Source organism: Myxocyprinus asiaticus, chromosome 30 (genome assembly GCF_019703515.2).
Source record: "Myxocyprinus asiaticus isolate MX2 ecotype Aquarium Trade chromosome 30, UBuf_Myxa_2, whole genome shotgun sequence".
NCBI lineage: Eukaryota > Metazoa > Chordata > Actinopteri > Cypriniformes > Catostomidae > Myxocyprinus > Myxocyprinus asiaticus.
The window spans coordinates 5,574,923-5,841,952 of record NC_059373.1 but is presented as its reverse complement, the minus strand read 5'-3'; the positions used below and the strand labels follow the sequence as shown (position 1 = coordinate 5,841,952).

Below are 267,030 nucleotides of genomic sequence, written 5' to 3'. Positions count from 1 at the left end.
TGTCTGGCACATTTGAGTATGCGCATATCTAAATCCTCTCTCTCACCGCCTTCGGCGTCCATGCGACATACTCTCTTTGCTTAACCCCATGACCTCTGTTTCTCACCACAGCCACCACTTACCCAGCATGCATCTGGACAAAATTGAAGCATATTTGCTAAATGGCTTCTCCTTTTCTTTTAATGTTTCCTCCCTCTTGTGTTCTCTCAAGTGTGCTTTCTGGTTTCTGTTTTACATGCATTGCTGCATTAGTTAATCCTCCATTACTTGCAAAAAAGTAAAAGGTCAAGCAGAGCAGAGTAGAGTGCATTTATGTCACCTATGGCTGCATGTTTGCACCATGCAACTTAGTGTTGAAATCATATTTACTAGCCCAAGTCAGCCCACCATCCCCATGTCTCTGACATTCTGTTCCTAGATGGCTCGACCCCTCCTTCAGTGGAGGAAATGCCTATGGCATTTTTGACCATTTTATCATCCACCAGGTGAATAAGTCAGAGTAAAGTAATAACACATCTCTCTTAGAAATTCCACATTTACTGTAACGTCACATTTGAAGCAACCAATCAAAGCAAATTCCTAAGCTGGCTGTGATTACAGATTGAGCTTTCTCAAATAAAACCAAGATTTCCTATCTGTCACTCACGTTGTGTCGATGTAGTGACACTAGGGGTCACTCTTGGGAGCCCGAGACACCTCTGGTCTTTGATAAAAGGCCAATGAAAATTGGCGAGTGGTATTTGCATGCCACTCCCCCGGACATATGGGTACAAAAGGAGCTGGTATGCAACCACTCATTCAGATTTTCTCTTCGGAGCCGAACAGTCATGCTTACTGAGCTGAATTCCCACGACTGTTCATTCACCTCTGCTGGATCTGATGGCGCATTTCAGCGGCTTCTCCCCCCTCTGCACTGGTGCAATGCAGAGAATGCCCCTGGGCGCTTCGGCAGAAATAAGAGTATATTTCTCTAAAAGAGTATATTTCTCTAAAAGAGTGGCACACACAGAACGTCTTTTTAGAGACGCGTCTTTTTAAAGATGCCTTTCCGATTGTGTGTTATTCCTGGTTGCGCTCGTTATCTCTCGCCTTCTGACGGTCACGATCACTGCCTTTCGTGTCTGGGCACTGCTCACGTGGAGACAGCGTTCGTGGATGGTCATGTTCTCATTGCAAGGACATGTCCATGGTAACGATGCGGGTATGAGGCCAGTGCGGCTAGCACTGGGGGCTATTTGGGGACCCCAATGGGACCGCCTCCACTGGGTATCCCCCCGCGGACCTCCCATTCCTCAGCACGCTCATCTGGACCGATCGGGCTTCCGGATGAGTCCGCCAGCTCGTCTCATGGCGAGTTCGACCTCTTATTCAGAGCCCGCGAAAGTGATGAGCTCTCGAGCGCAGCATCAGAGAGTGGGCTCGTCCAGTCGGACACGGAAGCCTCAACTGGGCTCCTCCCTTCGGGGACGATTGCCCAGTCACAGGCTGACACGGAGATGATGACATGCTTTCCCGGGCAGCCGCGAGCATCGGCTAGAGTGGAACCCTCTGCTCTTCCCTGAACCCTCGCGGCTCGATGATTGGTTCCTGGGCTCGCGGCGCCGCTCAAAGCCACACCCCGCCCCCGTTCCTTTCTTCCCGGAAGTGCATGAAGAGCTGACAAGGTCGTGGGAGGCACTTTTTACTGCACGGTCCTGATCTGTCAGCTTCCCCGCCCTCACTACCCTCGATGGTGGGGCGGCCAAGGGCTATTTGGCAATCCCCTGGTGGATAAAGGCCCTCGCGGTGCACCTATGCCCGCAGAGCGCCACCACCTGGCATGGGTGCCCAAAGCCCCCGTCCAAGGCATGTAGGTTTACGTCGTCTCTGATGGCCATGGCCTACGGTGCCGCTGGAAAAGCTGCCTCTGCCCTGCACACCATGGCTCTCCTGCAAGTCCGCCAAGGCGCTAAAGGAACTGCACGAGGGTAGTTCCGCCCCGGGATTGAAGCAGGAACTGCGCTCGGCGACCGACCTCACTCTCCGAGCGACGGAGGTCACGGCGCGGTCTCTCGAGCAGACGATGTCCACATTAGTGGTCCAGGAGCGCCACATTTGGCTCAACCTGGTTGAGATGGGTGAGGCCGACAGGACACGATTCCTTGCTGCCCCCATCTCCCAGGCTGGCCTTTTCAGCGACACCATCATGGACGGCTCAAGATTCCGCACCCCGTCCACTCGTCGCCCCGGCGTGGAGCCCACCGCAGGAAGCAGACGCCACCCGTCTCGCAGCCGCCCAGAACCCCTGAAAGGCTTCAAAGTGCCCTTGAGATGGGCGACCCAGGGACGACGAAACCCACTGCTCTGGAGCTGGTAAGCAGACCTCTCCATCTTTTTGTTACCTTTGCATTTAATTGCCCAAGTGGCTGCAGTACTCAAGAGTTCAGCAAGAGCGGTTTCCTTGTTCCCTGGGTCACATATCCGGTGTGCACGGCCATCATCATGACCACCGTCCACTACTCTATTTGGCAGGTTTGGCGCTCCAGCGGAGGTCTCCCGCCCCTGAGCGCCCAGCTGTGGCACAAATCCGCCCCTGATGTGACAGTCTCCACGGGTCACGAGGACAGGCCTCTTCCTCCCCCGTCCCAGGCTGTTCCGGGGGTGGTCACAAGGAGCCAGGTAAGTGCTTCGATGTCCTTAGACTCAGCACGGCCATGACATGGTGTGGCACCTCGAGCTCCACCCCGCCACGAGGCCCCACCTGCCGGTACATCCAACGACGTTGTCCCTTTAGTCCCCCCTGCGCGGAACTTGGATGCGTGGCTTGCGCTTTCCAATCCGTCATGATGGCTGGTCCGGACCGTCCGACTCGGCTACGCGATTCAGTTCGCCAGGCATCCGCCCAGGTTCAGCGGTGTCCACTTCACCTTGCTGAAGGACGAAAACGCTGCTACCTTGCGTTGAGATCACTACCCTCAGATGGTCCAGCTGATTTGGGGTCGATTCGGACAGGCACAGGTGCACCTGTTCACCTCCCAAGAATCCTCCCCACTGCCCGCTCTGGTATGCCCTGACGTCCTTCCTGCAGGAGAGGTTGGAAGCGAGGCTGTCCCCTTCCACCTTGAAGGTATACGTTGCCGCCATAGCAGCACACCATAACGCAGTCGACGGTAAGTCCTTAGGGCAGCACGACCTGATCATCAGGTTCCTAAGAGGCACCAGGAGGCTGAATCTCCCCAGATTGTGCCTCGTTCCCTCATCGGATCTCTCTGTAGTTATTCAGGATCTATAGAGAGCCCCCTTTGAGCCTTTGCAGTCAGCTGAGCTTAAGGCAGTCTCCTTGAAGACTGCCCTACTGACTGCACTCACTTCCATCAAGAGGGTAGGAGACCTGCAAGTGTTCTCTGTCAGCAAAATGTGCCTGGAGTTTGGTCTGGGCTACTCTCACGTGATCCTGAGACCCCGACCGGGCTATGTGCCCAAGGTTCCCACGACCTCTTTTAGGGACCAGGTGGTGAACCTGCAAGCGCTGCCCCAGGAGGAGGCAGACCCAGCCCTGTCATTGCTGTGTCAATGCGCGCTTTACGCATCTATTTGGATCGCACACAGAGCTTTAGGATCTCTGAGCAGCTCTTTGTCTGCTCTGGTGCACAGCAGAAAGGAAGTGCTGTCTCCAAGCAGAGGATCACCCACTGGCTCATTGACGCCATAACTATGGCATATCACGCCCAGGACATACCAGGGGTGTAGCGGCCTGCTGGGCCCTGGCCAGGGGTGCCTCTCTAACAGACATTTGCAGAGCAGCAGGCTGGGCAACACCCAACACCTTTGCAAGGTTCTACAACCTCAGGGTGGAACCGGTTTCGTCCCAGGTAGTGGCACGCAATACAAGTGAATAAGCCCGGGATAGCCGGCCGGGTGTATCACTTGCACATAGCACCTTCCACCTCCTTTTGAGATGAAGACGTGTGCCATTAATTCCCAGTAGTGTTCACAAGTTGAGTGTTTGGAGAGACTCACTGCCGGCCCAGTACACGTGCTAACTAAGAGCCCTGTTCTGGGGTAGGTGTTCCGCATGTGGCGGTTCCCTGTAAGGCTAACCCCATGTGATATTTATCTTCCGCTAATGCGTTTCCCTGTTGGCAAACTGCATCTTCCTTGGGCAGAGCCCCTCTGCCCCAGTCTCCATGTTCGTAGTAACTCCTCCCCCATTGGGTAGGATCTACCTTGAAGACTCTCCACATGGTCGGAAAGACCATGTGACGTATTCTTCCACTTAAATATCCCCCCCCTCTCTTTGGGTGAGGTGTGGTCTCTGCGGTGTCTTCCCCTTAGGAGGGACACCTCCCTGACTAGACCTGGTGGCCCAGTTGGATAATCCACCTTCTTTTTTAGGGAGTGGAAAAAGAGAAAGGGAAAAGAGGCCACGACTGGGTTAAGCCTGTCTCTATCTTTTGGGTAGTCGACTTGTCCCCAAAGGGCCGTTCGACACTCATAACTATGTTGGGGGAGGTTACGTGTCGACCTTGTGTGCTGGCTATAAGGCACACAGTAGTCTGCCCACCACACACCGCCAGTTCACGTAACACAGTTCAGCCAATTGTGGCGTTTCGTATAGGGACCCCTAGTGTCAATACATCGACACAACGTTGAGTGAGTGACAGATAGGGAACGTCATGGTTACTTGTGTAACCTCCGTTCCCTGATGGAGGGAATGAGACGTTGTGTCCCTCCTGCCACAACGCTGAACTACCCGCTGAAATGGCCAGACGTTATATCGGCTCCTCAGCATAAAACCTGAATGAGTGGTTGCATACCAGCTCCTTTTATACCCATATGTCCGGGGGAGTGGCATGCAAATACCACTTTTATCAAAGACCAGAGGTGTCTCGGGCTTCCAAGAGTGACCCCTAGTGTCACTACATCGACACAACGTCTCGTTCCCTCCATCAGGGAACGGAGGTTACACAAGTAACCATGACGGTTTACTGCACTTCAAAAGATGTCGAAATGAGTAGGACATTACAGAAAATGTTTCAAATCATATCAAGCCACTTAAACAGAAGCAAGAAAGAGTGCAAGATGCTAATGAGGAATGTTATAAAGATCCTGAGCAATGGAATTATTAGATTTATGACATGTCACACATCTATTACCCTATGTAATCAAACTTGATCAAAGAACCTTTGCACTAATACAAACTGACCCTGTGAGATTGATAAATGTGACTTGACTCTAATTTTAGCTTTTGATATTTATTTTTATTGCAATCAACTCTTTTCCTCCTTCTCTCTCTTTGTTTGTTTTGAATTGTAGTGGTCCCCAAAAGTTTAAATCATCCTTTAAAAAATTATGAATATCTTTGCATTAAATTACAAAATATCAAACCAACAAATGATGTTAGAGCTTTTCTCAGAACTAACTACATTTTACTCTTTACCAATTGTTGTCAAAGTGAATTTTAGTACATGTTTGAAGTCAGTTCCCCTCAAGGTGTAATTTTTGTATCAAGGTGTTATTAAAATTAGCATAGTTATCATAATACTATTATGTTATTTGATTCTCATAAGATGTCGAGATCAAACCGAGGTCTTGTGTGGAGTTCAGGTCTTCGTTTTGGTGTTTAACACCCCTGTGTCACAGTTTGTCACCTTTCAGTTCCTAAGACTTTATGTTGACACCTTCTAGCACTCTTAGATTGAAAGTTTACCTTGTCTGTGTTATTTCCTGATTGTCTCCCATCATTGTTTCACAGGTGTTTGCCATCTTCCTCAGTTAGTCTGTGTATATATTTGCCCTCATGTTCTCTTGTTCTTTGTCAGTTCTTATATTTCCTTGTATGTTCCTGTGATCATTGGTCTGTATGTATTAATGTTACTATTTGGTTCTTTACTCCACATTGTTTGTATCACTTTCAACATCTCCCTTAAAAAGCCTGCGTGTAGATCCATTGTTTCCCATCTCATCTCTACAATATCGTTACACTCTGACTCTCTCTCTCTGTCCATCTCTTACTCTCACTGTTCTGTTCAGTAGTTGAAATCAAAGCTTCTCATTACTGATGAGTTTTTCGCAGCACAGAGGGAAAAGTCAGAGGTCAGATCAATATATTTGGTCTGCAGTTGCTTTTTCTAGGAGCACACACATACACACACACAGCTTACAGCATACTCTCTTTGTCTTGAAAATCAAATCTATCCATCCCTCATTTCACCCAATCGTCCGTCCGTACGTACGTACATACATGCATCATCCATCCATCCATCCATCCTTCAGATCGTCCGTACGTATGTACATACATGCATCCATCCATCCATCCATCCATGGATAATAACATGGTGATAACATAGTTATGTTGATGGTCTCCTGTAACTGCAGGTGAATAAGTTTGACTTTGACTCAGGACACTGTGGTCATTTAAGGGGATAGAACTTCATTACACAAAAGGCCACTAGATATTCATTCCTTATTACTGCTCACACATATTAGCTGCAATTAATAGGATCCAGTTTCCTCCTCTCATCTAAATGTATATAATAAGCCATTGGCTCCATAGATGTGAGGAGAATAGCCTTAATAAAAGATGAGTTAAAAATACAAATAAATAAATAAATAAATATTACTGCAGTTTACACCTAAGATGTATTGCTTTAAAAACTAGCAATAAGGTTTTTCTCCACATTAAGTGTTGGAACATTGTCTTGTGAAAGGAAAACCAATAGGTTTTGTTTGGTATATCTAAATAAATATAATTTTCTCACTGAGTTGATTAAGATAATTAGGCTTTGATTTCTTATTGGGATTTCCATAATTATTTTCTCTTTTATTCCCTCTTTTCTTCAATATGCCTCCTGGACATTTCAGTTGAGGTAAAGACATGGATTAAAATATGAGAGAACAAGAGAGTGAAACAGGGTTTAATGAGCTGGTGAAAATCAGAAGACATTAAATGTGATTTTATTTTATTTTTTATTTTTTTTATACTACAGCGTGTCGTCAAGTTTGCACCTCTGAATCAAATATCAATCTTGTTCAACCCTAATACACTTACATCAACTAAAAGTATGTATTTTACTGGTGAATGTTGAAAAAATGTTGAATAAACTATTTATGTATACAGTACATTTAGCTAAACTTAAATTCAGTATTACTTAATATTTAAGTACATATATTTAGGACAATAAATAAACACCTCTTACACGCCTGAATGTAGAAAAAACAGATCTTACACACTACCTCAGCTGGTATTTATTGTATCTGTTTACACGTTTCGTTTATGTAACCTTTATTAACTACTATAATTTTGGGGTGCACTCATTTTAATCTTGCATACTCACTGTAGGCTGGATAGTAAATTGGAAGGCAGCGTGTCAACACTACAAGCAAGCAACGCGACTAGGTTGCTCCCATTATAATCAAAGAAGTTGTCTAAATCGCACACTTGCAGTGAAGAGAGTTTTGTTGATTATAATGGAAGTGATCTAGTTTTGTCATGTAATTTGCACTCATTATAGATTGGGTGTTGTAAGAGAGAGAGTGAGAGATTAAGAAAAATGTGTTACATTCCATGGAAGAGCTGTTTCTATAAATAGGATGCTTAGAAATACACAAGATTGTGTTATCGGTGACACCTCCCAGGACAAGGAACATGATGTTCAGGGTTTTTGAATGACAAATATCCTGAAAAGACAAAGAAACTCTGATGAAGTAGAAAAAAAAAAGAAAAAAAGATCGCTTTTTGGTTGGGAATAGGAATGGCAAGTGCATATTTTGTGAAGTGACCGGTTATCATTAACACATCCTTGGTGTTACTACTGTCCGGTTCTAACGTGAGAAAATCCTTTCACACTAGCTGCAAGCGATGAGTAGTCGTTATGTTCACAAGTGGAGCTGCTTTTTCAGGAGGAACTTTTCTCCAGATACAGCGACCACAAATTCTGATTTTGTGCTCAACATCTGAAGCTAACTTGGGCCAATAGAACCTTTGTCTGACCAAGTCAAGGGTTCGTTCAACACCTATGTGCCCAAGATCGTCATGCAGATGCTTTAGGACTTCCGCATGAAACTTTTCGGGTAGAACCAGTTGGTAAGTATCTTTGTCAGCTATGCTTCTCTTTCTGTAGAGAATCCCATCATGGAACTCTAGACGGTCCTTCTCCCGAAGGAGGTAAGGTAACCTAGGAAGCGCATTTCAAACTGTACTTGAAGGAGATTCTCCAGTTTGGAGTAAAGCAATAACTTCACGGATACAAGGGTCGGCAAATTGCGCATTTCGGATTTCAGAAGGTGAAAGGTGAGTAATTATAGGTAAACCTCCACATTGCTCTTCCTGAGCATAGACATCAGGCACAGCAGTTGCTTGCATTGCCAAGGAACTGATGAAGGGAACGGGTAAATTACTCAAACCTTCAACCCACTGAACGAGATGACTGTCACAAATAGCTTGAACCACATCATCCAGAATTTCCTGACCATCAGGATGTGTCATGAGCTTTTCAGCAAACTGTAAGATACGACTTTGCTCTTCTTTAGAGACATTGTCAACTGGAACTTCTGCATGGGGTCTACGGGATAACCCATCAGCGTCAGCGTTACATTTTCCTGACCGGTACTGCAGCTTAAAATTATAAGTTGACAGAGCGGCTAACCACCTATACCCCTTGGCATCCAGTTTGGCTGTGGTAAGCACGTAGGTAAGGGGATTACTGTCTGTTACCACAGTGAAAGTGCTACCGTACAGGTAATTGTGGAATTTTTCTACCACTGCCCATTTCAATGCTAAAAATTCCAGTTTATGAGCTGGGTATTTGGACTTACTGCATGACAAACCAGGCTAGCATAGGCTAAGACGCTGATTTGTCCATCCTGTTCCTGATGCAAAGCAGCACCTAAGCCTGATGTGCTTGCATCTGTGTGTAAGATGTACAGCAGTCTTGGATTGGCAAAATCCAACACCGGCGCAGTCGTGAGTTCTTTGATGATTAATTCGAACACTTCTTGACAAGTGGCTGTCCACCTGCCATCAAAGTGATCTTTAGGATTTCTGTAAAGAGCAGTATTCGCTACCTTAAAGTTCCGATGTGTAAGGGGATAACCTGAAGTTAACTCATTCAAGGCTTTTACTTTCTTTGCGAAATCTTTGATAAAATGACGGTAGTACCCGACAAATCCGAGAAAGGAACGGAGTTCTTTCAAGTTTTTAGGAACCGGCCAGGATTTGACTGCGGCTACCTTCTCAGGATCAGTTTGAACTCCTCTGTCAGACACTATGTGTCCAAGATATTTAAACAAAGTCTGTGCGAAAACACATTTTTCTGGAGCAAGTTTGAGACCATATTCCTTGAGCCAGTTTAAAACTCGGAGCAATCGATCCTCATGTTCTTCCAAAGTTTTGGAAAAAACAATTATGTTGTCAGTAAATACCAAGACTTCACAAAGGTTTATGTCAGCCATACACTTTTCCACTAGCCTCTGAAAAGTGCTTGGAGTGTTTGTGACTCCTTGTGGCATACGATTAAATTCGTAGAAACCTAAAGGACATACAAAGGCCGTTTTTTCTTTATCAGTCTCTTCAACTTCGATCTGGTAGTACCCAGATTTCAGATCGAGTACAGAAAACCACTTGGACCCAGTTAAGGTCATGAATGTGTCTTCAAGCTTAGGAAGTGCGTAAGCATCTTTAATTGTCTGCTGGTTTAGCTTTTGGTAGTCGATACACCACCGAATGTCACTACTCTTCTTCATTACCACAACTATGGGCGAGGAAAAAGGGGATTCGGATTCACGAATGACCTTAGCATCTAGTAACACTTGGAGGTGTTTCTTTACAGCCTCTAGATCCTCAGGATAGATGGGTCGGGATCTGTGCTTGAAAGGGGTTTTATCCGCAAGATTAATTCGGTGTTTGACTTTATCAGTGCGTCCAAAATCTTGGGAATGCAGAGAGAATACCTCAGGGAACTTTTACGTAAGTCTGCCCTTCCACTCAGATGGAATGGGTAAATTCCAAAAGTCGAATTCAAGAGCTGGGCTCTCATTGACATTTGCTTCTTTGTTACAGCTCGGCTGTTCACCAGGAAACACAGACTGTACTGCCTTTAACTCAGCAACCACGCATCTGGGAGGAATTGTTACATCATGAGCCGTAGGATTTACAACTACTACAGGTAAGTGACAGTTCCGAGTTTCTCCCAGAGTGACGACACACACCTCCACCATTAAGCCGCTAGATAAAGGAGAAAGAGACGGATGTTCAACAACTATCCACTTATCAGAGTGTGATCCACAGATGTGAGCTGGAATTACTTGAGAGGTTCGTTCAGGCATTCGCACCAGTCCATCATTTCCTTCTACGCTTTGCTTCTGGTGCAATTCCAGGGTTTTAAGAACTTGTTTATACCCACAAGTAGGAGAGACATAATGAGTTTCTTGCTGTGAGAAATCCTTGTACAACTCATCCAAAGTGTTCATGCCAATCAGCACGGATGGCTGAAGAACAGAAGAAAAGTCAGGAAAAATCAGAGCTAACATGGTTATCAGCATGTAAATTCCCATGAAGTCCCTTGGGAAAGTGATGGTTACTTCCACGTAGCCATGGTAAAGAACGTTTTGACCATTTGCTCCCTTGATTTCCAACAAGTTATCCAAAGAGTGAATTTGTTGGTCATACAAGTTCTTATTGTAAAAGGACTGCATAACTGTAGTGACCTCTGAGCCTGTGTCAAGCAAACAGTTACATGTCACTCCTGCGATGTCTACTTGTGCAGTACATTTTGTTCCAACGAGTCCTTTTGGCAAAGAGGAAGGTTTCAGTTTTGCTTGTGCCTGCGCTGATAACACTTTGTTGGGTTTGGGATGTTTACGTGCAGTCTCAGTACCTGTTTGTCCCTCAACAGGAACTGCTATTTCGCAAGTCCCACTCTCTCTGTCATTTAAAAAATTGCTTCCGCTTTTCCGCTACTAGTGCGGGGTTAGGATCATTGGTACATTATCGAGCAAGGTGCCCATCTTCTCCGCAATTAAAGCAATAACCCGGCTTGGGTCTGGCTGCTTGTGGTTTGTCTGGGACTTGGGGTTCCTCTTCAGAACTTTTTGAACTGTGCTCTTTCCGAACTTTGACAGTGTGTAACTTGGGCTTTGACTTATCTTTGGGTTGCTTTGTAGCTAACACGGCAAGTTGGTCACGAAGCCTTGCTACCTGACTCGCTAGTTCCACTGTAACTGAACTGAGCGAAGTTTCTTGATCATTTTCCACGGCTGTTTGCAGGTGCATCATAGAACGCGGTTTAGCGTTCCCCAAGTGCTGCCTCATGCGAGCACTTTTGGAAGCTTGCACACTCTCCTTAGTTCAGAGAAAGGTCATCAGTTTTGCGAAGGACGGAGGTTCTCTCTGTTCTAGTTGTAACTCTGAAATCAAAGAGCTCTCCCAACACCCTCTACAGAACTGCCTGAGCAAGTGCTTATCTACTTCAGAACTATCCACTCCGCCTCATCGCAGGGCGGATTGCAATGTTACATATAACCATTGCAGGTAAGTGGATGGCACTTCACTTGAGTTTTGCAAGGTATTCAGAAACTTAATGAACAACTCATCACCATCCTCTATCGGTGCAAAAACAGAATCAAGAATTTGGAGGTAAGTGATTGGTGATGCCATCGACCCTACTGACTTAACAATGTCAGCCGCCGGAGGCAAAAGACTCTCACAGATTCTACGCACTCGGTGGAAGTCGGAAACCATTGGATCTAAAAGTAGTAAATCAATGCTAGCGCTGCAAGTATCAAAGTCAACTTCATTGTAAGAACGAGGAACTCAGCCAGAAAACTTGGGAAGTCGCAATGGCGAGTTTCTGTGAACTGCCAGATCATTGTTGCGCACAAGGTGTTCCACTACAACTTTCTGTAATACAGGTGGGTTCAAGTTACTGATTGTAACAGATGGAACTTCTGAATTCGTGACGGTTTGCACCAACAGAACAAAGGGACACTCTTCAGAGCTGGCTGTTCTTTGTGGCTGCTCAGATGTGAAATCAGCCAAAGATTGCTCAACCAAATCTGCAGGTAAAGTATCACTGACTGCAGTATCAACAGACACCGGACTTGGCATCGGCACTACAACCTCATGAATATGCGTTAGCATGCCCTTTAAGACATCCTCAAATATTCTCCCACTGTGCTTAGCTAACTGTTTTAGCTCAGCGAGGTAAGTTTGAGATGTGTCTTTTCCCAATTTCTGAATATAAACATTGGACATAGCATCAACATAGTAAGAAACATCAGGGTTGCTCTCAGACTGCTGGACATAAGGCAACATCAGCTGCAAATTTTTTAACTCAACTATCAACGAACCTTGTGACTGCACTGGGGTTTTCACATGGGATAATTCTGTGAATTGACCCGTATTTTTTCACAAAGTTGAGTATTTCCTCATCAATGTCAGTTTCAGTGATGCCAGAAATTAAGATGGTATTCGGAATTTTCACGCATTTCTCTTCTACAACATCCATTTTGTCTCGGATTTCTCCGATTTTCTTTTAACGAAGGCTAAATTGAGCTGTTTACGTATGAAAGTTCTAGATTTGCAAGTATTTATGTTGATTGTGTATGCCACTCTGCCTCCTGGCTGTTCTCGCCAAAGAATTTCCTTGTAGCGTGTGGTATGCATGTAGTATGGGTAGCACGTGTGATGGCACCCAGGGCGGCAAAGATTTGGGCCAATCAGAAGATAACCAGGTTACGTGAAGGAGGCAAAAGGTACACATACACACTCAACACTGACTTTAGTGAAATAACTGATTTGTATTGATTAACTTGGATAACAAACTTTACAGATAAAACAATAAACAATACAACAAATAAATCTTAAATAAAATACAATAAATAGAGATTTTAATTCAATATTAATTTAATCTAATTACGCCTATTTTGTTTATTTGAAGCTAATAAAATGGTTTAATGATTTTAGTTCCTATTTTGGTACCCAATTTAAATGTTTTATAACACTTTACCCCAAATAAAATGTAATTGAAACCAAACAAATAAAATTACAGTTACCTATTACCTATACAATTCAAATAAACAATTATACAATTAAACAAACAATAATCAATCAACTGAATTACCAAATGTACTAAATTCAGAGTAGTTTCAAGAATAAACATTCAATAAATGTCCAGATTCACAAATACCTCTACCTTTTTGTTGTCAAATGAATTCAAAGTAGAGATGATTTGAAGATTATTCGGAAATCCACAAACAGAAGATATTCACAGTTCAGATAAGACTCTTGGGTTTTTGGCTCGCCATCAAACTTTCCAGAAAGTTCGTGCAGAAACATCCATTATAAAATGTTCACTATCCTCGTTGAAAATGTGGTCCGACTCTAACAAAACACATATATACAAAAACTGGCCAATTTCCTCGATAATTAACAAAACTAGTTATTTTCTTCCAGGTTTTATCCGGATGAACAGTGAAATAAATGACTTCATCACTCACCTTTATCTCGATTGGACATTAAGATTCACTCTCAGGTAAGTATTTTTCTCTTTTTCTATAGCTTTAGTTTAAGATTAAACTAATCTTTTCTATTTTTCAGACTTTTGCTGCAATAAATTCCTAACAGCGCAGTTGATCGGCATCTCAATGCTCTTCGCTTCTTCGTCTGTTCTGTGTCTGTCTGCGTTAACTCTAAGGTGGAGTCAGCGGCTACAGCAAGATTGGCTGATTAGATAAATTACACGTGCAGCGCTGATCCAGACTCTTATTGGTCAAGTTTATCTGCAATATGTTTTACTTATATTTGCAAGCATTAATAATAAATATAAAATTTTGCATATTTTTCTGACTCTTTGGTTTTCATTCTGTTTCTAGTTACTTGTCTTTAGTTTCTTCACATAATTTAGTTAAATATGCATGTTAGTTAGTTTTAATCTTATAACTTAGAATACAATTTACTCTGATTTTACATTTGGGTTACACATCTCATACTATTATTCTGACTTGTCATGAGATCAGGTTGGTGGTAACACACTTTGGGGTACTCAGCCTACAGATGGCTCACTTGTAGCTACTCTAGAATAGGGGGAAAAAATAAACATTTTTACCATGGAAAAATATGAGCTTGATTTGTGCTGGCCAACATTCATGTTTGCATTTGAGAACTTGCATTAAGTATGTTTCTGGCCTAAATTATACACTTCTGTTTTGCTTGCCTCTGAGACAATGCACTCTCAAGAGGAAACGTCACTTTAGCAATTTTGATCGAGCATTATCAAAATGTAATTTTTGGTGTGTATTTTAAACAGACCATATTTTTCTGGTGCCGTATTTACAGTATATATATATATATATATATATATATATATATATATATATATATATATATATATATATTTACAGTTGTGCTCAAAAGTTTGCATACTCTGGCAGAAATTGTGAAATGTTGGCGTTGATTTTGAAAATTTGACTGATCACACAAAAATCTGATCACATCTTTTATTTAAGGATAGTGATCATATGAAGCCATATATTATCACATAGTTGTTTGGCTCCTTTTTAAATCATAATGATAACAGAAATCACCCAAATGGCCCTGATCAAAAGTTTACATACCCTTGAATGTTTGGCCTTGTTAAAGACACACAAGGTGACACACACAGGTTTAAATGGCAATTAAAGGTTAATTTCCCACACCTGTGGCTTTTTAAATTACAAATAGTGCCTGTGTATAAATAGTCAATGAGTTTGTTAGCTCTCATGTGGATGCACAGAGCAGGCTAGATACTGAGCCATGGGGAGCAGAAAAGAACTGTCAAAAGACCTGCGTAACAAGGTAATGGAACTTTATAAAGATGGAAAAGGATATAAAAAGATATCCAAAGCCTTGAAAATGCCAGTCAGTACTGTTCAATCACTTATTAAGAAGCGTAAAATTCGGGGATCTCTTGATACCAAGCCAAGGTCAGGTAGACCAAGAAAGATTTCAGCCATAACTGCCAGAAGAACTGTTCGGGATACAAAGGAAAACCCACAGGTAACCTCAGGAGAAATACAGGCTGCTCTGGAAAAAGACGGTGTGGTTGTTTCAAGGAGCACAATATGACAATACTTGAACAATAATGAGTTGCATGGTCGAGTTGCCAGAAAGAAGCATTTACTGCGCCAATGCCACAAAAGCCCAGTTACAATATGCCCGACAACACCTTGACATGCCTCACAGCTTCTGGCACACTGTAATTTGGAGTGACGAGACCAAAATAGAGCTTTATGGTCACAACCATAAGTGCTATGTTTGGAGAGGGGTCAACAAGGCCTATAGTGAAAAGAATATCATCCCAATTGTGAAGCATGGTGGTGGCTCACTGACGTTTTGGGGGTGTGTGAGCACTAAAGGCACGGGGAATCTTGTGAAAACTGATGGCAAGCATGTTATCAGAAAATACTGGCAGACAATTTGCATTCTTCAGCACGAAAGCTGTGCATGGGACGCTCTTGGACTTTCCGGCACAACAATGACCCTAAGCACAAGGCCAAGTTGACCCTCCAGTGGTTACAGCAGAAAAAGGTGAAGGTTCTGGAGTGGCCATCACAGTCTCCTGACCTTAATATCATCGAGCCACTCTGGGGAGATCTCAAATGTGCGGTTCATGCAAGATGACCAAAGACTTTGCATGACCTGGAGGATTTTTGCCAAGACGAATGGGCAGCTATACCACCTGCAAGAATTTGGAGACTCGGAGACAACTGTTACAAAAGACTGCATGCTGTCATTGATGCTAAAGGGTGCAATACACAGTATTAAGAACTAAGGGTATGCAGACATTTGAACAGGGGCCATTTCATTTTTTTCTTTGTTGCCATGTTTTGTTTTATGATTGTGCCATTCTGTTATAACCTACAGTTGAATATGAATCCCCATAAGAAATAAAAGAAATGTGTTTTGCCTGCTCACTCATGTTTCCTTTAAAAATGGTATATATATTACCAATTCCCCAAGGGTATGCAAACTTTTGAGCACAACTGTATATATATTGTCACACCCTCATCGGTCTCTCCATCTCCTGCCATCATCCATGTGTCCAATTGTTTTTACAGTGTTTTAAAGGAAGCCGACGATTATAAAAAAAATCTACATTTTGAGGCATACTTTGCTATGGGTAGAATTTTGTGTGACTTTAGCAAACAATGGCAGTCAATTGGAAAATCTTGATTTTGTTGCATAGTTTCGGGCAAATTATGTTTGACTTTAGCAATTAAGCTGTGACACTCAATATGCAATTTTTTACCACCAAAACTGTTGTTGTAATATAGTTCAGAGTGTCAGATACTGTTGTGTGTAGTTTTCTTTTCTGTCATTTTTAACAAAAACAAAACACAAATAACTGCTTTAAAGAAACCTTTATTTGCAGTTCTGCAACACTGGGTTTCGGAAGGCAAAGCATAATAAAATCTGGAGATTGTCTAGGCTTTGCAGACTGAGGTGAGAATTTCACAAGAGTGACATTTTGGTGGTACATAATAAAAGTCACTAGAATGACATTACTTGTCAAACGGCCATTTGCCGGTTCATTCTGTTGTTTGTTTTTCCCTCTCCCTCGTGTGTCACAGGTGGAGTTGGTGAGCATACTCTGCGTTTCCATGGGAACTCTGATTGCTCCCAGGGAGACACTGATTACGGTAATGGTTGTTTAACGTGCTCCACCTGTCCTCCTCTTATTGCTCTCCCATATTTCATCCCTTGTGTTTTCCCTGTACGTTTGTTGGTTTATTGTTTGCTGTACCACTCACGTTTGTCTCTTGTCTAGTGTGGAGTTGGTTGCGCAGTTCTCGAGGTGATGTTTAACCCACAGATCGCCATTGCCCTGTTGGCAGGGTTGGGGAGTAATGGAATTCATGTAACGGGAATACATATTTAAAATACAAAATATAAGTAACTGTATTCCACTACAGTTACAATTTAAATAATTGGTAATTAGAATACAGTTACATTCAAAACGTATTTTGATTACTGAAGAGATCACTTTGCATTTTATTGTCATTTGTTTAATTTAATATTTAGTCCTTTCAGATGGAAAACATTTATACATATAAATGATGCGATTCAAAGTGCATTTGAACAGCGGTGAAACACTTTCTTATGATGTTACATTCATACGAGCAGACAGAGAAGTTAGTTTGGAGTAGAAGAAATAGAAATAAACCTTGTGTAAATTGTCAGCTTTACGCTAAGGTAAAATGCTATTTCTGTCTATTTTACATGCACATGTTACCATTCATGATCATATTTGTTTATCAAGAAAATTAATGTTAGATCATAATTTCTTTTTTTTCTAGTAAGACCTTTGATATTAGGGTAAAAATCATATTCTTGATAACAATTTTTGTATTGCTTTCCTGTAAAAATATCAAAAAATCCTTAAAACAAGATCAATTTGATTAATCTTGTTTTAGAAACAACACTGCATAATATATTTAGGTTTTTCAGAGAATGTATTTTTAACGTGTATTTTGTCTTACTGTACTGGCAGAGTTTTTATAATCAAAACAAGTGAAAAATCTACCAGTGCTGAAGATGTAATCCAAAGTATTTAGAATATGTTACTGACCTTAATAAATCTAATGGAATACGTTACAAATTACATTTTACAGCATGTATTCTGTAGTGGAATACATTTCAAAAGTAACCCTCCCAACCCTGCCTGTTGGTTGCTCTCAAGGAGGATTCCTCGAATGATCTGCCCACGTGCCTGGGAACTTGTGTGCCTGGGTGTTGCTCTGCATCACACCAACCTACTGCGGATCTTTCCAGACTTCCACGACACAACATGAACTGACGAACACACTCTCCTCGCCCTCTGTGGCTTCATTATTTGAGCTCGACCGAGCTGGCGCTGGAGCGCTTTTTCTGTTAGTTTAATATAGGACTTTGTCATTGATTTCCTCTGCTCTTTGGTCTTTTGTCCCTACGCACCTGACAGAATAAATCAGCCAGCAATGGACCCAGCGGAGGAGACCACTATTTGTTTTGCCCTGTCTCAGCAAGGGGCTCTGCTTGGTCTACACCAAGACCAGATATCCGCATCTAACCGTGCCATGGAGATGATCACTGAGCTTATGGCGCTGGTGAAGCAACTCCGCCTCCCTCCTGATCCTAGTCTGGTGCAGGATTTATCACCTCCCCCTTCGACTGTTTCCCACGCCTCTGCGAGCAGGTCTGACATGCAAATTCTTCCCCCAGCTCCATACTCGGGTGAGGGATCTGTAAGGGCTTTTCTCTCTCGATGTTCTCTGTTTTTTCTCTCGATGTTTTCTCTCTGCAGAACCCATGCAGTTGGGCAGACTCCCGGTGTCGCATTGGGAGAAGCAGCGACAGCTCCTTAAGCATTTTTTTCACTTATGGCCAAGCTGGCCATCTCTCTGCTACCTGTCCATTAAAAGACCCCGCTCGTCTGTAGTTAGGGGGTTACTAGCGAGCGCAACTCCCCTGGACAAAGCCCCTAGACTTTGCACTCTTCTCCCGGTCCGGTTACAGAGTGGCACTAACAGTCATGTAATCTCGACTCTGGTGAATTCTGGCACAGAGGGGAATTTTATCAACACACATTTGGCTTCAAGGTGGCAGCTTCCCAGATTCCGACTGGGGAAACCCATCACAGCCCACACACTCGTGGAACGCCCTTGTCAGTCATCACACATGTCACTAAACCTGTCACCATGGTCTCCTGGAATCATTCTGAGCAGCTGTCCTTCGTTCTCATCCGGTCTCCAGCTACCCCGGTTATGCTGGGGCACCTGTGGTTGGTAACACATAACCTTCACAAAGATTGGGCAACCAACTCTGTTTTGTCTTAGAGCTTTTTCTGTTCTTCTCATTGTCTTAACTCTGCTGTCTCCCCTGTCCAGTCTTGTTTTTCATTGTAGGATGAGCCGGCAGCGACTTGAGGGCGGTGTTCTGCTTATCCCACGACTCGACCCTCCCTCCTCATCACTTGTACAACTGCGCTACTGAATTGCTTCCTAGCACTTCTCCGCCTCAAGGACGGTTGTATTCACTATTGGCTTCCAAGAAGAAGGACATGAACAGGTATATTAACGATTCTTTAGCAGCTGTCTCATCCACTCTTCCTCTTTGCCTGCAGGGGCAGGGTTCTTCTTTGTGGAGAAAAGGGATGGCACACTTAGACCCTGCATAGATTATTGAGGGCTGAATGACATCACAGTTAAGAACCGTTACCCTCTGCCATTGATGTCCTCAGCTTTTGAACTCTTGCAGTGGGCATCCGTCTTTACGAAGTTGGACTTACGGAATGCTTACCATCTGGTCTGTATTAGGAAGGGGGATGAGTGGAAGATGGTATTTAACACCCACAGGGGGCACTTCGAATACTTGGTCATGCCTTTCAGATCGGTTAACGCCCCCGCCGTATTCCAGATCATTTTGTTTTAGTATACCTCAACGATTTTCTGATTTTCTCCCAGAATATGCAAGGTCATGTGTGGCACGAGGTTCTTCAGCGACTGCTAGAGTATCGGCTGTTTGTCAAGGCAGAGAAGTGCTCGTTTCATGCGCAGTCGGTTTCCGTACTTTTGGTTCATCGTTTCATCCGAGGGAGTGCGTATGGACCCGGCTAAGGTTAAGGTCGTTGCTTCATTGCCAACCCCTGATTCTTGCAAGGCTTTGCAGAGGTTTCTGGGGTTTGCTAACTTTTACCGTAGATTCATAACAAATTATAGTCAACTTGCCGCACCCCTGACAGGTCTCACCTCCACGCCCACTGAATTTTGTTGGTCTCCGCAGGCTGAATGTGCATTTGCAAAACTCAAAGTGCATTTTTCCGCCGCAAATTTTAATTTCCCCTGACCCTGCTTTACAGTTCATTGTGGAGGTGGATGCATTCTCTCTCAGCACTCTCTCTATGATGGAAAGGTGCATCATCCTTTCGCACCAATTAACTTCCACATAACAGAATTATGACATCGGTAACTGGGAATTTCTGGCTGTCCGGTTGGCCTCGGGCAAGTATCATCATTGGTTAGAGGGTTCGGGGATACCTTTCGTGGTTTGGACTGATCACAAGAACCTAGAGTACATCCATAGCGCCAAATGTCTTAACTCTAGGCAGACCCGCTGGCCGTTATTTTTCACGTGTTTTGATTTCACGTGCTCGTATCATCTGGGCTCAAAGAACGTCAAGCCCAATTCACTTACTTGATGTTTCAAAATGGAGACCTCCACCATTCCAGTGGATACCATCCTTCCTGCTCCTGGAGGCTAAAGTCCGCACCGCGCCACATGCTGAGCGGGTAACCTGTTTGTTCTGCGATCTGTTCGAATGCAAGTCCTTCAGTGGGGCCACTCGTCCAATATCGCCTGTCACCCAGGGGCTGCTAGTACTCAAACGCTCATTAGACAGCATTTTTGGTGGCCATTGCTTGTGCGGGATGTTTGCCAGTTCTTTGCTGCTTGCCCAGTTTGTGTGACTAATAAGACCTCCTGTAACCCCCCGGCCAGGCTCCTCCAACCGCTGTCAGTCCATTTGAGACCCTGGTCGCACATAGCCATGGATTTTGTTACTGGTCTCCCCCCGTCCCATGGCAACAGTCATTTTGACTGTAGTGGACAGGTTCTTGAAGGCGGCTCATTTCATTCCCCTCCCCAGATTACCCTCAGCGAGGGAGACAGTGGTAGCAGTCATTAATCACGTCTTCTGTATTCATGGCCTCCCGGTGGACATGGTTTCTGACAGAGGCCCCCAGTTTGTGTCATGTTTTTGGGCAGAGTTCTGCCGACAGCTGGATGCTACAGTGAGTTTGTCCTCTGGGTTTCATCCCCAGACTAATGGGCAAGCGGAACGAGCCAAACACCTACTGGAAAAGACCCTGCAATATATGGCCTTCCAAATCCCTTCTTCTTGGAGCAAGAATTTAGTCCATCTACGGGGTTGTCACCCTTCCAGTGTAGCCTTGGTTACCAGCCCCGTGTTTCCCACCCAAAAGCCCAATACTCAGGTCCTGTCCACTCATGCCTTTTTACAGAGGTGCTGACACACCTGGAAAGCCGCCAGAGAAGCCCTGTTACGGAGTGGCGCTCGTATTAAGAGGTCAGCAGACTGACACCGGTCTAAACCTCCAACTTACATGTGCGGGCAGAAGGTTTGGCTGTCCTCCCAGGACATTCCACTCCATCTCCCCTCATGTAAGCTGGGCCCCAAATTTATTGGACTATTTCCCATCACCAAGGTTATTAGTCCAGTGGTGGTCAGTCTCAAATTACCTCCTCACCTTTGTCGCATCCATCCCGTCTTTCACGTTTCCAAAATCACTGTCATGGGAACTTGTGTGCCTGGGTGTTGCTTTGCATCACACCAACCTGCTGTGGATCTTTCCGGACTTCCATGACACAACACGAACTGACGAACACACTCTCCTCACCCTTTGTGGCTTCATTATTTGTCCCCATGCACCTGACAATTACTGTTATGAGACTGTCCTGTCAGAGATATAATTAAAATCTTTGTTTGTTTGAGTAGCTACATAGACACCAAATGCCATGTTTTCATTTCCATTTGAAATAAATGGTAAACCTTTACAATAAGATTCAATTTATTAACATTGGTTGATGCATTAGGTATCGTAAACAAACATTTAACAATATATTTTTTTACAGAATTTATTAATCTTAGTTAATGTTAGTTAACAAATATACAATTGTTCAATGTTAGTTCATAGTGGAATAAAATTTTTGATTTTAAAAATGCATTAGTATATGCTTTAATTAACATTAACTAAGATTAATAAATGCTGAAGTATTGTTCATTGTTAGTTTGTGTTAACTAATGTTGTTAACTGATGTTAACAAATGGAACCTTATTGTAAAGTGTTACCAAATAAATTTGTGCAAACGTTTTTAGCCTATCAGGAACGGAACAACACAAACAGCGTAATGGCAGCGATACAGTAGCTGCATTCTAAAGACTCCAGTAGAAGTGATGCATTGTACAGCTTTCTCTGCAAGAAATGTAGAAACATTCAACAGGGCTTGTCAGAGAAAGAATGCAATACTTTTTCGTCCTCTCACCAACAATACACCCCCATGCTCACGCTGGAAGTTTCCTTAGAGAGAAGACGCAGGAAGAAATAAAATAGAGGAAGGAGTTGAGGCTGAGGAGCAGGCCCTCCCTCCTACCTGCCTCCCACACAGTGAGCAGTTCATGGAGTCCTGGAGGAGGAGGAGGAGGAGGAGGAGGAGGAAGCACTCCAACCCGAATTCTCTGTGCCTATAAACTCTGCTAATAACCCTCTCAAGCAGACCATCATGACTATTTTAAGTCCGAATGCATCCCACTCGTGCAGTTATCCAATATACGTCTTCAGAAATTGCAGAGATGGTTCAAGATCAGCTGTTGTTTGCTTTGGACATGACAAGAATTCAAGGTCCTGAGCATTTATGCAGAGAGCCAAGTCAACTTGGGCAACAAACATCTACGTAGTATTTATAATTGCTTCAGACTTTGTTGCTTTTTCAAAAGTAGGGTTTTAAACCAATTTTGAGCCATTCCTTTCTAATCAACAGAGACTATAAAAAACTTCGAAGTTCAATTATATCAGTAATTTTCTGCAGTTTCGTTTCTTTTTTTAAACTGATGCTAACTATTAGTGTAGATTCGAAGCAAAATATTGAGACAGATTCTCATTTCTGACGACACAAAATGTAATAACATATTACTAATATTTGAGTGGCACTGTGTCTGCAATGACTAATGTTAGTTTTCTCAGATTTGTCTGGAAAGCCAACCAGGGCTTTTAACCAGTTGTCAAACCGCTGACAACCTAAAATCATGTATAAAAAAGGCCTTGAATTTAAAGTATGTTTTCTGCTGATTAATTTTGCTTTTAAAATGATCAAAATGCCACATCCACAAGTAATCTTGATGCCCCCGAAAAGAAAAAAAGTATGAATCTTTATTTAAATTTTTAGCAGTTTCTGGGCCCATTTTTATGCGTGTTCATCACATCAGGCATGTTCATACTTTGGGCTTGTTAACTGTGGCAGCTACTGAATGTTCCTCCCAAATTTCACTTAAAATTCAATGGAATTTACACGAAAGAGCCATCTCACCATCTGCTGCTTGATGGGGAGTTTTGACAGTCACCACTCTCAAATTCTCACTCTCCCTCCATCTCATTCTCCTCTTCACTCCTCACACTCTTCCATCACCCCCCTTTCCCCAACACCCCTCTGGGGTTTGATGGACATGTGGATTTCTGCATCTTTATTCCATTGCACTGAAATCCTGACAGGCCAAGACATGCAGGTTGTCCCCTCCAGCCCATATTCAATGCTTTCAATGGGAGAAATATGTTCATTGCATTTTGAGTCACATCTGGTTAGGTTGAGATTTTGACATTAATGCTCCTGAAGAAGACCTCTGTTTGTGTAATTTAACTGAGCCATGTAAGGAGAACCTCTGTGCAAATGTCCACAGTGCAAAGAATAATTAAATCCATGAGCAGAGAGGTTAATTTTATTTTAAATTATTTTACATTATTTTAATTAATTCAGAAGATGTAATGCAGAAATTCATGTCCTCGTGTTAAAATAGGTTAGTATGCTCATATTTCATTTTTAAAGAGAACTAGAGCTTGCAAAAACCTTGCCTGATCTCATAAAAATGATATGACTGTGGCAATATTTTTGCAAAATGATATTACGTGGTTCATTACACATATCGCAGCAGTTCCAAGCTGAAATGTCCACTGTGTTGCGCTGCAGGTTTTATGGTTAATCAACAAAACTACTTCCCTACCCTAAACCTTAAACCTAAGCCTAACTGATAGTATCATAAAAAGCAAGTGTGACATGAAAAATGCAACTGCTGAAGCAATTGCATCATTTTGTAGTGCTTCTGTGACACTTTTGACTCACGTGTCAACTTCATGCTCTTTAGGATAACAAATTCCTTTGCATCACAAGTGCAATGGTCGATCACGGTCCTGCCACTCTGTCAGTCTGCGTTTTTGTCTGACAGGACAGTGGCATCATCGTCTCATGTCTTGTGTTTCATTGTCTGTCTTTGTGTGAGTGCACGGTTTCGGTGGTACTCCCTGCCATGTGCTCTTTGACCTGTTTCGTTTCATACCGGGAGCACGGTGTCTGTATCCTGACTCCTTGTCTGGTTTGGTTTTGGTCTGTGTCGGGATCCGGACACTCGTGCTCCATGTCTGTCTGTTATTGACTTGGGTGCATAGCGCTTATGTTATCTTGGCAGCATGCACTTGCGTCAATAGTTTGTCTATCTCTTGCAAATGCGGGTGCGCCTCTCGTCACGCTCGCGTTGCGTTGCGCGCTCGGGTCGCTAGCTGTCTTCATGTTGTGCTGAGGTTCGGTCACTCCATTGTTTAAATCCATATCTTCAGAAGCAATTTAATATGTGTGGGTGAGAAACAGAACCATATTTAAGTCCTTTTTTCACTCTAAATCTCCACTTTCACTTTCAGAAGGGAAAATGAAACTAAACAGGCACCCCATGTGACTTTCAGATGTAAAATTTAAAGTTGAGATTTAGAGTAAAAAAAGGATTGATCTGTTTCTCACCCACACCTTTCTCACTTCCGAAGATATGAATTTAACCACTGGAGTCATATGGATTACTTTGATGTTTCCTTTATGTGGTTTTTGGAGCTACAAATGTCTGATCACCATTCACTTGCATTGTATGGACCTACAGAGCTTAGATATTCTTCTAAAAATAAGAATTTTCATTTTTTGGTAAACCATCCCTTTAATACGCATCTTATTGTAGACAATTCATTGCTGCATGTTGTTCCAAAGAATAATCTTCTTGTTTTGCTTTAGAAGCGTTTGTCCTTTTCAGCTGACGTCAAGAATCCCTCTTGCTTTTCAACCATTCAACCTCAACAGTTTGTTGAATTCTGGTATGTAACGCCCACTTTTCACAATCAAAACAATTCCAATGAATAAAATCAAGTCTTACCCTACATTTTTTCTCTCATTGAATATCTTTCTTCATTTTGAAAAGGGTCAGATTATGGAAATAAAATGGGTTGTGAACACCGCTTTATGTTAAGCAAAACAGCGCTAAAAGCCAAGCTAAAAAATGCAATCGTCCCAGCCTCATGCAGATGGGAGGAGATCCGGTGGAATATGCATACAATTATGGGATTGTGGAGAACAATAACTATGTCATTTTGCTCACAATTCCCTGGCATCTCATGAGTTTGTGCAGTTAATCTGAGCATCTGAAATGAAACAGTGTTTTGGAGGCAAATATCACTAACCTCCAAAAAAAAAAAAAAAAAAAAAAATTCTAATTAACAGTTATCATATGCAATGTCAAGCAGAGACATAAATTAGCAGATTGTTGACAGGTCTTTCTGTCCTTCTCAGAGGTGCAGAGAACAAGAGAGGGCAGGATTAGATGGATGTGTAACCAGGAATTTAGGCTGGGATGTGAAAGAGAAAAAGGGAAAAAGCGAGGGAGAGACAGATCAAAAATGGAGAGAGTTAGAGGGAGACAGAAAGAGAAAGATAGACAATTGACCTTGTGAGCACTCCCAGCCTAGGTGCCATTGATTTGTTTACCTGGATTAAGCTGACAGTTCCTCATTAAGATTTCCTTTAGAGAATGAGAGAAAGAGAGTGTGACAGAGAAAACAGAGAGAGCAAAAGGGGAGGAAAGTGAGGAAGGGAGATCAATGTCTGTTATGGATCAGGGCTTGCCAGATCACTCTGTTTGAATGGCCATTTAACGGATGGGTGTGTGTGCGGGTGCATCTACCTGTGACACCGAGGTGCTTCCGTAAACTATCGTTTTTCTGCAAAAAGACTGGTAATTACCACTGCATTCATTTCATACACTAATATTAAGTCAAATAATATTTTTCTGTCAAAATGCTTTCTTATATCCCAGCATAATATGCAGAGACAACTATAAGTAAGCCATTCATAGGTTAATAGGAAACCATTGTTTCAATGAACGTTTGCAAACAGCATTGAAAAGTTGTGGTTGGAACCAGAGCTGTCCACCTGTGGCTACACACTGCACTAGTTTGTAGTGGCAATGTCATTTGACTTTGCTGAAGCTTCTATATTTCATTTCTGTGATGTGCACAGAAGGGGGGCAGCAAGGGCGCAAGCAGACTGGGGTGGATTCCAGTTGCAAGTGATCCTCCCTATGCCCCGCTCACTCCGAAGTGCAGAGCCCTTGAAGTGGGTATTCTGAAGGAAACATGGCTTTACTGTTTGAATGTACCCTGCACTAACAGTCTTGTGAAGGGCCCTTCGACAAAAGATTAATTTTCTCACTTTCATTCTGAACGAGCTTTCGAGTGATGTCCCCTCCCGCAGCAGTGCCCTTCAAGGCATAGCCGCGGGAAGTAAGGGTGCTGAGGGTGATGCAGAACCCCCTGTCGCCTTTGCAGCACCCCCTGTTAAGTGCTGTCAAACCGTTGTATTCTTTGTTAATCTCGTTAACGAATGTAATGACGAAAATGTTAAGGGGTACTTTCTTATTTCCGCAGCAGCTCCCAGTTATGGTTCAATACAAGACAAATGCTCAAAAAGCAAAATAAATTTGTTAAGTATATATAATAAATTCAGAAAAAAAAAGTATATAAAAAAAAAAAATTCAGTGCCCTTTTTAATCCTTCCAGCCCTGTCCCTGCTTAGGTCTGTGCACGTCACTGTTTCATTCCATAAATATCTTTCTTTTTATATCTTTCATTGACCCCATTTACATGCACTTAAAAAACGGCTTATTCCAGAATTTATGCAGAAAGCGGCATTCTAAAATGTCAAGCAACTAGAACACCATTTTTCTTACACTCTTTAAGGGATTAAAAGAAAGAGGTTTAACTCACCCAGGTTTCTGTCTGAGAACACTGCTTATGTGCCCATGTAAATTCATAAACAGAATTTTTTTAGGTTTTTGAAGAGTTCTCTTGTGCGTATTGCTCAAGTGACCCAGAGTATGACGTAAGAGGGAAACCCCACTATTGCAGCGCAGTGATGCTGCCGCTTACACAGTGCATGTAAACGTGAATGCCACTTTCCTGTCTTAAGCAGCATTCTCACAATAAACAGCTTTCTATTGTCTATGTAAAAGAGCTATCATATATTAAAATCCATTTGATATAGGCAGACTTACTCCACCACCTGTGTAGCATCATTAACAACAGTCATAGCTCTATATTGTTGAACCAACATGGTTAGAATGACGGATTTGCAACATAGTTAATACGGTTTCTGGAAACTGTTGTGACTAGCTAATTAATTTCTCCAATGATGCATTCTACTATGGTGGTTAAGCAGTGAATTATGCTGTTGTATGGATACACACTCCAGATCACCACAACATCAGTAACTCAACCAATGCTGTGAGTTTGGGGTGGGACTACCTGTTGGTTTGATCTGCAGCAGACGGGGGTGTATTCAGAAGGCTGTTGGAAAATTATGTTTATTTTTGCAATTCGGTTCAGTGGTCCTAGTGGTGCAGAAATTACACACTTCAGCTTTATTTTTGAAAAACCAAAAACTGATTTTAGCCATGACGTTTTATAACATCAGTCGACAAAAATGCTTGATCATCATGCATATTGGATATCAAATGTCCAAGAGATGTCAATCAGTTTTGAATTTACCTTTAATTAGCTGACCCACCACAGACCTCCATGAACCGCGAATGCAGCCCAGGTCATTTCTGTTATGCAGTACCTTTTGTATTGAGCACTTTGAACTTAAAAAAAGAAAGAAAAATAGAATATGATTGAGTTTTAATTCAATAAAAAAGGTGTAAAAGACTTTAAGAAATATGATCTTGTCAAGCTCTGGCATTTAAACTTTGATTGTAACTTGATTATAATAACTGACAGAAAATCAATAGGATGGAAATGCAGACCTAAAGTCAGCTGTTGCTCAGTGTGGATTGAGGGTTAGCTTACATGTCAACTTTAAGTTAATTTTAATGTAAAAATTTGTGTGTGTATATATATATATATATATATATATATAGGTGCACTACCGGTCAAAGGTTTTGAAACACTTGACTGAAATGTTTCTCATGATCTTAAAAATCTTTTGATCTGAAGGCGTATGCTTAAATGTTTGAAATTAGTTTTGTAGACAAAAATATAATTGTGCCACCATATAAATTTATTTAATTATAAAACTAAAATGTAATAATAAAATAAAAATAATAATACGTTTTTGAAATTGATGACTTGGACCAAATAATAAAGAAAAGCAGCCAATAAGTGCCCAACATAGATGGGAACTCCTTCAATACTGTTTAAAAAGTATCCCAGGGTGATACCTCAAGAAGTTTGTTGAGAAATTGTCAAGAGTACATGTCTGCAAATTCTAGGCAAAGGGTAACTACTTTAAAGATGCTAAAATATAACACAGTTTTGATTTATTTTGGATTTTGTTTAGTCACAACATAATTCCCATAGTTCCATTTATGTTATTCCACAGTTTTAATGAGTTTACTATTATTCTAAAATGTGAAAATAAAAAATAATAAAGAATGAGTGTTTCAAAACATTTGACCGGTAGTGTGTGTGTGTGTGTGTGTGTGTGTGTGTGTGTGTGTGTATATATATATATATAATGTATATATTTGGACATGATGGGGAGACATGAAAATGTGCAAATGACCCACACTCGTTTTGGCCACAAGGAGCCAGTGTTGCCACTTCACATTCAGGTGGGCATTCATCTAGTCTCCAGAAATTCATTTCCCGCTCTTCTGGTGTGTGCTTTAATGAGCAGTGCTCATTTCCCGTACTGAGAATCCCACATGTCGCGCACATCCTGCATTTTACAGTCGTTCCGTGATTCCTCCTTGTCGGCGAGGGGATAATGAAACAGTCGTGCTGTAAGATCGTCCCAGTGCCTGTAGTAAAACTTTCAAATTAGCCCTCAGAAAAAAATTTAGCACTCTTCACTCCTGAGGTGAGATGGAGGCGCTGTTCTGTAAGGAAAGGAAATTCATTAGCCTCCTTGACAGGAGGGGTATGCAGAGTGTTTTAATCCATTTTACTCAACAAAAACGAAGAATAAGTGACCATTACAGTATTAAAAAGTGAATGAAAAACAAAATGAGGTTAGAGAAAGTTCAAACGTAAACAACTGAACTAGCAAGTTGTGACTGTTCTGTCACATCATTTGTACACATACTATAATGGCTTCGTTGTGAAAACAAATGCCTGCAGATGTTTGGCTTCTTGTGAGGACGCTGTAAGGATTCACAGCACCCTGGAGTGTCAGTCATCTCCCCTTGGCTGTGTAATTAACGCTGTATTTATGAGACACATATTAAATGGAGAGTCTCTCGGTAGAGCCACCGTGCAGGTAACCTCCCTCCGCTATGATTAAAACCGCTCTCTGTCACAATAACGACCCTCCACACGTCCACTGGGACACAGTCGTTTGTCTCTGCGTCGAGAAACGTGGAGCTCTGTTGCTGTGACCCACGTATCATAACCAACAAAACCACTCAGCAAAGTTTATTTATTGTTGCATGGTGTGATATATATTGCAATTAGGAGCAGGATGCAAAGACAAGCAGCCATTAATGGAGCAGATATATCTTGTGTCGAAACGTTGGAGGAGAACAGCACCAGATGGCAACCATATCTATAAAGAAGTCATGTTTCAGAGTAGGAGATTAGTGCTTTTGAGCTAGTTTTTAATGGTCCCTCGAACAGATTACTGTAGCCCCCTAATCTTTGTAATAACCTCTTTTTTCCCGCTTTCAGATGAAAACCTGTAAACTGGTATCATCATGCAGGAGCAGCGAAATTGAATCCATCCAACATCCCTGGGTTGTAATCTTCAAATTCTTGCCATTTCCGTTTTCCCCCTTCACTCTTCAGACTGTTTTTTTTTTTAACAGATACTCTAGATAGACCTAAGCTTCTTCACCTTTCCTGTAGTTGTTTTATATAGAAGCAGAAATGCCTCAAAACATTTTCACCCATCCTTGGGATGGCATATACTGTATATATAATACCAGCCATCTCCAACCCTGTTGTGCTGTTAACTTTAACTGTTCACAGAGCTAACCTCTCTATATTCTCAACCCACTGGTACCTATAAATAAACATTTCATCGATCGCTTCAAGCTTCTCGTTCCACCATAAACAGCAGATCACCTCAAAGTTTGGTATGGATGAGCATAAAAGTGCTGATAGATATACATAGAGCTTTTTTTCTGTGAATCGGGATTGGTGAAGATAGTGTGGGTTTGGCTCAATGGATCTCTGACATTCTCTGAGTTATGCAACCTGTTTCCTCTCAGCCTGCCGTCCAATACGCCCACCTAAACATCCACATTTGCACTTAAATAAATAAGTTCTAACAACAGAAAAGTTGAAAACTACCTCAGACTGGTATAATGAGAAAGCCCACCACTTGGTTTCATTTGGCACTTAGGAAGATTGGGGAGGATCTCATTGATCTTTGGTGGAGTTTCTGTTGACAAACATAATGTATATAGATGGTCACAGAGTGTAACACTGAATTTAATAAAAATGGTCTTGATCTCTCAAAACTGACCCGAATGCTCACTGCAGGGTTCCTTTGCAGTGACTCTTGAGTTCGGTCATTAGCAGTGAGGTGAAAGAGCCTGCTGGGAGTGTGAGCCTCTAACGGAAGATGAGATCTGATTAATCACACACTCCACATGGTGCAAAAGATCTGACACTTTCATCTGCACAGGGTAATCAGCAAAGACCTGGGCCAAACATCAGACATGTCCATTGAATTGTGATGATATCTTTTAGAACTGAAAGTTCTAATTTCGAATAGTCCCTTCTTTTCTTTAATAAAATCAAAAATTTAGGTTTAAAAGAGGCACTTACAATGAAAGTGAATGGGGCCAATTTTTTGAGGGTTTAAAGGCAGAAATGAGTAGCTTTTTATTTTTATAAAAGCACTTGGATTAATTCTTCTGTTAAAACGTGTATTATTTAAGATGTAACGCTGTTTAAATCATCATTTACCGGGATTACAAGGTTTACATGTTATGTAGTCATGGCAACAGAGTTGTAAAATTGGATTTAACTTTATACAAAAAAGGTTAGTAAGCAATTTAATCACACTAAAATCCTGTTAACATGCATATTGTTCATGTCTCGCAGCTCTGCTTTTGAAACAGTGAGTATTTTAATGTTTACTGATTGGCCACATTCACTTCCATTGTTAGTGCCTCACTGTGACCCAGATTTTAGCTTTTTTTTAAAGAAAATAAGGGACAAGTCAGAATTATTTTTTTGTGGTAATCAACAATATGCCACAGATGCTGTCAATTGAGCTTAAATTGTTTTGAACTTGGAATATTCCTTTAATATAGTTTGAATATTTGATTAACTGTGTATCAGATGCTCCTAGAGTGACCTTTAACCTCCTCACCCACATCCCAGCACACTTGCCCCTCCTAACAAGAAAAAGGACACAGAGGTGAATAGATTTCTGCTCTTCCTTAGTTTGCTTCCCTGTAGGGAAAGCAACCGGAGAGCGCTTTTACCGAAACAATCCATTTTTCAGCAAGCAGATCTAGGAGACTCACGAAGTGTCATTGTTTCTCAGAGTTAACTGCTACATACACATTCTACCAAACACAATAAAGAACTTGAAAAGTGAGCCGATCGCTCCCCTGTGAAACACTTGCAGCATCTTTTTCCTGTGTTCAATCTCCTGTATTACCCATACATGACCTCACCAGTAAGTCCTGAGCTGGTGCCAGTGTTTTACAGACACATGACTCACTCAGAGTTAAGTTCAGACTTCTCCAGGCAATCTACAGAGAACACAGCTCTCTTTATTACTCACATTCCTTTTTTGACATTCCAGCCATTCATTTCAGAAGTCTTAATTTGGGCATGCCTCTGTTGCAGATACTGGCTGTACATGTGCCACGTCACTCAATATTCATTAGTTTTGACTGGCGTCTAATGTTGTTGCATTTTGACACAGAGGCAGAGTAAGTCTGGTTGGTATGCCTGCAGCCATGATATCACTTTGACCCTGCTTAGGTATTAATGCTGTGGGATCTTTTGACTCACTAGCTCATTAGGAATCACTAGCTTTGTTCCGAAACCTAAAGAACTGCCTGCTGTCTACTACATATGCAGCTGTCTGCTACGGCCATATCCACACTAATCTGTTTTCGTTTGAAAACTCAGTTTTCAGTTCTCTAATGTCATCGTTTTTCAAAGTATGCAGTAATGGAGAGCATTTACAAAATGCTCTGTCTGTCGGTGGAGGAAAACACCATTCTAGTGTGGATCAGAGGTGTAAATGTAGCAAAAAGTATGCATGGACAAGGCCTAAGGCAGCATCTAGAAATGCATTTAGAAACTTTCTCGAGAAACATAACTGCAGATTTATTTATAAATAAAATACAATTAAAACAAAACAAGTTGTAATTTCTGTTTTAATGTTTAACAAAGCAAAATGAGAGAAAAAAATATATAAATCCAAATCCCCCTTGAACTTGCTTAAGTATGCTCTGTGGTAACCTGGTTGGGAATCACTGATTTGGTATATGCTCTAGGAAGCAACTGTTCAATTCAGTCTAGCACTTTTTACAATACATATTACTCCAAAGTAGATTCACAGAAAAAAAAAAAAAGAAAAAAAAAAGAATTTTGCAAATGTATTTGTGATGCATCTGTTCTACCTGCTCCATGTAGGACTTGAACCAGCGTCACTGGCATGTGAGGTGGGTGCACTAACAAGGAGGCTAAGGCTACAGCCTATAGTGTCAGTAGCTAGTGCACCTCTTGAGGTCAGGAGAGTGAAGTTTATACACATTGCACAGCTATGTATCAGCTGGCCACTCTTACACTCACCCCCATCTGGGTCACGGCACCATTGTGATGCTCCTGTTCTACCCGCTCCATACAGGACTCGAACTGGCGTCTCCAGCATGGGAGGTGGGTGCACTAACAAGGAGGCTAAGGCTACAGCCTATAGTGTCAGTAACTAGTGCACCTCTTGAGGTCAGGAGAGTGAGGTTTATACACATGGCACAGCTATCTATCAGCTGGCCACGTTACATATACATTCTGGAATTGTCTTTTCCGCAAACAATACTTCAATGGTACCTTAGAATTTGCCCAGAACAAGATTGCTTGAAGATTGCTATGATGCCAAAAAATAAATAAATAAAAAATGCTTCCTGCGTAGGCGGCTTACTAGGTTTTGGAACAGAACTAGTTTGGTCTTCAGGATCCACAAAAATGTTGTGTCACTCTTCAGTTACACTAATTAAAAACCTCTATAAATGAGTTGTTTACATGCATGTCTAATTATATATATTACAGAAACATGTTAAATCAGCATTACTGGCATCTTTTCAAAAAGATGATTATTGAAAAGTTCACAGCATTCGCGAGAAATTCCAGCACCTTGGACAGTTCCACACCCGCCCCGCCCTCGGTGAATGATCGGCAACTGTTTTTCTTTTTTTCTTTTTCTTTTTTCCCCCCGATATTTCGCCTAGAGGCTCCAGCCACAACCAATCAACGGAGGATCTGGGACTTGCCGTTGTTGCCTGTGGATACAACAGGGGGAGCTTCAAAGCGCTTGTTTACAGTTGACAGCGGCAGTCTGACTGAAGGACGCATAGGCGAATTTCCCGCAGATGGGATAGAGGTATCCATTTGGGAAATCCATGGACACTCGTGATCATCAACGCAACTAAAAAAGAAAGAAAGAAAAAAAAACACTCCTGATTAGACTTGTTTAGTTCTTTTCGCTTCTACGACTGGTGCGCATTTAGTCTGGGTTGCATTAGGACAAAAGAAGGATATCTTACATTTCATCGCCAACAACTCGCAAGCTTTTTGTTGGACCGAACGCACTGGGCGACATGGAAAACGAAAAATACTTGCCAGAACTGATGGCGGAGAAGGATTCTCTGGACCCGTCCTTCCAGCACTCATTGCGGCTTCTTGATCAAGGTAAGTCGCGCTGTCAATACCTGTCAAACTCTACGGGGCGTACCTCATACTTTTGTCTTAAGCTGCGCGATGTTTTGTGTATTTTGCGGTAGGCTTTCGTGGCTTCAAAATGACTGAGAAGGGAGATAACAGCGTAATTTTTCTAGTCTTTATAACATCACGAATATTCGCTTATTGAAACACATTCCAACATGTACTATAGGCTATGCACGTGCATCCCAGCAAACAGAACGTTACCGTAACGTTTGTATATGGTTCCTATTTGGTTATTTGGTTATTTTTGTATTGGGGAACCAACTCCTAACGTTCTTTTTTTAGAATTGTATTATTTTATAACTATAATCGAGCCTTCCAAGAACGTTATGTGTACCAAATATTGTTAGGTGGGCAATCTGTTAAAGCTAATGTTTTACTGAGCGGACAAAAATCTCATTTATTCCTGGTCAAGATTCACTTATATCGTACAGAATTACCTGACTGCTAAACAATATTATGAACATTTTTTGTCTCTTCGCGTAAAATAACCTACTGATGAACTTCATGCCAAATCGTTTTCCCCCAGACGGACGTGCAAATGTCGGCTATGATTTGTAATTGAATATGTCGCTAGCAAGCCAATCAAGCAACATACACTGACATATGTGTATTTATCTGTTCGCGGCGAGGAATTAGGCGTTTTTATTCCTCAAGAGCACCAGCTCATTCGCGCTTCTCTAAGGAAGTGTAGCATATTTACACCGAGGGAGAGCCGACTCATTAATTAATCCGTTTTAAGAGCGGCGCGCGGAACCGATTCTGTCTTTGATACCGTCTGACATTTAGTCGCGTCGCTCGGATGGAAGCGGGTCTTTTTCGGGCTCTCGAGCAAATCAACAACCGACGCAAAGTGTTGAGCAACAACCAAAGCATTTCATTCAAGTTTTGATGAATGTTGTTTTTTGGCCTTTATCTCTTTTAAAAGTCGTCTATAAATTAAAAAAAAAAAAAAAAAAAAAAGAGGGACAGTTTACATATGAGACAAACGAAAAGCGTTCTTGCGTTCCAAAAGCTAAATGGAGCGCAACGGAATGGAAGACGACGCAGGTGTCTCGAGGCAAGGAGTTCAGTTGCTTGACATGCCGTTCTTAAATAAATAAATAAATAAAAATAATTAAAAAAAAAAAAAAAAAAAAAAAAACGCCATTTTTCGTCTGCGTTTTTATTTTTTTTTATTATTTTTTTTAAATAGTTGTTATATGTATGTATGAGGAACCAGGGCTGATGTCATACTTTTTTTTTATTATTTATTTATTTATTTATTTATTTATTTATTTATTTTTACCTCTGTGGATTTCTGTGTAGACTTACACTTCAACGTTTTGATTTAAAAATGCTGTAGAGCGTTTACAGAATTTTTGTTAATACGTGTGAAGGGCCTTTGTGAAGGGCCCCTAGATTAGAACAGCTACAGGTTGATAACAGAACTTTCAATGTTCCGAAGTAATTTGCAACTTCAAGTTATTTGCCAAAGTTATTTACTCATGAAATAACTTGTCACTAATGACGAGTCGATTTTTGCCTCGTCTCACACACACTTCAATGAAAATATACCACGTGTCTCACTGGGCAGAATCAGCTGGAGGGTCTTCATCCAAAACCATTGAGTTTTAAATCCGGAGAACTGGTGCACGAAGGGTTCTGTGTGTAGCTTTAGGGATGGTGCAGCTGTTTTTGAATGAAAAATTGATTTATGCAATCGAATGTGTGTCTAGGCTGTTTGGTTTCACATTGCCCAAGGGTGTGACTGAAGGTCTAGGAGCTCACACATTAATGTGGTTTAATGTTTAATAAAAAATGTCTGCAGACTCAGCATAATGTGAAGCATGTTCTTTCTGTGCAACTGGGCGAAAGGGGGACTGTTTGAGTTTAATTTCTAAAGACTACAGGGATTGAGAAGAAACTTGGAGGGAATGGTGTAAAATTGAATCTGAAATAAGAACAAAGTATCACTCTTTTTCCCATGTGAAGTGATGCTGGATGATCTGTCCTATTCTAGATCATTCCACTTGAAAGTCAACATAATATTAAAGCTGACCGCATTTACTTACTTAATGCATATTTTTTGTCTTATTGTGCATGATTCATTGGTACACTTTATTCCACAGAAGAAAATAAAAATCTTTAATTAAAATGCAATAATTTTCATTTTCAGCTCTATTCTGGCATGTTGCGCCCACTTTGCTCAATCAATTTTTAATGGATAAAATCATTGTCCGTCCTTCATTTAGTCTAGTTAAATGTAATTTATACTCATAAATATGTCAGAGTATGAATTCCAAATTAGTGAGCAGCGTTTATGTTGACTTTAACAGAATGGGGTTTTCACCAAGTAGAGAGATTTCCTTAGACATCAAAGCTGTCACACCTCTCAGTATAATGGTGTCAGTTGAGCTGTGTGGCCCCTAACATACACCCCAAAATATTGCCTTTAGCGAGAAGAGTAATATTCAGACGAGGAAAGCACTCTGTCACTAGTAACTGTGATTTCTGTAGTGATATTGGCGTGAGAAAGACAAAGAGTTTCTGTCAGAATGAAAGGCGCAGTGGTAGCAATAACACATTTTCACACTTTCACACTCAGCGCTCATCTGCCTTATCACTCCATCTCTCTGCCTTACACACTCTCTCTTTCTCTTTAAGAAAAGAGGTGGCCTTTTAGCGGGATGACAGCTTGTATCTTGAGGTATTATGACTGGAGGACATCAAATTTAAACTTATATTCAGTTCCTGGACAGTTCCTCTCACTGAAATGAATTTCAAATAAGAGAAAAATACAGGGAACTAGAGAGAAACTAAGCAAGCAAGCAAGACAGAGACTGCTTCATCCAATTTGCAAGTAATTAGCTTACATCTCTGAATGTTTTTTTGGCAGAAATCAGCATAGGCGTCCTGGGGTTTCGCGATATTTGCGTGGCTGCCAAATCTTAAGAAAAACTTGACGCTCTTATCTCTAGTGCACCACAGATGGTTTGTGATGTCACATCGAGGAGCTCTCATCTTAGAATCCTTAACCAAATGATGCGATTGGCAGGAGAAGAGAAAGAGAAAAGACTTACAAATACACTTTTGCACATACATCCGCATCCACACACACAAATGCACTGTTTGCATTTCCACACACACTGCTAAACAATCTTAACTGGCTGGAAACAGATGTAGTGGGAGTTTTGTTAAACCAGCACAGACCAACAGTGACCAAGCTCCCGAATTCCACATTTTTCTTCTTACTAATTGCCTAAGAGAGGTCATTTTTAACACTCCATTAAACTAAAAAGTGACCCTTAATTGAGGCTCAACATTGTTCAATTTAATGCATCAATAAAGACAGAGAACACACTCATACCTGAGCTCACATTTAGTAGTTATGTACAGTACTATAGCATTTTCCCTGACATATAGGCATGTGTATTTTTCAATGTGTGTTTACTGAATGTATTTTACTGTATCCGGTTGTTTAGAAAAACATCTGCCAATACTAATAGTTTGGTGGTTCTGCTTTTTTATGCTACCTTGTGTCAGATCACTAATGATTAATTACACAACTTTGATTGAAATTTAAATAATAACTTTTTTTTTAAATGACTCTTTGTTTTCCATGTTTCATAGTAACTAGTCTCAGTAATAAACAAAGAACTAAAACAAATTAAGAGTGATTGTCCGGCACGATCACTGGTTGTTTTAAACAATCGGCCAATGTCTGATACCGTTTTGCAAATATATCTGTGCATCTCTAGGTAGGGCTGAATATCACCTACTACCTCATGAAATGATATACATCACAATACATAACGACTCAATACATTGCAATGTTTCCATCATTAATGGGTCACAAGATAGACCCAGTGTGGTCAGAGTCACATGATTCCTTTATTTTATCCACGTGGGTTGCTTCTTTTTGTTCTTTTGAGAAATGCCATTTGTCTTAATAATGCGCTTATTAAGACAACTTGAATTTATATGAATTCAACTGTAGGAAATTATATAAATGCAAATAAATAAAACATATCCTCAATATGATGATCTAAACTATCAATGAAATAACATGAGTAAAAGAATCGCGATATATGATTGTATAAGTGTAGCCGTTGCGTAAAGCACGTTTGCATGCACAGGAGTTGACCTGTGGTAGCTTATATTATACATTGAAACCTCCCTTTTCCTTTACACAAAGTTATGGGTGGGAACAGAGGAAATACTTTATGCCATCTCTCCTCCAAGCCTTGTGGATTTCGAGGGAAGTAAATTCTTGCACACATTTCCAAGGCCTTGAGCGCAGCGTGGAATGCGTAAGATGGTCTGTAAGATACTTTTGAGATTCAGGAAGAGACACTGATTCCTGCTATGATACAGAGATCTGTTTAAAAAGGTTTTGTTTTCTCTCTCTCTCTCTGTACCCTCTGATCTGTGGCTGAACGCCGGCTTACTAAACCACCCACTAGCAAACAGAAACAACACCTGGCAATGCATCAAAACCTGAATGCATCAAAAGCACAGATAGATAGATAGATAGATAGATAGATAGATAGATAGATAGATACAAAGAGAGAGAGAAGAGAGAGAGAGAGAGAGAGAGAGAGAGAGAGAGAGAGAGAGAGAGAAATTGAGTTGAATGGCACTTTATTGAGACAATCATTGTTGTCTCGCTGGTGCTTTGTACATCAATAATATATTTGTGTCTGTGTGTGTGGATGGCTGTTGTTATGAGTTTCTGACAAATATTGTAGTCGGGGCTGGACTGGGACAAAATTTCAGGCCGGGAGTCTAACACTCATCCAGGCCACTCCATAACCCACAACAAATTTCAACTTACTGTAATGTAGCCTATCTAAAAAAAAAAAAAGAAAAAAAAGAAAAAAAAAAAAAAAGCAGAATTTGCATTATGAGCTGTGACAGAGTGATCACATTTTGGCTTGTACAGGAGAAATATTTTCATTAACTGTAATGTATTGACTGGCATTTGCAAGAGTGAGGCTCCTTTAAGAGGCCAAAAGACTGGGAGGGGCATTCCTGTGTTGGGTGAATATGTGTTTTGTTGGCCAGAGGTATTCTGGTGCTGGCCAAATGAAGTATGTTCTGTGATGCTTGAGTTCAGTAAAAGTTTCCAAAGTTACGACCGCCTCCTCCTGTTGTTCAAATATCTTACATTGGTGACGAGCGGACTCGAACCGACTGTGTGCAGATAAGTCTATATTGTGCGGCTGTTAAAGTGAACGAAAATAACCTGCATCTGGATGCGAACATGACTACGTTCGGCCGTATCGAAGAGTTTGATGAATGCTCGAGTAACTCTTTTGAATAATACATAGAAAGACTGGAATGTTTTTTTCATGTAAATGACATTGAGGAGGGTGCAAAGAAACATTCCGTGCTGCTCAGTGTGTGTGGTGCTAAAACGTATTCCACTTTACATTCAGTGCTTGCCCCAACGCAGCCCTCTACTGTGACTTATATAAACATTGTAGCTGCCTTAAAACGCCATTACAGCCCAGCGCCGTCGGAGATTGTTCAACGTTTTCATTTTCACAATTGTAAGCAGAAACCTAATCAAAGCATTTCTAACTACACTGCTGAGCTTAGACATTTGTCTGTGCACTGTGCTTTTGGAGATCAGTTAGAAGCCATGCTGCATGATAGAATCATGTGCGGGGTTGTGGATGAAGCACTACAGCGACGCCTGCTGGCTGAAACCACGCTCACATTTAAAGAGGCAGAGGAAAAGGTGCTAGCTGCTGAAACAGCATTGTTAAATGCTCGCCTACTTCGTCAGCAACAAAACAAATCACTGCTGGAGGACGATGTTCATTATGCAGCCCATGCGCATGCATCAGTAAATAAGACAGCAGCTCCAAGTGAAAATCAAAAACGTGACAAACCATGTTTCAGATGTGGCGGTCAGCACACCCCACAAGACTGTAGGTTTTCCACTACGGTATGCCATTATTGTAAAAAAAGAGGACATATAGCTCATGTGTGTTTAACAAAGACTAAACATGGAACTCACAAGGATGCAGCCAACGCCACAGCAGAATGGCATACAAACGTTATAACTCACAAAGAACTGAATGATTACTCTGTTTACAGCACCACTACTAAATCAAAAAGAGGGGGGCAGAAGCCATATCTGGCCACTCTGATACAGAACAAACAAGCACACACAATGGAAGTGGATTCAGGAGCGGCATGCTCCTTGATTAGTGAGCATACTTATCAAACATTGTGGCCCTCTCAACCCCCTGAAATGCATGCAAACAATGGAATACTAAAGCAGTGGTCACAGGCAACCTTGGAAGTGAAAGACAAAATATTTGTAGAAGTATTGTGCAAAGGAACACGAAACACACTGCCTTTGTTCGTCATCCAGGGCACTAGTCTGTTGGGACGGGACTGGTTTGATGCCCTAGGAATATAAGTTGAAGGAGTACACAGGGTACAGCTTCAGTCTATAGAGGAAATACTGACTGAATATTCAGAGGTTTTTCAGGACATTGGGGTTTGCCGATCTCTATTGACATTGATTCTACAGTTACTCCATGTTTCTTCAAAGCCCGGTCAGTTCCTTTTGCTTTACGGCCACAGCTTGACGAGGAGTTGGACAAATTGGTGGCTCAAGGAATTTTTTAACCTGTTCGACATGCAAAGTGGGCCACACCTATAGTGGCTGTAGCAAAAAAAGATGGGGGCCTGAGGATTTGCGGTGATTACCGTTGTACTGTGAATACAGCTGTTAAGCCTGACGTGTACCCTATACCCACAGCATCTGAACTGTTCTCGAAGCTAGCTGGAGGAATAGTTTTCACTAGACTTGATTTGAAACAAGCTTATCAGCAGCTACCATTGGATGACGACGCAGCCGACTTATTGACTATTAACACTCACCGTGGGCTTTTCTGGGCTCAATGGTTGCAATTTGGGTTGTCAACGGCCGTTTCAGTATTTCAAAGATTTATAGACACCTTGCTCGCAGGAATTCCAGAAGTCCAGCCATACCTGGATGACATCCTGATTTCGGGCAAAACCATAGAAGAACACAACGCACGGCTACGGGCCATACTGAAGTGCTTTGCTGAAGCTGGGCTACGTCTAAAAAAAGAGAAAAGCGTTTTTGCAGCTACTCAAGTGGAGTTTTTGGGGTTTAGTGGATAAGGATGGCATCAAACCAATCCGTGAAAAAGTGGAAGCTATCCTAAAAGCTCTGCCCCCACGGAACAAAACAGAACTTCAGGCATTCTTGGGGCTGCTTAACTTTTACAGCTGTTTTATTCCCAACAAGGCCACCATCCTGGAACCCCTGCATCGCCTTCTAGACCAGTCTGCTACTTGGCAGTGGGGAGCGAAGCACAAGATGGCATATGCTCAGGTGAAACAGTTGCTGCAAACAGATAAAGTGCTGGTGCATTATGATGAAAAGAATCCCCTGGCAGTGGTTTGCGATGCCTCACCCTATGGACTTGGGGCTTTATTGTTCCACATGGAACATGATGGCCAGGAGAGGCCCATTTGCTTTGCTTCCAGAACAATGACCACCACTGAGCGGAATTATGCTCAAATTGATAAGGAAGCATTGGTGGTTGTTTTTGCTGTCAGAAAGTTTCACCAGTATCTCGCAGGCCACCATTTCGTAATTTTTACGGACCACAAACCTCTGCTGGGACTCTTACACCATTCCAAGCCAATGCCTGCCATCCTTTCACCACGGATGCTACGTTGGAGTTTGATCATTGGAGCTTACGACTATGAGCTGTGCTACAGACCGGGCAAACACATGGGGAATGCTGAAGCCCTGAGTCATTTACCCTTGCTGGCATCTGATGCTGTTTCGTTAACACCCTTGGAAGTATTGCTACTGAAAATGGTGCCAGATGCACCCATGCATGCTGAGCGAATCGCTAACCTTATGCTTAAGGATCCTGTCATGTCACGAGTATTGTGCTGGGTGGTGCATGGGTGGTCGGCCGATGTAATGGATAGCCGGTTCAGACCCTTCTTTTCACGCCGCCATGAACTCTCTGCACATAAGAACTGTTTGCTATGGGGAAGCCGTGTGGTTGTTCCTTGCTTGGCGAGGAGAGAAGTACTTGCTATGTTGCATGACGCACACCCAGGCATTGTACACATGAAGGGACTCTCAAGGAGTTATGTGTGGTGGCCGGGCATGGACAGAGAGGTAGAGGAAACTGTCAAGGCATGCGAAACCTGTCAGAATTCACGTCATGCACCTCCTAAGGCGAAAGTGCACCTTAGGAGTGGATGACAAAAAGATGGTCCCGGCTGCATATTGAATTTTCAGGCCCTTTTCAGGGCAAAATATTCCTCATAGTGGTTGATGCACATAGCAAGTGGCTGGAGGTGTTTCTGATGAGTTCCATGTCATCGTCAGCCATCATTAACTCTCTGAGACTACTTTTTGCAACACATGGTTTGCCCGATGTCATAGTCTCAGACAATGGTGCTTCTTTCTCCTCTGCGGAGTTCCAAGAGTTTGCCGAGCACAACGGCATTCGGCATGTCATTACAGCACCTTATCACCCAAGCTCAAATGGTCAAGCTGAACGCATGGTGCAGACAACCAAAGAGGCCCTGTCTCTCATCACTAAGGGTGAGTGGGAGACCCGGCTCGCCCGTTTCTTGTTGTCACAACATGTTACACCCAATTCGTCAACGGAAAAAGTCCTGCTGAGTTGCTTATGAATCGGCGACTGACCACTGCCCTGGATTGTCTGCATCCTGACCATGAAGGTGATATGCTCCACAGACAGGAGCTGAATGCTGACAAGTGCCCTGGCACAGTCAGAGAGTTTAAACCGAATGACTTGGTGTATATGAGAAGTTACACCAGAGATTATAAATGGATGCCTGGAATCATCGTGGATGTCACAGTCCCCTTGTCATACAAGGTCAGGACTGGGGATGGGCATATGCACAGACGACATGTTGATCAGCTGCTGGACAAGGCGGCACCCTCGGCCGACCCACCAAGACCCAAGCCAGATGGCTACACCGTCCCTCCGTCTGAGCCCACAGTGGCAGAAATGTTTGAGTTACAGCCACCCTCAGTAGATGTGGAAAATCCTGATAGTGGCTTTACTGGAGCTGAGGGCGTGTCTGAGTCTCTTCCTTCTCGGAGGTACCCCGTAAGAGAGCATGGCCCTCCAAGAAGATTTTCAGATTTTGTGGACTGTGGAAAAGTGGTGTAATGTATTGACTGGCTTTTGCAAGGGTGAGGCTCCTTTAAGAGGCCAAAAGACTTGGGGGGGGGGGCATTCCTGTGTTGGGTGAATATGTGTTTTGTTGGCCAGAGGTATTCTGATGCTGGCCAAATTAAGTATGTTATGTGATGCTTGTTCAGTAAAAGTTTCCAAAGTTACGACCACCTCCTTCTGTTGTTCAAGTATCTTACATTAACAATGACATTTTGTAGAGCAGGCGTGTTAAGCTCTTTTTAAGATATGTGCCCGTTTGTACTAAACACCACGTAATGCAGGGCCAAATAATGTATCTGAAAACGAGCATCATCACAAATTAAAGCCTGTGTAATAAAAAAATAAATAAATAAAAAACCTCTACAGATAGTTTTAATTACCGGTTTGCTTCTCATTAAAACTCCGGCAGAGTAAAATCTGTATAAATGCATCATATTTATTAGTTCAATGATTCAGTGAAGACTGAGGAACAACTAAGAAATCCACTTTTTACCTTTCCTTGTATATGTTCATGTTGTCATTATTGCCGTGTGAAGGGGAAAAGAACTAGGTTGCTCTGTGACTGTCACTCACTGATCCAGTTTCCGATAAAAAGCGTGTATGTGCGAGACCGAATGGTGCAGTTCTCTGGTTGGATTGGTTGTGTTTGACACCACTGATGTCAAACAGTTGGTGGGTATTTTTGACCACTGATATTAGTGGTTTGTCACACTATACTGTGCTGCTCAGCAACAGCAAGCCTCAAAACCTCAACCTACGACTACCCATATTTTTTTAGCAAGTTCATGAAAAAGAAAGCCCAAAGTTGCTTACAGTAGGTGGACCCTGCATTGGGCAGGCAATAAAATAGAATAAAAGTAATTAAATGATAATAAAACGGTGGGTCAAATCAGATGCAAGACAGTCCAGAATTTGCACGGTGCTCCCGGTGGCCTGATTATTGTTCAGGTGAGTACAGGATAAGGAAAACCGATCTGGGGTCAGCTCTCAAGATTTGTTAATAAACCCTCGGATGCATGACGTCCACTTCAGTGGACAGATTTATAAAACCATTTTTAACCATCGGTGATTCACTTTAACCCTTAACAGTCATCTTTTCATGTCATTGTGTTTTTTATTTATTACAACATAAATTTAGCATGGCTGACGAAAGTGGGGATGGCCTAGCAACATTTACAACTATATTCTGTTGAGGTGGATGGATGTTTAACTTGTGTATCATTTTGAAAAATTATTGTTTTGAAGTAAAAAACCAACAAACAAAAAACAAACAATTAATGCTAACTTCACTAAACGGTTGCACCACTTTTGTGGTATTTTCGCGCTAAAACCTGCATCTAATCTACTAACCACTCATCCAGACTACCCAGGTAATAAATCTGCTGAAATAGCACTGTTCAGTAAATATTTAAATTAGGTAATTGTCTTTTCAGTGCGAAAATGCCTCCCTTCTATGCAAATTTTTGCTTATTACAGAATGCTCCTCATTCCCAAAACTCAAGTGTTATTTGCCTGGTGCAGTACATGGAAATCAACGTTAGATATACACTATAAATGAATGCAAAGCAAACTAAACAAGAGAAAGCAGTCCTTAGTTCTGAACGATTTGATGTGGATTGCTTTGTGCACCTGAGTTTATTTGCCTTTGCAAAGCACTTATTTTCTTGTAAATGAGTTGCCAGAAATGGGCATTAAACAGATCCATATTTTGGTAAATCTCAAGCTATTCTTTTATTTGTCCTTTTTTGCACTGTCACTACTTGATCCTGCTTAGGCAGCTAATGACAAGTTCTTATTACAGGAAGTCTTTTTGCTGAAAGGATTTGTTTAGTCATGTGGCAATGTGCTATGTCTCACTCTGTTTCATTCTCTGATTGCCTCTCTGGTTCACTTTTACTTTCTCTCTGTGTAAAGTGAGAACTGTTTCCTAAGAGACTCAAACTGTTCCTCATAAAATCTAATGACTGCTCATTAACTGCAGTCAACACATATTGATTTTACCCTTAACATCTGATTAAAGTTTGTAGTTATGCCAACAGAAATTATTAGATGCTTTAATTTACTGGGTGCTCCAGTTTATTTTGGAGGTCTACTAAGAGATCACCTGAATGCCAGATAAGGGGAGTGTTTGAGTCATTATTTTTGCATTTCTGCAGAAATAACTCACTTCACCTTTAACAATCAGTTTTAGAATTAATTTAAGTTAAAAATAAGGTTTCCTAAAGGACATTGTGTTAATAGGAAAAGTAGCCCATGCAAGTCTGGTCTGACATTGTTTTAAGAATCTATTTTCCGTTTGTGTTTGCGATAGATGTTTCAGCTTCACCTCAGATAACTCATTTTCATTCACCAGCCAGTGTTGTTTCTTGGCTCTTCTACAGGTGTAATCATCTCCAGCAGGCTGTGCATGAAAGGGTGGCTGATTTTAAAGCATTCTCAGCCCCCATAAAATGCACCGATGTGGAAAACATGCCACGCTTCTCATTGTCTTTTGAGGCTTAAAAAAAAAAAAAGAAAAAAAAAAAAAAGAGTCTGTTTTGTGTCTGCGTTTGTCAGTCTCAGCAGTTCTGCGTGGGGGCTTTCTCAGGTCAACTCGAAAAACAAATGAGCCTGGAATCTCAGACGCAGAGCAGTGATTTCGGCACAACAGGTCAAGGATAATGAGCCAGAGCATGTAACTGTGAAATAACGTCTCTGCGTGTTTGAGGAAAAGAGACTGTCTGTTCCCCCTCCCTCCCTCTCTGTCTTACCCTTGATAGCTGGAAATCCGTAGCGTGATGTGTAGCGCTCTCATCGAATGACCTGTGGCTACCCATAATCCCCCTCTGCTGCAGTGGTTTCATGAGGCATGGAAAGAAACTCGCTCTTTAGGAATAGTTCACAGAAAAATGAAAATTACTCACCTTCTTCTTGTTTTAAACCCATATGACTTTCTTTCTTCAGTGGAACACACACACACACACAAATATATATTTACAAGAATCTTCAAGCTGCTCTTTTCAGCATATTGTGACCAGGGGCCGTTCAGCTTCAAAAAGGACAAAAATGTACCATAAAATCTTTTCTACACTTTCCCCACCCCTTGCATGTTAATTTATAAAATACATATTTTTTTAAATATATTTTGATTATGCTTCTATGCTTTCCTGTAAATGTCCCCAAAAGAAGATACATTTACTTAAGGTAAATTTATATACTTATATAAATGTACAACTTAAGAAGCAAAGTTGTGAAAGATAATTGTGAAAGAAAGACTTGTTTTCAGGGCAGATGTTTTTTTAAATTAAAGGAATGTTTTGGGTTCAATACAAGTTAAGCTCAGTTAACATTTGTGGCATAATGTTACCACAAAAAATCATTTCATCTTGCCCCTCGTTTATTAAAAAAGCAATTATAGTAAGGCACTTTACAGTAAATGTAAGTGAATGGGGTCTGTTCATACAGTAAATGGTAAAATATGCATCGCATCATGTCAAAAGTAGGGCCGCATTAATGCCTGGAACAAAATTTTGTTAGATTTATTGTTGCATGAGAAAATTATTGTATCTATGCACATTTTACCATGGTTAAATCCATTCTGCAGAATTCCACAGATTTTCCTCTATATCAGCACAGAAAATGCAAAAAAGTTCTGCCTCCAATGCAAATCTTGTTCCGTCCGGGGCTACTTTTGGCTTCAGAAGACTTGGAATTCTGTCAAACAGCAGCAGAATTCTCATTTTTGGGTGATCTGTTCCTTTAAATAATGCAAGTGCTCCTTGTGTATCAATGGAAAAGCTTCGGCGCAAACAGTACACCGGTTCAAAAAGCTAAACGATCCTTAAACACCATCCACGCTCAGTGTTCCCTTCTTGCAATTGGTAGCTCACAGGGAGGCTGTCAGGCAACCCACCAAACCTCTGGCACTCTAACATTAATCTAGGTCACCAGTCCACCCCTATGGAAATCCCTCTTCAATTATACAGTATTAATCTTCTACAGGATGTTAATGCATCACACAGCAGAGCACGGGACAGTACAACAGCAGCCCTGGATAATAGAGGATTAGAGAGAGAGAGAGAGAGAGAGATACTCTGTTAATCAGTATGTCTTTGGGCTACAGTTTGAATAAGGCCACACTCCTCCGTGGGGAGAAAGTTATTTATCAAGGACTGGAGCCAAATTAAATTTCAAAAGGGAGAATGCAATAGGAGAACGAAATGGAAGGATGAAATTGTAATTGTAATGGGTAAAAAAAATAGAAGAGAGACCACAAGGGGCAAACAAGCTGGACAGATCCAAAATAAATAAACCTAGTATGAAAGAAAAAGACAGATATGATAGTATGTATGTAAATAAGATGACTCTTCATAGTGCTTGTGTTTGCTGTCTGACTGAAGATGTCTCCCAGATATAGATAGCATAATAGATTCTTTAAATTGAATTTAATGAGTCAAAAAGACTCATTCTAGCGAATCATTCACTGAACACAGTATATCAGAATTGTTACTGAATTAAATGAATAGTTCACCCCAATAAGAAGTTTCTGTCATTATTTACCTCTATGTCATTTGAAACACATGTGCTGTTATTTTTTTCATGGAACAGAAAAGTCGAATTTTAAATAAAGTTATATAGCCATAACTATAACTAAAAATCTAACTTTAACCATTGTAACATTTATTAATCTATGACTTGAAATGAACTGAGAACTATTTCCATGCTGAACTTAAGCCTGTGTTGAACCACATAATGAAATATGGTTTGTGACAAATCAGTATAATTACTAGTGGTCAACTGATATATCGATAAATCTGCCAATATTTGGTATTTTTAGTTTATCTGATATTTCGTTTAAAGAAAACAACAGAATTTCTTTCAAAACGTGCAAATCCAGCAATTTCTTCATGTGAAGCAGGTATTCTTGTGGAACCCTCGTATTTCTTCATGTAAAGTGTGTATTATATCAGTCTGGATCAAAACTGTGTCCCTCTGGCTAATGTTGTGTAACAGTGACACTCAAAGAAGGCTATCCCGCCGTGTCAGCGTCTCAGAGCAGTTCTTGTGCATTGTGAAAGCAAAGTGTTGCAGGTTCACTCCTTCACGCAATTCAAAACATCTAAACTGCTACAATTCATTAAACAAATCTAAAATACTCCACACAGTAGGCGATGACAGCGTTTCACCAGACTTGTAATGAGGAAAACTGTAAACTGTCAAAAATTCACACTGCACTTTTTAAGTCAAAATACAAGCTCCATGTGAAGATAATTTGACAAAAACTATATTGTATAAAACAAATGTAATCCTCTAAATAATGATAATAATAATAATAATAATTCATTATTATAAAAATAAACTTGAATGGGCCTCACATTAATAATTTAGTGTTATAACATCTATTCATCTATGACTCGAAATGAACTGAGAACTGTTTTCATGTTGAACATAACCCTGTGTTGAAGCACATATTGAAATGTGGTTTGTGAGAAATCAATATAATTACTAGTGGTCGACTGATAGAGCTACAACTAATGATTATTTTGATAATCGACTAATCTAACGATTATTAGAACGATTATTCTATTATTCGGCGATTATTGCAGCGATTAATCATTAGCCCTTAACTGACCTATTCAGCTTATGCCCTGACTTAAAAGGTTATATTAAATGTGCTTGCTAACAATAAAGAGGACAAAATCATCTTTTAAAAATACCTCAATGACATTCACTGAATTAAAGAAAAAAATAAAAAGTTTAATTCAGTAAAGAATTCACTGCAAAAAATAATATTGTTATCAAGTGTTTTTGTCTTGTTTTCCATTTAAAAGTTTCATTAAAACAAGATTCTTAAAACAAGATACATTTACTTGAGAAGCAACATATGTGATATTTAGACTTGCTTTAAGAGAATTTATCTTAAATAGAAGTGTATTTTTTTCACTTTGTTATACAGGTACTTCTGCAAGTGCAGTAAAGACAAAATATATTCAATATCTATTCTCTACAAGCAAGTCTTAATATCTTACATGCTAGTTCTCGGGTGAATGAGTCTTTTTTAAAGGATTTTTAGATATTTTTAAAATATTTGTATTTTTAATATTAAATTCAAAATTCTCAGATAATTTTATTAATTTTTTTATTCTGCAGTATAGTTGCTAAAGTAAATGTACGTTGTTTTAAATTAGTTTTAGATATTATTTTTGGTAACAAGACAAACAAACAAATCAAAAACTTTGTTGCAGTGTATTATGGGGCAAAGACTACCCTCTCTCATGTTTCTGTTCTATCAATCCATCTTTAACTCACAAAAAAAACAAAACTCTCTTATTAATAAAACTGCGTATCGCCAGTTTTCTTCATGATAAGAAATGCACAGTGATGCATATATTATGATTCAATAAGTTGCAAGCCATCATGTTATAATTTAGGTGCATGAAGCGTGCGCGCTCGAGGGATGAGCATCCCTGCAACAGAGTGTGCCTCAGCCGGGTGCAGTTTCAATCTCTATCACCCTTAGATTGGGACACTTCGCGCAACTCATAGAAGAGGCGCTGACCGCACAAAGAAATGCCAGTTTCGGAGTTTGTAGTTATTTACATGACCTGCTTCCTTATTATTTGAACTTTAATAAAGGATGCATTAAAGATATAACGGTGAGGAGTTTCCTTTAAAGGCACTCCACATGCAAGTTTTGCTTCAGTGGAACGGCAACTCCAGCTCTGCTATATTTCACAACGAGAGTGTTTCTGTATTTACTTATTTTGTATTTTTGCATTATAATTCCCTCATACTTTGCGATCTACATCACCTGAAGCGGTTTGGAAAGTATAGAGTACATCTGGACTGTGAGCTGTGTAATTCTTTCTCTCTTGAGTCAGGCGCAAACTGCAGTACTGCTCTCGCGCATCATCATTAGCGTTTCATATGATCTCATGTTACGTTAAATGAGATCGTCATGGTTACTGGTGTAACCTCCGTTCCCTGATGGAGGGAACGAGACGTTGGTGTCGATGTAGTGACACTAGGGGTCACTCTTGGGAGCCCGAGACACCTCTGGTCTTTGATAAAAGGCCAATGAAAATTGGCGAGTGGTATTTGCATGCCACTCCCCCGAATATACGGGTATAAAAGGAGCTGGTATGCAACCACTCATTCAGGTTTTACACTGAGGAGCCGATATAAGGTCCGGCCATTTCAGCAGGTAGTTCAGCGTTGTGGCAGGAGGGACCAACTTCTTGTTCCCTCCATCAGGGAACGGAGGTTACACCAGTAATCATGACGTTCCCTATCTGTCACTCACTCGATGTTGGTGTCGATGTAGTGACACTAGGGGTCCCTATACAAAATGCCACAAGGCTGAACTGTGTTATGTGAACTGGCGGTGTGTGGTGGGCAGACTTGCTGTGTGCCTCATAGCCAGCACACCAGGTCGACACGTAACCTCCCCCAACACAGTTATGAGTGTCGAACGGCCCTTTTTGGCGACAAGTCGACTACCCAAAGATAGAGACAGGCTTAACCCAGTCGTGGCCTCTTTTCCCCTTCTCTTTTTCCACTCCCTAAAAAAGAAGGGGGATTATCCGACTGGGCCGCCAGGTCTAGTCGGGGGGTGTCCCTCCCAAGGGGAGGACACCGCGGAGACCACACCTCGCCCCAAGAGAGGGGGGATATTTAAGTGGAAGAATACATCACATGGTCTTTCCAACCATGTGAAGAACCTTCAAGGTAGATCCTGCCCAATGGGGGAGGAGTTACTACAACATGGAGACTGGGGCAGAGGGGCTCTGCCCAAGGAAGACGCAGTTTGCCAGCAGGGAAACGAATTAGCGAAAGACATAGATCGTATGGGCTTAGCCTTACAGGGAACCACCACATGCGGAGCACCTACCCCAGAACCGAGCTCTTAGTTAGCGTGTGTACTGGGCCGGCAGTGAGTCTCTCCGAAAACTTGACTGCCACAGGGCTCGGAGGAAGTCAACCAGGGAACAAGTTTTGTGAACACTACTGGGAATTAACAGCACACGTCTTCAGCTCAAAAGGAGGTGGAAGGCGCTATGTGCAAGCCGGCTATCCCGGGTTTATCCGCTTAAGTTGCGTGCCACTACCTGGGACGAAACCCGTTCCACCCGGAGGTTGTAGAACCTTGCAAAGGTGTTGGGTGTTGCCCAGTCCGCTGCTCTGCAAATGTCTGTTAGAGAGGCACCTCTGGCCAGGGCCCAAGAAGCCGCTACACCACGGGTAGAATGGGCTCGTAGCCCTACCGGGGGCAGCATGTTTTGGGCGAGATATGCCATAGATATGGCGTCAACAAGCCAGTGGGCAATCCTCTGCTTGGAGACAGCGCTTCCTTTCCGCTGTGCACCAAAGCAGACAAAGAGCTGCTCAGAGAGTCTAAAGCTCTGCGTGCGATCCAAATAGATGCGGAAAGTGCGCACCGGACATAGCAACGCCAGGACTGGGTCTGCCTCCTCCTGGGGCAGCACTTACAGGTTCACCACCTGGTCCCTAAAAGGAGTGATGGGAACCTTGGGCACATAGCCCGGTCGGGGTCTCAGGATCACGTGAGAATAGCCCGGACCTGACTGCAAAGGCTCAAAGGGGGCTCTCTGTAGGCCCTGAAGAACTATGGAGAGATCCCATGAGGGAACGAGGGGCGGTCTGGAGGGATTCAGCCTCCTGGCGCCTCTTAGGAACCTGATGATCAGGTCGTGCTTCCCTAAAGACTTACCGTCAACTGCGTCGTGGTGTGCTGCTATGGCAGCAACGTACACCTTCAAGGTGGAAGGGGACAGCCTCCCTTCCAACCTCTCCTGCAGGAAGGAAAGCACTGATTCGACTGCACATCTCTGGGGGTCTTCGTGTCGAGAAGAACACCACTTAGCAAATAGACACCACTTAAAGGCATACAGGCGCCTCGTAGAGGGGGCCCTAGCCTGAGTGATCGTGTCTACCACCGTGGGTGGTAGGCCACTTAGGTCTTCCGCGTCCCGTCCAGGGACCAGACATGGAGATTCCAGAGGTCTGGGCGTGGGTGCCAGAGGGTGCCCCGTCCCTGAGAAAGAAGGTCCTTCCTCAGGGGAATTTGCCAGGGGGCAGCTGTTGCGAGGAGCGTGAGGTCTGAGAACCACGTCTGGGTGTGCCAGAGGGTGCTACCAGGACGACCTGCTCCTCGTCCTCCCTGACCTTGCACAGAGTCTGTGCAAGTAGGCTCACTGGGGGAAACGCGTATTTGCGAATGCCAGGGAGCAAGCTGTGTGCCAGTGTGTCTATGCCGAGGGGAGCCTCGGTGAGGGCGTACCAGAGCGGGCAGTGGGAGGATTCTTGGGAGGTGAACAGGTCCACCTGTGCCCGACCGAATCGACTCCAAATCAGCTGGACCACCTGAGGGTGGAGTCTCCACTCTCCCCTGAGGGAAACCTGCCATGACAGTGCGTCCGCTGTAGTGTTGAGGTTGCCCAGGATATGAGTGGCTCGCAGCGACTTGAGGTGCTGCTGACTCCGGAGGATGAGACGGCGGGCGAGTTGTGACATACAGCGGGAGCGCAGACCACCTTGGCGGTTGACATATGCTACTGCTGCCATGCTGTCCATCCGAACTAGCATGTGCTTGCCCTGGATCAACGGCCGGAACCTCCGCAGGGCGAGCAGAATTGCCAGTAACTCGAGGCAGTTGATGTGCCAACGCAGCCGCGGATCCGTCCAGAGGCCGGTGGCTGCATGCCCATTGCAAACAGCGCCCCAGCCCGTTTTGGAGGTGTCTGTCATGACCACGACGCGCCTGGAGACCAGTTCTAGGGGAACACCTGCTCGTAGAAACGAGAGGTCAGTCCAAGGGCTGACAGACCGATGTAATGGCCATGCGGTGTGTCCCGTGGCGCCATGCCCGTCTCAGGACTCGAGTCTGGAGCCAGTACTGAAGTGGCCTCATATGCATCAACCCGAGCGGGGTGGCCACCGCCGAGGATGCCATATGCCCCAGGAGCCTCTGAAAAAGTTTCAGTGGAACTGCTGTTTTCTATTTGAACGCCTTCAAACAGGCCAGCACTGACTGGGTGCGATCATTCGTAAGGTCCAACTCCAAACCCAGAAAAGAGATGCTCTGAACCGGGAGGAGCTTGCCCTTTTCCCAGTTGACCCCTGAGGTGTGAGAGCACCAGGTCCCTGTGTGCGCACAACACGTCTCAAGAGTGAGCTAAGATTAGCCAGTCGTCGAGATAGTTGAGAATGCGAATGCCCACCTCCCTTAATGGGGCAAGGGCAGCCTCTGCGATCTTCATAAAGACAGGGACAGGCCAAAAGGGAGGACTTTGTACTGATACGCCTGACCCTCGAACGCGAACCACAGGAAGGGTCTATATCAAGGAATTATCGAGATGTGAAAGTACGCATTCTACAGGTCTACCGCCGCGAACTAATCTTGATGCCGGACGCTCGCTAGAATGCGTCTTTGCGTCAGCATCTTGAACGGGAGTCTGTGTAAAGCCCGGTTCAGTACTCGCAGGTCCAAGATTGGCCGCAACCCACCGCCTTTTTTCGGTACAATGAAGTAGGGGCTGTAAAACCCTTTCTTCATCTCGGCTGGAGGGACAGGTTCAATCGCGTCCTTCCGTAGAAGGGTAGCAATCTCCACGCAAGGTAGCAGCATTTTTGTCTTTCACCAAGGTGAAGTGGACACCGCTGAACCTGGGCGGATGCCCGGCGAAGTGAATCGTGCAGCCGAGTCGACGGTCCAGACCAGCCCTCGTCACGGATTGGAAGGCGCAAGCCATGCGTCTAAGTTCTGCACAAGGGAGATCAAAGGGACAATGTCATCGGATGTACCGGCAGGTGGGGCCTCGTGGCGGGGCGGAGCTCGAGGTGCCACACCACGTCGTGGCCGTGCTGAGTCCGAGGACATCGAAGCACTTACCTGGCTCCTTGTGACCACCCCCGGAACAGCCTGGGATGGGGGAGGAAGAGGCCTGTCCTCGTGACCCGTGGAGACTGTCACATCGGGGGCGGGTTTGTGCCACAGCTGGGCGCTCCGGGCGGGAGACCGCCGCTGGAGAGCCAACCTGCCAAATGGAGTGGTGGACGGTGGTCGTGATGCCAGCCTTACACACTGGATACGTGAACCAGGGAACAAGGAAACCACTCTTGCTGAGCTCTTGAGTACTGCAGCCACTTGGGCATGCAGCGCAATTAAATGCAACAGGTAACAAAAAGATGAAGATCTGCTTACCAGCTCCAGAGCAGCGGGTTTCGTTGTCCCTGGGTCGCCCGTCTCAAGGGCGCTTTGAAGCCTTTCACGGGTTCTGGGCAGCCGCGAGACAAGTGGCGTCTGCATCCTGCGGTGGGCTCCACGCCGGGGCCAGGCCGAAGGGGCGGGCTGCGGCGGAGCCAGTGCAGTCACCGCAGGGGGATGCCCTTGGCGATGAGTAGATGGGGTGCGGGATCTTGAGCCGCACCAGGGCAGGATATGCTGGCTAGCATCCATCTACTGCTCTACCATCGAGAACTGCTGGGCAAAGTCCTCGACAGTGTCGCTGAATAGGCCCGCCTGGGAAATGGGGGCAGCAAGGAATCGTGTCTTGTCGGCCTCACCCATCTCGACCAGGTTGAGCCAAAGGTGGCATTCCTGGACCACTAGTGTGGCCATCGTCCACCCGAGAGACCGCGCCGTGACTCCCGTCACTCGGAGAGCGAGGTCGGTCACCGAGCGCAGTTCCTGCATCAATCCCGGGGCGGAACTACTCTCGTGCAGTTCCTTTAGCGCCTTGGCGGATTTGCAGGAGAGCCATGGCGTGCAGGGCGGAGGCGGCTTGTCCAGCGGCACCGTAGGCCTTGGCCGTCAGAGACAACGTAAACCTACAGGCCTTGGATGGGGGCTTTGGGCACCCACGCCAGGTGGCGGTGCTCTGCGGGCATAGGTGCACCGCGAGCGCCATTATCCACCGGGGGATTGCCGAATAACCCTTGGCCGCCCCACCATCGAGGGTAGTGAGAGCGGGGAAGCTGAAAAGATCGGGACTGGGCAGTAAAAAGTGCCTCCCGCGACCTTGTCAGCTCTTCATGCACTTCCGGGAAGAAAGGAACGGGGGCGGGGCGTGGCTTTGAGCGGCGCCGCGAGCCCAGGAACCAATCACCGAGCTGCGAGGGTTCAGGGAAGAGCGGTGAATCCACTCTAACCGACGCTCGCGGCTGCCCGGGAAAATATGTCGTCATCTCCGCGTCAGCCTAAGACTGAGCGATTGACCCCGAAGGGAGGAGCCCAGCTGAGGCTTCCGACTGGACGAGCCCGCTCTCCGATGCTGCACTCGAGAGCTCATCACTTTCACGGGCTCCGAATAAGAGGTCGAACTCGCCGTGAGACGAGCCGGCGGACTCACCCGGAAGCCCGATCGGGGCAGACGAGCGTGCTGGGGAATGGGAGGTCCGCGGGGGGATACCCAGCGGAGGCGGTCCCATTGGGGTCCCCAAATGGCCCCCAGTGCTAGCCGCGCTGGCCTCAAACCCGTGGGTAAAAGGACCGAGGCGGGAGCCTCTGGGGTGGCTTGCTTTCTTACAAAGGCAAGCCGCGACCGCAACGTTGCCATGGACATATTCTCGCAATGAGAACATGACCATCCACGAATGCTGTCTCCGCGTGAGCAGTGCCCAGACACAAAAGACAGTGATCGTGACCGTTAGAAGGCGAGAGATAACGAGCACAACCAGGAATAACACACAATCGGAAAAGCATCTTTAAAAAGACGCGTCTTTAAAAAGATGTTCCGTGTGTGCGCTCTTTTAGAGAAATATATATATAATATATATTTTAGAGAGGGGAAAAATGCTCTTTCAGAAAATATACTCTCTAGTTTTTCTGCCGAAGCGCCCAGGGGCGTTCTCTGCAGTGCACCAGTGCAGAGGAGGGAGAAGCCGCTGAAATGCGCCGTCAGATCCAGCAGAGGTGAATGAACAGTAGTATTCAGCTCAATGAGCATGACCGTTCGGCTCCGAAGAGAAAATCTGAATGAGTGGTTGCATACCAGCTCCTTTTATACCCGTATATTCGGGGGAGTGGCATGCAAATACCACTCGCCAATTTTCATTGGCCTTTTATCAAAGACCAGAGGTGTCTCGGGCTCCCAAGAGTGACCCCTAGTGTCACTACATCGACACCAATGTCGAGTGAGTGACAGATAGGGAACAAACGACTATTCGACAATGAACATTTTTGTCAACAATTTTTTTATTGTCGACGTTGTCAATAACTATCGGGCAATTATCGGATATTTTGTTTAAAAAAATAAAATTAAAAAAATAAAAAACAACAGAATTTCTTTCAAAATGTGCAAATCAAGCAATTTCTTCAGTTGAATGACTTTCACGGACTCAAAGTCATTCAACTGGTGTCCAAAAAGTGAGTAATTTCTGCACACCCTGTTCATGCACAAAACAAATGTTTTAGTAAAAACATAAGATTGTAAATAATGATTAAATATCATTCTCCCTTTATGTTTATATAGTGAAAAACTGTGGAAAACATGGTATTATTATTTTTTAACTAGATTTTCACCTCATGTATTAAACATTTTGAATAAATTCAATAGGCAATTATCAATTAACTTTGTAGCCATATTGCCCAGGCCTATATGACTAAAAGCTGAGAAGCTGCTTTCTACCATCTATCTAAATCATAAATATAAATATTTATTTTCTATTTTTACAAAGTTGAAGTTTTGAGTTAAATTTTGAGTGGCAATAATGATAAATAAAAGTTATTTGAAAAACCCATGTCGGTCAATCACAAATATTACTGACTGGTTGTTTATTGTGAATTTGTTTTCCGGATGCATTTTTGTTTCCTGTGCTGACGTATTTCCTATTGAAACAGGAAGGTTGGGCAGGACATATCAAAGGGCTCATCCCATTGAGTGCATTTATATCCACATCAATACCCTGATAACTACCAAAAGTCAGCTTGTTCAAAAGATCTGACAATGCAATTAAACTAATTTGACATGATATCTCTGCTTTTGATGTCAGAATGTATACAGGCATGCTTACAACACTTGTGCACATTGGATAAGCTGATAAGAATGCTAGTAAAAGTGTTTATTTTCAATGCGAAATTTGGGTAATAGGCAAAAATCTTCCTGCGCTGATCGTTTTTTGCTTAAACTGTTTATGACCTATATATCTGCTTAAAGTCAAATTAGTCACATTAAGAGTACACTAGCTTGGCCTCAAAGCTAACACACATGGACTAAAAGCCACAAAAGTCTAATTTCGTTTACTTGAATCAGTCCTAAAGGCTATAATTGGTGCAAAAATAGAATTTTGTTGGAAACAAAAAACGAGTGTGGATATGCCAGATTTGCTGCTCTCCACTGGGTATCACTGGAAGCACAACCAGGCACATGCTGTGGATACTGCAGGGGAGTTTAGCTTCTCAGTGGAATATGTTTGGTCAGAGAAACATCTTGCATTACAGGGGCCATATCACAGAAAAGAGGAATTTCCCTACTAAATTACGACTGTTCCCTATCTGTCACTCACTCAAAGTTGTGTCGATGTAGTGACACTAGGGGTTGAACTTGGGAGCCCCAAACACCTCTAAAAGTGTACAGCTGTTGGACATACAGCACATTTACAGTGGGTTCTCTCTCTGGCCAGAGCTTCCTCTACGAGGCAGCTGTATGCCTTGAAGTGGTGTCTGTTCACGAATTGGTGTTTTCTCCGAGGTGAAGGCCCACAGAGGTGTACAGTCAGGACAGTGCTTTCCTTCCTGCAGGAGAGGTTGGAGGGGTGGTTGTCCCTCTCCACCTTGAAAGTGGGTACAAACAGGTAAGTATGAAGACAGTAAGTCCTTGGGGAAGCACGACTTGGTCATCAGGTTCCTTAGAGGTGCCAGGAGGTTGAATCCTCCTAGACCACACCTCATTCCCTCATGGGACCTCTCTGTAGTCTTGCTGGGCATACAGAGAGCCCCGTTTGAGCCCCTGGAGTCAGTCGAGCTAGAAGCCCTCTCATTGAAGTCGGCCTCCTGACTGCGCTCACTTCCATCACGAGGGTTGGGGACCTGCAGGCGTTCTCTGTCAGCAATACATGCCTAGAGTTCGGTCTGGCATACTCTCACGTGATCCTGAGGCCCCAGCTGGGCTATGTGCCCAAAGTTCCCACTACCCCTTTTAAAGTTCAAGTGGTGAACTTGCAAGTGCTGCCCTGGGAAGAGGCAGACCCAGCCTTGTCGATGCTGTGTCCAGTACGCACCTTGCATATTTACTTGGACCGAATAGACAGCTTTGGATGCTCTGAGCAGCTCTTTGTTTGTTTTGCGGGACAGCGGAAGGGGAAGGCTGTCTCCAAATAGAGGATTGCACACTGGATTGTGGATGCCATTGCTTTGGCATACCAGGCCAGGGCGTACCGTGCCCCCTGGTAGTATGAGAAGACTCCACTGGGAGTGTGGCATGCTCCCGGGCTCTGGCAAATGGCGCCTCTCTAACAGACATCTGTAGAGCAGCGGGCTGGGCGACACCCAATACCTTTGTGGGATTTTACAATCTTCGGGTTGAGCTAGTTTCATCTCGTGTGTTAGCAGGTACGAACAGGTAAGTATGCGGACAGCTGGCCAAGTGCACCACTTGCACACTGTGCCTTTCCCCTCCCTGAGAGGATAACGCACGCTTTTTTTGTCCACGTGAGTTCCCGGGACTGGCGAACCCTGGATGTCTTTCTTCCCCCAGCACCTTGCAGCAGGCAAATTCGGAGGAGGAATTCGATGCCATGCCCAGTACCTGTGAAGTATGCCCTGTCAGGTCAGCCCGTGTTCTTGGGATAGGTGCTTCATATGTGGTGGTTCCCTGTCAGTAATCCCATATGAGGTATTTTCCATTGTACGGTTTCCCTGATGGTAAACCCGTGTCTTCCCTTGGGCAGAGTTCTGCTCTGCCACCAGTCGCTGCACTTGTAGAGCTCCTCCCTTGCAGGTAGGACCTACCGTGGGGACTTCTTTCCATGTTGGTACTTTCCAGTTGGTAAGTCCATGTGATGTATTCTCCACATATTAACCTCCCCTTCGGGCAGGATGTGGTCTCCGCGGTATCTTTTCTCCGTGGGGAAAAAGAACACCTTCCCCGGCACAAATATATCTTAGTCCCAGCTGTGAATTTTTCATTTTCAAAGAGGAAAAGAGAGAAAAGTTCAAAACGGCTGATGTGACCTATTCCCATTGTAAGTACATCTTGTCCCCTCTTGGGGTATAAGGGACTATGTGACTTATCTGGGGTGTTGGGAAGGTTACGACGGGGCTGTGTGCACTTGTTACTAGGCACGCAGTAGCTTGCCTGCATCTGCACCGCTGATCCGCGTAACACAGTTCGGCTGGTTGTGGCATTTTTTATAGGGACCCCTAGTGTCACTACAACGACACAACATTGAGTGAGTGACAGATATGGAATGTCTTGGTTACTGTTGTAAGCTCCATTCCCTGATGGAGGGAACGAGACGTTGTGTCCCTCCTGCCACAATACTTAACTACCCACTGAAATGGCCGGGACACTGTCACGGCTCCTCAGCACAAAGCTGAATGAGTGGATGCAAGTCATCTCCTTTTATACCCGTATGTCCAGGGGAGTGGCATGCAAATTCCACTCACCAATTCTCATTGGCCTTTTATCAAATATCAGAGGTGTTTGGGGCTCCCAAGTTCGACCCCTAGTGTCACTACATCGACACAACATCTTGTTCCCTCCATCAGAGAACGGAGGTTACAACAGTAACCAAGACGTTTTTGGTGCAGGAAACCTTGACTAACATTATTGAAAGAGAAAACATGCTAATAGTTAGAATATGGCACTGTTAATGAGAAACACAAGGTGTCTGAATAAGGATTATCCATAATTTATTAGCATACAAAAGTCTTGCATCAGCATGTGGGATGCAATCACTGGGACCAACAATTCAAGTGCATAATTGTTGTAATAAGTTTTTTGGATGTTTATTGGCCATGTTATAAAGAGAGAAAGTGCCCTGTAATCATACTTTAACAGCAGAACAAACCAGCCCCCCAGGCGCCGTCGAAACGGTCAGAGGAAGCTCTTCTCTTCTTTGCGTGGCTGTATAAAAAAAATTACAGCATAAAGCTTCTCTCACAGAGCTTTTAGACCCCCGTCCACAAGAGAAACAACATAATACGCACACACCGTTATAGGGGTAATGGGTAAAAAGTGAGGATCCAGCAGGGTTATGGAGGAGCATAAATCTTTAATAGGACAGAGGCGCAGAAACAGCATATCAGTAAATTAAACTTAAGTGGATTTTCAGGCTTTTGGAGAAAGAGAAGATATTCCATAATGTGCTGAAAGTTGAGAGGGAGAGAGAGGAGATGTGACTTTTCAAGGCATTTCTTGACCACTACTGCCGTTATCTCATCTTGACTTGCCCTCTTTCCTTATATTATTAAAACAAGGTTTAAAAAAAAGAGTAATAACTTTCACAGTTACTATACAGTATTATTAACCTTTTCGCACATATGATCAAACCAGTGTGATTACACTAGGCTGGGCTTAGACGCGTACGATCAAACTGGTGCAAACTGCCTTCGTGCTGCCGTTTACAAGCAAAAGATGGGCTAAAGCAGCTGTCATAATGAACCAGCTGCTAAAATAGTCTTTTTAACATCACAATATCTTTAGTTTTATAAGTTACAAACTTTCAAACTGTTTTGATGCAGCGCTGCGGCCATGTTTTCTGACGTCAAACAAAGAATATCCAAACTAGTCAGTCAACTCGAGCCATCTCCCATTCCTTCCGTCACAACCACTTTTGGGGCTGGGAAAGGGGAAAGGCTAGTTTTTTAGAGCCTTCTGTGCTCCTCCTTGTATGCTTCTATGACGAGACGAACTCAGAATTCCATCTTGCATTGCAATGAAAATATGGTGGCAAGCATAGCCGGCAAGCGTGTTCGCGATCGCATCTTATCTATCATAATCTATTATTATAAACATATAAAAACCACATTATATGTTTGATAATATATAATCTGACCTTCAGCGCACCTGCTGTGATATAATCTGTCCTCCAGTGCATCTGATGTGAAGTGTAAGGTAAGATTTAAAAAAAATGATTATTTTAAATTACATTATTATCTGAAGAACTCATGCTGTGGGGTCCGTCAGTACAGGAGAAACTCACGTGTGAAAAGGTTAAGTACTGTAGAAATCTTTAAGTTTTAATGTATTTTGCATTTTAATGTTCTGTGAGACAATTAATAATTTTGGACTAACGGAAATTCTTACCACAAAATCTAAACACATTTAAAAATAATTTATTTGGTGTTGTCTGTATAGAAATTCATGGAAAACAACTGCTGCAAAATTATTTGAATGGAGTGAAACTGAGAATTGACTCTGTGTTGTATTCAGTATACTCAATTTCAGACATAACCCCTATTAAATGTCTTGACTGTAGTTGGTCGCTTTTATGTCAATTAGACGGTTTCTTCCTGTCCAAATGGGTGGTTCTTGGACCAGAAAAAGACACAATATGGACTAGACTTTATGCCAATATCACTCAGAAAAATATTTTAGCCTATTTTTAAGATTTATGCATTTCTATTTCATAACAAATTCCGTCAAATTTAATCATATAATGTTTAACCAAATTAAATTAATAAAGCTTAAAATATTTATGTTTTTCTTTTTAATTTATTAAAGATGACATTCAATTTGATGGAAGTTTGTTATGCAATTTAAATGTGTAAATCTTAAAATAACTTTCTTTGAGTGCTTTGGTGTAGATTATGTTGACCATGAAATTAATTAATTTAAGTGGGCTGTGAATCGATTAAAATTTGTAATCAAATTAAATACATGGTGTCCCAATGAATCAAATTAATCGCAATTAATCGCATTTACAAATATTTGCTGAGAAAGCCCCTCAAATAACAATAATTCAATATATACTGATGAAATAATTTTAAATAGTTATATTTACAAATAATAATATTATATATTACTGAACATAAGCCAATCATTGGCATACAGTTCACAGCAATCCATTTAGCAAGGGAATTTGTTGATCAGTCAGAGATTTATTATGAGGGCTTGTCTAAGTACCCGTCAATGCACACATGCGTCAGATGCTTTTGGAGCGTCTCACTTTGGTTGTGTTGCGTCGTAAACATACCATTTTTAGGTTGCTGTGTCAAGTTAAATGTAGTTTAATACTTAGAATAACACATCTTAAGATCCCTTAGTTTGGATTTGTGCTCCATCAAGCTGTGTTTTGAATGCAAGAACACATCCTGGTGTTGTGCTCTCTGCTGAAGGGTTGTTTTGTTCTTTGTATAAGCTGCGCATTGCCTATACAGCTGAAGTTTTGCCATAAGTTACTGCCCCTTGGAGAAAACAGGTGGTACTTCAAGCTAGAATTTCTCAGAAATATTCCTTATTACGGTCCGGGGAAAATTGCGGAAACATTTTTAACACGTTATTTTTATAAAATTAATCGCACTGAATTAATGCATTAAATTGGCAGACCTACTTTAAATCAACTGGTGTCAAAATGATTTTTAGTGGAAGTCATTTTAGTAAAGTTCACAGGTGTCCTAGCAGAGTAAGCATCGGTGTAGTTCAGCACATCTGCTAATGTTTGACAACCAGAAGTTGTCCAAATATTTTTTTGTCTTCATTTTGAACAGTAAATCTATCATTTTATAAAATGTTTTTTTTTTTTTTTTTTTTTTAAGTGTGCTTGTGTTGTCTTTCTTTAAAATTAATGTCAATTGGTTCGATTTACTGCAACGGCATTCATATTTTTAAGCGTGGCTTAAGTGTCCAAATACTGTATAAACACTCAAGTGGTTTTTATTTAGCCCAAGTTATGTCTCAACTCTTTATTTCTCTCTTTCTTTGCCTCCCTGTCTGATTCTTCTACTCATTTTCTGTTTTTCAGACCTCTGCCTTTCTCTCTCATGTCCACCTTGTTTTCTCTCTCCTCTCTTTTTAATGAAACTCATCTTGTTCCTCATGCTGTTTACTAGTGTTCTCTATTCAAACCGTTTGAGTCCTGACATGCTGTTGGACTTTGGTGCTTGTTACGGCTGGTGCAGGCATTGGACCTTTTGGCTTGTTACAGCTCTGACCTGTGAGCAGGTTTGAACGGTGTAGCTCATTAAAGACAGCAGTGTGTGCTCACGCACCCCTCCTCTCTTTGTCTGATTCTTCTCTGCCTGGAAACTTTTCACCATGGGCAGTATGTTCTTTGCTCAGTATTCTCCATTCTGCTTTTGTCTGAAAGCCCATTAGCTGAGTTGTCTCGGTGGTGGTTAAGCCAGCAAAAGTTTTAAGTCGGGTTGCTGAGTTAAGGTGATTTAGAATCACCTGCAATAAACCTCAGACATAAAGTTACACTCAATTTATTGATAGCTTATTTTTTAAAATACACCATTTTGTGGTCAACTGTGTTTTTTCAATGTCCGATGCTGATATTAAGAAAGCAGATTTGCCAATGGCTGTTTTAGTAGCTAAAATGTGTGTACACTTTATCTATCTATCTATCTATCTATCTATCTATCTATCTGTCTATTGTCCGTCCATCCAACACAGTCCAACGTAGCAACATTGGCTCAACCAATGCTGTGAGTGGGGTGTGACTACCTGTATGGGCGACCAATGGCAGATGTGTTTGGGGAAACACATTGCACATTAGTACCACTTTTGGCACTTTGGAATTATTTTATTAAACTAAGTGACACACTACTTTAAATTCACTATAAAATATTTGAGTGTTATTTGATTAATGGGTAATTGTATATTTCTGAACTAACACAAAGGAAAGCAAAGATTTCTGTTAATCGACCAAGCGGGAATAGTTAATATTCTCAAAATGTCGGAATATTGGCTAAATTATCAGTCTGCCACTATACTATTACCTGTTATAAAATTTTAGAATTTATTAATTCCAGTTGTTCAAAAAGTCAGGAACAATATATTATTTTGGCCACTTTTATTTCTTGAGAAATATAGTATAGGAAATTATTTGGGAACTGAGATAGGGGAGAGAGATGCCGCCCTGCTTATAGATCTGCGGTTTAGATGTGTTGAGACACTGGCTCTAACTGCAGCAGAGGTGTGATTTTAGATTGCTGAGGCAGAAGATAAGAGATAAGAACATTTTTGGACAGAAGAGAAAAGAAAATGATATTAATAATGTACTGAAACAAAGAAAATATCATTATAAAAGCAGTGATAGATTGATGTATCAGCCAGGCTGATATGAACCCTTTTCAAAGACTGTAATGATGCATTTCTGCCTTAATTTAGCAGCATATATCTTGTAAACTTTTTTGTTTTATATATTGATCTGGGCTGCATCATATTCTATTCCTACATTTGTCTGTGCCAGTATATTTTAAGTTCATTTTGAAATATTAATATATGTACAAACAGATTAAGAGTGCAAGGAGACCGCCTCATTAGCAATGTCATTAGCAATGCTTCATGAAAGTGGGTGGAATCATTTTCTTTTGCATTTTGAGTTTTTTGAAAGGTACTGTATAAACATACATCTTTATGAAAGGTACTGTATAAACATTTAGTGATTGAATAGCACCCAGCTTAGGGGCTCCATCCTTGTGGTGGTGAATGTATTGAATGTTGCGTGCATGTATAGTTGGGTGTTTTGTTTGTGAGCTGGTAGATATATCAAATGCTCTCTGTGTCAAATGTTCTTGGAAACAGGAGATGACTGCGACAAGTGAGAGATAAAGTGTGTGAGTGTATGTGTGTGTTGTTCATGTTCTCCCTTCAGTAGCATCAGATAAGGGTTTCAGAGCAGAGATACGAAAGCTATGCAATCTCATTTTACACGTCCAGACACACGAGCCATATCCACAGCGAGACACATACAAGATTGAGTGTTTGGCCGCAGCCGAAGAGGCGATCAAAGAATCTGCACCGTATCTCAGACAGAGTGTGAGAAACAAGTGGCAGAAGGATGAGCGGCAGTGTTTTCTCATAGCTGTGAGATCGGGGGGGAGGGAGGGGGACGACAAATAAGCTCCACGGGTGGACTCATTATGAGAAATCAACGAGGCACACAAACATTCCTTTATCAAAGTCTGACGGCTATTAACAGGACAACAACCCACTGGGATAGTGCCGTAATGAGAGTTGTATGTGTGTGAGAGAGAGTATTTATGTGCAATTGCATCTAAATAGTCTGTTTTAGTTTTTTTTTATAACACTTTTGAGTCCACTGACAGGGCACCACACTCCCTTTAATGCATAGTGGAGACTGATTTGATAAAGAATAAATGGAGCTTTCATACTGTATGCCTAGCTGTATGTCTTACATTTATACATTTGGTAGGTGCTTATATGCAAAACTATTTACATTGCATTTGGGATACGGAGCATTCTTTAAGAATAAAACCCATGACCTTGACATTGCTGGCCCCATGTTATGCTCAAGGCAAAATTACAATTACAGTTAAGCATTTAGTAGATACTTTTCTCCAAAGCAACTGACAGTGCATTTGGGGAATACATTTTATCAGTCCATGCATTCCTTGGGAATGGAAGCTGTAACCGTGGCATTTCTAGCACTATGAAATCCACCAATGCACAATTACATTTACATTTATTCATTTGGTATATACTTTTATCCAAAACAACTTACTGTGCAATTAAGGGCATTACATTGTATCAACACATGAATTCCATTGGAATCAAACCCACAACCTTGGCTCCATGATATGCTTCAGTGCACAATTATATTTACATTTATGCATTTGGTAGACACTTTTATCCCAAGTAACTTATAGTACATTCGGGTTATTCATTTTATGAGTCCAGGCATTCCCTGGGAATCGAACCCATGATCTTTGCATTAACCAACCAGTTGAGAACCATTGGTGTAACTGATGATATCTATGTAGTATAGGAAGTCCAGTTTTTCATGCAAGGTTAGACTGGCACACAATTACCCTTGATAACACTTGATTGAAACACTAAGACTGGTTTAATGTAGACACACAGTATCAGTAATCAATATTGTATTGGTATAGCATGAAGAAAACAGGTGTCAGTTGAAGCACTGATTCTGTAACATTTGAGGGAGTTTTTAAAAGGATAGTTCACCCAAAAATGAATATTCTCTCATAACTTACTCACCCTCATGCCATCTCAGATGTGTATGGCTTCCTTTCTTCTGCAAAACACAAAAGAAGACTTCTAAAAGAATTTTTTAGCTCTGTTGGTCCTCACAATACAAGTGAATTTTGACCAGAGCTTTGAAGCTCCAAAAAGAACTTAAAGGCAGCATAAAAGTAATCCATACAAATTCAGTGGTTAAATCCATATCTTCTAAAGCGATATGATAAGTGTGGGTGAGAAACAGATTCAGATGTTTTACTAAAAATCAATACTGTCACTTTCACTTCCACTTTCTAGTGTGGAAGTGACTAACTTTTACATTCAGCCACCTACTGGTCTAGGCTAGTCAAAGGTTGAGATTGGTTGAACTCTAACCATCAACTTTTTTGTTTCTTTACTGAATATATAATTTTTCTCATGCCACTTTCAAGATTTCTTTTTTTTTCTTATTTCTATTTTCCATCCATCCATCCATCCATCCATCCATCCATTTTCTGCATGTTTTAATTGATGTCTACCCCAGTACAAAGTTAAGCTTCTAAAGTCTAAATGGTTTCCAACATGCTGTTGACTCGCAGAATATTGTAGAATTCCAGCCTTCATTTGTGCTTTGAATTCACAGAGACAGAGGGGGAGTGCCAGCAACTCCTAAACATGCACACAGCTGCAGCTCTAACAGGGCTACCTTTGCCATGTGTTTAGCACGAAGACATTCAACCGGAATCCCAACGGCATCCGTCAAACAAACCTTGCTGCCATTCTGCAAATATTACCCAAGCTGTTTATCCAGGCATTCCCCTGCCTAAAAATAAACAAGAACTGATTAATTAATGACAAACCCACACTGAGATGAGATGCAAACAAATATGCGCATGCATATCCACTGAATTAACAGGCGTGCACACACACACTCATGGGGTGTCTTTGCACTTGTGTAGTTTAGATCAGTGCCATGTTGCACTCCTGTCTTGGTTTAATTTAAATTGGTATGCTCAAAAACAGCTGGGTACAGCTCTGTCAACCAAACACAAATAACAAACAGCCTTCCCCATAGACGGCTGAATTATCATATTTATGGTGTCTCATGACCCTGTGAGCTCTGTAATAAAGTGTGTTGATTCGGATCGGATAGGTTTTTATGTACAAAGTGTGTCTATGAGTGATTGTGTGTTTGTGTATGGAGATTTGGGAAGAAAGGAATCACATGGGGGCAAGAGATTTGCACGTATGTGTGTTGGCATTACGCAGTTTATAATGAGCTCAGAGAATGGGAATAGCATGACCATTTCCATACTGCTCTCGGTTTTATTATGACATTTTCACACACATTTTCGCACATAAAAAAGAATCAGTGAACAGCACTAAGATATACTAGGTTAAAAAGGGTTAAATCAAACTTTCTCTGTAATATGAAAGGCCCTATTTTAAGAGTACTAGTGCTAAGTGCAGCGCTATACTTTAAGTCAATGTTCATGGCCATGAAGTTTTGGTATTTGGTATTGGTATTTGGTATTTTCGTCCAAGCCTAGGTGGAATGTGTTTGGCGAAATGCCATGCGCAAAGTGCTAATGGGCTGAGTCAAGTGCAATTAAATTTTGAGGTTCTTCTCCGGTTATTGCACTGTCTGTGTTCTATTATATAGTCCATTACCTGTCAAGCACCAGCTAAATAAACAAAGACAACATGTTCATAAAAAGTTGGAAGTGTACATGGTCTGTATACAATGAATTAGAAGAATAGAAATGAACGTATACGTTCTTGTGTGTTTCTTTTGTATTTCTGTGACAGTGATATGCTCCTTTTATACATGTAGAAAATGTGATTCTCATCAAGTTTTGGAAGTAGGCTCCATAAAATTTTAGAGAATGTAAATATGATTAATAATTTTCATCTACTGCCAAACAAATCATGGTTAATATTAACAATTCTATTAGGAAGTCTCGCAGACTTGAGTACAATTTAAAATGACATTTGATGAATATAAAAAACAGAAATGTAATGTCTCTTTTTGGCGTCATCCCCGTCTGGCGGTCTGAAGAATTTGTACTCGGAAATGTCATATCCTGCCGGAGATAGGAGGCACGGGGCGAGGAGCCTACCCCTCTGCAGAACAGAACTCAACTGGTGACAGTGGGGTGGTGGAGGTTGCCATGTTGGCACACTGAAACAGCAATGTGATAGATTGTGAGCAGGCTTATAAAGCGATGGCTGATGCATGATTGGCTAGGAGTAACCTAGCTAATGGTGCGATAATGTACAGCTGCTAGTCTTCCTGCTAGAACTAGGCTGTGCTTACATTTCTATCAGGAAGACTCGCAGACTTGAGTAAAATTTAAGATGACATTTATTTGATGAATATAAAAAACAGAAATGTAATGTCTCTCTTTGGCGTAAGCCCCGTCTGGCGGTCTGAAGAAGTTGTAATCAGAACCATCATATCCTGACGGAGATAGGAGGCAGGGGGCGAGGAGCCTACCCCAAAAGAGAGAAAATAAAATACTACCCCCAAAAGAGAAGATCCAGTCAGGTACAAAGTAGGTCTCATGTTTGCCGTTCATTCTGGAGAAGAGAAAAAAGGAAATGTGAACACCTAGAATTGACACTTGCATGAAATATGCAATATCCCTGGCATGGTTGTGTTTTTTCCTTGTCCTTGAGTTCGATTTTGGGCCCTCCGTCGAAGAGCCGTGGTTTTGCAGAATGATGCCAAAAATGAACAACATGATATGAGGCCATACGGTAGGCCAGCGTTGTTGTGCAGTATCTTTGTTGAAAGATAAACATTTGATTATGAACCCTCTGACGGGGGTGGCGTTGTTTGAAATATCTTTGCCGAAAGATGAACAATTTAGCATAGAGTCATACGATAATGGCAACTTTGCATGCAATACCATTCGTTTAAAGACAACAACATTTATGAACCCTCCGACAAGGGCTGGCGTTGTTTTAAATATCTCTGCCGAAAGATGAACAACGTAGCATAAAGCCATATGATAATGGCGACGTTGCCTGCAATACCCTTTGTTAAAAGATATCCCATGAGGCTGGAGCCCTCAAATGAGGGTGGCCGTTGTTTGATGGTTATCTTTGCCAAAAGGTGAATAACTTGCAGAAAGCCGTACGATAATGGTGACGTTGTCGTGCAATACCCTTTGTTGAAAGATATCCCATGCTGATTATGAGCCCTCCGACGAGAGCAAGCTAGGCTTTTGCAGTACCTATGCAAAGGAAAACCATGCTTGGGATTGTGGAAGCCCTGGTGAGGATGGTGGATATGGTTATGCGGTGTCCTTGCAGGACAATAGACGTGCTTGAATTTGAAAATAGTGTTGGAAAAGATGTGGATGAGCAGTGAGAGCCCCTGACCGCCACCAGATAGGTATGAAAACTTATGGCTGATGGAGAGTTGAGCATGTGTGATGATGTGGGTTGGGTCGAATATATTTCTGGTAGGATGAAGACCAGCGGCCGAGCATCTGATTGTGGGTTCTGATAGTCCTTGATGAGCAGCCATTATGGCCGCACCAATTCTGAATGAGTGCTCAGAGACTAGGGAGGGGATCGCAATATTTGAGGGGTCAGATGAGGATTGTGAACCAGTTTGCAGATATACTGTATGCAGTGGAGGTGTCGAGGCAGGAGGAGCTGGAGATTATAGATATCGTTATGCTACAATCGCGTCTGTTTTGGAGTGTTTGAGTAAAAAGGGTGAAATGAGCGTGGACTGGGCGAGTCCTTTCTGCATGAGTTTTAGCGGAATCTAAAGGGGAGGAGTGAGGGGCTTAGTCTGGTAGAGGTTTGAAAGGTTTGGGCAGGGGACGAGAAGTATGCTGGTGGATGGACATAGTCGATGGAACTCCTGAAACAAGATAGAGAGTAGTGATTGAACTAAAAAACCCAGGAATGTGCTCGGCTGAGAGCATGGGGTTCAGTTGGTGCTCTGCCTTGTCAAATGTCTCAGTAGGGACTACGGGCCTGGAGGAGGACCTGCCTTTGATGATCACGCCGGTGGTGGTGGTGTAAAAAAAAAAAAAAAAAAGATACGTTTGCATGCCCAGGGGGGACACCATAATACGCTGGCGACGTCGGGGTGAATTTCGAAGATGCGGATGAAGGGGAGCTGGCACGAGTGAAAAATTAGTCTGGCTATTTCCTTGCAAATCATTTTCCTATAAGACCATCAGAGGGCATGCGTCCATGAAAAAGGACATGCCATCTGAGGTTTCAGGATTTTGTTATGGAAAAGGGAAAATCAGTTCCGGTGATCAGCAGTGGTCGTCAATAGATACGTTGTCAGAGTGTTATTGATAAAATGGCTATCATGAGGTGGCGAGAGATGGAGCAGCCTTGATGAATGATGCACATGGCGAAATGAGGTGACCCAAAGGGACAGAAGATTGAATATAGAAACTGAAACTGCGCGGGAGGGAGGAAATGTGAACTAATGATCTGTCTAATTAATAGAGAGTCGGGGAAGCTTGCATCTGGGGGAAATAGAGCACGATGCCAGAAATTGAGAAACTTAGAAGGGCTATGGTTTTACCACTGGAGAGAGTATGCCCAGTTTGTGAGAATTTTTTAAACATCCAGGTGGAGTTGAGAGTGGCACGGGATTAGAGGAGCAGAGAATAGGGTGCGTATGGGCAGGAGCTTAAAATATTGGACTGATCTGGCATGAGCCTTCAGATGGAGATTTAAATGTGCAGACGACAGTCTACAGTCATTTGTGAGCCGGACAGTGATGTACAGTTTGCTACATGATGCCGAAATGAGCAGCGGGGTGAATGGGTATGACTTTTGGAAGCATCTTGATGTTTGCTTTGGAGAGGAGGGTGCCGTGCCCAGACTTGAATGGGGTTGAAGTATGTAGATGTGAAAGATGTGATGATTGAAGCTTAAGCTTCTGATAAAGCCCGTAAAACCAGCAGCATGACACATGGTCCAGAACATGTAAAGCTTCAGTCGACTGAATATTCGGTATCTGCTTCGCAAGAATGCTAATCCGGCACGGTTTTATCCAAGAGTGAACAAATCTTACTTACTTGCTGCTAAATGCAAGCTGCCCTGACCACAAATATATTTACAGTGAATGGAGTGAAAAGCAAAATCAATAAAGGCATTTAGGCAAACATGGTTGTAGAAATAACGTAGAAAGCATTAAGAGGGAGCTTATGACTCACCAGCAGGAACAGAAAATTAACAGTAGCGAAAAAGAAAATTAGCTTTTGACATTTCGAACACTGTGAAAACTAATCCGGCACAGGTTTTATCCAATGATTAAACAAAACCTTACTTACCTGCTACTAAATGTAACAGCCCCAACCACAAACACATTAAAAGTGAACGGAGCAAAAACTGAAATGCATTGATACTTAAATTAAAATGTAATGTATTTAGGCTAACAAAGTTCTTAAACTCGTGATGAGCTTTGAAATTTGGAACATTGATAAAGCCCCAATGCTTGAAAGTCCTCATTGATTGAAACATGGTCCTAACAGTGATAAAAGAATGATGTACGGAGAGACAAATAATAAAAATTTCTGCACTGTAATGATGCCTGAGTGAGTAATAAAATGTAAATATACTGTGAAATAGGAATCACGCCCCTGTACGACTTGATCATAAAAGGCAGCAAAATCCGTTAGGCTAGTAATGAAATTATCTGATGAAATAAGGAATGTAATGGTGGAGCCTACCACTAGGTGTCAGAGGCGCGCAACAACAGTAGTGCTTCCTTATCTGAATGGAGTGATGAGTATGGTGACCATACGTCCTTTTTTTCCCGGACATGTCCTCTTTTTCAGACCTTAAAAAAGCGTCCGGCAGGGATTTCTAAATTTGTGAAAATGTCCGGGATTCGGCTTTAGTTGCATTATGATGTGCATCTGGTCTAATACTTCATTGTGTGTACGCACATATTTGCATTGCTTTAACCCCTCTTTGTAAGTCCCACCTTCTCGCACACCAATTGGTCAATTATAGCAGCAACTGTTGGCCAAATTCCTGCCTGTCAATCTTTCTGCGAACGTTGTTGAACTGTTGTGTTCAGCATCAAACAGTTGCTTGACAGTAGCAGCAAATGACAGCTGAGTGGAAACAATGCCAAAACGAAAGTGCAAATTTACAGAAGATTTGCACAAAAATTCCCATGCTTTCATCCAGATCGAGATCTGTGGGAAGCAGAATGTATGACAAAGCTGGCACTTATGTGTCAGATGCTAATAAAGGTGCAAGTGATTTAGAAGCACACATTAGCTCTGTGAAGCATAAAGGGTCGGCAAAAGGTGAAAGTTTTTTTCAGGTAAATTATCTGACTACTTTTTGCGACCAGGTAAAATTGTTATCACATTGCTTCATTTTCCATGGCCATTCAAAATAATAGTAATAGTAAATGAAGGTACACTCATGGCATCAAATATTTTATTTTAGTACATGGACATTCAAAAGAATGTTGGACATTTTTATTTATTTATATAAACAGTACTTATGTTAGGCTAATAGAGTCTTTTTCACTGTATTAAAGTTTGCATTCACAGTAACACTGTTTTGAACCCTATTATTCCACCCCAATCTCCCATTTCAGATGGTCTTTTGCATCACTCTTAACGTGACACACAACGATGATGTCAAAAATTGGTGACTGTAGCACGGAACATCACAATATTTACCAGTCTCTTCCGTCGCTGAGTTTTTCTTGTGCGACGGAGGAGTTCTGCACCGCGACTGGACAGGGCACTTATTTGGAGAGTGAGATGATGCACCTCCATTTTTCCCGCATCTGTTTTGAAAGCATCTTCACGTGGGTACGCCTACGTCGTTACCAAAGCAACCCATGCAGATAGGTTGGTTATGTCTGAATGCGCAAATCTGATTTGATCACTTGCAATTAATAGTGCGGACAGTCTGCCTGAAAAGATCTGATTTGAGAAAAAAATCTGATTTGCCTGCAGTCTGAACATAGCCAGAGAGCCTAGACCCACACACCATCCTCTGAATGCATCTGATGGATATGATTGAGAACTTAGCTTATTTCTGATGGGAATCAGCTGCTTCCTTGAGGCGATAATTTTGACTGACTTGGCGAGAATCGGGTCGTGCATTCCAAATGCGGTAGATGCGGGGGCTCGACTGAAGGAGGTCTCCTACTTGACTGAGTAATCCCACTGACAATCCGGAAATAGCAGACGCGTGTTGTGGCGAGGAGCTGCTGATCCTGGATAAAAGGTAAGGAGCAGTGACTAATACATGTCCAGAGCTGGATGTTAGCTCGTCGGGGAGCAAATCTGACTTGACGTCAGACGTAGTGAGCTATAGAATGACGTTGCCGTGTTGGCACACTGAAACAGCAATGTGATAGATTGTGAGCAGGCTTATAAAGTGATGGCTGACGCATGATTGGCTAGGAGTAACCTAGCTAATGGTGCGATGATGTACAGCTGTGAGTCTTCCCGCTAGAACTTCGTTGTGTTTACATTGATCGTATCTGCACGCACTTCACTTGTACCGGTCTATTTTGATTTTAAAAATGTCAATTTATTTATTGAAACAAAAAAAGTAAATCAAAAATATTTCTAAATTCAAATTGCACTTCAAATGAAAAGAAAACGTAAGCAAAATAACGAAGTGGTCAAAAAAAAAAAAAAAAAAAAATTCATACCATATCCAAACATAGTACCCTCTCCAACAACTTCTCTCAGCCCCTTTTGTGGTGACTTAAAAGGGATAGTTCACCTGAAAATTAAAATTCAGTCATATTTTACTCACCACTGTGTTGTGATATGTGTTGGTTCTTAAACGTCTTAGCGCAATGACCTATTTCTCAGGAAAAGAGCAATTTGCACTTTGTGCCACTTCATTAACATAAAATGCATCCACAGTTTGTGCGCATACACCCACACTTCCACCTACGCCAACTTGCGCTTTGCACTGGCATGAAAATTGCACTTAGAATTAGCACTCTCATGAAAATTTGATAAGATGTAGTGCCACACTTTGAACACTCACGAAAATAGAGCCTGAAATATTATTCACATATGTTTGCATTTCAGGGGTATACCAGCAATTGGCCAGTCCCAAGCAGTGATGTAATGTGTGGATGTTTGTAGCACCTCGCTACGCATCACATCGAGTGGCGCACTTAAGCGCACTGTGGCAATGAGAATGCAGTGGCATGGCTCTGATGAAAGCTGGTAATTTAGATTTTTTAAAGGGTTAGTTTACACAAAAATGAAAATTCAGTCATTGTTTACATACCCCTGTGTTGTTATACTACAAACTCATCAGACATATTTAGTCTGTTCGGTTCTTTGTTTTGTGTGCAGCTGTGTTGTGTTCTGTTGTTTCTATCGCTGTGGCGGACCTGTTTTTAGATAAACAAAATGTGCTTTCTCTTGAACGGCCCATGTTGCGAGGGGGCTGCGTGAAATGTTTCTCTCGTTATCATGAACGCACAGAGGAGAGTAATGGTCGGTCAACATTTTCACTAAATAATACATTAGATTTCGGTTTGTTTCTCACCAAAGCTGATCGTATCATTTTTAACAATCATGAGTCTCAAGGAATAATTTATTATAATTTTGCATCCTTTTGAAGCTTGAAGGTGTGGTCACCATAAACTGCCATTGTGTGACATCAATGAGCACAATATTTTTTCACAAAGAAAAAGAAAGTAAAATGGGGTTATAACAACACAGGGTTGAGTAAACAATGACTGAATTTTCATTTAGGGGTGAACTAACCCTTTAATATATATTTAAAAAAAAAAGTTTTATATCAAACACACTGCCATCGAATCTCTCTCAAGGAACGTTGGAAAGTCCAGTTAATTTAAGCGAATCAGTTCATTCGGTCACAGGAATTAATTGTGCAGCTGTTTTTCAGTTCAAAAATCTGAGTTCACTGGTTCATTTGAGTTATGGCTCAATAGGGTTTCCAGAAGTTTCATTTCTTTTTCTTTTTTTTTTACATTTATTTATATACTGCTGTTCATCAGTAAGTTTTAGATTCACACTATAAATGTGTATGTTTTTATTCTATTAAAAATGTTACACCTCTTAAACAATGTATTTAGCTATTTTTCATTAATAACTTTTTCAAAAGTATAACTTGACTGCAATTTAACTAGTTTATGAATAGCCTGAAGCTTGGCAAGGTTAAAAAGTAACTTAACCAACAATATTACACACACAAGTACACACTTACCTTATGCTGATGTAGACAGTTTTTACCACATCTAACTAATGCTCATTGTTCGCCCTGTAGATCGGTAGCACATGGCTTTAAACAGGACACATGCTAATAAATAGTGACATTACCAACATGACTGACTGTATGTCAGAGTCCAAAGCATTTCTGATGTGACTGCCGCCAAGCTGCGACAGAAAAGACGATACATCAGTGGACAAGTGCTGTGTCTTTGAGAGGTGATACTGAGTGAGAGCACACTTGGATGGAATGCACTGCCTACCTTGTCTAGACTATTGATTCAGCTCAGGTGAATTTATGATGACATTCCTGTAGTTTGCACAAAGGAAGAAGCATTGTTGTCCTTCCGAAAATCAATCACCAATCAGAACAGCTTGTCTATAGGTGAGAGTGACCTGTCTGGCTTGAATTTAGAGGTGTCAGAAGTTTATAAATGTGGTTTTTACACTCCATCGAATATAAACACTTATACCAAGGTGTCAAAGTGTGACTTGTTATCATGGTCCAGGTAAAAGTTGTAACTACACCATTATGGAGGCAAAAAGCATTTACTGTATCTCCATTGACGGTCATTCTGAAAAGTGGCCATGCATTCTGATGAAATTAATTTTTAAAAGTAGATGTTATATCAGTGTCTGCATTTTTTCTGGAAGGCTACAACCACTGACACAGGAAGACTCCATGGCACAGTCGTATTTTCAAGTGAATCAAACTCTTCTATTTTATTCAAGTGCTAGGCTTCTTCTTTTCAATTTAAAAGCATGGTATTTATGACCTCATGTTTGAGCTTTTAAGTAAAAATGCTGTTACATTGCTTCTCGCAGTCTCTGGTACACTTGCAATGAATAATAATAGAGGTAAACTTTTCTCTCTCGCAGTAAATTGTGGACATTCCAGGATTCACTTGAAGTCGACATACAGAGGATACCAAACTGACAGAGAAACAGGCTTTTATAGGACTCATAATTTTTTTAACAACACCTCCCTTAGGTCCACTTTTAATGTTACTAAAGTTTTTTGTGTGTGTGCCAAAAATAGTAATAATTTAGTTTTTCATGACAATTTTCTTTTAAATCTCTGACCTGTTTTTTTCCTCCAGTGCCTTTGAGACTCCACTGCAAATGCCCTCTTTGCATGTGAAATGCAATAAGGCGCTGTACTTCAGTTGTTTCTAAGCTGCGGTTTTTGACTGTCCCATCCTTTAAAAATTGCCTCTTTGCAAACATGCATTACATCGTGACAGGTTCACAAAATAATCCATGCTGAAATGTACCGCTCAGAATGGTGAGATCAAACTGAAATAATCAGGGATCTTCAGCCACTCGTTTCTATGTTCGTAAGCTTTGGAAGGAAATGCAGAGCGGCAGGTGCTACACATTGCCAAGAACAGCGCAAACTGTCCCACATTTTTAAGGCTGAAACATACTCTACTCAAGTATGTGAATGCAGATACGATCACTTAGCCAACGCATTGGCAATGCACAGTCTGGTTGATCATACTTCATGTCAAGGACATAGATTAGGCTTGAACATTGCGACGTGAAGCATTTCCCCATGTTTCCATTGATCATGTTATAAATATTGGTGGTTGTACTTGCTTGTTTTTATTATTTTTATTACAGAAGTGACAATATTCTGTCACGTGACATTATTGCCCCATGTTCTGTCTTGTGTTTTGTGTCCTGTCTATGTGTTGAGCGCACAGGTCCGGTTGTGAGTTACCACCGTGCCCTCTTCGGTCGGTCTTGTGTCATGTCCGGAGCATGGTGTCTGGATCCTGACTTCCTGTATGGTTTGGTTTCAATCTGTGTTGGGATCCGGATACTCATGCTCCATGTTCTGTTTGTTTTGGTCAAATCGTGTTTACATTTCTCCCTCATGTGTTTCAGGTGCTGCTGGCACGCAGAATCAGCGTTTCCATGGGAGCCCTGATTGTTTCCATGGGAACGCTGATCATGCCAACTTTCAGCTGGCGAGCAGCACCTGTCCATTGTCTGTTCCTGCCTATTTTAATCCCCTCGTGTGTCATGTTCGTTGCTGGATTGTTGAATGTGGTTTAGTGAGTGTAATAGTGTTTGGTGTTGATGTGTGTTAGTGTGTGAAAGCAACTAACCTCGCTCTCCTGCCTAGTTGGTCCTGTCTTGTGTATCTGTTTGGTTGCCTGTCTCTGCCCTGCGTGTCAGGTGTGTGGTTACCTTCCAGCTTGCTGTACGCTTGTTCTCTGTGCTCACAAATATTCAACGGAGGATTCCTCATCTCTGCCTGCTTGTGGGGAAAGTGATTGCCTTCCAATCTGCCTGTACCCTTGTTCTCTGCGCTCACAAAGCTTCAACGGAGGATTCCTCATAACTGTAGCCGGTGCCGGGATCTCCAGTCTTTGCCAGCACGGTTAACATTATCATTTATTGTAAATAAATCCTTCAAACTGTTGCTCTGCCATGACAGTAGTTGACTTGAAAGAGAAAACTCACTAAAGAAGTGGACAGTTTACACTAATCTTGCTATAGCACCCCTTGCGGCAATGCTGAGAACACAACGCGTACTTGCATTGAGTTATGAGTTGCACTCTGACATGCTTCAGAATGCAACGACGCATGAAATTGAGCTTGCGTTACAAGATGTGTCTGCGTTCACATACTTACGTAAAGTATGTTTTGGACCTTACTCTTATTGTTAGTACCTCTGGTGTTTAGAATAATTGTATCCATCCTACTTCCTATGTATTACTCCGCCATTACTCTGCGGGCATAGTTTCTAAATACTGAATAGGTGCCGTTAACATGTAAATGGTCATACAGTATATTCATGTGTTCAAATGTACTGAAATCAGCTATTTGACATCAGTAAGTTGTGAAAGTTCAGAATGAGATATTTTCTTACTTTGAATGATTGGGGAGAAGGTTTTGAGTTCTGAAAGTTTCAGTATGTTTACATAGCTCATCAAGCATTTTTATCTCCAAAGATCAAGGAAAATTTGTTTCCTTGTAATATTTTTTCCTACTATAATTATATTTATTGATACTTTTAAAGAATGTTGTTGGTATTTTTTGGTCAGAAATAACGAAAAGTGAATTTGAAATGTTTTGTTAGGTGCTTTTTGTGGATGGGTATTGATACAGAAACACAAAACTTCTTTATTATTATTTTATAAATTCTATTATTATTCTATTATTATTATCTTTAAAAAAATATATGATTGTGTTTTAAATGGTAGATAGCAGTTTCATCTGATTTCTGTTTAGTCAAAGTTTTAGTAATTTATTTCTGTATGAAGAAGTTGTTAATATTATAGGAATAAGGAAATAACAGTACACACAGTAGTCCAGTAACCATGGATGACATGTGTGCATTAACAATCGCATTTTCTCACAAAAGAGAGAATCCAACCAATTGTACTTACAGGACAAAGTGAAAATGACATTAACTCGTTGTGCACATGAAGTGCTTTTCCTTTAAAGTTGCACTCACGCGCTCATGCACCTTGGATTGTCACGGACTCACCGTCATGATTTGTGAATTATTAGAGGAACTTTTATCTTAATTCTGAAATTTTGATTATCGCTAATAAAATATGTGCTTCAGAGGAAGGTGCGATGAGCGCTCGGCTGGAAGAAAACACTGTATTTTCATGAGGTTTGTGAATTACATCTGTTTAATGAGTTATCCGCATATTTGCAGATGGTATATGATATAAGTTTTATTGATATTTGTCTTTTTATCATTAGACAAGAAAGTTAAAAGATACAGGAACTGCTGAGGAGAGACTGATCAAATACGCTCTAGATGAAGAAATATGAGCTCTCACAGGACGCTGGATTTGCTCAAGTGTTGTGAGGTTTGTGTATTACATGTTTAAACGAGGTATCTGCATATTTGAAGACAGTACACAACATTAGTCTAGTCATTAGACAAGACTGTTAAGAGATAGAGGGAACTGTTTAAGAGAGAGATGGAGAAGGAAACAGGCGAGCACTTTAACATTTTGAGCGGAAACGTGTCAGTCGCGTCTCCGATTTGTGGACCGTTTAAATGAGACCGGTCTGTTATTGTAATAACATGATGGCACGCAATAACAAAACAAACTGTGATTGGTTGATTACATGTCTCAGCCGCTCCTTCACATGCAAGCAGGTGATTCTCTGCAATGGGGCGGACTGGCCACAGGGAGACCGGGACTTTTCCCGGTGGGCCGGCCGCGAAATAGGGCTGAATGTCCAAACACTGCATCCAACAACCCCCCCCACCAATCAACAACTTTTGGGAGGTTTTTATTTCAAATCCAGGACCGATTTCTCTTCTCAGTCCGCCCCTGCTCTGCACACTCGTGGCCTTAAAAAACAATCAGCCAAACGGGACAATGTATCGGCTGATGCTATAGTTAAAAAAATCTGAATATCGACCGATTTATCAGCCTCTAACTCTTCTAACTAGTTACATTAGGAAAATATTAATTTTACTTATTCTGTTTTATTACTTTTTCATCATTTTGGTATTTTTTTTATTTTTTATATAAACAAATCATTGTATTGAATCAATAAATAAGATATTATATTTCAAATAGGCCTATTATTTTGGTTACATATTAATTGTTTAATTGCATAATTTGTACTATTTACAAGTATTTACATTGATTTGTTGAACACGTGCTAAAACCGGTACTGTCTCTTTAACAAAACCAGCATTTCTGAAAAGAGCATCTGTAGAAAAGCGCATGTTACGAGAGAGGACTCCAATGGCTTTATCTCATCTGTGCTATGCATGATTAGAATTAAATTCTAATCACGAGTTTCTTTTGTGTTGTTTTTTATCAACAACTGAAAAGAACAGAAAGGGTGTTAAAAGAGACTTTATTCAATGACAAATGGGTTGTGTGGATCTTGTCTTTGGACACATATTACACGTAACAACTTTTACTCAACATACTTTGAAAGCGTCTCACTGCTGAAGAATTCAAGACTAAACTACACAATTTCTGGTGAGTGAAATGTAAACATTTACCAACCAGTTCCAAATATATACAATACATTTTTGTCGTAGAGCACAACATTTTATTGCAAATGCAAGTGATTTCCTCTAATTGTAGTAGAGAGTTGCGCATAGAGTAAAAGATCAATCCTGGGATTTAAGAATCAATATCGAAATCGTTCAAATGAAGATCGTGATTAATCAGAAAATCTATATTTTTACCCACCCCTATTGCTTTTGGCAGCATTATTTTTCAGTCTTTTAACTAAAAATAATTCTGCCTTTCAATTTGAGTCTCACAATCATATTGGTATTGCCAGATGGTGTCTAGTTTGAGTAGTTGATGTGCCTGTGATATAAGGTTTAATTTATAGAATAAAAAATTGCAATAGTTGACATTTTTGTCATGCTGCATGTATGTTGTCTAAACATGTTGTGTTTATTAAAACACTTTTTTAAAGAGGCCATATACTTTTTTTTATTTTTTATTATCATTTATTTCATAAATTTATTTTTAGCTATTGTCCACCCTCCCTATAATCATTAGAATTAAACCATCTGTTTTTGCTCCTTTTCATAAAGACTTACAAAGAAATGAACTATTTTATGATCTGCCAATCTCTTTTAACTCTATGATGTCACAAACATAAATATTCTGGAATGAGCAGTTTTCTTTTCCAGCTTTATTTAAACAAAAGTGGACTGGATGGATTTGGGAGGCAGCTGTGAGTTATGAATGTTGCATGTCTGCAAAGGATCATGATATGTATCCCCTTTAATTCATTTTGGTAGTCCAGTTTCATGTTCCTTTTGTCTACTAGAATCTAACTGGTAATCTGTATTTATTTATTTGTTTAATCAGTATTTTCAGTGACACTGGGCTCGGATCTTTAGGGTTTTATAATGATTTTTCAAAGTAGTAACAGATTTGACAATTTTTCATCCCTGGAGGTTGTTTTAGATGATATTTGTTTCTGATTGGATGGCTTGTACCCAATAGAAGTGAATTCTAATCTGACAGCAGATACAGTATATTGTACAGATAAACTGTGTTAAAGAGGATATTAACCAGAGGACTGAAGAGACAAATGGGGTATAAAACCTGTGATGTTCCATTGCTGTTCTTTAAACACATTACTCGCTTGGCAGGCAGTTCGTTCCAGAGCCCAGAGGCTTGTTGGGTTTAACTCCCCAGATTGACAGAGAAAGTGATGAGAGGGAATCAGGCAGCCCCTAAGCCAACGTACCATCATTGAGCCCTGTCATTGAGATCTTTAAATCTGCAGTGTGTAATTTATGCGCCACTCGTGGCACCAAGCAGAATTGCAAGAATAAGTACTTATTTCAAACAGCGTTCAAAAACTCCCCAATCTGCCGATGTTCAAGCAAACAGATAGTCTTGCCCCAAGCTCACACCATTCGTTGAGGCAATATGACTCTGTTTGGCCTGCCCATTGTACAAAGGTGCTTCTCTTTGTGCCTGGCAGCAGATGCCCTAACACTGCCCCCATCCTTCAGCCGAGACGAGGAAGGGGTTTTACAGCCCTACTTCATTGTACCCAAATTGATTGCAGTTCTATTTGGTAATGCTAGTGGCACAGAAATTACACAGAGTTATGATTTCATCTAGCAGACAATAAAATTGGCAAACAATTCCCATAGACGTTGAAGGAGAGACCTGAGCCATATCTAGGGACCAGAATATCATATACCTGTGTCTGATATTATACAATTTTCACCCACATTTATTTGTAATTTCTTGGTTTACACTTTTCAACTAGTGGTGTAAAAATGCATTGCAGTGCATCAATCTGTCAAATAAATTTAGATGCATCAATAATGGAATTTAAAAGGATAGTTCACCCATCATTTACTCACCCTTATGCCATCCCAGATGTGTATAACTTTCTTTCATCTGCTGAACTCAACTGAAGATTTTTTTGAAGAATTTCTCAGCTGTTTTAGTCCATACAATGCAAAGTGAATGGGTGCCAAAATTTTCATGGTCCAAAAAATCACATAAATCAGCATAAAAGTTATCCATAAGACTCCAGTGGTTAAATCATTGTTTTCAGAAGCGATATATGTGTGGATGAGATCAATATTTAAATCCTTTTATACTATAAATTCTCCTCCCTGTTCAGTCAAACTTTCACTTTCATATTCTTCTGTTGTTTTTGGCAATTTGAATACTTCATGCATATCGCCCCCTACTGGGTGGGGATGAGAATTACTAGCAAAAAAGGACTTAAATATTGATCTGTTTCTCACCCAAACCTATCATTTTAGTTCTGAAGATATAGATTAAAACACAGGAGTCTTATGGATCACTTTTATGATGTCTTTATGTGCTTTTTGGAGCATCAAACCTTTGGCACCCATTCACTTGCATTGTATGGACCTACAGAGCAGATATACTGTTTTCTTCTAAAAATCTTTGTTTGTGCTCTGCAGAAGAAAGTCATACACATCTGGGATGGCATGAGGGTGCGTAAATGATGAGAGAATTTTAATTTTTGTATGAACTATCCCTTTAATGATCGATTATTATTACTATATTAATACCCAATGTGACTATTTCTTATTGCACAAGCCTTCTCGCAACAGACACGGAGCAGAGCATGCAAGGTTGAAGGGAAAGAAAGCACACTTTGAAATTAAGAAAGTTTCTGCGTTCACCCCACAAACCTATATATAAGATAAAATGGATGGATGGATGCTGCCGATTTTGGTTTTGTGTAATTATTCAAAGTGCATCCATCTGACCAAAGTAATTTATTTGTTGTTTCCTTCTTCTCTGAATTTGTTAATATTGCTTTTGTATCTTCAAAAAATTTTATTTCTCTATAAAAACAGTTTAACTACAAATAGCTTAAATAAATGTGACTGTGGGGCAGACATTTGGTGTGAACAAAAACACTCACTCGTTCATTCACTCTCTTTATAGTGTATGCTACATAATATACAGTCACTGGTCAATGACACGTGGCAACCGCGAAAAGATAAAACAATTGTATCTTGCGTTGTGTCTCATGAACGGAGCTGCCGCCTCCGTACAGCCATCTCTCTCCATATCCCAAAATTTTAGGGAACTCATGGTTTCCACATCCCGTGTATAAATCGCCTTTACACGCTACTAATAGATAGTTTTCATTCTATGACCCTGCTCGATTTAAAGATGGACCTTTTGTGCCTGCACACGACATTTCATCTGTAATTATTGGTGCAATATTACATGTTATGCAAATCTATTACGCTTATTTCATGGTTTACTGTCTGTTTAGTCTGCATCAGACAGTATGTTATCCTTTATCTATTATGCATGTAACATATTTATGAGCCAATCATCCTTGGTGCTAAATGCATCTGTTAATGTAGTGCTCAAGTCTGGTGCATTTCTGTGCTGTCTAAATTAGGAATGTTCAGTAAAAACTGTGAATCTTTTTTTGGAATATTTTTGAAAATAATTATGAATCGTTCCAAAATAATAAAATCGAATCAGATCGAATGGAGTTTTGACCAAATTTCAGATTTCACGATGCATCGTAATCGTTAGGTAAAGAATCGTAATGGAATCATTGTCAGAGTAAATCTTTTCACCTCTATAAAGCAGCGTACAAGAATGTGCATGTATTATAACATTTAATCTTTACTCTCACACATGCTGTCTTCTAATAAATCAATGACTGTCTCATAGTTTTCATTATGACAAACTCAAATATGGTTTGACTGAGTGACTAAGTGAGTGTGTGAATTTAAGACCATGTTGCTTTGTGTCCAGTGTGACCGTCTGTGGTTTCAAGAGTGCTAGCATGGCTTACCTTGACATTTTGTCTTCCCCTCTATGATATAATTCACGTCAACATCAATATAGACCTTCAAAACTGAAAGATAGAGAATCTCTTTTTTTTTGTGTGTATTGTCAGAAATAAATCCAGGCGATTTCACAAGATTAGTGCTAGTTTGATGGTTCAGATTAGCAGTGACATTTCTGTAGTGGAGGCAGCAGTGTGTAGCAGTTGGCTGCTCAAACAGCCTCTGCTAATAAGAGTTGTTTCTGAGTGTGGACAAATCTTTGAGTCTTTTTCTGAACCTTTTCTGTCATGTTTCCTTTATTATTCTGATCAAGTATGTTACGTTCAGGGCCATCGCTTGAATTTGCAGAGCCACGGACAAACTTTTTATGGGGTTCCCTTGGTTTAGCCCAATGAGCAGGCTATATCATGACACTGCCTTACAATATCAATTTTTGTAGCTAATACTTTAGCGAATAATCTTTTAGCAAATTAGTTTTTTATTTTCAAATAAAGGCATTTAGGAGTAGTCGGCCCCACCTGTTGATGACTCTTTTACTTGCTTAAACTGTTTTTCACTCAGGTTACCGTCAATCAAGCTATCAAGCATAAAATTGGATGCAGGATATTACAAATTGTTATTGCCAATTTCCAAGAGCACGAGAGTGCATATAGAAACAAAATGGCAGTCCTATCAACAAATCAACAATAGTCAAAAAAAAAAACCTTTACCATGTTTTCCTCACCTGTCTCAGCAAACATTTGCTAAACAGTTATCATCATTAAATATAGGAACTTTTTTTAAATATATTCCACTACAGATTACAGAATACATGCTGTAGAATGTAATTTGTAACATATTCCGTTAGATTACTCAAGGTCAGTAACGTATTCTAAATACTTTGGATTACTTCTTCAGCACTGGTAGATATTTTCACTTGTATTGACATAAAAACTCTGCCAGTACAGCAAGACAAAATACACATGTTAAAAATACATTCTCTGAAAAACCTAAATATCTTATGCAGTGTTGTTCCCTATCTGTCACTCACTCGACGTTGTGTCGATGTAGTGACACTAGGGGTCGCCCTTGAGAGCCCCAAACACCTCTGATCTTTGAGAAAAGGCTAATGGGAATTGGCGAGTGGAATTTGCATGCCACTCCCCCGGACATACGGGTATAAAAGGAGCTGGCTCACAACCACTCATTGAGATTTTCTCTTCGGAGCCGAGCGGTTGTGTTCAGCGAGCTGAATCCTCTGCCGTTCCATTCACCTTGAAAAGCTGTTGGATTTACGGCGCATTACAGCGGCTTCTCCCCCTCTTGCGCTGGTGGAGTGCAGAGAACGCCCCTGGGCACTTCAGCAGCTAAAAGAATATATTCTTCCTACTGAAAGTATATTTTCCCTTCTAAAAGAGTGGCATTAACAGAGGGCGTCTTTTTAAAGATGCCTTTATGTTTGTGTGTATTTCCTGGTTGCGGTCGTTACCTCTCCACTACAGATGGCCACGATCGTGGTCTTACGTACTTGGGTGCTGCCCACGCTGAGATAGCGTTCGTGGACGGGTCATGTTCCCACTACGAGAGCGTGACCATGGCAACTTTGCGGTCGTGGTTTTTTTCTTCCTTAGAGGAAAAAGCCACCCCAGCGGCTCCCCGCCTCGGTCCTTCTACCTACGGGTTTGAGGCCGTGTCGGTTAGCACTGGGGGCGATTTGGGGACCTCAATGGGAGCCACTTTGCCGGGTAACTCCCCACAGACCTCCCATGCCCCAGTATGCTCCTTTGCCCCACTGGGATGAGACTGCAGCATCAGAGAGCGGGCTGATGCTGAGGACTCGACTGGACTCCCACCTTTGGGTGCAGTCGTCCAGTCGCAGGCTGACGCGCAGCAGGCAGCTATGCTTGCCCAGACAGCTGCGTGCGTCGGGCTGGAGTGGAATCCTCCACCCCCCCCGAACCCTCACAGCTTGACGATTGGTTCCTGGACCCGGAGCGCCGCTTGCGGCCGCACCCCGCCCCGGTCCCTTTCTTCCCGGAGGTGCATGAGGAGCTCACAAGGTCACGGTGGGCACCTTTCACTGCCCGGACCCGGTCTCTGAGCTCCTCTGCTCTCACTACCCTCATTGGTGGGGCTGCCAGGGGGTACTCGACGATTCCCCAGGTGGATAAGGTGGTTGCGGTGCACCTGTGCCCGCAAAACCCCGCCACCTGGCGTGGCCACCCGAGACTCCCATCCAGCGCCTGTAGGTTTACGTCGTCTCTGGCAACTAAGGCCTGCGGTGCCGCTGGACAGGCCGCCTCCTCCCTGCTCGCCATGGCTCTCCTGCAAGTGCACCAAGCCAAGGTGCTAAGAGAACTGCATGAGGGTAGTTCTGACCCAGGATTGATGCAGGAGCTGCGCTCGGCGACCGACCTCGCCCTCCAAGCAACGAAGGTCACGGCGCGGACCCTCGGGCAGGTGATGCCCACCCTGAGGGCTCAACTTGGTCAAGATGTGGGAAGCTGATAAGGTACGGTGCCTTGACGCCCCCGTCTCCCAGGTCAGCCTGTTCAGCGACACCTTCGAAGATTTCGCCCAGCAGTTCTTGGCGATGAAACGGCAGATGGAGGCTATTCAGCACATCCTGCCTCGGCGTGGTTCAAGACCCCGCACCCCGTCTGCTCGTTGCCAAGGGCGTCCTCCTGCCACAACAACACCGGCTCTGCTGCAGCCCTCCCCCGCGGCCTGGCCCCGGCGTGGAGCCACCCGCAGGAAGCAGACACCACCCGTCTCGTGGCCGGCCGCCAAGAACCCAAGGAAGGCTTCGAAGCATCCCTGAGACGGGCGACCCAGGCACGTGGAGACCTGCTGCAGGTCTGCAGACCACTCCATCCCCCGGTGGTGGGCCAGGAGGAGAATCCTTTGCCTTTTCTTTGATTCACCGCATGCCACGAAGGGCTGCGGCACCTACACGTTCAGAAAAGGAGCAGTTTCCTCATTTCCTGGGTCACATATCTGGTGCTCACGGCTGTCGTTATCACGACCACCGGCCACCGTTTCTTTATGGCAGGCTTGGCACTCCAGGGGCGCCCCCGCCCCGCCCCTGCATGCCCAGCTGTGGCAAAAACACGCCCATGCCAGCCTGGTTCTGATGGACTGCGGGGATGATTTTCCTCCTCCCCCCTCCCTGACCAGCCCTACGGTGGGTATCCGGAGCCAGGTAAGTGCTTCGATGTCCCCAGACTCAGCATGGGCATGGGTTCGGGGCATGAGCCCCCTCGACGTGGCACTTCAGGCTCCACCGCGAGGCCCCACCTGTCGGTATGTCCGACGCGATTGTCCCCTTGGTCCCCTTCACCCGGAGTTTGGACGCATGGCTTGCGCTCTCCAACCCCACGCGATGGCTGACCCACACCGTCTGACTCGGCTATGCGATTCAGTTTGCCAGGTGCCCGCCCAGGTTCAGTGGCATCCGCTTCACCTCGGTGAAGGGCGAAAACGCCACTGCCTTACGCATGGAGATTGCGTCCCTTCTACGGAAGGACGCGATAGAGCCTGTCCCTTCAGCCAAGACGAGGAAGGGGTTTTACAGCCCCTACTTCATCGTACCCAAAAAAGGTGGTGGGTTGTGGAGAATCTTGGACCTGTGAGTTCTGAACCGGGCCTTGCACAGACTCCCATTCAAGATGCTGATGCAAAAACGCACTTTAGCGAGCGTCTGACATCAAGATTGGTTCACGGCGGTAGACCTAAAGGACGCGTACTTCCATGTCTCGGTTTTACCCCGACACAGGCCTTTCCTACGGTTTGCTTTCGAGGGCCGGGCATACCAGTACAAAGTCCTTCCCTTCGGTCTGTCCCTGTCACCTCACGCCTTCACAAAAGTCACAGAGGCAGCCCTTGCCCCGTTAAGGGAAGTGGGCATTCACACCCTCTACTATCTCAATGACTAGCTGGTTCTGGCTCACTCGCAGGACTTGTGCACGCACAGGAACCTGGTGCTCAGGCACCTAAGCTGGCTGGGTGTACCGCTTGCGTATAGCGCCTTTCCCCTCCCTTGAGGTGAAGACGTGCGCTTTGACTCCTAGTCATGTTCACACAGTTGTGGACCCTGGATGACCTTCCTCCTTAGCCCTGTGGCAGGCGGGTTTGCGGAGAAACTCGCTGCTGGCCCAGTATGTGTTCTAACTAGGCCCTGTACTGGGGCAGGTGCTCCACATGCGCTGGTTCCCTGTAGGTAACCCCGTGTGATGTATCTTCCGCAAAATGGTTTCCCTGTTGGTAAACTGCATCTTCCTTGGGCAAGGTTCCCCCCGACACGGACACTTATGGCCCCCAGTCGGTAAACGATTTCCACTCATTTTTGGGGAAAAAAAAGAGGAGAAGAGGCCACAGCTGGGCTAGCCTGTCCCCATTTTTTTGGGGCAGTTGACTTGTCCCCGAGTTGCAGGGGACCGTTCGACGCTCGTGGGAGCGTTGGGGAGGTTACGTGAAGGGCTGGTGCGCTGGCTACGAGGCACACAGCAGTCTGCCCGTCTCGCACCACCTGTCCACATAACACAGTTCAGCTTATTGTGGCATTTTGTATAGGGACCCCTAGAGTCACTACATCGACACAATGTCGAGTGAGTGACAGATAGGGAACATACTGGTTCCTTTTGTAACCTCCGTTCCCTGATGGAGGGAGCAAGACGTTGTGTCCCTCTTGCCACAACACTGAACTACCCGCTGAAATGCCCAGGACCTTGTCTCGGCTCCTCAGCACAAAACCTGAATGAGTGGTTGCGAGCCAGCTCCTTTTATACCCGTATGTCCGGGGGAGTGTCATGCAAATTCCACTCGCCAATTCCCATTGGCCTTTTCTCAAAGATCAGAGGTGACATTGACACAACTTCTCGTTCCCAGGGAACGGAGGTTACAAAAGTAACTAGGACGTTTCTAAAACAAGATAAATCAAATTGATCTTGTTTTAAGGATTTTTAGATATTTTTACAGGAAAACAATACAGAAATTATTATCAAGACTAAAATTTTTGCCCTAATATCAAAGGTCTTACTAGAAAAAAAGAAATGATGATCCAACGTGAATTTTCTTGATAAAAAAATATGATCGTGCCTGGTAACATGTGCATGTAAAATGGCAAGAAATAGCATTTTAGCTAAGCGTAAAGCTGACAATTTACACAAGGTTTATTTCTATTTATTCTGCTCCAAACTTACTTCAGACTTCCTTCTCTGTCTGCTCATATGAATGAAACACATCATAAGAAAGTGTTTCACCGCTGTTCAAATGCACTTTGGATCGCATCATTTATATGGATAAATGTTTTCCATCTGAAATGACTAAATATTAAATGAAACAAATGACAATAAAATGCAAAGTAATCTCTTCAGTAATCAAAAAACTTTTTGAATGTAACTGTATTCTAATTACCAATTATTAAAATTGTAACTGTAGTGTATTTTAAATATGTAATCCTGCTACATGTATTCCATTACTCCACAACCCTGTCTGTATTTGTATTATGAATATCTGCATCAGCTATTGACAATCCAGCTCGCTAGATATCGGTACTGACATCGGCCATTGAGAAACCCATATCGGTCGACCACTAATAAGTAAATTGTATGTTGCTTTGGATGATGACAGCTTAACTTACTACATTAAGGGTAAAACATAGGTGGATGTTTGACTTTTTGAAAACTTTTTTTAAGTTTGTTTTCATTGTTTGTTCTCTGTAGCTGCCTTTAACACAGTTTATGGCACCTTTTAGTGACGATGAATTCGGCTTTTGACAGATTAATCTGTATTTCATATTTGGGTATTAAATAGACACATCTGTATATAGCTTTTTGTTTTCTGTGAATGTTTTTTTTTTTGTTTGTTTGTTTTTTGACTGGCAGTTCTACACAGGAGACATGTCAGGAAACCCAGCAGGAGAAATATCTGACAGCTTACAGGTATTGACTCTAGATGTGATGATAAAAGATATTAAAAATTATTATTGTGGATCCAATTCCCTGAACATACAATCTCATTTGGTTATTTAAAATCATGCAGAATAAATATTTTTGTTGTTTGTTCACGTGCATCTTTGAGAAGATTGTTAATGTACTATTTTTATGTCTTAGACTGTGTATTTTGCCCTGAAACATGAAAATATATCATCTCTGTTCCAAAACCTTGAGAGCTGTCTTCCTGTCTACTACCTACATAGGCAGCTGCATTGTAAGGCAGAGATGGTGTCTTTAAAGCGACTGATTTGGAACAGTCTACATCTCAGAGCATCGTACAAATTGCATTCCTTACGTGAAGCACACAGGAGACTCGACTCAATTGAGATGCTCTAAAAAGTATAAAAATACATAGCACACAGAATTTTGGATACAGAGGTCCATTCTAATTAGGTTGAAATGTTTTATTGAATCATATTTATTGCTTACATTTTTCTCAACTGGTCCTCTGAGCCTATTCCATTACATTGTAGGATTAATTTAAACATGATGGACACCTGCAGTATTGCCTTAGAATTTGGCCAAACTGAACTATCTTAGAGGCATAGTTTGGACCAGCACCTTGAAACAGAACATGCCTATGATTCCTTAAAATGTTGTCTTCTTAGGTAACTTACTAAGTTTTGGAAAAGAGCTATAGCCTAGATTTTTATCAAATAACTCAATCTGTACCACTTCCTCCAGGAAAGATTGCACCTTGGCAGCAGCAAAGCAAAAAACATAAAAACAACTCCTGTATGTTAAAGAGTGAGCACTCATTTGGCAATGATGTTGAGATTGGTTTACACCAATAATATGACACTTCAATTTACTATCTGCCAGTCTGTGTGTCGTATGAAAGAAGCCTCGCATTATACACAATCATTAACTTCTCTTCAAAGTTTAGTCTTAAAGCTATATTAGTTACTTGGATTTTAGTTGGTATCTTTTAATGCTCTGTTTTAATTCATCCTCTGTATAAGGAATAACACACCCAAATATGAAACTTTTCAACATTTACTCATCCTCATGTCGTTCCAAACGTGTATGACTTTGAGATTTTGAAAATATGAAGGTATTATATGAAGATATTTAAAAAATTTGAGCCATCGAAATCACAAAGAAACTGAAAGGGCTTTGCTAATTTTTAGGTCAAAAGAAAAGCTCAACTTAAATGGAAAAAAGTGATTTTGTTCAGTAGCAGCAGGCAGCAGCATGTCTCGTTTGTCTCAGATGCAGAACGTTTCCAACAGCAGCAGCATATTGACTAATGTCAAGCAGCAGCGTGCATAAGCAGATCTAGTTTGCCAAAACCAAACCTATTCTAATGTCATTTACATTTATACAATCTTTTATAAACTACACTGTAAAAAAAAAACAAAAAAAAAAAAAAAACAGTAAAATGTCTGGCAGCAAAAGTTGCCAAACAGTTACCATAAAATTGTAAAATTACAGCTTTTCCCTGTATATATTCTTTGTAATTTTATGGCCAAATTTTAGTAGAATTACACATTTTTATTGTTAGAAAACATCTCTAAAATGTAATAAAATCAAGAAAATACAGCATAAATATAATTAAAGCCCACAATTTGAAGGTTGCTATCTTTTAAATAACAGCAGAATTATGTTGTTTCATAGAATTATTCAATCAATCTACAACATGCACCTGTCAAAGTACACATTTTTAAAAGTAAAATAAAGAAAAATTATTTAAATTAACAGTCACTTTACTGTTTTTTAAATCTTATTTAAAAATTTTCAACAGAGGTATCTGTCAATAAATGTTCTTAACCTATAAATTTACAGTGGATAACTGTTAAATATTGGTTGACCTGCCTACAAACTATTACGATGTACTGTTTATCCATGAGATCTCACTGTTACAGCACTGGATTCTACTGGTTAAATACAGAAAAAACAAAATGTAAAATTACATGTAATTAACCCTATATAATAGTTTATGGTTAGTGTGTTCACAGATCTAAGCTTTTATTTGGTGTGATCATTCAATATAGTCACAGAAATTCATAGAACATTTTACATTTCTAAAATCAAATAACCCATTAAATATGCAACACTTTCCAATTAATTTACAGTGCTTGGGATGTAATAACATTTTAAGTTTGTTAAAACCACCTTAAGGTCTACAAATTTTACAATATATTTCTATAAGTATACATATTTTTGTGGTTCTTTTGTTCTTCAAATTACAGGTTTTATACAGGAATCAATATGCTTAATTATGTGAACATTTTACATCAGCAGATAAAAGAATGGTGTACTTTAATTTTACATAAATACATACCAACCAATACACCATTGCTCTTTTAAAACAATGTGAAGCTATTGGCCAAAACAATAAAAGCGCAACAACAATACATGCTTTCAATCTTTTATTTTGACAGTTTAAATTCAACAATCATGACAACTGAACCTACCATTCAAAATAAACACCAAATGGAAGCAAAGAAATGGTTACTGTGGATCTTTACAATAATGCTTCTAAGGTTTTAAAGATTTATAATAATGTGAATCTAAAATATAAACAATAATGTGAATAACGCCACTAATTACCTTCTATATAATTCTCAATTTATCTGTAGTATGGACTATCAGTATACATTTATTAAAAGATTCAGATTAGGATTGCATTGGGAAAATATTATTTGGACATGGTGGTACTGCCATGTAGGGGTGGGAATTTGGGGCAATCTCATGATTTAGTTTGAGTCCGATTCTTGGTGTTACAATTAGATTTAAATCGATTCTTAATTCACGATTCAAAACAATTCGATTCAATAAAAAAGAGCACTGTGTGTCAAACCCGACCCCCTCTGCCCACTGAGCTGCAAATTAAGCATTAAGCTGCTCTTGATTAGAGACAATGTCTGACTAACAAAAAAAACAAAACAAAAAAAATAGCGTAGTTACATACATATAATATATTATATATATATATATATATATATATATATATATATATATATATATATATATATATATATATATATATATATATACACATATACACACACACTCACTCACACACACACGCACACACACATACATATAAATACATCTATACAGTTGTGCTCAAAATTTGCATACCCTGGCAGAAATTGTGAAATTTTGGCATTGATTTTGAAAATATGACTGATCATGCAAAAAAACTGTCTTTTATTTAAGGATAGTGATCATATGAAACCATTTATTATCACATAGTTGTTTGGCTCCTTTTTAAATCATAATGATAACAGAAATCACCCAAATGGCCCTGATCAAAAGTTTACATACCCTTGAATGTTTGGCCTTGTTATAGACACACAAGGTGACACACACAGGTTTAAATGGCAATTAAAGGTTAATTTCCCACACCTGTGGCTTTTTAAATTGCAATTAGTGTCTGTGTATAAATAGTCAATGAGTTTGTTAGCTCTCAAGTGGATGCACTGAGCAGGCTAGATACTGAGCCATGGGGAGCAGAAAAGAACTGTCAAAAGACCTGCATAACAAGGTAATGGAAATTTATAAAGATGGAAAAGGATATAAAAAGATAACCAAAGCCTTGAAAATGCCAGTCAGTACTGTTCAATCACTTATTAATAAGTGTAAAATTCAGGGATCTCTTGATACCAAATCAAGGTCAGGTAGACCAAGAAAGATTTCAGCCACAACTGCCAGAAGGATTGTTTAGGATACAAAGAAAATCCACAGGTAACCTCAGGAGAAATACAGGCTGCTCTGGAAAAAGACGCTGTGGTTGTTTCAAGGAGCACAATATGACGATACTTGAACAAAAATTAGCTGCATGGTTGTGTTGCCAGAAAGAAGCCTTTACTGCGCCACTGCCACAAAAAAGCCGGTTACAATATGCCCGACAACACCTTGACAAGCCTCACAGCTTCTGGCACACAGTAATTTGGAGTGACGAGACCAAAATAGAGCTTTATGGTCACAACCATAAGCGCTATGTTTGGAGAGGGGTCAACAAGGCCTATAGTGAAAAGAATACCATCCCAATTGTGAAGCATGGTGGTGGCTCACTGATGTTTTGGGGGTGTGTGAGCTCTAAAGGCACGGGGATTCTTGTGAAAATTGATGGCAAGATGAGTGCAGCATGTTATCAGAAAATACTGGCAAACAATTTGCATTCTTCTGCACGAAAGCTGCGCATGGGACGCTCTTGGACTTTCCAGCAAGACAATGACCCTAAGCACAAGGCCATGTTGACCCTCCAGTAGTTACAGCAGAAAAAGGTGAAGGTTCTGGAGTGGCCATCACAGTCTCCTGACCTTAATATCATCGAGCCACTCTGGGGAGATCACAAACGTGCGGTTCATGCAAAACGACCAAAGACTTTGCATGACCTGGAGGCGTTTTGCCAAGACGAATGGGCCTGCAAGAATTTGGGGCCTCATAGACAACTATTACAAAAGACTGCACTCTGTCATTGATGCTAAAGGGGGCAATACACAGTATTAAGAACTAATGGTATGCAGACTTTTGAACAGGGGTCATTTCATTTTTTTCTTTGTTGCTATGTTTTGTTTTCTGATTGTGCCATTCTGTTATAACCTACAGTTGAATATGAATCCCATAAGAAATAAAAGAAATGTGTTTTGCCTGCTCACTCATGTTTTCTTTAAAAATTATACATCTATTACCAATTCTCCAAGGGTATGCAAACTTTTGAGTGCAAATGTACATACACACACACACACACACACACACACACACACATACAGGTGCATCTCAATAAATTAGAATGTCGTGGAAAAGTTCATTTATTTCAGTAATTCAACTCAAATTGTGAAACTCGTGTATTAAATAAATTCAATGCACACAGACTGAAGTAGTTTAAGTCTTTGGTTCTTTTAATTGTGATGATTTTGGCTCACATTTAACAAAAACCCACCAATTCACTATCTCAAAAAATTAGAATATTTTGACATGCCAATCAGCTAATCAACTCAAAACACCTGCAAAGGTTTCCTGAGCCTTCAAAATGGTCTCTCAGTTTGGTTCACTAGGCTACACAATCATGGGGAAGACTGCTGATCTGACAGTTGTCCAGAAGACAATCATTGACACCCTTCACAAGGAGGGTAAGCCACAAACATTCATTGCCAAAGAAGCTGGCTGTTCACAGAGTGCTGTATCCAAGCATGTTAACAGAAAGTTGAGTGGAAGGAAAAAGTGTGGAAGAAAAAGATGCACAACCAACCGAGAGAACCGCAGCCTTATGATTGTCCAGCAAAATCGATTCAAGAATTTGGGTGAACTTCACAAGGAATGGACTGAGGCTGGGGTCAAGGCATCAAACACACACAGACATGTCAAGGAATTTGGCTACAGTAGTCGTATTCCTCTTGTTAAGCCACTCCTGAACCACAGACAACGTCAGAGGCGTCTTACCTGGGCTAAGGAGAAGAAGAACTGGACTGTTGCCCAGTGGTCCAAAGTCCTCTTTTCAGATGAGAGCAAGTTTTGTATTTCATTTGGAAACCAAGGTCCTAGAGTCTGGAGGAAGGGTGGAGAAGCTCATAGCCCAAGTTGCTTGAAGTCCAGTGTTAAGTTTCCACAGTCTGTGATGATTTGGGGTGCAATGTCATCTGCTGGTGTTGGTCCATTGTGTTTTTTGAAAACCAAAGTCACTGCACCCGTTTACCAAGAAATTTTGGAGCACTTCATGCTTCCTTCTGCTGACCAGCTTTTTAAAGATGCTGATTTCATTTTCCAGCAGGATTTGGCACCTGCCCACACTGCCAAAAGCACCAAAAGTTGGTTAAATGACCATGGTGTTGGTGTGCTTGACTGGCCAGCAAACTCACCAGACCTGAACCCCATAGAGAAGCTATGGGGTATTGTCAAGAGGAAAATGAGAAACAAGAGACCAAAAAATGCAGATGAGCTGAAGGCCACTGTCAAAGAAACCTGGGCTTCCATACCACCTCAGCAGTGCCACAAACTGATCACCTCCATGCCACGCCGAATTGAGGCAGTAATTAAAGCAAAAGGAGCCCCTACCAAGTATTGAGTACATATACAGTAAATGACCATACTTTCCAGAAGGCCAACAATTCACTAAAAATGTTTTTCTTATTGGTCTTATGATGTATTCTAATTTTTTGAGATAGTGAATTGGTGGGGTTTTTTTAAATGTGAGCCAAAATCATCACAATTAAAAGAACCAAAGACTTAAACTACTTAAGTCTGTGTGCATTGAATTTATTTAATACACAAGTTTCACAATTTGAGTTGAATTACTGAAATAAATGAACTTTTCCACGACATTCTAATTTATTGAGATGCACCTGTATATATATATATATATACACACACACACACATATAATTAATAATTAAGAAGAATTAAAATGATGAAATAATAGGGTAAAGTGTTCTTAATTTTTGTACATATATACCCCCCCCCCCCCCCCCCACACCCCAATACAAAGCACAAGGGCCAATCACAGAACCTAATACTGAAACAGTTGTTACAGTCCTTAAAAGGGGCATACACACAGTTGTTTAGTGCATTTTCAACAGTAACAGTAAGATGGAAAGTGTGCTGAAAATTTTTAAAGGATTGGGACTTTGAAGGTGGGGTATGCGATTCTAATCCAATACACGTCTTTTTGTTAAATTCAGCGAATATCTCCTCACAGTATGCTAGCTGTCCATTCAGTGTGTGTGCTGAAAAATACTCTGTGTTTGTACACAGACCTGGCTCTGTGAATGGGAAATAAACAAAGTGGCTCGGACCGAGCCACACAACACTATTCCAGCCATGATTTGTGTGTCAGGGAACATTACATTACTTACCCACGGACATTCAGCTAACTTTCTAGCTTGCCAAGATATGCTGTTGTTGTGATGTTAGCTATAGTAGCAGGAGAGTTGTGAGTATTGCTGTCTGGACCTGGTTTGCTGGCTCTGGGAAACCGTCTCATCCTCTCTGGCTGTTAGCTTCGCAGTAGCAACTGTAGAGACAGTTTGTTAACCCACAACCTAGCTAACGTTAGTTACATTACTTGCTGTGTCGTTGTTTTGCTCTATATCATGGTATTTGTCATGGTATTGTCATGGAATTAAAGGTGGCATACCCCACCTTTAACTATATGAAATGCTCACATCAAATATCTCATAGAATGACATGTCACTGTTCATTATCACTGTGCACTTTAGTTTTCTTCAGTCTCAATTCACTCACCCTTAGTCATCACTACATAACAGTTTTAACATTAACTCTGAGAAAGATGTCAGTCATCTTAGGAGGCATCCATAACTCCAGGCTTTGGACACTGTGGGCAGCTTCTCTCAATGATCTTGTAGCCATCATTAAATCAGTGGCCACTGCCTCGTCTGTGAAAAGATCAAATCAAATGTTTATCTGTTTGAACCTGCAACCTGTGTACAGTAATTCTGACACATCCTGTGCACAATTTAGATCAATTTAGCATGCATACAATTGTAATGTAAAATGTAAAAATCTGAAATCATTATAACTGTTGTTATTATTGTAATCATCATTAATTGTAGTATTAGTATCTGAATTAGCTGATCAGCTGGAAGTTACTGAATTTCGATGACTGATTTTCTACTTTTCTCTGCTCTGTCATTGTAACTATAACACTTAAGAGTGTGTTGTCTGGCATAATAAGCAGTTTGATGAAATAACCTGCTGGCAAATTAATAAAAATAAAAAAATAAATATTGAATCATAGTATGTGTAGTTGTAGCACTAAAATTCCAGCCTTCATACTGCATCAGTTTGGTTATTCCATTTTTTAACGTTGTGTGAACACAACCAAAAAAACATGCCTTGGTCACCTTCGTTTGCTTGTAGGAATCTTCTGAAGACATGTGGGAAATATGGTCCTGATGACTGGGTTGAACTGAGGTTTTCTGACATATCAGGGACAGAAGTGACAAAAAACAGAAAAAAAAGCACAGAAATAAGATAAGGGTTAAAATCCACCATTCACTATAAGGGTTAAAATCCACTATTCACTATAAGGGATAATTGTAATTACTATTTAAGTACGGTTCCCACACATTTTCTGTGTCAAAATGCCACACAGATTTAACAAGGTTTTCATTATTACCTTAGTCAGCATTATAACAATAATCACGTAACGTTAGCTCTTTGGACTTCTATCAAGAGCGAACTGCATCTTTCACTTTTACTGCCAAGTTAGCACATTAAAAATAAGCTCAATAATACAACATAGACCACTACAAACTGAGTAACGTTTGTTTGCCTGTACTGCACTTAACAGATGCACCATCAAATTACATTTCTAAGACTAACGTCCCTCAGCTCGTTAAAGGGGTTAAAACTTCAGCTCTGGTATTGTTTTGTTAGCTTAAATCTGTACACTTTGACAACGTAGCTTAACCTTGCTGTTAGCTTGCACTAGCTTGACATCAGAACATCACTATTCATAATAAAGTAACTAAAAACAAAGCCATTTTCACTCCCATCAAAGCAGCGGATATTTGACAAAAAATAAAACCAAGACATTACCTTTAGTTGATGCTAAACATTAACACTTGGCGTGAACATGGACTTCTGTGCAGCCAGGCTGTCTCTTCCTTCTTCAGACAGACAGCTCTCCCGGCACAGCTGGCGCTCAGATTCAAACAGCTGATTGGGCATTCATTGGCTGAACAGTTACGGCAATGACGATTTTGTCCAATCACAACACAGAACTGTTTGCTGACCTCATTTTCTGTGGTTTACAATAAAGTTGTATTCTGCCAAATATAAGATCATATTACAATTTACCACATTTTTTAAAGAGAGGGGTAATGAATTACTTAAAGCTAGGGTGTGTAATCCAGAGAGGCTAGCAGTTAGGAAGCTAGCTTTGAAAGCATAGAGCCCGCCCTCGCTTCAGAGGTGTCTCCAAAGCCACGCCTCCTCTATCACACATGAGCACATACACAGAGCAGTGTCTAAGCGCCAGGAGGAGAGACGTGTTGGTGGAATCGACCACAACAGTTTCAGAATACCTCATGTAAAAAAAAAAAAGTTTCATTTTACACCGTAGCTGCTGTTAGTGTTGAGATAATTCGTAAATGTACACAAATTACATGAGCTAAATACATCATTACATTAACAAAATATATCAAAAACAAATCAAACCATGTAATTACCTGTCCAAAAGAAAAACAGCAACCATGGCGTCATTTTTCAGACCCTTTGAATCCCGCAGTTGCCTCCAGCATGGAAAAGCAACGCCAGTGTTAATTCTGCTTTTAGCACACTATTGATCCAGATGTTTTTTCATTGTAGAAGTTTCTAACATGGACTTTCTTTTCTTGTTTCCTTTTGCTGGTGGTTCAGGAGGAACATAAGGTAGCTGTGGTTCGCCTTCCATTCTCGCGCTCGCTCTGCACAGCGTCAAGGAACCTGCGCTGATGACGTGTGATTGTCTGCGCAAACAAGTTGCGCGGCGGTATGCAAATATAGATTGATAGACAGGAAGGACATCCTATCATTACATTCGGACCGAATGCAATGATTGGTCGATCATTTTTTGGTCCTGTCCCTTCCACAGAAGATATATATATATATATTAACATTTAGACCACTTAAATTATTGATTGCTATCAGGATGTGAAGAGACTTTCAACCAGTATAACAAAAAAATTTTCTGGAAAAGATTGCACACCTTAGCTTTAACAGTTTGACATTATTAAATTATTTGAATCAAAATATCCTTAATTATTTTATTCCCGGTGGGTGTTTCTGTGTGTGTATGAAGGACCAGTGCATTATAATAAAAACAAGTATTGTGCTAGGGCGTAGAGATTAAAATATCCCTGTCCAAATATATTTTTACTTTAAATCATTAATATTTGACCATAAGTCCAGGTTTGGTCAAATGCAGATGTTAAGCTACCGTTTTTGGTTAAATGTAATGTCTTTGTTGATGTGGAACTTAAATAAATTTACCATGCATTTAATGTTAGAAAACGGAAAATTACTGTTAAGTTGCAGTTGTTGTATTTTTTTATTACACTGTATTGGAAGTAATTTAATAGAACAGTTCTGTAAAATTGATTTTCATTAGGTTTTATAATGTGTTTATTACTTAAAATTTACAGCAAACATGCAAAAAAAAAAAAATAATAATAATAATTCTGTGTTTTTAAATAAATGCGCTTAGAGCAGGAAAAATGTAAAAAAAAAATAAAATAAATAAATAAATAAATTTATTGGCCAGTGTTTTTACACTGATATCTACTAAATTAACACTCAAAACCTTAAAACAAATTGTACAGTCGTTTTATAAAACGGTGGATTCTTATAATTTAAAGTTACAGACGTGACTGCACTTTTACAGCAGATTTATTGAAAAACTTGGTTTTTCTGTATTTTACAGGTATATTCTCTTATTATGAAAAAGACAGAAAAAAATCTGTAATTATTTACGGTAAATGTCAGTAATTTTTTTTTTTTTTTTACAGTGTTCTCCGAGAGGTGTCCTAACTGAATTGTATAATATTTAAGCAATATCTAAAATCTGTGATGCCATGTAGCAATTTATTTGACTAAAATAACTCTAATATTGTTGAAATATATAAAAGCACTTCAAGCACTGATAAAAATAATACAAACTGGAACGGGACACCCGTTTATTGTCAGCTCGATGGACACTTCCAGTGTAGAGAACATCATTGATTATAACGGGGTTATAAACAACAAAAAAAAAAGGTGGCAAGTACCAAAGAGGAATTATACCAGGTTTCCAAAAAATGGTATCAGGACATCCCTAATGAGTCATATTGACTATTTTTATGGTGCATTTTGTCCATTTTGGAACTTGTGTCCACTTTCATTGGAATAACTTGCGCATTTAAAAAAATAAATAAATAAATAAATAAATAAACATCTCCTTTTGTGTAAAACGAATGCAAGAAAATCATACATGTTTGGAGACATGAGGGTGAGTAATTGATGACAGAACTAATCTCTTAGAACTAACCTTAATCTTCCCCATCAGCTACATTCCTCATATTAAATATGGTGCTAATGACGTCAGTTTGATGCAGTTTGATGCAGTCTTCAGAAGACTTGCAATGTAGCACATAAGTCATATGGACTACCATTTCAATGCTTTTATAGTGCTTATTTGGAGCTTGACATCCATGGTCACTATAAATGTCATTGTATGGAAAAGATCTATGAGATTCTTCAAAATTAATGACAGAATTTTTTTTGGTGTGAACAAACCCTTTAAAGACTGCAGTTTAGGGGTTGTTGAGTCCATCCGTCTGTGTGTGTGTGAAGCTGTTCAGTCACCAGCGTGTGGTCAATAAGGACATCTCTTCATCAGCCCAGCTGGCTGGATGATCCTACTTTAATCTCAATATCCTGCTCTCTTCCGGCTCCTCAGGGATCCCAGCACAATGCCTCATTATCCGGAGAGCGATCATCCCCTGCCTGGCTACACGTCACCTCTCCCCAGCACCAGGCAGGGTTCGGAAAGGAGATCTTTCTCTCCAAATTAAACATGGCTCCAGTAATGTAAGATCTCCAATAAAAGATGCGGAGCTAAGCAGCTTCCATGGGATTTGGGCTGAAATCAGTTAATTACTTTGTGATATGGTAAATCTTAAGCTGGTGTAATTGGAGGCCCCTGCAGCAGACAGAATGAGAGATGGAGAGAGCCGCAGGTTAGGCTTTTAACATCGTGGGACAATGCCGGCGCACACAGAGGCGTATTGTCCACATTTGTCTTTGTTCAAGACACACACATACACACAGGCTCTGTTCCATAATCTGGTGAGCTGCCTTGCTGCCTACTTTGATACTGTACAGTAATGACGGATTTGGAACCTATGCAGCTGTAAGGCGGTGGTAAATCTGTTTGCAGAAGAGTTTGACGTTAACATAAAGTAGCTAAGACAACGATGCAACAATAAGGATACAAACATATGGAATACATTTCAAAAGTAACCCTCCCAACCCTGTATATACAGGTATATATATATATATATTTATAGATAGATAGATAGATAGATAGATACATACAGTTGTGCTCAAAAGTTTGCATACCCTGGCAGAAATTGTGAAATTTTGGCATTGATTTTGAAAATATGTCTGATTATGCAAAAAAAAACTGTTTATTTAAGGATAGTGATCATATGAAGCCATTTATTATCACATAGTTGTTTGGCTCCTTTTTAAATCATAATGATAACAGAAATCACCCAAATGGCCCTGATCAAAAGTTGACATACCCTTGAATGTTTGGCCTTGTTACAGACACACAAGGTGACACACACAGGTTTAAATGGCAATTAAAGGTTAATTTCCCACACCTGTGGCTTTTTAAATTGCAATTAGTGTCTGTGTATAAATAGTCAATGAGTTTGTTAGCTCTCACATGGATGCACTGAGCAGGCTAGATACTGAGCCATGGGGAGCAGAAAAGAACTGTCAAAAGACCTGCGTAACAAGGTAATGGAACTTTATAAAGATGGAAAAGGATATAAAAAGATAACCAAAGCCTTGAAAATGTCAGTCAGTACTGTTCAATCACTTATTAAGAAGTGGAAAATTCGGGGATCTCTTGATACCAAATCAAGGTCAGGTAGACCAAGAAAGATTTCAGCCACAACTGCCAGAAGAATTGTTCAGGATACAAAGAAAAACCCACAGGTAACCTCAGGAGAAATACAGGCTGCTCTGGAAAAAGACAGTGTGGTTGTTTCAAGGAGCAAAAAGCCTGTTGCGTTGTATGTAATCTAGTTCTGACTCTGTTCCTCATGACAAGACAGCATGGTGCCGAAGCAAAAAAGGCCGCACCTGGACGAGGGCTGAAACTCTGTGCTTAATTTCAGTTCTGGGTGAAAGATGCTTTTTTTAAAAAAATATTCAAACAGAGGGTTCACAACCTTGGAAATTTGGAAACAATATTTAGGGAGGTTTTGCTGCAATGAGGTTATTAAACTTTAGCATTATGAGTCATTTATGTATTGGGAGATGCATATGCTAGGCTAGGCTATCTGCTGCAGAATTAATAGTACCTAAAGTTGCCACAAGCCTTAATCTTGATAAATAGTTTGCATTTTCTTGAAGTTTTCATATTGCATCTTCGGGCTCTGCATTTCTACACCATATTACCACATGATGAACTTTGGGTGCAAAAACAAACAAACAAAAAAGCACAGTATCCAGGAGTGCCTCCATACCTAAAACAGTGTGAAAATACTGAGAAAATTGCTTTCTCACATGAGATTGAGTAATATTTATCCTTATATTAATCCGCACGGGTGTTTTATTTTTACTGGGCATTTTATGCAAGGTAAAAGATGCTGCGATCTTAGCGTCAGTCTAAAAAGTCCAGAAAAAAGACTGATATCACCGATTCGTACGCAGAAGCTCTGGTAATTATTACATTACCCAAATATCCCCGAATAAAACTAATCCCTTCTGAATAGGGCTTAATAAGCATAAAAATACAAAGCACACTCAAAAATTATTTTAAACTATTAATCTATTATTTAACAAAAAAGTATTGAATTTATGTATTGAGTACATTTATTATGGGGAATTGTGGCATTTGCCTTCTCCATTGAAGGACATTCATGCAATTTGTTCTTAGAATTTGGCTAAAATTAGATATCTTAGAGAGAGAAAAAAACATTTCCTATATATTTTGTTGTTGACATCAAAGGCTGTTTATTCTATCAATATATTTTGAAATTTTGGCACAAATTCATCTGTCACTTGGTAGAAGCTACCTAGACAGATGCAAACATGAACAGGTTGTTTGGCATTCCATCATCCTCAAAAACAAATGAACACTGATATGCAAAGTAAAAATAAGATCCAGACTACTATTAAATACAGATTTAAAGATTATGGAAGATTAGCATGGTTTATGCTGACCACAATTTGTTTTGTGTGGTGAATTATTGACTGCCGAGAGCATGAAACCAATGAAATTATATTTTGTAAAATTAACAATTTTTATGTCGTCTTGGGTTGGCACTTGATGTCCAATGTAAAATTTTGGTCCTGAAGCAAAACAAGTTGAGAACCACTACATTTTCAAACAGGTTTCAGATCAAGAGCCAATCTATGATGCAATCTATGATAAAAGGAATATTCCGGGTTCAATACAATTTAAGCTCAATCAACAGAATTTATGGCATAATGTTGATTAACACAAAAAGTAATTTCGACTTGTCCCTTCTTTTCTTTACAAAAAAAAAAAAAAAAAAAAAAAGCAAAAATTGAGGTGATGCACTTACAGTGGAAGTGAGCAATCCTTAAATGTTAAAATACTTGCTGTTTCAAAATAATAACCACACAACATAAACAATATGTGTGATTTAAGTAAAGTTATCCCAATTTTACAACTTTGCCATGATGACTTAAAGGGATAGTTCACCCAAAAATTAAAAATTCTCTCATCATTTACTCACCCTCATGCCATCCGTGATGTGTATGACTTACTTTCTTCAGCAGAACACAAATTAAGATATTTAGAGGAAAGTTTCAGCTCTGTAGGTCCATGCAATGCAAGTGAATGGGTGCCACAAAGCACATAAAGGCATCATAAAAGTAATCCATATGATTCCAGTGTTTTAATCCATATTTTCTGAAGCTATATGTTTGGTGTGGGTGAGAAACAGATCAATATTTAAGTACTTTTTTGCTTGAAATTCTTCTCCCTGCCCAGTAGGCGGAGGTATGCATGAAGAATGTGAATCACCAAAAACACAAGAAGAAGAATGTGAAAGATATCACTTCTGAAGATATTGATTTAACCACTGAGGTCTTATGGATTATTTTTATGCTGATTTATGTGATTTTTGGAGCTTCAAAACTTTGGCACCCATTCACTTTCATTGTATGGACCAAAAGAGCTGAAATATTCTTATAAAAATCATCATTTAAGTTCAGAAGATGATAGAAAGTCATACACATTTGTGATGGCATAAGGGTGAGTAAATGTAAGAGAATTTTCATTTTTGGGTGAACTATTCCTTTAACACCATAAACATTACAGTTCAAGTTTTAAAAGGAAAAAAAAAAATAATGTAAGTGTTCCAAACATTGGCCCCATTCACTTTCATTTTAAATGCCACACTGTAACCCTGTTTTTTTTTATTTTATTTTTTTTTTAGAGAAGGACAGGTAAGTTACTTCTTTGTGGTAATCAACATTATGCCACAAATGCTGTTGATTGAGCTTTTTGAACCCAGAATATTCCTATAAAATTTTGTCTAGGTAGGCAGCTTACTAGGTTTTGGAACAGGGCTACAGCCACTCTACTCCTACCCCAGTTGATCTTGTCATTGGCAGGGTTCCTTCCCATGTTTCACTGGAGTCCCTGGTTGGTAGTGCTTTCCAGGGAATTGATTGTATGCTGTGTGTGTGTGTGTGTGTGTGTGTGTGTGTGTTCATGATAAATGCAGTAGTCTTGACTGTATCCATGTCTCAGCACCTCTTTGCTAATTTAACCACTCACAGTTGCAGAACGGTGGAACAGGGGCCCACAGGTGAGACTGGTTCATTAAAAAAAAATATCCTCCTCCTGACAGACTAGACTGAACCCAAAAGGAATTTGAGTTTCCCTGGAAAGGCACTGTGGCTCCAGCTCGCTATGGCATATTTGGTTTCCACGCTTCTTCAAATCTTATTTTTATGCCGGGTGGTGCATTTCTACAAAAGATAAGCTTTACTATAAAAGCCCTGAATGTGGACAGCCCTGAAGATTGGAAAATGTCCAGTTTGTAAAACATCCACTTTTGTTCATTTGCTTTTTGGCAGCAGTTTTCTGAACTTTCTAAAGTCTTTATTCTTCTTTCTGAGTGGACTCAATTTCTATGCAGTGTGCTAGCCTTTCAGTTGATCAGTACATCCTTTTATCTGTAGGTGTGTCAAATGCATCATTTTTGTTTATTTTTATAAACATATGTAACTATGCTTCAGGGCCAGCCCGTGGCATAGGCGACATAGGCGAATGCCTAGGGCGCAAAATGACAGAGAGGCGGCACATTTTTTCTTTCTTTTTCTGAAGTGCGCCCTCTCGTGGCAACTGTGTGCCCCTCTACCCATATATTGAGCACTAGCACTACACCATTATATTATAATTGGATCCTTTTCATATGTAGACCAAATGAGTGAAAAAAGAACCAAATTATCAGGTGCACAAGGCAGAAAGCGGCACAAAGAAGAGGAGCAGAAAAAAAAGAGCAATATAAAGGCAACGACTGTTCATGTCAGCCATTGGTGTTTATTTACTACTTTAAAACAGCTTATTTAGAACCTCTTAACAGGCACGGACACGGTGGGCCGTTTTTGCTTGTTTTATTTAAGTTTAGTGCAAGTTAAGTGCAGCGTATTTTAAAAATAAATAAACTTAAGCTTCTATAATGTTTTTTTTAATTTTATTTATATTGCTGCTTGCTTTCACTTCACCAAAAAACTCCTAAGTGTCTTCTTTTAAAAGAGACCATGATTAGGACTGTAGTCTAGAGCATTCATGCTAAGCACCCTCAATTGCAGACCAGAGCAAACTACTGCCCGCGGTCGATTTATCATGAATGTTTTTTATTAGATCTTTAATTTATCTGGCTTTTGGGACCTATCGCGCATCCACAAGCGTTTAATATGCTCAGGGTTGCCAGTTAATAGATGCAACACCCCAATCAGAGATTTATACATGCACAAATAGGAAATATTTCACCTTATGTCACACTTAATTTATGCAATCTGGCAACCATGTATGCGAGTGTGCGCCCTTTCTCTCTCCTCTTCAAAAAATAAAATAAATAAATAAATAAAATTTAGCGTTCAATAGTGCAATATTCTGCTTAAAGAAAAATTTAATGCAGCCACTCCGTGTCCATTCGTGAGGCTGCGTGTGCTGTTTAGTGCCAAGTCTGCGAGCAAACCTTTTCAGTGACGAACTTTAGTAAAATCACAATAGATCGCATCACTCGCACATGGAGGGGACACACGAACTAAACCAAGCGAGAGAGGAAAATGTTTGTTCTTTGTGTTATTTGTAAAATGCTGAAGTCACTCACACTTGTATGTGAATGTTATTCTGGCAGTAATCATTTATCAGTGTCATGCAGTGTGTTTTATTCAGTTGTGTGCTGAAAGGGATGCCAAATAAACCATTGACGAGACTAACATCATGACCCATGAGCATGTAAACGGGTTGATAATGTTTTCAGAATAAAACAACTTTATCCACTTTGTGGCAAACATTAAAATAAGCTTTTAAAATCTATAATTTCCGAAAATTTTCTTTTACTATTAAACCAGACTCCTGATGTAGAGTGTTAAATTGAATACTAAATTACCACTGCATTGAAGTATGGTAAAATAAACCATTAATCATTTTATTCAGCCTTTATTCAGTTTTACAAACACATGATAGAAAAGTAGCAGCAAAACTTCAAGCAATCACAGAATGGTCCCATCAGTCTGTAAACACTTCAGAAAATTGTGCATCATTCATTGAGTGCATGAGTGCACTACTACTTCTGGGCTTAAAAGATACAACTATGCAGAACTTTTTATCTTCTCTCTTCCATGTTAACGGCTGATGTGGCCCCTGTACCAAAATAATCGCACACACCTGCTCAATTGAATATGTAAGACTGATACTGTAAATTGGCAAGCAGATTTCCTTGAATCCCAGCAAACACACAAAAATCCCTGCATTTTGTGAACACACAAAATGCTGCATCAATGTCTGTCTTAATCTGCAGGCGCAACATTTTGCTGTCATTTTCAGTGACAGATCATGTGAATAAAACAAAACAAAGCAATAAATGTTTTGTACATGAAAAACTGTTACGTTGTTTTAGTAGCATTTAAACATGATTTAATCTATTAAAATGTTTTTAATCACGATACATCTCCACTTTATACAGAGCACCCCCACTATTTTCAGAAGCACCCTCAGTGATTTTGATCTGGGGGGCGGCAATCGAAAATCTCACCTAGTGCGCCAGAAGAGCCTGGGCCCTGCTATGCTTAAAGGAATAGTTCACCCAAAAATTAAAATTTGTTCGTTTCTGAACCCAAATGATTGGATGAGGCAGGAAGCGCGTCATTGTTTACAAGAGAAACTTGCACAGAGCACAGACCAAGCACTGTTCACAAACCAAAACAGTCAAAAACAATTTCAAAACAATATAAAATTAAATAAAAAATAATTTCCAAATAATAATAATAATAATAAAAAAAACAATGTAAACAATGATGCGCTTCCTGACTCCTCATCCACGTGACGCGTGACCTTACCAACGAGCTTACGTCATCCCTCCCATGAGCGCATGTCACAGAGATGTACGGAAGGGAACATTTGTAGTTAAAAAGTATATAAGTATTGTTTTGTTTCTCAAAATAATCAATCGTTTGGGTTTAGAAGAACTCTGTTTGTCGACTGGAGTCATGTGGATTATTTTGATGCACCCTAAATATGCATTTTGGACCATCAAAAAATGGAGTACATTCACTTTCATTGTTTAGAGGAGGAGGCCTGCAATGAAATCCTAAAAATCTTAAATTCGGTTTTGATAAAGAAAGAAACTCAGATACATCTTGGATGGCCTGAGGGTGCATAAATTATCAGCAAATTGTAATTTTTGGGTGAACTATTCCTTTAACTAAACATACATAAAATGCCTTCATTCACTCACTAGAAAACATGTTAAAATTAAACACTCTTGACAACACTCACTTACCTAGTGAGTAAGGGTAAGGCATTTTAGGAGACAAAGACGAGACAGTGAACTCAATTATGTCTTCTCAGCAATTAAAGAACAATAAAAACTAGATAGATTTCATCTAGGAAATGCTCAGATTACTCTGAGTGGGTACGCTTTTAACATATACAAGGAACAGAAAGAAACAAGAAGACAGACAATGTAGTATTTTCCTTGCACCTGCTTCATTTTCTCTGTTTTTAAATTACATATATTTTCACATAGTCTTAAAAGGCATGAAAGAAAGAAAGAAAGAAAGAAAGAAAGAAAGAAAGAAAGAAAAAAGTCGAATGGACAGATGGTACAAACAGAAGAAATAAAGCGGATGAACGAATGGAAGAAAGAATGAAAGAGCGAATTATCAAAAAAGATAGATAGAAAGTAAGTAGAGAAAGAAAGAGTGGATAGATGGATGAATGGACAGACAGATGAACAAATGAAAGAAAGTATAGAATGAAAGAAGGTGAATGGACAGATAGATGAATGAACAAAAGAAAGAAATAACAAAAGAAAAAAGAAAGAGTAAGAGCAGATGGACAAATGAACAAAAGAAGGAATGACAAAGAGTGAATTAACAAAAAAGAAAAATAGAAAAAGTAGAGAAAGAGTTAATGGACTAACGAGAATAGACGGGCAGATGAATGAACAAGACAGCGAATTAACAAACGTAAGAAAGAAAGAAAGACAAAGAAAGCAATCAAACGGACAGATAAATGAATGGATGAAAGAAAAAGAAAGGAGGGTAGTAGACAGGTGAACAAATGAATGAAAAAGAAAAAGAAAAAAGAAAGAGAAGAGAGAATTAACTAATGAGAAAGAAAGCAAACTAACTTACTTATGAATGAATGAATGTATGAACAAACAGAAGAAGTAAAAAGAAAGTAGAGAAAGAAAGAAGGTGAACGGACAGACGGATTAATGAAAGAAGAAGAATGGAAGACGTTAACAATGAAGAAAGACGTTAGACGTTACTGTTTTCTCAAATGTTAACCTGATTTCCTGCCTTTTGGTTTTGCTGGCATTTTGATGAATAGCAGAACATGAGGTTTACAGACACGGGCAAGGATGATTATGAGAAGCAGGACAAATGAAAAGATGGATGAACAGTGAGCAAAGATAAGAAACAAAGATGAGAGGACAAACTGGGATGAATGAGAGCTGAATGAAACTAGATCTTCAAGAAGAAAATGTGAGTGGTGCTTGCACATGCTTTGTTTTTTCTATCTGCCAGACAAAGTGTAAGTCTGATGACACAAAGAGCAAGAGAGAAAATGTTGACTCTTGTTTTTTTTTGATTACCCAGCACTAACACAGGCAGCAGAAGAATCATTGAGAAAGTCAGACCATCCCGTCAGCCATCGATCAACTGCCCACTAATTATGAGGTGCGATGGCAGTATTGTTTTCATATAGTTTTATTTTCGTTCCCCAACTCCACGGGCCATTACTCTGCCAGACCGCGAGGAGAGGGTGGAAAACGCTTGCCATGATGAGATATGACATCTGGTCAACGCCACGGCCATGCCAGGGTGACTAGAGATCATGGGTTCAAATCAATGAGGGTTTCAAACTGTACTGGGCTGTATAGAACTAACTTGATGGATTGCATGGAACACAATGTGGAGCACAAAAAAAAAAAAAATTTCATTGTTGTCTTGAGGTCTGCACGGGCCTTAAAATGAAACCAGAACCCGACCCGTACACGAGACCACGTGGCCCACCCTACCCTGTCCGAACGTTACATAACAGTGTTGTAACAGTAAACGTTCAAAGCATGAAAAAAACCCCCAAAAAAACAACAACAACCAAAACATCGGCTTACCATTTATCAAGTGCCAAAACCTTGCTTGGTGCAGAACAATATGGAGAAATATGACAGTCACATAAAGTCCACTTTGTAGCCTGAACTTTTTGAGAACGTTGAATCTTTGTGACAGCTGCGCTAAAAGCAAGCTAATCGTAAACCTAACCTAACTGAAATGAGCACAGGTGCCCTGATATGCATTTCTGAAACTTAAAGTTTCTTTAAACTTGACACGGTGTCTAAAAATTTGCCGGTCCTGCACAAGATGCTAAAGACACAGCGTCATGCAGACGTCCATTCAGCATGTGCATAGGAAAACAATGGAAAAACAGAGCAGATGCATGGAAAAACACGATCAGCGTGAATGGCCCTTACTCATCTGTTCACGCTAGTCTGTGAGAGCATGTGTGTGAAATAAGTTAGGTTGAACTTTTTTTGTTATTGTTAATTAAAAACTCAACCTGAACATGAAGTCATTCTTGAAAAACTGACCCAAACACTGCCCTAAACCCAAAGGTTTTTTGGGTCCCATCGGGCCCGGGTCAGGTTGCAGACCTCTATTGCTGTCTAGGAGATACAATTGAGATCTAATTTGTGACTTTTCTTTCTTATGGGCTAGTAACTCAAAGAACAAAATAGGTGACACAAACATGGAAAGCCTTGTTCAGGAACCAATATTTGTGTCTTTCACCTGACAAACTGTTGTTCAAGAGATTAATGGGCCACATCCCGAGCTTGAGAATGCATAATCAGGTAGAGTCAGTTTGCTAAACGTCTATATTAGTTTAGTTTCCAGGACATGAGGGTATTTACAGTCTGTGCCTCATTAAACATGAGCTGTATCCTGTTACCTCTATGTATTCGGCTCTATATTTAGTCCTATTTGTCCTGTTTGAGAGTGAAAAGTTAAAGAGTTACAGTGATAAAAAGAGAGCAAGAGAGAGTGCTGATCGCTATTAGTGGATCTGATTCTAAGAAGAGAGTTTGTGTGTCATGTATCTGTTGAGAAGGATCGATTACCGTAAGGGGATCTGCAGTTAGTAGCCCAGAATGTTCCATAGAGGAGCTGGTTTACACTCCAGATCAGAGCCAAATCAGTACGTAAATCTAGCCAGAGGAAACATTCTACTCGTCAGTCCATTATTTATCATTTATGTGTGTTGGAACAACCATATCTGTCAAATGTTTGGCTGTTAAGACATGTTTGAGCAATCTGGACAGAATTCGAAGAGACCGTTAAGGCTGGATGTGTTTTTGCATTTTAAAAAGCTAGCACAATGAATGCATCTGAATGCAGGGGCCTTGAGACACGTTTTTGAAAGCGCAAATTTTTATAACTTGACAGTTTTAAAAACGCTGCAAAAAGCAATTCCAAAACAGCACATATGGACTTTAAAATGTTGATCACTTTTGAACAGTCTTGTAATTGTAGCTGGTTATGTAATGCAAACGTAAAAATATATCACCTAACGTTAAAGTATAACATTAAAATAAATAGTATTCTGCGAGTAACGGTGATAAAAAGTTTTTAAGAAAAGATAAACTGACAGTTTTCTCGTGATTTGAGTAAGCACAAATATACGTAATTGCTGTTTTAGCTCCTCTAGTGTTTATTTCACCGGAAAAGTGCCACGATACATAGAAAGAGCTACGTAAAAAAATAAATAAAAATAATAATAATAATAATTCTAAAAATGTATGTTTAGCAACATCATTCTCTGAGACCAGGTTGTACATTTGTCTAATGTAAGGTGACCTGCTGGATGATCCAAACTGTGTCGTGTCTTAGATACACAAAAAGGTAGATACATAAATGAGAATGAAGTGAATTTGTCCTTTTGTAAAGATCAACAGTTATAGAGACCTGAATGCAAAACAATCTAAGAGATCTATAGTTTGCTAACCCCATACAGGTCAGTTTCAGTGTCTTGTTCTCTCCTCTAAAGGATTTTGTCAAGAATGCAATTTAGACTAGACTATAGTTAGACTTGATGCTAGACTTGATTTAATCTCAGTCATGAAACCAAACCCCCAATATTGAAGACAGAGATAGAGCTTAGCTCAAGTACAGCTGCGAAATGCGAGCATTCTTCTCTAGTCTTTTCCAAACCAGAGTAGTCTCATACATGGACATGGTGCTATTCAGCAAATCAAATGCAGATATTATTGTTCTGTCTCCAATATACTTTCAAGAGCACTTGTGGTTCTCAGCACAGACTGTATGTCTTATAAAGAATTTGATGTCATTCATACTCCATTTGATTTTGATCACCAATGAAAAGTCTTGCTATCGCAGTGAACCTAGATTTAAAAGAGTCAAGTGGCTTTAGACAGGAGCAACCCAGGACGGATCTCCTTGACAACCAAACTTTTCTTGAAACATGAAGCCAGTGAGACCCTCTTCCCTGCATTAATATTTGATCATGTTCATCTCATATACTAATTACACTTCTGACAGCTCATTAACGGCATATCCGAGAATGGAAATATGTAAATATTTAATTCAAAGCTACTTTTACCCAGCCTTGTGGTTTAATTAAAGATTTTTTTTTAATGCACATTTATTTAAATATTATTATTGTTTTCAATCAAATAACATTCATTAGCTTTCATATTCCACAATTGGCTGGATGGATGTATCGTTAGATGGACAATTATTTTATGTTGTCATTGTCTACAGTTATGTGAGTTTAGCACTCAACTTACTGGTTTATAGATATCTTGTGATTTGCTTTTTTATGTGTTTTTTATTACTTTTGAAACGTTTTGAAGTGGTTATTGACTTTTTCTTTATTCCTTAGAAATATTTTTAAATGGTTGTTGAAAGATCTTCATATGAAAGATAAGAGACAGGGGAAGTGCACAGCAGAATAAATTCAGAGTATGCACGAAAACTCCAGAGAGAAAATGTTTGTATGTTCTGAATTTTACAAATTAAATTAAAGTCAATAAATTATGAGCCATCTGCACCAAAATTAAACAGTGGATACAAGTTCTATTCTATCTATCTATCTATCTATCTATCTATCTATCTACAGACCCACCCACCCACCCATCCATCTATCTACCCACCCACCCATCCATCCATCCATCCATCTACCCACCTGTCCATCCATCCATCCATCCATCCATCCATCCATCCATCATTTCAGACATCTTGACTGATATATAAAAAGAGATCTAATTTGTGATTTTTCTTTCCAATTGGTCATTCTAGTTCTGCTGCTGCATTGCAGATCATATCAGAAATGTAAATGTTGTAGGTTGAGACAGCATCTGTCGAGTTAATTGCATTAGTGAGACAGTCGGAACATGGAGATATCTCTTACCTCTTGCTTCTATTTCTAATGCTGCTCACATCATGTTGGTCGCGCTCCGCTCCCTAAGCAAAGCACCCTGGTGTCTCTAGCAGAATTTAACATGTCTGGCCTCCTCTTAATCAAGACGTCTAGTTTTAGCTCTGTACTTCTGCTTAAAGATTGTGAACACATGACATTATGCTTCCAAATGGATCTTTGTCTCGTTCTCTTGCTCTCTGTCTCTCTTCTCATCTCTCTTTTTCTTTTCTCTTGTTCTTTCTTGCACTATTTGATCCTGAAAACAGGTCCTTTGTCCTGCTTACGGTTTCCCATTTAAGTTATTTCGATCTGAGCAGTAACAGGAACCTGTACTATATAGTGAAATTCGTTGCATTAGAAACCAAAATATCAAACACTTGGAACAGACTTCATACATCCACTAAAAAGCACCTTGACCCCAGTTGGCTAAACGTCATTTCAAAAATACTCAGAAAACTTTATTTAGTTCTGAGAAAAGCTCTAGCATAATTTATTTACAGATCATTTGTTTACCAATTGGTTTGATATTTTGTTATCTAATACAATGACATTCAGGCATTTTTAAGTGTGACTTTTAAGTGTGCAAATACTCTTTGGGGCCAATGTGTCCAACAAAACAAGAATAACAAACCATATTTCACCATAAAAAAATAAATAAAAAATTAATACAATAAATAAAGTAAAAAAATAAAAATAATAATAATTAAAAAAATAAAAAAAAATAACGAAAAACATTTAATTAAATGCTTTTGGAAAATGGACATGTCTTGTGCTAAATACTCAATCTAACAGTATTTAAATTATAATTTTTTTTGTTAATTCTTGTTTAGTGCATGCAGTTTTTAATGTCATTATTAAATGAGAGACTTAATGGATTATTTGTAATTTAAAAAATGAATTTATCACACAGCAGAGCCATTTAAGATGAATTAGTGAAGGCATAAATGTACTGTATTTAAAAATGTTGAGGAAAAAAAAAGTTGATAAAATCAAGTCATGGTAGTAATATTTTGATTTAAATAATAATAATAATAATAATAATAAAATTGTTTTTCCGTTTTAACATTGTATTCTGTCTTTTTACAGTATTTGAGAATAATGGTAATTACAAAACTACGAATAAAATATAAACAAAAAGTAAAAAGTCTGGATGCATTACAGTAATGGGAATCTGTGTGATAAAATGTGCTTAATTTTCAAAAAAGGCTTCGATTTCTTTTGATTTTGGGGTGAAATGTGATCTGGACATGTTTTTGTGAACTTCAGTGCTATATGGTGAATCAAGTATATGCAAATACCGGAAACACGATACAATTATTATGAAATACAGTATAATAAAGATATTCAGAAACATAGCGTGAAGCTGTTTAAACATATCCACAGCAGCTTTACTTAGAATTATGTCCTTTCAAATGGAAACCGCAGGCCATAATGGCATCGAATAGCTGCATCATCATTAACTTTAAAAATGAGTCATGCCAATACAGAGGAAGCACTGTCAAGAGTTAACAGAGATTAGCTCTCTTCATTAGCCCTGCTTCAAAGACTGTAAAAATGCTACAGTAAAAAAACTTAAATTGGTTAACAAGTAGTTACCGTAAAATATACGTTAAATTTTTAAAATATATTTAAGAGACGTAAAGTCTATGCGTCTTCCCGCCAGTTTCTTCAGTGCTTTATGTTCAACTGTTCACTGAGACAGCTACACCATATTTTAGTTTTTCAAACTCATTCTATTATTGTCCAATCATCTTCTTCTTTTTTTTTTTTTTTTTAAGTGTCCCACAAATATTCCCTTTTTATAACACTCTACCCAGTAAGCTAAAACAACATTATTATGCCTTTTGCTTATTGAGTGGACTTGTTTCATTCACTGTTACACTGTTATAAACATCCTCAGAACCAAAATGTCTCTCTTTCTGTCTGTCTTTCTCTCGTTTATCCATCCGTTGTGTTTTGTGTCTTCTACAAGTTTATTATCACCCAGCAAGCCACCGCTCTACCCTACATTTAGGCTATCAATCCTTGTTTTTTTTTTTCTCTCTCAGCAATTTGTGTAATCCAATAGATCCAACAGCAGCTCTCTGCTCCAACAGTCGCAGTCTATTAGCGAATATGAATAATTAATCAGGTATTGCGAGAGAGGAAGCGGATATGCATGTATAGATGAATCCATATTAATTATGATGGATTGTGTCAGCTAGTCACTGCAGAGACAGCACAGATTGGACAGCTTTCCTATAATGTGCACTTTGAAGTTTAGCTGTGCATTTTTAAGTGAATGGAGCTACAATTGACAATGCAGTGAATTAACTGTAATTGTTCAAAGTTAAAGTCCCTGCACTCCAATTTTTAAAATATATACCATCCCAACTTCCTTTTTCAATTAGAAACACAACTAAGAAAACTGCACTTGTCAAACTATTACATGGGGTCTTCAAAGAGATCTCCTTTGTGATTTTTGGGCTGTACCTTTAATAATTAGTGTGTAGAAGCAGCACAGGCTGTCAGCCAGCGTCAGGCGACACCTTAAGCCACAGAAGCTCTGGGCTGTGTGGATTGAGGTCTGACTGTCTGACCTTGGTGTGAAAAGCCTGTCCCTCTCTCTGTTTGGAACAGCAGCTGTACTCTGACAGGATGATGGTACCATTCCTGAGTAGATAAGGTCTACTTGACATATACTGTACCTATGAAGTCACTGCACCTCTGTCCTCGTATTGTACCCTCTCTCTCTCTTTTATTAGAACTAGCATAAATAATGGAGACCAGTTAGAGTGGTACTATGTCCTAAGAAACATAGAGAGAGAGAGACTAGTTCAGGCGCACTGCAAAAAACCAAAAAACAAAAAACCAAAAAAAAAACATGTTTTCTTTAACAGTATTTTCATCTTGTTTTCCAGTAAAAAAAAATAAAAATAAATAAAAATGCCTAAACATCCCTAAAACAACATAAATTTACTTGAGAAGGAAAGTGGCATAAAATATTAAGACTTGTTTTGAAATATATATCTTAATTTATTGCTTAAGTGTGCCATTTTTTACACTAGTATCATCAAATAGAATTTTACCAAATTAACCTGCAGTTGTTAATTTAAGGAGCTATTCCTACCTTAAGCCTTAAAAACTCGTTTTGTTGGTTCATTGATGATATATATATATATATATATATATATATATATATATATATATATATATATATATATATATATATATATTACTTAAATAAAACCAGTTAATTTTGATTTTACAACATGAAGCACATTTTCTTTTTAGATTGAAGTACATTTTAGGAACACACACACACACACACAAAAACTGTGTGCATTTGTCTTGTTTTAAGGATTTTTTGATATTTTATTGGAAACAAGAGGAAAATACTGCAGTTTACACAGTGACTCAGATTAGCTCCTGTCCTTATTTTTAAAACAACAAACTTGGAGCACCACTATTCTTTACACTTTCTTTATTTTATTGGTGATATATTCGGGTGCTTCAAAAGAAAAAAGCTCGTATAAGTGCTGAGATGTTTTGGAATGGCTTTACTGCTCGAAGTATTTACTGCATCATGTTGACAACCAAACAGAAGTCTGTCTACCTTCAGAACAGTGTGTGGAGTAAGCGTGCTATAAAGAAGTCCAAATTAACGAGGGGGAGAGGCTAACGTGTTTTGAGGAGACAGCAGTGTTCCTTTAAGAAAGCTGTCAGATTTTGGTGTCTGTTTTGTCCGACAGAAACCTTTTTTTTTTTTTACACTTTGTAGAAGAACTGTAAAAGTACTTAAATTAATAGTTTATCAAAAAATTTTGTACCAAACGCAAATGACTTTATTTCTTCAATGGAACAAAAAGGAGATATTTTGTAGAATATTGTGGCTGCTCTTTTTTATACAGTTAATTTCAGTCAATCCGGGTGGCGGAGGACAAGTCTCAGTTGCCTCAGACTGTCAATCTGCGCATCTTATCACGTGACTCACTGTGCATGACACCGCGGAGACTCACAACATGGGAGGCTCATGCTATTCTCCGCAATTCACGCACAACTTACCACGCGCCCCATTGAGAGCGAGAACCCCTAATCGCGACCACGAGGAGGTTACCCCATGTGACTCTACCCTCCCTAGCAACTGGGCCAATATGGTTGCTTATAAGACCTGGCTGGAGTCACTCAGCATGCCCTGGATTCAAACTCATGACTCCAGGGGTGGTAGACAGCGTCAGTACTCGCTGAGCTACCCAGGCACCTATTTCAGGTCTTCTTAAGCCATATGACACAGTGGCTTTGTGTGAAGACACACCGAAAAAATCTTCCCTCGCCTCAACTATCAAATCTAATTTTTACATAAAGCTTTCTTATGCTTTTAGAAATAGACTATATATTAATTTATTAGTATAAGTAATTAGGTTTATTTATACAGTATCTATAATTATATTGTGTATTTATTTATATCATATGTTATAACAGTATTTTGGCAGAAGCTGGTTACCATTGTTAATGTAATGCCAAATTTGATATGGATTATCTGTGAATCCACATTTGCACTAAAGTTTTGTTGGGCATAAAATATTAGACAAAGCTAAATTCGATTTCCATTTTGGACCTTTTTGGTCTTTCACTAATAAAGGTTCCAGTTTCATATTTCCACTCTTCTGCATGTATTGTGAATCAGATCAGTGAGAGAGTATGATTGTAACAGATGATTATGAACATTACGATTTCTGTAGCGCATCCAGAACCATTTTGTGCTGTCTACTTAATTTTTCCATTAGACAAAAAATATCCGACCCTTTAAAGCCACTATTTCCTCAAGTAATTGAAGTTAGACAAATTAAGTTTTCAACCAGGAAGTTAATAATCCCCATTAGATAAGAAACAACATGTGTACACTGTGACCCTAACCCGACTTTTGACCTCCAGTTTTGTTTGGGATAGTACTGTCTCTGTCTTCTAGGTAATGTAGAGTGGCCCCAAAAAGTATTCGGACACTTGAGCCACACTTAAACATTTATGAAAGTGACATTTATTTTAAAATAGCACAAACGCACTTCTCAAGTAAAATATTTCACTAAAAAGATACATTTGTTACATGATAAAACAATACATAAAACATTAAAAAAGAAAACTTTCTGGTTGTCAAATGTTATAGAAACTTTCCATAGACATAATGATTTTTATACTGTACAAACTATAGATTCTATCCCCTAACCCTAACCCTACCCCTAAACCTAACCCTCACAAAAAACTTTCTGCATTTTTACATTTTCAAAAAAACATCATTTAGTATGTTTTTTAAGCGGTTTGAATTATGGGGACACTAGAAATGTCCTCATAAACCACATTTATAGTATAATACCCTTGTTATTACCAGTTTATAACCTAAAAAAAGTCCTCGTAAACCACTTAAACCTGCCCCCCACCCCCCCCACCCCAACACACACACACACACACACAATTAGGTAGTTAATGAGGTAATAAAGTTTGTATAGGTTCTGACAAGTGTGTGCCTATGGGAGTGTGTGTCTTGTGCATGAATCAAGTTCTCTGTCTCTCTGTGTCTGTGTTTTGTTGCAGAAATGGAATATTTGATTAAGAGTCTGACTAAATAATACATTGGGAATACTCTTTGCTCATCACACACACACACACACACACACACACACACACACACACACATGTTGGTACGGCTATCCTTATGAGGACTCTCCATAGACATAATGATTTTTTATACTGTACAAACTATAGATTCTATTTCCTAACCCTAACCTACCCCTAAACCTAACCCTCACAGAAAACTTTCTGCATTTTTTTCAAAGAAAACATCAGTGTGTTTTTTTAAGCATTTGATTTATGGGGACACTAGAAATGTCCTCATAAACCACATTTATAGCATAATACCCTTGTAATTACCAGTTTGTAACCTAAAAAAATATCCTCGTAAATCACCCAAACCTGCAACACACGCACACACACACACACACGTTGGTGCGGCTATCCTTATGAGGACTCTCCATAGACATAATGATTTTTATACTGTACGAACTATAGATTCTATCCCCTAACCCTACACCTAAACCTAACCCTAAACCTAACCCTCACAAAAAAACTTTTAATTAAACGGAAAGCTTGATGATTGAAACACATGAAGAAATAGAAAAAATAATAAATACAATTAAATAAGACAATACATTTGTGTAAATGAAATGAAGCCTATTTTAGGACCTTTAAGATTTTATTTTATTTTTTATTTTTTTTGCACTCTGACATTATTTTGATGACAATTATGCAATTCTCATAACTAAATAAAAAATCTTATTTCTTAAACCATGATAGTGTAACATTGGTGTCCAAGGAGTGGAAGAGGAAGATAGGAGACGCAGGAGTAGATTCTTTCAGTCTTTAATTATAATTGCTGGAGTGGAAACAAACAAAAGGCTCAAACATAGTAATTGCTGGAGTGAAACAAACGCTGAAGTGGAACAAACACTAAATCTTAACATCAAAACTTAACACCGTAACACTTCAATAACTCAACATAACACTTCAAAATAAGAGTCCTTGAAGAAAATGATGGAGACAGACTGTGACAGATCATGTGTTTTTTTTGTTTGTTTTTTGTTTTTTGGATTTAATTTTAAAGATAAATGTAATTTCCTTTTTTCCTAATGTGTGTTGAGAAGTGTTGCTTTACTACAATGAATGCAATTAGTGCAATTAGATAAGACTTTTAACACATTCTTGTTGATTAACATTTCAGCTAGTGATTCATAAATCAAATGAAAGAGTATTATTAGCCTCAAATGTTTTTGAGTTGCCTATGAATTTCTTGCCCAACCATTTGGTCACTTTGAGAGCACTTTAGCCCGTTAATAATGCACCAAAAATGTCAAAATAATAAGTCACATTTTTCTCCACAGCATGAAGAGTGAATTCTCCCTCATGAAAATCTATTATAATGGTGCATAATCATGCAACCGAATGCCTGTGGCATTATAATATTCATGAGCGAATGGCGTGTTAATGTTTGTGTTCCAAATAATTAGCATTTCTCATATTCCACAGACGCCATTGTCTCACATTACATCTTATTAACACGCCGGATTCCTGTTATATCTTAAGAGTCACAAGCGGAACTCTTCACAGATATTTGACTTTCTTTCTTTTTCTTTTTTTTTTTTTTTTTTTTTGTTGACATAAAAAACCTTCAGAGGACAAACAGGGTTTTGGCGAGTCTTTTGTGCACTCAGTTCTGTTTCGATGAGCCGTGCTGACCTGGGACGCAGTGTAAAGGCAAGATTATGGGGCCAAGCGTCTGGCCATAACTTTTCCCTCTGCCTCTTTATTTGGTCTTTGAATGGATTGTCTGTCGAACGCTAAAGACGCGGGGCTTAATCTTTCCAAAGCGCTGACTGAAGATCAGACTAGAAATGCAATTTGCACAAGGTCAACACAAATATATTGCACTTTAATTGTTCATAGGTCAAAAGAGGGGGTGAAAAGGAGTCAAAATAGATCTAAATAACATCTATAAAGTGTATCTGTAGTGATTAAGTCAATGCTGTCATTGAGCCCCATTCATGAAATGTGAGTAGATGAATTCCTGTGTAAATCATTCGTAAAACCATTCTAAAGTCTCAAACATAGTAAATTGAAGTTCAATTGAGTGAAAACATTGACATAAGCATGGTTTTACAAACAATTTACACAGAAATATTGGGTGTTTCCAATATTCCAAAATCTAGTGAGCTTCCTCCGGAGGCAGCAATTTAAGACATCTTACATGCTTCCGACGTGAGGGTGTTCCAAAAGTTAGATATCTTAATTATGCTGCCTACTAAGATGTCTTGTTTTGGCCACATTTTATGGTAGCATGTACAGTATCCTTCCATCGGTGGAAAAATTCATTTTAATTATAAATATACATATATAATTAATTCAGTACTGAAAAGTATTGATAAAGACTAGTTTAATATGATAGAAAACTGACTATTTTACCCAAAATGTGTGTGCTATGTAAATTTATGCTGATTAGAGTATTGTGTTATTCCTCTCGCGTCACCTGTATTGAAGTGAGCGAGTCGAGTCTCCTGTGCCTTGCGTGTGAGGAGTGCTATTTGAATAACGTGTGGAGTTGCTGCCTAAATGTGTTTCAAATCGCTTATGAGGCTCCATTTCAGTTAGAACACAGCATTCTTTGTCATCATTATGATGTCATGAGGTGGGCCAATACTCTCCACCATAAATGAAGTCATAATGATAAATAATTCTCAAACTAATGATATTAACTACCAAATACAAGTGCTAACGATAACGAATTCTAAAATGTCTTAAGGTAGACTCTGGTAACAATAAAATAATTCAAGCACTATTGATACTAACTGCTAATTACTAAATACTAATAATACTATTGAATAAATGGTTCTAAATTTTAACTACTACATGCTAATGATAAATAGTTTTTGAACTAATTATACTAAATACTAACTACTAAATACTACTAAAAAATTATTATTGAACAAGTGATACTTAGTACTAAATACTGAATACTAATGATAAATTATTATTGAACAAGTGATGCAAAATACTAACTAAAAATACTAATGACAGAATTCTTGAACTTATTATACTAAATGTTTACTGCTAAATTATGATAATAAAGAACTATTGAACAAGTGATACTGAATACTTTCTACTGAATACTAATGATACTGTAAATATTTAGTGAACTTATAATATCAAATACTAAATACTACTGATAACCAATTCTTGAACTAATTATAAAAACTACTAAATACTAATGATATCGAATTATTGAACTACTGTATTTATAGTAAATACTAACCACTAAATAACTAATGATAAAGAATTATTGAACTATTGATACTAACGACCAACTACTTAATACTAATGACAATTTTTTATTTATTTATTTTTTATTTTTTTATCCCCTTTTTCTCCCCAATTTGGAATGCCCAATTCTCATTACTTAGTAGGTCCTCGTGGTGGCGCGGTTACTCACCTCAACCCGGGTGGCAGAGGACAAGTCTCAGTTGCCTCCGCTTCTGTGACAGTCAATCTGCGGATCTTATTATGTGGCTCGCTGTGCATGACACCGCGGATACTCACAGCATGTGGAGGCTCATGCTACTCTCCGCGAACCACGTACAACTTACCACATGCCCCATAGAGTCGAGAACCACTAATTCCCTGTGACCTGGCTGGAGTCACTCAGCACACCCTGGATTCAAACTCGTGACTCCCATGACAAACAATTCTTAAACTAATGATATTATCTACATACTAATTACAAAGAATTCTTGAACTACTAAATACTAATGATAAAGAATTACTGAACTAATGATACTAACCACTAAATACTAAGTATAAAGAATTCTTTCAATATAATGTCATAAGGCAGAGAGTGTTGTCCCACCTAATGACATCATAAAGAAAAAAATTATTCTCAAAATAATGATATGAATGGCTAAATGCTAATAACAGAGAATTGTATAATTCATTATCATTATGAACGCCTGAAATTGGAGTGTATTGGCCCATCTTATGACATAATTATATAAAGAATTCCAGAACTGTAAACACACAGAACAGCTGTTTTAGAACTGTGTTTACCATTCCAGGATTTCCCTAAACATTCTTTAGTAATGTCTCCTGCCAATGATACAGTTGAGTTAATTTATCATGTAGAGCACACTACTGTACAAACCCATTAAGTGGTTAGCAGAAAAGGGCAGCCTGACCTCTCTTAATGACATCCCAGTAGTCTACACGTGCCGTACATTTTAATGTGCTAACCCACACAGCAGGTAAAAGGATATCTTTATAAAAATACTCTAATACTAAAGAAATAACTTTCCACTATGCATAGATCTCAGGTTATTGAGTACATTGAGTTGATGTTTCTTCCAGTGCTATACTATAGCAAGAGTAACTAACACAGCTTATGTATTTAATAAAAATAGCCTTTCGTAAAAGCTCAACAAACAGCCCTTGTGGGTTTGAACCTGCAACCTTTTGGTTACAAGCCCAAATCTTTAACCATTATAGGATGCACCACTCTTACAAAGACTACATGATGTATCCATACAATGTTTATACATCTGTATCAGCCCGCTCTCATTATCATTCGTATGTTTTTGTACATAGCATTTAAACGTTTTTGTTGGTTCAAATAAAAGCTGAAATGTACAATATGGATGTATTGACAGCACCGATTCTTGAGATAAGGGACAAAACATGTTTAAAATCGGAGTTTTTATTTTTTAATACTAAATTAATTTGAAATTGATATTTTTGTAGACAACGGTCTCAGCAAACAAACCATGTAAGTGAATATATACTCCAAAACACTGCATTGTCTTATGATGGGCTGTATTTATGCAAACTAATTTATGACATAAATTATTAAATTACGATTTGAAAGCAGCTGTATAAATATCTGATTTCATAGAAAGCAGATCTGTATGTGCATGTGTATGTGTGTGAGTGAGACCTCCCGTCATGCCACGGTCAACATTGTGATTCATCTGCTTTTCATTATAACCTTGCCTGTAGATAGAATTGCCTCATAATGAAGAAATATATTTTTCTTCTGCCTTGCATTCATTTAGTTTACATTCGAATTGCATTGATAGAATGTGGCGCTGGCGAGATGGCAGAGATTATGACACAAAGAAATGCCCTGAAGATTGCATTGAATTAGTTAAAATGCAGATGGAGAGATATTTATGTTTGTCAAGCTCTGCTCAAATAGTGCTACATGAAAACTGGAAAAAAAGAACGGCAAGAAAGACTGTGTGAGAGTTAGGGTTTGGAAAAATCCAAAATTTAAGAACTTTCAGTTGAAATTTTAATTAAATTGGCCAAATTCTAATTGCAATTGTTTACTACTATCAAATGTAGGTATTTAAAAGGTGTTCTCGATTCTATCCTGAATGGTGCTCAACCCTAGTCTCATAGAGCTCGCTCTCTGTCACTCTAGTCTGCAGCTTCAACACATCACACTACACCATGCTTTTACAAAAAAAAAACTTGGTTGTCATGGAAATCTATAGCTTTTTTTTTTTTCTTTCTCAGCGTTGAGCGGGGCCGAGTCCAGAGGGAGGACTGCAGGAATGAAATGTGGGCAGTGTGACATGGGCCGATGACAGCGGGCAGCCGCACATATCGATCTACGATCTGTCATGACGGCCCACTCCTGAAAAAAACGCTCTAAAGTGTTGCACAACACGCATCTTATTTTTCATTTTCTGCTGGCGATCTGTTATGCCGAGACTCCGCGGGCCTGACCGAGAGCTTTTAGACTGAATGCATAAATGGAAATCAATAGCTATCCAAAAGATGCTCTGTGTGGTACTTTCTGCATATATCAATGTGCAGCTTAGCAAGCTTTGTCTCTGGGTTTTAGAATCAGATTTTGCCCTTTAAAGGTGCGTTCCATGTCAAGCCTGAGCTATGAACATAACAGAGGACAACATGTGTTGAAACAACATGATCGCATGGGAAATCGACAAAACTTCCAAAAGTTCATGCACCCTGAAATCAACCCCATTCAGCTGACTGACAAGCGCCATTTGCATCAGACATGTTTGCATCAATTCAAGCGTGAACACATTTCCCAGCTACTTATAGCAACCTTCAAGACACAGGTTTTTGTCTCTTGGGAAATAGTCATGTTCACATAAACAACTTTGAGCGTGATTCGGAGGTTGCATTTTTGTTCTAAAATTATATTTTTTAATTCACTGATGGTTAGATTTAAGGTTGGGGTTTGGGTTAGGGGGTAGAGTTTATAAAATATGCATTCCTATTGACTAGGGCTGGGAATTGCCACTGACCTCTCAATTCGATATTACAATGATATTTCCAAGCCTATTCGATATGTATTGCGATATTGCGATTTGATGTTTTGATATACTGTAAAAACTTCATAAAAAGATTAAAAAGAAACTTTATTAACTCCTTTTTCTCAGAAATAAATGTCTACTGAAGAACAGTTGTGTCTAAAATGACAGTTGTTTTCACTCTGTAATATAAAGGTTTTTTGCAGGTAAAAGGTAGGAATGTGCAAAACTACCAATTTAAAACTACTGTGGTGTGGGCATGGGCACCAAAGTGCAAAAGACCTTCTGACCAAAAAAGCAAATCAGACACGCACATCGCTGGCATTTCTTTCTTCTGTTCTTCAAAATATAATCAGGTGTGTTCCCTCAAGCATGCGTCTTTGTGTCTGGTGTCATTTCTTGTCGACAGTGGCGGGTAAATGTGCGAAATTACCCGCCACTGCATATGAATACCCTGGCTGTGAGATTATACATATAACCTCTCAAATGAACTTTCAGAATATGCATAATAAAAAATAAATAAATTTAAAAAAAGACATAATCCTGCACACTACCTTGCTTGCAAAGAATATCACAAAACTTGTATTGCAACGTTTCAGTCACACAACCTTCGTCAGGCATTTACAAAACAGAGTACAATACCATCAAATTTAAAATGTGTCGTAACCAATCAACACATCTGATGACTATGACAATAACAGGAATATTAACAGTAGAGGATTTTGTCGTCCGAAAATGAACAAACGGTGCTTTGATGTCTGTAGAAGGACTATTAAAAGACTATACATTAAAGAACTATACGTAAAGAATTAAAGAGACAAAACTTCTCAGAGAGAAAATCTGTTATTGTGGAACTCTGCACAAATATAGCTTCCCTATATTTATCTATTATTCACTGTAGCATTAAGATAAACATGTATTACTTTTTTTTTCTTTTTAAATAAGAAAATAGATTTTTCATCAGGGAGATGATTTTAAAATCATTTGGCTCAAGAATCGCGATTTGTAACAGAATCATATTTTTTCTCCAGCCCTACTATTGACTGTATTACATAATTTGCAAGTAAAAACAATGCACTTTGCAACTCGTTTTTGGCACCACTCTGTGAACATTTCACCCGGAAATTGGAGCTCACAATCCCATACTTTCAACAGCACTTCAAGCTTCAGCCACTGGGGCCAATGATTTGAATTTCTGTAAGCACTGACGATTTCCACAGCAAAACTTTCAACCTACTGTTGCCAAATTCACAGTTGGACCACCGGTGTTGCAGAGGTTATCCGCACAACACTCTATCAGTTGCGCCACAGAAAAAGGTAAATGCAAAAAATTTTAATGGGGGATGGCACTTCCGAGTAATCCGGCAGAATGGGGTCAATTTTAGGATACTGAAACATTCGGTAGCAACACGTCAATTTCCTGTGAGATCATGTAGGGTTATGGTAATTTCTTGATAAGCTGGACATCGTCACATTAGGGGCTGTTCATTTAGAACACGACTTTGCATTATAAAAAGCCATACTGAGTGTAAATACTGGAACAGAATGCTAGAGTCTCGAGGCGCACAACACAGTGTCATCGAAAACTCTTCACTCATGGCAGGAGACAGCATAAAAAAAGCAGGTTAAGCGCAACAGGCTAAGAGGTCTGTATAGCACACGTTTACATAAAAAAATAGAAACAGTTAAGGCGGATGCAGGAGGTTACCTCATGTGACTCTACCCTCCCTAGCAACCGGGCCAATTTGGTTGCTTAGGAGACCTGGCTGGAGTCACTCAGCACACCCTGGATTCAAACTTGCGACTTCAGAAAACACTGTAAATATTAAACAAATCAACAAATACAAATCTTTAACAAATCAATGCAAGTCTTTTTTCTTTTTTTTTTTTTGCATAGTAGTTTTGATATAGTAGCACTTAAATTAAAAAGAACAAGAATGCCAAAAAGAAACAAATGAAATATTTTGTACTTAAGAATGTAATGTTCAACATTTGTCAGATGCTCTGTCAAGTATGGCCAATATTAGTTTGGATGTTTGACATGTCTTTTTCTTGAGAAGCGTGTCTTTGTACTTAGCCCTTTGAAACCACTGGACGCTTGTCTTGGTGTTTTTCTTCTTATTTTTTGGCAGCTTGGTAGACACCTGTGTTGGGTCTTTTTTGCCCTAATTCAATTATCTTTTCTTCTTGGTAATCAGTTGCTCTGGGCCTGTGTAAATCTTTTCACAAGCAGCATTAGTTTAAATTAAAGTCAACATGAATTCAAAATGAACCCTATTTACATTTTAAGAGCATGTTCCTGGTCTTATTGTGAATGGTTTATTGGTGCTCGTTATTCCAAATAATGTTTGTGTTTGTAATATTTCATAAAAATGTACCAACTTGCTCTGCCTCTGAAAGGACATTCTTTTTCAACTGACATCACAAATCCTTTTTATTTTTCAACCAGTCCCGTTCAACCACCTGGCTCCATTCTGGTATGTAATGCTCACTTTTCATGATCCAATCAATTCCTGATGGATAAAATCAAGTCCCGGTATATATTTGTATCTCATTGAATGTCCACTTTCACTCAAAAATACAACAGGTTATAGAAGTAAAATGGGCTCAGAATAGCATGTCATGGTAACTTAAATCATTTTAAGCGTTCTTGAAATGTCTCAGGTTTTGATAAACGTTTATCTCATGTGACATGTTAGGATGCATACGAGGATTTTCTGTGCTTCATAAAACAGGTTTGCATGCTATAACAAAGCCAGATATAGGTCACATTCTTGTACGTTCATACTGTTTGCTTCCATTAATGGCGTTCTCCTCATTTCTGCTCTTTTACCAGATCCAACATCCAAACTAAAGCAGCTGCTCTGAAAGACACTGCTAAATCACTTCTCAATAAATAAATAGCTTCATTACCGCTTGGGTACTTACGGTTAGATAGCTTCAAAAGGCTTTATTATAGCAGGTTGGGAAACGTGGTTTGTTCGACAACACATTTTATGAGCTTTATTAGACTAGGGCTGCAATTTTGTTTTAATTTTTATTTATTAATCTGTTGATTATTCCTTTGATACATCAAATACAAAAAGGCCAAAAATGTACTTTTTTAAATATATTTTTGTATTGTATTTTATTGAAATACCATTATTCAACATCTGTGATTCCGTATATCTTGCCTGATGTTCCCCTTAAAACAATGTGTAAATCGAAAGTTATGAAAATAACACGTGAATGTTTTTATGTATAATATAACTTGTGTGCAAAAAAAGATCAAAATATACAGTAAATGCTAAATTATAAGACAAAAAAGCAGCAGAACAGTGTGAATACCAAATTATAAATAACAATAAGTAAAGAACAAAACAAAAACAAATTTTTAACAGCACACAACTAATTGCTATACAGTAGATATCAAATAGTTATTATTATTATTATTATTATTATTATTATCAATTTTATCAGTGTTAGTTGTTGTCTATATATTGGACCTTTTTTGCTGTAGTCATTGCAATGAAAATAAAATCACACTAAAATATACAGAATACATAAAATCAGTATGAGCTTTATTGCCAAGTATGCTTACACATACAAGGAAAATGATGATGAGAATGTATACTTGCAACTGATAGCTACTGAGTATTAAACTGATTTTTGTCTACAAGATCTCTATGTTAACTTACAAATCGACTTTAACCGCCTTCAACTTCATTGAATGAGCTCTTCCTGGATTCCATGGCACTCATCATCTCCCAGAGCATCTCTTTGAGGTGTTAATGCCAATTTTCACTTTCTGCCACTTTCTTGTGAGCAGGAAGGGAAATTCGAGGAGTTAATGGGCCATTGTCTTGCGCTCCCCCACTTGAGCTCCGATGCTATACTGCCCTGCAAGCATTTCTTGTAACTGGAAATACAATGTTGACAAGTCACATTTAGGGCTTTATTTTTGTGACCACACTAGGTGCAGCACAATGCGCAACAACAGTGTGCAACACATTATCTAATTTTCATGAGAGCGCTAATTCTAAGAACAATATTCCTGCCAGTGCAAAACGCAAGTAGGTGTGGGTGGGAGTGTTTGCGCTATCTGTTGGTGTATGCGTGCAAACTGTGCGTGTATTGTATGTTAATGAAGTGGGGCAAATCGCAATTTGCTATTTTCCTAAGAAATAGTTCATTGCACTTATACGTTTCAAAAGCACATCTGTTTTCAGCACAAAGTCTAAACTCAGTTCCTGCATTTATTGTATGGAGATTTCTCCAGCAGGTGGTAATAAAGTTCATGACGAAATTCTGAAAGTCTGTTTTTAACTTTCTAGAGGTCATGGTTTATTTTCCAACTATTATTATTATTGTCTATATATTTACATTTGTGTTTATAATCAAATTTGTACTGGTATTTGTCCACCTGATTTTAAGTCAGGCTGGTGGAAGAAGTTCGAGAGGGTAAAATGTTTGGATTTGGGGAGGTGGTTATGTAAGATTTTTTTGACCACTTTTCTATTTTATTTATATTTCCATTCAGATTGAAATGTAATTTGAATTTAGAAATTTTGTTTTGCTTCAAGTTGTTCTTGTATAAATAAATACATGTAATTTTTAAAGCAAAATCGACTGGTAGAAGTGAAAAAAAAAAAAAAAAAAAAAGAAACAAATTATCCCTCGATCCACAGCCTAAATTGGAAGGCCAATATAATCACTGTTAATACTGGACTAGCCATGATTTGTGTGTAAGTGATCAATTTGATTAATAGTACTTACATTCTCTATGATTTAATGGAGCCTGCATTCAAGTCCTGACGAGAACCACATTTTCCACTCGTATAAAAGGAGTGTGCCACTAAAAATATGCCAGATATTCAACAAGGATGTACTTAATGCACAAAAGAACATAAGTCCATTTTTCTATTCATCTAATTCATTGCATAAATTTATACTAACAAATTATTATGAATGTGCTATCTTTGTTTATATCACTGGTGCATGACAGGGAATGGACTATATAATAGGATGTAGACGGTGCAATAACTTGGAGAAGAACCTCAGCACTTGACTAAGCCCATTAGCGTTTGTGCGTGCATTTTAGGCTAACCCACTTGTGCCTAGACTTCATGAAAACTTCATGGCAATGCCCACTGACTTTGCGTGTATGATGTATTACATAATGCTGTACATAGCACTCTTAAAATAGGGACTTTAGGTATAGAAACGGCTGTGTGGAATTTGTAGAAATATCGACCAATCAGACAAGCTTTTTTCCAATTTGTGTGTGGGGTTAGCAGAGTTTGACTTGCCATACTTAAGACTGGGGTTGTTTTGATACAAAAATTTCAGTAGTCAATAACAGTACCAGTGAAAATTCACAATTTTCAATATATCAATTTTGATTCAACAGCAAAAACTATGATGCTGTTTTACAACTTACATGTATCTGCAGTTCGGTTGGAATTTACCAATTCTACCAAAATCATCAAAACATGTCAAGAGTTCCAATGTTCCTCTAGAATATTCCTGTGTCCATTTTGTCATAAGTGACATGAAACTTAGCCATTAACACTTAAAGATATCTAGACACTTCACAACATTTTAAATATGAAAAGGATTTTTCATGTTCCTTTCTACGATCTGTCATCTTTGATGCTTATTGCGCTTGAATATTCAATGCGCTTTTCCATTATTTGTATTTTGGTGGGGGCATCTGATGCAAAATTAAGACACTCCAGTCCCTTGACTAATCAAGGAAGTACTCAAAGACAGTTGTCAAAATAAGTCGTCATCCAGTCTGGGTGTCTAGACGTGGTCTTACCTGGTCTCCATGAAACCAAGGCCCATTAAAGGTCCTGTTAAAAAAAAAATCATTTCTGAATGACATGGAAATGTGTTGAATGGACTGAATCAGGCTGAATGTAAAAATGTATAAATTTGTAGTTGACATGAAATTATTTTTTGAAGTTGACGTCCTGAAGTGTGACATGCCTTACTCCATCTAATTATACACCGTTACATGGCGCAAAAAGCTGATGTCATGCTTTGTTGGAGGTCTCTTCTATGGGTTCTGTGTTTCACAAAATAACAGTGTATTATTTATGTGTAGTTACACTAAGAGCTGAGAAAAGACCCTCGCACAGTTTCCACAGGTCCACAGAGACCCAAGATTCAGTGGGCTATGCTTCATTTCATTGTTTCATGTCATTATTTCTGTAGTTGAGGGGCACAAAACACACCCATTGAAAAATATAATTTCCCTCTTTAGATAACCAGCAGCCTGCCCAGTTTAGAGGATCGTGGCTTACCTACAAATCTTCACTCTGGAAGAATAACTTCTGTACTTTTATTGCTATAGACCATAAACTGGACATTATACTAATAAACATATTAAACTTCTGAACATCTGAAAACTAAACAGGCCAGTTGTGGTTTGAATACACATGGTCCAGCAAGCTATGACGAATATAATGATGTGTGCCAAATAATTATGAATATTACACAAATTTCCAGGAAGAGCAGTTTATTGAGTTGGCCAGCAAGTCATTTAGGTTTGTCTATAAGCGACTGTCTATAAACATGAGTTGTTATGCTTATATATGTTGCATTACATTGCAATACAACAGGGTCCATACAGGACAAAAGGGTGAAAAGTAAAGTCATTTAGAAAGTTTGCACATTTTGATTAAAGATTATCCTGAGAAAAGATTTTGCATCCCTAATTGTTAAGGTGTACAGTAGATGTTGTACTTAAAACTATCGCCGTATAGTGTGCTATCATTAGACCCCACTCTCATTCACTTTCATTCATTTCTAAGTATTCTAAAGAAAAAAAGTTCTTACCATTTGATCAAAACCACTACTTTTCCATTCTTTTTTTATTTTTTATTGTAAAGACCCAGATGTAGCGTAATGTAATGAAACATATACAAGCATTCACGCACATTTTCAAGAACACACAAATACACATACACACACACACACACACACACACACACACACACACACACACACACACACACACACACAGGCATATTCATTAATTGACTAATATCCCAATCCCCTACTGTGTCCCACAACAACAAAGACTTCTGTGCATGGTTGAAGAGCTCATTAACGCACTTTAATTTCTAATCAGACAATGTTTGCCACACCGATAGAAATATCCACCAATCACAGACAAATGTCTATCAGATACGATCATGAGCACATCCAATTAAATTACTGGATGCGTGGCCAATGGAAGCTATTTCACAGTCCACTGAACAGTCAAAATACGCTTTGCACAATTGACAGTGGGCAAATGGCAGAGCTTTTGTCTCTGCTCATCTGAACTCGAGATTCAGAGAGATAAACTTTTACTGCCCCTTTAATTATACCTAGATAATATGGTCAGATGCAACTAACTCTCTCTCTTTCTCTCCAGAAATTGAAAAGATTCAGAAAGATGAAGACAAAGAGGATGAGAAGTTCATCGATGTGGTCATCAACAAGAACATGAAACTGGGACAGAAGATTTTGATTCCTGTAAAACAGTTCCCGAAAGTGCGTATGATGGAGTCATGTCATTGTCTTCTCTATTCTCAGTTGTTTCTCATTGTATAATATGGAAGGTGTGAATAGCCACTTTCATATATGGAACCCATTACATTGTCGTTAAATTGATAATTAACTTGATCAGAATCTCTATGTATTGCTGCCATTTCACACCACCACCAAAATGGCATAGAAACTATGTGAACTATTTGCCTGAGTTTATTTGCCTGAAATAACCTTTAAAGAAATAGTTCACCCAAAAATTTAAATTCTGTCATAATTTACTGACCCTCACTCATGTTGTAAAAAAAAAAAAAAAAAAAATCCTATTTTATAAAAAAGTATTTTTGTCTTATTTTCTTTTAGAAATACCTAAACATTGAGAAGCAGAATGACATAAGATATACTTATAACAAGAAAAAAAATATTTGCCAATTAATAAACTTCTTTTCTTTTTTAATCAAGATTTATTTCTTACCCCATTGGCAAAACCCACTAAATTCTGTCAGATTTCTCTAAAAACAAGAAAAAATAAAAGTATTCTTTCCTTTTAAGTAAATTTATCTTGTTTTAAGAATATTTGAATATTTTTACTGAAAAACAAGAAAAAAAATATTCAATAAGAATTTTTTTTTAACGTATAACTTTCTTTTGCCAAACACTTTTTTTTTTTTTTTTGTCTTTTCAGTACAATTACAGTTGATAGTGACTCAAATTAAAGCTTAAAAAAGGACCCAAAAGTATCATAAAATAGTCCATGCGACTCATGCATCATATTTCAAGTCTTCTGAAGGCATACGATAGGTTTTGTGAGAAACAACCCAGAATTTAATAATTTTTTTAGTGAAAACCTTGAATGAGCGCTATATGAGAGAAGTCTTTTTAAGTGCTGATTTCTCACCAAAACCTACTGCATGCCTTCAGAAGACTTGGATTATGATGTGTAAGTCGCATGGACTGTCTTTATGATCATTTTTGGTGCTTTTTCAAGCTTTAAAGTGAGTCAGTCATCAACTGCCATTGTATTGAAATATGGACGGAACTTCATTAAACCATCTTCTTTTGTGCTCTGCATGTTTGAAGCCACATGAGTATGAGTAAATTATGACAGAATTGAACATTTTTGATTAACTATTTAATGCTACAAATGACCTCTAAACTACAAATTATTTTTAATTGATGAAAATATAGAAAGACTGCATTCTGCATACTATAATTTTGTCTATTAAGTGGCAAATGTTTTCACTGGTGGCAAGTCATAATATTTTCAAAAGTCATCGACAGTTTTTTTTTTTTTTTAAATCCCAATGACTCCCAATGATGTTTTGGGTAAAATTGAAGTTGAAATATAAGTTTGTCGTTGCAAAGGGCACGTCTTTATGTCACAGCTGATAATCGTTGTGTCATTTCTTTCTTTCTTTTTTTTTAACATGTTACCACATAGCAGCACTTCACAATTTCCAACCCAGTCATTCATAATAATATAAAGCAGTTCACAAGCCCTGCTACATTTTAATAGGAACATGATGTTGATATTGAACTAGGCACAGGACAATTCTAGCAAATGGTCCTAATTTCCATATTGTTGCTGTCGAGTGTGTTATTTGATTATTTTTTTCCCCCTTCACAGACATAGAGGTGAGGGTGACCTTCTCGAACTATCACATAATCATATCATTGAGCGTGTGTGAGGATGTGTGTGGTGTGTGTGTGTGTGTGTGTGTGTGTACATTCCCACAGTATTCCCGTAGGATTTCCACACTAAAAAACGATTCTTTCAGTACCTCATTTAGTTTGTGATTTCATAGCTCTCCATACGTGATTTAATGTGTTTTTAATTCACACTGTTGTTCCATCTTGGGAGGGTGAAAGAGCGACAGACAGCGAGAGAAAGCGAGAGAGAGACAGAGAAATTTAAGCTGCAGGTGTAAATGTCAGTCCTCTACTCAGGAAAATAATTTTTTTAACACTATAAAAGGATTTTAGACAGATTATAATTAGAAAAAGGTCTGTATATGTGTATTTGGGGAGGGGTTTCAATGAACACTGTGACGAGCAGGAGGGCGGGGCCGGGCCATGAGTGCGCAAGGCTGGCCCGCAGTCAGGCTAATCAGCCGAGGAGAGGGATAAAGCCGAGCCGGAAATGGCAGTTCGGGAGAGAGAGAGCCACATGCAGCTGCCATGTGTACATTTGTGTTTGTGTCTTTTTGTTTAAGTTTTCATTAAAATATTACTTTGATGCTTCAGCCAGTTCCCGCCTTCTCCTTTCCCATTTAAACCCTGTTACATTGGTGCCAAAACCTTTTTGATGAACAGAGCCATGTGACAAAACAACTCATGGAGTGAATTATCGTGAAACGGTAAAAAAAAAAAAAAAAAAATAAAATATATATATATATATATATATATATATATATATATATATATATATTTTTTTTTTTTTTACCGTTTCACGATAATTCACTCCATGAGTTGTTTTGTCACATGGCTCTGTTCATCAAAAAGTTTAACCCTATACTGACAGCCCAGCGTGTTCTGAACTGAGATCAGGCAGTTTAAATGAATTTAAATGATGCATTGCTTATAGCGAAGCCAAAACACAATGTCCTAGAATTCAAATGGGTCACATCAGTTTTGTGATCTGCACAGCGATATCGAGGGAAGCCCACACACCGATGCGTGCACTCCAGAGATACAAAACAGCACAGATTATTGGCGAAAAACCAGGCTTCAATTGCACTGCAATCACAAATTGGAATTGCAAAAATAATAATTGTTTTTCTGCAGGTTTTCCAAACTTTCTCATCTTTTATGGATGGCCAAACTGATAATTCCACCCCAAACTCACACCATTGGTTTAGCCAGTGTTGAGTTTCGGGCTGGTCGGGATGCTCAAACAAACAGAGCAATTTTTTTTAAAAACATTTTTTGATAGCACCACAGAGACACAGTGTTTACACTCTTCAAAGCAATCAACCTACCAATGGCTTACTTTTAGTTGTCTCTGAATATTAACATGGGACACAAGAAAGTATTTTAAGACCAAGCAATTACACACATCTTTTAGAAACTCCCATCATGTATTAAAAAAATAAATTAGCCCTTTTTTTTCATAACAAGATGCACACAGGACACAAACTTAAACACACTGATAGATTTTATTAACATTTTAACTAAGAATGTATGCTCCATCATGGCAAAGATGGGCAGATACACACATTTGTACACATATAGACACTTGCATACAGGCGTTATGTACACTCTCACACATTCCGAGAGTGATAATGTGTGTGTGTCTGTGTGTGTTATTTTTGAAGAGGGTGTGTAAATGGGTTCTTGGATCCCAGAGGGAGTGTGCTGAGAAGGGTAGAGCGTAAAACACACATGCACACGTTTACTTAGCTGTCCTAATGTGGACATACCACAGACTTCTATTGTTTCTAGATAAAGCTTATATAAAAACAATAGAATAATTTGTAAAAACAATGTAAAATTATACTATACCTACAAGAAAACATGTCAAATTTTTACAATAAAAAAAAAAAGAAAAAAAAAAGTGAATGTATTATTCACTTTTCCAGTTGAGAATGTCCCTGGATGTCACCTAAAGTCTTGGGTATACTTAGTTTTTTTTATTGTGCCTTTCTGTCTCACGCATGTTTTTGTGCTAAGCCTTTTAAAGTATACTCTTCTGACCATGAGCCCATACAGACGTGTTCGACGCATACGCACTACAAATGCTTAGTGTTACTATTTTAGCACAGTCAAAGGCAGGTGGGCAAATTTGTTCCCAAAGTATTAGCTAGGCATATTTTTAATCATTTATTATCATTATTATAAATATGAGTTTTAATTTAATTTTAAAGCTAAAGGATGTAATGTCTGTGCCACCAAATGAAATTGTCCCAATTTAATGTCCCAGACCTCTGTTTTTTTCCAAAAAATACCAAAGCGCTTTACAGAATGGTTTCAGCACTTATACTTTCAACTAACACTAATGCTTGGCTTCTTGTATCACACATATTTCCAGTTCAACTTTTGATGCTGTCACCCATAGCAGACCCCAGATCTTTGTGGCTCATGGAGCGTGCTTGCATTTCCAGTATGGTCAGAACTTATAATAATATTATTATCTATTCAGTATGACATTTTTCACTGTCCAGTGAGTTGAATGATCTAGTTTTAGGATGCATTTTGACGTTGCAGTGTTGTGAACAAAATTGTCTTGTGAGACTATCACAACTCTTGGAGATCATTTTGGCAATAGACTCTGGTGGATTGCCTGCCAACCTCAAATAAACTCTCCCCACTGTCCTTCAGTAGTACATAAAATGGATTACAAGCAGTTTATTGGTATCTTTACCTGTAGCTGCACATGGGCACCATACATTGCTTGTTGCTTGTGGTAAGCCATCTGTTTAAATACAGGATTTAATCAATCTTAAATCTTAAAAAAAAACTATAATGTAAGATGTCCGAAGTGACTGCGATGCAGCAGTAGAATGTGCTTTTGAGACACATTTTGGTTGCTGCGGTGCTCACATGGATGATGCAGGTTCGAGTCCAGAAATCATCTTAAGAAAAAAAAAAGAAAGTTCTTAGGATAAATTGTACCTTGTACTGATACGCCCGACCCTTGAATGCAAACCGCAGGAAGGGTCTGTGTCGAGGTAGAATCGAGACGTGGAATTACGCATCCTTCAGGTCTACCGCCGTGAACCAATCTTGATGCTGGATGCTCGCTAGAGTGTGTCTTTGCATCAGCATCTAGGATGGGAGTCTGTGAAAAGCCCAGTTCAGTACTCGCAGGTCCAAAATTGGCCGCAACCCACCACCTTTTTCCGGTACAATGAAGTAGGGGCTGTAAAACCCCTTCTTCATCTCGGCCGGAGGGACAATCTTGTCAGACGTACCGGCGGGTGGGGCCTCGCGGGGCGAGCCTGAGGTGCCATACCATGTCGTGGCCGTGCTGATTTCAGGGACATCAAAGTACTTACCTAGCTCCTTGTGACCACCCCCAGAACAGCCTGGGACGGGGGAGGAAGAGGCCTGTCCTCGTGACCCATGGAGACTGTCACATCAGGGGCAGATTTGTGCCACAGCTGGGCACTCAGGGGCGGGGAGACTGCCGCTGGAGCGCCAAACCTGCCAAAATGGAGTGGTGGATGGTAGTCTTGATGATGGCCGTGCACGCCGGGTATGTGACCCAGGGAACAAGGAAACCGCTCTTGCTGAACTCTTGGGTACTTCAGCACCTTGGGCATGCAGCACAATTAAATGCAAAGGTAACAAAAGATTCTCCTCCCGGCCCTCAACCGGGGGATGGAGTGGTCTGCTTACCAGCTCCAGAGCAGCAGGTCGTCATCCCTGGGTCGCCCATCTCAGGGGCGCTTTGAAGCCTTCCAAGACGGTTGGCGTCTGCTTCCTGCGGTGGGCTCCACGCTGGGACCGGGCCGCAGGGGTGGGCAAAGTCCTCTGTGTCACCAGACTGGCCAACTTGGGAAATGGGGGCAGCAAGGAACCGTGCCTTGTCCGTCTCTCCCATCTCGACCAGGTTGAGCCAAAGGTGGCGCTCCTGGACCACTAAGGTGGACATCGTCAGCCCGAGAGACCACACTGTGACCGTTGTTGCCCGGAGAGCGAGGTCGGTCGCCGAGTGCAGCTCCTGCATCAATCCCGGGGCGGAACTACCCTTGTACAGTTCCTTTAGCGCCTTGGCTTGGTGGACTTGTAGGAGAACCATGGCGTGCAGGGTGGTGGCGGCTTGTCCAGCGGCACCGTAGGCCTTGGCCATCAGAGATGACATAAACCTTCAGGCTTTGGATGGGAGCTTTGGGCACCCACGCCATGTGGCGGTGCTCTGCGGGCATAGTTGCACTGCGAGCGCCTTTATCCACCGGGGGGATTGCCGAATAGCCCTTGGCCACCATCGAGGGTAGTGAGGGCGGGGAAGCTGAAAGATCGGGACCGGGCAGTAAAAAGTGCCTCCTATGACCTTGTCAGCTCTTCATGCACTTCCGGGAAGAAAGGAACGGGGGCGGGGCGTGGCTTTGAGTGGTGCTGCAAGCCCAGGAACCAATCATCGAGCCGCGAGGGTTCAGGGGAGAGCGGAGGGTTCCACTCTAGCCCAACGCTCACGGCTGCCCGAGAAGGCATGTCGTCATCTCAGCATCAGCCTGTGACTGGGCGACCGTACCCGAAAGGAGGAGCCCAGCTGAGGCTTCCACATCTGACTGGACGAGCCCGCTCTCCGATGCTGTGCTCGAGAGCTCATCACCTTCACGGGCTCCGAATAAGAGGTCGAACTCGCCGTGAGACGAGCCGGCGGACTCATCCGGAAGCCCGATCAGGGCAGACGAGCGTGCTGGGGAATGGTAGGTCCGTGGGGGGATACCCGGCGGAGGTGGTCCCATTGGGGTCCCCAAATCGCCCCCAGTGCTAGCCGCGCTGGCCTCATACCCGTGGGTAGAAGGACCGAGGTGGGGAGCCTCTGGGGTGGCTTGCTTTCTTACGAAGGTAAGCCACGACCGCATTGTTGCCATGGACATGTTCTCGCAATGAGTACATGACCCATCCATGAATGCTGTCTCTGCGTAAGCAGTGCCCAGACACGAAAGACCGTGATTGTGACCGTCAGAAGGCAAGAGATAACAAGCGCAACCAGGAATAACACACAAACGGAAAGGCATCTTTAAAAAGACGCGTCTTTAAAAATACATTCCGTGTGTGCCGCTCTTTTAGAGATATATACTCTTTTAGAGAAATATACTCTTTTAGAGAAATATACTCTTTTATTTCTGCCGAAGCGCCCAGGGGCATTCTCTGCAGTGCACCAGTGCAGAGGGGGGGAGAAGCCGCTGAAATGTGCCGTCAGATCCAGCAGAGGTGAATGAACAGTTGTGGGAATTCAGCTCAGTGAGCATGAAAATCTGAATGAGTGGTTGCATTCCAGCTCCTTTTATACCCGTATGTCCGGGGGAGTGGTATGCAAATACCACTCGCCAATTTTCATTGGCCTTTTATCAAAGACCAGAGGTGTCTCGGGCTCCCAAGAGTGACCCCTAGTGTCACTACATCGACACAAGTCAAGTGAGTGACAGATAGGGAATCAGGGTTATTCCACCAAATATTGATTTCTGAACTCTTCCTAAGTTAAAACTTTAGTACTGTGTTGTTTAAAAATTAATATGAACTTGTTTTCTTTGCATTATTGAAGGTCTGAAAACACTGCATATTTTTTATTGTTTTGACTAGTTGTCATTTTCTGCAAATAAATGCTCTAAATTACAATATTTTTATTTAGAATTTGGGAGAAATATTGTCAGTACTTTATAGAATAAAACAAAAATGTTCACCTTTAAATACCTATATAATGGTCTCTAAATTATTTCCAGAGCTGTATATACAGTATACACTCACCCACCATTGTATTAGGTACACCTGTACATCTGCATATTCATGTGATTATCTAATCTGCCAATCGTGTAGTAACAGTGTAATTTATAAAATCATGCTGATATGGGTAAGGAGCTTAAGTTAATGTTCACATCAACCATCAGAATGGGGAAATAATGTGATCTCAGTGATTTAGACCATGGCATGATTGTTGGTGCCAGGCGGGCTGGTTTGAATATTTCTGTAACTGAAGATCTCCTGAGATTTTCATGCACAACAGTCTCTAGAGTGTAAAAAAAAAAACAACCAATGTTCTGTGGACGAAAACACCTTGTTGATGAGAGAGGTCAACGGAGAATGGCCGGACTGGTTTGAGCTGACAGAAAGGCTACGGTAACTCAGATAACCACTCTGTACAATTGTAGTGAGCAGAATAGCATTTCAGAATACACAACATGTCGAACCTTGAGGCGGATGGGCTACAACAGCAGAAGACCACGTTGGGTTCCTCTTCTATCAGCCAAGAACTGAAAACTGAGGCTGCAGTGGGCCTAACATTTGTGTACATCAGCAGAAATCCAGATTTGTCAGACCAGGTAATGTTTTTCCAATCGTCTACTGTCCAGTTATGGCGAGCCTATCCCACTGCAGCAGGTTTCCTGTTCTTAGCTGACAGTAGTGGTACCCGGAGGGGTCTTCTGCTGCTGTAGCTCATCCGCCTCAATGTTAGACGTGTACATTCAGAAATTCTTTTCTGCATAGCACTGTTGTAACTCGTGTTTATTTGGGTTACTGTCACCTTCCTGTCAGCCTGAACCAGCCTGGCCATTCTCCTCTGACATCTGTCATTAACAAGCCGTTTTTGCCCACAGAACTGCCGCTCGCTGGATGTTTTTTTGTTTTTCATACCATCCTCCTCTTTACACTCTTGAGACTGTTGTGCATGAAAATCCCAGGAGATCAGCAGTTACAGAAATACTCAAACCAGCCCGTCTGGCACCAACAATCATGCCACGCTCTTAATCACTGAGATCACATTTTTCCCTATTCTGCTGGTTGATGTGAATATTAACTGAAGCTCCTAACCAGCATGATTTGATGCACTGCACTGCTGCCACACGATTGGCTGATTAGATAATCGCATGAATAACAGGTGTTCCTAATAATGTGCTCGGTGAGTGTACAAACAAAAAGGAAGAATAATTTTTTTTATGATGATTTTTATATATATATATATATATATATATATATATATATATATATATATATATATATATATATATACATACTGTATATTTTTCAAATACATTTTTTTTTTGGGCCTATTGCTAGCAGAAGTGTAAAGATGTTGGAGAGATATGGGGAATCACAATCAGGACACAACACAGTTTTACAATATGCTGACCACTAAGTCACAGCTCCAACAAGAGATGTACATAATAAATAATTACAGATTGTTGCAGTAATATTGTTACACAAAGTGAGATTTTCACACTCTCAGGTAAGTTTTCCAGGTCCTCTAGCTTTAAACAGCAATGACGGACAGTTACTGCTTATGCATCAAGTTTGTCACAGTGACACATTTTAGGATGACTGTCGAGAGCAGAATAAAGTTTCCGATGTCAGTTCTTGTATATGAAATTTCATCTCAGAGCTAAAAGGAATGTCATAGTATGCAAGCCCTCGCCATTACAGCAGTAACGATCAGCCACTTCAAATAAAGCAATTATCAGCGGCAGAGCACAAACGTCGCTGTAATGTCATACAGCGCAGATCTTCACGTCGCTCCGCATCACACTAAACAGATTGCCTTTGACAGCTCTGATGACTGCAGATACTAATGCGCTGTTTAGAGCTACACGGAGCTACTGGAAAAGACAAATTCAATTTGTCCAGGCTGACAGGTGGACGCAGAGAAAGTGCACATGAGAGAGTTAGGGCTTGAAGGGTGATTTTGATGAAGCCGATTAGAATAGTTTTACTCCAAGATGTGTCAAACATCACCTCTAGGCTTATTTATGGGGCACAAGTTTAAAAGAAATGGACACTTTCTTGGTCTCGTCCTGCAGTTGCTTATTTCATCTTGCTAGGAACATGTTGACTGTTTGTAAGACTGCATTGAGGTGTTGTGTGCAGGGGCAGATCCAGAAGTTTTTCACAGGGGTGGCTGTGCAGGGTCCAGCGATTAGTTTGTGGTGGCACATTGTCGGGGCGCACCCTGGTTGGGTGATTACAAACTAATAAACCAAAGCTCATAAACTACAAAGCTCATGTGTGACTCAACATCAATGTGAAATTTGTATGTTCCGTGTTCAATACATGTATAGCTCAATCGTGGCATACTATTGATTAACCTCAAAAAATAATTTCGTCCCTCCTTTTCTTAAAAAAAAGAAAGAAAGGCAAAAATCAAGGTTATGGTGAGGCACTTACAATGGAAAATAATGGGCCCAATTAGTCAACATTAAAATTGTCACTTTTTCAAAAGTATAGCCACAATATGTAAAAAATATGCATTTTAACATGATTTCAGTTTGATAAAATCACTTACTAACCTTTTCTGTGTAAAGTTATGTCCAATTATACAACTTTGTTGCCATGACGACATAACGCAGTAAAACCTTAAAAACTATGATTTAAGCAACTTTATAGCTCAAATAATACATGAGTTTTAACAGAAGTTAAAAACAGAATTAACTGAAGTCCTTTTATAAAATTATAGCTTCAAATTTTTGTATTTAAACCCTCCAAAAGTTTGTCCCATTCAATTCCATTGTTCACTGTAACCTCGATTTGTGCTTCTTTTTTTTTTTTTTTTTTTTTTTGTGGTAATCAACATTATGCTTCAAATTCTGTCAGTTGAGCTAAACTTGTATTGAACGCGGAATATTCCATTAAGTGTGTTTATCACTATAAAGGGATGTAAAGTTCACCCAAAAATGACAATTTTGGCATCATTTACTCATCCTCTTGTCGTTCCAAATCCATATGACTTTCTTTTTTCCGTGAAACACAAAAAGGAGATGTTATGCTGAATGCTTAATAAATGACACAAGGATCTCTTAAATCTTTTTAAAAGTGTTTGTGAGAAAAATGAATTTGGCTTAGCATTAGCATCAAGACACATTATCATCTGAAATGTCTCTAAATTGCTCTCATTGCCTGATGTAATCTGCAATTAAAATGAATTCATATTCAGTGTCATGGTGGGATATTGTATTTGTGCCTGGCAGCTAGTTTCCACGTCCCTTTTTATAAACAAACACACAAATCATCAGTATTTTGTGTGTTTTTATCAGATAACCATTATTATACAGATTATTCTTATTATTATAACCATTATTATACAGATATCTATACCCCAAGGGGTTTTTGTCTTGATAAATTAAGATCTTCAAGAAGATGAGGAGATCTTTTTTGAAAACTAATCCTAACTGGAGCATGCTAAGGCAAACATCACTATTTTTATTAATCATAATTTGGGATTTGAACGAACAGATCCTGCTATGGACATGAATGATTCCTCATATTCTTTGACTTGTTGAGGAGATTTGTTCTATAATTTTTCTGAGCTAAAAAAAAGAAGCAGAGAATTACCACATTAATTTGTGTAAACATGGTTTTCTTTCATTGTTGTTTTTTTTTGAATAAGCAAATTTTTGGTAGTTGGGGGTTCCCCTTCTGTCACTCATTTGACGTTGTGTCGATGTAGTGACACTAGGGGTCGCTCTTGGGAGCCCCAAACACCTCAGATCTTTGAGAAAAGGCCAATGAGAATTGGCGAGTGGATTTTGCATGCCACTCCCCTGAACATACGGATATAAAAGGAGCTGGCTCGCAACCATTCATTCAGATTTTTTCTTCGGAGCCGAGCGGATGTACTATCAGCGAGCTGAATACTACTGCTGTTCCATTCACCTCTTAAGAAGCATATGCTGTTGGATATACCTCACATTTCCAGCGGCTTTCTCTCCTTCTGCACGATGAGTGCAGATTTCGCCCCTGGGTGCTTCGACAGCGCTAAAAGTGTGTATATTCCTGCTAAAGAGTATATTTTCTCTATTAGAGCAAACACATTTACGTTGAACGTCTTTTTAAAGATGCATCTTTATAAAGATGCCTTTCTGTCTTTGTGTGATTCCTGGATGTGGTCGCTATCTCTCCGCTTCCGACGGCCACGGGTGCTGCCTCACGTGTCTAGGCAGCGATCACACTGAGGCAGCGTTCGTGGATGGTTCATGTTCTCATTGCGAGAATATGACCATGGCAACATTGCGGTTGTGGCTTTCCTTCTTCTGGGGGAAAGCCACTCTAGCTGCCCCCCGTGCCTTGCCTTTTACCTCTGGGTACAAGGCCAGCCCGGCTGGTGCTGGAGGCAATTTGGGGGCTTCAATGGGTGTGGCTCCGCCGGGTAAATCCTGCTACAGGGATCAGGTGGTGAACCTGCAAGCGCTGCCCCAGGAGGAGGCTGACCCAGCCCTGTTGTTGCTGTGTCCGGTGCATAATTTGCGCATCTACTTGGATCGCACGCAGAGCTTTAGACACTCTGAGCAGCTCTTTGTCTGCTTTGGAGGACAGCAGAAAGGGAACGCTGTCTCCAAACAGAGGCTTGCCCACTTGCCTCCGCCCCTTTGGGAATATGAGCACACTCCACAAGGAGTCTGGCATCCTCGTGGGCACTGGCCCATGGCACCTCTCTAGCAGACATCTGCAGGGCAGCGGGCAGGGGGACACCCAATAACTTCGCGAGATTTTACAATCTCCAGGTTGAGCCGGGTTCGTCCCGAGTTCTGTCAGGTACGAACAGGTAAGTTCGGGAATATGGACAGCTGGCTGGGTGTATCGCTTGCGTATAGCATCTTTCCCCTCCAAAGAGGTGAAGATGTGCGCTTTTTTTCCCATGCAAGTTCACGAACCCGTGAACCCTGGATATCCTTCCTCTCTAGACCTGTGGCTCGTGAATTCAGTGGAGGAATTCACAGCCGGAACCAGTATGTGTGCTAATATGCCCTTACTTACAGTAGGTGCTCCACAGGTGCCGGTTACTCCGGTAACCCCCTGTGATGTATTTTCCGCAGTACGTTCTCCCTGTCGGCAGATCTGCGTCTCCCTTCGACAGAGCCCTCAGTCGCCTACGGGCCCAGTCGCCGTGTTTGTAGAGCTCCTCCCCTTTCAGGCAGGACCTACCACCACGCCTCTTCCATGTGCGGCTCTAAGCCCACATGACCTGCTTGCCACATGTTACCTCCCCTCCGGGCAGGATGTGCTCTCAGTGGGGTCTTTTCCCCCTGAAAGAATAGGATAGGAAAAGAACACCTTCTTTATATTGAGCGTTAAAATGGCCCCAGCCGAATAACTGAATACTCTGTGGAGAGAAAACATAGAGAGAAAAGGCCGCGGCTGGCGCGAAACCTGAATGAGTGGTTGCATACCAGCTCCTTTTATACTCGTATGTCTGGGGGAGTGGCATGCAAATTCCACTTGTCAATTCTCATTGGCCTTTTTTCAAAGATCTGAGGTTTTCGGGGCTCTCAAGAGCGACACAACGTCGAGTGAGTGACAGATAGGGAACGAGACGTTGTGTTGATGTAGTAACACTAGGGGTCACTCTTGGGAGCCCCAAACACCTCTGCTCTTTTGAAAAAAGGCCAATGAGAATTGGCAAGTGGAATTTGCATGCCACTCCCTTAGACATACAGGTATAAAAGGAGCTGGTGTGCAGCCACTCATTCAGGTTTTGTGCTGAGGAGCCGAGACCAGGTCACGGCCATTTCAGCGGGTAGTTCAGCGTTGTGGCAAGAGGGACACAACGTCTCATTCCCTCCATCAGGGAACGGAGGTTACGAATGTAACCAGGACATTCCCTATCTGTCACTCACTCGACGTTGTGTCGATGTAGTGACACTAGGGGTCCCTATACAAAACGCCACAACTAGCTGAACTGTGTTACGTGAACTGACGGTGTGTGACGGGCAGACTGTTGTGTGCCTCGTAGCCAGTGCACCAGGCCGTCAAGTAACCTCCCCCAACGCTCTTATGAGCGTCGAACATTCCATTAGGAACAAGTCGGCTGCCCAACTATAGGGACAGGCTAGCCCAGCCGAGGCCTCTTTTCCCTCTCTTTTCTCCCCAAAAAGAGTGGAATTTGTTAACTGACTGGGAGCCATAAGTGTCTGCGTCGGGGGGTGTCCCTCCTAAGGGGAAACACCGCGGAGACCACACCCCGCCCAAAAGACGGGGGGTATTCTGAGTGGAATATGTCACATGGTCTTACCGGTCTTGTCAGAAGTATGTCATGTGGAGAGGTCCCATGGTAGGTCCTACCCGGAGGGGGAGGAGTTTCTACAGAGCATGGCGACTGGGGGCAGAGGGACCTCTGCCCAATGAAGACACAGTTTGCTGTCAGGGAAACAATTTTGCGGAAGATATCACATGGGGTCGCCTTCGGGGAACCAGCACATGTGGAGCACGTACCTCAGTACAGGAGCTTATTATCGCACGTACTGGGCCGGTCAGCAAGTTTCTCAGCAAACTCAACTGCCAGAGGGCTAAGGAGGAAAGTCATCCAGGGATCACAGTCTGTGAACATGACTGGGAGTCAAGAGCACACGTTTTCACCTCAAGGAAGGGGAAAGGCGCTATGTACAAGTGGTACACCCGGCCAATTTGCCCCAAAACGTACCTGCTCGTGCCTGCCAATACACGGGACGAGAATGGCTGAACCTGGAGATTGTAGAACCTCGCAAAGGTGTTGGGTTTTGCCCAGCCCGCTGCTCTGCAGATGTCTGCCAAAGAGGCGCCACTGGCCAGGGCCCAGGAGGCCGCCACACTCCTGGTGGAGTGGGCTCATAACCCTGTAGGGGGTTAAACCTCCCGGGCCTGATATGCCATTGCGATGGCATCAATGACCCAGTGGGTGATCCTCTGTTTGGAGGCAGCGCTTCCTTTCTGCTGTCCACCAAAGCAAACAAAGAGCTGCTCGGAGCTTCTAAGGCTCTGCGTGCGATCCAAATAGATGCGTAAAGCTCACACCGGACACAGCAATGCCAAGGCTAGGTCTGCCTCCTCCTGGGGCAGTGCTTGCAGGTTCACCACCTGATCCCTAAAAGGGGTAGTGGGAACCTTGGGCACATAGCCCGGTCGGGGTCTCAGGATCATGTGAGAGTAACCCTGACCGAACTCCAGGCACAATTCGCTGACAGAGAACGCCTGCAGGTCCCCTAACCTTTTGATGGAAGTGAGCGCAGTCAGGAGGGCAGTCTTCAAAGAGAGTGCCTTAAGCTCATCTGACTCCAAAGGCTCAAAGGGAGCTCCCTGTAGACCCCAAAGGACTACAGAGAGTTCCCACGACGGGACGAGGTGCTGTCTGGAGGGATTCAACCTCCTAGCACCTCTCAGGAACCTGATGATCAAGTCGTGCTTCCCCAAATACTTAACATCTACTGCATCGTGATGAGACAAAATAGTGGCTACATACACCTTCAGGGTGGAGGGGGACAGCCACCCCTCCAGCCTCTCCTGCAGGAAGGAAAGCACTGATTCGACTGTGCATCTCTGGGGGTCTTCGTGTCGGGAAGAACACCACTTGGCGAACAGACGCCACTTCAAGGCATACAGGTGCCTCGTTGAGAGAGCCCTAGCCTGAGTGATCGTGTCTATCACCACGGGTGGTAGGCCACTTAGGTCTTCTGTGTCCTGTCCAGGGCCAGACATGGAGATTCCAGATGTCTGGTCGTGGGTGCCAGATGGTGCCCCATCCCTGAGAAAGAAGGTCCTTCCTCAGAGGAATTCGTGAGATCCGAGAACCATGTCTGGGTGGGCCAGTAGGGTGCTACTAGGACGACCTGCTCCTCGTCCTCCCTGACCTTGCACAGGGTCTCTGCAAGTAGGCTCAATGGGGGAAACATGTATTTGTATAGTCCAGGGGGCCAGCTGTGTCAGGGCATACCAAAGCAGCCAGTGGGAGGATTCCTGGTAAGCAAACAGGTCTACCTGTGCTCGACCGAATCGACTCCAAATCAGCTGGACCACCTGAGGGTGGAGTCTCCACTCTGCCCTGAGGGTAACCTGACATAACAGCGCGTCCGCTGCAGTGCTGAGGTCACCCGGGATGTGAGTGGCTTGTAGCGACTTGAGGCGCTGCTGACTCCAGAGGAGGAGACGGCGGGCAAGTTGTGATATGCAGTGGGAGTGTAGACCGCCTTGGTGGTTGATGTACACTACCGTCGCTGTGTTGTCCATCTGGACCAACACGTTCTTGCCCTGGATCAACGGCCGAAACCTCCGCAGGGTGAGCAGAACTGCCAACAACTCTAGGCAGTTGATGTGCCAACGCAGCCACGGGCCAGTCCAGGAGCCGGCGGCTGTGTGCCCTTTGCATACGGCACCCCAGCCTGTCTTGGAGGCATCTGTTGTAACCACGACATGCCTGGAGACCTGCTTCAGGGGAACCCCTGCCCGTAGAAAGAGAGAGTGGAGGGTTCCACTCTAGCCCGACGCTCACGGCTGCCCGGGAAAGCATGTCCATCATTTCCACGTCGGCTTGGGACTGGGCAAATATTCCCGAAGGAGGAAGCCCAGTCAAAGCCTCTGCATCTGACTGGACGAGCCCGCTCTCTGATGTTGCGCTCGATAACTCGTCTTCTTCCTGGGCTCCGAACGAGAAGTCGAACTCGCCCTGAGACGAGCCGGCGATCTCGTCCGAGCGCGCGACCGGGGAAAGCGAGCATGCTGGGGAATGGGAGGTCCGTGGGGTGATACCCGGCAGAGGTGGTCCCATTGAGGTCCCCAAATCGCCCCCAGTGCTAACCGGCATGGCCTCATACCCGTAGGTAGAAGGACCGAGGTGTTTCTGCTGAAGCACCCAGGGGCATTCTCTGCACTCCACGGGTGCAGAGGGGGAGAAGCCACTGAAATGCACAGTAGAATCCAGCAGACGAGGTGAATGAACTTCGCGGATGATTTCAGCTTCAATGAATAGAACCGCCCGGCTCCGAAGAGAAAATCTGAATGAGTGGTTGCATACCAGCTCCTTATATACCCATATGTCCAGGGGAGTGGCATTTAAATTCCATTCGCCAATTCTCATTGGCCTTTTTAAAAAAGCAGAGGTGTTTGAGGCTCCCCTAGTGTCACTACATCGACACAACTTCGAGTGAGTGACAGATAGGGGACTGTTATTTTTTATGTGCACACTCCTTTCATTTTAAAATGTGCCTACTAACAATGTAACAAATGTTATTTTTTTTTTATTTTTTTTCTGAAAGTCTTGAAAATTCCCTCTGATGTGACATTTCCAGCTTGCAACTCAAATTCGGTATTGTGTTAATTAAAATTCTGTGGTGGAAATGATGGTGATGGAAATGACATTTTTAACGTTTTTGGAATAAAAATTGCATGGGAAATTTTAGCTAACATTTGATGTATCCTAAAAACACACAAGTACATAATAATATTTTCACACTTTTTGAATAATTTGACAAACGTACAGCTTGATTGGAAATGATGCCCAATAAAAATATTCTGCTCACAAGTGATATTTATCTTGAATTTTCTTTATTTTCTACAAACTTCACTTGTTTCATATTTCATCTCAAGCATGCTCTTCACTGACACTTTTGTCGACTTGGTTAACAAGTACACTTACGCAAAATTGTTTGGTGTGGGTCCAACTGTGGAACAGTAGTAATTTTTTGAAAAATTGACAGAAATCATTTTCACACAATAAATATTAATAGTTTTAATTAACGTTATAATTTATTTTTTTTATAAATTTACAATTGAAAGTCTGGGTCTGGGACAAGGCTAAAACAGTCAAATATATGCATAAAAGGCACAAATAATAATACCAAAAATAATTAATGAAGGCCAGGTTAAAAGTTTCCAATTCAATTTTAATGAGACCTTCATACAACCCCAATTCCAAAAAAGTTGGGACAGTATGAAAAATGCTAATAAAAACAAAAAGGTTTGATTTGTAAATTATATTCACCCTTTGCTACATTGAAAGCACTACAACTAAACATCATATGATGTTTTACCTTGTGAATTTCATTTCATTTTTTTTAATTTTTTTTATGTACAGTAATTTCAAATCAGATGATTGCAACACACTCCAAAAAAGTTGGGACAGTCGAGTGTTTACAACTGTGAAACATAATTTCTTGGGCACTGAAGACACAAGTTTGTTAAGTTTAAAAAGTGGAATTTTCCCCCCTTCATCCATTATGCAGGTCTTCAGCTGCGCAATTGTATGGGGTCTTCTTTGCCGTATTGTGCACTTCATAATGCACCACACATTCTCTGTTAGAGATGGTCAGGACTGCAGGCAGGCCAATCTAGTACCCACACTCTCTGCTTATTCTGCCAGTATGTGGTTTGAAGTTGTCCTGCTAAAAATTACAGGATGTCACTGGAAAAGACGGTGCTGGATGGCAGTATATGGTGCTCCAAAATTTTTACATATCTGTCTGCATTAATGGTGACCTCACAGATGTGCGAGTGACCCATACCATGGGCACAGACACACCCCTGGCCCATACAGACACCGGCTTTTGGACCTGACGCTGATAACAGCTTGGATGATCCATTTCTTCTTTAGCCTGAGAACACGACGGCTGTGTTTTTCAAAAACGATTTGAAATGTGGACTCTTCGGACCACAAAACACGGATCCACTGTCCATGTAAGATGAGACTGAGCCCAGAGAAGTCGGCAGCGCTTCTGAACAGTGTTGATGTAGGGCTTCTGCTTTGCCTAGTAAAGTCTTATCTTGTGTTTGTGGATGCAGCTGCGAATTGTGTTGACTAATAAAGGTTTACTAAAGTTATCCCAAGCCCATGTTCATGATATCCATTACAGATGAATGACATTTTGTAAGTCAGTGACATCTGAGGGATCAGAGATCACACGCATTCAGAAGTGGTTTTCATCTTGCCCTTTACGCACCGAGATTTGACCAGATTCCTTGAATCTTTTAACTATATTGTGCACTGTAGAGGGTGAAATGCCCAAACTCCTTCCAATTTGTCTTTGGGGAACATTGTTCTCAAAGTGCTGGATTATTTACGGAAGCATCAGTTGGCAAATTGACAAGTCTTGAATGATCCTTGCTTGCGAAGGACTAGGCTGTTTTTGGAGGCTCCTTATACACTATGACACAATTGCCTCAGCTGTTTATCATCTCCTGTTTCATATCGGCTTGTAATTTTAACTCGTAAAATTGTTATTAGTCTTAAATTGCCCCTGTCTCAACTTTTTTGGAGCGTGTTGCAATCATCTGATTTGAAATAACTGTACATTTAAAAAACAAACAAACAATGAAATTCACAAGGTAAAACATTATATAATGTGTAGTTGTGGTGCTTACAATATAGCAAAGGGTGAATATAATTTACAAATCACTCCTTTTAACATTATTATAAAAACATTATTAGCATTTTTCATACTGTCTCAACTTTTTCGGAATTGGGGTTGTATAACAAAAAGAAGAAAATCAACCCCTGGGACATGAAAGTACCCGAAGTTGAAGAAACACCCAGTTATCAGCGTATTGGTGTGCATGCAAAAGCAATAGAGATTTGGGGGTGGGCCCTTTTGACTTTTAACTGTAAGGAACCACCTAGCAACCCCTTAGCAACCACTAAAAACACTCAGAACACCTTTGCAACCACATAGCAATGCACATAACACCCAAGCATTGTGGCAGTGAGTTTTGCACGGGACAAGCACTACTCAAATTTTAGTCGTTTTTTTTTTTCTTTAGATTATTCACGTCACAGACTGTCGTATTTGAAAACAACTACTTTTTCACCCATTGCATCAAACCTGTGGAGAATATTTTTTATATCATCTGTTTTATAAGATATATACACAGGCAAACACACATCCCATTGCGTTTCGATTCCAGGATTTATTTGTGTGTGGGTAGTGGAGTGAAGTGTGTGTTGTAATGTGTGTCTGTGTGCTATGGTGCATTTAAAAGCTTTAGAGCTTTCTATAAATCCTCACACAGCTCGGTGTTGTGTTTAATGTCTGGATTAAGGCCCACACTTTCATTTATAGGCCTAAATATCATCAGATTACATAATTAAAGAACAGCCAAACAAAACACTCTGTAAATAACAACCATCTAATGAAAGCAACTAAACAAACGGCTAACGGCATCAATGGCAGCAGAGAATATGATGCTCTTAAAGCACTTTCTGTGAGACCAAATACCCATTTGTGGAGTGAAAATAACACCTCAGGGACTCACAATGGCTTTTAATGGGAGTATAAAACAGCAATGTGTCATATGCGATATTGGTTACATATACAATTCCATGTTTCCAATGAATGTATGCAGATATATAGCATACTAAAGATCTTTCCTCATGCAGCCACCATCAGAGCTTCAGTAATGTTGTGTAAATAAAGTGTGAACATGCATTACGGGGAAATTATGTCCATGCAAAGGTAACGACCTCTCTGCAAAGTCCAATTTTATGTGTTATAATGTTCCAATCCTCAAAATATTGTACTTTTCTATCACCAGCAAAACATACTTTTAGTGAAAAGTAGAAGTATGTAAATTGTAATATAGCTCAAACTCCTCTGTCCACAAATCGTGGGATTAGAATTTTAACATTCAGCGTTAGATACCGAAATGTCTCGGTTACTGTCGTAACCTCTGTTCCCTGATGGAGGGAACAAGACATTGTGTCGATGTAGTGACACTAGGGGTCGCCCTTGGGAGACACAATTCCAACATTCACGGCAGAAGTGACACCCTCGGAAACTTTCTCAACCTCAAAAGGGACATATTAGAACAAAGAGGTTCCCCTTCTGTCACTCACTCAACGTTGTGTCGATGTAGTGACACTAGGGGTCGCCCTTGGGAGCCCCAAACACCTCAGATCTTTGAGAAAAGGCCAATGAGAATTGGCGAGTGGAATTTGCATGCCACTCCCCCAGACATACGGGTATAAAAGGAGCTGGCTCACAACCACTCATTCAGGTTTTGTGCTGAGGAGCCGAGACAGGGTCCCGGCCATTTCAGCGGGTAGTACAGCGTTGTGGCAGGGGGAACGGAGGTTACGATAGTAACCAAGACGTTCCCCTTCTGTCACTCACTCGACGTTGTGTCGATGTAGTGACACTAGGAGTCCCTATATGAAATGCCACAACTAGCTGAACCGTGTTACGTGGACTGCCGGTGCAGGTGCAAGCAAGCTGCTGCGTATGTAGTAGCAGGTGCACCGGTCTGTACGTAGCCTCCCCAATGCCCCAAAAAACGTTGTATAGTTTCCCACATCCCTGGGGGGGAAGAGACGTATCTAGTATGGAAGCAGGCCACGCCAGCTGCGGCCTTTTCTCTCTAAGTTTTCTCTCCACAGAGTATTCAGTTATTTGGCTGGGGCCATTTTAACGCTCAATATATGCACTGGGGAAGGTGTTCTTTTCCTATCCTATTCTTTCAGGGGGAAAAGACCCCACGGAGACCACATCCTGCCTGGAGGGGAGGTAACATGTGGCAAGCACGTCATGTGGGCTCAGAGCCGCACATGGAAGAGGCGTGGTGGTAGGTCCTGCCTGACAGGGGAGGAGCTCTACAAACACAGTGACTGGGACAGAGAGCGCTCTGTCGAAGGGAGACGCAGATCTGCCGACAGGGAGACCGTACTGTGGAAAATACATCACAGGGGGTTACCGGAGTAACCGGCACCTGTGGAGCACCTACTGAAAGTAAGGGCTTATTAGCACACGTACTGGTTCCGGCTGTGAATTCCTCCACTGAATTTGCAAGCCACAGGGCTAGGGAGGAAGGACATCCAGGGTTCACGGGTTCGTGAACTCTCATGGGAAAAGAAGCACACATCTTCACTTTTTTGGAGGGGAAAGGCACTATACGCAAGTGATACACCCGGCCAGCTGTCCGTATTCCCGAACTTACCTGTTCGTACCTGACAGAATATGGGACGAAACTGGCTCAACCCGGAGACTGTAAAATCTCGCGAAGGTATTGGGTGTCGCCCAGCCCGCTGCCCTGCAGATGTCTGCTAGAGAGGTGCCATGGGCCAGTGCCCACGAGGATGCCAGACTCCTTGTGGAGTGTGTTCGTATTCCCGAAGGGGCGGGCACGCCCTGGGCCTGGTATGCCATAGCGATGGCATCCATGATCCAGTGGGCAAGCCTCTGTTTGGAGACAGCGTTCCCTTTCCGCTGTCCACCAAAGCAGACAATGAGCTGCTCAGAGTGTCTAAAGCTCTGCGTCCGATCCAAGTAGATGCGCAAAGTATGCACCGGACACAGCAACGACAGGGCTGGGTCAGCCTCCTCCTGGGGCAGCACTTGCAGGTTCACCATCTGATCCATGAAGGGGGTTGTGGGAACCTTGGGCACAGAGTGAGCTGGTCTATGTTCAATGACAATGTGTGTGCTCTAATAGAGAATATATACTCTTTAGCAGGAATATACACTCTTTTAGCGCTGTCGAATCGCCCAGGGGCAAAATCTGCACTCGTCGTGCAGAAGGAGAGAAAGCTGCTGGAAATGCGCCGTATATCCAACAGCATATGCTTCTTAAGAGGTGAATGAAACAGCAGTAGTATTCAGCTCGCTGATAGTACAACCGCTCGGCTCCGAAGAAAAAATCTGAATGAATGGTTACGAGCCAGCTCCTTTTATACCTGTATGTCCGGGGGAGTGGCATGCAAATTCCACTTGCCAATTCTCATTGGCCTTTTCTCAAAGATCTTAGGTGTTTGTGGCTCCCAAGAGCGACCCCTAGTGTCACTACATCGACACAACGTTGAGTGAGTGACAGAAGGGGAACCTCTTTGTTCTAATATGTCCCTTTTGAGGTTGAGAAAGTTTCCGAGGGTGTCACTTCTGCCGTGAATGTTGGAATTGTGTCTCTGGCTCTTAGAGGTCTTTATGGACGGCAGGGTTTGATCTTCCGCTCGGGTTCGGCAGTGAGATCTCTAACAAGCCTGGACAGCAGGAACAGGTGAAGCGTTTTAATGAGAGCAGCAGAAAAACCATCTCACCTTGCCAGCCTGATCTTTTCATTGTGTTTCCTTTCCATCTTTTTGTTGATCATTGGTCTCCCTGGGCCTTTTCTTCATTTTTTCTCTTTCTTCTCTCTCTCTCTCTCTATCTCTCTTATATCTTTGATCCTTGCCACCTTTTTCCACTTGAATTTGAAACCAAACAATGTCTGTGATTAAGAACTTGGAGTGTTTCATGATTCAGTGACGTTATCTCTTTATAGTTTCCATCATTCCTGTTGTTTTACAAATGTTGTCCCTTCAAGAAAAACTTTGGATTTTTGTGTCCTTGTATAAAAACCAATCAAATCAAAGTCTTGCCATGGCCAGTGCAGATTTTCATGAGTTGAAACGTTTCATGTATATTAATGATATATTTATAGAAATAGTGTTAAGATAGCCGATAAAGTGTGAGTGAAACTTTCTCTCTGTTTTTCTCTTGAATAGTTTAATTTTGTGGGTAAACTTCTGGGCCCTCGAGGGAACTCATTAAAGAGACTACAGGAGGATACACTGACCAAGATGTCCATCCTTGGCAAGGGATCCATGAGAGACAAAGAAAAGGTAATCTTTCTTTCTTTTATTTCCATTCCTTTTTTTTTTTATGTATTCATTTTTTCTTATTTTTTTTATTTTATTTTTTTAATTCATCATTATTTCAGATGTTCATTTGTTTGTTTGTTCTTCTGTGCTTTATTTCTTTTGTCAATTTTTGTGTGTATTTGATTGTTATTTATTTTGTTTGTTTACTTTATACATGATTTTATTCATTAGTTAGTTTTTTTTTTTTCATTAATTTGTGTTTGGTTGCTCATTAATTATTTAGTTGTTTTATTTTGTTTATCTGGTCTTTCTTTTGTTCATTTTATTTCATTATTTTTTTTTTTTTTGTTCTTTTGTTCATTATTTTATTTTGTCTTTTGTTCATTTGTTTGTTCTATATTTTTTCTTTTGCTCATAGCTTTTATTGTTGTTTTTTTTTATTATTTCTTATGTTGGATCTTATGTATGTTGTTTGTTCACTCCTTTATTTGTTGTTTGTTTGTTTTCTTTTATTGTTTTCTGTTTCTTTCATTCATTTATTATCTCTAATTTTTGTTTGTTCTTTTGTTGTGTCTTTTGTTCATTTGTATATTTTAATTCATTCCTTCATTGTTTCATTCTTTTGGTTGTTCATTTGTTTGTTCTTTCTTTTGATTTGTCTATCTTTTGTTCATTCTTTCATTGGTTTGCTTATTTCCTTTTGTTGATTTGTTTTCTTTTATGGTTAGTTGTTTTTTTTTCTTTTATTTGTTTTTTGTTAACTCATTTGTTCATTTTTACATTTGCTGGTTGTTTCATTTGTTTGTTCTTTCTTTTTTCTATTCTTGTTTGTTTTCTTTCCCGTTTTTTTAAACGTTTGTTTTCTTTTGTTTCTTTTCTTTTTTCTTTCTTCCATTAACTGTTTTTTTCTTTCTTTTATTCATTCTTTTGTTCTGTCTTGTGTTAACTTTGTCTGTTGTTTTTTTTTTTTATTTAATTCATTAATTTATTTATTCATTTCTTTTTGTTCATATGTTTGTTTGTTCTTTTGTTCTTTGTTTTGTTCTTTCCTTTTTTAATTCATTCATTGGTTTGTTTTCTTTTGTTCAATCTTTCTTTCGTTAGTTCATTTTCTTTCATTTATGTTTGATTGCTCACTTGTTTATTTTTTTCATTTGCTTTTTATAATGTATCTGTTCTTTCTTTCTTTCTTTCTTTTATCAGTGTTAGCTGTTAATAAGAGTATATGTAACAGAGGGTTTGTCCTGTTGTCTCATTGTCTGTGCTGTCACCGGTGAGAATGATCTCAGCTGCGTCTCTGCGAGCTGTTTTGCTGATTGAACTGATCGATAATTGCTGATGGAACATACCCCTTTCCTCACCTGGAGAGAAGGATGCGGTGTCATAAAGAAATGCTGACCTCAGTGTCCTGTCAGAGAGAGACAAATGGACAGAAAGATAGAAAGAGAGAGATTGCCAGAGAGGTTTTTGGGGATGTTATTGACAAACAACATGTTCTACACTTTGGCATTTTCCACCCTGAGATCCACTGATTGTTGCAGTTGAGATTTCTTGCATTAAAGGCTTAATTTAGTTCTCATCCATTTTTCTCACCCTGTCTGGACCTTAATAAATTTGACAAGCTGGTTTTGTTACTGTAAATTTAAAGTAATAGTTCACCATAAAAATTAAATGCTGTCATCATTTACTCACCTTCATGAAATTCCAAACCATTATGACTTTCTTTCTTCTGTCGAACAAAAAAACGATTGCCCATACAATGTAAGGGATTAGAGACGAGTGCTGTTAAGATGCAAAAGGACAAAAAAGTAGTCCACAGGATTTGTGCGCTGTATTCCAAGTCTTCTGAAGATATATGATAGCTTTGTTTTTGGAACAGGCAAAATTGTACCTGTTTTTCTTTTGCGCTTGTATTCAATTTAAAAAAAAGCTAAATTTAGATGCGTTGTTTCAGGTTTGATATCATCAACATGACTGAATTTTGAGAGCTTTGGAAAGGGGAATAATATCAGTGAATAACTTACATTTTGGCAGAATTATTATTATTGTTTATTTTATTTTTATTTTATTTTTGGGTGAACTATACCTTTAAGACTTCTATGTCAAATAACAGCTAGCCTGTTCGCATCTTCACATCTATTTCAAAAGGAGAGAATTCATTTTTTCATTATAGTTTCCCCAACAAATTATTGATATTTTTCCTCTGCATATTTTGAGAATTTATTAATTTGCTGCTGGTTTTTGGACATTTCTGAATAGCTTTACCACAGGTCATGTAGATGTACATGTACAATCATGCTCGCAATTATATTCACTCTTTACACAAGCAATCGTTTCCCTTCAGACAGCTGTTACAGAATTCTGAAGGCTTTCTGGAAGGTTTTATCTACTAATTGGGCATGTTGTTATTGACTGCTGCTCTCCTCTGGTCCTGTCAGATTTTGGTGAACAAGCTCCCTGTGGAGAAAAGAGAAAGATAGAATTGTGCTCTGTAAATTGGACGCTTTGGCTTCTGGGACACTTACCTGTCCTGTGGGCTGCCCGGTTTTAAGCCTTCCAAAGATTCTCCTGCAGTTCCATCCTGCAGCGGCGAGGAGAGATTTGCTTAAAGCTCATGATTCTCTTTGATGTTGTAGAATTCGCAGAAATGAATTTCACAGAAGTTGCCAAACGATGTCCATAGTAAACATATACACCCCACAAGAGAAGTTTCTTCTGCCTTTGCACACACACATACACGCTCCATTACCTCGCCATCTCTGCACCGTGCTGACCTCTTAAAGTAAACAGCAGATTTGTGGAGGAAATTAACATCTTATTTGCATAACAGCAACTGTCTTGAGGAGACCAGATTAATGGCATGACATCAGAGGAAGCGCGCACACACACACACACACACACACACACACAGAAACACTTCTGAATGAAGGAATTTTACCCTGATCTTAAAGTAAAGCGGTGTCACCCTTCCACTGTGCATTTGACAGGTGGGCTGATGCAATTCTTTGCCATGTTTCTGGCTCACAGTGCTTGTGAAACTGCTCTTTGGCTTTGTACTGGCTAACTGTCCTGGAAATAGGCCCCCCACTCTCCAAGTGTTAATGGATTTGCATATGTAATTCCTATTTTAATTGAATTGAATATGCATGGCATGACTATGGTGTGCAGTTTATTAATTAAATAATATATCTTTTTTTTTTTCCATCTGTATATATGGCACAGCATCATTTGAAAGGGGGTATTATCAGAAAAGATCATAAAGGAAAAAGGGTGTTTCCTTCTATGGGCCATTCATACCAAACATGTTTTTTGTCCAGCTGCGCTGTTTTTCAATAGTTTTTTCTATGTAAACATTCGCTAGTCAGACATATTTGACCGTTGTGCTGCATCTTGCTGTTTTTCAATGCCTTGTTTTTCAGTGTCATTTCAGGTTAAAAAGAACGTCAGCTTTTAATATTGTGTCAATATGCAATATGTTATATAATTTGCGCTGCATCTAGCTTTTTTAAGCACAAGAGCGCCTTCGGTCTGAGCACCCCCTAAGAGAATTGCATGTCGTTTATGAAAATAAAGGCTAATGCATATATATATATATATATATATATATATATATATATATATATATATATATATATATATATATATATGCAAGCCCATTCTGATGCGTTCGACACATACAAACTACGACTGCTTTGCGATACTCTTTAGCACAGTCAATAGCAGTGGCGATTTCTCAGGGCCAGCAAAGGCTTTTCTGCTGGCCTAACATGCCAAATAAATAAATATTTTTCCTCCTTTCATTCTCAATCACCTTTTTGCCTATGTATTTTTAATCGTTTTCCACTCTTAATTAATCTACAAACTATAGGAAACAGTATGTGTGAGCTAGGAATTAAATTAAACTGTCCTTATTCTACATCATTATTATGTAAGGAAATTTATAATGGAATTAGTCGCATTCGACAACAATAATAAGAAACATAAATCACAAATAACTAGATTATTTGTCTGAATAAAATTCTCCACCATTAAAATTGTAATACAACGTCTCGCTGTATCCGCTCACAATTTCTATTGTAAGGAATTAGCTTTAATAAGGGAATTATGATTAATTCAATTATTGGAGTAATATTGTTCTCATGGCTTATTGAAAATAATATCACACATATTTAGGTATAGCTTTGAAGCTAAACCTTTTAAAAACAGGGATGAGATTATTTATCAAAATATACCACAGTCAAATGATCTTTGAATACAGACAAACTTTATTGCTATTCTAAGCATAAAACTAATCTAACACATACAACATGAAACAGGTTGGTGAGTAGTGACAGAATGTAAAGTAAATGATCAATACAGAGAAAATGAACTTTATAGAGTCTGTTGACAATGCCTTAAGAACCATTTATCCTTCTTTGAGTCTAAACCGATTTGCAATCGCATTACCCAAAGTATTTAACTAATACACCAGCACTTTGAGCAAAAGTCTGGAGATGTACTTCCATGTCATTGCGTTTCCTTGCGTTGTATTTCCTTGTGTTGCTTGGTTCTTTGGCATTTGGAGAAAGTTTGTTCCGTCGATGTCTTGGACTCTGTTATGATCACGGATAGTTGTTGTCTGCATGGATGATGCTGGTGGGCTTTGAAGCGAGGCCTTCGACAAGGAGGACTCGCGACTCCCGTTGGGTGTGTGAACCGTAGAGCAGAGAGTGAGAGGCTTCCTCGGGACTTTGAGTCCCGAGTTTTCCTTGGACTCTACATGGCACGGAGGCTGTGGAGCTGAAGAGCAAGAGAGCCGAAGAAGAGAGGAGACCAAGAGACAGGACCAAGAGGGAGTTCTAAGAGGTAGTTCTAAGAGAGAATTTTTCCTTGGTAGGAAAGTTTTGAACTGAAATTGGCTGCACCCCAAAGGTGTCCTGAGCCAATCAGAAGTGGCTTTTCAGAGTCACATGGTAGACTGGTCTGTCCTTTTCAAAGTTGATTTACGATCCTTTGTGTGGAGGATTCTTACAAATTCCCTCTTAAAATATTGCATGTTTAATCATGAACTTTTATATCTTGAAAACGGTGCAAAATACATGACATTCATTGTCATCAACATTCTCTATGTAAACAAGCAAGCATTTACATATTAAATATGACATTCTTTCATGAATATTAAATGTGTAAGTAACAAAACATGAAAATCCCTGATTACAAATCATACTGGTTAATTCATTTCCAGTTAAATGTTAAAATATTACACATTATGAGAAACCTGATTGTCAGGGTATATTATCAGGTTAAGCCTTGAATAGTTATCATTCTTAGAAGAATGAGATGATTAATACAAGATTAATGATTATACTTACTGATTTGTTAATTAGAAGTGATTACAAATCACTACACATATTTTAAAAGGTACATCGGCTATAATAATTAATTTCACAAGGTGTTACTTGGCCATTTGGTCTTACAGAGGGTTTAAGTTTGTGGAACAAAAAGGGTCGCCTTAATTGGTCAGCTCTGTCATTACAAATCCTAGTTTGAGATTAAGCAGGCATGGGAGAGACGGTCTCCTTCATCGATTTAGGCACCATGGATTTGTTTTTATGACTCTCTAATGGCTCGGTGGGGGATCTCTCTGATCTGTGGAATGTGGTGTTGTGTTCATTTGATGGCTTCGTTCATGGATAATCCTACAAAACAAACAGAGAAAAATGAAAAGATTAGTCAGAATTTATTCTTTGATGCTTACAAGCAAAGTGTGACAACTGTTTCACAAATTGCATGCCCGAAGCCAAGTTGTTAGTCAAAGCAGTGTGTGAGTCTGAGCTCCACCCCCTCAGGCCTTCAGAATTTCCACAGAATCCCTCAACAGTGCAAATGAATGAGCAACTAAAGTCAGATTGTCAGATTCATCAGCCAGTCAGATTGATTTATTTGTTCTTGATGGGTGTGGTCTTTAATATATGTCCCAGTCGAGGCCTTCTAGCTGGCCTTGAGTGACACAATCATGCTTTAAGTGATGTACGTAATTCAAGAGCGAAAAGCACGAGATCTTGCTGACGAGTCGGCTGTCACTGCCACATCACCACTGAGAAAGAGATCCTTATGGATTTACAAACACGAGATGTTCTGCATGACCGTGCGATTGCTTAATTTATTAAACAGGAAAGGAGGACTGATTTTCCCTTCAAGTAAATTGGTAAGTGCTTTTTGCATTGTTATAGCAACATCAGGAGTTTTCGAAGTGTAAATTAGGCTGCCTGAGAATTCAGTGTCGGATCAAGTTTTGAAAAGTAGTGCTGCATTCCATTCAACTTGGAAAGTCGGATTTTACAATTTCCTACTAGGAAAAGTGCAATGGAATGCATCTTTAAGTCAGAATTACAACTTGTAGGCTCGTGCAGAAATTCTCAACTCTGATTTCACCGAGATGCAGGGGCATGATGTCACACAAACATGTCGACACTCAGGGAGATATACAAAGTAAGTGATAAACATTCATTTTATTAAGTAATATCAATAAATTAGTTTGTTTCCACATTACATGATATTAAAGCTTGTTTAACAACCTGAAGAAACAGGTGTATAAAACATTATATTCTCTTTTGATAATCATACACCTGAAGTACAAATGCTAGCGCTGCAGCATTGTTTATCAGTTGGGTTGCTAGGAGACATCTCTAATGAGAGTCAAACCCCTGCTAAGCAAACGGAAGCATTGCAGTTCCGAATATCGGGGAATGGAATGCATTTATGGTCGCAGATATCAAGTAGAAATATCCCACATCCAACTTGAATGGCACGCAGCATAACCGTGTACCCTGACGAAACGAAATTTATTGCAAGCAACATTTAAATCGCAAATATTATTAGATAGATTTTTCCAGGTATTATAGACCTCCCTGGTAGATTCAGATGAAAAAATATGATTTTTGAATGTCTGTTCGGGAGACTGTCTGTTCGGGAGACATTTCACAAAACAGTCATGCTGCAGTTAAAATTAGGCTTGCTTGAGCATTAAGTGTCGTTTCAAGTTCTGGCTTTTGTGCGTGGATGTGTTTTTAAAATGTCAATTGGTATTACTAGTTAGCTGCGACATAATGTATGATGCCCAAAGGCATAGGGTGTTTTATTCATTGTGAAACTGTGTTTTCTTAATGGCATGAATCACACAGAAGGCCTAGACTTTAAATGCATGGCCCACCACTGGTCAATAGCAGATGCATGTACTGTACCGATGAAGCACAAAGACTCAAACTGTCCATGCGTACTGTGCTGATGATGAAATTTGCATCACACGCACTGTGCACGAGAAGTAACAACTAAGGAAAACTTGGCCTTAAGATGTTTGTTGAGGCAAGCAGCATTATTAATATTGCTCATACTTACATATATATATATATATATATATATATATATATATATATATATATATATATATATATATATATATATATATATATATATATTTATCCCCTTTTCTCCCCAATTTGGAATGCCCAATTCCCACTACTTACTAGGTCCTCGTGGTGGAGTGGTTACTCACCTCAGTCCGGGTGGCGGAGGACAAGTCTCAGTTGCCTCTGCTTCTGAGACAGTCAATCTGCGAATCTTATCACGTGGCTCATTGTGTATGACACCGCGGAGACTCACAGCATGTAGAGGCTCATGCTACTCTCCGTGATCCACACACAACTTACCACGCACCCCATTGAGAGTGAGAACCACTTAATTGTGACCCCGAGGAGGTTACCCCATGTGACTCTACCCTCCCTAGCAACCGGGCCAATTTGGTTGCTTAGGAGACCTGGCTGGAGTCACTCAGCACACCCTGGATTCAAACTCGTGACTCCAGGGGTGGTAGTCAGTATCAATACTCGCTGAACTACCCAGGATCCCCATACTTACATATTTAAACAAACCCTAATCCTAAGTATTAAACTTTGACACACAAGTTAATGATACTTAACATTTTGTGGCTTGTTGAGGAGAGGATTTAATTTGTCGCAAATTAAGTCATGCTGCATTTCCTTTTCTTTCGTATGTTTTACGGTAACAGGAAGAAGAACTTCGGAAGAGTGGGGAAGCAAAGTATAATCACCTTAATGAAGATCTTCACGTGCTGATTGAGGTGTTTGCTCCACCCGCAGAGGCATATGCAAGAATGGGACATGCTCTGGAGGAGATCAAGAAATTCCTTATTCCGGTACGTCTACACTGGAAAAAAAATATTTCTTACTCTGAATTTTTGTCTTGTTTTCTGGTAAAAATATCTAAACATCCTTAAAATAATATATATTAACTTGAGAATGTCTTATCTGATTTCCGTGAGAACGCCAATTCTAAGCGCAATTATTGTCCAAGCCCAAAGCACAAGTGGCATGGTTGGGAGTGTTTGAGCTATCTGTGGGTGTATGTGTGCAAACTGTGGGTGTACTGTATGTTAATTAAGTGCCGTAAAGCGCAGTTTGCTATTTTCCTGAGAAATGGGTCATTGCACTTAGAAGTTTTAGAAACTCATCTGTTTTCAGCGCAAAGTCTGAATTCAGTTCTACATTTGCAGTTTGGAGATTCCACCAGCAGGTGGTAATAAAGTTCATGTTCAAACTCTGAAAATATTGAGGAACATTAAATTATGTCCCTGCCAATCACTGTTGTAGCCGTTTTATGAAACAAAACTTTATGAGATTTGAGTTAAACTTTCTAAAGGTCATGGTTTATTTTTCAAGTATTATTATCATTATTTGTGTAATGTTTATATTAACAATGTATTTATTATCTAATTTGTATTAGTAATTTTCTACCTGTTGTCGTAGAGTGATTTATAAGTTTCTGCAAAAGGGGCCGGTGAAAGAATTTGGAGAGGGTAAAATGATTGGATATGGGGAGGTCATTACATATGTTTTTTTTTTTTTTTTTTTTGACCACTTGGTTATTTTGATTATATTTTCTTATGCTCTTAAAAAATAGGGCCCTGTGTCTTGTTTTCAGTGAAATCTCTCCAAAATTAAGATTAAAGATTAAATTAATGAGATTTTTGCTTAAAGCAAGAAAATTGTAGTAAGAAAAATAAGCTTGTTTTTCCTTTTGTATTAAGTTTATTTTACATATCCCATCTTATATTTAGCAAATACCTTATAAAATTTGATAAGATTGATCTGAAAACAAGAATTAATATCTTATGTCATTTTGCTTCTCAAGTCTTGTTTTTGAGGGTATTTGGATACTTTTACTGAACAAACAAGACAAAACACTGTGTAAGAAGAGGATGCTGGTTTTTAATAATAATAATAAGTTTAATTTATATAGTGCCTTTCCAGAGCTCAAGGACACTTTACAATAGTAAAACAATAATACAAAAACAAAGAACAGTTACAAAAAGTGTTCACAGTTCAGATAGCACAGTCATTGAGAGTGATTACATAATGCATTAAGATAAATAACACTGAGAAAACATACAAGTATTAAGTTGAGATTTAAACTCAGGATAGAAGAGATGCTGCGAAGTGTCAGGGGGAGAGAATTCCATATATTGGGTGCTACTACACTGAATGACCTGCCACCCATTGTTGAGATGCAAGATCTAGGGACAGAAAGGACTCCTGACCCAGAAGACCTAAGCGAGCAGATTGGGCTGTAGGGGAGAAGCAATTCACTAAGATAGTGAGGTGCCAGACCATGAAGTGATTTAAATGTAAGCAGGATTAGTTTATATTTGATGCAAAACAAAACTGGTAACCAGTGAAGTTCAAACAGGAATGGAGTAATATGAGCTGAGCGCTTGGTATGTGTAAGAATTCTAGCAGCAGAATTTTGAATATATTGCAACCTAGCAATAGAGTTAGCAGGTAAACCAATGACGAGGGCATTGCAATAGTCAAGACGTGAGGATATAAATGCATGAACCAGTGTTTCGGCGTCTTTGAGACTGATAAAGGGATGAAGGCGAGCAATGCGGCGAAGGTGAAAGAAGGCAATTTTAGATACAGATTTAATATGAGCTTCAAAAGTGAGGGAGGGATCAAAGATGATACCTACATTTTTTACAGTATTGGACGGTTTGATGAAAGTGCCATCAATATCACAACCAAAGTCATAAGGAATTTTTTTCATAAGTGTTGGTGTTCCAATAATAATGATCTCAGTTTTATCCATGTTAAATTTTAGGAAGTTGGAGTTAAGCCATTTTTTTATTTCATTTACACATGTTGATAGTGGACCGGTCTGGAGAGTGGAGGCAGATCTACAAGCTGTACATATTTGAAAGTTGTCAGCATAACAGTGGTAACTGAAACCGTGGCGGCGAATGAGTTGACCCAAAGGCAGTATATACAATATATAATGAATAGTAGAGGTCCAAGAACTGATCCCTGAGGGACACCTAATTTCAGGGAAACAGTAGGTGACTGATAATTTTGCATTGAAATGTAAAACTGTCTATCCGTGAGGTATGAAGAAAGCCAGGAGAGAGCACCAGTGACACCAACATCCGAGAGGCAGGAGAGAAGTAATTAATGGCAAACAGTATCAAAATCAGAGCTAAGATCAAGTAATAGAAGAATGGAGAGAGAACCAGAGTCACCAGTGTGTTGTAGGTCATTGACGACCTTTACAAGGGCAGGTTCAGTACTGTGAAATGGGTGAAAGCCAGACTGAAATGGGTCAAAAAGATCATTTTGAACAAGGAAAGATTGTAACTGGAAGGCAACAACTCTTTCCAGTATTTTTTTAAATGAATGGTAAGTTAGAGATAGGGTGAAAATTAGAAAGAACAGTAGGGTCCAAGTTAGGTTTTTTAAGTACTGGAGTGAAGAGAGAAGCAGAAGCTAGAGATCTGTTTATGAAATGTGAGATAGGTTTGGAGATGACATAATGACAGAGTTTGAGGAGGGATGTTGGAGCAGGATCAAGTCGGCAAGTTGAAGAATTGGACTTCAGTATTAAGTCACTGATAGAGGAGGGATTTGTAGGAGTAAAACTAGACAAATATTGACAAGAGTGATCTGGCATAAAACTAAAATCTGAAGCCTCATCTATAAAGCACTGGCGGACAGCATTCAACTTTTCTTGCAAATAATTCAGGAAAGAACAACAAAGCTCATCAGATGCATGGACATCATGAGCTGGAGGTTGGGTGAGCTTATTTATCGTGTCAAACAAAACCTTGGGCCTATTGCTTGCTTTATTTATAATTGATAATAGTAGAGACATAGACCATGCAGAGCAATTTTGTATGCGTTGAGGTGTTCAATGAGAGCTAGATGGTGAACGTCCAGGTTACTTTCGTAACCTCCGTTCCCTGATGGAGGGAACAAGACATTGTGTCGATGTAGTGACACTAGGGGTCACTCTTGGGAGCCCCAAACACCTCTGCTTTTTGAAAAAAGGCCAACGGGAATTGGCAAGTGGAATTTGCATGCCACTCCCCCGGACATACAGGTATAAAAGGAGCTGGTATGCAGCCACTCATTCAGGTTTTGTGCTGAGGAGCCGAGACAAGGTCCCGGCCAATTCAGCGGGTAGTTCAGTGTTGTGGCAAGTGGGACACAATGTCTCGTTCCCTCCATCAGGGAACGTAGGTTATGAAAGTAACGCAGCCGCGGGCCAGTCCAGGAGCTGGCGGCTGTGTATCCGTGGCATACAGTGCCACAGCCCGTCTTGGAGGCATCCGTTGTAACCATGATGTGCCTGGAGACCTGCTCTAGGGGAACCACTGCCCGTAGAAATGCAAGGTCAGTCGAAGGGCTGGAGAGGCAGTGACAGATCGGCATGACAACCACGCGATGTGTCCCGCGGCACCATGCCCATCTCGGGACTCGAGTCTGAAGCCAGTGCTGAAGCAGTCTCATATGCATCAACCCGAGCAGTGTGGCCACCGCTGAGGACGCCATATACCCCAGAAGCCTCTGAAAAATTTTCAGTGGATCCGCTGTCTTCTGTCTGAACGCCTTCAGATAGTTCAGCACCAACTGTGTGTGCTTGTTCGAGATGCCCAGAGAGCGAGGTCGGTCGCCAAGCGCAGTTCCTGCATCAATCATGGGTCAGAACTACCCTCGTGCGGCTCTTTTAGCACCTTGGCTTGGTGTACCTGCATGAGAGCCATGGCGTGCAGGGTGGAGGCGGCTTATCCAGCGGCACCATAGGCCTTAGCTGTCAAAGACAACGTAAACATACAGGCCCTGGATGGGTGCTTCGGGTGCCCACGCCAGGTGGCACCGCGAACGCCTTATCCACCTGGTCCACCATCGAGGGTAGTGGGAGCAAGGGAGCTGAAAGATCGGGATCGGGTAGTAAAAGGTGCCCCCCCCCCGATCTTGTCAGCTCCTCGTGCACTTCCGGGAAGAAAGGACCAGGGTGGGGCGGAGCTGTGAGCGGCGCTCTGGGCCCAGGAACCAATCATCGAGCCGTGAGGGTTCAGGGGAGAATGGAGGGTTCCACTCTAGCCCGACGCTCGCGGCTGCCCGGGAAAGCATGTCCATCATCTCCACGTCGGCCTGAGACTGGGCGACCACACCCAAAGGAGGAAGCCCAGCCAAAGCCTCCACGTCAGACTGGACGAGCCCGCTCTCCGATACTGCGCTCGATAACTCATCGTCTTCCCGGGCCCCGAATAAGAGGTTGAACTCGCCCTGAGACAAGCCGGCAGTCTCAGAGCCCGACCGGGGCAAGTGAGCGTGCTGAGGAATGGGAGGTCCGTGGGGGGTTACCCGGTGGAGATCCTCCCACTGAAGTCCCCAAATCACCCCCAGTGCTAACCGACGTGGCCTCATACCCATAGGTAGAAGGACCAAGGCGGGGAGCTGCTGGGGTGGCTTTCTTTCTTATGAAGGCAAGCCACGACCGCAATGTTGCCATGGTCATGTTCTCGCAATGAGGACAAGACCCATACGCGAACGATGTCTCCGCGTGGGCAGCGCCCAGACATGTAAGACAGCGATCGTGGCTGTCAGAAGCCAAGAGATAACGACGCAAGCAGGAATAACACACAAACGGAAAGGCATTTTAAAAAATACTTTCCGTGTGTGCCGCTCTTTTATGAAAATATACTCTTTTAGAATATACTCTTTGTTTTGCTCTGCCGAAGCACCCAGGGGCGTTCTCTGCACTCCATGTGTGCAGAGGGGGAGAAGCCGCTGAAATGCGCCGTAAATCCAGCAGTCCACGGAAGGGAGAATTGAATTCAGTGCACTGAATGCAAACGCTCGGTTCCGAAGAGAAAATCTGAATGAGTGGTTGCATACCAGCTCCTTTTATACCCGTATGTCTGGGGGAGTGGCATGCAAATTCCACTCGCCAATTCCCATTGCCGTGTTTGGGGCTCCCAAGAGTGACCCCTAGTGTCACTACATCGACACAACGTCGAGTGAGTGACAGATAGGGAACAGTAAGACCTGTTTTCCTGTAAAGACTCTCAAGCTGTCTACCAGTGACTTTTAAGGCCCAGATCTCAGTTGTATACTAGGGGGAATTGTGGGAGGAGGGAACAGACCTAGTCTTAATAGGAACATGCTCATGCAAAATTTCTGAAATAACAGAGTGGTACTTAGAAAGTATCAATAAAGGACAGGAGACATCAAAGACATCATAAATTGCAGAGGAAGCTATGGAAGCAGAAAATAATGTGACATCAACAGATTTAAGGTCACGATAGGATATCATTTTGTTATTGCATTTTTTCTGAGCAGGTAAACTAAAACCAAATTCAATAAACTTATGATCAGAGATGCCAGTGTCAAAAGGAGACACAGAAGCAATATCAAACCCAAATGTACAAGAATATGACCATGAGTATGAATAGAAAAAGACACCTGTTGAGTCAAATTAAAACAAAAACAGACAACAGTTGAGATGACTTTGAACAAACTTTATCTACATTAATATTAAAGTCACCAAGCAAGAGGGCACGAGATGACGAAGCACAGGCAAGAGTCAACAGTTCACTGAGTTCGGAAAAAAAGTCAGATTGAGACTTAGGAGGATGATATAGTAGAGTAATTGTGAGAGGACAGTGAGAATCAGCCTTCAATACCATATATTCAAATGTATTTGTGTTGTGGAAATCAAGTTGGGTGAGATACAAATCATTTCGACAGATGACAGCAAGGCCACCCCCCTTGCCATGTAGCTGTGGTCTGGACAGGTGTTTATATCCATCTGGTGTAAGAAGGTTCAGCTGCAAATAATCATTGGTTACTTGCCAGGTTTCAACGAGTAGTAACATATCAAAGTTATTGTCAGTGATTATTTCAGTGAGGTAAGAGGCTTTATCAGAGATGGAATGACAGTGCAGAAGAGCAAAGTAACGACATGAAACATCAGGGTTGATCGACGAATTATGGTGCTGGTCATCGCTGTTAAGATACAGTATATCAATGATCGGCGTGTTCTGCAGTCAGTAGAAGGGAGCTTAGACTTAGATGGAGCCCTGTTGTTAGACCAGATGCATGGGATAGCAGCAGGCATTGAACAGTGAATGTTCAGGGATCTTCTGGTTGAGCGGTGTATATATCGTGGACGACGTGCAATTCCAAGCCTCTGACAGTACTCATATGTTGCAGAATCAAGGCGCAGATGGCAATTTAAAGCCCTGAGTTGAGATGGTGAGTATCCAATTTCCATTTCGATTTTGTCAACAAAAGTGAAGCAAAATAAAAACAGAATGAGCGCTAATGCCTGAGGCATATTTACGCTGATAGATATAATGCGGGCCACCAGCGATACCACGTTAGCCAGAGCTCCAACCATCACATCACCAATATACAGCTCACCAAAAGGAAGGAAACCCATCCAAACAGTAAACAGTAAACAATCAGCACAACTGACACAGAGAGCGTTATCTCACCCATCAGCTGAGATGAAAGCGGTGGCAGACAAAGCAGGGAGAGAGCTCGCAGCAGGCCGATGGCCGAACAAGCATCAGACAGCACAAATTTGGAACATCAAAATATCAGGATCCAAGAGAGTCCAAAACAGAAAACGTTGGGGAATAAAAAAACGAAATAATCAAAACAAGGCACAAACAAAAACAGACAGAACAAACGACAGTCCAGGTGCGAAGCGGCAGCCAAACACGCACAGCGTTCTTGCCCCGGATGTAAGATGTCATGGTTTTTGCACTGATATATGTGTAAAAGTGACCAAACAGTTTAGTAAATTCATCCCTTTGTGTGTGTGTGTGTGTGTGTGTGTGTGTGTGTGTGTGTGTGTATGTGTTGATATTGACTTTATGATTACATTGTAAAATCTCATAGTCTCATCTGTTATGCTAATGAAAAGCTGGTTTAAATACTATTATTTATATTTACAACATTTCCTAGAGGAAAAACACATGTTATATATTATTATTCCCCTTAAAAAACAAGTGGACTATTATAGCGCTTTAAACCTCATTAACTATCTGGTGTGTGTATATGTGTGGTACAGGACTACAATGATGAGATCAGACAGGCTCAGCTACAGGAGCTGACATATCTGAACGGCGGCTCAGAGGATGCGAAAGTTCCAGCAGCTAGAGGAAAAACCAGCACACGAGCCAGAGGAACACCAGCACCAGGAACTCTCAGGTATGTCTGAATGTCAGGTGTGATTGTAATAAAATCTGTTTAAAGTGAAAAAAAAATATGTTGTAGAAAGAATCGGTTGAAATCTAATGTGATTTGCTGGCCTTTCCTGGTCTCCCAGCCTGATCACAGGCTGGTATTTTTCACTGGTTTTAGATGGGTTTTGGGCACTTGTCAGGAGGAGGCAGACCCAGCCCTGTCGTTGTTTTGTCTGGTGCGCACTTTACGCATCTATTTGGATCGCACGCAGAGCTTTAGAGTCTCTGAGCAGCTCTTTGTCTGCTTTGGTGCACAGCGGAAAGGAAGCGCTGTCTACAAGCAGAGGATCGCCCACTGGCTCATTGATGCCATAACTATGGCATATCTCGCCCAAAACATGCCGCCCCCGGTAGGGCTACGAGCCCATTCTACCCGTGGTGTAGCGGCTTCTTGGGCCCTGGCCAGGGGTGCCTCTCTAACAGATATTTGCAGAGCAGCGGCCTGGGCAACACCCAACACCTTTGCAAGGTTCTACAACCTCCGGGTGGAACCAGTTTCGTCCCAGGTAGTGGCACGCAACACAAGCGGATAAGCCTGGGATAGCCGGCTGGGTGTATCGCTTGCACATAGCACCTTCCACCTCCTTTTGAGCTGAAGATGTGCGCTGTTAATTCCCAGTAGTGTTCACAAAAGTTGTTCCCTGGTTGACTTCCTCCGAGCCCTGTGGCAGTCGAGTTTTCGGAGAGACTCACTGCCGGCCCAGTACATGCGCTAACTAAGAGCCCGGTTCTGGGGTAGGTGCTCCGCATGTGGCGGTTCCCTGTAAGGCTAACCCCATGCGATCTATATCTTCCGCTAATTCATTTCCCTGCTGGCAAACTGCGTCTTCCTTGGGCAGAGCCCCTCTGCCCCAGTCTCCATGTTGTAGTAACTCCTCCCCCATTGGGCAGGATCTAACTTGAAGGCTCTCCACATGGTTGGAAAGACCATGTGATGTATTCTTCCACTTAAATATCCCCCCCTCTCTTGGGGCGAGGTGTGGTCTCCGCGGTGTCCTCCCCTTGGGAGGGACACCCCCCGACTAGACCTGGCGGCCCAGTCGGATAATCCCCCTTCTTTTTAGGGAGTGGAAAAAGAGAAGGGGAAAGAGGCCACGACTGGGTTAAGCCTGTCTCTATCTCTGGGTAGTCGACTTGTCCCCAAAAAGGGCCGTTCGACACTCATAACTGTGTTGGGGGAGGTTACGTGTCGACCTGGTGTGCTGGCTATGAGGCACACAGCAAGTCTGCCCACCACACACCGCCAGTTCACGTAACACAGTTCAGCCTTGTGGCGTTTTGTATAGGGACCCCTAGTGTCACTACATCGACACCAACGTCGAGTGAGTGACAGATAGGGAACGTCATGGTTACTGGTGTAACCTCCATTCCCTGATGGAGGGAACGAGACATTGGTCCCTCCTGCCACAACGCTGAACTACCCGCTGAAATGGCCAAACCTTATATCGGCTCCTCAGCGTAAAACCTGAATGAGTGGTTGCATACCAGCTCCTTTTATACCCGTATGTTCGGGGGAGTGGCATGCAAATACCACTCGCCAATTTTCATTGGCCTTTTATCAAAGACCAGAGGTGTCTTGGGCTCCCAAGAGTGACCCCTAGTGTCACTACATCGACACCAACGTCTCGTTCCCTCCATCAGGGAACGGAGGTTACACCAGTAACTATGACATTTTCTTCTGGCTTCAGAAGACTTGAAATATAGCACAGAAGTGGAATGGACTACTTTTATAGAGCACTTTTAGTGATTTATTTGTTCTTTTTCGACCTTGACAGACATAATGTATGAACTGCTGTTGTATGTGAAGAGCTGCATAAAGATTCCTTAAAAATTCCTCCTTTTTTGTGACTCAAAATAAAAATAAATAAATAATAACACACTGATTAGTTAATTATATATATATATATATACACATTAGCACATGAACTTCTAAAATAGAAGCAGCGGGAAAACATGTTTAGTTAAACAAGACAAAATAACTTATTAATTTCTCTTTTTATTGTTTTCTCTTTGACAATTAATGAGAAAAGTATTTTAAACTCCACTGAGAGTTTAATGTGGTATAACTGGCAGACTTACACATGGACTGACGCTAATGTCATTTTCTCAAATCCATCTCATTTCCGTTCAAGTGAGGAGAAAAATTCAATCAAACTGTCAAAATAAATTTCCATTAGAAGAAAGAGACATAATCAGCAATAAACTGTTATTTAGTAAATGAAAGCCAGAAACTAGACAAGTTTGAATGCTAGTAAAACTCTTTCGGGTTGGGGGAAAGGGCTTCTGAATTGACATTGATGTCAAGCTTCCACACAATAAATAATATACAACAACCTTACCTCAATATTGTGATTTACAATATGTATTTATTTATTTTATGTCAGTTGCACATTTATCTATGAGATTTTAATTTTGAATACTGAATGTATGGTGTGGTCCCAAAATTTGAGACTAGATTGAAAATCTTTTTTTTTTTTTTATTAAAACTTTGGAATAAACATTTAAGAATTTTTAAATATTTAAAACAAAGAAAAGTTGTGAAATAAAAACTATTAAAGATCCTTCCCTACTATTAATTCACTAATCACATCTAAACAAATTAAACAAACAAACAAAAAAAAAAAAACATCTGTGATCCAGCTGAAAACTGTGCTATTCCTATAATATTCCACATATCGCAATATCATACACATAATAAATAGTATTTACATAAAATTTGCAAACACATGAGGTAATGTGTTTGTTGTGCAGGTGTCGAGGGGGCGTTCCTCCCCCTCAGGCTGCGGTTCCACGGGGTGTGGTGCCCAGAGGAGCTCCTCCCAGCAGGGTTCCATCTACCAGAGGAAGGGGTGTTCCCTCGCAGAGAGCAAGAGCTACAGCTGGCTACAGACCTCCCCCTCCGATCATACAGGACACCTACGGTGAATATGTAAGTAATTGTTATACTACAGGCATGTTGATGCACCTATTGGCCAACAGAGGTGCCGTTTTTGTTTCAAGACTTTTTCGTTACAAGTTTGTAAATGCTTTTTGGGCTAATAAAAGTCTATATGATTTTTGGCCATTTTGAATGTCAGATACAGAAAAACCTAAAGCCTGATGAGTTAGAAAAGACAAAGCACACTAAGTCAGAACAGTATGGAGGTCTGTACCAAGTTTGGTGGATGTAGCTTGAAAGCTGTTGGAGGAGTTAGTGTTAGAAGTTTTGGTCCTGAACCATATCTGTAGAATAACAGCCAACATAATAACTGAGCTACTCTGTTAGATCAGTTAGTCATTTTCTCCTCTGCCCTGACAGCAAGAGTGATCCATTATATATGTATATAATTACCAATATTTTATTGTCACCATTTCTCATATCAATAAATTATTTAAACAACTCAATAGCCCACAGAGACACTTACAGACACCAGTTTTTCCCAACACTGATCTCATTTGTCAGTTGTAACGGAACGATACATGGTTCTTAGACATCCTAAATCATCTATCTGCTTCATCTGCTTCTGTTTTTGTTTGCGATTATGTGGAAAATTGTTTTATTTGCTCTGACACTGTTATAGATTTCCTCTGCTCTGAGTTTTAATTTATCAGAGTCACTTCAAACAATTTTACTCATTTTATGGAGCTTATTTGAATGTTTGCCAGCTGCTCTCGATGCTGCACGTCTCAGAGGTCTTCTGGCTCGTATGTGGCATATTTCACAGATGGTGGGGGCCGAGAGGTGGGTGCAGTTGGCACAGTGCCCTGCAGTGCCCATATCTAACCATATCTGACAGGTTTATTTAGGGGTCGCCATTCGAATGCGCTTTGGTCAGAGGAAACGACTCTGTCGCCAGCTGTTGCCCATGATTGCGACAGTCTCGGAACACGTGTCAGTGCAGGAATCTGAAACACTGGAAAGATCTCTACATCTGTGTGATGATAAATCTAGAGCTGTCATGATGAATCAGTGCTGAGATGGTGCTTACTCCCCATTGAAGTTGGGAGACAAGGGATCTTCTAATTAACCTGAGAGCCAGTTGAGTTTTTCTTACATATTAATCAAGAGAGAATCAATAAGAGATCAACAAATCATCATGAGAGATCATATTCTAAATAAGAAAAATAAATAAATAAATGAATAAATAAATCCTTTACGCTTTTTTCTCTCCTGAAAAAAAAAAAAAAAAAAAAAAAAGAGGATGTAATGTGTGAACTGTCCATGGTAGTTTCATTATAAAATAATTGTGAAAGCACAAGGTTTTAGAAACAATATGTTGGTGTTGGTTTAAAGTAGGGATGTGCCTATTCCATTTTATTGAGAACGAGTACAAGTACCGATACAAAAATAACTCCAATGTTGGATTTTACATTTTAGTTATTTTTGTCAAATAAAGTGTGCATAACAGAGCATCACAGATCTGAGATATTGCTTAAATATAATAAAATTACTATTTATTTATAATTATTATCATTATTTGTATTATTACAGTAAATATTACATAACTATACAGTAGTGGTCTATTTCTGTCATATTTCTTTCCTTTAATTAAATTAAGCTTTTATATTGGCAGAGCTTTTATTTGGAAGTGTTTCTGTGTTGTTAGGACCAAGGAGTTCTGACTTTATGATGGTAGCTTCCCGCTCTGGAAAAGCCAGTTGCTACGTGACTGAAAGTGATTATTAAACTGCAAAAAGCTGCTATTTAATTAAATAAATATGTAGTCTGTATGTTCCTTGCTTTAAAAAGTTAATTAGCGCTGTCATTTGCTACAGAATGTGCGATGCTCATGATGGTGTTTTCCATTTATGAGCCAAGGATCTCTAAGAAGGTATGAGCACTTTGTTAGCACAAAAAGTGCTCATATATAGTATATAGTTAGCACATGCAAACTATATATTTGTCTAATTAAATCGCAGCTTTTGCTGTTAAATAATCTCACTAGGACATGACATGACTTTAATTTGTGCGCTGAATGTTTTATGTAATAACATTCACATGTCAAATGGTGTCCTTTTTTGGTATCAGAACATTTTTACGAGCATGAGTACAAGTACATGAGCGCTGTATCGGACCCGATTCCGATACCGGTATCGGGACATCCCTAGTTTAAAGATATCCTGAATGTTAAAGTCTTTAAAACAGACAGACAGACAGATAGATAGATAGATAGATAGATAGATAGATAGATAGATAGATCTGGGTTCACAGGAATCAACTAGGGCTGGGCAATATGGGAAGATGAAATTGGATATTGAAGATATCTTACAAAATCCCGATGCCGACTGCAACACTCAATTGACAGACGATGATCGACAATATCGGGAAATAGCAAAACCATGGATATGGGAAGTCAACAAATATATTAAACAGTAGCCCAGGGTGTGAAACTGGCACCCGCCACCCGCCAAATGCGACGAGGCTGAATTCAGTTAGCAAGCTCCTCGTCCAAATGTATTTCATGCGCGGGTAATTTTGCTCATATACCCGCAAAAGGTGGGTGACCTGTAAGACGTCTTGAAGTGACACATGACAAGAAATGCTGTTAGTCACAAAGACACGCGCATGAAGAAACACTTTATTATATTTTTAAGAACAGACAATAGAAAAGTGGTCAATGCTTGTGTCTGATTCGCTGTTTGTTCAGAGGCGTGCAGCACAACGAGCCTGTCTTGTGGAACACACGCATGTAGGTGTGCAGCACGAGCCTGTCTTGTGGAACATGCGCATGTAAAGAAATATCACTCTTTTTTCTCAGTTTCATTCATCTGAAAACTGTTTGCAAGGATAATGTAATTTATGAGAATGCTGCAAATTATCTCCAATCATCTTAAGGGGTGCTGTGAGTCTAGTTCGCTTTATTTCCATGGACCAGTTCGCTGTTAACGTGCACTGTGAACGCAACTCTGCAGGTTCAGTAATATATATCTTTGTATTGAAGAAACAAAGACGCAAGTAATTAAGTCATAAAATAATACAAGACACGTTCACCTTGAACCTAAAGCTCTGTTTTATTTTCTTTAGGCAGCATTAACTGTAGGCTATTACTGAAACGCAATACAAACACAAATTCGATAAGAACACACATTTGGCAACATTATTTTGGGAACACATGGGAATTTATTAGGCTTTATTATTATGATTATTATTATCTTGACATATATAATTGTCTTTTTCATGTGAAATGCCCACAGATAGGCACCAAAATTGAGTTGTAAAGCAGGATTTTTATTTTATTTTTTTTAGCTGTAATGCCTAATATATTAGCTCTACCCCCCAACCCAAACCCTTAAGCCTAACCATCAGTGGAGTAAAAATGTAATCTTAGAAGGAAAATGCAACCTCCGAATTGCGCTTGTCACTGAATATGCAAACACAATTACTTCCTGTCTTCAACAAGGGTCGAGAACGCGCTTCCAGTCACGCCACAGGGGAAGGTAAACACATTTGAACCGATGCAAAAATGCCTGATGGGAGACCAGCACTTTACATTCCTCAGAACTCCCCCGTCAAACAATTACCCTAAAAAAATGTATGTCTCATATCAAACCACAGCATGATTAATATGTCTGACCCAAAGTCTGGATCTGACAGCCAGTCAATCAGATTACTTCTTAATCAAACTCTGGGAATTAGTTAAACTGATGTTAGGATGAATAGTCTCTTATGTAATTTGATAACAGCTTGATCAGATTACCGCAAATCAATAAGGCAAAATACATTTTAAAGGCACCAAATCTGATTCTGGGCATGCTTGGGGGCTTGGGGGGTGTCTGGTCACCCTTGTGCCAGTCATTGATGCACAGTAATTACATCTGAACATAATTTTAGTTGTTTGGCTCTCTATTGGTACCCGAGTCATTCGCTGTGTAGGGTTGTAATATTACCATTATGCCATATAATATGTCAGTCTATACAGTGCACTGCTATTTCCGAATTAAGAATTACTTTTAGTTCTTGATAGTTACCATAATAAGCATTTTTAAATCTGTACATTCCACATTCATGAAATATGAAAATGCTGCTATTCTGAGGGGGAAAAAGTCAGGTTAATGTGTTTAATGTGGTAACGTCTACATTAACTGGTATAATTTGAGTCAAAATTGTTATTTAATACGACTGAATCAACCAGACTACATAAGGGTACACAAATGAAAATCATTTTTTAGTGCTAGATCAAGTAGAAATAGATATTAAAGTGACAGTTCACTCAGCAATGAAAATGGTGTCTTCATTTACTCACCCTCATGTTCTTCCAAACCTATGTGATGTTTTGTCTTCTATGGAACACAGCCGGAGATGAACCGGACAGACTTTTTCAACAATCAAAATCGCATGTCACATTGCTGTAGACTCATAGTTGCAGAGCAGACCGAGGATATAATCTCTTTGCGCGCTGAGTCCTGAAATGACTTGTATTGTAACTGGTGTTGTTTTATGAATGCTCACGTCCAGCACAGTGTTTATCAACCCAGCACAAATCAAGGGCTTGTTTCTCAATTGAGCTGTAAATATGTAGCAAGACATATGGTTTCTCCTAAGGCCTCCTCAAATTCCTCCGCTGAGCTGTTTCATACGGTCCATGCTGCTGTTTATCACTGTGAAGTACTTTAGTGACTCACAGACCTGTTTGAGAGTTATTATCGAGTAAGTGTTGACACTCAAAGACATACAGTTGTGCTCAGAAGTTTGCATACCCTTGGAGAATTGGTAATATATGAACAATTTTTAAAGAAAACATGAGTGAGCAGGCAAAACACATTTCTTTTATTTCTTATGGGATTCATATTCAACTGTAGGTTATAACAGAATGGCACAATCATAAAACAAAACATGGCAAAAAAGAAAAAAATGAAATGACCCCTGTTCAAAAGTCTGCATACCCTTAGTTCTTAATACTGTGTATTGCCCCCTTTAGCATCAATGACAGCGTGCAGTCTTTTGTAATAGTTGTCTATGAGGCCCCAAATTCATGAAGGTGGTATAGCTGCCCATTCATCTTGGCAAAATGCCTCCAGGTCATACAAAGTCTTTGGTCGTCTTGCATGAACCGCACGTTTGAGATCTCCTCAGAGTGGCTCGATGATATTAAGGTCAGGAGACTGTGATGGCCACTGCAGAACCTTCACCTTTTTCTGCTGTAACCACTGGAGGGGCCTTGTGCTTAGGGTCATTGTCATGCTGGAAAGTCCAAGAGCGTCCCATGCGCAGCTTTCGTCCAGAAGAATGCAAATTGTCTGCCAGTATTTTCTGATAACATGCTGCATTCATCTTGCCATCAATTTTCACAAGATTCCCCGTGCCTTTAGAGCTCACACACCCCCAAAACATCAGTGAGCCACCAACATGCTTCACAGTGGGGATGGTATTCTTTTCACTATAGGCCTTGTTGACCCCTCTCCAAACATAGCGCTTATGGTTGTGACCATAAAGCTCTATTTTGGTGTCGTCACTCCAAATTACAGTGTGCCAGAAGCTGTGAGGCGTGTCAAGGTGTTGTCGGGCATATTGTAACCGGGCTTTTTTGTGGCATTGGCGCAGTAAAGGCTTCTTTCTGGTAACTCGACCATGCAGCTCATTTTTGTTCAAGTATCGTCGTATTGTGCTCCTTGAAACAACCACATCGTCTTTTTCCAGAGCAGCCTGTATTTCTCCTGAGGATACCTGTGGGTTTTTCTTTGTATCCCGAACAATTCTTCTGGCAGTTGTGGCTGAAATCTTTCTTGGTCTACCAGACCTTGGCTTGGTATCAAGAGATCCCCGAATTTTCCACTTCTTAATAAGTGATTGCACAGTACTGACTGGCATTTTCTAGGCTGTGGATATCTTTTTATATCCTTTTCCATCTTTATAAAGTTCCATTACCTTGTTATGCAGGTCTTTTGACAGTCCTTTTCTGCTCCCCATGGCTCAGTATCTAGCCTGCTCAGCGCATCCACGTGAGAGTTAACAAACTCATTGACTGTTTATACACAGACACTTATTGCAATTTAAAAATCCACATGTGTGGGAAATTAACCTTTAATTGCCATTTAAACCTGTGTGTGTCACCTTGTTTGTCTGTAACAAGGCCAAACATTCAAGGGTATGTAAACTTTTTATCAGGGCCATTTGGGTGATTTCTGTTATCATTATGATTTAAAAAGGAGCTAAACAATGTGATATGTGATAATAAATGGCTTCATATGATCACTATCCTTAAATAAAAGACAGTTTTTTTGCATGATCAGTCATATTTTCAAAATCAATGCCAAAATTTCACAATTTCTGCCAGGGTATGCAAACTTTTGAACACAACAGTAACAGAAATACTCAAACCAGCCCATCTGGCACCAACAATCATCCATGCAATTATCTAATCTGCCAATCGTGTGGCAGCAGTGCAGTGCATAAAATCATGCAGATACGGGTCAGGAGCTTCAGTTAATGTTCACATCAACAAAATTTATATATATATAATAGAAAATAGGGACAAAATTTGTATTTCTGTAACTTTTTATCTCCTGGGATTTTCACACACAACAGTCTCTAGAATTTACACCGAATTGTGCCAAAAAAAAAAAATAAATAAATAAAAAAAAAAATAAAAAACATCCAGTGAGCGGCAGTTCTGTGGTTGGAAATGCCCTGTTGATGAGAGAGGTCAACAGAGGATGGCCAGACTGGTTTGACCTGACAAAGTCTACGGTAACTCAGGTAACCGCTCTGTACAATTGTGGTGAGAAGAATATATTCTCAAAATGCTATTCTAAGATGCAGATTGGCGCTGTTTTGGCAGCATGAGGGGGACCTACACAATATTAGGCAGGTGGTTTTAATGTTGTGGCTGATCGGTGTGTGTGTGTATATATATATATATTTTTTTTTTTTTTTTCTTTTACATATATGAGTTGGACCACATGATGAAGGAAAAGCAGCCAACAAGTGTCCAGCATACATGGGAACTGAATGCACTCGGAAGTTGCTTGAGAGAGTATCCAGAGCTGTAGATCTAGATTGTTTCTAATATATTTTTCGGTTACTACATAATTCCCATACTCCCATTTGTATTATTTATTTGTTTTTGTATTATTTCAGCACATTTATTTTAAAATGTCAAATGGACTTGTGGTCTATAATTTGTTAGCTCAAAATGCAATTCCCAAATACATAAAGGTCATGTTTTATCTGTAATTGAATGCTTATTTGTACTCTGTCTCAAAAGTATATGTGCTGTTTTGCATATGTTGAGACAAAATGGCTCGCATTTAATTTAGCATTTGTATGTATTGCACCCGCCATGACTCGAAGTATTTGGACAACTCTTATGTTTGCTAACCGCTAAACTCTGGCTCCTAAGCTTTTACCATTTACATAGTGAATATTGTATCTAATGCAAGAAACATTTCTTATTGTGTAACAAGAGAGAGAGACAGAGCATGAAATTCCATTACACGAATAATGTCGAGCAAGCTTCCGCCTTGTAGTTTCAGTCTGACACCCCAAATACCCATAAATCACTTCTGTTTATGCAAATTTCGCCAGAGCTCTATGATAGCTCAGTGTTTATGACTTGCATCTTCTCTCACCATGATCTCCATGGCAGCAGCCTTACGTTAACTGCAGTTGACAACAGTGTGATGTTGTTTAGTTCTGTGCAGCGTATGGGAGTTTATTATTCTAGCCAGGCAGGATGTTCCTGAGTTCTTGGGCATCATAAACGGTTTCATGTGACCTGATAAGTTTGTTTTTTATGTGCTTTTGTAAAAGTAAAATGGTAGATGTAGTGTTTTGCTTTCTTTGGTTTGGTTAGTTCTGGCATTTTTTTCACAGTCAAACATATGTTTGAGTATGTGCATAATAAATATACAATGCATTTATATATCAAATTGTATTCAACAAGAGCTCAATGAAATTGTCATAGTTGCAGACAAGGGCATAGCAGCCGTGGTGGACGTGGGGGACACGCCCCTGCACTCTTTAAAAAGGTGATTTTGTTCCCCACACTTTTTCAAGCTAAACCCATATCGAGTCCAAATGGTGGATTTGTATACAATATTCTTTGTGTTTTGTTACTTTGGGCTAATTGAGCGACCATATAACAGCCAATAAAAGGTGAGTTTCATGAGCCAAAACAACCTTTATGTAGTAGGCCATCAGTCAGACAGTCTAATAAACGTGTTTGCGTCTACAAAGTTGCTTTCAACAATGCTCATTTATCCATGTTTTTTATCAGCATTGATGTTGATCTAAATTAATAATCTAGAGATGAGGAACACACAAACGAGAGTTATTTATAGGCATATCGTTCTTGATTGGCAGCATTATGTAAAATGCACTGCAGAGAAACAAAAACAAAGGACAATCCTTCTTTTAAGCACACATTGTAAGTGAAGTTTATAACAGCACCTGAGTCTTCATTAAGTTATGCTTTTTACATTAGGTTTGTGAAGCAATAGTTTGATCGGTTCTTTTTGCCAATTTAAACAGATTACTTGATTTGTGTTAAATATGTAAAGCTATTTTTAATATCAGCTCCTGTTTTTTTACCTTTATGTTGGTGTGCAGTCGTCAAACTGTAGGAAAAAAGATAGATCTGCTGTGTTCTTAGAACACTTATGAATTTTACTGAAGTGAATAGATATGTAGACACACTTTTTCATACATAAAACCGAACGGATGTTAATCAAATTATAATTATATAAGACTATTGTTGTTATCTTTAGACAAAAGTCATGCTCAGCTGGTCATAAACTGTAGGGAAATTATAGATTTGCTGTGTTCTTATAATGCTTAAAACCTCTACTAAAGTCTCTTTGTAGGTCTGTAGACATACACATTTTAAATTATTAACATTTTCTTTTGATCACTGATTCAGTGACTAACTAATTTCACACAAGCACTCATTTGTCACCACCTTCTGGCATCACCAGAAATGGTCACTGTGCGAATCATTAAATGGATCTGAACGAATTACATTTAAATCCCATAATGCACAAGCACAGAGTAAAAAATAAAATTGTCATTATTGTGGGTGGATAAAGGGAATTTTGAATTTTTATCTCATAATTGCATCTTTATTCATTTCAGTGGAAATTTATTTCTTGCCATTGTGACTTTAGTTCTCGTAATTGCAAGTTTCCATTAAGCATTTTGACTTTATTCTTGCAATTGTGAGTTTATATAACACAATTGTAACTATATCATTCAATTGCAACTTTTATATTGCAAAATTGTATTTCTCTTAATTGTGACTATTTCTCTCAATTGTGACCATTTCTCGTAATTATTACATTGTATCTCACAATTTTGACTTATTTCTCGTAATTGCAACTTTTATATCTTACAATTTTGACCGGATTTTTCGCAATTGTGACATTTTATCTCACAACTGTGACAAACTCACAATTTTGAAATAAAAAAAAAAAGTAAAAATTATGAGATATAAAGTCGCAATTGCAAGAAATACTGTGAGGTAAAAATGTATAATTAAGGCAATTGCGACTTATATACACCTTCCCTTACACATGCAGTACATATACATTTTATCTGAAATCTTAATGCCCAAACATACTCTAAGTAAGTACGTGAACATAGACGCATCTTGGTATTCGAGATCGATTTCACGTGTCATTGCGTTGTGAAATGTGTCTGTGCGCAATTCATAACTAAAGTACGAGCTGTATTCTCAGTGTTGCCGCAAGGAGTGCTGCAGCAGATTTTTTTTTTTCAATCAACAACTATCATGGCGGTGCAGCAATTTGAGGAGAGTCTTGCCAAACATGTTAGATTATACAAATATATTTTTCTGTTGTCTTTTCAGCAAATACAAAAGCACACTCCTCAGCTGTCCACATGCTGACTCCACCACATCTGGCTTTGTGGCGCCTAAAAAACTATTTCGCCCCCTTGTGGTCTGAGGTTTGTAACTGTCAGAACAATTAAATGAGAAGGCATTATATGGTTTGTATTGCTCAATTATTATTGCTTACATAACGTACTGTGTTGCAGTTTGGGGAACACGTACACTCATCAATTTTTTATTCTTCATAAGAAAGCAATACAAATTATTTGCAGAAGTAATTATAGAGAAGGATCAAATCATTTATTTGTAAAATTACAGATACTGATATTTAATGACCATGTGGAATAATATTGTTCAGATTATGTATAAAGCTAATAATTGTACATTACCACAAAAAAAAAAAAAAAAAAAAAAAAAGAAAGGTTGGTTAAGAGACAGATTCATTATAATTTGAAGGGATTATGTGTGTTTAACAAAAGCAATAGAGTTAGGAATGAATTGAAAAACAGATGCATTTCTATAAAGTGGGTGGAATTATGGAATAATCTTGGATGTTAATTAAAACTGTATAAAAAATTAATACAGTGCATCCGGAAAGTATTCACAGCGCTTCACTTTTTCCACATTTTGTTATGTTACAGCTTTATTCCAAAATGGATTAAATTCATTATTTTTCTCAAAATTCTACAAACAATACCCCATAATGACAAAGTGAAAGAAGTTTGTTTGAAATTTTTGCAAATGTATTAAAAATATAAAATGTTATTTTTTTTAACAATTTTTTTAAATCACATGTACATAAGTATTCACAGCCTTTGCTCAATACTTTGTTGAAGCACCTTTGGCACCAATTACAGCCTCAAGTCTTTTTGAGTAGGATGCTACAAGCTTGGCACACCTATTTTTGGGCAGTTTCTCCCATTCTTCTTTGCAGGACCTCTCAAGCTCCATCAGGTTGGATGGGGAGCGTCGGTGCACAGCCATTTTCAGATCTCTCCAGAGATGCTCAATTGGGTTCAAGTCTGGGCTCTGGCTGGGCCACTCAAGGACATTCACAGAGTTGTCCCATAGCCACTCCTTTGTTATCTTGGCTGTGTGCTTAGGGTCGCTGTCCTGTTGGAAGATGAACCTTCGCCCCAGTCTGAGGTCCAGAGCGCTCTGGAGCAGGTTTTCATCAAGGATGTCTCTGTACATTACTGCATTCATCTTTCCCTCGATCCTGACTAGTCTGAAAAGCATCCCCACAGCATGATGCTGCCACCACCATGCTTCACTGTAGGGATGGTATTGGCCAGGTGATGAGCAGTGCCTGGTTTCCTCCAGACATGACGCTTGCCATTCAGGCCAAAGAGTTCAATCTTTGTTTCATCAGACCAGAGAATTTTGTTTCTCATGGTCTGAGAGTCCTTCAGGTGCCTTTTGGCAAACACCAGGCGGACTGTCATGTGCCTTTTACTGAGGAGTGGCTTCCGTCTGGCCACTCTACCATACAGGCCTGATTGGTGGAGTGCTGCAGAGATGGTTGTTCTTCTGGAAGGTTCTCCTCTCTCCACAGAGAAACGCTGGAGCTCTGTCAGAGTGACCACCGGTTCTTGGTCACTTCCCTGACTAAGGCCCTTCTCCCCCGATCGCTCAGTTTGGCCGGGCGGCCAGCTCTAGGAAGAGTCCTGGTGGTTCCAAACTTCTTCCATTTACGGATGATGGAGGCCACTGTGCTCATTGGGACCTTCAATGCTGCAGACATTTTTCTGTACCCTTCCCCAGATCTGTGCCTCGTACAATCCTGTCTCGGAGGTCTACAGACAATTCCTTGGACTTCATGGCTTGGTTTGTGCTCTGACATGCACTGTTAACTGTGGGACCTTATATAGACAGGTGTGTGCCTTTCCAAATCATGTCCAATCAACTGAATTTACCACAGGTGGACTCCTATCAAGTTGTAGAAACATCTCAAGGATGATCAGTGGAAACAGGATGCACCTGAGCTCAATTTTGAGTGTCATGGCAAAGGGTGTGAATACTTATGTACATGTGATTTAAATGTACTAAATCTATTTAAATGAGGTGATCAAAAGGTATGAAAGCTTGGATTCTTAAGTATTAATGAATTAGAGATGTATTAAAATGCATTATTAAATGGTGTTATGTGTTTATAGGTTCAAGTTGCTTAAATGAAGGTATTTGTGGTAAATGTTTGTATTAATTAATTAAGTCGATGCAATTAAGGTACTGATAAATAGTCATCTTGCTCTTTAATTTACGAATTGTGAAAGGATTGTTAATGCAGATACAGTGCTGTGAAAAGTATTTGCCCCCTTCCTGATTTGTTTATTTTTTGTGTATTTTTCATCCTAAATTGTTTTAGATCTTCTAACGAGATATAACAGAAAACAAGGGCAGCCTGAGTAAACACACACACACACACACACACACACACACACACACACACACATATATATATATATATATATATATATATATATATATATATATATATATATATATAAAATATATTATATTTAGTTATCCAACACCTATATCGCCCATGTGAAAAAATAACTGCCCCCTTAAACTTGATAGCTGGTTGTGCCACCTTTAGCAGCAACAACTGCAACCAAACGCTTCCGGTAACTGGAGATCAGTCTTTTACAACGCTATGGTGAAATTCTGGCCCACTCTTCTTTACAGAACTTTTTTAGTTCAGCCACATTGGAGAGTTTTCGAGCATGAACTGCCCATTTAAGGTCCTGCCACAGCATCTCAATCTGGTTCAAGTCAGGACTTTGACTAGGCAACTCCAAAACTTAAATTTAGCTTCTTTTGATCCATTCAGAGGTGGACTTACTCCTATGCTTTGGATCATTGTCTTGCTGCATAATCCAGTTGCACTTGAGCTTCAACTCACAGACTGATGACCGGACATTCTCCTTTAGGATTTTCTGGTAGAGAGCAGAATTCATGTTTCCCTCAATTAATGCAAGTCATCCTGGCCCCGAAGCAGCAAGGCATCCCCACACCATCACACTACCACCACCATGCTGGACTGTAGGTATGATGATCTTTTAGTGGAATTCTGTGTTTGATTTACGCCAGATGTAATTGGACCCCTGTCTTCCAAAGAGTTCCACTTTCGACTCATCAGTCCACAGAACATTCTCCTAAAATGTTGGAGGATCATCAAGGTGTTTTGGCAAAATTCAGACAAGCCTTAATGTTCTTTTGGGTTAGCAGTGGTTTTCACCTCGCAATTCTTCCATGAATGGCATTTTTTGGCCAGTGTCTTTCTGATAGTGGAGTCATGAACAGTGACCTTTACTGATGTGAGAGAGGCTTACAGTTCCTTGGATGTTGTCCTTGGCTTTTTTGTGACTTCCTGGATGAGTCATTGTGTTATCATTTAAAAACTATATTTGGTGTTTCACTAGATTTTGTTTGAATATTTGAAACAATTTAGTATGAGATATACACAAAAACAGAGAAATCAGGATGGGGGCAAAAAACAATTCACAGCACTGTAGTTCAATATGATCAAAAGATTGTATACATTTTTAAAGGTGAGAAGGGAAGGTATAAAAAGCTTTGTCTTCAGCCTTTCCCTTTTTCGGCTAAATGTAAGATAATGTTTCTTTGTTGTATGTACAATTTGAGTTGCATGAATGGCGAAATAATAACAAAAAAAAAAAAAAAAACAGCAAAGCTAGAGGGCACTTAATGTATGTACAACAGGACCGTGTTTAGGCCCTTAAAGTTCATACATATTCAAAAAGTTACGCATGGACATGTTAGCTGTCAACTATGGCCAAAAATTACTTAAAAAAAAAAAAAAAAATCCGTTATTTTGTGCTGTAAATTGCATGCTCATTTGTGATAGGTTGTCATTATTCTGAGGGAGGTCATTTTCATCTTGGATTACTCACAGTTCTTATTCTGAACTGTGAAACTAAGAAATGTGCCAGGAAACCCAGTGATTGAAGCAGAAATGAGCAAGTTGGACAGAGTTAGTCAGGCAAGCCATGGATGAGTGTCTGTCTGTTTGTGTGTTTGTGTGTATTTGTGTGTGATTCAGACGTTCATCAGGAAATGTGTGTTGTTGTATGTTTGGATCTTGTGGCAGTATCATGTTTTAATTACGGTATCAGGAGGCAATATCTTGGTACTTTGAGATATACAATGGTTCCATAAACCATGATATTTACATGTTATGCAAAGGTACTTCAAAGAATACCGTGGTACATTTCTACAGTACATGGTTGTGTTATGTTAAATGTCCAAATATCCATGGTCAAGTACCATGGCACTTTTTGGTGCTTTTTTTCATATGTAATATAGCTTTATTTGAAAGTAAAATAAATCTATGATAGAGTATGTCCCCATTTAGATAGCTAAGTAAACCTCTGTGTGTGTGTGCGTGCGTGCGTGTGTGCGTGCGTACGTGTGTGTGTGCGTGTGTGTGTGTGTAGTATTGTGGCCTCTTTGGGCAGGTCTTATCATTTAACAACCTGTCTGTCAGCCGTACGTGTTCTATAAAACCATTTACCCAGGGAGCTATCTCTCTCTCTCTCTCTCTCTCTCTCTCATTCAAACCATAGTGTTGTCTATGTGTCTCTTAACCATGTCAGTGTTCTCATTATGTGTGCTGTAACGTGCATGTTCTGTGGACCCTCAAACCCTGATGTAAAGATCAAAGGCTTCTCTCCAGCTGCTCACACACACATACACACTGCTCGATTCTGTTGAGTTATCACAGCGACATGTGTGATTCTAAGCACACACAAGTTTTATCAACATGCTTTCGCATGAAGGGCTTTGTGTTGTAGAAGTGGATGAGTGTGTTTGTCATCTTAAAGGGATAGTTCACCCAAAAATGAAAATCTGTCATAATTTATTCACTCAAATGTTGTTACAAACCTGTATGACTTTCTTTGGTGGAATGCAAATGCAGAAAGGAGATGTTTTAAAAAGGTTTTCCCTACAACAAATGTAGACAGTAAGGATGTTCCATTCCAGAAATGTTAAAATCGACTCTGATTCCAGTTCCAGGTTTTCAGAATTGATGGAATCACTTACAATAGTCAATTCCAGACACATTTTTATATTCTTAAGAAAAAATGGGAGGCGAAGTGAAACCTTCCAATAAACAGTGCAATATAAAGCTTACTTTACACTATTTACGATTAAACGTATGAACAACAAAAGATCATGTCGTGCCCCTAAGCGGAGTCGATTTTCTATTTCCAACACCTCAGAATTGAAGAATCCATTCTTTTTGGAACTGACTCCTAACTCTAGCAGACAGTGACCAGGGGATGTCAATGTCCAAAAAAGAGCTATATTCTATGTCTTCTGAAAGAAAATGATAGCTTTGTGTGAGGAACAAATCATTATTCACTATTTAGCATAATAAACAGCAAACCTGGTGGGGCACCATATTGGAATATGACCGCAAACGCAATTTAGATTTGAGAGTTGAGGCAAAGGAAAAGATTGTCTGCAAATAACAGTTTGAATTTCAGTCTGTTCAGACAAACATGTGTATGGACTAGGGCTGCACAATTAATTGAAAAATAATCAAGATTACAATTACAGGTGCTACAATTAACTAATCTTGAAAAAGTGTCAGTTACATCATTCAATTTAGATCTATTCCCGTAGTGTCAAGATTATCTATTTACAACATTTTTTGGTTCGTGTGTGCATGAATGCGAGACAATCAGAATATCAGAAACAACAACCTAGTATTCTAGTGTTTTTGTTTTGCACACTTTCTTTGTATAATTTATTCAAAATGTATAAAAAAATTTAAAAAAATGAAAACAATTCAGGAACAATTCTCAGCTTGTTTTGAATGTATAACCTACATAAAGAATATGGCATGTAGTTGCCCCACAAAAAATATTTTAATTGAAATTAATAATCGCAATTACAATATCAAGCTAAATAATCGTCTATTCTGATTTTCATCATAATTGTGCAGCCCTAGCATAGACTACTTTTATGAGAATTTTATATATATATATATATATTTTTTTTTGGAGCTCAATAGCCCTAGTATCAATGTACTTTTACTGTATGGAAAAGAACAATCTGGAAAATCAGCAAAACACCTGCTTATGTGTTCTATGGTCCTTTTTTTCCTGAAATATTCCTTTAAGTGGGTAAGAGCTTATGACAATAGGGCCCTATTTTAAGAGCGATTGCATTAAGCGCAGCGCTATGCCATTAGTCATAAGTGCTAAGTCAGTGGGCATGGCCATGATGTTTAGGTTTCCCTATCTGTCACTCACTCGATGTTGTGTCGATGTAGTGACACTAGGGGTCACTCTTAGGAGCCCCAAACACCTCTGATTTTGAAAAAAGGTGGAATTTGCATGCCACTCCCCCGAACATACGGGTATAAAAGGAGCTGGCTCGCAACCACTCATTCTGATTTTCTCTTCGGAGCCGAGCGGTTGCGTTCAGTGCACTGAATTCAATCCCTCCAATATTCACCTCAAACTGCTGGATCTACGGCGCATTTCAGCGGCTTCTCCGCCTCTGCATCCGTGGAGTGCAGAGAACGCCCCTGGGTGCTTTGGCAGAACAAAAAAATGAGTATATTCTAAAAGAGTGGCACTCACAGAATGTCTTTTTAAAGATGCCCTTCCGTTTGTGTATTATTCCTGGTTGCGGTCATTATCTCTCCGCTTCTGATGGCCATAATCGCTGTCTTACGTGTCTGGGCGCTGCCCACATGGAGACATCGTTCGTGGATGGGTCATGCCCTCATTGCGAGAACAGTACTATGGCAACGTTGCGGTCGCGGCTTTCCTTCGTAAGAGGGCAAGCCACCCCAGCGGCTCCCCGCCTCGATCCTTCTACCTACGGGTATGAGGCCGCGTCGGTTAGCACTGGAGGCAATTTGGGGACTTCACTGGGAGCACCTCCGCTGGGTAACCCCCCACGGACCTCCCATTCCTCAGCATGCTCGCTTGCCCTGATCAGGCTCTCGGATGAGACCGCCGGCTCGTCTCAGGGTGAGTTACTCTTATTCGGAACCCGGGAAGACAGTGAGCTCTCGATCGCAGCATCGGAGAGTAGGCTCGTCCAGTCTGACGCAGAGGCTTTGGCTGGGCTTCCTCCTTTGGGTATGGTCGCCCAGTCCCAGGCCGACGCGGAGCTGATGGACATGCTTTCCCGGGCGGCCGCGAGCGTTGGGCTAGAGTGGAACCCTCCACTCTCCCCTGAACCCTTGCGGCTTGATGATTGGTTCCTGGGCTCACAGCCGCGCTGCACCCTGGTCCCTTTCTTCCCGGAGGTGCATGATATCATGCTCAGGACGTGCCGCCCCCCGTGGGGAGTGTGGTGGCCTCCTGGGCCCTGACCAATGGCGCCTCTTTGGCAGACATCTGCAGAGCAGCGGGCTGGGCAACACCCAACACCTTTGCAAGGTTCTATAATCTCCGGGTTGAGCCGGTCTCGTCCCGTATATTTTCAGGTATGAGCAGGTGAGTTCCAGGACAGCTGGCCAAGTGTACTGCTTGTGCATAGTGCCTTTCCCCTCCCCTGAGGTGAAGATGTGCGCTTTTGACTCCCAGTCATGTTCACAAGTTGTGATCCCTGGATGACTTTCCTCCTTAGCCCTGTGGCAGACGAGTTTGCAGAGAATCTCTCTGCCGGCCCAGTACACATGCTAACTAAGCCCTGTACTGGGGAAGGTGCTCCACATGTGCTGGTTCCCCATAGGTGACCCCATGTGATATATCTTCCGCTAAATCGTTTCCCTGTCGGTAAACTGCATCTTCCTTGGGCAGAGGTTCCGTGTTTGTAGAGCTCCTCCCCCCTTGGGTAGTACCTACCATGGGACTTCTCCACATGACATACATCTGATAAGACTCGGTAAGACCATGTGACGTATTTCCACTCAAAATGCCCCTCCCCCCTCTGGGCGGGATGTGGTCTCCGCAGTGTCTTCCCCTTGGGAGTGACACCCCCCCCGACATAGACACTTATGTCCCCCAGCCGGTAAACAAAATTCCACTCTTTCTGGGGAGAAAAAAGAGGAAAAGAGGCCACGGCTGGGCTAGCCTGTCCCTATTTGTTGGACAAGTCGACTTGTTCCCAAAGGACCATTCGACACTCATAAGAGCGTCGGGGGAGGTTACGTGACGGCCTGGTGCATTGGCTACGAGGCACACAGTGGTCTGCCCGTCTCGCACCGCCAGTCCACGTAACACAGTTCAGCTTATTGTGGCGTTTCGTATAGGGACACAACGTCGAGTGAGTGACAGATAGGGAACGTCCTGGTTACTTTTGTAACCTCAGTTCCCTGATGGAGGGAACGAGATGTTGTGTCCCTCTTGCCACATTACTGAACTACTGAACTACATCGACACAACGTCTCGTTCCCTCCATCAGGGAACGGAGGTTACGAAAGTAACCGGGACGATTTTCTTGCAAGCATGCGCTAAGTCTAGGCGCAATTAATTCTGAGGATTTTCTCCGGTTATTATTCAACCATCTGCGTCCTTTTATATAGTTCAATCCATCAAGCACCAGCGATATAAATCAAGACAGCACATTTATAAGAAGCTGGTAGTGTAAATTGACTGTATGCAATAAATTAGAAGAATAAATTACGTTCTTTTGTGCATTAACTGCGTCCTTGATGATTGTCGGGCATATTTGTATGACAGTGACACGCTCCTTTAATATGCATGGAAAATGTGATTCTCCCCAGAATTTGGCATGAAAATAGCAATTATAATTAGCGCTTTCACGAAAATTGGATATGAAGTTGCGCACGCTCCTTAAGCGTAGCGCTGCGCTTTGCACGCTCAGGAAAATAGAGCCCATATATATGTGTTTGCACCCCTGAATTTGCCAAATTTGCCTGTTGGTGTGCATTCATGTGTGTATGCGCAAGAGAGTGGCTAACCGTGATTGAGTTTGTCTTGGTCTCAGTGTGTCTAATGTGGCCTTCGTTTCTGGCTCTGGGCTGATGGAGGCAAATCTAATGTTATTACATGGCTTTACTGCACTCTAATGGAGTTCTCTTCAGCACATTGCTTACCTGAGCAGCAGCCAACAGCGACTCACTGCTGAGACTTGAGCTGGCAGCACAACAGTCAGCCTGAATAGAGATCTGTTCGCTCACAGGCCACAGACTGCACCTGCAATGTCAGTCGCATCCTTAAAATTAGAGCGTTTTCAGGTGAGATTGAAAACAGGTCAGCCTTTGAAAATCCTTTAATGTGATGAAAGGAAATATTTTAGGGTGAAACTGAAAACATTAAGCACTATTTTCTTTAAAGGCAACATGAAATCAAATATGACCCAATTATTTTTTGTATTAAACGTGTCAGCCTTATTGCGCAAAATTATTCACATTATTCAAAGAAAAAAACTTTCATCAAAAAATCATATCTCTGCTTCTAAAACAACTTAAAGGATTATTTTGGGTTATATATATACGTTAACCTCAAGCGTCAGCATTTGTGTGGCATAATGTTGATAACCCCAAAAAATAATTTTGGCATGTTCTTCCTTTTCTTTTAAAAAAGCACAAATCTGGGTACGTGAATGGGGCCAATCAGTAAACATTAGAATCAGTGGTGGCTGGTAATTTTCAAAAGAGGGAAAGCACAGATGTCGGTCATAAAACATTTTCTCTTTTATATTTTTTTAAATATTTATTTTATTTATTTCATTATTCTCTATTTTTGCTGCCTGATTTCTGAACTAAATTAGTCTTGTGCATTGCTGTCCTGTTTAATTTTGAGTTACTCAGTCGATTTCTCAAAAATAAAGTCAACAACATTAGCAGTGTCTGCCATTTTGCCCCCAAAAGCAGCAATGTTGCCAACTCACACACACACACACACACACACACACACACACACACACACACACACACACACACACACACACACACACACACACACACACACACACAAAACAAACTAGTGAACTTACTGAACGAAAATAAAATACAGAACCTTACATTTACAACATTTCAACATACATTTGCCAATGGCAAAAGTGAAGATTTATAATCACTAAATGAATTGTGTTAAACCACAACCAACTTCTTCTGCACTGCCGATCACTCTGCACCTACTGAATGACAGCAATTGTGTTTTAATTCGAAATGCTGTCACTCACGCACATCACCGTTTCGATGATTGGCTGTTTGTTACGTGGATCTGCCCATTTGAGATCTCGACAATAAAAATACATTGATTGAAAGCCCACTGTCCAATCAACAATCACATAATTTCCCTCATGCAAACAGCGCTTATGAAGCTCCAGTAGACTCCCAGAGATGCATGGCATCCGGGTGGGACCCAAAATGATGTGTTTAGAGCCTCTTGTCCAATGAACATCAATCTTTTGCTCCACTGAACTCAGTGGGACACGCATCTCCTTAGACACTTAGTCCGCTAACTCCAGCGGACATAATCATGCAGATAACATCAATGGAATGAACATCACGAAAGTGTTGTATTTGTTACCTAAAATATTAAATTGGGACTATAATTATCTGAATTATAGAGAGATTAAATGCAATTTGGTAAACATGTAATTGCGCAATTTAATGAATTTTGAAGGGGAGCCGTGCTTCCTGTGTGGTCTTAAAGCAATCACCACTGGTTAGAATACTGTTTCAAAGGTATAGTCACAAGTTGTAAACAATATGTGTATTAAAATTATATTAGCATGATAAAATCGCTTACTAACCTTTGAGTGAAAACGGATTAGTGTGGATGTGGCCTTAATCCCTGACGAAGTTCTGACAGTGTCATAAATATATGCATTGTAGTCGTGCAGTGTGAATTCTCCTTAGATTATCAGATGTCAGTCAGTCAAATGCTGACTGGGACCAAAGTCTTGGCTACATTGTTTAGTGTACAGTCTGACATAATGTCGCACAATGTGCCATGGCTTTTACCCAAGATCTCACTGGGATCATATTTATAAAGTCTGACAAGGAACAATTGTAAAGGACTGTAAAAATCACAAAGCGTGCACTCGGTTTGTAATCGGCACGTTCCGTAATCAGAAATGTGTCACGTTAGAGAGGTTAATTGCATTTCAAAGGCCTTTTTATGTTGCCTTAAAAATGCATGTTGTTTACAACATGGACAACATATTGGAAACAACATGGATACAAATATTTACCACATATTCCCTACTGAGCATGTTTACATGCACCAATACATTAATAACTTCCACAAACCAGTTAAAAAATAATAAAAATAAATAAAAAATGTGCATGTGTGTTGTGAGAGCGCTCATGGTAATGCGGGTATGTGTCTGTGTGATGGTCAAACACATTTCAAAATACCTGTCTTGTGTAGTTATTGATAGAAACATAGTCAGTTATGTCTGAAATAAGCGTAAACACCGGGACAAATAAAGTGGATTTGTATCAAAATATCGGATCTGTGCATTAGGACTTTCAGAGTAAATGCAGCCTGATAGACCTGTCACTGTCTATGTCACTTAAGGAATAGTTCACCCAAAAATGAAAATTTGCTGATAATTTACTCACCCTCAGGCCATCCAAGATGTATCTTGAGTTTCTTTCTTCATCAAAACAGAATTTAAGACTTTTAGGATTTCATTTCAGGCCTCCTCCTCTAAACAATGCAAGTGAATGTCCTCCATTTTTTGACGGCACAAAATTTAGGGTGCATCAAAATAATCCACACGACTCCAGTCAATAAAGCTCTTCTGAACGCAAAATGATTGATTATTTTTAGAAACAAAACAATTTTTAACTACAAATGTTCACTTCAGTACATCTCTGTGACGTGCGCTCATGAGAGGGATGACGTAAGCTTGTTGGTAAGGTCACGCATCACGTGGATAAGGAGTCAAGAAGCGCGTCATTGTTTACATTTTTTTTTTTATTATTATTTGGAAATATTATATATATATATTTATATTTATACAGATGTGCTCAAAAGTGCATACCCTTGGAGAATTGGTAATATACGTATCATTTTTAAAGAAAACATGAGTGAGCAGGCAAAACACATTTCTTTTATTTCTTATGGGATTCATATTCAACTGTAGGTTATAACAGAATGACACAATCATAAAACAAAACATGGCAACAAAGAAAAGTCTGCATACCCTTAGTTCTTAATACTGTGTATTGCCCCCTTTAGCATCAATGACAGCGTGCAGTCTTTTGTAATAGTTGTCTATGAGGCCCCAAATTCTTGCAGGTGGTATAGCTGCCCATTCATCTTGGCAAAATTCCTCCAGGTCATGCAAAGTCTTTGGTCGTTTTGCATGAACCGCACGTTTGAGATCTCCCCAGAGTGGCTCGATGATATTAAGGTCAGGAGACTATGATGGCCATTCCAGAACCTTCACCTTTTTCTGCTGTAACTACTGGAGGGTTAACTTGGCCTTGTGCTTAGGGTCATTGTCTTGCTGGAAAGTCCAAGAGCGTCCCATGCGCAGCTTTCGTGCAGAAGAATGCAAATTGTCTGCCAGTATTTTCTGATAACATGCTGCATTCATCTTGCCATCAATTTTCACAAGATTCCCCGTGCCTTTAGAGCTCACACACCCCCAAAATATCAGTGAGCCACCACCATGCTTCACAGTGGGGATGGTATTCTTTTCATTATAGGCCTTGTTGACCCCTCTCCAAACATAGCGCTTATGGTTGTGACCATAAAGCTCTGTTTTGGTGTCGTCACTCCAAATTACAGTGTGCCAGAAGCTGTGAGGCATGTCAAGGTGTTGTCGGGCATATTGTAATTGGGCTTTTTTGTGGCATTTTTCCAGAGCAGCCTGTATTTCTCCTGAGGTTTCCTGTGGGTTTTTCTTTGTATCCTAAACAATTCTTCTGGCAGTTGTTGCTAAAATCTTTCTTGGTCTACCTGACCTTGGCTTGGTATCAAGAGATCCCCAAATTTTCCACTTCTTAAGAAGTGATTGAACAGTACTGACTGGCATTTTCAAGGCTTTGGTTATCTTTTTATATCCTTTTCCATCTTTATAAAATTCCATTACCTTGTTACGCAGGTCTTTTGACAGTTCTTTTTTGCTCTCCATGGCTTAGTATCTAGCCTGCTCAGTGCATCCATGTGAGAGCTAACAAACTCATTGACTATTTATACACAGACACTAATTGCAATTTAAAAAGCCACAGGTGTGGGAATTTAATATTTAATTGCCATTTAAACCTGTGTGTGTCACCTTGTGTGTCTGTAACAAGGCCAAACATTCAAGGGTATGTAAACTTTTGATCAGGGCATTTGGGTGATTTCTGTTATCATTATGATTTAAAAAAGAGCCAAACAACTATGTGATAATAAATGGCTTCATATGATCACTATCCTTAAATAAAAGACAGTTTTTTTGCATGATCAGTCATATTTTCAAAATCAGTGCCAAAATTTCACAATTTCTGCCAGGGTATGCAAACCTTTGAGCACAACTGTATATTGTTTTTAAATTGTTTTGGACTGTTTTGGTTTGTGAACAGCACAAGTTTCTCTTGTAAACAATGACGCGCTTCCTGACTCCTCCTCCACGTGACTCATAACCTTACCAGTGAGCTTACATCATCCCTCTCATGAGCGCACGTCACAGAGATGTACTGAAGTGAACATTTGTAGTTAAAAAGTATATAAATATTGTTTTGTTTCTCAAAATAATCAATCGTTTGCATTCAGAAGACCTTTATTTGTCGACTGGAGTCATGTGGATTATTTTGATGCACCCTAAATATGCATTTTGGACCATCAAAAAATGGAGTACATTCACTTGCATTGTTTAGAGGAGGAGGCCTGAAATGAAATCCTAAAAGTCTTAAATTCTGTTTTGATGAAGAAAGAAACTCAGATACATCTTGGATGGCCTGAGGGTGAGTAAATTATCAGCAAATTTTCATTTTTGTGTGAACTATTCCTTTAATATTAACAACAGAAAACTATTCATTGCTCTTGGCTGGATAACTTTTTTTTTGTTTGATTTTTGGACTTTCTCCCCTTTTCTCCCCAATTTGGAATGCCCTATTCCCAATGCATTCTAGGTCCTCGTGGCGGTGTAGTGACTCGCCTCAATCTGGGTGGTGGAGGATGAATCTAAGTTGCCTCCGCGTCTGAGGCCGTCAATCCGTCCATCTTATTATGTGGCTTATTGAGGGCGTTACCACCGAGACCTAGCGCATGTGGAGGCTCACGCTATTCTCCGCGGCATCCACGTACAACTCACCACGTGCCCCACTGAGAGCAAGAACCACATTATAGTGACCACGAGGAGGTTAACCCAACATGACCCTACCCACCCTAGCAACCGGGCCAATTGGTTGCTTAGGAAGCCTGACTGGAGTCACTCAGCACACTCTGGATTCGAACTTGCGACTCCAGGTGTGGTAGTCAGCGTCTTTGCTTGCTGAGCTACCCAGGCTGGATAACTTTAGTAGTTTTAAAATAAAATATTAATGTATTATAATCATACAGTGAAGACCTGTAATCCACGAGAATTTAAGAACGTTTACTTGAATACTTGATACTTCTGTTGGAAATTTTAAGCACTGTTTTCTTACTTGTTTTTTATTTGCTCTAATTTTATTACTGACTGTTTCCTAATCTTGAATAAATTACTTGAAACAATGTTTATCCAATTAACAAATTAGTTAATATTAGTTTTTGCATCAAAAATCATCTAATTTCACTTTTATTGGCTTCGACTACTGAAATGTTGGTATTGTGACAACACAATATATATATTTAAATTGTGCATGGTAGATCTTACTGTAATAGCATTATGAATAAGTAGATCTCATGCCATAAAAGAGTGAGCACCCCTGCTGTAATGGTTCCTTTTGGTTTGTATGATATAATTTGTTTGCTTTGTTTGTTTACATATACAGATATCAGCTTCTTTGTTACTTTGTGTTGATTTACTATTTATTCCTTTCTTGAAAAGTGACTTTGAGTCTACACTGCATGCCCAATTATTAGGCAAATTGTATTCCTCAGGATTAATTTTATTGTTGAACAAACACCATGCTCTCAGTCAATTAATGTTTATCAAAGAAAAATTGAGTTTTGTCTTTCTCAGGGGAATATATATGTGTGCACAATTATTAGGCAACTATTAGTGTGCACAATTATCAGGCAACTAAATTACAAAAATAATTTCTCCCAACTCAGTTGTTTATTCTCAATTTTTACAGTAGGTTCAACAAATAAGTAAAACAAAATGACAATTAAATAAAACATTTTGGCCTTTCAAAAATATTCAGTGACCAATATAGCCACCTTTTTCAATAACTGCCATGAGCCTTCAGTCCAGGGAGTCTGTCAGTTTCTTGATCTGTTCATGATCAAATTTCGCTGAAGCAGCAACCACAGCCTCCCAAATGCTGTTCAAAGATGTGCATTGTCTTCCCTCACTGTAAATGTTACGTTTGAGAAGGGCCCACAAGTTCTCAGTAGGATTTAAGTCAGGTGAGGAAAGGGGGCCAAGTCATTATTTGGGCATCTTTGAGGCCCTTTCTGGCTAGCCAAGCAGCGAAGTACTTGGATGCATGAGATGGAGCATTGTCCTGCATAAAGATCATGGCATTCTTGAATGCTGAAGACTTCTTCCTGTACCACTGCTTGAAGAAAGTATATTCCAGAAACTGGCAGTGGGTTTGAGAGTTGAGTTTCAGTCCATCAACTCAAAAATGTCCAACTAACTCATCCTTAATGATAGCAGCCCATACCAGTACCCCTCCTCCACCTTGCTGGCACCTGACTCGAAGTGGTGCCCTGTGTCCATTAGTGATCCAGCCACGGGCCCATCCATCTGGTCCATCAAGAGTCACTCTCATTTCATCTGTCCATAAAATCTTTGAAAAATCTGTGGAAGATGTATTTCTTTGCCCAATCTTGATGCTTCAACTTTTTTAAATCAAATCACTTTTATTGTCACACAACCATATACACAAGTGCAATGGTGTGTGAAATTCTTGGGTGCAGTTCCGATCAACATAGCAGTCATGACAGTGATGAGACATATACCAATTTATGATAACATCAAATTAACACAACACAATTTAAAGTCTAATATACACATAATTACACTCAACACAATATACCAATAATAACATACACTGTACAGTATACAATACATACAATATAGATACACATTATTCAATAAAAAAGTATATATATAATGTACAGTAGGTTGTATTGTACTGTATTGACATTCAGGCTGTCGGTTGATAGTCAGTTGTTAAGAGAGAATATAATATAATAATAATATAATTTATGACAGTCCGGTGTGCGATATAAGAGTAAGGGTAATAAAGTGCAGTGCTAATGTATTTTGATAGTGGGAGATCAAGAGTTCAAGAGTCTGATTGCTTGGGGGAAGAAGCTATCATGGAGTCAGCTGGTGCGGGTCCTGATGCTGCGATACCGCCTGCCTGATGGTAGCAGTGAGAACAGCCCATGGCTCGGGTGGCTGGAGTCTCTGATGATCCTCCGAGCTTTTTTCACACACCGCCTGGTATATATGTCCTGGAGGGAGGGAAGCTCACCTCCGATGATGTGTCTGGCAGTTCGCACCACCCTTTGCAGTGCTTTGCGATTGTGGGCTGTGCTATTGCCGTACCAGGCGGAGATGCAGCCAGTCAGGATGCTCTCTACAGTGCAGGTGTAGAACCGTGTGAGGATGTGGCTCGCTTGTGAATATATTCAGTGGTGGTCGTGTTTCAGCCTTCTTGACCTTGGCCATGTCTCTGAGCACTTGGCACCTTGTACTTCTGGACACTCCAGGTAGGTTGCAGTTCTGGAATATGATAGCATTGGAGGATAATGGGTTCCTGGTAGCTTCACATTTAATTCTTCTCAAGTCTTTTGCAGTTAATTTGCACCTTCTCCATGCGTTTTTTGCGCTCCAGTTGACTATTCGCAACAAAACATTTGATTGTCTGTTGGTCACTCCTCAATACTTTAGCCATTTCAAGAGTGTTGCATCCTTCTGAAAGGCATTTTACAATATTTGACTTTTCAGTGTCAGATAAATCTCTTTTTTGGCCCATTTTACCTGAGGTAATGAAGCTGCCTAATAAATATGCACACCTTGATATAAGGTGTTAGTCACTTTCGCCACACCCTCCCTCATTACACAAATACATACCACTTGAAAATGATTGAATCCAATAAGCATTTAAGTTTATATGGTTTGGAGTTGGAAAATGTGCATTGAAATAATGATACGATCAGAATACTCACTAGCCTAATAATTGGGCACGCAGTGTAAGAAAAGTGCTTTAAAAAAACAAAAGTTTTAGTATTATTATAAAACAAAATATATTATTAATATTGAATTTGACTGTTCTTAGGGAGTATTTGATGAGTATCATGAAGAATATCCTAAGACAGAGCTTAGCTCTTGTCATTCAGTGATGACAGATTCAGGTCTGCGACAAGTTTACCAAACATTGTGATTAGTCTTACATCGCAGAAACTAGAGCTCTCACCCTACAGGGGAAAACAGTTTTTCTCTTTTATTCAAAGCTCTAATGTTTGGTAGCATGTTGATAGTACAACCAAATTGGAAAAGAGTTGATATTCTGTGCAAACAGAGATTTAAATTTCTCCCTGCTTGCCGTGTGATGTGTACACATCCAATTTCACTGTTTTTTGGAGCATTGATCAAACCTAATTTGATCAAAGTGCCACCGTGGCTGTCAGCGTCTTTCTGCTTCTTAACAGATAACTTGTAAATGAGCTTTCCTTCTTCAAGAAAGTGAATTCTTCCTTGTCTGCAAGGACTTCTCTCTTTCTCTCTTTCTATCTCTCTTTCACATGATGGGCCCTATTTTAGAGTGCTGATGCTAAGTGATTATGTGCTATGCCATAAGTCATACACACAAAGTCAATGGGCTTGACCATGAAGTTTTGGAATTTTCATGCAAGCATGCGCAAAGTAGGTGCAAGTGGGTTTGGCAAAATTGCGCACGCAAATCAGTAATGGGCTGGGTCAAGTGCAATTTAATTATGAGGTTCTTCTCTGATTATTCCACCATCTGCTTACTATTATATAGTCCATTCCCTGTCCAGCACCAGCGAAATAAAAAAGAGCACATGCGTAAGAATTTGGTAGTTAAGATAGTTTAACACAAATCTCATAAATTTTTGTTTAAAAAAATGGCTACTGCAGTGATTGTCAGGTACATAATTTGATTTTCCACTATATTTTCAGAGATAAGACATTAACTTTATTAATTATTATCACTTGCTGGTGCAATCTCCAAACTGTAAATGTAGGAACTGAATTTAGACTTTGCGCTGAAAAGAAACGTGCTTCTCAAACATCTTAGCGCAGTGAACTTTTCCTCAGGAAAATAGCAAATTGTGCTTTGCAGCACTTCATTAATATATAATACACCCACAGTTTGAGTTCATACACCCACAGATAGCACAAACAATCCCACCCACGCCCACTTGGGCTTTGCCCCGGCATGATTGTGCTTAGAATTAGCACTCTCACGAAAATTGGATTAGATGTAGTGCATGTTCATTACACGTAGCACTGCACTTTGCACGCTCACGAAAATAGAAGACCTCTTGTTTTAGCATCCAATTCGCTAAAGGAAATATTGAAATTGGGTAAAGCCACAGACAGTGTTGGGTGTAATGCGATAAAGTAATAAGGGCTGGGCGATTAATACAATTTTATTTTCAAATACGATTTTGGTTTCCAACAATTATGAAAACGCAATGAAACACTCTGGCCTTATATCTTTAAAGCATCCTTTATTAAAGTTCAAATAATAAGGAAGCGGGTTATGAAAATAAACTCAGAAACTGGCATTTCTCTGTGCGGTCAGTGGCGTATCTATGAGTTGCGTGAAGTGACCAGGGAAGAGATTGAATCTTCTCCTGGCTGATGCACACTCTGGCGCAGGGACGCTCCTCACTCGCGTGCATTTGCAGCAGCTAGATTATAACTTGATGGCTTGTGACGTAGTGAATCATAATATATGTGTCACGTTCACTGTGTGTATCTTATCATGAAGAAAATTGGTGATACGCAGCTCTATTAAGAAGAGAAAGTTTGGTTTTTGTGAGTTAAAGATAGATCGAATTGAACATAAAAGTGAGAGAGTGTAGTCTTAGCCCATTATACACTGGAACAAAATACTTTTTTGATCAGACTTTTTTGGCTTGTTTTCCAAAATAATATCTAAAACTCTTTTAAAACAATATACATTTACTTTAGGAGCTATACTGCAGAAGAAAAAAATTGTTATTGGAGAATGTTGAATACAGTTTTTAATCAGGGCTCGATATTAACACTTGTCTGGGACAAGTGGATATTTTTAGGGGCAAGTGAAAGAGAATTTTATTTGCCCGACCGGACAAGCAGACTGATTAAAACGTCAATAACGAAAAAAATAACCAGCTATATTTGTGATAGCCTAGGCCTGTGTCACTTATTAGAAAGTTCATATTCTTACCTGAACGGTCAAATACATTTCAAAATTCCACCAAAATGCCCGTCTTGGTGAGGTATTCATGTAAAAACAGACAGTGATGTCTAAAGTGAATGTAAAAAGCTGTGAAAAAAGCGGATTTGTACTCATTACCATGGTTAGGTCAGTGTAGCTAGTCTTAAATAATAGAAATAATAATAACAAATTATAGTGTTTATGAAAAAATAAAGACTAGCTGAAACACATCTTGAAACTTGAACTACAACTGCCATTGTTGATATAAAATGAGGTCTAATAGATTCTACCTTTAGATTATTTCATATGAAACTATAACCTTTTGTCAAAATATAACTTTTTACTCATGTAAAATCATGAAAGAATTTTGTAAAGGTGATGATGTATAATGAAAAAATAAAATTAAAATAAAAAAATAGCACATAGCACAGTGTTGCTCTTTTCCTCCTCAGTGCTGTTTGGCATGTCAGGGCTGCCTACTGTTTGAGAGGTTTGACTTGACTTCCTCTGTAATGCTTTAAACTAGAAAGGTCTCACTAGAACTGAAATTGGTCACATCAGTTTTGAGGTCTGCGCACCGCAATATCAGGGGAAGCCCGGTTGTTGCACGTGCGCGCCAGAGAGAAGAGCAGATCATGATTGTGAGCTTGTTTCGTTACACTCGTGCGAAAGTGCAGATGAGAAGCCTTTAGCTGATTGTGAGATTATCATTAAATCTGCCTTGGCAGTTCTAAATAGGCCATCACTTGGGCGGCTGCCGAAATATCTTCAATGGGAGAACCATGGCATTGTTCTTTCCCTTCTGTCCGTGACCCAGTCTGAATAGACCTGCGACCCACTTTTGGGTCGCAAACCACCAGTTGAGAAACACTGCTTTAACTCACACGCACACTCACTTATGTCAGACCCCCTCGCCTCGCTTCTCTCTGACATTTTCTCCACTGCATGTGTGTGTGTGGCGCAAGTTGACGAGTCTGACAGGCAGTCTAGGACGAAAGGAGATGCGCACACGCTGGTGAGATTCTCTGTCCGGTTGCATTTTTTTTCTCAATACCGTAGATAAGCAAATGTACATGGTATGAAAACTGTCAGTTTTCATACCGTGGTATACCGTGAAACCGGTATACCGCTGCAACCCTACAACCGATTACTGAAATTTTGGTATCGTGATAATGAATAGCCTTTATTGCACATGGTAGATCTTGCTGCAATAACATGATGAAAAAGTAGATCTCATTCCATAGAAGTGTGAGCATGCTGTTAATGGTGGCGATGGGAGCTTTCCTTTATTTGACTACCATATGTAACATAAAATAATTATCATATGACAATAGCCTCCTCCCCTACCCCATGCAGTTTACATTTCAAGTTCAAGGAAATCTACTGCTAAAAAGACAAGGTTTTTTTTTAGTTCAATAAATGCATGATGTTTCCAAAGTCAATAAATAATCGTGTTAAATAATCGTGATTTCAATATTGACCAAAATAATCATGATTATGATTTTTGCCATAATTGAGCAGCCCTAAAAGTAATTAATTACTGTAATCTAATTACTTTTTTGTTTAAAAATGTAGTGTAATGGATTACATTTAAATTATTGTAATCAGATTTTGTCACAATTTTGTCTTCATGTTCAACTAGACTAATTTATTTCATCAGAGCGCATAGCTGTGCATCACTAAACAGCCAAGGTAACAGAGTTTTGCTCTTCAAAACAGAGAGAGATATTTTTTTACCGTATCATATATTCATAGTCCTGCAGACAGATATTGCTGTCAGCCGAGACTGCACAATGGAATATCTTCAGTTATAAACAGCTGACTGTCTCTAGTCCTGTTTCAGGAAGATGAGTTTGTCACTGCTGAATGTTTTAATTTAAAGTTGGACTTTACTGTTCAAATTCTGAAAAGCTCCATTTTGTGCAAGGCAAAAAAGTTAAGAAGGAGCTTTAGCAACTGATGGTTTGATTTCACTGCATTTCCTTTTGGATAAAGAGTGAAATTACACTGTTTGTCTTCTCATAAAATATTTGAGATGTGCTGAGCTGCTGTTATTTGTCAATATGTTCTCATTTTAACCTATTTTGATATTTCTTTGCCATGTGGCAAACAGTAGAGAGGTTTGACACATTCCACTCACATTTTCCTCAAATTGTTTTTTTTTTTTTTTTTTTTTTTTTTTAATCTAGTTATGAGTAGGGCTGTCAATCGATTAATTTTTTTGTTTTTTTATCAAATTAATTATATGACATCTGTATTAATTAATCAAATAAATCACATATATAATATTTGCAGAGAAAGCCCCCAACAACAATAATTCAATATACAGTATATAATAAATATAATTCAAATAATTCAAACATTCTCATCTTGTGCTGTCGCTAGTGTCAAGCGTGCCTGAGCTTGGTTTGTTCTCTGTACAGTTGCATGTTGCCTATACAGCTGAAGTTTCGCTTACTGCCCCCTGCTGAAAACATTTGGTACTTCAAGCTTGAATCGCTATGATGGTAGTAATATTCCTAATTATGGACAGAGAACATGATTCATTGTGTATTTTTTAACACATATTTTTATATATAATTGATCGCACTGAATTAACATGTTAAATCAACTGCCCTAGTTATGATAATACAATCATAAGAGATTTTGCAACATTAATGTCATCAACATAGAAACTTCTTTTTAAATAACTTTTTAAAATAAACGTAATTATGAATCTCAGTTTAAATGTCACTTTTCTTCTGGATTAAAGATGAAACGCTGAAGTAAAACTCTGAATTGTGCCGTTTGGCATTTTGTACCTCTGATCGGACAGTAATGAAGCTATAAGGCAGCGGGGTGTGTGATGAGAGTGGTTTTGTCTTTGTTTTTCATAGTCGAGGAGGATATTTCAAATGTGAATTGAGGGCAGATGGATTTGGAACTGAGCTGGACCCTGGATATGCTGGAGCAGTCACGAGGGGTCACAGCTTTTTATGGAGGACGTTTATCCAAAATTAGCGAGTGAGCTGCAGAGTTAGGCTTCAATGTCTGATTCAGAAGAGAGAAGAGAACTCTGTACTTGTTTTTGGGCTAAACTGATAATGCTGTCAGCTACCAGTGAGTGCATTTTAGAGGTACAACACAATGCTGATAACTAACAAAAATCAGTTCATTATAAAACAAAAAAAAAACAACAAAGTCAAAAATTCACCTTTACATTAAGATAAAAAAACTATTGAGTCTTGGTGTCAAAATGTAAACTGTGTTTTAACTCTTCAGGAAGTCAGCCTACTTAAAGTGGGATAGGAGAAAGTATCCTAGTACATAAAACATAAAAGAGTTTTTCCCCCACAATCAGCACAGAAAATGTGAAAATAAGATGCACATTCTGTGTGGGCCTTCATTTAACTTAATGTACTTAGATAAATCCCAATTCTGAAACTCAACAAACTCCAGCTTGCTTTGATTAACTCTACTCACACTTCATAAGTGTGCTTTATTAGATGCTTCATAAACATATTGCACGGTATCTCATAGGACTTTGACAACAGCTCACAAAACCACGTGTGTCATAAAGCAATCTGTGATATGTCACAATAATAGCTGCAATACATATTAACCCCCATGAAGTTTCAATATACACACTTAAAGGGTCATTATGCTAAGTTAATTACAGTGTCAAAATCATATCAGACCTCCACTTAATGAAACACTTTCACAAACTCTTATTTAATTGAAGAGCTGCTTTCAGTTTTATATTTGACTATTTCAGCTCTAGAAGTAGAGTATTAATATCGGACAGGGTTCATCTGAGTAGATTAACCTCTAAACAGAGTTTCAGGAGGACTCTAAATGCTTCATAATTAGTGCTGAACCTTTGACCCTGTTGAAGTGCATTGCTTCCCATTGAGAATGCTCAACTGACCAATCTCTAGCCTGTAATGCTGAAATAAACAACTTACATGCATTTAAAGGGATAGTTCACCCAAATTGTCATTTACTCACCCTCATTTTGTTCCAAACCCATATGACTCTCTTTCTTCTGTAGAACACAAAAAAGAGATGTTTTGAAGAATGTTCACACTGCTCTTTTCCATATAATAAAAGTGGATGGGGACTAGGGATTTTTCAGATCCAAAAAGCACTATAAATGCCTAATAAAAGTAGTCCATATGACTCATGCACTATATTTCACTCTTCTGAAGTCATATATACTGTAAGTGTTCACCTGGCAGACGAAAATGAGCAAAAATTCCATAGACTTCCTTTGAAAAGATCCCCACACAAATCTAGGAATCAGGATGTCACAGAGATTTGGGGGCTTGGGCCAGTAAGCAGCCACCATTAAGTGCTGGGTAGTAACAGATTGCATGTAATCTGGATCATGTAATCAGATTACAAAAACCAAGTACTTGTAATTGGATTAAATTACATTTAAAAATACTCGTAATCAGACCAGTTACTTTTTTATAGATTACATGATTAACAAGGGAACAGCATTAAATTGTTAATAATTTATTGATCATCCTAATCATTCTCTTTTTTTTTCGATCTTTTATATTTTTCATTCTAAATCAGCACACCGCTGATATATATTCGGTAAATCTTCAAGTGTTTTCGGAAGAGAGGGAGAGGGGGAAGTTTGTGTGTGTAATGCACTCAGAACTGATACTCGCTACTAGCCAGCCAGGTGAAAATGGAATGGTCTATCTCAGCATTTAGCCACTGTATCTATAGAAATAATTTCATTTTTAAGAATGAAATTACACCAATGGTGTGCAGCTCACACATTGAACTGAACTGCTTCAAAGGATCTAGTGAATGCCATCTCTAAGGGTCTTGCATCCAGGGTACACAATAGTTCAACTGCAAATTTTGTAGCAAAATGGAACAAAGCTTATGGCTCTACTGTTACTGCTGATGCAGTGGAGTTGCTGTTAGATTTAATGTTTATTTCATTAATGTAATGCTTAATGCACTTTTAAAAAATTTTTATTTTTTATTTTGTTTTATTTTATTTTTTATTTTTTGGTAATAAAGAATGGAATAAATTTTTTCTCCCCTCTTTGAACTTTTACGTTAAATTTCGTATTCAAATGCATGTGTCATAAAATAAAATAGAATTAGGTTGAAAGAAATCCAAAAGTAATACAAAAGTAATCATATTAGATTACCCCCAAAAAATGTAATGTACAAGATTACATTACTGATTGCATTTTGTCATGTAATTTGTAATCAGTACTTGATAATCTGCCCAGCACCCAACTAACCACCTAAAACACCCTGACATTGCATAAAATTCCTACATTTATTTTTTTTCTTATTCATTTATTCATTGTTGTGGAAAATTCAAATGCATTCTTACAAAATACACGATTAGGATTAGTATTTAATTGTTTTTAACATTTTAAACTGGATTAAAATGACCGAACATAGCAGTAGGGTTTAAAACTCTTTATTTAAATGTAACATGACAGCATTCTGCGAGAAGGCATCTGACGTTGTGGCAAATGTTCTTTTATGTGTTATTGTCTTGAGAGATACAAGCTGTAAAATTTAAAAATAATTTAGCCATTGATTGTTCTTTCTTTTTTATGGGTTAAAAAGAATGCTAATAATGATGTTTAAAAGATTTTTTGTGTAGATTTACTTAAACTCTTTTCTTTTCTATAGGAATACGATGATGGATATGGAACAGCCTACGATGACCCGGGATATGACTCATATGACAACAGCTACAGCAATCAGGCACAGAAGTAAGTGTTTGTGTGTGTGTGTGTGTGTATGTGTGTGTGTGTGTGAGCAGGTTTGGGTGGTTACGAGGAAATTTTTTAGGTTACAAACTGGTCATTATAAGGGTATTATGCTATAAATGTGGTTTATAAGGACATTTCTAGTGTCCCCATAATTCAAATTGCTTAAAAAAACATACTAAACTATGTTTTGTTGAAAATGTAAAAATGCAGAAAGTTTTTTGTGAGGGTTAGGTTTAGGGGTAGGGTTAGGGTTAGGGGATAGAATCTATAGTTCGTACAGTATAAAAATCATTATGTCTATGGATAGTCCTTATAAGGATAGCCAAACCAACATATGTGTGTGTGTGTGTGTGTGTGCGTGTGTGTCTTCACATGTGGATGTATCTCTAGATCTGTGCTGAAAACCTCTGAGCCATCCATGTAAAGGTCATCTCTCAGCGTGTGTGTGTGGCTCTTGCTGAACGAGAGTGTATTCACTATTTAGGTTGGTTCTCACCTCTCTGTATTGAATCAAAGAGTTTGTGGAGGTCAACTCTTAGTTTGTCTTGGAGCTTTGCTGCATTGGAAATTGTTGCATCTAATGTAGGGGGCCACCCTGACAGTCCAAAGGAAAGAGCCTGGGCGTCTTTCTAATGAATCACTTTTTATCTTGCCTTTTTTCTACAAGGAAACTGCTTTGTCTTGTATGACAGGGTCAGTTGTTACACATCATTCCAATAAAGACCTCATATATGCCTTAATAATTCACCCAAAAATGAACATTTGCTGATAATTTACTCACCCTCAGGCCATCCAAGATGTATCTGAGTTTCTTTCTTCATTAAAACAGAATTGAAGACTTTTAGGATTTTATTTCAGGCCTCCTCTTTCAAAAAATGCAAGTGAATGTACTCCATTTTTTGACGGTCCAAAATGCATATTTAGGGTGCATCAAAATAATCCACATGACTCCAGTCGACAAATAAAGTTCTTCTGAATGCAAATGATTGATTATTTTTAGAAACAAAACAATACTTATATACTTTTTAACTACAATTGTTCACTTCCGTACATCTCTGTGATGCGTGCTCATAAAAGGGATGACGTAAGCTCATTGGTAATGTCACACGTCACGTGGAGGAGGATTCAGGAAGCGCGTCATATATTGAATTAGATATACAGTACATTGACTTACAAAAGTCCACTTGTGGTTTTGTGACTTTCAGAATTTCTTTGTATTTTGTTCGTCACCCTTTTGCTTTTAATGACAGCATGCTCTCTAGCTGATGTGATCTCCACAAGTTTTGTGCAAAACCTGATGATTCATTGTGCTTCAGTGTAAGCAAGAACATCTGACATTTTGCACAAAGGAGTTAACATGGTCAGTGTCACAAGTGTTATATTCGATTGGGCCTAAAACTAGTGCAGAATCTTAAATATGTCTTATTCATTTTACATCATATTTTTTGTTTTACGTTTTTCATTATTTTTTAAGTTTTGTTTATTTTCAGGTTTAAATTAGATTTACATTGTGATTTACAGTCACATATTCATAGTCCTCTCTGTAGATCATTTCATGTCCATGTGATACCTTCACGGCTATTCTTTATTTTACACTTTTTTAAATGTGTTTAATAAAGTAAATTATTAGGCTGTGAATCGATTACATTTTTTAACTAGTTAATCACACAATTGTTTGTGATTAATCATGATTAATCATGGTACATGGCACATTAAAACAGAATCATGAATATATATACTTTATACTTTACCTTAAATAACTTGGTAGTCATCATGTATTTTAATTCTTTAAAATGCACATGTTAAATGTTCAGTTTTTTGCAGATAGAGTTTTTATTGGTATAAAGCTTTGGTAAAACTATATGTACAGGTGCATCTCAATAAATTAGAATGTCGTGGAAAAGTTCATTTATTTCAGTAATTCAACTCAAATTGTGAAACTCGTGTATTAAATAAATTCAGTGCACACAGACTGAAGTAGTTTAAGTCTTTGGTTCTTTTAATTGTGATGATTTTGGCTCACATTTAACAAAAACCCACCAATTCACTATCTCAAAAAATTAGAATACATCATAAGACCAATAAAAAAACATTTTTAGTGAATTGTTGGCCTTCTGGAAAGTATGTTCATTTACTGTACATGTACTCAATACTTGGTAGGGGCTCCTTTTGCTTTAATTACTGCCTCAATTCGGCGTGGCATGGAGGTGATCAGTTTGTGGCACTGCTGAGGTGGTATGGAAGCCCAGGTTTCTTTGACAGTGGCCTTCAGCTCATCTGCATTTTTTGGTCTCTTGTTTCTCATTTTCCTCTTGACAATACCCCGTAGATTCTCTATGGGGTTCAGGTCTGGTGAGTTTGCTGGCCAGTCAAGCGCACCAACACCATGGTCATTTAACCAACTTTTGGTGCTTTTGGCAGTGTGGGTAGGTGCCAAATCCTGCTGGAAAATGAAATCAGCATCTTTAAAAAGCTGGTCAGCAGAAGGAAGCATGAAGTGCTCCAAAATTTCTTGGTAAACGGGTGCAGTGACTGGTTTTCAAAAAACACAATGGACCAACACCAGCAGATGACATTGCACCCCAAATCATCACAAACTGTGGAAACTTAACACTGGACTTCAAGCAACTTGGGCTATGAGCTTCTCCACCCATCCTCCAGACTCTAGGACCTTGGTTTCCAAATGAAATACAAAACTTGCTCTCATCTGAAAAGAGGACTTTGGAACACTGGGCAACAGTCCAGCTCTTCTTCTCTTTAGCCCAGGTAAGACGCCTCTGACGTTGTCTGTGGTTCAGGAGTGGCTTAACAAGAGGAATACGACAACTGTAGCCAAATTCCTTGACATGTCTGTGTGTGGTGGCTCTTGATGCCTTGACCCCAGCCTCAGTCCATTCCTTGTGAAGTTCACCCAAATTCTTGAATCGATTTTGCTTGACAATCATAAGGCTGCGGTTCGCTCGGTTTGTTGTGCATCTTTTTCTTCCACAATTTTTCCTTCCAATCAACTTTCTGTTAACATGCTTGGATACAGCACTCTGTGAACAGCCAGCTTCTTTGGCAATGAATGTTTGTGGCTTACCCTCCTTGTGAAGGGTGTCAATGATTGTCTTCTGGACAACTGTCAGATCAGCAGTCTTCCCCATGATTGTGTAGCCTAGTGAACCAAACTGAGAGACCATTTTGAAGGCTCAGGAAACCTTTGCAGGTGTTTTGAGTTGATTAGCTGATTGGCATGTCACCATATTCTAATTTGTTGAGATAGTGAATTGGTGGGTTTTTGTTAAATGTGAGCCAAAATCATCACAATTAAAAGAACCAAAGACTTAAACTACTTCAGTCTGTGTGCATTGAATTTATTTAATACACGAGTTTCACAATTTGAGTTGAATTACTGAAATAAATGAACTTTTCCACGACATTCTAATTTATTGAGATGCACCTGTATACTTACCATATAATCAGTGCACAAGCTGTAATCAAAAGTTGAGCAAAATCTTCTGCCGTTTTCCAGTGGACTTTTTAAATAATAGGATCAAATGGGCAGATTAATTTATATCAAGCTTTATTGGCAAGATAAACTTACATTTACGTTGCCAATGCATTATTAGACACTATACATTCAGATATAAAACATATTGAATGCTGGAGTTTAATTGACTGAAGTTTAAAATCTCAAAACTCTTATTTTTCTGGCTACTATTCAGTCTCTTTTGCACACCCACTGGGTCTTTCTTGCGCTGTTTCGCTCTTGTCATGGGTTCAGATGACAGTGAGTGAGAGTGTGAATCGTCCCTAAGAGTCAGTATATTTTGTCCATTTTCTGTTGCTGTCCCATCTCTAACCAATTGGACTGCATACCATCCAAAATGGCACAGCAACCAATTAAATTGTATTAAAAATTTTATATTTTAAATCTGAAGAAAAAAAACCCACACAATTATCGTGTTTTATGATCAGTCATTGCGTTCACTTCAAAGTACTTGAATATTCAGGACAGGTACTCGTGCCCATTTCTACTGATAAACGTCTTATATATGAGGAGTCTTATAACTTAACAAGCCTACATGTACTGAGTTCATTATATGGCAGGTTTTTATCTTCTTTGATTCATAAAACATTGTCTTTGTGTTTCTGGGCTATGGTATATTTCCTCATATCTTGTCTCAGTGTGTCTTTGATCTGAAAACACGTTTGGATCAGGAATAAGACTGATCCAAACGTGGATTCCCATAAATAAAACAACTTTGAAGACATTAAAACACCTGCTGGATCTCCTGGTGGTCCTACAACACCCAAACCCACCTGACAACGCCTGCCTGTGGTCTCTGTGCATCCATGACTCATTCATATTTTATGTTCTTATGGCGGCATTTTAATAATTGACACGGGTTACAGAAACCCTTCGAAGAACCTTTCAATTAAAATCAAAGCAGTAGGAAACAGGTCATGATTAGTCACAATGTTCTTTTTTAGATGAAATAAAAGAACTTAGAATTATGTTCCTATAAGTAAACAAGGAAACTCATGTGACCTCAACACCATATTGTTCCATTCCATCTGTAAAGAGTAATAATCCCATTGAATATCCAACAAAGAACCCATAGGTTTCCACATTGTAAACAACTGGGTATTCTTGACCTTTTGTGAACAAGAGTGAATTATCTATGGCAGCATGATTCATTAAAGGAATATTACGGGTTCAATACAAGTTCAGCTCAAGCAACAGCATTTGTGGCATAATGTTGATCACTACCAAACATTTTTTTTTTTTTTTTGAGTCGTCCCTCCTTTTCTTAAAAAAAAAAAGAAAAAAAAAAAGGGCAAACACCAATGTTACAGTGAGGCACTTACAATGGAAGTGAAAAACAGCAATTATTGAAGGGATTACAGGCAGAAATGTGAAGCCTATAATTGAATAAAAGCACTTACAAAAAAATCCAACAGATTTACGTTGAAGGACGGACCTGAGCCATTTCTTAAGGACCAGAAAATCTTTTGACTTTGGCCAGTAGACAACCACCTAGCATCCACCCAGAACACCCTAGCAACCATATACACCCTAGAAACATGACTGTCAATTTTTCCTGGCAAGCACCACTCGCATTTTCTTCTAATCTGTACAAATCTGTAGACTGTTTTCATTGCAATTTATGACATAAAATGTGTCAGCTTACAGTATGTAAAACTCAAGCAACTCTGACTTCATGGAGTCTAAGGATATGTTTGTGGTAACAGGCTACATAATAAACTCTTTTATCAGTACAGCTCTAATGCATCATCATAGCAGCCCTTTTTAATCATTTATTTTTGGCTGGAGGCATTTGGAATGTAGACAGGGGCTGGCGATACCTGTATGAAAGAAACGGGAGTGCTTGAAGGTGAAACGTTCATCAGAGTGACAGGTTTATCTAGCTGGAGCACTGAAAGGGTCAAAGGTCATAAGGGAGGTGTAAAATCCCTTCTCAAATGTATTTTTATGAAAAAGCTTTTTTTGTGTGTTTGAGAGGTGCGTACATTCTCCCATGTGTGTTACTTTCTTGATTTTTTTGTGTTGTGGTCCTTCTTGTCTCAATGGAGCCACCACGCAGCTTGTTCCATGTGGAATTGCTCAGAGGTGGGTGAATGTGTCTGACAGCATTTAAACTGCTTGTCACCTTTTTCAGAGTGCTATAGAGCACCATATGGCCCACATAACACACACCACACATTGGACTGAATGCCAGAATGGCTATAAGCCTCAGTAGAGTAGTATGTTTGGGAAATGTCACTGCTGTGGGGAGTTCTAGTCTGTTGCTTTTCAAAGGGTAACATTGCTTCAAGAGGCACAGCTCTGAGAGTTTAGATTTACTGGGAGAAAGAGCAATTTTAGTGGCAGCTAATTTAAAATTCAGTTTATAGATAGAGAGATATCGATCTACCATGAGTTCATACAACTTTGGGTTTGTTGTTTGTCCAAGTAAAACTGCAGACTTCTAAAATGCATTCTCTTAAATAAGTAAAAGTGTAGATTGTATAAATTATTTTATATATTTTTTTCCTTATATTTACTTGATAATAACATTTTAAAGGACAGACCAAAATTTAAATTCTATCACCATTAACACACCCTCGTGTTGTTCCAAACCCATATGACTTTCTTTTTTACATGAAACACAAAAGTAGATGATGAAGAAGAAGCCTTTATTTTTGTCACACATTATAAATTTGCACAAACACTGGTGGCCAAAAGTTTGGAATAATGTACAGATTTTGCACCTATGGAAAGAAATTGGTACTTTTATTCACCAAAGTGGCATTAAACTGATCACACTGTATAGTCAGGTCATTAATAACGTGAACAATTACTATTCAAATTTGAAAAAAAATGTCACAAAAGCTCAAGGGGGTTAAGATCCATAACAGTCTTTTCCAATTATCTGTTGTCCAATGTCTGTGTTTCTTTGCCCACTCCAACCTTTTCTTTTTATTTTTCTGTTTCAAAAGTGGCTTTTTTTTTTTTTTTTGCAGTTCTTCCCATAAGGTCTGTACTCCTGAGTCTTCTCTTTGCTGTTGTACATGAAACTGGTGTTGAGCAGATAGAATTCAGTGAAGATGTCAGCTGAGGACATGTGAGGCATCTATTTCTCAAACTAGAGACTCTGATGTACTTATCCTCTTGTTTAGTTGTACATCTGGTCTTCCACATCTTTTTCTGTCCTTGTTAGAGCCAGTTGTCCTTTGTCTTTGAAGACTGTAGTGTACACCTTTATATGAAATCTTCAGTTTTTTGGCAATTTCAAGCATTGTATAGCCTTCATTCCTCAAAACAATGATTGACTGATGAGTTTCTAGAGAAAGCTGTTTCTTTTTTGCCATTTTTGACCTAATATTGACCTTAAGACATGCCAGTCTATTGCATACTGTGGCAACTCAAAAACAAACACAATGTTAAGCTTCATTTAATGAACCAAATATCTTTCAACTGTGTTTGATATAATGGCAAGTGATTTTTAGTACCAATTTAGCATGACCTCAAGGATAAGGTGCTGGAAATGGGGCCTGTCTTCAAATAGTGATGGTGCTGTTTTTTAAATCAGTAATGTCCTAACTATACTTTATGAGCAGCTGAATGCCACTTTGGTGATTTAAAGCTGGGGTCAGAGTGCAGGGTCAGCTATGATATGGCTCCCTGGAGCAGACAGAGTCAAGGGCCCAACAGTGGCATCTTGGTGGTGCTGGGGTTTGAACCCTTGACCTTCTTATCAGTAACCCAGAGCCTTAACCACTCAGCCACTGTCATTCTATGCAACCTTTTTAGCATGACACAGAATGAGGATGTTCTGACTCAGTCTCTGTGTAGATCTGGTAGGGTTCTGATTGAGTTTTGGTAGAGATCTAGATGGGTTTTGGTTATGATTTGGCAGGATTCTAGTTTGGATCTTGTGGGGTTCTGAATATGCTCAGGTTTGAATCTGGTAGGGTTCTGAATATATTCTAGTTTGAATCTTAATGGGTTCTCAATAGGTTCTGGTTTTTATATTTTAGGGTTCTCAATAGGTTCTACTGGGGATCTGGTAGGGTTCTGAGTATGTCCCGGTTATGATCTGCTAGGTTGGGTTCTAGTTTGATCTTGTAGTGTTCTGCATTGACTTTCTGGTTTTAATTGTAGGGCTCCAAATATGTTTTGGCTGTAATCTGGTAGGAAGGGCTTTGAATTGGTTCTGTTTTGGATCTTGTAGTGTTCTCTATTGGATTTCAATCAAATCAAAATAAAGTAAAATCCCTTTATTGTCACTCAACAATATACACAAGTGCAACAGAGGGTGAAAGCCTTGGGTGTGGTTCCAAGCAACATAGCAGTATGACAATTACAATAAACATCTGATTTACACATAACACAGTTTACACATCTTGTTACACAACACAATATACAATATACACCTAATAATATACAATATACAGTATACACAAGACTGTATACAAAAAAATGATAATAATATACAATATACAATTGTGGCAAGGAGGAGGGCGAGGCTAGGCCGTGATGATGCATGCCCGGCCCCTAATCTGGCTAATCAAGCCAACGAGAGGGATAAAGGCCGGAGGTGGCAGTTCGGCAGAGAGTGAGCTATAGGCAGCTTTCCTGTATGTGTGTGTTATATGTCTTTTGCTTTAAGTTAATCATTAAATTATTATTTATATTGTCAAGCCGGTTTTCGCCTCCCTCTTTCCTTTCTACCTCGTTACATTGGTGCCAAAATCCGGGAAGGAGGAGGGATGCGCCGTAGTAGAGTCCTAGCCACTACCATCCACCCCAAAGGAGCAGCCGTGGCCATCCGCCGGGGGACTGTGGAGCCGGCCGCCTGAAAGCGGAGGAACGACCGCCAACCGCGAGGGGAGGAGGGGCTCCCTACCGACCGCCTGCAGTGGTCGGGCCACTGCCAGGGGTGGAGGACACCCCTACCGGCCGCTAAAACGTGGCGGGGTCAAAGAGAAGACCGCCTTCCACGAGCGGGGAGGGGCTCATTGCCGACCGCCTGGAGCGGGAGAACCGCTGCTAGGGGCGGAGGAGACCCCTACCATCCACCAAAATGTGGTGGGGCATTCCGTCTGCCAGGGGCTGGAGGACTGCCTCTGATCCACCTGGGGAGGAGTGGCTGTCATCCACTAGAGGGTGGAGGAGTGACCGAGGACCAGGCTATGGCGTATCAGAGAACCGGCGAGTAAGTTTTTTTCTCTCTCTCCTCTCTCTCTCCCGCTGTTGCTCCGTGTTGGCCTTTCCCTCTCTTTTTTTGTTTTTGTTTTTCCCTCCCCTTGTCTCCCTCCCAGGTCCGAAAAGGTGGGGAAGACCTGCCGGCAGGCGGGGCCGGAAGGGCACGCCCCCTCCAGAAAGGAGGGGGTTGATGTATATCATGCCAGGGTCTCCCCAGCCTGAAGCAAAGGAAGGAGGAGGGTGGGGCCAGGCTGTGATGATGCACGCCCGGCCCCTAATCAGGCTAATCAAGCTGACGAGAGGGATAAAGGTGGCTGGAGGCAGCAGTTCAGCAGAGAGAGAGCTACAGGCAGCTGCCCTGTATGCGTTTGTGTTGTATGTCCTTGTTTTTTTATTTTTTTGGGGGGGGGGGGTTCCCCTTTTTTCACCCAATTTGGAATGCCCAATTCCCAGTGTGCTTTTAAGTCCTTGTGGTGGCGTAGTAATTCGCCTCAATCCGGGTGGCGGAGGATGAATCCCAGTTGTATCCATGTCTGAGACCATCAACCCGTGCATCTTATCATGTGGCTTGTTGAGCGCGTTGCCACGGAGACATAGTGTGTGTGGGGGCTTCACGCCATCCACCGTGGCATCCGCGCTCAACTCACCATGCACCCCACCGAGAACGAACCATATTATAGCGACCACAAGGAGGTTACCCCATGTGACTCTACCCTCCCTAGCAACCGGGCCAATTTGGTTGCTTAGGAGACCTGGCTGGAGTCACTCAGCATGCTCTGGGATTTGAACTAGCAAACTCCAGGGGTGGTTGCCAGCGTCTTTTAACACTGAGCTACCCAGGCCCCCCATGTTGTATGTCTTTTGCTTTAAGTTAATCATTAAATCATTGCTTTTTATTATATATTGTCAAGCCGGTTCTTGCCTCCTCCTTTCCCTTTTACCCTGTTACGTTGGCGTCATCACAGCCCGGCCCTGCCCTCCTCCTTGCCACAAATGTATGCACAAAATAAGAAGACTGTATACAATAAAAATACACTGTACCCCCCTCCATCCATGTAATCAGTGGAAATAAATATGAAGTGTTGTGTTGACATTCAGCTGTCAGTTGATAGTCAGTTGCCAGTGTGGTGCTGATATATGTATCATGAGCGATCAAGAGTTCAAAAGTCTGATTGCTTGGGGGAAGAAGCTGTCATGAAGTCAGCTGGTGCGGGTCCTGATGATGTGATACCACCTGCCTGATGGTAGCAGTGAGAGCAGCACATGGCTCGGGTGGCTGGAGTCTCTGATGATCCTCTGAGCTTTTTTACACACTGCCTGGTATAGATGTCCTGGAGGATTTTAATCTGTTTGGGATCTAAATAGGTTTTTGTTAGGATCTGATAGGGTGTTTTGTTTTGGATCTTGCAGCATTCTGTAGCATTGGTTCGGGGTTTATCCTGGAAGGGTTCTAAATAGGTTCTGGATGTGATCTTGTTGGTTTCTAAATTGGTTCTGGATGGAATTTGGTAGGGTTCTGAATTAATTCTGTTTTTAATTGTAGGGTTCTGAGGATGTTTTGAATATGATCTGGTTGGCAGGATTCTCAATAGGTTCTGGTCAGAATCTGGTAGGGTTCTAAATATTCACTGGTTTTGATCTGGTAGGCAGGGTTCTAAATTAGTTCTGTTTCAGATTTTGTAGCATTTTTAACTGGTTCAGGTTTTAATCTGGTAGGGTTCTAAATGAGTTACTGTTTGGATCTTGAAGGTTCTAAATAGGTTCTGGTTATGATCTGGTAGGTAGAGTTCTGAATGGGTTCTGGTTGGTATCTCATAGGGTTCTGAATTGGCTCAGATTTTAATCTGGTAGGTTTCTAAATATGTTCTATTTTTAATCTGTTAGGGTTCTCTTGTTAGGATCTGGCTGGGATCTGAATTAGTTCTGGTTTTAATCTGGTAGGGTTCTGAATATGTTCTGTTTTGGATCTGGCAGTGTTCTGAATGGTTTATGTCTGGTAGGTTTCTGGCATCAGTGTGGGTTTGTAGGAGTTCTCTGTGGTTTTGGTTTGAATGTGATTGGGTTGTGGCTGATCCTCTGTGTAGATTTGGGTTTGTATTTCTTTAGATCTTAAAGGCTTCTGGCTGCACTCTAGTAGCATGTTCTGACAGTTTTTCTCAAAGTGAATAATCAGTGTCTGTGGTCAATTCACTTTTTCAGGTAGGATCATATGAGATTGGAAACTAAATCTAGGCCTAGATCTACAACTACATCTTGACTGTTTGTTCCTATTTCCTTACTGCATAGTTTGGCCCAGTTTAATGTAAATAAAGCAATACATTTATTTCTGCTTCCATCACTACCGGTCACAATTATCATGATTGACTTCATTCAGAGCTTCAGACTCTGCAGGTTTCTCTCTCTGCTATACCTGTCTTCCCTCACTCCATCATCCTCTCTGCTCTCTCTCTCCTTTGCTAACATTTTCTGTACTATGTTCCATTTTTATCAACACTTCCTCAGACAGACAGTGATATATTTAACTTGTTTCAGCTCTATTTTCACAGTTTGGTGTCTTCGTTCTGCGACGTCTCCATTCCTGTGTCTCTCTAGACCTTTGGGTCTATTCAGTTCCGTTAGAGAAACAAGAAAGCTGTCACACCCTAAAATTAGATTTAATTTATACCTTAGAAAATAACACGCAAGTCTCTCCCATGTTACAAGACTCTTTTGTTATATCTCAGACACACAAAAAAGTCTTTATTTACACACTTATGGAATGTTTTAGTATGTATATTTTTTTAAATATACATAGAAATACAATATTTTGATTAATGGCATGCTGTTTATATTTGGGTCTTGAAAATCATGTTTTTGATTTACATGGCATTTGTCGCTTTGCATGAGGAAAATAAAATAGGACATGCAGATATATATTTGCAAGTGGCGTTTGGTGTTGGTAATGTGTACAAGGTACACTAGCCTTGATAAATACACAATGCATGTCCTGAAAACACACAATAAAGGCCTGTGATTTTCCACTGGATCTTTTTAAAGGGATAAAAAATTATTTCAATTCAATCTCTTGTTGAATGAAAAACCATAATGTCACGGCCTGAATGAGCATTTAAAACATGTTCTACACGCATGTTTGGTCTTCAGTAGGAAACCGTGTCTAATACAAAGCCAAGACACTGCTTTTAAAGGGATAGTTCACCCAAAAATAAAAAATCTGTCATCATTGTTCACACTCGTGTTGTTCAAAACCCATATTACTTTCTTTTTCCATGGAACGCTAAAGAAGATCTGGAGCAGATTGTCCCTGATTGGTGATCTTTTTCATTGTATGAAAGTGAATGGGGACAGAGGCTGTCAAGCTCCAAAAATTACAAAAATGCACCAAAAACATATCATAAAAGTCATTCATGTCTGGTTCAGCATATTCCAAGTCTTCTGAAGCTATACTAAATCTTTGTGTGAAGAAAAGACCAGTTGTTATTTACTGAAGATCTTGACCACTGCGTAGCTCATTTGTGTTCTCGCATATTCAAACTTGATGTGTCATGTTTTGTTATGAGCACCAATGATATTTGCCACTGTTGAAATCAAACCTGATGCAAAGTGCCATATTTGAATAAATGTGAACACAAATGAGATTTTAAAGCTGCAACAAAAGGCATGGAAAGTGAATAACAGAACTTAAATATCAGTCTTCTCCTCACACAAATCTATGACATGGCTTTAGAAGACTTGGAAAATAGTGCACAAGTTTTATGGACTACTTTTATAATACTTCTATTGTGTATTTTTTAGTTATTTATTTATTTTATTTTATTTGTTTGTCATTTTTGTGGTTTAACAGCCCCAGACCACGTTCACTTTCATTGTATGAAAAATGCACCCAGGATATTCTGCTTTTGTGTTCCATGGAAGAAAGAAAATCATATAGTTTGGAACACATGAGGGTGAGTATATAGTGACAAAATGTAACTATTTCTTTAAGAAAACTCTGCCGTGTTTATAAAAAGAACATACAGTAATTAGCGTTGTATGATGTTTGTTTATTCACCTCACTGCTATCTAAACCTCTTCAAAACTCTTTATGTTTAAAAGAGAGTGAGTGAGAGACAGAAAGGAGGTGTAATTAGTGATTAGTGATAAGCCTCTCACAATAGATTAGACCAGCGAGACTCTTCATAGATGCTCTGCCGTCGATTTACCAGCTGTGAAAACAAGATGCAATAATAAGGAAACACACTGCTCACCTGGGACATGTAGTACATCATTCACATTCAACCCCACCATCTGCTTAACCACACGAGCAAGAGAGATAGAGAGGCCCTTAAAGGGACAGTTCACCCAAAAATGAAAATTCTGTTAACATTTACTCACCCTCATATTGTTCCAATCATATATGACTTTCTTTCTTCCATGGAACACAGAATAAGGTTTTAGACACCCTTGTACTTTTACCTGTTGTAAAGCTTGAGGTAAACACCTGAGCAGTTTTTGGGTTTGTATGATAGATTTACTTAACAGTGGTCTGCACACATACAAAAACACTGCCTGTTACCATACGCTACAGCAAAAAACCTGATGCCAGTTTTAACGAGCCAATCTGTTATTTAATCTGTTTATAGAACATCAGATACACACACTGTGTGTTAGTACACATCAGTGTCTGTTTTATCTGGCTAAGCACAGCTGTGAGACAGCATCAAGTAATAATGTCACTTGATTTTCAAGAATTTTGGTTAAAATATTTTTTTTTTTTTACATGATAAATATATATTAGGGCTGTCAATAAATGAATTTATTAATGGAATCAATTAAATGACAAGCCGATTAATTAATCAAATTAATCACAATTAATTGCATATATGAATATTTGTTCATATAATATAATATAAATTGTAAACATAATTCAAGTAATTAAAATGCATTACATTATTGTGGCAGACGAATAAAGCATTGAGAAGACAACACAAAGGTGGCCAACATTCCACAGTAATCCATTTTCCAATTGAATTCATCAATCTGTCTGAGATATATTTCAAGGGATTATCTAAGGACGCATCAGTGTACGCATGCATCAGACAGCTGCTTTTGGAGCATCTCACTTTGGTTGCATCAACGTCACAAAACGTCACATGTGAAAAAAAAAAATTGTCAAAAAAGCAAAATCACATTTATGTAAGCAATTAATGAAACTTAAACTAACTTTACCACACTAATGTAATAGGTTCTCTATTTTTGTGTGGATTACTGCTCCATCTTCAGTATAATTATGGCTGGTGGCTAATTTCAGGTCTGTGTATGCAGTAAATTATAAATTTACTGCCTTTGCCTGATTAATATGTAATCATGTAATTCATAAAAAGTAATATGATTAAGAGTATTTTAAAATGTAATTTAATCTAATTACAATAATTTAATTTTGTAATCTAATTACATAATCCAGATTACTTGGAAACAATGCTCTGAATTGCACTCCGTTCAGCTGTGTTTTATTTATTTAATTATTTAGTTGTGAATGTGCCAAACTCTAGAACTGTGTTTTGATGTAAATTTTATAAAGGGACACGGTTGTTAGCTACTAAGTGGTGTGGTGTGATTGTCATTTATTTGACAGTATGTTTGTATCGTTTATGTGTGTTGCTAATTAGAGGAATTGTTTTGTGTGTGACTGAAATTCATCATCATATTTGTTAACACTCTACTTTGACTAGAACGAGGTGAGCAGGGTAACTGAGTAGAACAGGAGAAGCGAAGCACTGGAGGAGAGAGAGTGAGTCAAATTAAAGGAAGAAGCAATATCGACGATGTGTCAGAGTAGAATTTAAAGGTGTCTAACAAGGTTTGGACCCAGTGCTGGTTTTTAGACTGGTGAGAAAAGGTTCTATATGGTGTGAAAGACAATCAGAAAGGGAAATAAGGAGAGATAGATTCCTCCGCATCACCGCATATCCCTCCCTCTTGCTCTCTCTCTCTCTCTCTCATGCTATCTTCCTCTCCCTGGTGTACAGACAAAATTGTAAGCATGAAACTAGCAGTAACAGCAGGCAGGCGATAGGCACCTCTGCTGTGAGCTTTGACTGAAGATTTCCTCTCCGCTTAACAACTTATGGAATGCCACAACACTCTTTTCTCAGCTTATTAAGTCACACTGAGTGTATGAGTGGGTAGCTCTGTGCGTGTTTTTCATTTGTGAATTTTATCTGACAGCTTTGAACAAATCACTGAATGACTGGACAGACCAATGACTGACATTAAAAATGTTGGTGTTAGGCAGATAAAAGGAGGAGTTATGATTGAAATGTGGGAGGAGTTACAACAGGAAATAGTGGAGGAGTTATGATAGAAATTAGGGAAGGGTTTGCGATAGAATTAGTGAGGATTAATGATAGGAATGAGTGGAGGAGTTATGATAGGAATGATGGAAGAGATATGATTGAAATGAGAAAGAGGGAAGGGGTTATGATGGAAATGTTGAAGGAGTTACAGTAGTAAATAGGGTAGGAATTGCGTTAGAAATTAGGGGAGGGGTTACAATAAAAATAGGAAATAGGTTACAATAGGAAATAGGGCAGAAGTTACGTACAATAGAAATTATGTTGCCGTTACATATCGATACGATAGGAATGATAGGAGGAATTACGACAGAAATGAGGGGTAGAGGGTAGGAATTATGGTGTAAATGATGGAGAAGTTATGATAGTAATTCTCCAAATTTCCAAATCTGCTTGGAAAATAGCTACTCCAATGGCTTATACTACTTCATGTGACTACTGATATGTTGCTTTGTCACTTAAATAGGGAGCAGACAATGTCAAACAGGCAGCCACATGCCTTGCTCTCTCATTCCATGTCTGTCACTCTATCTATCTATCATCTATCTATCTATCTATCTATCTATACTACTGTAGATATTATACATACATACATACATATATATATATATATATATATATATATATATATATATATATATATATATATATATATATATATATTTGTGTGTGTGAATGTACATTGTATGAATTTTGGTAGTATAAATGCACAAGGTTTGGATTAAAGTGTCCACATACCATCACCATAATATGTAAGGAATTTTACAATGGAAGTAGTTGCATTCGACCACCGTTATAAGAAGGATAAATGACAAATAATTAGATTATTTGTCTGAATAAAATTCTCCACCATTAAAATGTATTGTATTCGCTCACAATTTCTATTGTAAGGAATTAGCTTTAATAAGGGAATTATGATTAATTCAGTTATTGGAGTAATACTATTCTCATGACTTATTGAAATTAATATCACAAATATGCTGAGATATGGTTCAAGCTTTGGAGCACAGATCTTTGAAAAATCAAGTGACGAGATTATTTATCAAAATATACCACAGTCAAATTAACTTTGAATACAGACAAGACTTCATTGCTAATCTAACATAAAACTAACACATATAGACAAACATAAACAGGTTGGTAAGTGAGTTGTACAGAAAGTGAATGGAAATTATCGGTACAGAGAAAATTTAACTTCATGGAGTCCATAGATAATGCCTTGAGAACCATTCGATACTTCTTTGAGTCTAACTCGATTTGCAATCAAATTCCTCAAATTATATTAAAGAGACAACAGCACTTTCAACAAAAGCCTGGAGATGTACTTGTGTGTCGTTGCTTTGGTTCTTTGGCTGTGTCAGTAGAAAGTTCTGGTGGTTCTGTCAATGTTTTGGACCTCTGTTAAGATCATGGACAGTTTGTTGCTGGGATGATGAGGTGGGCTTGGAAGCGTGGCCTCCCACACTGGAGACTTGCGACTCCCCATCACATTTGTGAGTTGTAGCGCAGAGAAGAGAACTCTCTTCAGAAATTTGTGTTCCAAGCTTCCTGAACTCTACATTGTGCGAAGACAAAGGGGCACCGGAGCAAGTGCTAAGAGCCATGAGGGCAAGAGCACGGAGGATGAAGAGTGCTGAAGAGGAAGAGAGGAAGAGGAGAAGAGGAAGAGGAGAAGACAAGGTTTTTCTGAGGCGGGAGGCTTTGTACTATTGAGATTGACTGCACCCCAAAAGTGTCTTGAGCCAATCAGAAGTATCTTTTGCTGGGTCACATGGTAATTTCTGTCCTTCCTTCTAAAGGGGATTAATAATTCATTGTCCTGTTTCCTGCTCGAAAAATTACATGTTGAATCATACATTTTATATAATGAAATTGGTGTAAGAGACATGGAATCTGTTAACATCAACACTCTCTACATAGATGGGCAAGCATTTACATATGAAACATGACATATTTTCCCTTCATGGTTACTTCGCTACACATTAACATTTGAATATACATTATTATACATTGTATAATTGAGCATCATGTGTGCACTAATGCATTCTATGATTCTAACCACAGTCAGGCATCATGTGATGCATCTTAGCATATTAAAAGTAGGTTATGTGTATTCAGAAGTGGAGAAATGGAGTCTTTTATAGTGTTATAGTTCATAATATATGTATATGCATTGTTAAAACCCAATAAAAGTTAGTTTTGAGTTCAAAGGGATCCTTCCAAAGACAGTAAGTTTTCAAGCTCTCTCGTCTTGCTCGGAGTTTTAGCATGTGACACAGGAAATATCTCATTTTAAGTGTGTCAAATTGGTTAAGTCAAAGGACAAAGGAGTATCTTAGCTTTCCATGAGGTTTCCATGGTGACTGTTCTTTATCTGTCTCAAATCAAATCAAATCACTTTATTGTCACTCAATCATCTACACAAGTGCAACAGTGGGTGAAAGTCTTGTGTGCAGTCCAAGCAACATAGCAGTCATGACAGTGATGACATATACCAATTTACAATAAACATCAGATTTACACAACACAATTTACAAAACTAATATACAAATAATTACTCACAACACAATATACAAATAATAATAGACAATGTACAGTATACAATACACACAATATAGAACACACAGCATATAATAAAAATAATATATATATAAATGTGCAGTAAGGTTGTATAGTGTTGTACTGACATTCAGGCTGTCGGTTGATAGTCAGTTGCCAGTGTGTTGTTAAGAGAAATATAATTATGGCAGTCCAGTGTGAGATTAATAAAGTGCAGTGCTGAAATATGTTGGTCGTGAGTGATCAAGGGTTCAAAAGTCTGATTGTTTGGGGGAAGAAGCTGGTGTGGGTCCTGATGCTGCGATACCGCCTGCATGATGGTCGCAGTGAGAGCAGCCCATGGCTAGGGTGGCTGGAGTCTCTAATGATTCTCCGAGCTTTTTTCACACACTGCCTGGTATATATGTCCTGGAGGGAGGGAAGCTCACTTCCAATGATGTGTCTGGCAGTTCGCACCACCCTTTGCAGGGCTTTCTGTTTGAGGATGGTGTGTTGCCGTACCAGGCAGTGATGCAGCCAGTCAGGACGCTCTCTAAAGTGCTGGTGTAGAACTGTGTGAGGATGCAGTGGTTCATTCCAAACTTTCTCAGCCATCTCAGGAAGAAGAGGCACTGGTGAGCCTTCTTCACAATGTCTTCAGTGTGGATGGACCATGTGAATTTCTCAGTGATGTGGACACAGAGGAACTTGAAGCTGCTGACTCTCTCCACCGGTGCTCCATTGATGGTGATGGGGCTGTGTTCTCTGTCTTTTCTCCTGAAGTCCACCACAAGCTCCTTGGTCTTGGAATGTGTGTGCCAGTTGTGGGGGTTTTCTAAGAGTGTGTTCAGACAGATCTGCCCTTTGTTCGTTGACAATTTTATTGGCCAGATGCAAGTTTCAGCTAGACTCCTTGGCGCCAGCAGAGCAGAGTCTTGAATTTATGACTTTGAGGAATGTTCAGTGTGACTGCTGGCCTCTGAGCATGGAAATTAATAATGCTTCTAACCATAAGATCCTACAACATACATAAATCTACACAATCTTCTGTGTTATTTGAATTAGTTGATTTCCTCAAAAACAAAGTGTGTCCTCAAAATAAATCAAATGTACAGGCAATCGGAGGGCATTTTTCACTATTACTCTAGGTTAAAACGGTGAATGTTTCCCTAACATTTCAGAAGATTGTTCTAAATATCTGTCTCTCTCTTTTCTCTCCACAGCTCAGAAGATTATTATGAATACAGTCATGGTATCAGTGGAGAATCATATGATTCTTATGGTAAGCAGTGTTTCTATTATAATCATGTGAAATTACTCTAGTCGTTTATCAGCATGTCTTGCTGCATTTTTTTAATTTTTTTATTATTAATATTATTATTTTAGATTTTTTTGTTGTTTCTTGATTCACTACTTATGTTATGAATATTGCTTGCATTGCAAACCTTTCAGTTGCAGTATCTATACAGGGAGATTGTATTCACATGAACACATATTTACAATGAATATTGACATAAGAAGGGTTTGGATGCAGCAAAAGAATCAAATTGCCATTGGACACGTTTTCACTTGTGCAAGACAAGTTTTTTGGAAGGCAAATAAGGTCACACTTATGAACACTGTAGGTATGGAATAGCTTGAATATAACAATGATATCTGAAAAAATTTGCAGCACTCAGAAATTGCTGATGTAGTTGTCAGCTCATTGTCCCAGAAAAAAAGATAAGGAGCACCATTATATTTATTCACTAGCTAGAATATTAATGTATGTATGTATTTACTGCATATAGACAAATGCATTTGCATTCATGGGGAATTGTGCAGATGTAAGCAGTTGCTCTGTGTTTACAGTTGCCTTATTTGTAAGAAATAGTGTTGATGGAATCAATGGCTATTTTTGTTGGCCGTTAAGTTTTAAAATGTTCTTTTCATTTTTCTATATTTCCTCAAATGTGATTGATGATTTCCCATGCAAAACATGCTTCCACTATGCTAGGGTGTTCTGAGTGGTTACTAGGGCATTGCTATGTAGTTGCTACGGTGTTCTGAGTAGTTTTTGTTGTTTTGCCATGCATTTTCTAGGGTGTTCTAAGTGGTTACTAGGGTGGTGCTATGTTACTAATGCATTGCTAGTTTTAAGTATGTTGCTATGCGTTTGCTAGAGTGTTCTGAGTGGTTACTAGGATGTTGCTATGGAGATGCTAAGGTGTTGTGATTTTATTTTTTATTTTTTTGGTGTATTGCTGTGCATTTGCTAGGGTGTTCTGAGTGGTTATTATGCCATTGTTATGTAGTTGCTAAGGTATTCTGATTAGTTTGTAGTGTTTTGCTATCCATTTTCTAGGGTGTTCTGAGTGGTTACTAGGCCATTGCTATGTAGTTGCTAAGGTGTTCTAATTAGTTTTAGAGTTTTGCTATCCATTTTCTAGGGTGTTCTAAGTGGTTACTAGTCTGTGGCTATGTAGTTGCTAGGAGTTCTGATTAGTATTTAGAGTTTTTCTATCCATTTTCTAGGGTGTTCTGAGTGGTTACTAGGCCGTTGCTATGTACTGTAGATTCTAATGCCGAGTTTACACTACACGATTTTAGGCCGATTTTCACTCGCCGACAGTTTTATGGAGATTGCCGACAAAAGCCCGAAATCATAGACAAATCAGAGCTCGCTCCCGTGAGTGACGAATGCAATGTATGAATTATCAAAGGCGTGATCTGAGAGAAGCGCAGATGCGTCGCCGATGTCAGTGAGATATCTAGCATGTTAAATATCTGGACCTGTCTGCGATTCCAAATCGCACAATATGAAATGTGTTTTGACTGAATACAACTGCAGCGTTGACCTACAGCCAATGAGAGAGCAAGAAATGGGGCACGGGATGTTTCATTGGGAGGAGTATAGTTTCAATTCAATGACTAGATAGAGCTTGTATCAGAATAACTTTGCATTCATGTAATTTTTTTTCAAAAAGATGCAATAGAGAGTAGATGAATGGTGACTTTCAAACCATAACATTCTGTCTATTCATCTCCTTTTGTGTTCCCCAGATGAACGAAAATAAATCTGGGTTTGGAACTAAATGAGCTTGAGCTTGCATTATCCCTTTAAATGTAACTTTAACTTCTAGTCTCACTTTCCAAACACTTCTCACTTTGCAACTAGTTTTAAAACCGAGCCATGTACACACACATAAGCAATCCATAGCACACCAGTTAACACTTCTCCGGGTGGTACAAAATAGACAGCTTGACAGTTCAAAGAACTCCCTATTATCCGCCTGATACACATCCTTGTTCTTCCTAAACACAAGGACAGCACACTTGAACCCTTTTTCCTTGAGGCTAGTGCAGGCTAACCTGAGACTGACAGGTCTCTAATTAAAGAATATTGGTAGAAAACAAGTTACTTTTGAAAAATGGCCTTTTTGCCTTTATACCCCTAAGACAAGATGAAGACGAGCAGGATCACACAAAAGCCTCCGTCGATACCGTTTTCGTTCATCAACACGGATGGTCGTGAATGAGCTCTTCTGTTACACAAATAGCGGCAGTAACCTTTTGGCTAAGGACACTTGAGTGAAACCTTTTCATGTGGCTATTTGATCCTCTAGTGCAATTAGAGGTGTTTTGTACTTTCTCAAGTGGAGGACAAAAGGGGGACGGTTAGGGAACGTCTTTCTGAAGGATCTTTAAATTGTCTGCGTTAGGAAGACCATTAGGCCCTATTTAATTGTCAGAGATGCCATGCACTCTGAATGGCAGATATTGAATGAGGTCATGACCCCCAGATTTGGAGCTGGCATTGTGTAAAAACTGCACTCTTTTGCATTGCTGCATTTTAGACAACACATCATTTTATCAAGATCAGCATCTCAGTTGAGTTCAACCATGGGTGTCATTTAGTTTGATGTCACAAAATTGTAAAGCATTCATGAATATTAATTAGGCTATGCACATATAATTTAAAACAATTTACATTTCAAAGTATTTCATTGCCATTATTAAATTTACAGTACATTCAGTCAGGGCCGTAGCTAGTGGGGTGAAAGGTGGTAATGATTATAGGGACCCAAAGGTCCAGTGGGGCCCACAACAAATTCAAAACTGCATTTTTGAGGACGCCCTTGAGCAGTATACAGCCAGGGGGCCCAGAATTACTTGCTACAGCCCTGCATTCAGTATTGCCAAAGCATCAATACACTGACAAAAATAAAAAAATAAATAAAAACAGTAATAACAATAAAAGAAATATAAGGTGCCAGTAATGGTAATAACAGCAATTATAACAATATAAAAAATAAATAAAATAAACACTAAACAAAACATTAATGAACATAAAGAATACTAAATAATCATATAAATAAATAGATAAGTAAATTATATTTTACTGTTTTGATAAAATGCAATGAAGGAAAAAGCTTGCATACTGTGTCTATGAAAAACACTCAGTAACTTTTTGCACACACTCGTGTTGTCTTGGACTTAGAGTGACACCTAGTGGTGTGGATGCAGCATTCAACATTAATAGTTTTCAGTTACAAATGCCATTGTAGAAATTCACTATTCACAATCAGCCATGATTAATTTAATCAAAAAGTGAAAGTGGTTACTGAGATTAAGCGAGTAGTATTCAGCTGGTCATGTGATTCTAAAATGAGGGTGCCCCTGCCCCATATAAAATAAATCAGCTTTTATAAGGTTACTGATATGACTAGAGTCCTCATATCATGTGAGTGGCCATGATTCACTATCTGTCACTCACCTGACGTTGTGTCGATGTAGTGACACTAGGGGTCACTCTTGGGAGCCCGAAAAACCTCTGGTCTTTGAAAAAAGGCCAATGAAAATTGGCGAGTGGTATTTGCATACCACTCTCCCGAACATACGGGTATAAAAGGAGCTGGTATGCAACCACTCATTCAGATTTTCTCTTCGGAGCCGAACGGTCGATGCTCACTGAGCTGAATTCCCACGGCTGTTCATTCACCTCTGCTGGATCTGACGCCGCATTTCAGCGGCTTCTCCCCCCTCTGCACTGGTGCACTGCAGAGAACGCCCCTGGGCGCTTTGGCAGAAATAAGAGAGCATATTCTAAAAAAGAGTATATTTCTTTAAAAGAACGGCACACACGGAATGTCTTTTTAAAGATGCCCTTCCGTTTGTGTGTTATTCCTGGTTGCGGTCGTTATCTCTTGCCTTCTGATGGTCATGATCGCTGTCTTTCGTGTCTGGGCGCTGCCCACATGGAGACAGTGTCCGTGGTTGGGTCATGTATTCATTGTGAGAACATGTCCATGGCAACGATGCGGTCGCGGCTTGCCTTCATAAGAAAGTAAGCCACCCCAATAGCTCCCCGCCCCGGTCCTTCTACCTACGGGTATGAGGCCAGCACGGCTAGCACTGGGGGCGATTTGGGGACCCCAATGGGATCACATCCACCGGGTATCCCCCCACAGACCTCCCATTCCCCAGCATGCTCGTCCGCCCCGATCGGGCTTCCGGATGAGTATGCCGGCTCATCTCACGGCGAGTTTGACCTCTTGTTCGGAGCCCACAAAGGTGATGAGCTCTCGAGCGCAGTATCGGAGAGCTGGCTTGTCCAGTTGGACGCGGAAGCCTCAGCTGGGCTCCCCCCCTCGGGTATGGTCGCCCAGTCACAGGCTGACATGGAGATGACGGACATGCTTTCCCAGGCAGCCGTGAGCATTGGGCTAGAGTGGAACCCTCTGCTCTCCCCTGAACCCTCACGGCTTGATGATTGGTTCCTGGGCTCGCTGCACCGCTCACAGCCACGCCCCGCCCCGGTTCCTTTCTTCCCGGAAGTGCACGAGGAGCTGACAAGGTCGTGGGAGGCACCTTTAACTGCCTAGTCCCGATCTTTCAGCTCCCCTGCCCTCACTACCCTCGATGGTGGGGCGGCCAAGGGCTATTCGGTGATCCCCCTGGTGGATAAGGTGCTCACGGTGCACCTATGCCTGCAGAACGCCGCCACCTGGTGCGGGCGCACAAAGCTCCCATCCAAGGCATGTAGGTTTACGTCGTCCCTGATGGCCAAGGCCTACGGTGTCGCTGGACAAGACACCTCCGCCCTGCAAGCCATGAATCTCCTGCAAGTCCACCAAGTCAAGGCGTTAAAGGAACTGCATGAGGGTAGTTCTGGATTGATGCAGGAGCTGCGCTCGGCGACCGACCTTGCCCTCCGGATGACAAAGGTCACGGTGTGGTCTCTCGGGCAGGCGATGTCCATCTTGGTGGTCCAGGAGCACCACCTTTGGCTCAACCTGGTTGAGATGGGAGAGGCCGACAAGGCACGGTTCCTTGGCACCCCAATTTCCCAGGTTGGCCTGTTCAGCGACACCATCGAGGACTTTGCCCAGCAGTTCTACGCAGTGAAGCAGCAGACGGAAGCTATCCAGCACATCCTACCCCGGCGCGGCTCAAGATCCTGCACGCCATCTGCATGTCGCCAAGGGCGTCCTGGTGCTCTCGCACCTCAGCCAACTAGGGCTTCGGGTCAACTGGGAAAAGAGCAAGCTCCTCCCAGTTCAGAGCTCAGAGTTTTCTCGATGATGGCGCACCTCACGTACGAGCACGCACAGTCGGTGCTGACCTGTTTGAAGGCGTTCAGACAGAAGACAGCGGTTCCACTGAAACTGTTTCAGAGGCTCCTGGGGCATATGGCATCCTCAGTGGTGGCAACTCCGCTCGGGTTGATGCATATGAGACCGCTTCAGCACTGGCTCCAGACTTGAGTCCCGAGATGGCATGGCGCCATGGGACACATCGCGTGGCCATCACGCTGGTCTGTCGCCGCCTCTTCAGCCCTTGGACGACCTCACATTTCTACGGGCAGGTGTTCCCCTAGAGCAGGTCTCCAAGCGTGTCGTGGTTATGACAGTTGCCTCCAAAACGGGCTGGGGCGCCGGCTCCTGGACGGGCCCGTGGCTATGTTGGCACATCAACTTCCTCAAGTTGTTGGCAATTCTGCTCGCCCTGCGTTGATCCAGGGCAAGCATGTGTTAGTTCGGACAGACAGCATGGCAACAGTGGCACACATAAACTGTCAAGGCGGCTTATGCTCCTGTTGTATGTCACAACTCGCCCAACATCTCTTCCTCTGGAGTCAGCAGCACCTCAAGTCCCTGTGAGCCACTCACATCTTGGGCGACCTCAGCACTGCAGCGGACACGCTGTCATGACAGGTTACCCTCAGGGGAGAGTGGAGACTCCACTCTCAGGTGGTCCAGCTGATTTGGAGTCGATTCGGGCAGCCACAGGTAGACCTGTTTGCTTCCCGAGAATCCTCCCACTGCCCACTCTTTTACGCCCTGACCGAGGCACCTCTTGGTATAGACGCGCTGGCACACAGCTGGCCCCCTGGACTACGCAAATATGCGTTTCCCCCAGTGAGCCTACTTGCACAGACCCTGTGCAAGGTCAGGGAGGAGGAGGAGCAGGTCGTCCTTGTAGCACCCTATTGGCCCACCCAGACATGGTTCTCGGACCTCATGCTTCTCACGACAGCCCCCACTGGTGAATTCCCCTGGGGAAGGACCTTCTTTCTCAGAGATGGGACACCATCTGTCACCTGCCACCAGACCTCTGGAATCTCCATGTCTGGCCCCTGGACGGGATGCGGAAGACTTAAGTGGCCTATCACCTGCATTGGTAGACACAATCACTCAGGCTAGGGCCCCCTCTATGAGGCGCCTGTATGCCTTGAAGTGGCATCTGTTCGCTAAGTGTTGTTCTTCCCAACACAAAGACCCCCAGAGATGCACAGTCAGGTGCTTTCCTTACTGCAGGAGAGGTTGGAAGGGTGGCTGTCCCCCTCCACCTTGAAGGTGTATGTAGCCGCTATAGCAGCACACCACGACACAGTGGACGATAAGTCCTTAGGGAAGCACGACCTGATCATCAGGTTCCTGAGAGGTGCCAGAAGGTTGAATCCCTTCAGACCGCACCTTATTCCCACATGGGACCTCTCTGTAGTTCTTCAGAGTCTACGGGGAGCCCCCTTTGAGCCCCTGCAGTCAGCTGAGTTTAAGGCACTCCCTTTAAAGACTGCCCCCCGACTACACTCACTTCCATCAAGAGGATAGGAGACCTGCAAGCGTTCTCTGTCAGCGAAACGTGCCTGGAGTTTGGTCTGGGCTACTCTCACGTGATCCTGAGACCCTGACCAGGCTATGTGCCCAAGGTTCCCTCGACCCCATTAAGGGATCAGGTCGTGAACCTGCAAGCACTGACCCAAGAGGAGGCAGACCCAGCCCTGACGTTGCTGTGTCTGGTGCGCGCTTTACACATCTATTTGGATCGCACGCAGAGCTTTAGAGTCTCTGAGCAGCTCTTTGTCTGCTTTGGTGGACAGCGGAAAGGAAGCGCTGTCTCCAAGCAGAGGATCGCCCACTGGGTCACTGACGCCATAGCAATGGCATATCACGCTCATGACATGCCGTCCCCGGCAGGGCTATGAGCCCATTCTATCAGGAGTGTGGCAGCCTCCTGGGCCTTGACCAGTGGCGCCTCTCTAACAGACATTTGCAGAGCAGCAGGCTGGGCAACACCCAACACATTTGCGAGGTTCTACATTCTCTGGGTGGAACCGGTTTCGTCCCGTGAAGTGGCAGGCACAAGCAGGTAAGTCCAGGACAGCTGGCCGGGTGTATCACTTGCGCATAGAGCCTTTCACCTCCCTTGAGCTGAAGACGTGCGCTGTTGACTCCCAGTAGTGTTCACAAACTGTGTTCCCTGGATGACTTCCTCCGATCCTGTTGCAGACGAGTTTGCGCAGAAACTCGCTGCCAGCTCAGTTCTTGTGCTAACTAAGCCCTGTACTGGGGTAGCTGCTCCGCATGTGTTGGTTCCCCATAGTTAACCCCATGTGATGTATATCTTCCGCTAATTCATTTCCCTGTTGGTAAACTGCATCTTCCTTGGGCAGAGGCCTCTCTGCCCCAGTCACCATGTTAGTAGAAACTCCTCCCCCATAGGATAGGAGCTACCATGGGACTTCTCCACATGACATACTTCCGACAATGCTTGGCAAGAACATGTGACGTATTTCCACTGCCTACGCACCAAAATAATGTGGATAAAAATATGTTTCAGTGTTTTGGCATGGACGCCTCAGCCGTTTTGTAGGTCTGTTGTAGAGTATTAAGTCAAAATTGTAAATGTATGCAATAACATTACAATTAGTAATGTAATTACCAATTCAACTGAAAATGTATATGTTTGGAATAGCATAGTACCATACATACATATACATGACATATATAATGGCGCCGCGGATGGCTGCCTCGGTGTGGAGCTCCTCAGTTCTTTTGTTGTTTTTGTTTGTTTGTCCTGTGTTTAGTAATCTTTTTTCCAGTCAGTTTTAACAGAGGCGAACTGCTGAACATTCGACAACATGTACCAGACAATCTTTTCCCGGTTTTCGAATATTCAGAAGTTTTGTTAGACATTTTAGTTGGAGGCGCAGCTCTGCTGTTCAAGAGACGCAGACGAGGGAGACGAGCCAGTGCGCTGGTCAAACTCCGTCGGCACGGATTTCGAACAGCGCCGCCGAGTATTAGTGAATCTCCGCTCTCTTCCTAACAAAACGGACGAACTACATCTCCTCACCCGCACAAACTAGGACTTTTCAACCTCTGCTGCCTTGTGTGTCGCAGAAACCTGGCTGAGTGAAGCCATTCCGGACAGCGCGTTACATCTGCCGGGTTGTTCAGAGCGGATCGCATGGGAGTTAACAGGGAAAACGAGAGGTAGTGGAACATGCTTTTATATCAGTGAAAGTTGGTGTACAGATGTAACAACGTTAAAGAGGATGTGCTGTTCTAATTTGGAAGCGCTCTTTATTTATACATTTGCACTGTACATAACAGATTTGTATTTGCACTGTACATAACAGATTGTATTAGATTTGCACTACCCATGTGTATGTGTGTATGTATGTATGTGTTTGTCTGTACATATGTGTATAGTTAGTTTTATTTTTTATTTTTTTATTATTTTCTATGTCTTGTTGCTGTTTTTGTATTGTTTTTGTATTGTTGTACACTGGAAGCTCCTGTCACCAAGACAAATTCCTTGAATGTGTAAGCATACTTGGCAATAAAGCTGATTCTGATTCTGATTCTGATTCTGATACACTTACTAGAAACACTGAGATTAATATGGTAGTGTGCTTTTCCGAACATAGCAATTTTGGCATGGCCTAAAGGACAATGGTCGAGTTCAGAATGGCATAGCTGGATATGGCAGAAGTAGTTAAAGTATATGCTATTCCGAACTCAAACTATATTTCTCGTAAAGGTCAGTGAACTTCCTGACCTCTCCTTTTTGACCTTGTTTCTCTCTTCAGGCCAGGAGGAATGGAAAAACAACCGAAACAAGGCGCCACCAGCAAGGAAAAGCAAAGGAGTGTACAGAGAGCAGCCGTATCCCCGGTTCTGATCTGCCACAGTCCTCCCTGTGCCCTCCCAAGTAATGGATTTTCTATGGACTCTATTTCCTTTTTCAAATAAAATCAAGCAAAACGACAAAAATATAAAGCCAGTTGAAGATGTTAAAATTAATTCATTGGAACTGATCGTTTTGTTGCTGGTAAGCTCTTGATACACGGACAACCCCCACAAGTGGAATAATATGATTTTGTTCACTGGATTATGTAGTTTAAATCAAAGAACCAATCAGAAGTCAAATAGACCCACATATGTGAGGAGGCGGCGGGCACTATCGGCTAAGGGCAGAAGTGAAGTGTATGATGTTTAGATTTAGCCAGGTCAGTTTATGTAGATACTGTTTTTTTTTTTTTGTTGTTTTTTTTTAGATTGTTGATCAGCTTCAATGTGTCCCTTGTAAATTATACCTTAAATGAAAATTAACTAGAAAAAAAGTAAAGAAAATCTTGATGCACTTGTTGTTTTCCTCTTTTTCTTTGATTGTTTCTTTTTTTGAACTGGAAGTTATTCAGCGTTAAAGGGCTTATAGGAGCATGTCGTAAAAACAATGTGCACTTTCAGTTTTGATGAGAAAAGCCTGCATAGTTATGTCTTATTTTTGTGTTAAGCGTTTTAACCATTTAATGAGCTCTGTGGTAATAGGTGTTTTTAACGATTACGCCAAATTTCAGAGTAAACTGACTCAAAATCCCCAATTAAATTTTCCAATTTGAGCTGATATCTGAGATGTTCTTTTAAGACAATCTTCAAGCATAGACTAGATGTTGCAAGTTACTTTGTGACACTTAACTGTGCAATTCTAATGTATTAGAACACATTTAATCACAGGTATACGCTGTTACTGTTGGCTTTCTTTAGACTGTCCATTAGTATGTTATATAGTACTGATGGGTTAAAATAAAAAAAATAAAAAAATAAAATAAACCAAAGCAAAGCAATTTTAGCACTTTGTGTTTCCTTTTAAAACTTGTTGTAATGCTTTTTAATTGCACAGCAAAGTGTTGTGAGTCATTTCTAAACCTGATATTGTTAATTCAATTGACAAAACTTTAACTACTACTGTTTTTATTAAATTTTTTATTGTTTTTTTTTTTCATTGTTTTTTTTTATTGTTTTTTTAACTATTAAATATTAAATCTAATCAAATGTGTCCTGAAAGGTTATAGTTATGGAAATTATTGTGGTTCTGGTGGTGGCAGTTTAGTACATTTCTGTTAAGAACTATAATCTTTGTAAGCTTGTGGAAGCCCTTTAATTCTCATCTCAGTTGATTATAAATAAACTTTTTAAACGGAAATCATTGTGTTTGAGAGAACATTTTATCCTTGATTACTTTCGGTAAAGCTTCATAATCTAAACTAACATCTGTGTACATTATGATAAGAAAAGCCTTAAAATATAAAGCCCTTAAGCCTGCATAAAAAGAGAAACCAAATGCACACCATAAAAATAAAAATGTAAAAAAAATGTAAAAAAAAAAAAAAAATGATTGGCAACAGTTACTTTTTTTCTTGTGTATTTTCGAACTTAATCAGATGCAAGTGTTTTGACAGGATTAAATTTAATTGCAATCTGCATAATTAAATTCACACTCATTTGTAATGTACCATACTCTGCGTCTTATCTTGAAATAAATTTGCAATTATTAACTCACCTTATTATCTGATAATGTCATAATTATTTCCGAACGCACTGTGCCATCATGATACACTGTTCTGTGGCAAAGCATATGAAAGCAATTACCGTACTGAAGTTAAATATATAATACAATATACATAAAACCATTCTAGTATTAATAGAATTATTAAGATTTTGCTCAACTATTGCACCAGTAACATGTTGCACATGCAAAGAAATTCAGTATACATTGTCTTTGTTTTCTAACATTCATACTTTAAGATTCAATAATTTAAAATGGCTTTTTTGAAGCTGTTTCTTTTTGGGGATTTCTCGCCTTTTTCTGCTTGCTGTTTTTGCTCTTTCTTTCCCCATCCGGTCACATGACCTTCTTGTAGTCCACTAAACAGCCCCGCCCCCACATGACCTCTAAATGACCCCAGCTGACCTCAGTGCTGATGAGGATGGCAGTAGCTGTATTTACAGGTAAACAAACCGTCACAATCTAATCTCATAACAATTTATCTAAACTAGCCTCTAAACTGGAATAAACTAAAACAAACCTGTTAATTTAACAAAACTATTGTTGGTTTCTTTGCTGAGGAACTTTAAATTAGAAGTAAAAAGATTGATAAATAGTTGTAATATTGCATTAATAAATCATTATTATCATTAATTATTTTTAAGAAGGAGATACAATTACGTTTGTGTTATAGTTTTAAGTAAGTGTATGTTTAATATTTTCATATTCTAAGCATTTTATGACTGAAGCATTGCAGATTTATGGAATTACCTTTTTTATTTTTGTTTTATTTTTTTATTTTATTTTATCAATGCACTTTGAGTTTAATGCGTCTCTCTTGTTTTTCAGATTATACAAGCTGAGCCTGAAGCCATGAAGTCTCACTTATGTTCTTCTCTGTTTGTTTGGAGGTGAGCTTGAATATTATTAATTTAGTGTATTGTTTTATTTTTAATTATTTTTACATTTTAAATTATAATTATTTAAATAAATTATTTATTATTAATAATAATCAAAATATTCCATGTAAAGTTAATTAGTTTTGTTAAACTATTGTTTTATGTATATAATATATATAGTATGTTTTATCTGTTTTACAAAGACTTCAAACATGGCTCATCCAGTCAGATTTGCATTGCAAATCCATTTTACAATTGTCTTTTTCATAATGATCTTGTTTTGCATCCTCTGACTAACCACTGTAAATACAATTACAGGAATAGATAAACATGGACACATCTGTTATCCATCTTAACTGAATGATGTACATGATCTATGGGATCAAAATCCCGTCAAAAATATTACGGTCACGGATCAAAAAATAATAAGCGCAAAAACAAATAAAAAGTGCAGATCAAAATAATAAGCTCAGATCAAAATAATTAATGCAGATAACAAATAACAAATTAGCAGAAGAAAAAAATAACAAATTGAATCAAAGATATATAAACACATTTAAAATATGCTGCAAAAAAATAAAAAATAAAAAAATAAATTAAAGCAAAGTCATCAGAAAAGCAAACAAAATCTAATAACCTACAAACAAGGAAGTCTTAAATAATGCCTAAACTAAAGACTCTGCTAACTAAATTCAGCCGACTCGATACGTGTTAACGGACTATGATAATGGCCTACTCGGACAACACATTGGGAGCTGGCAGAAAATACTCAAAACAGACACAAGCAGCATATCTATCAACCACAAATAATATAATACTGAGCAGCAGCCGTCGGAGTTGCATTGGAAAGACGATACCTCCCCTCTTTGAATGACTGGCTAGAGGAGGAGCTGTTGATCAAGAACTAGTGGACCAATAGGGAAACAAAATGCCCCCTGATTTACATGAAACTCTACTCACAGGTTTTGGAATACCTAGCGCAGAACTTGGAAACAAAGGCAAAGAAAAATACAGCATAAGCATACAAAAAAATAAAATAAATAAATAATAAAAAAAATATGAGCAAAATTGTCAGAGCACAAAAAACAATAATATAATCAAGGAAAACATGATTTTTTTTATTTTTTTTTTCAATTCTGATGACTTTGCTTTAATTTTTTTTTTTTTTTTTTTTTGCAGCATATTTTATATGTGTTTATATATTTTTGATTTATGCTTGTTATTTTTTTATCTGCGCAAATTATTTTTATCTGCGTTTATTATTTTGATCTGCACTTTTATTTATTTTTGCACTTATTTTTTTATCTGTACTTATTATTTTTTGAGTCACACTTATTATTTTGATTCACGCTTATTATTTTTGGATCCGTGACCACAATACTTTTGACGGGATTTTGATCCCATAATGTTTTCTCTTTAGAAAGTAGATCTAGTGTAATCTGCTGCCAAACACTGACTGTTTGCTCCAAAACACTCTAGATGTTCTCTAGTATTATTCTGATATAACAAGACATTTAAACACAAATAAGGGGTTTCAAGTGTAATGTACTTATGTCCGCTAACAGTGACAAAAAAAGCCGTAGTTTTATAGAGTCTGTCTACTTTTAAATCCCTGCCTCAAGACAGAAGACACACTTTTCTCTAGTGACTGTCAAACTGGAGGTTTCATGGCAAGAGAGGATAAAAAGATGAGCCGTTTAGAGAGAAACAAGAGAGACAGGGAGTGATCTCATAGCGTATGTCACGTTGATGAGAGAGACGAGATGGGAAAGTGTGGATCCAAATGCAGACTAATTTTATTAATGTAACTCTAAAGATGAAGACATAAAGATGAAAATAAAACACTTGAGAAAAAGGGGAAAATCAAACATAACAGCAGTTTGCTGGTTAAATAAGTCTCTAACAGTCACTTTAACATGTTAACAAACTAATATACAAACTAACAAGAACCGACAATGAGGATAGGAAACCAAAGGGTATAAATACACAGAAATATAATGATGGAACAGGGAACAGCTGTGGAAGATGGTGGGCAGGTGAGGGTAATCAACAAAGGTGCAGCCTGGGAAATGAAGTCCATGCATAGGGGGAAAACAAAGGGCAGTTTGTGACAGCATAATCCTAGCCGTGCGACTGCTCTCTATGTTTGATTATTGCTGTGAGTGTCACCCTTTGCCATAACTCTCTGGTAAAAAGTTGGTAAATGCTGTCTTTGCTGGCTGTATTCAGAGGGAGGAAGGCAACCAGGCACGTCCAAATCCAGCATTTGCCCAATATCCAGTCTGCTAAGATGCCTTCATTTGGTCAGTTTTTTTTAAGGCAACTTAGATGTGTCCCTTAAAATCAAATGCATATAGTTTGGTGGTTGGTTGAGAAAATAAAAATGACATCTAATGGAGTAATGTTTTTTTTTTTTTTGAAGTAAATAAGTTTATAAATGTCCAGTTTTTCATTTGTTTCAACTAATGATGGAATTTATATTGATAAATAAGCCTAAGTGTTGCTAAATATTTCCTTGGTTGTCTCTACAGCTCTGACAGGCTGATTGTTAGTTTAGCAACATGCTAGGAACACCAAATCAAAGTCCATTTAAGGCGAGTCAGGTCACGTCAGGTTCGTAGCTATGTATTTTCTGTCACTCTTTTAGATACAAGTGGATTACAAGTACATTTCCTTTCGTCTTGAATAAGAAAAGACTAAAATCTCCAAAGCGGCTAGTCAAGATTACAACCAAATAACATATTTCCTCAATAAAATCTGATAACGGTGGTGTCATAATGTGTGAAATTTGTCACTATTAAAAAGGTAATTGGCTCTTTTAAAGGCATATTCCGTGTTTAATACAATTTAAGCTCAATCAACAGCATATTTGGCAAGCTGGTTACCACAAAAATTAATTTTGACTTGTCTAACTAAATTGTTACGGTGAGGCACTGTAAGTGAATGGGGCCAATCCCTAAACATTAAAATACTCACTGTTTCAGAAGTATTGCTGCAATATGTGTCATCATGATAGTTTGATAAAAATGCTTATTTACCTTTTCTGTGAAAAGTTATATCCAACTTCACTGCAGTGATGACGTAATGTCGTAAACCCTAAAACGACCAAAAAATTAATTATTTAAACATCTTTACTTTATAGCATTTTTGCCAGAAGAAATAATGTGCTTTTGTAAAGTTATAAGCTTCACATTTCTGGCTTCAAACCCTCCAAATAATGTTTTAGTTTTTAAAGGGAGGATCAGTCGAAATTGTTTTTTGTGGTAATCAACATTATGCCACAAATGCTCTTGACTGAACATAACTTGTATTGAAACATATTCCTTTAAATGTGAGGTGGGACTTCCAAGTATGAGTGGGAGAAATAGATAACACTGAATATAGAGGATGTAGTCCTGCCTTACAGTTCAAAGAACCAATTGACTTGATAAAGATATTGCAATGCTCAGTATGGTGGCTGTAGGAATGGAAGTCACACCTTACAGTCAAAAGAGTCAATCCCCTTCTGAAAAAAGTATTTTTTATTTTTTTTTGCATGACTTTATCTAAAAAAAAAAAAAAAAAAAAAAAAAAAATTGGAATCATCTAATGTAATCTTGACCAACAGTTTTGGATGTTTCAGTTTTTTTCCACTCAAACAGAACTGGCTTTCATTAAATGGACTTTCTCTGTTTCTGGGTTCTTATCACGAAAAAAGTTTACACTGAAAACGTTAAAGTCCCCATATACATAGGTCAGGCATATATTGTTTGAAAGCTTAGGATCTGAACTTTTCAGAGAATACAATCACTTTTGCTTTTATGTTACACAAAATAACTAAATAAGGCCTGAAAACATTTGTGTCGCAAATGGACAAGTCATATATCAAATGAAAGCTCACATTTTCAGGAATGCCCTAATACCACAGTTCGAAGGAATAAAAAAAAAAGTCACAAAATGAAATATGATTTCTTTAAGTCATCAAATACATGTGTCTCTTTTATGCACCAAACATTGCTGCTGTAAGCCCCAGAGCTTAAAACTTTATATCTGCTTTTACTTTAGGCGGTCATCTAAATTAGAATTAGCCATTTTTTACATGTCTGTCAGCTTGCTTGGCTAAATATTACATTGCCATTTCTTAGATGTCCAGAACAAAATATGCCATCCAGGCAGGAAAAGCATGCTAAACAAATCATCATAAAAATATGTTTTCAACTATTGATGATAGAATGTTATATATCGTCGCAAAAATGAGGATCTCAGCTATTCCACTCAGAGGCTGAGATATTCAATGAAACAATGAGGGTGATGCATAAACTGAAAATTAGACTGAATGTCTATGGACGAGCACATCTGTGAGGGCTAAAATGCCTTATAGCACCACCTACATTTCAGATCTGTATATGGTGATGGAATATGATAGAGAGAAAGTCTTTTTTCTAGTGCTTGCTGCCATCTAGGTGAATGAAATAAGACTTTCAAAGTGAGATAGAGTGAACAGAACCTGAATTGCATACTTACAAAGAAAAAAAAAGAAAAACTTTTGTTTATCATAAGAGTATAACACATACAATATTACTGATGAATAATTGGAGTCTTTTTTTATTATTTGGTGGGTTTTCTGAAAAACATGAGACCAATTGTTTGCAATTTTCCACAGTGTATGTGAATGGTGTACTTTTTCTTTTTTTAATCCGCTATTCTCCCAATTTGGAATGCCCAATTCCTACTATTTAGTAGGTCCTCGTGGTGGCGTGGTTACTCACCTCAATCTGGGTGGCAGAGGACAAGTCTCAGTTGCCACCGCTTCTGAGACAGTCAACCTGCACATCTTATCACGTGGCTCGTTGTGCATGACACCGTGGAGACTCGTGCTAGTCTCCACGATCCACGCACAACTTACCACGCGCCCCATTGAGAGCGAGAACCACTAATCATGACCACGAGGAGGTTACCCCATGTGACTCTACCCTCCCTAGCAACCGGGCCAATTTGGTTGCTTAGGAGACCTCGTGACTCCAGGGGTGGTAGTCAGCGTCAATACTCGCTGAGCTACCCAGGCCTCTGTGAATTGTGTACTTTTAAATTTGAGTGTAAAAAATTGCAGGTGGTTAAAAGCAACAGTACAACTGCTGTTTGTGTTTGTTTGTGTGTCTCAGCGTTGGTTCTTCTTGTTGATTTCATTTCAGGGAGGTGTGGTCCTATTATCTGATCTTCAAAATGAAACCTGCATGGAAGTTACCATTGAGAGCCCACACTCAGCAAGAGCAAAACAATGACCATACTTAAAAACTCCCTTGTGGTTAACAGAGTCGGACACAAATCCACTGGGAAGACTAAATGTCCACTGGAACTTTCTGGAAAAGGCTTCTGAACCTGAGGTCACAAAGTGCCACACTAAGAGCATTAATGTGGCAATAATGGACAGACAAGTGGTCCAGCCTTTTCTCACTCAGGAAATGGAGCTTGCCAATCCTCTGGGGAGAACATGCTGGGAGAATGGTGCTTTTCACAGCTGGTTCGGAGTTGCTCTTTGGGTGTCCCAACATGCATTTTGCAGAAGTTTGCACTGATGGTGAACCCACTTGTGTCTGCAGACAGACGTATGGTTAATGGGGTCATGTGTCGTATGCTAACACATCACGACAGGAGTTTACTCTGCTCACAGGAGGACCAGAGAGAAGATAGTCAAAGATATGTGCATTGGAGAGAGACAGAGTGAAATATTAATTCTATGTATTTTGTCACACAAAATATTTAATTGGACATGAGATCAAATTGCACATGAGTCTCTTCCACTGGTTTAATCATTCTTAGACCTTAAACTCGCCATCTGGTGTCCTATGTGCTTAATTTGTATTGCAATCATGTTCATATTTCCAAAAATGACTACTATTTAGCTTGACTATTACATAGAAAATTAGATTCCATACATACATAATATATTGAGGCCTCAAAAAGTATTTAGCATCTGCAATTGTTTTTTTTATTTTTTTATTATTATTTATTTTATTTAAATTTTTGCAATAACTTTTAACTAGCTGGAGATTTTTAGTGGAGGTATGAGCAGATGTTTTCTCTAGAGTATGCTAATATAGAGTAAATTCTAGAGAATGTTGTGCGTGAAAATCTCAGGAGATCAGCAGTTACAGAAATACTCAAACCAGCCTGTCTGGTACCAACAATCATGCCACGGTCCAAATCACTGAGATCACATTTTTTCCCCATTCTGATGGTTGATGTGAACATTCACTGAAGCTCCTGACCCATATCTGCATTATTTTATGCACTGCACTGCTGCCACACGATTGGCTGATTAGATAATTGCATGGATGATTGTTAGTGCCAGATGGGCTGGTTTGAGTATTTCTGTAACTGCTGATCTCCTGGGATTTTCACACACAACAGTCTTTAGAATTTACTCCGAATGGTGCCAAAAACAAAAAACATCCAGTGAGCAGCAGTTCTGTGGATGGAAATGCCTTGTTGATGAGAGAGGTCAACAGAGAATGGCCACAATGGTTCGAACTGATAAAGTCTACGGTAACTCAGATAACCACTCTGTACAATTGTGATGAGAAGAATATCATCTCAGAATGCTATTCTGAGATGCGGGTTGGCGCTGTTTTGGCGGCATGAGGGGGACCTACACAATATCAGGTGGTTTTAATGTTGTGGCTGATCGGTGTATACAGTATACCTTTAAATATTACAGTGATCAAATTCACTTACGTGTTGGTTATCATCTAGAACACAATGGACTGTGTGTTCACATATCACCTTAAACACTGGCTCAATTTACTCATTCTCTGGTTTCCATTGATCAGTGTTGATGTTCTTCACTTCTTCTGAAACAGATACAGTAAGTGTATTCACCTCTCATCCTTTGTTAATGCTTTTATGTGGTCTCATAAAACATTGAAAAGTGAATTTGAGAATCGTTGGGTGCACAGAGCACATACTCAGATGTCACAGCAGAGCATATACAGTATGTCTATTTCTATAACATCCTACTGTTATATACTCTTCTGTGTCAAGGATCTTCTGGGTCTTCAATCTCAAGATGTTCTGTTCTATTCTATTCTATTCTATTCTGGTATGTCATGTCCTGCTAAATTCTATTCTATTCTGCCATTTCTATTCTATTATTTTATCTGTTGTGCTCTACTCTGGTATTTCTGTTTCTGCACAGTTCTATTCTATTCTGGTATTTTCTATTTGAAACCATGTACTTCTATTCTATTCTAGTCTAGTCTAGTCTAGTCTATTCAGTTCTATTCTATTCTGGTATTTTCTATTTAACTTGTTTCTATTCTATTCTATTCTATTCTATTCTATTCTATTCTATTCTATTCTATTCTGGTATGTCCTGTCTTGTTAAATAAATTATATTCTGGCATTTATATTCTACTCTTTAGTATTGTATTCTGCTCTACTCTAGTATTTCCATTTCTGTTCAGTTTTATTCTATTCTGGTATTTTCTATTATATTCTACCTTATTCTATTCTATTCTTTTTTCTATTCTATTCTGCTTGCTTCTTTTCTATTATTTTCTACTCTGGTATTTCCTGTTCCTATCATTTCTATTTTAATCTGGCATTTTAGTTTTATTTTATAAAATATATTATATTATATTATATTATATTACATTATATTATATTATATTATATTATATTCCTTCTCTTCTGTTAAGTTGTACTATATTCTTGTATTTTCTATTCTATTCTATCTTATTCTATTATATTATATTCTATTCTGCTTGCTTCTTATTTTCTGTTCTGGTATTTCCTGTTCTGTTCGTTTCTATTTTAATCTGCCATTTTGATTCTATTTTATTCTGTTCAGGTGTTTCTTGTTCTCTTCAGTTATATTCTGATTTAGTACTGTATTTTCTATTATATTCTATTACATTCTGGTATGTTCTGTTCAGAGCTGTTATTTTCTATTTCAGTCTAGTGTAGTCTAGTTATTTTCTGTTTCCTTCTATTCTATTCCTAGTCTCTAGTACTGTGGAGAACGTTCTGGTTTCAGGATGTGCTGGACTGTGGAGTGGGTCTAATTCAAGTATTATGGGAGTGAAACTTATTCTTTGCCATTTGGAATTTTGTTACTTTTCTGCATTTCCAAGACTAACGTTAGGCACTAATTCAGCAGTGAAACTCGAAGAAATTACTTTATTTCCTCTGTCAACTAGTTAGAGGTGATTTCTTATGCTTAATGAAATACATGGTTCTTTCTGTTTTTATCAATTGGTGGAACTAATGAAAAACTCTTTTTTACATCTCAGCAGCCATACTTGCCTTTATTCGATAATTAACTCAAATTGTCTCTCGCTCTTTTCTTTATTAAACCTCTTCGATCAACTTTAAAAGCTTCTCCATGTTCCTAAGAGGCTGCAATCCACATACATCAATATAATCTTAAATCAAGTCTTTTTTCTACTTTTCACAGGCTTTAGGCCAGTGGTGCATATGCACATCTACACAGCAGCCTTGCCTCTGTTTAATCTAGATCACCAGAGGTCAGTTTCAGGGTTGAGTCAGTCATGGCCTCATCTGTAATAGTCATTGCATAATCAGCATTGCATTTTCTAATGTCAAATCACACAGCATTTAAAAGGAGTAACAAGGCCTACAACAATTAAATGCCTTCCAATCAAAACATGATAATTGTGTGTAATCTATCTATCTATCTATCTATCTATCTATCTATCTATCTATCTATCTGTCTGTCTGTCTGTCTGTCTGTCTACACTATCTATCTGTCTCTCTGTGTACAGTCTCTATCTATCTATCTATCTATCTATCTATCTATCTATCTATCTATCTATCTACTGTCTGTCTGTCTGTCTGTCGAAGAGTTGTAAGGGAAAAAATCATCCCAAAATCTAAAGATAAAAATATATGTTTTGCATAAAGAAAATTATGCCTACTTGTAGCATCAAGATTTGTTCCATTGTTACGTACATATGAAAATGACACATTATTATATAACTTTCTCAGTGTAAACGGTCTTCAACATTAAACAACTGCAGATGAGTTGTTCTTGAAACTTATTTTTGTGACCTGCTGTATAATCTTTAAAAGCAAACCTTTCCTGTTGTTTCAGAACCACGGACAGTGTCAATCTCTTACAGATCGAACTTGCGTAAAACAGTCAAAGGCACTGTTGTGTGAAAGAATGTTAATACAGCTCATATGCCATGCCTGATCTGAGTCATGCTTATTTTTCATTATTAAGTTTGAATCAATGACTTGACTGTATTGAACCTACCACGTGCCCTGAAGTGATAATATGACATTATACAAATTAGATTTGAGAAGCTCTCATATCTTCAACACATTTAATATTACATGTATCTCTGCTGCTGCTGTCTGGAATTATGTTTTTTTTAAAAAATGTTTTTAATAAAAAATAAATAAATAAAACAAATTAAAAAATATATGAATAATGTGTCTGAATATTCAATTCAACATTTATCTGCCTGTTCCCTTTTATATTTGACTGTTCTGGAGTGGGATAATGCATTAAACCATGCTTTAGCTCACGTGTTTTGCATGATGTATGTTGGCATTCTATGTACAGGTGCATCTCAATAAATTAGAATGTCGTGGAAAAGTTCATTTATTTCAGTAATTCAACTCAAATTGTGAAACTCGTGTATTAAATAAATTCAATGCACACAGACTGAAGTAGTTTAAGTCTTTGGTTCTTTTAATTGTGATGATTTTGGCTCACATTTAACAAAAACCCACCAATTCACTATCTCAAAAAATTAGAATACATCATAAGACCAATAAAAAAAATTGTTTTAGTGAATTGTTGGCCTTCAGGAAAGTATGTTCATTTACTGTATATGTACTCAATACTTGGTAGGGGCTCCTTTTGCTTTAATTACTGCCTCAATTTGGCGTGGCATGGAGGTGATCAGTTTGTGGCACTGCTGAGGTGGTATGGAAGCCCAGGTTTCTTTGACAGTGGCCTTCAGCTCATCTGCATTTTTTGGTCTCTTGATTCTCATTTTCCTCTTGACAATACCCCATAGATTCTCTATGGGGTTCAGGTCTGGTGAGTTTGCTGGCCAGTCAAGCACACCAACACCATGGTCATTTAACCAACTTTTGGTGCTTTTGGCAGTGTGGGCAGGTGCCAAATCCTGCTGGAAAATGAAATCAGCATCTTTAAAAAGCTGGTGAGCAGAAGGAAGCATGAAGTGCTCCAAAATGTCTTGGTAAACGGGTGCAGTGACTTTGGTTTTTAAAAAACACAATGGACCAACACCAGCAGATGACATTGCAACCCAAATCATCACAGACTGTGGAAACTTAACACTGGACTTCAAGCAACTTGGGCTATGAGCTTCTCCACCCTTCCTCCAGACTCTAGGACCTTGGTTTCCAAATGAAATACAAAATTTGCTCTCATCTGAAAAGAGGACTTTGGACCACTGGGCAACAGTCCAGCTCTTCTTCTCCTTAGCCCAGGTAAGACGCCTCTGACATTGTCTGTGGTTCAGGAGTGGCTTAACAAGAGGAATACGACAACTGTAGCCAAATTCCTTGACACGTCTGTGTGTGGTGGCTCTTGATGCCTTGACCCCAGCCTCAGTCCATTCCTTGTGAAGTTCACCCAAATTCTTGAATCGATTTTGCTTGACAATCGTCATAAGGCTACAGTTCTCTCGGTTGGTTGTGCATCTTTTTCTTCCACACTTTTCCCTTCCACTCAACTTTCTGTTAACATGCTTGGATACAGCACTCTGTGAACAGCCAGCTTCTTTGGCAATGAATGTTTGTGGCTTACCCTCCTTGTGAAGGGTGTCAATGATTGTCTTCTGGACAACTGTCAGATCAGCAGTCTTCCCCATGATTGTGTAGCCTAGTGAACCAAACTGAGAGACCATTTTGAAGGCTCAGGAAACCTTTGCAGGTGTTTTGAGTTGATTAGCTGATTGGCATGTCACCATATTCTAATTTTTTGAGATAGTGAATTGGTGGGTTTTTGTTAAATGTGAGCCAAAATCATCACAGTTAAAAGAACCAAAGACTTAAACTAGTTCAGTCTGTGTGCATTGAATTTATTTAATACACAAGTTTCACAATTTGAGTTGAATTACTGAAATAAATTAACTTTTCCACGACATTCTAATTTATTGAGATACACCTGTATATTCTACTGAGCTGAGTAAACAGCAATCACACTAACATTTGCAATTTATAAAGTACTGCACTTTCTTTTTATTTTTCTATGATGCTGTTTGAAAGTAAAAGGCATTCAAGTACAGCACCTACATACTTGAATAGGGAAAGACTGAAATCTGTCAAGATTGCAAATTAAATAACATATTTCAAATAAGCAATTCCATTTTTTGGCATAAATGGTACCATAATTTGTACTTTTTAAAATTATGATTCGAAAACAAATTTTCAGGCTGGTCCAGCTAATATGCATGCATGTTTCAGGGTAAACAAACAGGAGATGCCTCTATTATTATGGCAGTTGGCACTTTTAACTGAAAGGCCAGACTTTCATTCCTACAACAATCATATTGAGCATTGCAATGTCTCCTTCTCCTGTACTGTCTCTGGCGAAGCCCCAGGAAATTAATTTGGCCCAGTGACTGCTAGATAATCTGTGTCTTTCTCATGTATTGTTTGACATTTGGCACAGCAGATTTGGAGACATGGCCATACTGACATTTAATTTCTACTCCTACATCTCCATTCTCTGTATGGTCTTAAGGAAGACAGGTGAAAGGTAGAAACAGGATGTGAGGTCACAATGCTCTTTTCAGAGTTCACTTCACTGTCCGCCAGGATTTTTGCGACCTTCCCATGAATTTATCAGGATATGATTTGATCTTTCTGTCTCATTAACAAATGCCATTCCTAATTATTATTATTATTATTATTATTATTATTATTATTATTATTATTATTATTATTGAAATATCTGTGTGATTACTTGGGTCATCTGTAAAGAGATTAATTTAAAAGGATTTATTAAGATTAATAGTGCAAGAGAAAGAGAGTAGAACTGTGTTTTGGTAAATTTTCTGCCTATTTATAAGTATAGTTTAAATAGACCACAAAAAAGCATTTATCTTGACATAATTTGACTTTATTAAAGGAATAGTTCAACACATAATAGGTCATTATTAACTGAAAATAAAAGTTTTCACTTTCAAAGGTACAAGCACAGAATCAATAGAAATGCAAAGGGATGAACAAAATATTAAAGAGGATAAAAAAATAAAACAAATATCTTAAATCAGACTAAAACAAGGCCATAGTGCCTTATTTATTTATTTATTTTGTATTTTTTATAAGTTTAAGAGCTTGTGAAGTATGATTATGTAATTTAAAAACCTACAAAACTAAAACTTCAAATCTGAGTAAAGAATCAAGAAATAATTTTATATGTAGGCTAAGATATATGCAGAATGCAAAATGAAGAAATTAACATGTTAAACAATGTAAATAATTAACTATGTTAAAAGCATTGATTGATTGACAGTTTATAAAATTACAGAAAAAAAGTGCTTTTTGTGTGCTCGCCTTCATTCTTCTTGTCCTTATATGGTATCGAGCTCACAGTACTTCTGCTTGAAAGCAAAACCAACACACTCTCTCGGCAAAATCGTCAGGATTCGTAAGACTGATAATTTGTATGATATCATGTGACTGCACTCGTTTGAATTCCTACGACTTTCACTTTCAGCCAATGATGTTGCTGGACATTGTTTCCATCTAATACACGATAATTACTTGCTTCTGTCACACACAACAGCTTCCTGTCATGTTTACACACACTACTGATTGGTTAAGTTTAGATAAGGGGTTTGGGTAAGGACATAATATTAATAAGTATGTCCTTCACGCCTCGTGCGCGGAACTCGCGCTTACTTCCGCATTAGACATCCAGGAATTTGCACATGATGAAGTCGTACGAGTTAATGCGAACAGCATCGTGCGAGACCATAAAAAATAGCCAACTCATAAATGATGAACGAATTTTCATGAGATCAGGTTGGCAAAACAAAGAAGTCCTTGTGCAAGGGATGGGCAATACCACTTATTTTCTTTTTGATCCGATACCAATAATTCCATCAAAAATGTATTTTTTTTCCAGTATCATCAATACTGATACCAATACCAATATTTGGTAATTATTATTATTATTATTATTATTATTATTATTTAATTTCTTGGGATAAAATGGGTAATTTAAAATATTAATTATGGTCATAATTCAAGTCATTATTTTTTTGAGCATAAACAGAAAATTATTAGACTTTTGTTTTGTTTACCCTTAAAAAAATTAACCATGGTTTCAATACACTAACTATAGTTTAACCATAGGATTTAGTTAAACCATAGTTACCACACAATTAACCATGGTTACTACTACAATATTACTGTAATAAAACCATTTATTCAGACAAAAAAAAAAAAAAAAACATTCTTTTATTAAATAAATATTTTTCTCCAAAATGCATTGGCCATAATTATTGGCACACTTTTATTCAATACTTTTTGCAGCCTCCCTTTGCCAAGATAACAGTTCTGAGTCTTCTCTAATAATGCCTAATGAGGTTGGGAAACACCTGGCAAGGGATCTGGGACCATTCATCCGTACAGAATCTCTACAGATCCTTCAAATTCAGAGGTCCATGTTGGTAGACTCTCCTCTTCAGTTCACCCCACAAATTTTCTATGGGGTTCAGGTCAGGGGACTTTGATGGCCATGGCAGAAACTTGATTTTGTGGTCAGTGATCCAATCACATCTGAAATGAACATTCTGATTGCTGGATCAGCTCAGACTGTCTGTCTTGCCAGTGCCATCAGTTGCACTCCTGCCTCCCGCAGCTCCGTGCACATATAGAGAGAATCCTTTTACACTTTAAAAAAAATATATATGTATATATACACCAATGCCACCACCACTGGAGTGGTGGTGGCATAGTGGGCTAAAGCACATAACTGGTAATCAGAAGGTTGCTGGTACAATCCCCACAGCATCACCATTGTGACCTTGAGCAAGGCACTTAACTCCAGGTTGCTCCAGGGGGATTGTCCCTGTAATAAGTGCACTGTAAGTCGCTTTGGATAAAAGCGTCTGCCAAATGCATAAATGTAAATGTAATGTAAATGTAAATGTAATACACACAGTATATATATACACAACTGACTCAATGATGCTGCGGCATCGTATTAGCAGATTGAAAAAATTCCGGGTCAAAAGACTACTCGTATCATCTTCACTTATTTCAGGTGGGCATACGTAAAATCCTAAGAAAGATAGGTGGGTATACAGTGTAAGCCTGCTTATGCCCTAGACTACACTGCTGTCCAGAAGCTGTTGCTTTGATTTTCTATCGTTACCTCTACAAGGCACTGATCCCTCTTGTTTGAACGAGCGTTGTGATGTCGCAAGCGCTTGTCTGATTGTGTCTTTCAGCTGCATGTTAAAATGAGCGAAAGAAGTATTTGCTAATATAGCCAAATCCTTTTTATTTCACTTTAAAGCTTATTGTTCATGTTCATGGTAACCAAATAATAATATCCCTAGTTTAAAAAAATTATAAATTAGAATCATTATTTTTGTGTGAGTATCAATAATTTTGATACAAAATCAGTACTGGAAGTATTGAAACTTTAGGATTGATCTGCCCATCCCTACCTCGTGCATCTTCAATGGGACAGATTAACATTCACAAACGTCACAATTCTCTCTGAATAACATCTTAATTTCTATCTGTTTCTCACAGAAACCTATGTTAAGACTTCACACGACTTGAAATATAGCGCCCAGAGACTTATGGACTACTTTTATGGAGCTTTTGTAGTTGTTGTAGTAATATTTGAATTTGACCATACCTGACCTTTATCTACTTTTTGTTGCACAGCAGACAGTCTTAAATGTGGATTTGGAATGACATGAGGGGGTGAGTAAATTACAGAAATTTTATTTTTGCTTGAACTAACCATTTAATAGCCCCTAGCTCTTATTGTCAAGCCACAAACACATCAAATTTGTATGAAGTATGTTCAACAAGCTCATTCCTCTACATGCATAACATAAGTAGGCTACACCCTAATGGAGTGCCCTTAAATTATTTAGATCCAAGCACACATTCTTTTTAATTTAGGTTTAGATCACGTGCTCACAGAATTAAGTCTTATTCTTAAAGGTTTATCTTTTTTTAAAGTAATTACATTTTGTGACCTGACATTGTCAAGCCAACATAAAGCTGTTTTGATGTGTGATAATGAACCTGTGCAGACTGATCTATTCAGCAGAAAAGTAAAATTAAAGGAATATTTTGGGTTTAAAATGAGTTAAGCTCAATCGACAACATTTGTGGCATAATGTTAAATTACCACAACAGGTAATTTCGACTTGTCCCTCCTTTACAATACAGAGCAGTTATCTAAGTTACCATAGACTTTGTCAGTTCAAACCACTCTGGCCATTCTCTGTTGACCTCTCTCATCAACAAGGCATTTCTGTCCACAGAACTGCCGCTCACTGGATGTTTTTTTGTTTTTGGCACCATTCAGAATAAATTCTAGAGACTGTTGTGTGTGAAAATCCCAGGAGATCAGCAGATACAGAAATACTCAAACCAGCCTGTCTGGCACCAACAATCATGCCACACTCCAAATCACTGAGATCCCATTTTTTCCCCATTCTGATGGTTGATGTGAACATAAACTGAAGCTCCTGACCCTTATATGCATGATTTTATGTACTGCACTGCTGCCACAGGATTGGCTGATTAGATAATTGCATGGATGATTGTTGGTGCCAGACGGGCTGGTTTGAGTATTTCTGTAACTGCTGATCTCCTGGGATTTTCACACACAACAGTCTCTAGAATTGACTCAGAATGGTGCCAAAAAAACAAACAAATAACAAAAAACAAATCTAGTGAATGGCAGTTCTGTGGACGGAAATGTCTTGTTGATGAAAGAGGTCAACAGAGACTGGCCAGACTGGTTCGAACTGACAATAATATATTATTATTTTTATTTTCCTTTATATATATATATTTTTTTTACACTAATCAAAAGAGAAGTGTGAATAATAAAGAGTTGTGGACATAACTCCAAAAATGGATGAGGTACAGGGTCACTAAAGATGCGTATGCGCATATGGGAACGTGTTTAAGAGTTAAACAACTCATGCTCAAATAATACACAAACGTTAACAGAAGAATTAATTTAAGTGCTTTTATAAAATTATAAGCTCAAATTTCTGCCTTTAAACCCTCCAAAGATTGGCCCAATTCACTTCCATTATAAGTGCCTCGCTGTAACCTCCATTTTTGCTTTCATATTATTATTATTATTTGTGGTAATAAATGTTATGCCACAAATGCTGTTGATTGAGCTGAACTTATGTACTGAACCCAGAATATAAAAGAAGTGTATTTGATTGAAGATTGATTTAAAAAAAGAGTGAGTTGACTTTCTGAATTGTGTGTGTAGTTACAGAACAGTGTCTGAGTTATGTCATCTAATTGTTTTGAATCCAGTCTCAATGTTATTATATGTGCCTCTCTGATGAATGCTAATTACTGGGCAAATGTTGTTCCATGCCCCTGTTTATCAAAAGAATGACTTTAATGGCAAGTCCTTAATCACTGAGAAAATGTGAAGAGCGCAGAAAATTGGTACCATCAACCATTGACGTGGTCCTTCAGAATGTTCTCTATATGACACAGAAACCAAGTGTAATTGGATGACTGAAATTTTAATGTTTGGTTGATGGTTGAAAACCAAATGTGGGTATTTTGGTGTTAAGCTAGTTTTTTCTTGTCCAACAGTTTTCAGATGGAGCCACATTAAGAGCCCCATATTAACCATGAACAGCCTTAAAGGGATAGTTCACCCAAAAATGAAAATTCTCTCATTATTTAATCACCCTCATGATATCCCAGGTGTGTATGACTTTCTTTCTTTACCAGAACACATTTTAAGAAAAATAGAAACATATCTTAGCTCAGTAGGTCCTTAAAATGCAAATGGATGGTGATCTGATTTTCGAAGTTCCAAAAATCACAGAGAGTCGGCATAAACGTCATCCAGCTGTTAAATTAATGTCTTATAAAGTGACATGATCGCTTTTGGTGCAAAAAAGATAAATATTTAAGTACTTTTTTAAACTCTAAATCATGCTTCTGGTCAGCAGTGGTACGTGTGTGTGACGTCCTGCCCGACGGGGAGGTAACATGTGGCAATACGTCATGTGGGCAAATGAGCATGCTGGGGAACGGGATGTCTGCGGGGATTTACCCGGTGAGACCACGCCCATTGGAATCCCCAAATCGCCTCCAGCACCAGCCGGGCCAGCCTCGTACCCGTAGGTAGAAGGCCCAGCACAGGGGACGGCTGGAGTGCCTTTCCCCCGGAGGAAGGAAAGCCGCGACCACAACATTGCCATGGTCATGTTCTCGCAATGAGAACATGAACAATCCACGAACACTGCGTCAGTGCGATCGCGGCCCAGACACGTGAGGCAGTGCCCGTGGCCGTCAGAGGCGGAGAGATAATGACTGCATCCAGGAATCACACAAAGACGGAAAGGCATCTTTAAAAAGATGCATCTTTAAAAAGACGTTCATGTCAATGTGTTGCTCTAATAGAAAAATGTACTCTTTGCAGAAATATGTACTCTTTTTAGCGCTGTCGAAGTGCACAGGGGCGTACCCTGCACTAACCGTGCAGATGGAGAGAAAGCCACTGGAATGCGCCATATATCCAACAGCATACGCTTCTTCGAGGTGAATGGACTGGCAGTGGAATTCAGCTCGCTGACACACAACTGCTTGACTCTGAAGAAAAAATCTGAATGAGTGGTTGCGAGCCAGCTCCTTTTATACCCGTATGTCCGGGGGAGTGGCATGCAAATTCCACTCGCCAATTCTCATTGGCCTTTTCTCAAAGATCAGAGGTGTTTGGGGCTCCCAAGAGCGACCCCTAGTGTCACTACATCGACACAACTTCGAGTGAGTGACAGAAGGGGAACTCTCACACAGGCTCTGTGAGAGCCAACGTCATAAAACTCTCACACAGAAGAGCATCTCCACCTGAGACAACACACCCAACTTTTTAAGGACCATAAAATGCAAATCTCACATCTGCCCTCTCTCTCTCACCTCAGGTCACTTTAAGGACACCAAAAACTAAGTTATGACTTATTCTGTTCTGTAATGTAAAAGGTTTTCTGATCATACAAGTTTGGTATCATTCAAGAGGTCTCAGTGCAACTGGTAAAATGGTCTCATTCCCTTTCAGCAAGTCAAATCACAAGTAAGATTTAAAAACTTAGTAAAATACTGTATTCTATCAGGGACATGACCCCTCCCAGATCTCTCACAGGGCCCAGATGCTGTATGCAGATTAGGTGCATTCTTTGTAAACATCAAACGACCTACTCAATCAAGTTACAAAGGTCTACTCACAACTCCCTAAACTGTAAACCAAATCCTAAATAACATCAAACATACACACCTGAAATAACAATATAATTGTTTGGTACTTAAGGAAGGATGGCAGAGGAGATCAGGGTCTCTGTAGCCAGATGACCCACACAGAAAATCTACCAGGGATGCTTTGCCATTGCATGTAGTTTTGTCATGTATGCCTCTTGATTCTTATCTTATTTTAGTAATGCTTGTTTATTCTGATCATGTGTGAAATTGGCTTTGTTTTATATCCTACCTGACAAATAAATTGTTATTATTTGATTTATTCTGAATTTCTCTGGAATCATTGTGAGAAACCACCCAGGACAACCAGGTAGGACAACCACCTAGGACAACCAGGTAGCAGAAAGCTCCGTCCGTCTTAGAAAGTTGCATGTATGTGACTAAGCAGCAATATCGTCTGGTTATGAGACAAGCCAAACAAGATGATATTAGTTAACCCTACAACCGCTGACTAAGAACGGAGCTTTAATATAGGAGGAAACCACCCAGGACAACCAGGTAGGACAACCACCTAGGACAACTAGGTAGGAGAAAGAGGATTTAGAGTAATCAATAACTTAAAAAATGTTATATTAAAATAATTATTAGAAATTAATTACAGCTGTAATTTAAATTTAAATTGGAGTCAGATTAATATAAAATTGGAGTCAGATAAAATTAATAACAGAATCAATTTGTAAAGTGTAAATTAACAATAATTGCTTTACTTCAGCACTCATAAAAGACAGAACAACGTAGAGACCTTCAAAGGGCAATTTATTGAAGTTCCACTCCGGAACTGATAGGTGTGATCCCCTTTACAAAGGAATGCTTAAGTCAACTGATTTTAGCAATAGGTAGGTCTATCTCTGTGTAAAAATAAAATAAAGACACTGCCAACTTTCTAAGGTTGCTCCAAAATTGTTGTTTTGACCCTTCTCTACAAATAATGGATTACTCAGTCAATATTGATCAATGGCATTTAAAATTTGGACTTTAATCATTTGTGTATTTCTTTCACCAGTAAAGATAGCCTAAATGCCAAAACAATATTTTGGTCCAGGGACCTTTGGTTGAGTTAACTCACAATGACCCCCTTATTCACAGTAGTGCCATATTTGATTTTTGACATGAATGAAAATGAGGCTGAGAGGGATAGACTTACCGTCTCTTCAAGGACATACACTGTATAAAGCTGTATAAAGCTCTTAGATAACATCTAATTTTCAACAACTCATGTTTTCTGGAGATTTTTGTCTGCTGCAATTTCTTGGAACATTTTTTTTTCTTTTTTTTTTTCCATGTTTCATCAGCGGATCAAATCAAACACACTTTATACAACTGTAGATCCCACTGAAGAGACTGTTCGTCTATCCCTTGTTGTCATTCCCAGCAAAAATTGAAAGATGCCACTGCTGTGAATATGGTCTATACCCAGAGTTAGTTTGTTCAGATCTCTAACTTCGTGTATGAGCAACTGTATGATAATGAAAGTAAACAGAAAAGACAGAAAACGAGTAGGCTAAATGGGAGAAAGGAACTTATTAAACCCACAATATGATTCGACCATTTCACTTTGCCAGAAGCTGGAAGCTGTTACGGCACTGGCACACAAAAACAAAATGAGAGTGGCATTTATTCTCAAAAATTTTTTACTGGCAAGGCCTAAGAGGTTGCAGCTCTTACTGCCCTCCCCTTCAGCGACTGTTCCCCCTCATCAGTGTCAGAGGCTACCAACTCTGCTTCATTCCTGAGGGGGAGGGGGGCGTCTCTGGGTAGAGCAGCCTGCATTGCAGGGTCTAATTGGGGCCCGAAGATGGAGGGGCCACAGCTCTGTACTACTGCAGCTGCCCAGCCAGAGGGATGGAAGACCAGCTACAGCCACCAAAGAGAAGAGACAAATCTAGACAAAGAAAGAAGAGAAGAGACAAAACAAAAGGAGGAGAGTAAGAAAAGAGACCAAATTAAATGAGAGGAGAATAGATGGAAGAGGAGAGACAAGACAAGGAAAAGGAGAGACAAGAAACAAAACCAGACAAACTGAAAGGGAAGAGACAAAATTGGACAAACATAAGGGAAGATGAGATGAGCCTAGAGAAGAGACAAAAGGAAAAAAAAGAAAAGGTGAGTGACAAAATGAAATAAATAAAAGATGAGATGAGCCCAGAAAAGAGACAAAAAGGGATGAGACAAAATGAGACAAATAAAAGAAGATGAGACAAGCCTAGAGAAGAAACAAGACAAAGAAAAGGGAAGAGACAAAATTAGAAAAATAAAAGATGAGATGTGATGAGCATAGAGAAGAGACAAAACAAGACTAAAAAAAGGGAAGAAACTCGCAAATAAAATAAGATGAGATGTGATGAGCCTAGAGAAGAGACAAAAAGATACAAAATCAAATATATTAGAAAGATGTGACGAGATGAGCTAAGAGAAGAGATAAAAAGAGACAAAGAGAAGGCAAGTGACAAAATGAGATGAAAAAAAAGATGAGACAAAACAAGCCTAGAGAAAGGACAAAAATGAGACAAAGAAAAGAAGAGAAAAGATGATACAAATAAGAAGAAAGAAGATGATGAGACGAGACAAAACGAGATGAAGAGAAGGGAAGAAATAAAACAAGTCATAAAAGAGATTGTAACAGTATAAGGACAGGCAAGGAGGAGGCGGGAACCGGCTGAACAGTAAACATAAAGTTTAATGGTAAAACTCAACTTAAAGCAACATAAAACAAACATGATCACAGGCACACACAACACGGCCTCTCTCTCTCTCTCTCTCTCTCTCTCTCTCTCTCTCTCGAACTGGCACCTCCAGCTCATCTTTAACCCCTCCCGGCTGATTAGCCCTCCCCCTCAGCACACTCCTCCATCGTCTGACTCAGGTCGGGGAAACGCCCGGCATGATGCACTCCGCTCCCTTCCTGGAGGGGGGGCGTTGTACTTCTGGCCGTGCCTGCCGGCAGGTCTTCCCTGCCTTTCTGGAGCCCTGGGAGAGACGAGGGGAGGGAAAGGGGAGAGGGTAAGTGCGAGGCAGGATGACAGAGAGAGAGAGGAGAGAGAGAAAAAAACTTGCTTGCCAGTTCCCGGACACACTGTCACCCGGTCCTCAACCGCTTCTCTGCCCTCTGGCGGACGACAGCTCGCTCCTTTCCTGGTGGACGGCAGTGAGTCCTCCAGCCCCTGGCGGATGGAACCGCTCCTCCCTTTCATCAGCGGAGGGCAGCGGTGGCCGTGGCTGCTCCCCTGGTGAATGGCAGCGGTGAGAACTCCCCGACAGTCCATTCCTCCTCCTTCCCGGGTTTCGGCACCACTGTAACAGTATAAGGATGGGCAAGGAGGAGGTGGGAACTGGCTGAACAGTAAACATAAAGTTTAATGGTAAAACTCAACTTAAAACAACATAAAACAAACATGAACACAGACACACGCAATGCAGCCACGTGCATCTCTCTCTCTTTCAAACTGGCGCCCCCGGCTCATCTTTATACCCTTCCCAACTGATTAGCCCGATTCAGGGCTGGCCGGGTATCTTCCCGCCCTCCTCCTCGTCACAGAGATGAGACGAGATGAACCAAGAGAAGAGACACAACGAGATAAAGAGAAGGGAATAGACAAAACGAGACATAAAAGAGAAGATGAGATATGAGCCTAAAGAGACAAAATGAAACAAAGAGAAGGGAAGAGACTAAATGAGACATATAAGAGAACAAAAGACAAGACAAGCCTAGAGAAGAGACAAAATGAGACAAAGAGAAGGGAAGAGACCAAATGAGACCAATAAGAGAAGATGACACAAGACGAGCCTAGTGAAAGGACAAAACTTGACTTAAAACAGAAAATGAGATGAGACTAGAGAAGAGACAGAATGAGACAGAGGGAAGAGACTAAATGAAACAAATAAGAAAAGATAAAAAAGAGATGAGCCTAGAGAGGAGAAAAACGAAGCAAAATGAGGTAAATAGAGAGACAGAACAAGATAAAGAGGAGACAAAATGAGATGAAGAGAAAAGATGAGAGGAAAATAGAATAGAAGAGCCAAAACAAGACAAAAAGAAGTGGAGAAAATAGGAAAAAAAGATTAGGTGAGTTGAGAGGATAACGAAAAAAGTAGGAGAACAGAAGAAAAGAGAAAAAAATTAGATGACTAGAAGAGATGAAAAGAGGCTACACCCATTCTAAGGTTTTAAACGTATATATATATATATATATATATATATATATATATATATATATATATATATATGTATTAATTTCATATACTTTCCTCACAGATTAAGCAGAAACATGTTCCAAACATGGCAAGAGACTGACGGACAGAAAGAGAAAAAACAAAAACAAGAAAAAAAAAACAACAACAATGAAAAGATAATAGAAAAATTCTGTGCAACATCTCTGTGCTTGTAGGTCATAAAATGGCCAGTCAAACTGTAAGGTTTATAAATGAGAAAATATGTAAATTGAAATACTTGATTTGTATTCTTTATTTGTCTCGTTGAGGCATTTTGTACTCATATATGACCATTTTACTTTTTAAAAGGATTACGGCTATCAAAAACAGAACTCAACTGAGACAGTCAGTTTTATAATCAAAACGGCTTCTTCAAATAGAAGTCATTTGAATTAAAAAGCAAGAGGTTTTTTTTAAATGAAGAAAGCAAAGTTGATGAAAATTTTAAGGAAGTAGTCGACTGCTGAATTAAGAGAAGAAAAACTAGATTAGCAGAACTTGAAAATGCAGGGTTGATTTTCAAGCAGGGTAATTTCTTACCATGTGCAGAAATCACATTATTATTCTGCTATGATTGTCATATTTGTAGTGTGCTGTTTGTTGTCGGCTGTTATGTGGGTCTGTTCAGTAATGCATTAAGGTAATTTTGAGTTACATCAGAGTTTTTTTGCTTGTAATATTTAGCACATTTTTTCTGCTTTCATTCGGTTTTATAGGGTTGTAAAGTACGGTCACACTAGACTTATTGTTCCATTTATATTCAGTTCATACGCATGTGAATACGGAAAAGAGGGTACACAAGCATAAGCATTTATTGACTTTCGCTACATACAAAATTTAACTCTGACTCTGGTGAACTTTGACCTGCAAATTTGTGTCACAGACTGAGCTCTTGTCTAAAAATTAAACATGGAAGAATGTCTCTTTTTGGCAATTTTTCATCAAGTGATACAACAAAATGAGAATGTGTGTCCAAAACCAAAATTTCTAGCCACAGTAGGCTGAACGCTGAAACCGAAAATGAAAACTTAAAGGTGCACTAAGCAAGATTTTAGCAAGAATTTCACTCTTACTCATCCCATCTGTCCCAGTAGTAGTTTGCGGTTTTGGACTCTATACTGACACCCATCGTCCTGGAGTGCTGTCGCTTCTTACCAAATGTGTTTGTTTATCATCTGTTTTGTTACTTTTAATCTGTGTTTTTATCCGTCTCATAATACACACATCCCTATAATGGACATTCTTCTATCCAATCCTTACGAATTTTCACGCATTGTTGCGCGCAGGACTGTGACCAGACAGCCGTAACTTGCGAGCTCTCAGCCATCTGAAAACCGCTTTGTGCTCGTGCTTGGCATTTTACGTCATGCTGCTTATCCGTGATCCGTGCAGTGAGAGCTACAGGTCAAAGCTGTTTGTTTCATCACTCTAGCAGGGACCTCTTGTTTGGACATTTTATCTTTCTACTTTTACTCATTCTGTTTGAATTGTCTGGTGGATCACACTCCTGTTTATCAATACCGCACCATCATTGGTACTACTGACCATTTCATGATGCAGTATCATGTGTTGTCAACATGGCAGCGCCCATGAGGGGGTGACCCGCTCCATGTAAAATTAAACAGCTTTTAGGGTTTCCGATATGACTGGAGTCTTCATCTCACGTGAGTGTACATAATTTGCAACATATTTCTAAAAAATGCTATTCATGTCTTCATGTGTAAAACTTTTTTAATTAGCAAAAACTTAGTGCACCTTTAAAATAATAAAATGTGAAAATCATGGGGGTGGGGTTAGGGCATCTGCTGCCTGCCAGGAACAAACTCAGAAACCTTTTTACAATGGGCAAAACTTGTACGTTTTTGCCCACTTTCTGTAGCTAAAATTGGCATATATACATTTTCAGGAACAGTGTTGGGTGTAATGCATTACTAAGTAATTAATTACTGCAATTAAATGACTTTTTCATTGAAAAAGTAAAGTAAGGGATTACTCTTAATTTTCCAGTAATTTATTTACAGTTACTTCTGATGTAATTGTGTGAAATACTGTGTAGACTATAGAAGAATTCTATATAAAACAATAGTGAATTTTAAATTGAAATTTAATGTCTAATGTTAAAATGTACGTTTTCTAATTTAATGCAAAAATTAGAAAACATACATTTTACCCTTAAATTCTTTGGCCAGTTCATGTATAATTTATTGTATTTTATATGATTTATTTGAAAGAATTTAAAGAACAATTTCATGTCTATCCCTAAATTTTTCATCTGGCCAAGGTTGATCAGGGTTTTAGAAAGTAATTAGTAATAAGTAATGCAGTTACTTTTCAGACAGAGTAATCAGTACAGTAATCTAATTACACTGTATAAGATGTAATTAGTAGTTAGTAATTAATTACTTTTTTTGAGTAACTTACCCAACACTGTTCAGGAGGTACTCACTTGACTCAACTGAACATCCTAACACAGAAATTGATTGTGTGAAGCAGGGCACGCTTATTCATTAGGCTCAACGCATGTCCCGGGAATAATAAACACGGGAGCGGATTTACTGTACGGAGAACGAAGACTTCACCCGCAAGCAGTGAACCAGTCATGCAAGAGATCCAGGCAAGCTGCTGTATCTATTTGCAATGCCTATAAATGTACAACTACTGTTGTCTGAACCACTGTCAAAAGTGAAACCGTGAAAGAGAGGCCCAGCGTGTATGCGACAGAGACCGAGAAGGACCTGACTGTTCAGCTAGCTGCAGACAGGTAAACTTGTAGACTGAACGGCAGACAGAGAAAATAATAGTTTGAGATTTTAAACTTCAGCAAACTAAACTTCAGCATTCAATATGTTTTATGTCTGTATGTATAGTGTCTAATAATGCAAGGCAATGCACACTTAAGATTCTCTTACCAATAAAGTTTAATATGAATTTAATCTGCCCATTTGATCCTATTATTAAAAAAGTCCACTTTTGTCATTACAAAATATACAATAAAAATATCTCATCAGCTCGCAAGCCATAGTGTTGTATTTATTTGTTAGCATTTTATTTTAATAGTGCTAAACAATGTACAAATGATTCATTCAATTTAAATTATTTTTGTTGGTGAATCGGTCTATATCAAAATATGTACAGTATATACTGTATATATATATATGTATCCAAATGATTGAAAAGTTTATAAAATTTCATAGGTCAAAAAGGGTTGGAAACCTGAAGGGTATATTTTAACATTCTAGCAAAATATATTTATTAAAAACAGAGGCACTGGAGTTTGACGTTTATCCTATTGTTTATATTCGTAGCAGGGTTGAATGCAATTTCATATACTTAAAACCTAGTGTGACTGTCCCTGTAGAAATATGAGAAAGGTGAGGTTTTCCACACTGCAGCCTGACTGTTTTGGCACAGTATCAATCCTGTCTCAGCAATTCAGCAAGTTGAGACCGGTGCTTACACGGCCTTTGCTGTCCACGACAGAGAGTCAGCAGAGACAAACAGGAGCATTTGACATTCCCCTTGACCAAGGACTCAAAAACATCAGGAAAACATGCACTTGATAGCACACACATTTAGACCTCAATGCTCACTGAAATCCCCTTACTTTGTGCTGATTTCCCACAGCTCTCATTTCCTGTCTTCTGGTTTTGAATATCACTTGCCAACAGCATTAAGAAGACAGGAAGATGAAGGTCAGCCTCATTAGACTACAAAACACACATTCAGTTTCATAGTGTAAAAAAATAAAAAAAT

The 267,030-nt window shown here is 39.9% G+C and overlaps 1 protein-coding gene across 2 annotated transcripts; it reads left to right on the top strand.

Moving 5' to 3' along the window:
- The first annotated feature begins 33,612 nt into the window (after positions 1–33,612).
- LOC127420981 (KH domain-containing, RNA-binding, signal transduction-associated protein 3-like) lies at positions 33,613–246,616 on the top strand. Of its 2 annotated transcripts, XR_007893922.1 has the most exons (11): positions 33,613–33,966; positions 133,409–133,527; positions 156,389–156,505; positions 164,532–164,678; positions 171,896–172,035; positions 174,822–174,999; positions 209,946–210,028; positions 228,814–228,872; positions 237,951–238,072; positions 240,539–240,600; positions 245,760–246,616. XR_007893922.1 is itself a non-coding variant. In XM_051663653.1 (9 exons), the coding sequence occupies exons 1-9, from the start codon at positions 33,876–33,878 to the stop codon at positions 238,040–238,042; spliced, it is 1,026 nt and encodes a 341-aa protein (XP_051519613.1). In that variant the 5' UTR covers positions 33,613–33,875; the 3' UTR covers positions 238,043–239,685. The 2 variants fall into 2 exon arrangements, 1 of the variants encoding a protein (XP_051519613.1); XM_051663653.1 differs by lacking the exons at positions 240,539–240,600; positions 245,760–246,616 and having other exon boundaries at positions 237,951–239,685.
- Positions 246,617–267,030: the final 20,414 nt, after the last annotated feature.

Excerpts from the sequence above, each read along its gene's own strand:
- LOC127420981 (XM_051663653.1), top strand. The coding sequence starts at position 33,876 with ATGGAAAACGAAAAATACTTGCCAGAACTGATGGCGGAGAAGGATTCT. Across the intron at positions 164,679-171,895 it reads TCAAGAAATTCCTTATTCCG|GACTACAATGATGAGATCAG; the intron begins GTACGTCTACAC and ends TGTGTGGTACAG. Across the intron at positions 175,000-209,945 it reads AGGACACCTACGGTGAATAT|GAATACGATGATGGATATGG; the intron begins GTAAGTAATTGT and ends TCTTTTCTATAG.